General features: G+C 41.9%; 4 protein-coding genes and 1 long non-coding RNA gene across 15 annotated transcripts; 3 read left to right on the top strand and 2 right to left on the bottom strand.

Moving 5' to 3' along the window:
- Nucleotides 1–52,471: 52,471 nt before the first annotated feature.
- MDH2 (malate dehydrogenase 2) lies at nucleotides 52,472–68,296 on the bottom strand. 2 transcript variants are annotated; one of them, XM_058164428.1, is made up of 9 exons: nucleotides 68,124–68,296; nucleotides 65,738–65,906; nucleotides 64,540–64,623; nucleotides 63,117–63,226; nucleotides 62,311–62,436; nucleotides 59,935–60,012; nucleotides 57,298–57,397; nucleotides 54,220–54,371; nucleotides 52,472–52,797 (listed from the first exon to the last, which is right to left on the bottom strand). In XM_058164428.1, the coding sequence occupies exons 1-9, from the start codon at nucleotides 68,187–68,189 to the stop codon at nucleotides 52,666–52,668; spliced, it is 1,017 nt and encodes a 338-aa protein (XP_058020411.1). In that variant the 5' UTR covers nucleotides 68,190–68,296; the 3' UTR covers nucleotides 52,472–52,665. The 2 variants fall into 2 exon arrangements, with proteins under 2 accessions (XP_058020411.1, XP_058020412.1); XM_058164429.1 differs by lacking the exon at nucleotides 68,124–68,296 and adding an exon at nucleotides 67,707–68,017.
- A 1,108-nt stretch (nucleotides 68,297–69,404) lies between these two features.
- Nucleotides 69,405–84,189, top strand: STYXL1 (serine/threonine/tyrosine interacting like 1). Of its 5 annotated transcripts, none has more exons than XM_058164430.1 (10): nucleotides 69,405–69,779; nucleotides 70,882–71,139; nucleotides 72,018–72,079; nucleotides 74,581–74,725; nucleotides 75,083–75,139; nucleotides 76,406–76,551; nucleotides 78,884–79,029; nucleotides 80,348–80,445; nucleotides 82,043–82,152; nucleotides 83,305–84,178. In XM_058164430.1, the coding sequence occupies exons 2-10, from the start codon at nucleotides 71,037–71,039 to the stop codon at nucleotides 83,434–83,436; spliced, it is 999 nt and encodes a 332-aa protein (XP_058020413.1). In that variant the 5' UTR covers nucleotides 69,405–69,779; nucleotides 70,882–71,036; the 3' UTR covers nucleotides 83,437–84,178. The 5 variants fall into 5 exon arrangements, with proteins under 5 accessions (XP_058020413.1, XP_058020416.1, XP_058020414.1 ...); XM_058164433.1 differs by having other exon boundaries at nucleotides 69,405–69,669; XM_058164431.1 differs by having other exon boundaries at nucleotides 69,405–69,598.
- Nucleotides 84,190–86,205: 2,016 nt separating this feature from the next.
- TMEM120A (transmembrane protein 120A) lies at nucleotides 86,206–127,959 on the top strand. Of its 4 annotated transcripts, none has more exons than XM_058164442.1 (12): nucleotides 86,206–86,366; nucleotides 94,066–94,184; nucleotides 97,717–97,836; nucleotides 99,086–99,145; nucleotides 101,205–101,300; nucleotides 107,614–107,703; nucleotides 108,215–108,280; nucleotides 108,487–108,548; nucleotides 109,604–109,696; nucleotides 111,052–111,116; nucleotides 123,841–123,909; nucleotides 126,870–127,959. In XM_058164442.1, exons 1-12 carry the CDS (start codon nucleotides 86,292–86,294, stop codon nucleotides 126,972–126,974), a joined length of 1,020 nt encoding a protein of 339 aa, XP_058020425.1. In that variant the 5' UTR covers nucleotides 86,206–86,291; the 3' UTR covers nucleotides 126,975–127,959. The 4 variants fall into 4 exon arrangements, with proteins under 4 accessions (XP_058020425.1, XP_058020424.1, XP_058020422.1 ...); XM_058164439.1 differs by lacking the exon at nucleotides 111,052–111,116 and adding an exon at nucleotides 120,944–121,008 and having other exon boundaries at nucleotides 86,208–86,366; XM_058164440.1 differs by lacking the exons at nucleotides 101,205–101,300; nucleotides 111,052–111,116 and adding exons at nucleotides 105,598–105,693; nucleotides 120,944–121,008 and having other exon boundaries at nucleotides 86,208–86,366.
- On the top strand, nucleotides 115,333–119,326 carry LOC131188842 (uncharacterized). The gene is made up of 3 exons (XR_009152849.1): nucleotides 115,333–115,730; nucleotides 116,789–116,879; nucleotides 119,262–119,326. It is a non-coding gene; the product is annotated as an uncharacterized LOC131188842 (long non-coding RNA).
- A 3,137-nt stretch (nucleotides 127,960–131,096) lies between the features above and the next one.
- Nucleotides 131,097–200,998, bottom strand: LOC131188839 (NADPH--cytochrome P450 reductase). 3 transcript variants are annotated; one of them, XM_058164438.1, is made up of 16 exons: nucleotides 200,841–200,998; nucleotides 172,139–172,340; nucleotides 164,875–164,923; nucleotides 160,249–160,377; nucleotides 158,379–158,528; nucleotides 152,595–152,719; nucleotides 149,038–149,127; nucleotides 147,675–147,773; nucleotides 145,368–145,484; nucleotides 144,345–144,463; nucleotides 142,140–142,321; nucleotides 139,850–139,999; nucleotides 137,001–137,268; nucleotides 134,759–134,904; nucleotides 133,522–133,607; nucleotides 131,097–132,474 (listed from the first exon to the last, which is right to left on the bottom strand). In XM_058164438.1, the coding sequence occupies exons 2-16, from the start codon at nucleotides 172,327–172,329 to the stop codon at nucleotides 132,330–132,332; spliced, it is 2,046 nt and encodes a 681-aa protein (XP_058020421.1). In that variant the 5' UTR covers nucleotides 172,330–172,340; nucleotides 200,841–200,998; the 3' UTR covers nucleotides 131,097–132,329. The 3 variants fall into 3 exon arrangements, with proteins under 3 accessions (XP_058020421.1, XP_058020419.1, XP_058020420.1); XM_058164436.1 differs by lacking the exon at nucleotides 200,841–200,998 and adding an exon at nucleotides 194,293–194,436; XM_058164437.1 differs by lacking the exon at nucleotides 200,841–200,998 and adding an exon at nucleotides 194,297–194,433.
- Between the last annotated feature and the right edge of the window lie 45,845 nt (nucleotides 200,999–246,843).

Below are 246,843 nucleotides of genomic sequence, written 5' to 3' on the forward strand. Positions count from 1 at the left end.
GGCATCACATATTGTAACAACCAGTTCGCCCAGCACCGGAAATGTGAGCGCATGCACTTGCGGCATCACAAAACATGGCAACTCACTCTCGCGTGCCGTCCACACATGCGTACAACATCAAAAAACACGGCAATTCGCTCATGCACACCTTACACACATGCATGCAGCATCAAAAACACACCGATACAGGACGGGATTGCTCCTGGGTGGGTTGGCCAGCCCACCCGCAGGGTGTAACTACCGGTTCGCCCGAACCGGTCCGAACCGGCAGCAGCTCACCACTGCATAAGACTCATTGTATTCCTTGGCTAACAGGCACAATGAAATAATGCACTGGGTGCCCAAATGGAAGAGCATTAATGGACTCAAAAGCAAACAGTGCAAAATGATCAATGCCTCCAAACCAGGTCAGGATAGGATAGAACAAAGGGATCAATACAATTGAAAGCGTGAAATGCAAGGAGATTCTCAGATTCCTGTGTAAATTAAATCTAGCTAACAGAATATTGTTTTCCACGCTTCTGTGAATGGCTTAACCTATGTAGCCTCTGTTGCTATTCCCCCAATCTATGGGAGCACTTTGGAATCAAAGGACAACGATTTCCTCTGATCTTGCAATGTGGAGAACAAGAAGCAAAAAATCACTATTTTCCTGAAGAAACTAAAATCTTGTCATCCCTTCTTCAACGCTAAAGAGAAATAATCTGAAACCTTTACAATGATAATCCCAAATGTGTGTGTGTGTTTTTTTTCAAGAGGCAACTGGACTTCCTTGGTTTTATCTTTGAAAACGTTTCGCTTTTTGATTGGACTGGACCTTAATTTAAAAGTGGCCATGAATGCAAGTTCTTTTCTATGGAAAGAACTTGCATTCATGGCCACTTTTAATTTAAGCAGTAGACAACATACACCCAGCTAGATGTATCACCTAGCAGAGATGGATCCTGAAGGGATAAGAAGGAACAAACTTGATGAGTATATCAATGGAAGTAAATCAGGAAATAGAAGAATTTAGGCTAGATTGAGAAGACAAAGCTTCCTGAAGAAGGCCACCATAAATCATTTCTAAATCATCAAGAAAACTGTATGATCAAATAGCCACCAAGAGTCAAGCTCAGTTCCTATCAGATTCTGCCTTTCTGAACTATCCATCCTTGATATTCACTCCTTCCTGGCAGCCTTATTTCTAGAACCAAGTCAATCTTATAGCCAATAACTTTTCTCCATTTTCTTGGTGGGGGATCAGACAAGTTTAAGTCCTACATATTTGGAGGGCACCAAGTTGGAGAAGGCATTCTAAGTGATGCCCACAATAAATAATTAAGCAACTAGGAGATACAACCTGCATCTCTGCATCAATCCACTATTCTTGCTGTTGTTAGTTGTGAAGTTGTGTCCGACCCATTGTGAGCCAATGGACAATGTTCCTCCAGGCTTTCCTGTCTTCTATCATCCTCTGGAGTCCATTTAAGCTCATGTCTACTGCTTCAGTGACTCCATCCAGCCACCTCATTCTCTGTCGTCCCATTCTTCTTTTGTCTTCAATCTTTCCCAGCATTGGGCTCTTCTCCAGTGAGTCCTTCCTTCTCATTAGGTGGCCAAAGTATTTGAGTTTCCTCTTCAGGAACTGGCCTTCTAAAGAGCAGTAGGGGTTGATCTTCTCTAGGACTGACTGGTTTGTTCGCCTTGCAGTCCAAGGGACTCACAGGAGTTAAATGGTAGTCTTTGATGCTTTTGACTGCTTCCACAAGTCCCTGCCTCAATGGATCTGGAGAAAAAAGCCAAGGGACTTTTCAAAGATTACTCTCTCTTTTTTTTAAAATCTCCTGTTAACATGAATGGCAATCCCAATAATTTGGGGATGCTACTGGTTTATGCACCCTGCTAATTAAGAGGGAAACTATCGCTCTGATGAAAAAAAGGAACTCAGATGTATAAACATGTATTAGATGCTTATGCATATGTAAACATGTAAATTTGGAAATAACTATTGTTATGCACCCAAATACCTATTAGTCTCCTTGTTGATTTAGACCCCCCTCATTTATCCTGCTGTGCATAGATTACCCCATTCATAGCAATGCCTATGCCCAATTCATGTCACAGATATTTAAATTCTTCAGCCGAAAAAATGCTTTTAAAAGTAAAAAAAAAGCCTCTAATGATCACGCGGCTCAGCTGGGATTATCAGAAGCTTTTAAAAGCATTTTTTACAACCTCTTCAGCCGAAGAGGTTGTAGAAAAAATGCTTTTAAAAGTAAAAAAAAAGCCTCTAATGATCACGCGGCTCAGCTGGGATCATCAGAAGCTTTTAAAAGCATTTTTTACAACCTCTTCAGCCGAAGAGGTTGTAGAAAAAATGCTTTTAAAAGTAAAAAAAAAAGTTGGCCACGCCCACCCAGTCACATTACCCCTACCCCACCAAGCCACGCCCGCAGAACCGGTAGTAACAAATTTTACATTTCACCCCTGAAACAAGATATAATAATTAATTTGATTTAAAGAGAAGGGGAAGTATAAAAAAATAGCATTGTATAACATAAAATGTCTTATGAAATAGTTGTTTTTTTAAAACCATTTTGAAGAAGGGAACTAGCCTGATCTGTATTGGGAGGCTGCTACAGAAATGCAATATTTTCTAACTTCAGCTTCCAAATATCATAAAAATGTGGAACTATAGGTAGTCCTACAGCAATCACAGTTGGGACCAGAATTCCTGTTGCTAAGCAAAACTTTTGAGTGAGTTGCACTCAGTTTTATGTGAATTATTGCAGTTGTTAAGCAAATCGTGCAATTGTTAAGTGACTCCCCAATGGGGACCCCCATTGATTTTGCTTATTGGAAGCCGGCTGGGAAGGTCGCAAATGGCAAACATGTGATGCTGGGACACTGCAATTGTTGTAAATACATGTCTGTTGCCAAGTGCCAAAATTTTGATCATGTGACCGTGGGGATGCTGCAATGATCATAAGTGCGAGGGCCATTCATAAGTCACTGTTTTCAGAGCCATTGTGAGGTTTCGAACGGTTGCTAAATGAAAGGTTGGAAGATGAAGGCTGCCTATAGAAGAACAATCTGGCACCAGATTGTTAAGATATATTAAAATTTAATAGTTGGAGCAGTGAAGGGCTGGACAACGAGTAAGAACACACTCATTGGTTAAATAGAGTTGGCCACTGCATGAGGGAATCTGAGCTGTGATTGGTTGCTGTGAGAGTAAAAGGGGGAGTTTCCTTGTTTCCCGCCTTTTTCCTCTGTGCCATCTGTGCTCTCTGTGATTGACCTCATGATGTGTTCCTCCTGTGTTGATTTTCCTGACGATGCTCCTGTTTGCCTATCTCAGTGTTGGTGGAGCGCACGCACGCACGCAGGGGAGCAACGGAAACCGGAAGAGTTAAGCATGCACACGCAAGAGCACCAGAAACCAGAAGAGCCGCTCCCTGGCACACATGTGTGCACCAGGAAGCTGAGTTTCCGGTTTCCAGTTTCCGGTGCGCGCATGCTTACCGGCCACCTGGCCTTCCAGTTTCTGGTGTGCATGCACGCATGAAGACTAGCTGGCCAGAAACCGGAAGCTCAGCTTCCCAGCATGTGCATGCATGCCAGTGAGCTGCATTTCCAGTGCTCCCGCTCACACAAAGACCAGTTGGCTAGCACGTATCTATACCAATTTCTTCAGGCAGTCCAGCAAGATACTTAGATTGATGTTACTCAAAGACCACTGAGATATCCAACAGGATCACTGCCTCCATTTAGTTACCAATACAACTTGCCTCCAGAAGTTGTGACTGCTCCAATACTGCAGGTTTTTAAAAAGAGATTGGACAACTATTTGTCTGAAGTGATATAGGATTTCCTACCTGAGCAAAGGGTTGGACTAGAACAGGGGTCACCAACTTTTCGGACCCCATGGACCACTAAATTCATAATTTTAAATCCTGTGGACCACTAATATGGATTTTTTAAAAAGAAAAATAGTATTTAGTGCAAATAATTTTTCTGTGGACCACCAAAATTTTCTCATGGACCACCAGTGGTACACAGACCACTGGTTGGTGACCACTGGACTAGAAGACTTCCAAGGTCCCTTTCAATTGTATTATGCTGTTACCAGTCATCCAAAAGAGTCCAATGCCAAGAGTGACCAAAAAAGTGACCAGCGGATTTCCATCCCATATCAGGTCTGAACCCAGTCTGAAAAGGGTCAGAATAATTAATTTCTTTTAGGATAGTAAGAAATTAGTCTACTTCTTTAAAAGGGAAGACTAGAGACATAACAATAGTTATCCACCATCCAATATATCCTCTTAAGAAGGTAGCACACCAAAGCTGCCTTCAGGTCTACTGGTAGTTTAAGATAATCTGGGAGATTGTCAATGTCTCTTTATAGGAGGGACTTATCCCTCCTATAAAGAGACATTGACAATCTCCCAGATTATTTTGTCATTCATTATATTTCTACGATCTATCCATCATTTTATTATTTCAGCTTCTCTGCAACTAGTGTCTGCTTTGAAATGACAGTGTTCTTATTTGCATTTTGTAAGACAATCCCCTTAGATCATCCTTCCTATAAAATAATAAACTTGGACTGTAAGAACTCCCTGGAATGATGTGAGTTAAAGTTGTTTGACTAGTGAGACTTCAGATCCATATTTTTACGATGTCAGAATAATGATCGTCACATAAATAGAAATGTAATATACCTCACTCCAATGGAGACGTTTGAGCCATATGAATTGATCGATGCTAACTGATAATGGACAACTTCATGATTCTGCTCTCCCTTTTTATTTTATTTTATTTATTTATTTCGTCAAGCATGTATTAGATAACAGATATAAGTATAAACAAGATTATGAATACATGAAATGGATACGAAAAAAAAGGATCATTAGGACAGAGACAGTAGGCACGGTGGTGCTCATATGCACGCCCCTTACAGACCTCTTAGGAATGGGGTGAGGTAGACAGTAGAGAGTCTAAGGTTAAAGTTTTGGGGGTTTGGGGAAGAAACCACAGAGTCAGGTAGTGCATTCCCGGCATTGACAACTCTGTTACTTAAGTCGTATTTTCTGCAATCGAGTTTGGAGCGGTTTACCTTAAGTTTGTATCTATAGTGTGCTCATATATTATTGTGGTTGAAGCTGAAGTAGTCATTGACAGGTAGGACATTGTAGAAGATAATTTTATATACTACACTTAGATCAGACTGAAGGCAGCGTAGTTCTAAGTTGTCTAAGCCCAAAATTTCAAGTCTGGTGGCATAAGGTATTCTGTTACAAGCAGAGGAGTGGAGGAGTGGAGGACTCTTCTCGTGAAATATCTCTGGACTCATTCGATTGTATTAATGTGTGATATGCAGTGCGGGTTTCAGACAGATGAGCTGTATTCAAGAATTGGTCTAGCAAAAGTTTTGTATGCCTAGTTTACAGTTCAATATTACCAGAGAAGAAGCTACACAAGATTAGGTTAACAACTCTTAATGTCTTCTTGGCAATGCTGTTACAGTGAACTCTGGCACTTAGATCATTTGTGATGAGTACTCCAAGGTCCTTGACAGAGTGAGGGCAGTGGTGGGTTTCAAAAAATTTTACTACCGGTTCTGTGGGCGTGGCTTGGTGGGTGTGACATGGCTTGCTGGGCATGGCTTGGTGGGTATGGCAGGGGAAGATTACTGCAAAATCCCCATTTCCTCCTGATCAGCTGGGATTCAGGAGGCAGAGAAGTGATGGGGGCGGGGCCAGTCAGAATTTTTACTAACCGTTCTCCGAACTACTCAAAATTTCAGCTACTGGTTCTCCAAAACAGGTCAGAACCTGCTGAAACCCACCTCTGAGTGAGGGCCATCTACGAGGTCGTATCTGCCCAGCTTGTATTTTGTGTTCTGATTTTTTTTTGACAGTGTGTAAGACAGAACATTTGTTGGTTGAGATTTGGAGTTGCCAATTGTTTGACCATTCTGACACATAGTCAAGGTCTTTTTGTAGGGTTTTATTATGTTTTTATGGATCATAATCAAGAAACTGGAGTTGGACAAAAGAGACCTTCAAATAAAAGCCAGCTTCAAACCAAGGCAGCCCAATACATACATGGCCACCCAACTGCTTTTACAGAAGTCATTTGTATGTTCATTTCTTGCAAATGGATTTTACCAAAGCATAATGATCTTGCCTGATTGGAGCAACTGACTCTGTAATTTCCTTACTAATCACTGAAAGACTATGAAATGCTGAGAAAAAGCCATCTGTCTGCGGAAAGGAAGGAAAGAGAGAGAGAGAAAGAGGCAGAGATGAGAAAAGTAGCTCCTTATCCGCAGCCAAGAAAGGTCTGTATTTTTTGTGCTTCCATTTGCGCTCTCCAAATTGGCGCCTGTGCAGAGTCCTATTTCCACCTTCTATCTTTTAGCAAGACAAAGCAGATTCTGTCTTTGCTTTCTCCTGACATGCTGGTGCCATGTTAAAACACAAAAACCACATTAGTGGAGGCTGGTAAATGGAATGACATGGAGCGATGTATCAAGATCATTTTGAAAAGTCATTTTCATGTTGTTGTTGTTGTTGTTATAAACCAAGAAAACATTTGCCCAGCATTCTGTCCTTTAGCCCGATGACTTCAAGACAATCTAAAGACAGAGCAAGAGGTTGCAGAATATTGATTGTTGTCTTTTTCTTATATTTTCAGAGGTTTGCCAGGACTTCCTTTTAGGATACGTGCATTTGATTCAAATTTCTCTGGTTATTTGTTATGTCACACTTTTGCAGCGGGGGGGGGGGATACATTGGGACTGTCCTATTTTTTTGGGGGGGGGGAACCACAACCAATTCAAGACCCTGATTAGTTGGATTGTTATTTTCTATATCATTTGCTTGAAGGTGACAAAACAATTTGTCCAGGCAACGTCACGGTGGTTGAGTATAAAAACATCCTTTTCAGATGCTACAGGTTCAATCTTCCAGTTCAGCATAACCTTTTCTTTTGGGCTACAAGAATGGAAAGCAATTTGAATAATATAGGAAAATATGGGACAAATGTAGCTATCTTAACAACTGGAAGGAAAGTGTGAACGTGAATCATGAACGAAGACAGGTAGTCTTACAAACACAACTGAGCCCAAAATTTATGTTGCTAAGTGAGAAATTTGTTAAGTAAGTTTTGCCCCATTTTATGACCAGTAGTGGGTTGCATATCCCGCCGCTACTGGTTTGCTCGTGGGCGCACACACACTCTCGACGCTTCTTCGCATGTGCAGAAGCATCTGGGTGGGTGGGCGGAGCTGGTTTGCCCGATCCGGGGCGAACTGGTAGCAACCCACCACTGTTTATTTTTTTTTGCCACATTTTTTAAAAGAATCACTAAAGTTGTTAAATTAGTAACACAGCTGTTAAGCGAATCTGGCTTCCCCATTGACTTTGCTTATCGGAGGTTCACAAAAGGGGATCTCATGACCCAAGGACACTGCAACTGTCATAAATGTGAGTCTGTTGTCAAGCATCCAAATGTAAATCACATGACCATGGGGATGCTGCAATGGTAAGTGTGAAAAAGTCAGTGCTGATGTAACTTTGAACGGTCACTAAATGAACTGTTGTAAGTTAACACCTGTAGATCCCTTAGGGCTTTTTAGGATAAAATTTCCATCTTACCCCAGAGGTAGAAACTGAAACAGTTCAGTAGCAAGTGATGTTGTAGTTTCAGAAGCTGGAGCAATGGTGCAATTAGGAAATATTAGACTTTGGATTGAACTATAAACCATTTCAGTAATAAAGTAAAGCATTTTGTAAAAAAAAAATATGGTAAACCTGCTAGGAGGACATCTCTAGGCTTCGATCCCAAGGCCAGTCTTCTAGTGGATAAATTGCAAACTTTCCTACTACTGGATATAAGATTCCTCTTCATGAGGAACGTCTTTGAACTTAGTTCAAAACTTCCCATTAGTGAACAACTTTGGCCATCAGATTGAAATCCATTGCCTGATATATTATTATCATTAGCTACCGAGACATTCCCAGAAAATTATTAATTTCTCACTTCAAAGAATTCCAGTTCACTTTTAAATCAACAATAATCCTCTGGTATGATTTTCTCCAAAGTTTTGGCATGAACGTGATAATCCTGTTCATCTCTCAGAGGTTAGAATTCATTGGCCTGTTATTTTAATGCAGATTTATCCAATCTGCAGTTCTTGAAACTACCCATCAATCAAAACAGATTTATACAGAAAATCTGCACTTTGAAACACAGTTTGCAACTTATTATAAAAATGCAAACATACATGCAGACATTAGGGGGAAGTAGACAAAAATGCACATTCTTTTAGGAGAATATACCGTGTTTCCCTGAAAATAAGACCCTGTCTTATATTTTTTTTGAACCCTGAAATAAGCCCTTGGCCTTATTGCCATGTGCTCACAAGTCCAATTGGGCTTATTATCAGGTGATGTCTTATTTTGGGGGAAACAAGGTATACACAGACACCTCCAAAGATTCAGAGTAATGACGTCTTAATGGGAACCTTAAGAGGAATGTGTGGAAAAATGTATGAATTGTTTGTTTATGGAGATTCTCAGTCATCCAGGTCATGGTTGTTCAAAGCAGTGGTGAAATCCAATTTTTTTTACTACTGGTTCTATGGATGTGGCTTGGTGGGCGTGGCTTGGTGGGTGTGGCAGGGGAAGGATACTGCAAAATCTCCATTCCCACCGCACTCTGGGGGCAGCTAGAGGTGGTATTTGCCGGTTCTCCAAATTACTCAAAATTTCTGCTACCAGGTTCTCCAGAACCTGTCAGAACCTGCTGGATTTCACCCCTGGTCCAAAGGTGCTTTTTCAAGAAGCAACTGAACTTCCTTGTTTTTTCCTTGAAGACATTTCTCTTCTTATCCAAGAAACTGAAGAAACTTTTACCCATCAACTATCAGAGACCATCTTCCCTGTTGTCCATCCAAAGTTAGGGATTGATTTTCCACCCAGTTCCATCATCGGTTTCTTTTTGCAGAGCAATAAAGATTCAGCTGCTTCAACAGATACTTTCTTGTTTCTTTAGATTACAATATATTTCGATGCTGCTTCAGTTGTAGCCGCATAAGTGACTCTGCTTCCTGTCTCCATCTGTTTTTACATCGCATCTCTTTTGCTTTTCTGCAATTTAGAAACGGCGTTGATTAGAAGTGACAGAAAAACAAGATAAGACTCACCCAACATTTTTAAAAACATTATGTGAAATAAATCAGTTTCAAGTAAAGATTTTGGCAGAGAGGTTGGCGAGTGAAGCCTTGTTAGGCCCAAATCTGGGTTCCCTTGGGCCATGATTGGATTGCTTTCTGTACCGGATATACGTATATATATAGAGAGAGACTGTCTTATTTCTTATACCCATTTTGCCTCTTTGATGCTGATCAGTTTTCATTTAGCCACACAGAACGGGAGGCTTCCCTCCCTCCTTCCACCTCTTGCCATATAGACTCTTTCATCTGATTAAGGGCAGATGGATTGCCAAGGCCCCTTCATCTCGGCATCTCTTTGGAGCCCTGAAGAGGCAGTTGCTATAGAGCACCATCCGCGCTTGCGACAGACACATCAAACGAACTGCAGTTTCAAAGGCTGTGGTGCTAACAGGGACCCATTTTTTCCTTAACGAAATCACTTGCCTTTTCCTTAAATGGTTAAGGGAGGGCAGAATCCTCACTTACCATTTTAAAAAAGTTTGCTTTGCAGCAATCAAGGAGGAAGAAAGACAAAAAAAGAGATTTGTAAACAGGGCAGTATTTGGGCCTACAGTGGGGCAATGAAGGTACAAAGGCATATGTCTTTAAAGGCTGAAAAGAAACTTGGTTTACTGAATTAGAAGTAACCAAAGTTGGGGGAGGAGAGGGAATGACAGACAGCCCAGGGAATTTTGAAATGTGTCAAGGGCACTTACATGGCAGCCATGGTGAGTACAATTGGTCGACAGACATGCTTAATCAAAAGGCAAACTGGTGTAGAAGGTCTTGATCAACTCCTATAACCTTCCTTTCTTTTCCCATTTCCAAAACTCTAGGGCACTGTTTGTCGATTGTAGCAATTTGAAGATATGTGGACTCAGCTCCCAGAATTCTGGAAACTGAAGTGCATAACTTGAAGTTACCAAGGTTGAGAAACACTGGTCTAGAATTTAACAAGCCATATTTTTCTTTTCTGACAATGCTTAGAGAGCAGGCATGTTGTGGCACATGTTTCGCAGTGCAGAATCAATTTTTCATTTGTTCCATCTTGACCTCCTCAAAATGATGTTTCCCAATAAGCCTTTTATTGGGCAATCGCCCGGCCTCAGAAATAGAACTGAACAGGAATCCAAGAGCCTTCATTTAAAAGTCTCCTATCGCTTCTGTGGTTTTGTTACCTCACAAAATTAATTCAGCAACCAAGGATGGAAAAGCTGCAGAGAATCTCTGGATTGGGAATGTTAAGAGTTGTGGATGAAAAAAGCTCCATTTTTAGGAATTCCTTCAAAGAACAAAATAATTTTGGAGAAATTTTCAAGTTGGGATGTGATATTCTTGTATGGTTTACTGCAGCATGAGCGAAGAAGTATATGTGAAGATCTTGTCTGTCACTGTTTGTCACTTGTTTGTCATTTCTCCAGTGTCTGCAGCAGCAGTGAAATTTGGCCGGATCTATCTGGCTCGTGTGTGCCGGTAGGGCCAGCGGCAGGAGGCTCTGCCCACCTGCCAGGATATCATCACATCCCATTTTTTACCCTCTGTGCATGCGCAGAAGGCTCTGCACATGTGTGCACACGCTCAAATTTCCGATCCAGTAGCAAAGGTAAGTGCATTTTACCACTGGTCTGCAGCCTTCCTGACCAGAATGGGACAACTCACCATGGCCGACTCACTGCAGCGAAACTCACTGCAGGACAACTCGCTGACTATCCATGCTTTTATTAAACTCCAGCAGACACATGTATGCAGTCTGAAAAGAAATCAGAATAAATTCACAAGATCAGTCTTAGTCTTGCCTCATGTATACCAGCAGCAATGTTGTGATTAGAAGTTGTCCTTCCATCAATAATAAGAATAAAGAAAGCAATATTATAGGAGATTGTTCTCGTGCCCAATACTTACTTGGCTAAACAATGTTTCCGTAAACAACTTTCCAGTAAAAGATAGATGTATTTGTATCTAAAATTACTGTCACAATTCGCACTAGATCATGAACTTCTGAGTGGCATAAATTATCGTACACTTTTGAGGGACTACGGTAGTTATTTTTTAAAGGTTTTAGACAAGATAGACGGCAGGTATGTACGGTAAGTTTAAGTGGTGTCAATTTTTCAAAGGCCAAGGAATGTCATACTATTTACAGTCTCTTACATCCTGTTCCCTGAGAGAAACCTTTAAAGAGCTTCACATTCAAAAACTGCCAACACCCTATTGGATGGAAGCTCTAAAGGACTGATTTATTCATTTATATATTTATTTATTTTAATTTATATTCTGCCTTTATTATTTTTACAAATAAATCAAGGCAGCAAACATATTCAACATACCTTCCTCCTCCTGTTTTCCCCACAACAACAAACCTATGAGGTGAGTTGCAGAGGTGGGATTCAGCCGGTTGTGGCAAACCAGTAGTGGCGAATGCAGGAGGCTCCGCTCACCTGCCCAGACATAATGCGCAAGCAAAGAACATGCACGGAAGGCCCTGTGCATGCGCAGAGGTGGGCACGTGCCCGCTCACATTTGCGAACCGGTAGGGAGAGTAAGTGAATCCCACCTCTGGTGGGCTGGGCTGAGAGTGACTGAACCAAAATCACCAGCTGGCTTTCATGGCTAAGGAAGGTCAGTGAACTGACAATGCCTGATTCCTTAATCATTAGACTTATTTATTTATTTATTATTAATCAAATTTTTATACCGCCCTTCTCCCAAAGGACTCAGGGCGGTTTACAGCCAGGTAAAAACAGCAAACAGAATAAATACAGAATAAAATACGACTTAAAAAACTGATTCAATTTGGCCCAAGTTAAAATATCACTAAAAGAATAAAACCCACTATAATTAAAACCAAACGATATCTAAAACCCTATGCCAGACCTGCGCGGATAAACAAATATGTCTTCAGCTCGCGGTGGAAGGTTCGAAGGTCCGGAAGTTGGCGAAGTCCTGGGGGAAGCTCGTTCCAAAGGGTGGGAGCCCCCACAGAGAAGGCCCTACTTCTGGGGGCCGCCAGCCGACATTGTTTGGTGGACGGCACCCTGAGGAGTCCCTCTCTGTGAGAGCGCACAGGTCGGTGAGAGGCAGTCGGTGGTCCCGTAAGTAACCCAGCCCTAAGCCATGGAGCGCTTTAAAGGTAGTAATCAACACCTTGAAGTGCACCCGGAAGACCACAGGTAGCCAGTGGAGCCTGCACAGGAATGGTGTCACATGGGAGCCACGAGAGGCTCCCTCTATCACCCGCGCAGCTGCATTCTGAACCAACTGGAGCCTCCGGGTGCTCTTCAAGGGAAGCCCCATGTAGAGAGCATTGCAGTAATCCAAGCGAGAGGTAACAAGAGCATGAGTGACCATGCATGAGGCATCCCGGTCAAGGAAGGGGCGCAACTGGCGAATCAGGGAAACCTGATAAAAAGCTCTCCTGGATACGGTTGTCAGATAGTCTTCGAAAGACAACCGTCCATCCAGGAGAACGCCCAAGTTGCACACCCTTTCCATCAGGGCCAGTGACTCACCCCCAACAGTCAGCCACAATTGCAGCTGACTGTACCGGGGTGCCGGCATCCACAGCCACTCCGTCTTGGAGGGATTGAGCTTGAGCCTGTTTCTCCCCATCCAGACCCGTACGGCTTCCAGACACCGGGACAGTACATCGATAGCTTCGTTGGGGTGGCCTGGGGTGGAAAAGTACAGCTGCGTATCATCAGCGTACAGTTGGTACCTCACCCCAAAACCACTGATGATCTCACCCAGCGGCTTCATATAGATGTTGAACAGGAGGGGCGAGAGAATCGACCCCTGCGGCACCCCACAAGTGAGGTGCCTCGGGGTCGATCTCTGCCCCCCTGTCAACACCGTCTGCGACCGGTCAGAGAGATAGGAGGAGAACCACTGATAAACGGTGCCTCCCACTCCCAAACTCTAAACTGGCCCTCACCAACTACACTTATGCATTTGTAGTAAGTTACAGGTAGAAGCTTTGACTATTACTTTTACATTGCAAACTTTTATTAGGAGTCTACAGCTAGATTCAGTTTGTCCTTGTTAATCCAATCGAATCAGTCTAGTTTAGAAGAAAAAAAATCTATTTTCTGTTGTCTGTATTATAAACTCAGCGAAGGTCAGCATGAATGAGGAGACAGCCTGTAACACGATCCGTTTATTGACAACAAAGGCAACTCCTAAACAGAATCAACATTAGAAAGAGTTGACAGCTCTTATATACTGAGCTGTCAAAACAACAACCAATAGCGAAGCCTTAATTTTCCCGCCTGAAGGAAATAAACCAATTAGATCGCGTCGTGTCAGCATGCTCTACACTCCTTCAGCAGCTCCGCGGACACAACAGTCTGATTATGATAAGCATGTAACAAAACAAGTTGCATTGTTTGCATGGCCGTAAAGAAGGTCCGAAAGCACATGCTGACAAATAGTGCTGTTAATATTAGAGGGGATGTATTGATATGGATTCCTATAATTGTATATAATTTTGCTAAAACAAATGCAAATAAATGTTTCAAGTACAAACGCCAACAGAAAAATAAATGTAAAATTGTCCTATTGGCTTTTTCAGAACCAGCTGCTACTACCACTTATAAAGGATCCCAAAATATCATTGCATTGGTTTTTTTTCCTTCCTCCAGCATCAAGCTCAACTGAAAGGTTTTAACTTTACATGGAACTTTACATCCGGAGAAATTGTTCTTCCAGTTCTTCACTCCACAAATTGAATCAGGATGCACACAGGGAGTGGTTTAAAAAAAATCATGATGGAATCAAAGCAGTGAACATAACATCCCAGCAGAGCATTAATCAGATGATCATGGCTGTTGTCCTGACTGTATTTGACCACACTCTGCAGACCCTTCTAAACTGGATGGAGAGTTCAAAAGGCCATTTATGCTTAGCTCTAATTAAAAGTCTTGTGGCTCATTAGAAAAATAAGCCAGTGGAATGAAATCACACCAGAGGAGGGAAGGAAGGAAGGAAACATTACCTGCATGAGTTTAGATCCTTCTGTTCAGTAATATTTGTCTTTGAATAAGACAATAATGTCCATGTGCGTACAGATAATCCTTCCTTAATGACCATTTGTTCAACGACCATTCTAAATTACAATGGCACTGAACAAAGGGACTTCACACGGATAATGAGATGCCAAGCATTCAGAGGTGGGTTTCAGCAGGTTCTGACCAGTTCTGGAGAACCAGTGGTTCACACACTCGCTGCAGTGAGTTTAAAGGTTTTTATTCAAACCCCAGCAGTTCCAAGGTACGATGAGCAGATCTAGTTGCCATACTCAGCAAGACTGGAGCGGCACAGGTGTTTTTGACAAGATTCAGTCCATGAAAATGCAATACAGAGTCCAAAGCCAGCCCAAAGTCCAAACACGAATTCAAGAAGCAAGATGCAAGGAACAGGAACTAAGGAAGTGGACATGTTGTTCCAGCGATTCCCATCTCTTTGGGCGGGATTAAACAGGCAATGCCCCTTCACAATGAGTAAGGCTGCTTTCTCACAAGTAGCCTGGCTGACCAGCGTTGCGCCTGTCTCTTTTCCACCCTGCGTGTCCTTGGATCAGGACGAGGTGTGGACTCCACCTCCTCATCTTCGCTGACTGCCAGCAGCTGATCTCAGTCTTCGTTTGAAGCCTCCAGAGTCCAGGCTAACATGCTGCAGCTCCCTCAACTCGGGCTCAGACTGCCACCTGTCCAGAAGTTCCAACTGTGGCTGCTTGGCCAAGCCAAAGCCCTCCACTCCTTGGTCCAAGTCTCTATATGCCCCCGTACTCTGTTCCCCAGAGGTGCCAGGACCCAGCTCCTCCTCCTTCGAACATGTCCAGAGTGGAGGCCAGAGGTGGGTCCATGACAGGGGTGAAATCTAAAAATTTTCCCTACTGGTTCTGTGGGCATGGCTTAATTGGTGGGTGTGGCTTGGTGGTCAGATGACTGGGTGGGTGTGGCCAATAACAATAAATAATAAAAATAAACAAAGTATAAAAAACAATGAGGTACAAAAAAAATATCTTTCACACTTTACACACACACAACACAACACAACTGACTCACACACAATGTAAAAGCAGCTGCACTTCACACACTTCACTTAGCCACAAAAAGCTCAAAAACCAACTTTCAAACTTTATACACACACAACACAAAACAACACAACTGACTCACACACAATGTAAAAGCAGCTGCATTTCACCCAAAATGGCCCCTGCAACAAGCAAGAACCTCACACAGTCACAAAAAGCTCAAAAACCAACTTTTACACTTTACACACACACAACACAACACAACCAGTAGTGGGTTGCTACCAGTTCTCCCCAGTCCGCAAGAACCGGTAGTAAACATTTTGAGTAGTTCGGAGAACCAGTAGTAAAAATTCTGCCTGGCCCCGCCCCCAATCTATTGCTGCCTCCTGACTCCCAGCTGATCGGCTAGAAGGAAAAAATCAAGACTCACTTGTTGAAGAAGAGAAAAAAAAAACAAGACACCGTCCCTTTAAATTGAGAAGCCAAGAAGCCTCCCAACTGATCAGCTCGCTTCTCAGCCAGGAGATCGCTTGGCAAAGAAGAAGGGGGGGGGAAACGCTGTTGTTTTAAATTGACAGAGCGGCTAGAAGCTCCTTTCTGGGTCAGCTGAACAACAAATTGGATAAGAGGAGGAATTCTTATATGGTTCAATGTTTTTGAAGTTTTGGGGTTTGTGCAACATGGGCTTTGTGTTTCTAAAAAGGTTTGGGTGATTTCCATTGTGAAATATCCTGTCTTGAATGAGTTTTCTGCCTGCTTGTAAATGGAGCCGATCTTCCGGCTTCCACTTTCTATGATCTCTGCTTACAAAGTTTCCTTTATGCAGCTGGCAGGAATGTGGAATTACAGGCAGGTTCCTTGCTAGCAGCTTGGTTATTCCTTAATTATCTGGGGTATTTTATTTGGGAAATGAAGAGGGGGGAGTTTGATTCCTTCCCAGAACAGATTAGTGGGGTGGGGAGGAAATGGGGATTTTGAAGTAACCTTCCCCTGGAGTGGGGAGGGAATGAGGATTTTAGGCTTGCTGTCAAACATCAGCCATAATACTAATGATTGTTTTGAACAATATGCAGGTTGTATTACATGAATGGCTATTTTATATGTGAAATTATGACTGAAACCTATATAGGTTCACACTGTCAGGAAGTTTGTCCTTAGTTTTAGGTTGCTTCTCTCTTTGTTGAGTTTCCACCCATTGCTTCTTGTTTTGCCTTCTGGTGCTTTGGAAAATACTTCCCCCCCCTTCTTTCTAGCAGCCCTTAAAAGAGTGTTGCCTATCACACTCTTGGGCAAAGCTGTGAGCCATTTCCTCCTTTCAGTGGTCCATGAAAGTGCATCTATAGCAGAGGTCTCTAACCTTGGCCACTTTAAGACTTTAAGACAGCAAAGCTGGCTGAGGAATTCTGGGAGTTGAAGTCCATAAGTCTTAAAGTGGCCAAGTTTGGAGACCCCTGATGTAGATAATAAAGTTGAAAAAAGGTGAACAACATTTTTGCAGAACTATAGATACGTTGAGGCTGGGTGTGACAAGGAATGGCTGGGAGGGGAGGGGCCAGGCAAGGTACCCCTTGACATGAGAGACATTGAGTTGGCCACGCTTACCCAGTCATATGACCATCAAGCCACACCCACTGTCACATGACCATCAAACCACGCTCACAAAATAAGCCACACCCACAGAACAGGTAGTAAAAAAATTTAGAACCCACCCCCGAACACAACTGACGCACACACACACACACACAAATGCCACACACAGCTTTGTGAGATTTTGTGTGTTTGTGTAGTTAGAGTGAAACACTACAGAAACACACCAAATCTCAGAAAGCTGCACAAATATTTTATTTTATTTTATTATTTTATTTTATTTATATTTTTTAGATCAGGGGTCCCAACCTTAGTAACTTTAAGGTTTGTGGACTTCAATTCCCAGAGTTCCTCAGCCAGCAAAACAGGCAGTTTCAGTTGCTAGCAGATTCAGGCAGATGGATTTTACACAGGCATATTCATCTGCCTGAATCTGCTAGCAACTGAAACTGCCTGTTTTGCTGATTCTTTGCCAACCTAAAAGGAACAAGAATAAGGTAAGTGGGGAAGGGGGATTGGGTGGGCATGGGCGGAAACTGTTGTAAGAGGTTGTTACAAATGATTTTAAAAGCCTGTGAGGATCAGGAAACTCCTCTGGGATCGCCAGAGGAAAAAAAGTTTTTAAAAGGCTCCTCTGACAATCCCATGAGGCTTGCCTCGTGGCCTCAAAGGCTTTTTTTTTTACTTTTAAAGGCATGTTTTTGGCTGAAGAAAAACTGCTTTTAAAAGTAAAAAAAAAACCCTCTGCTGATGGTGCAGCTCAGCAGAGACAGGGGGTGGGCCCAGGGATTTTTGACACCGGTTCTCTGAACCAGCAGCCGCCATCGCTACCGGATCGGGTGAGCCGGTCTGAACCGGGAGCATTTCACCCTGGTCCATGACAGAGTGCCCGGATTATAGTCGTTGAGTTAAGCTGTCACATGATGTCTCGCTTAATGACCATTTCACTCAACAACAACCTAAAGTCACCCCATGAGGGAAATGAGCAATTCCTAAATATATGTAAACAAACAAACAAAACAAACCAGAGGGGGGGGCATGGTGGCTCAGTAATTAAAGACACCGAGTTTGTCAGCTGGAAAGCTGACATCCTGGGTTTGAGACCCAAGTACCGCACGATGGGGTGAGCTCCTGTTATTTGCCCCAGATCCTGCCCACCTAGCAGTTCGAAAGCATACATTCCTTTCATTATATCCTTTCCTTTCATTATATCCAATAATTCCTTTCATTATATCCAATTAAAATAGTTATTACATACTTATGCTTATATATATATGCTTATATATTATATAGTTACTTTCATGCTTATGCTTATATATACTGTTGTGACAAAATAAATAAATAAATAAAAATAAAAATAAATAAATGTGAGTAGATGAATAGGTACCACACAGTGGTGGTATTCAGATGGTTTTATCCGGTTCGGGAAAACCAGTATCCATGTTTTTTACGCTCTGCGCATGTGCGGAAGGCCCTGCGCACTCATATTTGCAAACCAGTAGCACAGATAAGTAAATACCACCCCTGGTACCACATGCTTTGGCCACATGACCACAGAAATATCTTCAGACAATGCTGGCTCCTTCGGCTAAGAAACAGAGATGAGCACCACTCCCTAGAGTTGGAAATGACTGGACAGATGAAAACCTTTACCTTAACCTAAACCAATCAAAGTTTCGAATCTCGACTGTGGCCGTAAACAGAGGTTGACATACATGCAAAACCGAAATAAACAGTGCATTCTTTCTTTCCATTTATGCTTGCTTGCCCATCTCTCTTCTGCCATCCCTCTCCCAACAAATGAAGGAAGTTCTTCACCGGCAGCGAATTAGTTGAGTCAGTGAATTATATCTCTAATTGTGCTTCCACAACTTGCTCTAGTATTACATTATTATGGCAGGCTTTAATTACACAGTTCGCTCTGACACAGATTCCTGCTTCCTCCAAGGGCCATTCCCCTGAGAAGCATGTTGTGGAGAGATGATCAGCATGGAGAAAACTGAAGGACAATGGAGAGAGATGAGACATCTTTAAATGTTGAGCTTTCCTTAGAGTGACCATTTCTAGCCTTAATTGTTTTGGAGCAACCTGAAAAACTCGTTCAGATCAAAAAGGTGCACAGGAGGATTTGACAGCATTTATTCATTCCTTTGTTTACTCAATTTGTATGTTATATGTTTATATGTTCCAGGGGGAAGAAGGAAAGGAAAGAGCACTGCCTTTCTCTCAATTACTCCAGGCCCAGACCAGAGAGGAGTCACACAAACACACACAGGAAACTCAACAATTCAGGAATCCAGGTTTTACTTCTCACTCATAGGCCGGAGCCTTGGTACACATTTGAGTATAATGCACAAAGCTTTGCAAAGTCATTTTATGGCTCAGGGCCACGCCCGCTGATCGCTCAGCCATGCCTGCAGTTCACTTAGCATCCAGCCATCTATGACTGATATCCGGGCATGGGCCTCAGGCCACTTGTAGAGTCCTGGACCGCAGGCTGGATGCGTGGAGACACGTGGGCAGCCGCAGGGGTGAACAGCTGATGGGCGGCTGCATTGATTGGGGCCCGGACATCCCAGCACCACCACATTAATCTTGGTCTTCGTGTTCCCTGCTGCTGCTGCCGGACGGCTGGCTAGTGCTGTTTCGATGTACCCCACCACCACCACCACCGGTGCCGAAGAACGCTCAGCTGATGAGCAGCCGGTCGGCGCTGTCCCGGCGTGTTCTGCCACCATGGCCTCTGTAGCTCCTCTCACTCTCTGCTCGCTTGGTGGCAAAGGAAATGGCTTCACCACCACCATCCCCAGATCAGGACTCAACAATTGTATCTCCTGGATTCAAGAACCAAGGACAATCTTTCTAAATGGGAAGATGCTCGCCTGAGGTTTTTTTTAAATTTTATTTTTCCCACTTTTATTATTTTTTACAATTAACTCAAGGAGACAAACTGCTTCCAGGCTCAAATGATCCTACTTTGGACATATTATGTGAAGACCAGAACCCTGGGAAAAGCTCTGATGCTGGGAAAGGTGGAAGGAGAGAGAAGAAGAGGACAAACTGCAGAAGGTGGATGAACTCAGTTCCAGTGGGGGTGACCTCACTATTGGGAGACCTGAAAGAACAGGTTAAGGATAGATTGTCATGGAGAAAATCTATCCATGTCGTCACTAGATGACTTGAGGACCTATAATTAAACAAGGAAGGGGAGAATACAAGGGAGCAAGACAAAAGTTAATAAACTGGTCAACACCTCTTAGCAATTAAATCCCACTCCCTGAATTCCCCTTTTTATTATTAGCCTTAATTCTGTTTATTCAGCAAGGATTTGGCCGTTTCCAAGGGATCTATTTTCCTATTCCAATGTTCCTTGAGGTTTCGCTTCTGTATATCACAAGCAGTTCTTAAACTTTGTGCTTTTAGATATCAGATCACTGCTTTCTGTACCCGCTGAAGGCATGTTGTTAGGACAAGCTAATTCTTGTGTTAATATCATTTTATAATGCCTTGGTAAGGCCACACTTGGAAATACTGCATTTGGTTTTGGCCGCCACAATGTAAAAAAGATGTTGAGACTTTAGAAAGAGTGCAGAGAAGAGCAACAAAGATGATTAGGAGACTGGAGGCTAAAACATATGAAGAATGGTTGCAGGAACTCGGAATGCCTAGTTTAATCAAAAGAAGGACTAGGGGAAACACGATAGCAGTGTTCCAATATCTCAGAGGCTGCCACAGAGAGGAGGAAGTCAAGCTATTCTCCAAAGTACCTGAGGGCAGGACAAAAAGTAATGGGTGGAAACTAATCAAGGACAGAAGCAACCTAGAACTAAGGAGAAATGTCCTGACAGTTAGAACAATTAATCAATGAAACTACTTGCCTCCAGAAGTTGTGAATGCTCCAACACTGGAAGTTTTTAAGAAGATATTGGATAACCATTTGTCTGAAGTGGTTTAGGGTTTCCTGCCTCCGAGGTCCCTTCCAACTCTGTTATTCTATTCTATTCTATTCTATTCTATTCTATTCTATTCTATTCTATTCTATTCTATTCTATTCTATTCTTTGGTTAGTTTTTTTTTCCTTTGGAACAGAAACAACAGAGAACAGACAGACAGCTACACAACAGCTGTGTCCTGGAATGATGAGCTCATAGTCCAAGATATTATGATGCTTCCAGGTTGGAAAACATTACTTGAGAGTAAGGATGAGCAACCTAAGGACTGATTGAACCCAAAATGTCATGTGAGTCCCAAACCCCCTTTTTGTAGCTCCCCAGACATCTCTTTGGCTGATATTGATCCAAACCAGCTTCTCATCTGAAATTCTTTTTATTTCTTGGTTGACTCTGAACTTAATTGGCTTTTTATGATCAATCAAGTCAAAAAAATATTGATATCCACTGTAGGATCAAATGGACTAAGTGACTGAAAAGATTGAAAGGAATGGAAAAATTGGCAGTAAAAATACAAAGAATAAACATTTTTTCAATCCTACCCATCCTTCTTCCCTGCTGTTTTCTTATGCTTTCATCCTCCAGAATATTTTACTAGCCACTGTTTTTCATTATTATTCTTCAACAAGATTTTTAATCTTAATGTCTGCTTATTAGGAACAAATGAGGAACAGGGCCAACAATAAAATGGAGAAGGGCTAATGAGTGCACTCTTTGGCAGATTCACACACCAGCTGCAAATTCACATGCATTCAAACATACTTGGAGACTAGAAAACTCCAATTCTGAAAACTCCAATTCAAAAGGAGCTGGCTAGAAATTCAGAATAAAATGAACATGGAGGGCATAGACCGAGCTGTATAGGACACGTTGAAAAAGCAGCATTCATATTTATATTTATTTATGTATGCACAGTTTTTAGTTATACACATGCAGCACTCAAGGGAGCTAACATCTAAAAATGAAAGGTAGCTTATCAAAATATTTTTTTAAAAAAATTCTAAATCTATTAGTATAATTTAAAAGTGACTTAGACAAATCTTTGGTGTAACCATACAGAATCTTGTGTCCTGTTTCTATGCTTTCACATGGAGTTGGAGAACTGGAGAAGATGCCAATAAAGGCAAGCAAATTGGTTTATTTTATTTTATTTTTATTTTATTTTTCACATTTTTATACCGCCCTTCTCCGAGGACTCAAGGCGGTGTACAGCATAGATAAAACATAAATACCCCAAAAAAATTAAAATACAATATTCATTAAAAGTCTAATTCAATAAGCTGAATAATTAAAATGTGTGTAAAATTATAAAATAAAATAAACCCCTTAAAAACCCCACTAAAAACCCTCGATTAAAATTTATCATTAGGCCAGCCCTGCTTGGTGAAAAAAGAAAGTTTTGAGTTTGCGCTTAAAGGTCCGAAGATCAGGGAGAAGGCGTAGCCCCACAGGTAGTTCATTCCACAGGGCCGGAGCCCCCACAGAGAATGCTCTTCCCCTGGGGGCTGCCAGCCGACATTGTTTGGCCGACGGCACCCTAAGGAGGCCCTTCCTGTGAGAGCGCACCGGTCGATGGGAGGCTACTGGCAGCAGCAGGCGGTCCCGTAAATATCCCGGTCCCATGCCATGGAGTGCTTTAAAGGTGATGACCAAAACCTTGAATCGCACCCGGAAGACCACCGGCAACCAATGCAGCCTGCGCAGGAGAGGTGTTACATGGGAGCTACAAGATGCTCCCTCTATCCCCCGCGCGGCCGCATTCTGTACCAGTTGGAGCCTCCTGGTGCTCTTCAAGGGGAGCCCCATGTAGAGAGCATTGCAGTAATCCAGGCGGGAAGTAACGAGGGCATGAGTGACTGTGCATAGAGAGTCCCAATCCAGGAAGGGGCGCAACTGGCAAATCAGGCGAACCTGATAGAAAGCTCCCCTGGTGACGCCCATCAAATGATCTTCTAAAGACAGCCGGTTGAGGTTTTGAAGCAAGTAAGATGAAAACTTACATGTGGAACTTCTAAGGGATTAAGGAATGTATTAACACATGAATATTAAACCTAATATTACAGAGATGGCATTCCTAGGAACACCTTAAATCAGGGGTCTCCAACCTTGGTCCCTTTAAGACTTGTGGACTTCAAGTCCCAGAGTCCCTCAGCTTTGCTGGCTGAGGGACTCTGGGACTTGAAGTCTTAAAGGGACCAAGGTTGGAGACCCCTGCCTTAAATCATGCACCTTTTTTTGTGGAACTGTGCAGTTGCCAAACAAGGTCAGGTCAAGATGCTGTAGCTTTGTGATGTTCTTGAGAAGAGCTCCATGTGCTCATTCACCCTCCAAAATCAACATCCAGATCTCTGCACAGGCCTTGTACAGAGGACATCAGATTGGGAATGCTATTGAATAGAATAGAATTGACTTCGATTGTTCAGTTGGTAGGAACGCTTCAACAGTTCGATCCCCAGCTACAAATATTTTATGCTGTCAGCTGTCCAAGATCTTGAGCCAGGATTATCATACCTGCACTGCAAAATCATGGATGACCCTTATATGACAACAAACTAATACCCCAAACTCTTTTTATGACCCTCTAGTAATCATCTGAATTTTTTGCAAGCTAAATCTAGTAATCCTACTTAAGTAGAAAGGACTATTTCTCAGTTTCGCTTCCATCCTCTGAGCCATGCCATCTCCCCATGGTATAATATCAAAGAGAGCTTTTCAAGTAGCATAAATCTGGCAATCAAGAATTTCAAGGCAACCACAAAGGATCTCTATCTTGACAAAGCCCAGTGTTTCATACCGTATCTTTCTAAAATTGTGAAACCCCACAATGCAGTATAATGCAACAAGAAGAACAAAATGGAAATGATTCATCTTGATTTAAGAACAATGCGGCATAACAGAAGAAATTTAGGACCGTTCTACCAGCTTCTCTTAAGGTGGCTGTTTCACTCACCTTCATAATTCCTTATTGCTTTTCTCTCATCAGCCTATTTTCTCCTCTATGATATATTGTAAACAATTTAACATAGCCTCCCAAAATTTGATGTGGCCTGTTTAACATTCACATGAAAGATTCCAAGGTAAAAGCAAAGACTGAACAAGCAGCAAAGGAGACAAAGAAAATCTTGAACTTCCTCAGACTTTACTCATCCCTTTATTTGACAAGGTATATCTGTATCATTCCTTTGACAAGCGATCTGACCATTCATGGACTATCATTAAGCAATCCTTCATACAGCTCTAAAGGAACTGTCACTTGCTCTTCTAGCATCTGTTGGTAGCTGCTAATCAGATTTTGCTGAGCACATAACATTCGTCTAAGAGATAAGGATGGATTGCAAGGGAGAATTTAAGGATCAGCAATGAAAAACCTAAGGGTCAAGGAAAAGCATTATACTTTCAAAGAAACATAGAGCTATTGAGTGAATGCTTACAGACCAGAAACTGGGAACATTTTCCAGGTCACAGCATACTGAATCATTTTATGTGAAAACTTAAGTGGCCCCAGGCTATCTAGTTGCCAAACTCTTGCCCCAAAATCTTAGAAGGTTATTCTCATGTTGGTTAAAACCTGGCGATTTCGGGAATATTATGTGAACCTCTTGGAAATTTTGGCAAGATTTCAACAATTTGACCCAGGATAAATGCTTCTTGGGGTTCCAGCAAATGCTGAAGAGCTATGGATGCATGTTGCTAGAACAGTGATGGCTAACCTTTTCCAGACTGAATGCCCAAAGCCTCAAAATGCAATGCATGTTTGGCCCCCTGCATGCCCCCACCTCCATGCATGCACATGCGGCTCCCTGCATGTGCCCCACCTCCGTGCATGCGCACGCACCCTGCATACACCTCACCCCGTGCATGTGCGTGCATCCCCTCCCCCACACATGCACCTTCCGCACAGCGACCCAAAGACCAGCTGGCTGGTGAGAGGGATGCACACATGCATGGCAGAGCTGAACTGGGGTGACGGCTCATGTGCCCACAGGCCACTTCTGGCACGCATGCCATAAATTCGCCATCACGGTGCTAGGGTGTCCACAGAGAGTCAAAATGTAAGTATGTATGCACATATAAAAAGGGGAAAGGTTTCAGTTGCAATGCAATGTATACTATCTTGCCGATTTTGACACCCACACGCATGGATAGACTGTTGTTGCCGCAGCTCTGCAAATATTGAAAATATTCAGAGGTTTCTTCCTCTGGCTAAATTCCCAAACTGCTTCTATCAAGAAATTTTCCTTAGTCTACCCTTGTATAATTTAAGCCCTTTGGGATAGGAAAGGTAAATAAGAAAGAACGTATCTTTGTCCTCTTTGAGGTATTAATCAGTCCCATATTTTGGAGAGATTCTAACAGATACTAATAGATTAACAGAGTTGGAACTTGGAAGGGACCTAATAGGTCATCTAGTCCAGCCCCCTGCTCAAGCAGGAGACTGTATACCATTTCTGACAGATGGCAGTCCAATCTCTTCATGAAAGCCTCCAGTGATGAAGCTCTCACAACTTCTGAAGGCAACTTCTGTTCCTTTGGTTGATTGTTCTCACTGTCAGAAAATTCCTCCTCATTTCTAGGTTGAATCTCTCCTTGGTCAGTTTCCATCCATTATTCCTTGTGTGGCCTTCAGGTGCTTTGGAAAACAGCTTGACCCCCTCCTCTCTGTGGCAGCCCCTCAAGTATTGGAAGACTATCATGTCTCCCCTGGTCCTTCACTTCACTAGACTAGCCATGCCCAGTTCATGTAACCGTTCTTCATAATATTTTATATATGTCAGCTCCCGGGCCATCCTAGTACTTTTTAGTGTATAAAGTAGAGAGACAGACTGATTCCAATACTGTCCAGTAGTTGCTGCCCAGCATGAGTCTGACCATAGCTGAAACTCATGTTCTGAGTACCCAAAAGGAGAACAGTGTGTAGTATTCAAGTCTATGACTGTCAAGCCGTATGACAGCAGTTCTCAACCTGTGGGTTGGGACCCCGTTGGGGGTCGAATGACGATTTGCCAGGGGTCGCCTAAGACTATCAGAAATATGGGAAGTATACTTGCGAGTCGAAGAATCGTGCTCCAATGGTTGACTCCACAAGCCAGCTGCAGGCTCTTCAAATCGCTAGCTGAATTCGGCTTCAGGCGCGATGAATTTAAAAAGAGAGAAATCTTTGCTCTGATGTCTCCCTCTCAAGCCAGCTGCAATCACTCCCAATCGCTAGCCTAATCTGGCTTCAGGCGCGATAAACTTGATAGGGGAGGAGTCTCTGCTTTAATGCCTCCGTCCTCAAGGCAATCGCAAGCAGTTCAGATCGCTAGCCAATACGGCTTCAGGCGCGATAAATTCAAAATGAAAATAATTTTACGGTTGGGGTCGCCACATCGTGGGGAATTGTATTAAAGGGGTCATAGCACTATGAAGGTTGAGAACCACTGCCGTATGAAGACTCTAGGCTGACTCTAGAGTTAAGAGAAAAAATGCTGTCAGGCATTCAGACTTATCCTTAGAATCAGAAGCGTCTGCAGTTTATGGTACCCCAACTAAGCAACTGTTCCTCACTGCAAAAGTCGGTGTTGATGACAATGGGGTTACAACAATAAATCAGCCACTGTGTACTCTGGCCTGACTTGTTCTATGTGCAACTGCCAAAAAAAAAATGGTTTCCCAGCTGTCTTAGAAAAGTGGATGGAGGATCTTGGAAAGGTAGACTGGATGGAAGAACTCCTAAGGATTGTCACCTTTCACAGGAAAAAGTATCTCCTTTCGGGTTTTCTTTCATCCTACCCTGGAGGAGACAGGAAACCATCCCTAGTGAGCAACTTAGGGATTGTTGAAGGCTACATTTGTTTTGGGTAAAGCTTCAGGATACCTGGGAAAGGGATGGACTTTACTATCTGGAAATTGAGAGAGAATCCAATTTTCCATAGGCTTCCTTTTCTCTCTCAAAGACTTGGGAGAAGATGTTTTTGCAGGTCTGGTCATACACACACACACACACACACACACACACACACACAGCATACCTAATCACTTAGCACCATTGTGCCTTCTTCCTGGCTCATCTCCATCCATCTTGTAATTGAATTGTGTGACATCAGTAACCCAAAAGCTATCTAGCAGGTCAAATTGAGATAAATGCTTCTATTCTAAGCCTCAGCAAGGGCCTGTTGGAGAGAGAAAAAGAGATGCTTTGCCAAAAAAAGAAGAGCGTAATGACAATGATAATAGCATTAATTTAATAGTAATATGTTTAAACTCAGCCAGCACTGTACAAAAATTAGATGTCGTATAGAAATTGCCATCAAGATTACTATCTGATATTAAAGACGTGGCACAGCTGGAGAGATAATGCCAGTGAAAGGTTGGCAAATACCAGCCTTAAAATGGTGGTAAAATATGCAGAGCCACGATGCAACGTAGCGCAGAATAAGATTCAGTTCAAAAGCAAACCGAGTCACCCACTAGGTCACATACTGCATATTACCATACCTATATGTTGAGTTATTTTCTGAGTTGCCTTTTGGCCCAAAGCAGGGGTGAAATGCTCCCGGTTCGGACCAGATCGCCCAATCCAGTAGCGATGGTGGCGGGTGGTTCAGAGAACTGGTAGCAAAAATCCCTGCCCTCCTCCCCATGCCCAGCTGAGCCGTGCGATCAGCAAAGGTTTTTTTTTTTACTTTTAAAAGCATTTATTCTTTGGCCAAAAAAATGTTTTTAAAAGTAAAAAAAAAGCCTCTGATGATCGCGCGGCTCAGCTGGGATCATCAGAGGCTTTTAAAAGCATTTTTTACAACCTCTTTGGCTGAAGAGTTTGTAGAAAAAAATATTTTTTTATTTTTTATTTTTTTTTATTGAAAGGTTTTACAACAACAATTAAATTTTTCCCCTCCCCTTCCCCCTCCCCCTCCCTCCAAAACCCCTCCCCCCCGACTTCCCAGAGCAAACACAAGGTATAGTTCAATAAACAAACAGTCATACATTAAATTTTTAAAATCTAACACAATTATAATCCTTCTCTCTCACATAACCTGACTTCTTCCATTAAAATCAAAAACAACGACCTTCATTCAAAGGCAATCTGAAATTTCTTAATCTGATACCTATTTTGAATATAATCAATTCAATTCTTCCATTCATTTAGATATTTTTCTTGAGTACTGTCTTTCAAGAAGGCTGAGATTTTAGCCATTTCAGCCAAATTGGAAACTTTCAATATCCATTCTTCTATTGTGGGTAATTCTTTTTTCTTCCAGTTGGAAATTGGAAATGGTTTTATAAGAATACTTAGGGCAATTTATGGAGAGCAAACAGCTCAGATAATAATTAATGGTAGTTTGACAGATAGTTTTAAAATTGCGAAAGGAACAAGGCAGGGGTGTCCTTTATTTATTTATTTGTCACAACATCGTACAAAAAGATTATGTAGTATATACACATATAAACATATATAGGAAGAAGAAAAGAAAAACAATAGGACAGGAACGGTAGGCACGTTTGTGCGCTTATGCACGCCCCTTATGGTCCTCTTAGGAATGGGGTGAGGTCAATAGTAGAAAGTTTTTGGTTAAAGCTATTAGGATTATGAGAAGAGACCACAGAGTCAGGTAAAGTATTCCAAGCACTGATGATTCTGTTGCAGAAGTCATATTTTCTGCAATCTAGATTAAAGCGGTTTACATTAAGTTTAAATCTTTATCACCTTTATTGTTTATTTTGTCTTTGGAACCTTTATTGGATAAGATAAGAGAGTTAAGGGAGATAGAGGGTATTAGAATTAGAAGACATGAATATAAAGTCAGAGCATTTGCAGATGATTTGGTTGTTATGTTGACTCAGCCTATAAATTCGAGTGTATATTTGTTGGAAGTAATTAATCAATATGGAAGGGTCTCAGGGTTTAAAGTGAATCAAAATAAAACAAAAGTGTTAACCAAAAATATGATTAAGAATCAGAAAGAAAAACTAGAGGAAATAACAGGATTTGAAATTGTAAAAAAGGTTAAATATTTAGGAGTCTTTCTTACTTCATCAAATGTAAAATTGTATAAGAATAATTATGATGTGTTATGGAAAAAAATTCAGAAGGAAATGAATACTTGGAAAAAATTACAATTATCTTTGTTGGGGAGAATAGCAGCTATAAAAATGAATGTTTTGCCTAAATTCTTGTTCTTGTTTCAGATGATACCAATAATTAAGAAAGACAAAATTTGGAAGAATGGCAGATTGAATTAATAAATTTATATGGGAAGGAAAAAGCGAGTCAAAATGAAAATAATGCAAGATACACGGATAAGAGGAGGATTAAAAATGCCTAATTTAAAACTGTATTATGAAGCAGTTGTTCTTTCGGTAATAAGTGATTGGTTTAATTTGACGGAGGAAAGGATTTTGAATATAGAAGGTTATGATTTATTATATGGTTGGCATGCATATTTATTGTATGATAAGAAAGTAGACAAAGCTTTTAAGAATCATGTGTTGAGAATTTCTCTTCTGCGTGTCTGGAAAAAATATTATTATAAGTTAAATTATAAAATTCCTATATGGGCAAGTCCTCGGCATGCAGTAGAGAATATAAATATAGAACAGGAACAAGAAATGATTACTTATAAAGATCTTTTACATAATGAGAGGGGAAATTTACAACTAAAATCTTTGGAGACATTAAAAGAAGAAGGGAGGAATTATACTTGGTTTCAATATGGACAGTTAAAGGCTAGATGGAAAGAAGATCAGAAAATTGGTGTTATTCAAAATGAAGAAAATTTGGTTAAACAAATTAGAAATCAAACCCAGGGGCATATAAAGAGATTGTATAATGTGTTGATAGAAATAGATTCTGAAAGAGATTTAATAAAGGATTGTATGATAAAATGGGCACAGAATATTCAGGAACCAATAATGTTGGAAACATGGGAAAAATTTGTTAGAAATGTTAAATTTACGCAAGCGCAGAATTTAAGGGAAAATTTTTATAAGACGTTTTATAGATGGCATTTAGATCCTAAGAAATTATCATGTATGTATCCAGATATGCAAGCGAAATGTTGGAGATGTAATTGTGATGATGCTACATATTTTCATGTATGGTGGACTTGTAAGAAGATTAAGTCTTTCTGGATAAGAATTTGGTGGATTATGCAGAATGTTCTGAAGAAGAAGATAAAGTTCCTACCACAATTTTTCCTTTTGGGAATAACAACAGACTGTACAGTGATTGAGACTAAATTGATTTTGAACTTAATAACAGCAGCAAGACTGATGATTAGAAAAAAATATTTTAAAAGGCTGCTCTGACGATCCCAAATGAGTTGCCTGATCGTCGGGGGCTTTTTTTTTCTTTTAAAGGCAAAAAAAATGCTTTTAAAAGTAAAAAAAAAAGCCTCTGATGATCAGGTAACTCAGCTGGGATTGTCAGAGGAGCCTTTTAAAATCATTTTTTCTACAACCTCTTTGGCTGAAGAGGTTGTAGAAAAAATGCTTTTAAAAGTAAAAAAAAAGTTGGCCACGCCCACCCAGTCACATTATCCCACCACCCCCAAGCCACGCCCACAGAACCTACAGTAACAAATTTGACATTTCACCCCTGGCCCAAATCACCGTTTAAAACTTTCAAAGAAAGAAGCCCGTTTTAGACTTGGAAAGACTACATTTTAGAAATATTTTATTTTAGGAAAGGACAACCATAAACAATCCAAGGGGTGGGCTAGCCCACCGTTTCTCAACCTTGACAACTTGAAGATGGACATCAATTCTTGGAATTCCTTTGCTGGGGAATTCTTGGAGTCAAAGTCAGGTCTCTGTTCACATAACATGCTGAAATGTAATCACTTTTTTTGGAAACCACAGCAGATCAGCAAGCCACATTTTTGGCATAGTGTGTTGTGTGAAGCCAACTGAGGTTTCAAACTTAAATCATTAGCATAGATCATCAGAGGGCTTTGGGATGTAGCTCTCTCTAAGCCAAATTTACTAGTGAATCAAAGGAGACACAGTAAGGGAAAATGAAGAATACTTCTGGCCATTTTATACCACTATTAATTATTCTGAGTTTATTAGTATTAATTTTTTATTTGCTTCTTTTCAATAATGCTTGATTCTCTGAGACTGTTGGGATAAATCCCTGTAGTTTTAACAAGGTTTTTCAGAGGTTATTTGCCATTGCATCCTTCCTAGGGCTGAAAGAAAGTGATTTGGTGCAAAGTTCAGTTGGTTTTGTGTCCAACACAGTACCTTAGAATTCACAGTCTCCAGGTTTCTAGTCTGGTGCCTTAACCACTATCCCACACTGACCAGCTATTTTGACTTTAATACAGGGCAAGACAATGGGTTGTTCTCACAGTCACCTCTTATATTTCATTAAATATAATAATATACAGCTATATTCTGCTTTTCCTGAAAGCTCCCAAAGGTGCTTTTTTTCAAGAGACAACTGGACTTTCTGGTTTTTCTTTGAAGATGTTTCACTTCTCATCCAAGAAGCTTCTTCAGCTCTAACTGGACGGTGAGGAATGGAAGGATTTATACTCCTTGTAAACAGCTGGTCATTTGCATTCTTTTAGCAGGTCATTAAGGTAAGCTGGAGGTTTATCTGTGTCATCAGGGTCACCTTAGTGGTGCAAATGGGTGTGGAGCCTTCTTGGAACTGTTGAAAGGACTGTGCTGTAGATAGAGGTCTCCAATCTTGGCAACTTTAAGACTTGTGAACTTCAGGTCCCAGAATCCTTCAGCCAGCTTTGCTGGCTGAGGGATTCTGGGAGCTGAAGTCCACAAGTCTTAAAGTTGCCAAGATTGGAGCCCTCTGCTGTAGATTGGAGATAGATGGTGTCATATCCTTCTCCCTCTGTTGAGAGAGGGCTGTTCAATTTTGCCATAGATGGCCTCTTTAACTCCACTTTCAGGTTCTTTCATTCCCCACCACCCATGCAGAGCTGAAGAAGCTTCTTGGATGAGAAGTGAAACGTCTTCAGAGAAAAGGGTAGAACAAGAAGCAATGAGTGGAAACTAATCAAGGAGAGAAGCAACTTAGAACTGAGGAGGAATTTCCTGACAGAACAATCGATAAGTGGAACAACTTGCCTGCAGAAGTTGTGAATGCTCCAACACTGGAAATTTTTAAGAAAATGTTGGATAGCCATTTGTCTGAAATGGTGTAGGGTTTCCTGCCTGGGCAGGGGGTTGGACTAGAAGACCTCTAAGGTCCCTTCCAACTCTGTTATTATATTATGTTATGTTAAAAACCAGAAAGTCCAGTTGCCTCTTGAAAAAAAGCACCTTTGGGATAACCATGTTGAGAATCTCTGTAGACATTTTCCTAAAAGGGTTTCTTCTACTTTTTATTTCTTTCTGTCTAGTTTGGAAAGTGCCATTACAGCTATAGGCCTCAGGGGATGGCAGTGCAGAATTCGAGAACGTATGCATAATATTGCTTGCATTTAAACCCCTTCAGATTTCATAACTGGGGCACATTGCTGAATTCCATTTATCTGGGCATGGCGTTTTTTCCCCCTGGATTTTTAAAATAAGCCTACAAAGACTTTTTTGCTTCTTCTACATACTTATTTCTTCTGATTAAAACAAGCCTAATTCATTTGGCCCGTGTGGAACTTTATTTATTTATTTATTTATTTATTTATTTATTTATTTATTTATTTATTTATTTATTTATTTATTTGTACTTTTATACCGCTCTATCTCCCTAGGGACTCAGGGCGGTGTACAGCCATATAAAAAACACATAAATATACAAAGTAAAACATTCATCTAAAAAACTTATTATAAAGGCCAAATATTTAAAATAAACATATAAATAATAAAACCCAATTTAAAACCAAATCTAAAATTTAGACATTTAAAAATTTAAAACCCTAGTCCAGTCCTGCGCAGATGAATAGATGTGTCTTAAGCTCGCAGCGGAAGGTCCAAAGGTCAGGAAGTTGACGAAGTCCTGGGGGAAGCTCGTTCCAGAGGGTGGGAGCCCCCACAGAAAAGGCCCTTCCCCTGGGCGTCGCCAGTCAGCACTGCCTGGCCGACGGCACCCTGAGGAGTCCCTCCCTGTGAGAGTGCATGGGTCGGTGGGAGGCATTCGGTGGCAGCAGACGGTCCCGTAAGTAACCCGGCCCTATGCCATTAAAAAAAGATATTCAGTTTCATCTGGAACAGGGGTCTCCAACCTTGACAACTTTAAGCCTGGCGGACTTCAACACCCAGAATTCTCCAGCCAGCAAAGCTGGCTGGGGAATTCTGGGAGTTGAAGTCTTGCAGGCTTGAAGTTGCCAAGGTTGGAGACCCCTGACCTGGAACATGGAAAACAACCAAATTAGATTCTTAGTTCCCCTAACTCAGTACTGGTGTCATTTGCTGGCAGCATTTTAAGTTTTCAGTGTGCACAGCATGAGATCAGCTACTCAACCTCATCCCTTCCATGTCCTTAAGAACCGAGAGTTACAGGTAGTCCTTGACTTACAACCGTTCAACTAGTGACTGTTCAAAGTTAAAACAGCACTGAAAAAATGGACTTGTTTTTCACACTTAAAACCGTTACAGCATCCCCATGGTCACATGATCAAAATTCAGACGCTTGGCAACTGGTTCATATTTATGACGGTTGCAGTGTCCGGGAGTCACGTGGTCCGCTTTTGCAACCTTCTGACGAGCAAAGTCAATGGGGAAGCCAGATTCAGTTAACAACCCTGTTACTAACTTCCCAATTGCAATGATTCACTTAACAGCGGTGGCAAGAAAGTTTGTAAAATGGGGTATAAACCTCCCTTAACAATGGTTTCACTTAGCAACATATATTTAGAGCTCAGTTGTGGTCGTAAGTCAAGGACTGCCTTTATTCTGTGTGCCATAGAAAACATAATGGCAAAGTTTATTTGCATTGAGAAAAATCATTCTCTGCTTCTTGGCAGCTTTTGAAATCTCCAGGGTGTTGCTCCATCAAGGACAGCCAATGCAGTTCCCATCCTACCTGCTTATTTTATGGCTTCTTCCCTTTGTGTTGTTAAAGGCCATTTTTCCTTTGTTTACCTGTATAAAAGAGCCTGAATCGTCCTGTAGTGCTAGAGAGCTGTCAGCCGAGCTTCTATAGCAAACAACCAAAGAGCTTTTGACAGAATGAAAAGCCAGGCTGGGGTACAATGAAGTGACACTTAATACATTTAAATGTAAAGTGCTGCAGGCTGGGAAGATGGCCTGGGAAGAGGTACGTGCTGCCAGCCTGTGTCTTTGTATAAACATGAGACAAATTCAGCAAGGAAGCCTCATGTCTCTGCAGCTATTAACCCATGCATTTCCCAAAAAAAAAGGAAACGTTTCGCTCCCAAAGAGAGGACAGGCCTAAAACTGCAGTTTTGCTTTCAGATGCTACTTTATATATGCAGAAATGCAAGCGTGGAAAATGTGGTTAGCATTTAAACTGAAAGACAATTGACTATGCTGCAGCAGGGAAGACTTATTAGGGGCCCAGGCAGGGGTGGGATTCTACCAGTTTGGATCGGTTCGGGTGAACCGGCAACTCCGACGATCAGCTGGAAGCGAACCGGTTCGCTCCGACAATCAGCTGGTCCCGCCTGCCCGCCCCTGCGCTTTACTTACCTTTATTTTCTTTGTTTGAAACCCAGCTGATCGGCGCAGCAGAGCGGATTGCTGTGCCTCAGCTGTTTTACTCACCAGGGCTGTAGTAGATGGTAAGTTTTAGAGCTGAATTCAAATACACTGTGCGCACTCAGCGAACCGGTTATTACACCGGTTGAATCCCACCACTGGGCCTAGGTCAGTTTGGATTTCTGGGAACTGTAGTCCCTGTAAATTTGGAGTTGAGGGGGGTTGCTTACAGTCTTAAGCAAAGAAATAAAAAAGGCCTCCCCTCTCTTTTTCTGAGATGCAAAAAAATTGAATCTAGGAGATCAAGGAAAAGACTTGTTCTGCACTAGGGCCATTCCCCTTAATATTTATGGAAACCTCACTTTATATTACCTTTTTTTTAATTTATTTATTTCATTAAATTTAGTAGAGCTACCCTTTCAAGCATACTTAGGACATGTCGTGTCCCCCTCCCCCTCCGACGACCGGGTCTAGGAAGTCTGAATCAAGCATGGCCACAAAGCCTCTGCAGCTTTGCCAAATTCCTTTCAGATTTCTCAGGGCAGGCAGGAATCCAAGTTGTGACTTCAGCAAACTAAATGAGACTTTGCTTGACTCAAAGTTGCTTGACTCAAGCAGGTCCTTTATATAGGCTGTGGGGTGTGGCTCCATGACTCAGCACTTATCCAGGCCTGCCCCTCCCTTCCTTCTGCTGACGTCGCTTCTCAGATCTCCGGAAGCGAGGATCTTCCCACTTTAAATTGTTTTCTGCTGTTTGAGAAAGGGAGGGGTCAGAAGGCGTAGGCCCAAGCAATTCCAATCCGTGGCTGTCTTCCTCTGATGGCTGAACACACGCCTCATCAGTGAGGTTTGTTTGTTCATTCCTGACATCCTGTCCGGGCATGGGGCCAGGGCCGGGGGCTGGAGGCATGACAGGCCTCCAGCCTGTCATCTTCATTATCAGACTCCAAATCTGATAGCAGGCCCGGGAAGGGTGATGGGAGGGGCCCGGCTGAGGAGAGAAGGGAGGACGAGGCACAACAGGACAGCTTACAAAATCAAAATTGAACTATCCATCTATCTTTATTCTTTTTTAATAAGTTTTTCAAGTAAACGAGGGAAAAAAGGGAAAGGGAAAAAGGGAAAAAAGGCCACAGAGAAGGAAGGGGGTCAAGTTGTTTTCCAAAGCACTTGAAGGCCAGAAAAAGGAATAATGGATGGAAACTGATCAAGGAGAGATTCAACCTAGAAATAAGGAGAAATTTTCTGACAGTGAGAACAATCAACCAGTGGAACAGAAGTTGCCTTTGGAGGTTGTGGGAGCTTCATCGTTTGAGACTTTCAAGAAGAGATTGGACTGCCATTTATCAGAAATGGTGTAGGGTCTCCTGCCTGGGCAGAGGGTTGGACTAAATGACCTCCAAGGTCCCTTCCAACTCTGTTAATCTGTATCTAAATAGAGTTACATAGAAATTACAAAATACAGACAACAAAATAGAAGTTGGATCTTGGAGGTCTTCTAGTCCAACTCCCTGCTCAAGCAGGAGGCCTTATACCATTTCAGAAAACTGCTGTCCAATCTCTTCTTAAATAATAATAATAATAATAATAATAATAATATTTTAATTTGTATATTTGTATACCGCCCTTCCCCCAAAGGACTCAGGGCGGTTAACAGCCAGATAAAATAACAGTCAAGACACATACAATATTACTAAAAACAATAATTAAAAAACTTATTAAATTTGGCCCAAATTTTAAAATACTTTCAAACTCTATAAAACTAATTAAAATTTAAAAACCCATAAAATCAGCTAAAAAATTAAAATTCAAGCCAGTCCAGCTTGAGAGAATAGATATGTCTTAAGTTCACGGCGAAAGGTCCAAAGGTCAAGTAGTTGTCGAAGTCCAGGGGGAAGTTCGTTCCACAGGGTCGGAGCCCCCACAGAGAAGGCCCTTCCCCTGGGGGCCGCCAGCCGACATTGCTTGGCTGACGGCACCCTGAGGAGTCCCTCTCTGTGAGAGCGCACGGATCGGTGGGAGGTACAAGATGGCAGTAGGCGGTCCCGTAAGTAACCCGGTTAAAAACCTCCAGTGTTGGAGCGCCCACAATCTCTGGAGGCAAGTCGTTCAATCAATGAATTGTTCTCACTATCAGGAAATTTCTCCTTAGATAATACATGGGAAAGTTTCCCAAGAAATATAATAAAAATAAAAGAAAGTGCAAATCATTCCACCGGATAGAATATCTCATTTTAACTTTCTAAAGCCACTTGGATTAAAATAAATCCAATCTAGATTAAAATAAGATCCAGCCTAGAAACCAAGAAGAAATTTCCTGACAATGAGAACAATTTATCAATAGAACAGTTTGCCTCCCAGAGATGTGGGGGGGGGTCCATTGCTGGAGGTTTAAGGTACCCATTTCTCCAGGAGGTTGGACTAGAAGACCTCCAAGGTCCTTTCAAGCCCTACAATTCTATGATTCTAAATATAAACAAGAGTTTCATGACAATTTAACAGCACTAGATTGCAAAATGCTAGGAACTGATAACAGTTCCTATTATCTCCTCAACTGTGCTTGATTGGAAAGACCTGTTTCCAGGGGTGAAATGCTCCCGGTTTGGACCAGATCGCCCAATCCGGTAGCGATGATGGCAGATGGTTCAGAGAACTGGTAGCAAAAATCCCTGCCCCCCCGCCCCCGCCCCAGCTGAGCCGTGCGTTCATCAGAGGTTGTTTTTTTTTTAACTTTTAAAAGCATTTTTTCTTCGGGCAAAAAAATGCTTTTAAAAGAAAAAGAAAAAGCCACTGATGATTGTGCAGCTCAGCTGGAATCTTCAGAACCCTTTAAAAGCATTTTTTCTACAAGGTCTTCAGCCAAAGAGGTTGTAGAAAAAATGTTTTCAAAAGATTTTGGTGATCAGGCAACTCAGCTGGGATCGTCAGAACCCTTTAAAACTTTTTTTTCCCTCTGCCGATCCCAGCTGAGTTGACTGATCATCACAGGCTTTTAAAAGCATTTTTTTACAATTTCTTCGGCCGAAGAGTTTGTAGAAAAAATGCTTTTAAAAGCAAAAAAAAAAAAAGTTGGGCCACGCCAACCCAGTCACATTACCCCCACCACCAAGCCACGCCTACAGAACTGGTAGTAACAAATTTTACATTTCACCCCTGCCTGTTTCCATCTGGAATATGTCACAGAACACATACCTGGAATGAGAACTCCCTGATGCAGTGATGGATTTCAAAAAAATTACTACTGGTTCTGTGGGCGTGGCTTGGTGGGCGTGGCATGGCTTGGTGGGAGTGGCTTGGTGGGCATGGCAGGGGAAGATTACTGCAAAATCCCCATTTCCTCCCGATCAGCTAAGACTTGAGAGGCAGAGTTTTTACTACCGGTTCTCTGAACGACTCAAAATTTCTGCTACCGGTTCTCCACCTCTGCCCTGAAGGTCTATATTGCTCCCACTTGAGTGATTGGTCTTCAGTCAGCCATCGCTTCTTTCCTTTGATACATGCTAACTTTTACTTTATTGTAAGTTGTCACTGATATGTCAAGCAGTCTTGAAACTGGGACATTAAATTAAAGACTAAAGGTTACTGCCCTCGGCCACATTCTCTTCCATTTGCTGAGAATCCACATTAACCACCTGCTGCTTGTTTTGTAACCCAGACTATTTTCAGCCGTATAAGAAGGGCAGGCTGTGTTATGTTTTGTGCCTTCTTCTTACTTCGGTGCTACATCGGGTTTTTGATGTGTAAATCCACTTGCCATTTGCGTAGGCAAAATAGGCAGATACCAGGAACGGGTCACCCTGCAGAAAAGACAGCAGCCTAAATTAAGAACATGGTTTTGAAAGCTAAACTAGGTGTTGGAAGTGGACCTGTCAAAATGACAACATTGGAAGAATCTGTAATTATCGCTAGATAGCAGTTAAGAATATACATTCATCCAATACAGTATTTTCCAACCTTGGGAATTATAGCAAAAATGAAACAGGTTTTAAAAGGTGCCAAAGCAACATTGCAGCCCATCTCGTGCCAAGAACAACGTTTGTAGCGAGCGCTAAAAGAGACAGATTGTATCTTTGGAAGCCCATCTCTGATGATCCAGTGGGGCTTCTGAACTTTAAACAACTTTAAAATGGGTAGACTTCAATGCCACAATTCCCCAGCCCAGAATGGGACAACTCACTGCAGCATAAATTGCTGTGGGACAATTCAAATTAATTATTTAAAATAATGTAAAAATTATTTTAATTTTTGTATATTCGCATTTCATTTCGTCTCTCCCTTGGCATCCTTCCTTTAATGATTCTATTCTACCGTTTCTTCAATATTAGCGTAATTGAGCTGGTCATGGCGAGTTGATCACAGGGAGAACACCTCACACAGTGAGCTTCATTCATCTTCTCCCATTTTCTCATTGTAATCTGAGCTAACTCTTTAATTCTTCCTTGACCACTGCTGTGATAGGCCTTGGAAATTATTATTCCCAGGTCCCTGGGTCTTCCCTGCCATTCTCTTTTTAATTATGGTAACAGCATCTCAAGGGCCAGATATTATTCAATTTTCCCATAATATCCAGTTGAGTAGAAGGGATCCTGGAGGGCCTAGAAACCATATTCTTATCCCTTCTGCTTAGAATGCATCTTAGATATCATGAATTGCCAATACAGGTAGCCCTCAACTTACAACCACAACTGAGTCCAATATTTCTGTTGCTAAGTGAGACAGTTTTGCCCGGTTTTATGATCTTTCTTGGCACCTTGGTTAAGTGACTCACTGTGTTTGTTAACTTAATAGCATGATTGCCAAGTGAATCCGGCTTCCCCATTGACTTTGCTTATCAGAAGGTCACAAAAGGTGATCACATGACCCCAGGATACTGCAGCTGTCATAAATATGAGTCAGTTGCCAAGCATCTGAATTTTGATCAAGAGACCAAGGGATGCTGCAATGGTTTTAAATGTGAAAAACAATAAGTCACTTTTTTCAGCGCTATTGTAACATTGAACTATAAATGAACTGTTGTAAATTGAGGATTACCTGTCTAATAGGATCCAAAAGTAATAGTGGGCTCAAAAAGACAAAATTTATTCACTTATTTATTTTACTTATTTATTAGATTTGTTGGCTGCCCATCTCACCTCATTTGTTCTTGTGATATAGAAAAAATAGAGAATAAATCAGTATTGTAGAAGGGAGTCAACATTAAGAAGAGTGTCAGGGTTTCAAGTAACACCCCCAACGAAAGAAGACTCCGAGGCTAGAAGTTCCTCAAAGTTCCATTTTATTAGAGATGTCATATCGGCACATCTGGAAAACCCTAATCTGAAAGCTTCCAGGTTTTCCCCACTCAAAAGAAAGTCCAAGTCCCTGCCCAGCACCATGTCCATCACATAGTCCAACCAAAGCACCGTCCTAACTGGAGATGCCTCCCAGTCACACCCCTCCAGGTGCAGGGAAAGATGTCCTTGACTCTCAAAGAAAAGAACGTTATTATGGCTAGATATCTCTCCACTCTATACAATCCCCCCTCCCAGTTTCAGCACTACATGTGGTAGTCCTGAAGATCCAAAATAAAAGATGGCTTCCAGGACTGACAGGGAGTTTGATTGTTACCAAATTGTACCGTATCCAAGTGGCAGAATTTCTTAGAATCCTTACATACTAGAACAATCTTCTCCCACTTGATTCTCCTCAAATTGTTGTGGATTCTGAGTTCTTGGCCAGTATGATTTGCTCATCTGTTTATATTAGTAACAGTCCTGACAGCATAAAAGACTTCCTTTCACCTTGAGCTCTGCCTTATCTCCTTGCTTCTTTCTGAATAACAATATGCAGAAAGTTCTTCTGATCCTATTCTCCCCATTTGTTTCATAGTTTTCAGATTTTTTTTCCTCAGTCTCGGAGAGATTTACCCTTGTCAGCCAAGGTGGCTGTGATCAATGGGAGCTGAGCATCTTTTGACTCTCTGTGCATAATGAGGAAAGGCTGACAATCCATTTCCTGTATCTCCAAGAAAAAGGACACAGAATAGAATAGAATAGAATAGAATAGAATAGAATAGAATAGAATAGAATAGAATAGAATAGAATAGAATAGAATAGAATAGAATAACGGAGTTGAAAGCAGGGGTGAAATTCAGCAGGTTCTAACAGGTTGTGGAGAACCAGTAGTGGAAATTTTGAGTAGTTCAGAGAACCAGCAAATACCACTCTGGCTGGCCCCAGAGTGGGGTGGGAATGAAGATTTTGCAGTATCCTTCCCCTGCCATGCCCACCAAGTTATGCCCACAGAACCGGTAGGCAAAAATTTTGAATTTTACCCCTGGTTGGAACGGACCTTGTAGGTCTTCTAGTCCAACCCCCTGCTTAGGCAGGAAACCCTACATTACTTCAGACAAATGGTTATCCAATCTCTTCTTAAAAACATAAAATGTTGGAGTATTTACAACTTCTGGAGGCAAGTTGTTCCACTGATTAATTGTCCTAATTGTCAGAAAATTTCTCCTTAGTTCTAAGTTGCTTCTCTCCTTGATTAGTTTCCACCCATTGCTTCTTGTCCTGCCCTCAGGTACTCTGGAGAATAGCTTGACTCCCTCTTCTTTCTGGCAGCCCCTGAGATATTTGAACACTGCTATCATGTCTCCCCTGGTCCTTCTTTTCATCAGACTAGACATACCCAGTAACCGTTCTTTATGTTTTAACCTCCAGTCCCCTAATCATCTTTGTTGCTCTTCTCTGCACTCTTTCCAGAGTCTCAACATCTTTTTTACATTGTGGCGACATGGTTAAGTCACATTGTCAACCTAACAACTTCTGTCCTGCTGTGCTTCATCTGATGAGGAGAATTTGATGGATGACTTTCTAGCATGTTCTTACTGCGCCAACTCAGTAAGCTCAAACTGCCCAAGGAGCTGCTGATCCAATTCTACAGAGGAATTATTGAGTCTGTCATTTGCACCTCTATAACTGTCTGGTTCGGTTCTGCAACCCAACAAGAAAAACACAGACTTCAGAGGATAATTAGAACTGCAGAAAAAATAATTGCTACCAACCTGCCTTCCATTGAGGACCTGTATACTGCACGAATCAAGAAGAGGGCCGTGAAAATATTTGCAGATCCCTCGCATCCTGGACATAAACTGTTTCAACTCCTACCCTCAAAACGACGCTATAGAGCACTGCACACCAGAACAACTAGACACAAGAACAGTTTTTTCCCGAAGGCCATCACTCTGCTAAACAAATAATTCCCTCAACACTGTCAGACTATTTACTGAATCTGCACTACTATTAATCGTTTCATAGTTCCCATCACCAATCTCTTTCCACTTATGACTGTATGACTATAACTTGTTGCTGGCAATCCTTATGATTTATATTGATATATTGATCATCAATTGTGTTGTAAATGTTGTGCCTTGATGAACGTATCTTTTCTTTTATGTACACTGAGAGCATATGCACCAAGACAAATTCCTTGTGTGTCCAATCACACTTGGCCAATAAAAAAAAAATTCTATTCTATTCTAGCACCCTGCCTCCAAAATGTGGCCACACTTGGCCTTAGAAAGAGTGCCATCCAAGCTTCATAGGACCGGCAATATGTGTTAATTGTCATCTGCTAAGTGTGGGCAGTCTGCTAGATATTTTTTTTTAATCTTTGTTGGTTTTAAATTAGAGTAAATTGAAAAAAGGCAGTATGTCTTTTAAAAAAGTTTGTGAATATTTTAACAAATCAACCCAGAGTTCCCATTTGAAGACCAAATGACCTACCTTAAAGTAGCCTACTTTGGGCGCATTATACAAATAGCCAACTCTCTGGAGAAAGCTCTGATGCTCAGATAGGTGAAAGGAAAGAGAAGAAGAGGATGACCAGTAATAAGGATAAAAGACAGATTAGGGACAGATCATCATAGATAAAAAGATAAATCATCCCAGACAGTGAATTTAATATGTTCTTCCATTCCACTTTATTGTTTCTCTCTCTGCTTTACATGTATTCACAAAGCACCCCCCTTGGGCACAAGACTCAGGATTCTTATTTAGAAACTGCTTTTTAATTATTCCTTTGGGGAATTTGGTTTGCCATTCTTTCTGTGTGTGTCATGATCAAATACAAATATTTTCTGATAATATTTTAGTTATCGGTTCATTTGGCCTAGAAATTTGGCAACAAGTCCTTATTGACCCAGGCCTGCTGCATCTTGGATGAGTCAAGGATGTAAAAAAATAATAATGCAATTTTAACTATGCCTGCTTATCAGAGATTGTCCTGAATTTCTAGTCCTTGTTTCAAATAAATCACTCCATCTTCCTTCTGTTGTTGTTGTTGTTGTTGTTTTCCGGGGGGGGGGGGGAAATACAAAATTTGCAGTCTGATTAGCTTCAGTTATTGTTCACTAGAGTTGGACTTATTTTTCAAGTCTAGGTTTAAGACTTGCCAGTCACCAGAGGCAGTTAAGTCTCACATAAAGGCAAACATCTATACAGAATACAGAACTTGTTAATTAGCAGAGAGATGAAGGAAATAAGAGTGATGTATACATACAGTGATCCTTAAAAGCTTGTGAATGTCTTTAAATTTTCAATATTCCTGCATAAATATGATCTAAAATATGTGTTCTCCATATATATCTGAAAACTAGATTAAAGAGAACCCAATTAAATAAATGAGTCAAAAACATTATACTTCTTTATTTATTGAGGAAAATACACAATACAGAATAACAGAGTTGGAAGGGACCTTAGAGGTCTTCCAGTCCAGCCCCTGCTCAGGCAGGAGACCCTATTCCATGTCAAACAAATGGCTACCTAATTTCTTCTTAAACACCTCCAGTGAGGGAGCACCCATAACTTCTGAAGGCAAGTTGTTCCACTGATTACTTGTTCTCAACGAAAGGAAATGTCTCCTTAATTCAAGGTTGCCTTTCTCTTTGATAAGCTTCCATCAGTTACTTCTTGTTCTACCCTCAGGTGCTTTGGAAAATGGGTCAACGCCTCTTCTCTGTCATAGCCCCTCAAATATTTGAAGACTGCTGTCATGTCACCCTTAGTCCTTATCTTAGACTAGACATGCCCAATTCTGCAACCATTTATCATATGCTTTGTTTCTCTTCTCTGCACTTTTTCTAGAAGACGTTTTTTTGTATCATGGTGACCAAATCTGGATGCAGTATCCCAATTGTAGCGTTACCATTACTGTATAAAGTAGTATTAACACTTCATGTGATCTTGATACTATCCCTCCGTTGATGCAGACAGGATTATGTTGGCTTTTTTGGCAGCTGTAGAACACTGTTGGCACATACTGGTGGTCCACTAGGACACCTAGATCCCTGTCACAGTTACTGAAAACATCCAAAGCTACATATTCGTGTGTTTCACATCTAACAATAAGCCACAAGTGATACTTTTAAATTAAATATACCCACGATACATACGTTAAAAGTGGGTGGAACAGTCTGTCTTTAGTTTGTTGCGGGAACCCAGCCTTTGTCTTAACCTTTGAGGGGAACCAGGTTGTGATGTTATGCCATAATTCTGTTGGTTGGTTGGTTGGTTGGTTGGTTAATAAATGCATAGCATATAATCCAATCACAGAAACTGTATCTTTGTGAGTTGTTTGCACCCAGTCATTTTGTCCTAAAGCAAAACAATGAAATAGAAATGGAAGGAAGGAAGGAAGGAAGGAAGGAAGGAAGGAAGGAAGGAAGGAAGGAAGGAAGGAAGGAAGGAAGGAAGGAAGGAAGGAAGGAAGGAAGGAAGCTTAGACAACTTAGAACTTCGCCATCTTCAGTCTGACCTAAGCATAGTACATAAAATCATCTGCTACAATGTCCTACCAGCCAATGAATACTTCAGCTTCAACCAAAACAATACAAGAGCACCCAAGTGATACAAACTCATGGAAAACCGATCCAAACTAGACTGCAGAAAATACGACTTCAGTAACAGAGTTGTCAATGCCTGGAATGCACTACTGGACTCTGCGGTTTCTTCCCCAAATCCCCAAAACTTTAACCTTAGGCTGTCTACTGTAGACCTCACCCCATTCCTAAGAGGTCTGTAAGCAGCGTGAATAAGCGCACCAGCATGCCTACCGTCCCTGTCCTAATGTTTTCTTTTATTCATACCCTTTACATGTGTTTATAATTATGTTTACACTTGTATCTGTCATAGAATACATGCTTGATGAAAATAAATAAATAAAAATAAAAAGTGAGGGGTCCTTGGTGCTCTGCTGAGGTTACCTAGTTTGGTAATGAAACATCTGCAAGAAAACAACCAAGCTCAGAGAGCACCAAGAGCCCCTCATTTCAATCCTGAGCTACAAATGTCCTCCTCTATCAATATCAGAAGCCATAGTATTTTTCACAAAATAGCAGCCATCCTGAGGATCACTAAATGGCAGCCATGCTGGGTTCTACAAATTGCTTCTGGTCAGCAAAAGTGGTGCGGGAGGGGAAAGATTATCCCCACCACTTTCTTTAGCCTTCAGAATGCTCCAAACCATTGCAGTTCATCACATTTTTCTTTCTCTCTCTCTCTCTCCAGACCAGAATAGTATATTACTGACAAGATCCTGAGCTGCAGTCCTTCACCATTTTATATTCCGAGATTTATGCAGTCCCCAGAGGCTATATTATAAATGAACAAAACGTTAGAAGCCAGTGCTGTATATTGCAGCCTGCCAGTTTCCTCTTCGTTTTAATTAAAAACATCTACATAAATAATAAAATAGAAGGGGCAAGAGGGCTGGTAAACAGAGAAGGCAGCTCCCTTGAGAAAACTTGATAGTCATCTGAGCCTCAGTTTGATATGTTCTATCAGGATATGGTCCTGCTGAAAAACAAGAGATCAAGCTAAGGTTTGCATCTCCATGATAAACTTATTTTTCTACCCGTTCTAAAATCAAGAACTACACCTACAATTACAAGAAACATTAGCAGGGCATCTTATAAGCTTTGCCTTCCTTACTTCAACAGCAGGCAAGGTTCCTTATTTAGAGCCAAGATTAGCTGGCTCTAAATTCAGATTACAAACAATTCTGACTAACATCCTTTGAAAAGACTCCTTGATTTAGATAAATTGTAGGGTTACCATAATCCCAGTTAAAAGGTAAATGTTCCCCTCGCACATACGTGCTAGTCGTTGCCGACTCTAGGGGGCGGTGCTCATCTCCATTTCAAAGCCGAAGAGCCAGCGCTGTCCGAAGACGTCTCCGTGGTCATGTGGCCGGCATGACTTAACACCAAAGGCGCACGGAACGCTGTTATCTTCCCACCAAAGGTGGTCCCTATTTTTTCTACTTGCATTTTTACGTGCTTTCGAAACTGCTAGGTTGGCAGAAGCTGGGACAAGTAACGGGAGCTCACCCCGTTACACGGCAGCACCAATCCCAGTTACGATAGGCTTATTTGGACCATACAGTGCAAGCCTGCAAGACTGAAAATTTGGCTAGAAATTGTACATCAGATTAGAAATTAGGAAATAAGTGAGTTCTAGTTCCACCCAGTTCCAGCTGGGTGACTTTGGGGCAGTCACTCCTTCTCAGCCAAAACCCTCCTCATAGGATTGTTGTTGTGGGGGGGGAAAAGGAGGAGGAAGGAGTATTAGATATGTTTGCTGTCTTTAATTATTTATTTTAAAAGAATAAAGGCAGTATAAATAAATATATTTATTTACTGGCACAAGGTAGAGCATTCTCATACTTTTGTCTCCTTTACTTGGTTCCCCACTTGTTCCAGGCTGCAATGTGCAAATGAAAATCAGATGCTATAGCTGTAAAACTGTAATGAAACACAAAGGTAACGTTGTCCTAGTTTGATCCAACTATTTCAAAAAATGCAGTTAAATGCCTCATATATGAAATGGAGTAAACAAAAATGATTTTTTTTTAAAAAAGCCCCTTTCTTTAAATCATTGAAAAGTAGAAGGTACATACAGTATATTCTTGGGTGTGTCAGGGCCTTCACGGAAGGCAGAAAATAAAATAAGGTACCGTAATTCTCTGGCACCATCTCTTGGACTCTACAGGAACTGATTCAAAACTGTAGTGCAGATCATTTACATTGTAAGTGGAACTGGATAATAATTAGAATTGCATATAACATTAAAAATAACTAAACTGTTTATAATTGCACTTCTGGAATGCTTAATTCTGACATTCATAATTGAGCACCCTGTGGAAATTAAAGCAAACCCTTCTGTAAAAATACAAATTGCTGGTGCAACTGCATTCTCAGTTCTGCATCGCCTTGGTTGCTCTGAGTCTAAAGTAGCATTTTTCAGCCTTAACAACTTTTAAGATTTGTGGACTTCAACTCCCAGAATTCCCCAGGCAGCATGCTGGGTGGAGAATTCTGGGAGTTAAAGTCCATACATCTTAAAATTGCCAAGGTTGAAAAACACTTCTCTAAAGGCTCTTCTACTACTGAAAAGGTATAGAGAAGGCTGCTCAAAATTGTCAATGGATTTGAGATGCAGTTAGGCTTGATGCAGGGGTGTCCAAACTTGGCAACTTTAAGACTTGTGGACTTCAACTCCCAGAATTCGTCAGCTTTGCTGGCTGAGGAATTCTGGGAGTTGAAGCCCACAAGTCTTAAAGTTGCCAAGTTTGGACACCCCTTGGTTAATGGTTTGGGCTTCTTGAGTTAGAAAAGACAAGGGAATGATGAGTTTGATAATATCAGAGCACAAGAATGGAATCCCTCTATTTATAGTGCAAGGACTTTGTCATCCAGTGACATTGATGGATAATAGATTGACAAAAAAAAATTTCTTCAACAAGAAAATAATTAATTGATTTCACTGTCCCAAAATGCAATGATGGTCACTAACTTAAATCACTTCGAGGAAGTGTAAGGACATTGAGGGAGTCCTCCATCAATTACTATGTATAAAGGCAGCTAAAGTTCCTTTGATTGTAGAGAAGCAGAGATGACCTCGGATAAAGTAGATGCAGGCCATTCGCAAAGTGTGAGCTCAGTCTGCAAAGACAAGATAGCATGAAAAATTTAATGATCCAGATGAAACTCCCTCTGATATAAGAAAGAAGCAGAAAGGCTTCTAGGATTTCAAAATTCTGTTGTTAACCCATGGTCCTCTGGGAAGCCCCACCCCACCCCAGAAGAATGAAATATTTTGGGAAATATTAAAAAAAAAAAAAGGCAGACAGAATATTTCCCCTAAAGGAGAAATGGGGAAAAAATCTTAAGGGAGGCAGAAATCAGCACCAGTCTCCCTACTTCCAAGCAAAAACTGAGGAGGCCAACTTTTAGAAATGCAGATTTGGTAGTCCTTTCAGAAAGACTGGGCCAAGACAGAAACTCAGATAAACAAGAAACGCTCTGGTTACATCTAGGTTGGATTACTGCAGTGCTCTCTACATGGGGCTGCCCTTGAGGTGCACCCGGAGGCTACAGTTAGTCCAGAATGCGGCTGCACGAGTGGTAATGGGAGCCGCTCGTGGCTCCCACGTAACACCACTACTCCGTAGCCTGCACTGGCTTCCTGTGGTTTTTCGGGTGCGCTTCAAGATTTTGGTTACCACCTTCAAAGCGCTCCATGGCTTAGGACCCGGGTACTTACGGGACAGCCTACTATTACCTCATGCCTCCCACCAACTCGTACGCTCTCACAGAGAGGGTCTCCTCAGGGTGCTGTCCGCCAAACAGTGTCGGCTGGCGGCCCCCAGGAGTAGGGCTTTCTCTGTGGGGGCATCGACGCTCTGGAACGAACTTCCCCCTGGCTTACGTCAAGTGCCTGATCTTCGGACCTTCCGTCGTGAGCTAAAAACACATCTATTTATTCAAGCGGGACTGGCATAATAGTGTTAAATTTTAATTCAGGGTTTTATTAATATTTCTAAAATTTTAAAACTAAATTTTTAATTATCAGCCTTTTTGTAATTTGCTATGTTTTAAATGTTTTAATTGTATATATTTCGTGTTTTATCTTTGGCTGTACACCACCCTGAGTCCTTCGGGAGAAGGGCAGTATAAAAATTTAATAAAATAAAATAAAGAAAAGAAAGAAAGAAAGAAACAAAAGGTTGACTAAATTAGCTCAGACAAACACCTAGGAGAGTGATGGCGAACCTTTTAAACACCGAGCGACCAAACTGCGTGCGCACGCATGCCCAAAATGAAAGGTGCATGTGCATGTGCGGACATGCACGAATATGCACATGTGAGGATGTGTGTAAATGTGCGCATGCGAGGACGTGCATGAATGTGCCCGTGCATGGACATGCACTAATGTGTGCATATGCAAACATGCGTGACCATGCGCATGTGTGGAGATGCGTGCATGCGCAGCAGAGACCCAAAGACCAGCTGGCCGGCAGGAGGCGGGGGATCCCAACACTGGCAGCATAGCAAGAAGATTTTTTTTTTTTTGTGAGCTTCTGTTTCGTCGTTTGCAGGGAAACAGATGCCCATGAAAGATCTGACCTTGGCCATCGGCACATGTGCCTGCAGAGAGGGCTCTGTGTGCCATCTCTGGCACATGTGCCATAGGTTCGCCATCACGGATCTAGGATTTGCATTTCCTCTTTTGTCTATAGAGCCAGCTATGACCCCTACATGACCCCCATAGGAATCTGACAACAGCCAATAAAATATTAAAGGACATGTTCTTGCACAGGAACAGGAAACTCAAATAAGAAGCCCAATGAAGGTATAATAACTCACCCATTCTCAACTCCATTTTGTCAGTTGGATCACATGTGTGTTAGTGGTTATGCTTCATCATTAAACTTTCTTTCCAATCAGCCTCCATGTTGTTTCCAGCCTCTTTCTCCCAGCTTGGAACTGAATCAGATGGATTTTCCTTCCAACAATCCCTTGGAACATCATTTCAGAGATGTTTCCTTACCAGATTCCTCAGTGCCTTCAACAATGGCAGAATTTCTAATGTACTGTCTTCACTGGAAAAGTTGGGATACATTCAGAGATGCATCTGCCTTGAAAATAGCCCATGTTGAACTGTGTAATGCAATAATCAGCACAGGAAATGTTTCCTAACATTTTGAATTGTCACAAACTTTTCTTTGATCATGTTTCTGTCATAAAACATTTTATTAAATGTGTCAAAGTTCAGTTCTATAGGAATCAAATTCCAGATTTTGGACAGATTCTGTAAATTAGATCATTCGTGGTACTTTGGTTGAAAATGTCCGAGAGCCTCAATCATCTAGGTCAGGAGTATGAAAACTCGATCTCATTGAGGGCCGCATCAGGGTTGTGTTTGACCTTGGGGGACAGGTGTGTGGGCTACGGTGGGTGTGGCCAGCTTGACATCACTTGTGTTGGAGCCCCAAGCGCTCTAGCCAAAGGCATCACAGGACGGTCCTTCACTGTTTCCAGGGCAGCCCCACAGGCCAGATCCAAGCACCCTGCGGACTGTATCTGGCCCATGGCCTTGAGTTTGACACCGCTCATCTAGGGCATGGTTGACCTAAAAGTACTTTTTCTGAAAGGCAACTGGATTTGAGGTTTTTTTTCTTTGAAAATCTTTCACTTCTCATCCAAGAACTGAAGAACCTTCTTGGCTGAGAAGAAACATTTTCAAAGAAAATACCAAGAAAGTCCAGGTTGCCTTTTGAAAAAAGCAGCTTTGGGACTTGGCTGGAAATGTTTTGCCGTATATGCACCATTTCAAGGTCAGAGGGAAAGTGAATTTAATAGTGTGCGTGTATAAAATTTTATTTATATTGATTTCCTCAGGCTACCAGTTGTTAGATGTGCAGGAGACTTTGTGTTGAGTTGGATAGGTGTAGGGAGATAATCATCCAGGTTGAAGATGCACTTCACTAATGCACTTCATAGAATTCAGCAAATTTAGACTTTGTTTTTAAACAAAAATGTTCAAATCCTTACGGATGCAAACGTATTCTAAAGCTGTTGCTTGCAATTGTGTCAATATCACACACTTAAGTAGATAGTGACAAAATATTGTAAATTATTCATTTCTCCCCCTCACTGGGGAAGTTAAACGACACTTATATCTGCTTCTTTAAACAAAACCTATTTATCTATTTTGTATATGTGGAATTTGAACTATCAGTGTGTATACATTACTCAGCCCTCTAGCTCAGTGTCTGAACCTTGGAAATTGTCCCTTTCAGCCATCTTCAATATCATATATACTGAACTTGTTAAGTATTACAAACCTTATTCAACTATAATCACAATAACTGAATTGCTTTAGGGGTTTTTATACTTACCTTTTGGAATTTGACGGGGGGGGGGGAATGAATGCGGATTATCAGTGTAGCCTTTGATAGTACCATTATGATTTATTTCTCAGGGCAAAAGTTCCCCAGAATTGCAACATCAATGCTTTGATCTACTAAACCAAAGGGGCAGCTAAGAAAGGCAGGCTAGAGAATTACGACTCAGCTGCAAGATAGAAAAATATCACCCCTTCCAAATTACAGGTGAAGGCTGAGGTAGGTCACCCAACAAGTTATTAAGTAGCATAATCGAGTGCTTTCAGGTTGCAGAGATCTTACTTGAAGTTGTGAAAAATATCCATCCCTTGTTGGAATGATGCCTGCATAAGGGCACTTGAAGGCCTGGTTTAAGCAATATGACATATTGTTTCTATAAACACTGAAATATGAAGATATAAGTAGGTTGAGGTATGTTTATTTGTGGCAATGGTAGCAATGTTACATTAAGCAGAATCCCCCTTTTCTGGTAAATGTGCAATGTAATCATTTACATTTGCTGAGAAAGTCACTATTTTCTCCCTCTCTCTCTCTCTCTGAACTTTTACCATTTCCTCAAACCTTAATACATTACTGAGAGGATGCTCAGTAGAATGTAAACAAAGCCAAGGAATCTGTGGGACCGTCATAGGACCTGCATTGATGTCATTTCTAAATGGAGTTCCCTTGAATTAAGCCCAGAGACAGGCTTCAAGGAGATCCAATCCTGGGGAAAAATTAATCTGAGGAAGTGGAGAATGAATCAGAACCTGAAGAGGAAGAATTTCTGGAAACAGCTGCCCAGTTTTTAAGGAAATGAAAATTGCTGCAAGCCTGCCAACAATCAAAGAAAGATGATTGTTGTTTGCAATTTGGCACTGCATCTTAGCTTTCAAATTCTTCTCCAATGATATTAATTTATTAAACAAATTCATATACCCAACTAACTCATAAGTGACTCTGAGTGGTTTATATACTTTCCATTTAATCGATCCGGTGCATGGCTGGCTAGGGAATTCTGGGAGTTGAAGTCCACAAATCTTAAAGTTGCCTAGGTTGGACACTAATCAATTTGCATGTCGAGAGCCAGAGAGCTTGACTAACCATGAGCTTTCCTAACTCCTGCACAAGAGTAAATTATTTTTAAAAATGTTGCTTCAGTAGGAACATTTCAGTAGGAAATTCAGGATTGTAAGCATGGATTTTCCCCAAGATACGGGTGTTAGGATGCCAGTACAGATTGATTATAAGTAGCTGAGAGTAATGATATGCTTCACCGGGTCCTCAACTACCTGTATTCATTCTCAACTTTATGACATGTTTCCTTATGGCCACATGAGCATTTTAAAAATATAGCTCATTTTCCTATAACCTGGAATTATAACTGCCTGGAAACAGCACCAGGTGCTGGAGAAGACTCCTGCGAGTCCCTTGGACTGCAAGGCAATCAAACTGGTCAGTCCTAGAGGAGATCAACTCTCACAGCTCTTTAGGTCAGATCCTGAAGATGAAACTCAAATACTTTGGCCATCTAATGAGAAGGAAGGACTCACTGAAGAAAAGCCTAATGCTGGGAAAGATTGAGGGCAAAAGAAGAACGGGACAACAGAGAATGAGGTGGCTGAATGGAGTCACTGAAGCAGTAGGCGTGAGCTTAAATGGACTCCGGGGAATGGTAGAGGACAGGAAGGCCTGGAGGAATATTGTCCATGGGGTGATGATGGGTCAGACATGATTTTGTGACTCACAAAACAGAAACAGCACGACATGCGTTAGCTAATTTTATCTGAATGTTCATCTGTCTATGAGTCCCTTCCTTCCAATCTCTGCCAAAGCAGTTCAGGTTAACCATAATTCAGAGACATACACACAAATTATGACCAAAACACAAAATACTCAGGGAATACCCTGGAAAAAAATAAGTTTTTTTTAATTGAAGAACAGAATTCCAATTGATAGATTAGAGGGCAAGTCAATATTGGGCCTTTGGGCAAAAATTATTACTTTCGCCTCCAGAAGCCTTTAAAGTGACATGATGCACCTTAAATAAATTAAGGGGACAGCAGTTCTCTTTCGTCATTGATGCTTCACTTCATGCTCTTGGCAAAATCTTCACCTTTCTTGATGGAAGCTTTCAGCTCTGCAATGGCCCCGGCTACCATCTTCTCTTCAAAAGGAGTGATCTTGCCGATACCCAAGTTTTTCTCAATACCGTTTTTCTGAGAGCAGGGAAAGGAAGATTGAAAATTAGCACACTGTAGTAAGACATTAACAGCAAGCACAACGTTTCACTGGAAAATCATTAACTCCTTTAAAGCATAAGATAGACACATGGGAGCCAGAAAACACACAGGCTATTTCCAAGTTTCAAAATAGGTCAAATTAGCTGAGCCATATTGAAGAGAAGGCTCTTGATAAAAACTTCTGTCAATGATGTAGACTAATAGCCTACAAATGAACTGCTGTTAACTAATACTCTGGCCTGACTTGTCCCACTATTACTATTATTTGACTAGATTCTTACACTATCAAGAGCCACTGTGTGCATTTGTCCACTGAATAACTGCCTCGGAGCTATTGTAGCTCCAACTCATCATGTATTTACCCTACATAGGCTACCGATTAGAGGGCTGGTTTCAATTTAATAAGTACTAACATGGACTTTGGAAACTTGATTAGCCAAGGGCCTGATTGACAGAAAACTACCTCTGCAAATCAAGGGACCTACTTTTAAGGTCATCACCTCACACATTATCAAGATCATTTGTTACTGGCCATTGTTACAAGAACCTTAGTCTTAGGGCTTGATATCTTAAATCCCATCAGTCACAGTCAAAGAACTGGAGTCTACTCCAGCAGAAACAAAAAGTCCACTTTTTTCAAGGATATTACAGCCATCATTAGTACATGTAAGCTTACAGACTGGGATTCTAATGGCTGTTTATCAATTACAACCCCTAGGTCCCACCAATAGTTTACATACTAGTTGAAACCCAAAGATCTAAGGGATCATCTCTCCTGTTAAATCCTGTTCAAATTTGTACAAGACCCAACATGGTCAGAAGCTCATCTTCCTGCCACACAGGAAGGCTTCCTCCTACACTGATCTCAGGTTATCAAATTCATCACCTTGGAACTGTTGGAAATCCAACTCTCTGTATTTCTCTTTTTTGACAGGCTTTTAACAGTTCATTTGCTTTAGTATCAATTTTAATGTATTCTTGCTAAGATCCTGAGTACTCTGCAGAGCACAAAAGCAGGGCAGAAATGAAATAAACACTTTTAGGGTGCCTTTTAAAACAAAAGCAAATAACAAATACCAGGCAAGGACATCTCCACAGCAGCCTATACTGTGAAAATATATTCCTATTGAATAGGAACAGGCATGTTCTCCATGTTATTTAATGTTACCTATTTAAAAAGGTCTGGCATATTCTATTTTTTGATTAATGTTACTATAGTTTGCTGTCTTGCTGCTCTGCTATTTATTTGAATGCTGATTTATAGATAAGATTGCTTTCATTAATTATGTACCACTGGGAGATTTTTTCCCCCTAAAATGTAAAATGGTTAACAATTACATCACTACAAGACAATCATACATAATGAAAATTAAATTAAGAGCTGCCCAGATTATGTACCCCAAGTAGCAGAGGTGTTGAAAAGTAAGGACATTCTGTTTCCTCCGATCGGACGAAAGCACATTCAATGACACCTTCTTTTCCATTCACAGCATCCAGGACTGAGAAGACAAACCGGGCACCAGCATAGGCCATGGACAAAGTAGCTGATCCTGTTGGAATAAAAGAGGAGGATTCCTTCTGTGGAGTTTCCCATAATTTTCCCAATATAAATCAAATAATCATTTCATTTAAATCACTGAAATACATTTAGGTATATTAGGTATAATGCTCTCATTAGTTTGCCTAAGAATCAATGTAGCCCATACAATAGTAAATGATGACACCTATTAGCCTGTTCCACTTGTCTCAGTTGTCCATCTATATTATGGAGACAATAAAGTTGATCCATCCTAGAGAACTACGGTACTTGAGATTTCAACACTGTGAATTGTTTTTTGCTTTCTTTTTTGTTGTTGAAAGGTTTTTTTGGTAGAGAGGATTGGCTAACAAGATTGTATTTGTCTGCCTTGCCATTTGCCTTGGCTGAATGATAACTTTTTGGCTCCATCCTTTCCTAAACAGTTTCAAATAAAGACTGAGTAATAAGATCTCATATATTGAGAACAATTAATCAGTGGAGCAGCATGCCTCCAAGTTGTGGGTGCTCCAACACTAGAGGTATTTAAGAAAAGATTGGACAGCCATTTGTCCAGAATTATATAGGGTCTCCTGCTTGAGCAGGGGGCTGGACTAGAAGATCTCCAAGCTCCCTTCCAACTTTGTTATTCTGTATTTTCCTTTCCCATTTCTTTTCTACTATGTTTAGCTTATAAACCTAAAGGCAGAGACTGACTCTGTAGTGTGGTACACATTAGACCAGGGGTGTCAAACTCAAGAACTGGGAACCGGATCTGGCCCATGGAATTGCCCTGGAAATACTGAAGGACTGGCCCGTGGTGCCTCTGCCAGTAAAAATTGAGTTTGGGAGGGGGCCCCTGAGCTCCATTTTTGCTGGCAGAGGGTTGCAGGAGGCCATCGCTTGGGAGCCCATTTTTGCTGGCAGAGCACTCAAGCTGCCACAGGCACCCCCCAACACAAGTGATGTCATGCTAGCCACACCTACTATGGCCACACCCACCCCGGCCCCAGGAGGTCAAACACAACACTGATGCGCCCTCAATGAAATCAAGTTTGACACCCCTACATTAGACACTTCACAAAAGGGAGCAGGAAACCATACTAGGCCTGGAAACCATACTAGGCCTTAGGGTTCCAGACGCTACCACATTTTTCCCCTGAGGGGAAGAAGGGGGGTTGAGGGGTATGGTAACATTCTTCAAGCGGTCAAGGCCGGATGGTGTTCACATCTGCAGGAGGAGTGGCGGGAAGATATTCGAATGAACTGGGAGAACGTGGGACCATGTGACCAGCAAAGGGGTTAGGGGGGTGGGACTCTTGGGGTTTGTATAACTGGGAAAAGAATCCGGAAGTTCAGTTTTGGAATTTCACTCATCGTGTGCCAGTTTCCTTATGCTAGTAAAGAACTCTGAAGGACAGTGGCTTCTGAGTTTTTTTTATGCAGAAGAGGTTTTTCTGGAACCTTGACAGCTAGTCAGACACCGCTTTCCAAAGACAGCGGTTTCCAATTATCCTGAAAAATAGCAGCAGGGAACCTGTTTCTCTACTATCTCTCAAGATTGGAACTTGGGTCTGATGTCAGCTGCCCTGAAATCTGGAAAAATACAGAGAAGTACGCCTTTGCCCCCATTATAAGCAGAGAGCTTTTGTCAGCCTCCCCAAGAGTTGTGGCAGAACAGGAAAAATCTGATTAGCAAGCCCTAAGAAATCAAGGACATGAAAGCTTAATCCAACCAAAGCAGTAGTTAAAAACAGTACTGTTTTTTATACTGAAATGATCAATTGCTAATGACCACCACTGTGTATGCCTGGGTGGGTAGGCAATGGAAATTCAAGGCAGGATCCAATTGCAGCAAGAAATAAGCCTCACTTAGGGATGCAAGTTGCCCTTGTGTTCCATAGTTTCAACTGTTAAGCAGGGATCTTGTTATGTATGTACATATGATTTGATGTATATACGTGTAGGTAGTCCTTGACTTACAACTGTAATTGAGTCTGGCCATTATACTTGTAAAATGTGCCGGTCATAAAGCGGGTCATTATATGACCAGTCAAATTTTACATTTTTTTTTTGCAATGTTTTTTAAGCAAACCCATATTTTACTATGGGACAGTTTTTGCTAGAAACTGGAAATAATTGCTGGTTTGCCCCAAAAATGTCATAAATCATGATCGTGTGACTTTGGGATACTGCAGAGTATAAATGCAGGCCACTTGCCAAGCACCCCAAATGTAATTTGGTTTCATGAGTGTGGGCAACCATCAGAACTTCAAAACCAGGTCATAAGTAGTTTTTTTGGAGGGTGAGGGTTCATTGTAACTTCAAATGGCTACTAAGCAATTGGTTATAAGTCAAGGACCATCTGTAGTGGCTTTGCTTACTTGGCAAAGAAACAAAATATGGTATTTTGTGCATGCATTAAGTTTTTAAAGATTAAATTGTAGAGTACATTTGCTCAGATTTTAATGGATCAGGTCAGTGAGGCTTCCCTCTATAGAGACAACAGGACTTTCCCCACTTTCCCCAATAACATCAAAATATAAAACACTAAACATACACATGGAAAAATGCAGCCAGGGTACTGTGGTACAACCATTACTGGGGCTTACAAACATACTCAAATCCCCAGGCCCGGAAATATGAGCTATTGGGTAAACTCCTTCCATTATCAGCCAAACAATTACTCTAAAGAAAGTGGTCACAAGAAAGCCATGGGGAGCCTTGAGATGAGGCTGACCCAGGAGATCACAAATGAGGAACCAATTCATTGTGCAGACAACCCTTATGAGACGAAGATGGGGAAAGTGCTGATACAAGCAAGAAGATGACTGTAGTTATGGAATATAACCTCCCAATTTCTCATTAAGGTCTCATGTGGTTTCTTGCAGTTACATACCAGAAAAGCTTACCTGTACTACAAACAATCCAGGTAGAGGAAAAATATTCCACAGACTAACCTGCGCCTGCTTTTGCTTTGACAACTTCAGTTCCAGCTTCCTGAATCCTTTCAATGAGGGTCACCAGCTGAGCTTCAGGAAAATCCACCTTTGGTGTGCACTGCAACAGGAAAAGAACACAGGATTTATCTCATCTCTATCATACACTTATATTATTGGGTTTTGAACAAGAACTTTCAACAGGAAAACTGAAACGTCTTTCTCTATCCTTTAGTGATACACCAATCAAGAATCAGATCTGCATTAGCTCATATTGCAGACCCAGCCTTCAAGTCAACATTCATATATTTGTGTTCCAAGAGCACTGGATTGTCAGGAAAAGGAATGTGGAACCCAAATTTTCTACTCTACCATTTCTCAATTATCCTCCTCAAACTTTCCAGAATAAAGCAGCTGACAGATTCGTTCTAAATGAAAACAACCTGGGGGCTGATCAATGGTGGGGAAACCTGAGGAAGGGGTTCAGCAGTTAGCTTTCCAAAAGAGAGTAGTCGTCCTTTAAAATAAGAAGGCGTACTCGTGACTGCCTGTACTGTTACATTCTGGACCAGTTGAAGCTTCCAATGGTTCTTCAAGAGCAACCCCATGTAGGGCACAAAGGAGTAGTCCAGCCATCAGGGCAAGTGACTGAAGGGGCCTCTGATCTAGGAATGGGTGCAACTGGCACATCATCTGAGCCTTCATAGCCATAGATGCCATCTGCTCATTCAGCAGGAGCTGTGACTCCTGAAGGACCCCCAAATTGTGCATCTTCCTGGAATGGCAAAGTGCAAATCCACTCAAGCTCAAAGCTGGGATAGTATTTATTTATTTATTTATTTAGATTTTTATACCGCCCTTCTCCCGAAGGACTCGGGACAGTGAACAGCCAAATAAAAACAACTAATACATAAATAAGCTTAAAAACATATTAAAAACTAATTATAAACTGGCCAAATTTAAAATTAACAATAAAATAAACAATCCTAAAACCCCTCTTAAAATTCCCTCAAGCTAGCCCTGCATGGTGGAATAAAAAAGTCTTGAGCTCGCGTTGAAAAGACCGTAGGTCGGGGAGTTGACGCAGCCCCGGAGGCAGCTCGTTTCATAGGGCTGGAGCCCCCACAGAAAAGGCCCTCCCCCTGGGGGCCGCCAGTCGACATTGTTTGACTGACGGCACCCTGAGGAGGCCCTCCCTATGGGAGCGCACAGGTCGATGGGAGGCTATAGGCGGCAGTAGGCGGTCCCGAAGGTAACCCGGTCCTGTGCCATGGAGCGCTTTAAAGGTGATGACCAGTACCTTGAATTGCACCCGGAAGACCACCGGCAACCAGTGCAGGCTGCGCAGGAGCGGTGTTATATGGGAGCATCGCGGTGCCCCTTCTATTACCCGCGCAGCCGCATTCTGGACCAGTTGGAACCTCCTGGTGCTCTTCAAGGGGAGCCCCATGTAGAGAGCATTGCAGTAGTCCAGGCGGGAAGTGACAAGGGCATGAGTGACCGTGCGAAGGGAATCCCGGTCGAGAAAGGGACGCAACTGGTGAATCAGACGGACCTGATAAAAAGCTCCCCTGGCGACGGCCGTCAAATGTTCTTCTAAGGACAGCCGATCGTCCAGGAGAACGCCTAAGTTACGAACCCTCCCCCGGAGGGCCAATGATTCGCCCCCAACAGTCAGCAATGGTGTAAGCTGGCTGTACCGGGATGCCGGCATCCACAGCCACTCTGTCTTGGATGGGTTGAGCTGAAGCTTGTTCTTCCCCATCCAGACCCGCACGGCTTCCAGACACTGGGACATCACGTCGACGGCTTCATTGGGGTGGTTAGGGGTGGAAATATACAGCTGAGTGTCATCAGCATATAGAAGGTATTCCACCCCAAAACCACGGATAATCTCACCCAGCAGCTTCATATAGATGTTGAACAGGAGAGGCGACAGAACCAACCCCTCTGACACCCCACAAATGAGGTGCCTAGAGGTCGATCTCTGCCCCCCTGCCAACACCGTCTGCAATCGGTTGGAGAGATAGGAGGAGAACCACCGAAAAACGGTGCCCCCCACTCCCAAACCCCACAACCGCCGCAGCAGGATACCATGGTCAACGGTATCAAAAGCCACTGAGAGATCTAACAGGACCAGGACAGAGATCATCCACCAACGTGACCAAAGTCGTCTCCGTGCTGTACCCAGGCCTGAAACCGGACTGGAACAGGTCCAGATACCGAGGAAGCTGACATGCCACCACACTCTCAACAACCTTCACCACAAAGCGAAGGTTGGAGACAGAACGATAATTTGCCATAATAGGACAGGACGGTCCAAACAATCACAGCCACTCAATATTGGTAAGACTAATCCAGAGATGGTTCCTCCCTGTCCAACCCCACACAGCTTCCAGGCACTGGGAAAGAACCTTGCCAGCTTCAGTTGGCTGGCCCAGAGTTGAAAGATATAATTATATTTCAAACCTCAAAATTAGGCTATTTTCATATGTTTGAACACAGACCTGCATTTGACAAGTGGTTGAAAGCAGAGACCAGCCTCTTCCTAAATTCAAAATTCTTTCATGGGTCCTGCAGGTTCTACATAGTGATGTGAATTTTGAATGCTCCCTTATCAGCCAGGGCTACTCAGAGAAATGTAATTATACCACACACCTGTGAAATTAGGGGGATGATGGTCTTCCCTGCATGGCCACCGATCACAGGAACATTGACACGAGCTGGATCCAAGCCCTGTGGAAACGGCAACTTTCAAGATATATTTGGAACTCAGCTCTGCCCCAAGCTGGGTGGATCACAGGTAAGATTACAATGTGCATAATTCAACAATATAACCTCCCACTCCTCACAAAACAGAAAAAATTGGAAAATGTAAAATGTAAGAATAGGATATATAGTTTATAAATTTTCTTTTTACTTTTCTTGTAAAGAGAAATTGGAATTCAAACACTTACACTGTTTAGGTTCTCAGTTCCAACTGTGTTCTGACCTGGATTTCCCCCCCTCAATTTAAAAACATACAGCTTGTTACCTCAAGGGCCATACCAGGGCTTTGCATGTCATGCTGAGAGATGCACTTCACTTAAGCCAGGAGGCTTAATGGTAAAATGGAAACTTTAAGACTTTTTTTCACTGTACACTTTAATATTCCCAAATTAAACAAAAATAGCTAACATTTTTAGTCCCGTTGACTATTATTTGCAACAGGAAGAAGCACACATTTGCAAACTGCTTAGGATATTTTAGAGGTATTCTAGCCATGTAATACCAAGAGAGATGAACTGCTGATTCGTAGCTGGGCATCTCTGCAACAGTTTACCAATGTGGTTGGTCCAAATGTGGTGAGAGAACAGAGATTCTTTGGCTGTTTCTTCTTTACGTCCTGACAGCAGACTAATAATGCAGACTAATTCTGGAAATGATTGTCATGCAGCCAAACCAAAAGGAGTAAATCAGAAGCATGTCATGGGAAGCCTATTTATGATCCTAGCAAGCCTAATGCCAAGGTGACAAGAGGACATACTGCACAGACAGACAGATGTGGTTTGCAGTTGGCCAGGAATCAGTTTTTCACAGCTTGGCTTTTGAGAGGACAAGTTTTATACTGCTCACTAAGCCTTTTTAGCTAGAAAGATGCCAGAAAGCCCAGAGGAACAACTATTAACCTCAATGTCTATGGAGATTCTCAGTCATCCAGGTCATGGTTGTCCCAAAGGTGCTTTTTCAAGAGGCAACTGGACTTCTTCAGCTCTTGGATGAGAAGTGAAATGTCTTCAAAGAAAAACCAGAACATCGAGTTGCCTCTTTAAAAAGCACCTTTGGGACAACTATTAGCCTCCTTCAGTTTGTTAGTCAGGGAATAGCACCAATGCTGTTGAAACTGAAAGAATAAGCTTGTATTAGACCATCAGCAATAATTTTAGATGACATCCACTATCTGAAAATATTCCTGACTTATTTCATTATGGGGTAGGGTGTTGAATGCTGGAAAATTGCACCAAACCACATACACTGGTACTGTATTTACCACCCATTCACAGCATGGAACACTAAGGATATAAACAAGCAGTGTCCTTGACTTGCTGAGAGTGCTAGCATTTATGTTTTACTAGCATGTAAAATGTAGTCCCTTATTGAACCTACAGGGACAAACTTCTGAGCATAAGCAATGACCCCTCAAGATCAAAGAATGAAGTTTATTCTTTGCCTGAGTTCATATGCAAATTGGTCTAATGGTTAAATCACTAGGCTAGAAACCAGGTGATTGTGATGTTCTAGTCCCTCCTTAGTCATGAAAGACAGCTGGGTGACTTTGGGCCAGTCAGTCTCTCTCAGCCCCAAACACCTCATAGGGTGGTTGTTGTAGGGAAAATAGAAGGAAGGAGTTTTAGAAATGCTCTCAACCTTTTTTATTTTAACAATAATATAGGATTAAAAAATATCTTTAAAAATATGCCAAAATGGTAATGAATTCTGATTCATGATCACATTCCTCGACCATGCCTGTTTGGTCAACCAATCAATGGGAGAAACTAGAAGATACAAAAAAAAACCACTTAGCAATGACAGAAAATTTATTATGGTCCCACAACTGAGGTACTCCTAATCTGCTCTGGATAATTCCTGATTCCCCCCAGAGCAGATCCGGGAAATCACATAGAAATGTACTAACTGGTTCCCGGACTGATGACAGTCTCCTGAATCTTTATGTAAGCAGCCAGCTGCAAGCTTTTCCATTATAGTATCAGTGCAGACCCACCTCCTTACCATATTATAGGAAATCAGGAAATTGGTGCCCTAATATACACAGGGATAAATTAGCTCTAAAGGAGAAAAAGTATAGTTGCTGGAATTTGTCTATGTCTATGCCTCTTCTCAATTTTATTTTAGCAAGAGAATACTGTAACAGTCATGCTTGGAAAAATAAATTTTGTTGAAGCTGACAGGAGGATAGAAAGAAGAAACCATTTCAATGGAAAATGCTTTGCTGTGAAAATGACACCATTGATTGCATCCTGACTACCAACATACCTTCAATTCAGCTACAAATGTATTTGCTCTCACAATGTCCAAAGTTGTAACACCAAAAATTGTGTTAGGATTATATACACCATGTTTCTTAAAAATCTCGGAAGTAATTGGGATGGTGGAATTGACCTGAAAAATGAAAATAGTTCATTGCCTCAATTTTAAATATACTACATTCTTTTTGGGGTCTTTTATTTTAATTTTCTAATATTTTAAACTTCCCTTGAAGCAGATCTCACCCAAAATGTTTTAAAACAGAATTTTAAGTTTATATATTTAATATTATCTTGAAGGTAAGATGATAAAACAATCATAAAATATGTGAAATCATATCCGTATTTATCCAATTCCAGCACCTTTTCCTTTACAGTAGAAACCACAAGAAAAATGTAAAGAAATAGATCCCCACCAACTGTTTTAATAGCACAGCACATGCAAATGGAATTCCTTGCATATATCCTAAGTAACAGTTCTACATAAACAGTTCTGCTATTAGTATCAGTTACCTCTCAACAGCCACTTCAGTAATCGGCTGTTCTCTGTTGTGGCAGGGAATGTGATAGTCTGTGATTCTAATCTGAATGAACATGGAGCTGATGAAAATCTATGTATATGGCTCTCTTGGGGGACTCTACAGTTAATGCTCAGTAGGCCATTTGGTTTCCACCAGTTATAGTAAAAACAGAGATGTGCTTAAAACGGCAACAATGTCTCTACATTTTCCTTAAGTGGCTTATATGAAGCCATTGCAGCCAACCACAACATATTTGCATGATATTTCTCAAAGAACATGGCTGGAATGTACTTACCGGATTTGCAATAATACAGATAAGAGCTTTAGGGCAATGCTGGGCACAAGCAGCTGCCAAGTTAGCAACAATGGTAGCATTTGTATTGAACAGGTCATCACGAGTCATCCCTGTATATTAGCATAAAGAATCTGTTAACAGTATTCTGCACCCCATCCAGATCATACTTGACAGATATGTCAACATAATTTACTATCAATGCCCCCACTCCCTATATACTGCAGCATACAGTTAGAATTACTCCCCCCCCACCCAAAAGCTGTTACTTCTATTTCAAGAGTATACTTCAAGATATTCTGGTCTCCAGCAGCCATCTGAATCACAGGGATAAGAAACACTTTACAGGACTGATAAAAGATTGCTAACAAATATCCCTTTGGAGGCAGCCAGAATTTATACCTTTATAACAGCAGAATAAACCAACATTCTCCATGCTCAGATGAGTGTCAAATCTAAGGTCAAGTGGAAGGTCAAAAATCTCCTTCATGACTAAAAAAAGATGTCTCAGACTTTAAGACTGACTTTTCCCCAGATTTTGAAGGACTGGAAATCTCATCAAAACTTTTTTAGTATTTATCAATATTGAAATTGCCCATCTCCCACAAAAGAGGGATTTTGGGTGGCGTACAAATAAATATTAAAACGTAAAACTAGCATATAAAATTTTAATAGACAAGAATGATTAAAAAATCAGTATTAAAATTAGTTAAAAGGTAGGGTGAGGGCTTTCAGGGCGTTAAACAGCCCCACAGCTCCTCTTAGAGCCCCATTTGACAGCAGCAAATTGTTAACTGTATTTTAGGAGACTTGAAGTTCATATCAAAAATTTCATGAAGGATCAAACTGTTCACATTGCAAAAAATTGACCCAACATACAATGCTCTCAAGCGTCATATGGAACCAGTAAAAAGCACAGCAACAGAGCTACGATCACTACCGGACAAAAATTCCAAGGAAGCTAAGGCTAATGCCTCCTTAAATGACTCTGGTTTATAATCCTTATAGAACTGTTCTGTAGAGATGGGAAGCACTAAGAATTCACAGGAAATAATTTAGTGCCAGGAGTTGGACAAAGGAACAAAATGAGAAATCTTCTACAAGATAGAAGAGGGGAAATCTTCCAAATGGGTTAAGTAAAGTAGTGTTTTGAAGAATAAGGAAGGAATTGACAAAATACTGCAAGTTTTAATTTATAGGGCAGCACATATTAAGATTTACTCTAATTTCACCAAATACTTTTATAACAGATACACAACAGCCCAAAAACAGCATACAAGGAACACTGCAGCATAAATAGATACAAGCTCTTTTTTTCCTATTTTGCAGAATATGGGCAAATCTTAACATCCATTATGGCTAGATGCTCTTTGCAGTGACTCCATGTGACCTGGATCTCTTTGCAACCTCTCAGACTACAACTTACCAGGCTTTCTAGGGACTCCAGCTGGGATTACTACAACTTCACTGCCCTTTAGGCAATCTGGCAACTGCTCCGGTCCTAGGAAACCTAAAGCAATGAAATGAGCAACCATATTTACAACATTCTGTTGGCTGGGAATTCACTGAAAACATTAATATAGTGAATAATTGTTTTGTTTAGAAAGATTTGTACCTGGAATACAAAATTTTCTATCAATCTCTAAGAATCTGGACATTTTAAAACTGATTTTCCTAATTAGTTTCAATGGTATTACAATCACCTATTGCTTGCAGAACACAAATATAGCCAGATTAGGATTTTTATGGAACAGGAGATAAACCAGTAAAAGACATAAGGAGTACACATGTAAAGCAAGCATAAACCTAAATTGATTCATATCCAAGAGATATAAATAAAATTCCAAACTGGACATGACAGGTTCAGATTGCACCAATAAAACAGATTCTATGATAAACAGAAGTCATAGATAAAACAAAGTAAAAAGATTTCAATTTATTGAGGTCATGGAAATGCCTCAAATGCATGAAACATCTCATTCTTGTAATATAAACCATAAATTTAGCTTTAGAACCAAATAAGGTCATTAATATATATATATATTTATATATATATATAAATATATATTTTTATATAGCCTGGTCTTAGTTTTCACACAATTAAAGACAAAAAATTTTCCTGGACTTCAACTGCTTTAGAAACCTGGATTCTGATCAATTTGTGCTTGTTCAGAACCAAATTTAATAGGACTTAAGATCCAATAAAGATAATCTAAGCTGCAGTTTTCGTGAAAGATCAGATATTTTATCCTGAATTGTAGGATACAGGGGAAGCTCATTTTAGATTAACAGATGAGGAACCTTTTTCCTGTCAGTGGTTGCATGCCAGGATCAATCTCTTTTCCTCACTGCCCATGGGTGACCAAGAAGGATATATTGTTTTAAAAGCATATATGATCTGATTGCCTTTGGAAACTTTTAAAATCAGGCAAACTGAAGAAACTAGCCAATCCATGCTTGAGATTCTGACTACTGCCATCCATAACTAGTTCTGGGATTAAAATCTATCAATTGTAGCTTTTACTATCGCAACAGTACCCATTTAATAGGTTCCCTGAATTAGTGGCGCACAAGGATATTGTAAAAATAAAGTAAAATATCTGAAGTGAGCAGATATCTCTTACCTTTCACTTCAGCTCTTGTTTCGATGTGGCTGAGGTCAGCTGCAACACCAGGCGTGTGTGCGATATCATAGAGATTGAGTTGACTGACTAAGGGGCTGTTCTTCAACAAGAGGGAAAGAGGCTGGCCAATTCCACCAGAAGCACCAAGTACGGCCACTTTAGCATGATTCTGAATAGAGAAAAAAAAGAAAGAAACACAGAGATCCAAGTGTGCATCCTAGAATTGTTTATTAGAAGCTTCTCCATTTTTTTTTATATCATTATCCCTTATATCCTCAGCTTTGGAAGGATGGTAAAGTGTTTTAACATTTTAACTGATTAGATATCAAATCTCAAAAGACAAAGTGAGATATGGTAATAGTAAAAATCTCTGGCTGCAGCTCTAGGCACAGAATTGGTAACTCAAGCAGAGCAGCATATAGCATAGTGGTTTTCCACTGTGGGTAGACATCTACGCCATGGGTCTGCTACATCTCCCCACTTTAACTAGCCTGAATTTGCTCTCCAAAGTCCCATCCGTTTGCCTTCATCAACAAGGAGAGGCAAGGTTGAGGCAAGCTGTGACCAGCTGATTGCTGAACAAAGCAGAGAGACAGCATAGAACTGGCTCTAATCTGGCCAGATTATTAGTAGTGCTTGTATCCTCTGAGCGTCTAGTCAAAATCTGTTCATTACCTTAATTCTGCCTTCCTGTATGCACTAAGAAGCAGCTGGTCTGACCAAAGTCAGCTTATTGCCTCAGCTCCCACCTCTCAAGTATTGAAAAAATAGTTATTTGGGGGATAAAATATAAAGTATCTCAGTGTCTTCACCTTCAAAAAAAATATTTTATGTCCATATTCATCTTGTCTATATTGAATTAGGAATGAAAAATTAAATGCTTAACACTGTTTGTGATCGCCTAAATGTAGAAATAGATTGTTTTCTGAAGCAATATCATGTGGTAATATTAATTTATATAAATCCAAGCACAAACAAGAGAACATCAGCATTTTTAAGAAAAAGTCTAAATGCTTGTTGGAATTGAGCAACAAATCTTTATCTACATTTAAAATCAAGGGGAGAAGCAACCTAGAACTAAGAAGAAATTTCCTGACAGAACTAATCAGTGGAACAACTTGCCTCCAGAATGCTCCAAGACTGGAAGTTTTTAAGAAAAGATTGGACAACCATTTATCTGAAATGTTATAGTATAGTGTTTCCTGTCAGAGCAGGGGATTGGACTAGAAAAACCTCCAAAGTCCCTTCTGACTCTTGTTAGTCTGTTAAAATGGCTTTCTCTAAGCTGCTGTTCTAAGAATTTCCAAAAACCATAACCTATAATGATACAATTCTGTATCAGGCTAATAAAAAAGAGTGGGTTGTCATCTGCACAACTGCAAGAATGTATCAGAAATCATGAGAAATATGTTGAAACAGGAGATTTCCATCCTGTGATCAAGGAAGAAAGTTCAGATATTGACATTTGAGTTTTTAATGGTACACTGCTGATAATGCATTTCTGTTACAATTGCAAATGTGAACACAACCTTGTGTTGCAATGGGTTAATGTAACGAACTAAAGGTAGAGAGATTTCCAAGATAACTGCGATATTCTGCCTGCAGTGACCTCATATCTGGCTTTAAAGTTTCAGTACTTAAAATTTTATTCACCTCCCCATGAAAAACTAGTTTCAAATCCCTAAACAGGTATATTAAATCTTACAAAGATTTTAAGATATGGGGAGTTCAGTAACATGAAGAAAATAAAAGGCATTCATTAACCTAACCATACCAAGTATTAAGACTTAAACCAAATCTACTTATTTGTGATCCTTTCTGGGCATCCTTTCCAACAATTGGGAAATAATAAAGCTAAATCTTTATTCAAATATTTTATCCAAGTTTCCTCAAAGGCTTTATACTAATTCATAAAGTTACATCTAAAAACGAGGAATAGAGGTTTAAAAATAGTCAGTTATCCATTTACCAGACATAGTATTTGTACAGTATATTCTTGCTTCCTTGTTCCTTATACAGTATATCACATCTATTAAGCAAGCAGACAGAAAATGCAAGGAATATATTCAACAATAACTGCAAGCCAAAGGCGGGAGGCATCACTCAGCTGGGAAACTGCAGAGCAAGTTAATTTCTTTAACTTCAGCATTAGGAAACATCAGGCAAGACAATCTTGTTGTAGACTCTTCTAAATGGAAAAAGGTCCCAGCCAATCAATCCGAAGGCCTAAATCGAGAACGGCACCAAGGGAGTAGATTGCTGGGGCTGCCCTGTGGGGCACGTCTAGCCCCGCGATCCCTTTAAACCAGGCCGCCCTCCGGTCCCAGCGGAAAGAATGAGTCTAGCCCACCGTCTGGCTCCGCATTCCCCTCACGCTCCTGGCTACCTGCGAGGTGGTGCCGAATCCTCTACGAAGCCCAGCGCAGGCAGATCGTGTGAGACGGGAGAACATGGCGGGAGACGTCGGCAGAAAAGAGGGAAGGACTCGGCGGGCTTTATGCTTTTTACCCTCGACGACCTCCAGGCAGAGCGAGGGCACCGCGAGACTTCAAAGAACGCCCCCCCAGCTGTCGCGAGAATTTGGCGGCTCGCGCTGGACTGCCTCGTGTTTTTAAAATCTCAGTCGATCTCGCGAGACCTGTCACATCGCGAAATCCGTTGTTGCCTTTTTTTCCCCAATCCAACCCACAGGTGGGCGGGGTGGGGGGGAAATCCGGTTTTAAAAGGGTTTTTATTTTATTTTTTCATTCTTGCTGCTTTCAGTTAGGGAAGCCGCCGAGAGTCACGTAGATGGGGGACGATATAAACGTAACAAATATTTAAATAATAAGTGGAACAAAGAAAACGAATTTTTCTCCGCTGATTTTAGCGCTTTTTAGTGTGAGGAGGTGGTTTGCGGCTGTCTTGCGTTGTAATTTAGACTTTAGTCACAGCGGCAGAAAAGTCTCTTACGCTCATGCTCACACGTTTCAACATGAGAATTGAAAGCAGGCTTTTAAACTCCGAATAGAATTGCCTTCTCACAAAGCTAACGTCTGGCTTTGCAACGAAATAACGCTGAAAGAATTGAATGGGCCTGCCGGGTTCATTACTGCCAGCTCTACCCAGTTCTCGCTGTACTTTTCCTTCCCCAAACTCTCGGGAGCCCGTCTTACTCATTTCCTTTGGCTGTCACCAGCTTGTCAATTTATTTTGTTTTACCTAGGCCCCTAGGTCTGAAATAGTCGTTTCGCTCCTGGGGAACGCTACCGCCTCAGACAAAGTGAGGTTAAGCAAAAGGAATTTTTAACATATTTTCCTGAAATAACAATTAATCAGTGAAACCACTTGCCTCCAGAAGTTGTGAATGCTCCAACACTGGAAGTTTTTAAGATATTGGATAACCATTTGTCTGAAGTGGTATAGGCAGGGTTTCCTGTCTGAGCAAGGGTTTGGACTAGAAGACCTCCAAGGTCCCTTCCAACTCTGTTATTCTATTATATTTCTCTATTCTATTCTATTATTCTATTCTACACTACACTGTCCAGCTTTCAAGCTAAAAACGAAGAAACTTCTCGACTCTCGCGAGAATTCGATCCATTTTATAACCGGTGACTGGAACTCTCGCGACAACTTACCAGCTTCGCCAAAAACGATTCCTCGTCATCAGCCTCTCGGGAGGTTGTGGGTCGCGTCGTGTATCGCGAGTACGAAAGCGCCAGTGACGTCCTCTCATAGTTACCATAAAGCGTCTCTCCATGGGAGCGGGAGCTTCATAGACCCGGTGGGTCTAGGCAAAAGATGGCGATGGGAGAGCGAAGGAGTTCGCCATAGGCGCAGCGATGCTTTTCTCCCTTCAAGTTGCGAATGTCACCCTGGACGGTAATGACCTGCCGAAGACCGATGGTGGTAGAGTCGGCGTAACTATAGTGACTGTAACACCATTAGACTCGGTAATATGAAAAATAAGATTCTGTGGTTACCCTGGTAACGGTGGACAGACACATAGCAACAGGAACCACAATTGCCCTGACAATAGATGTCACGAACTGCACATGGCTTGGTGGGTTTCTCTTTTTAATAATGCCTCCTAGGTTCAGAACTCAATTGATCAGTATTTTACATAACTTTTTTTTCAATCTTATCTTATATAAATTAATTCGATAGATAAAATAAATGTGGTTTCATTTCATCAGCTACATGATGGAGAACATAGAGATCTTAACCTAAATTTTCTACAGATATAAAAGATAACCCCAAAAAACAAGGCTGTGTGTTTCCTTAGCATAAATAATGTTACAATTATGTTCACATCTTGCCCTTCCTCGAAAGAATCCTTCCATGGAAGATTAATGCCTATACAGTATCTTGCTTTACATTGTCCAGAGAGATACTTCACAATTCCTCATATGTGTGCCTTTCTTAATAGAAATATAGAAGGTTGAACCTGGAATTTTGGCTTGCAAAGCATAAGCTCTGCCATTGAGACTTCTGTAAGAAAGCAGTCACTATTCGATTTCAGCTTATTCATCCAGTTCTGCCTGGGACCCATGAATGCACACACAGATGCAGAGAGAGTTAGTGATTATCCTGTTAAGTTTGATGGTCTATACCACACTTGCCATATAGTATTGCTAATCATGAAATTGACACGAGGCAAACTATATTACTGAGTACATAGCTAATTCAGTCCTGAATGGGAAACCTCCTTTTAATTAGCAGTAGAGGGACAAAATGAAAGTAGTGCCACCATCATTGTATCAATAAAGTCAGTTTTACTGAACACTGCCTCGCCCTTAATTGCTGCTCTAAAGTCTACTGTAAATCCCTTCTAATATTAAGAAATAACACCTGAATATTCTTATTTTCCTTTATTCATCCCTTCTGTTTTCCTGTTATGTCATACCTGTCTCTTTATTTAATCCTACTGGGAGCCATTCCACTTGAAGCAGAAGGCAGAGGATGTTCAGCAAACATTGAATCAATAAAAGATTATAATATCTATAATAAAAGGAAAAGAAATTATAATATCAGGCATTTTCTTTTATAAGCCTAACCAACTGGTTTTTTGCTGATTTTTGCAAGCCATTTTACAATTGAGTTAACAAGATTTCCTATATTGAGTGTTACCTCTATATAACGATCCCATTTTTTTCTGCTTTTAGAGTGAACAGCATCCTGGAACCTTGGATTTCAGTTTAAATATGAACTATTTTTTAAATGGAGGAGCCACATGACTCTGAATTAGCCTTCTACAAGAATTAATCTTTAGAGAATGCAATTGGATTTGTGGCACTGAATATTTTTTTTTTACCGTGTGATGGCAGGAGTGACCTTGTGTGAACCCACAGAACTGTATAATTTGTTGAATCAGTCTACAAAAATCTCTAGATTAGCAGAGCCAAACTATCTCTGTTTGTTGGGTAAGTGAAAGTTATCAAAGATAGTTACATTAATGCACGGTGTAGTTGGACATAAGAATACTACACTGTGCCTGTTAGTCATTGGTATCCATGTGAAAGAGGGCAAATGATGAGACATTATAATGCAAATATTACCATATATGTGCTAAATTCCATCCTTAACCTGATGAAATCATGATACATATAGAATATTAACATGGCTTGTTGCAGATGCCATTGCTGCTATTTTTTTCCTATTTTTAAAACTGTTTCGTATAAATCCTGTATATTACTCTTTGAGTGTTGCTAGGACTATGAGCCAGTTGTGTACAAAGCTATCATCCCTTGATCCTTAGTTTAGCAAATCCTTGAGGACCCTGCTCTATTTTTGGGATTAAAGCTGATCAGCGGCACTTGAGATTCTTACTCACTGAGACCATATTTATTTTATTACCTTTATGTCCTGACTTTCATTCAGGAGCATTTGTATCTTCTGTCCTCCTATTTTTCCCACCAAACTAACCCTGAGAAATAAGATGGGCTAAGAGAGAATGGTTTGTTCAAAGTCACCTAATGAACTTCTCTTAGAACTTGAGTCTCTACTGATTTCTTCAGCACCCAGAAATGTCTACAGTAGGGATGGGGAGATTTGAAAATTGGCAAATTGGTGAACTTAAGAGTTATGATGCTAACCCTATCTCTTTAGAACATCTGCAGCACATTAGCACATATTCAATAACCATTCCAAGGTAATCCTGCTGGTTTCCTGAGTCATTCCTAGTTCAGCACCTTAACCACTACTTTTCACTGCCCTTCTTTTCATATAGATTTCAGTATAGATTTGTACTTGTAGATTTCATATAAATACATTTTCTTTTCTCTTGTTGCTTTACGTTCAGATGCTCGTACCAAGAGGGAATATAATGAAAGCCATTTGATGACAGCACTAAGAGTCAAAACAGTGAGTTTTATTTCTGGAGAAGTCTATGATTTTTAATCTCCTCATATACCCTAAATGAAGGATAACAACTATGCAGAGATTTTTCTAATGGCTAAAAACTCTTAATTTTCTTTGCTAACATTTATGGAATGAAATTAGCTATTGCTTTTATGGTCATACTCTACCTTTAGGCCAGCCTATGCACATTTATCCTGATATAGCACTACCAGACAAAATGGGGCTGGTTGCTTTGTAAATATGCATTGCATGACACAATAATAAAAGAGCAGAAACATAACTGAAACAATCTCATTCTTTAATTTATTGAGATAAATGGAAGAAAATAGAATAGATTTGGCTCGTTGCCTAGAAAGCAAGAAGGAAGAAACCAGGTTCCTGTGTGATTAATGTGTTCCAACATTTGGACTACTGATGTGAAATGTGTTTTGAAATTAAAAGAAACACATCATTAAAAAACCCTGTTTCGTGCTTGAATGTACTTCCCGACATTACCAATACTGTTCCATTAGTAATCTGAAACCATTCTGAAGTATTTCAAGTTGAAAACACTTCCTTTGAATTTTGAAAGTGAAAATCTTTAATTTAGGGAATATAGTTTGATTTAGGTGCTGAAGTGATGCAGTGGTTAGAGTGTAGCACTGCAAGCTACTTCAGCTGACTGCTAGCTGCAGTTCGGCAGTTCAAATCTCACCTGCTTAAGGTTGACTCAGCATTCCATCCTTCCGAGGTCGGTAAAATGAGGATCCAGATTGTTGGGGGCAATGTTGATTCTGTAAACCGCTTAGAGAGGGTGGTATAAGCACTATGAAGCGGTATATAAGTCTAAGTGCTATTGCTATTTGTCAGAGTTTCTTGCAGAAATCATATCCAGAAAGCACACACAGATAATTGATTCATTAGGATTCATTAACTTCTCTTTATATACAATATAACACATGAATAAATGTACAATACCAATAGTGTTCTTTCAACGTGGTAGAGAGCTACAGGCAAAACACAGGCAGAGGAGAGAACAGCAGAGATGAGATTCAGTTCAGAGCAGACTAGTACAGACTAGTTTTGTTTTAGAGCTGAGCACATAGCTTAATACAGACAAAGAGAAACTCCTCTATACAGGGCAGTTAGGCTAAACCTAAACCACGCCCAGGCTCCTTCCAGTTTCAGTTTCCAAAATAGTTCCCATTGGCTGACCTTGTTATAATGCCTATTCATTGGCTGACTTTGTTACCATGTCTCTGCCAGTTCATGAATATTCTAACACTATTGCTATTTTTTTTTTAATTTACATTTATATCCCGCCCTTCTCCGAAGACTCAGGGCGGCTTACAGTGTATAAGGCAATAGTCTCATTCTATTTGTATATTTACAAAGTCAACTTATTGCCCCCCCAACAATCTGGGTCCTCATTTTACCTACCTTATAAAGGATGGAAGGCTGAGTCAACCTTGGGCCGGGCTTGAACCTGCAGTAATTGCAGGCTGCTGTGTTCTAATAACAGGCTTCTAACAGCCTGAGCTATCACGGCCCTTTGATGGCTTGTTTTTTGAATGAAGGATTAGGGTCAGGATTCAGAATAGTTCTAAAACTGTTCTTAATTGGCAAGGCAGATTCATGCTAGACTAGAAATTTGTTTTGAATACAGCAATCAATGGTTCTTGAGGAACCTATTAGTTCCATAGCACTTTCAATAAAGTAGCATTAAGCATTTGGGGATCAATATGCATAGGTGACAGTGCTATAGTTTCTTGGCATATTGAGACAAGAAAAACACAAACAATGTAGTAATAATCTTAAACATTAGTAATATCAATTTTCTTTTCAACAGCAATAGCAGTAGCAGTTAGACTTATATACTGCTCCATGGTGCTTTTACAGCATCCCTGAGCAGTTTACAATGTCACCATGTTGCCCCCAACAATCTGGGTCCTCATTTTACCAACCTCTGAAGGATAAAAGGCTGAGTTAACCTTGAAGCCTGTCAGGATCAAACTCCAGGCTGTGGGCAGTTAGCCTGCAATACTGCATTTTAACCACTGCGTCACCTGGGCTCAAAACCCTAAGGGGGAGGGGATGGGAATAAAAAATCCTGAGAGCTATCTTTCTTGTGATACAGGATAATATTCAAAATGAGGAATTGAATATACATCCTAAAACAGGTTGCACATTTTCCTCAAATATTTTTAACTAATCCATACCCTAACAAACATGACCTAGAGCAAGATTCTTTGGAAGCCATTCTCTACCCTAAAATTGGTCTCATATCGTCTTCAACACACAATTGGACATTCAAATGTCACCATTTATAAGTAAAGGACTATTTCATAGCTGAAGGTTTCAAAATTAGTTTTATTTTATAAGAATGGGACCAGATCCTGGGTATTTTTATGTTAGGGTTAGGGTTAGATTAACTTCCTTAGGATCCACTACAGAAATACTACACTCCATTCTTTAGTATCTGTATTTTGTGCTACTTAATTTACCTTTATTTGTTTGTTTTAAAGAATCCATTGGGCAAATATTTGGTGCCTCAGTCCATCAACCTGGAATGTGTTCGATACTGTGTAATATATGATGGCAAAACGGAGTCTGTGGATGCGGCTTTTGACATGGATTATGATCTACTTGAAGTGGATAAAGAACTAACACGTATCATCCCTCTTTTTCTCAAAACTAAAAAGGCAGGGTAGTTTGCTAAGGCTTGGCTCACTCTAGAGTGATGCTCCAAAATGTCTCATTCTTATTGAACTTAGTGATGATCAGATGTACTGGAATCAGTATCTAGAATTCCCAGTTGGGTTCCTGACAGTCTGAGACCAGCCCATCAAAGGCTTAATTGCATCAAGCAGTTGCCTTACTCCACCTGAGGCTGCTGAACGAGGCAGTCTACTGCTGCAAATAATGTGCATGGGAACTTTTTAAATGGGAGAAATGCTTCTACATCTTGTAATAAAAGTTTCACAACCTTTTGTTAAAATCCTTTTGTTTCTTCTTCTCTCCATCTAGCATTTGACACAGGAATTGACATAAAGGAATTAAGAAAGAAGCCATCCTCTGAATATAGTATGTTTTATGTTATCGTTATAGTGGCAAATCACTTGTTCGTGTAAATGGGATTTAAGGGTGTAGATAAATCCACTACTCCTTGACATGTGTCTGCCTGTTGTGGTCCGCCAGCACCCTGCAGAGCTGGCAATGGAGTCAGACAGCGATGAGGCTGAGGAAGAACATGGGCCAGTCCTGGAGGCTGGGGAAGGCCCAGATGAGGGCTCTGCGTCGGAGGCAGAGGTGGGGCCAGGGCCATCAGGGAATGATGTGCGGACTCCAGAGCCTCCAGAGGCTGACAGTAGTGAGGCAGAGGAACAGGAGGAGTTTTTTCCTAATGCACGCATGAGAAGAGCTGCCAGAAGGCAAGAACAGCTCAAGCAAAGAGGATGACTTGGGAGTAGGGCCAAAAGATGAGTGGCCCCTCCCATAAGGCTTAAAAGACCAGCAACGGCATTTGGACTCTTTGCCGGAAAACAACGTTGATAGCTTTGTCTTGCTGCATTTGTTTTGTATCGATATTTTCTGAACTTTTGCCAAGAAAGGCCTTTGGCAGTTTGCCTAATTGGACCAAGGTTGGTGATAGGACTGAGGAATTGTGTTGGGAGGAATTTGCTTTAATTTAGTTGAACTATGCTGAGAATGAGTTAATTCTCAGGTGTTCTAATAAAGTTTGTTTGTTTTATACTGACTGAGTTACACTGACCTACTACCTACTTGGGCCTGGGTCACAACACTGCCTTAGAAGTACCTTCCTTTTCAGCATTTGGGGGGTGGGGTTGCAAACCTAGAAAAAAATGACTAGCTAGCTCCTGTAATTAGATATTAATAACATGGTTAATAGAGCCATTGCTGCTGATGTGTAACCTTATAGAATGCAGTATTGCAGGCTAATTCTGCCGACTGCCAGAAGTTCAATCCTGACCATTCATGGTTGACTCAGCCTTCTATCCTTCTGAGGTCAGTAAAACAAGGACCCAAATTGTTGGGAGCAATATGCTGATTCTGTAAACTGCTTAGAGAGGGCTGTATATAAGTGCTATTGCTAGTGCTATCAGTCATTTAAATAAATAAATACTTGGGGGAAAAACAATGGAGTGTAAGATATATAGAAAGAGGCATTGCTTTTAAGAGATAGAACTTGGATCCTATTGTGATGAAGATGGGAATATACACATAATTACAGAGATCTAATAACAAATGAGATGGACTTATAGAAGGCCATGCTACAAATTAATAAATATTTTATATTAACACTTTACTCTCTAAATGATCTACTTGTAGATGCTAAAGAAGGCTCTGCAGCACGCTGTGCAAGAATTATGCAGCGACTCACCCGCTTTCCAGTCATGGTCTTAAGAGGCGGTTATGAACGCTTTACAGCCACCTACCACTACCTCAGGACCCAAAAGATCTTTTGGATGCCTCAAGTACGACAAACGTCATAGAGGAAACACCAGGCTTTCTCCTTATATTTCAAGATTTCCCTTTTTTTTCTTCTTCAACTCAGAGGAGTATTATTTTTTATTAATAAATTGGCAGTGGGAAATCTCAGGTCTATATGCGCACCCACATACATGGCCATCTTTGTGGTGGGAAACTTAAATCTTCTTCTTTGGTGCTCCAATTAGTTGTTGAAAACCTCAGAAGAAGTTAAAGTTAATAGTCCCTCGTGGTTCTTAGTCTGTTCTTCTCTGTGCTTTTTTTGAGAGTCTTGGAAACAGCTTGTTTCTTAGCTTCTCTTTCTTTCTATCCCTTCTAGAATGGCGTGGTGGCTTCCACATTCACACCAACTTGATTTGGAATTGGCTTGATGTCATGCCCAGGTGTTTTTTTTCAGGGGGGGAGAGGGGGGTTTCAGCAATTTAGGGAAAATTCTTTCCAAGCTCATCAAGTGGTCAGATGGCCCACAAAATTTCACCTCTTTCTCTTTTTTTTTTTTTTTGCCAAACATTGTTATGGAAATGTTCAAATGTAATGTAATCATACTCAATTTTCGCTTTATAACTGTGTGAAGGTTGGATAAGACTTCTCATATAGGTAATTAGCCATATTTTTCAGAACTTTATGATGCATCTTACAATCCAAATGTATATCAGAATGTAAATATTAGGGGGAAGTGTATACAAAATGTGTACATTACAACATGCAAAAGATGTTAATGTCAAGAAAAGTAGCTACAGGTGGGAGATGAGTATACATAAAAATAAGCTCAGAATTTTGGTTGGGAGCTCTTGTTCTTCTGTAAAGTAGACTGCATTTTCTAAGGCTTAGCTTACAATATTGAATAAAGCAATGATTGGCTGATTCATGTTCATGTAGCAGTGGCTGAGAATACAATAGAATAGAATAGAATTAGAATCAAATCAAATCAAATCAGTGGTGGGTTGCTCTCGGTTCTGTCCGGTTCTTGAGAACTAGTAGTAAAGGCGGGAGGAAGCTCCGCCCACCTGCCCTGAAATCATATTTGGCAATCTGTGCATGCGCAGAAGCTTCTGCGCATGCACAGAAGCACGTGCATGCTCCCATTGCAAACCAATAGTAAAAGTCAGTAGAATCCACCCCAGAATAGAATAGAATAGAATAGAATAGAATAGAATTGAATTGAATTGAATTGAATTGAATTGAATTGAATTGAATTCTTCATTGGCCAAGTGTGATTGGACACACAAGGAATTTGTCTTTGGTGCATATGCTCTCAATGTACATAAAAAGACAAGATACATTCATCAAGAATCATAAGATACAACACTTGATAGTCATAGGGTACAAATAAGGAATCAAATCATACTAGGAAACAATATCAATATAAATCGTAAGGATACAAGCAACAAAGTTACAGTCATGCAGTCATAAGTGGGAGGAGATGGGTGATAGCAACTATGAGAAGACTAATAGTAATAGTAATGCAGCCTTAGTGAACAGTTTGACAGTGTTGAGGGAATTATTTGTTTAGTAGAGTGATGGTGTTCTGGAAAAAACTGTTCTTGTGTTTAGTTGTTTTGGTGTGCAGTGTTTTACAGCAAGTATTTAAAATATCTAAAACAAGTTTTGTTCAAGAGTCTCTTAAGTAGGTAGATTGCACCCCAAAATTTTGTAAGAATTATATCTAGCATTTGATACTCTAGTCTAGATGCTCTTTCTACTCTTGTTATTCCCTAATGTTTTTAGCAGGGCTGGTTAAAACTCAGGGTTCTGCTCAAGTGTGTATGCACAGTAAGCTGAGTATAAGCTCAGACCTCCTCTCTCAGCAGAGACTAGATTTTTATTATTTAGAACAGGTGTTTGCATTCCTTCTCTTTTCCTCAAGTAGCAAAAGCTTCCTAGATCCAGCAGGCATTTGAGGCAGACAACCAGAATCCTTCCTCCTCAGGGAGGTCTATGGCATCAGTTTATTCCTGTTGGATATTTTTTAAAGGATTCTTGCATTTTATTTCATTTAAGGACTATCCCTGCAATATTCTCTTGCGAATTTTAAACCTTTACATAGAAGAGAGTTCTCTTCCAGCCAAACTCACACTGCCTGCTTTCCGTTTGTCTAATGAGAAATACGTAGGTATCATTGAGTTCAGTGGGACTCAGTCTCAGTGGTCTGCAGCCTGCAAGGTTCTACATTTTATTGGATTTGAGATGTGAAGCTTACTCACTCAATAACCCCTCTTGCAATAAAGAGGATTTTGAAAATGGCCATATTGATTTCAGCTTCCTGATTTTGAACAAGTACTGTGCTTTCATTGGATGATCTGTCCCCCTCCCCAACAGGAATTGGAAGCCTTTAAGACCTATCCAGTAGAAATCTTGCCTGCTAAGGTGTACATGGGAAACTACGCACAAGCCTGTGACAGCCAGATTCAGAAGGACCTGAAAATCAAGGCTCACATTAATATCTCTGAGGAAGCCGGCATATTGTGAGTATGCAGCCCCCCTCCCCCGGTAACAGTATACTGAAGACAATTCAGCACTCCCCACTTTTCTAGTCTTGTAAGAGAAATCACAACAGTTACCTTCCTATGCATTATTTTAGTCCTGGGTATTATAAGGCCATTTCCAATCATGCCACTGAATTTTAGCACTTGAATATTTATTTATTCTTAAGAGCAGTTTCTTATCAATGTACAGTGACAGACATATGGAATTTATAAATGAAAGACCTAGAGTAGGCTTAATGTTGTTTTTAAAAACACCTTCCCCTATTTCCACCCAAAAGTACCTGGAAGAATGAAAACCAGCTTACAGTGTCACCTTTATTTATTTATTTATTGAATTTTTATACCGCCCTTCTCCCGAAGGACTCAGGGCGGTGTACAGCCGGAGATAAAATACAAAATATGTACAATTAAAACAAATTAAAACATATCAAAATTACAAAAACGGCTAATAATTAAAATTAAATTTAAAATATTTAAGAATATTAATAAAACCCCAATTTAAAATCAAACTATTATGCCAGTCCCGCTTGAATAAATAAGTATGTTTTTAGCTCACGACGGAAGGTCCGAAGATCAGGCACTTGACGTAGGCCAGGGGGGAGTTCATTCCAGAGCGTCGATGCTCCCACAGAGAAGGCCCTACCCCTGGGGGTCGCCAGCCGACACTGTTTGGCGGACGGCACCCTGAGGAGACCCTCTCTATGAGAGCGTACGGGTCGGTGGGAGGCATAGGGTAACAGCAGGCGGTCTCGTAAGTACCCGGGTCCTAAGCCATGGACCTTAAAAGTATGGGTATCTTATCAACCAAAGATTGTCTATCTCAATATCCGATAGAAGTGGGTAGGCAACTGAAAAGCATCTCAGCCTGAAGGCATCCTTTGACTCCATATGCAGGTCTTAAGAAAGCCTACATAAAAAGAAAAAAGAAAAAAAGGGGGGGAAAAAGAAAGCCTACATCCCCTTTAAGGACTCTAGGCAATTTGTATCCCCTGCACAATGAGAATAGATCTACAAAAATATAAACTCAGATTATCTATGTTTCCTTGCCCATTTTTCAAACTCTGTTGTATTTTTTAAATGACCCGTCCTCTAAAAAGCTTACCGTATATATAATTCCCACCCCCAAACAACTCCATGAATTAGGCCAGTTTGAGAATGATTGACTGAAGACCATTATGAGCTTTATACCTAAACAAAAATTTGAACTATTCCAATGCTAATAAGTTGTAATATGACGATATTCACTGGGCTGATTTAATTTTGCATGCTTCTAAGCAGATCGTCTCTTTTTCCTCAGCTTCCTTGAAGACAGAGAAAAACTCCTTCATATTCCTATTCCTGATTCTCTAGAAGCAGATTTATTTTCTCACTTTGTCACCATTTGTCACTTTATTGGTAAGTAGACTAGTGATATTCTCGTCCCCCAATCCAGAGGGCAAGTGTATAGCTCCAAACTCATTTTTTATCTGTTTATTCCAAATATTCAATCTTTCCATCATTTCACCTCATCACACCCCTGCTAAAGAGACAGGATTATCTTCTGCATTGTCAGTATATCTGTAAATTAAAAGCCTTCAGATTGAACTTCTTGAGGGAAATCCGGGGGTGGACTTCAACTACCAGAATTCTCCAGCCAGTCATACCAGCTGAGGAATTCTGGGAATTGAAGCTTGCTGAGGTTGAGAAACACTGATTTGGGCTATAAACAAAAAATATAGAATGGCATGAATTAATGTGGATTAATATAGTCCCAAATTTCTTGCCCTAAATTCCAAATTGTAATGAAGTCAGAATAATAAAAAAAGAACTTGAGGTTTAGCTGTTTTTAGACTGCTGTTGATCCTATCATAATCACAACCCTGTAACAGAGAATCTCCAGATTTCTGGTGCCAGCAGAACATTTAGGGATCACCTAAAGCAGAGGTCTCCAACCTTGGTCCCTTTAAAACTTGTGGACTTCAACTCCCAGAGTCCCTCAAAGCTGGCTGAGGAACTCTGGGAGTTGAAGTCCACAAGTCTTAAAGGGACCAAAGTTGGAGACCCCTGACCTAAAGTGGTGAGGATAGAGCAGGCTGAGAGGTAATGGGGACAAAAAAAAGAAAACAAACAGTACAGCACAAGCTTAGCGCCTGCCTGCAACTCCTTAAAGCAGCTGCATCTTTTTCCAGGATCAGGAAAAGAGCAACTACTTGAATCATCTTCTCTAAGGAGAACAGAGGAATATATGAGGATGGACCACTTACTGAGGCAAGATGGCTTCTGAATAGATATGTGCAGATCAATGCAAATTTGATCCTTTTTGCCTATTGATTTGCAGTGTGTGATTTATGCCTGCATTTTTATTGAAATATCCAGACATAAATATACAGACATGTCCATTTAGAGAACATCTATAGAAATCATCGTATGTGCTACTGTTTTTAGTAAAGTGTTTGCAAAGTACAATAGTTTGCCACTGCCTCCTTCCTTGGGCTGGGAGAGACCAAACTGACTCAATGTCAGAGGCAAGATTAGAACTCAGTTTTCTGGTTTCTAGCCTGGTGTTTTAACCACAATAGTACAACAAACTGGTTTCCCAACTATATTTATACAGTAGTGTTTTTTAAATCCATTTTGTTTAGAGAACTCATGGTGTCAGTTCAGAACTTTTAGTTCTCTAGATAACAGACTTCATTTCCCATTGGAATATATAAGCTACGTATTGGCAAGTAGGCCCTCATGTCCCCTAGGGACATAATCTCATGCCTTCCCATAACTCTTGCATACCTTGACACAGAAATAAGTCTGACTAACATCAATGGGACATCCTGCTGGACGTAAATGTATGAGCTTAAAACTTGAAGAATTCACATTTGGCCCAACCATCTCTCATAATTTTCCCACATAAACTGGCATCAAGATTAAAACTGTAAAAAATAAAAAAGGGATTGTTTTTATGTAGAATTTATTGCCTTCTTAATGAAAAATTTAAATTAATGAAAAAATTGTTTAGATGCTTACATCCATAAAGGAGCAGTCCTGGTCTTCTCCACTTTTGGAATAAGCAGGTGTAGCACAGCAGTGATGGCTTACCTTATCCATTCCTGCAAGCTTTACTTGAAGGTGAGTGTAGTTGACAACCTGTGGCAACCTTTCCTACTAGGTGCTCTGGATACATTAGGGTTGTAACTTCCCATACATCTGGAGAACACAAGTAGGGAGAGGCTATCATACACTGATGTTGGCTCTCCCCACCCCCAACATGTCTTGCCATTATGGTGAGCATTCATGTAGCTGCACTCGTCACATTTTATTCTCAGATATCTTTTTGTCCAAATTTCTCTCCCATTCTCTATTGTTTTATGTGTCAGTTTTTCAACTATTAGACTCTTGGAATAGAAATCTACATTGTTTGTAGATTTTCTGCTGTCAAATTAAGTTCGATGCTAATCAGTTTAGGCAGTTTTAAAAACCGAATATGAAATCAAAGATGATATAGTGGCCTTTATGCCTAAATTAGAACATGAATCATGTTTACTTTAAAGTGTCTCATACCGAGTCTTTCATTTTGCCTAATATTGGTCTACCATGATCATCAGTGGCTCCCCAAAGGCTCAAGCAAGATCTTCCTATCACTTGCTACCTGACTCTTAGCTAGAAACTGAGAATGGAAAATGTTGCAAATTAAAACATGGGTTGTGCTACTTACTATGGCTCCAAGGGTGTCTTCAGGAGCAGTCGACAAAAACAACATGGTGCGCATGGCTGAAGCCCTGCACCTTTTATTGCATACTGTTATCATCACCATCATTTTAAGCCATTGTCTATCCACTGCAGGATGAAGGCCTCTTCCACATCTTTTCAACCAATACAGTCCTGAGCTTTCTTTTGCCAATTGCCCCCACAATACTTGCTGATGTTGTCAGTCTGTCTTGTTTTAAGTCTCTTTCATGGACACTTTTTACCAAGTGGGATTCATTCTATGACTGCCTTGGTCCACCTGCCATCAGTTCTTCTTGTTATGTGACCAGACTGTTGTGTATTGTATATACATAAAAAGCGGTTAAGTTTTAAGTGATGTATCAAGAACTGAACTTAGGGTTTTGGCAAATGAAGCATGTATTTCACCATGAAGTTACAGAGAACCCTTCTCTGTTTATGGTTTAGATGGAACACAGAATTCAATGCAAGTCTTCTGTTCCCCCAAAACACTTGGGGCTTTCCTCAAATATTTTCCTTGCTCCTGATCGTTGTATTTTATAACTTTCTTCACAGAACGCTTGGAATTATGTCCAGAAATGTAAAAATAACATGCGGCCCAATCGAGCATTTGTGAAACAGCTGTCAGATTGGGAACAACGAATCTATATAACTGCCATCACTGACACTTCAGAACCAAATTACTGATCGGCAGCTTTGTTTGTTGTGAGTTAGTGGGGCAGAAAAATGAGAAGGAAACCAATGTTTATTTTTTAGAAACTGTTGAAAAGAAAACTTTATCTTCCATTGTTGCACTATTGCTGACTTCATCGTCTGTCTCACACTCAACAGACACTGTATTATGTTTTTATTTTTCATGAGCTTGTTTGTCAAGGTCAGAAAGATATTATATAGAATAAACTTTCAGGCATCCAAAAACGTTGTTCCCCAAACGAGATATTTCCACTAAAACTCTGTGTTTCCAGCTACAGATCAAGGAAAGTTGTAGCCCCATCCAGTGGTGAAATCAATTTTTTTTACTATCGGTTCTGTGGGTATAGCTTGGTGGGTGTGGCTTGGGCGTGGCAGGGGAAGGATACTGCAAAATCTCCATTCCTATCCCATTCCAGGGGAAGAGTACTGCAAAATCTCCATTCCCACCCCACTCTGGGAGTTGAAGTCCACAAGTCTTAAAGTTGCCAAGGCTGAAGACCCCTGCTGTAGAAGGGGGATTTCTGAGAAGCTAGAAATTTCACACAGGTATATTAGAAATGAAGGGGAATCCTGCATAAGTAAACTATTTGAATAATCCCTGACAATCCATGTGACCCAAGCTCCAAGCAAGCAAGTCATATTTTCCTTTGCCTGACACACCAGTAACATTTTTTTAATTAAAAAGTTTTACCACAGTTTTAACAATTAATTACCCTCCTCCTCCCTCCACCTCCCAGCACCAGTAACATCTTGATAGTCCTATATGGGCATTGGGACAATGGTAGTAGAAAGACTTCCCTAGTTTCTAAATTTTTAGAGTCGAACAACTAAGCAAAGATCTCAGCCTAGCAACAATCAGGATTAGAGTTCAGAAAAAGCAAAAGGCATGCTCAGCTGGCAGCAGGGGGTAATGACCCACATGGATCTAATGCCTTATCAAGGACATAATCATGTGCTGCATGACAGTTTTATTATGAAGGTTGCAAGAACTTGGCTACAGCAAATAGACTGGCAATTTCCTAAGCGATAATTGACAGTCTGCAGATTGAACATGGCTCTCAAACTTGTTTTTGGCCCTTAGAATCTCCCCCTACCCCACCCAAGTAACTAGGCAGCAAATTGTGCAAAACTCAAAATGCCTCCTGCAATTATGCCACCTGCTCCAGCAACCCTCACCCTGTTGTGATGGAAACTTGTCGTTTACATCCGAAGGGAACTAAAGAGAAATTACATACGTTGCAGCAAAAACAGCTGTGGCAAGAAGCAAATCACCATGAACCATTCAAAAATGGTTGCTATAAAAAAACAAATTTAAAGAATAAGAGGAAGTTGTTTGCAGAGAATTCCCACCACAGTTTCCCCCAATAATGTAAACACTTATGTGACTTCAATGTTGACATAGATAATAATGGCCTGGTTTGTTACTTTTCTGATCTGGAAAGGGTCAGATCAGGTTACAATTGAATGGGAAACAAGTGTAAAATCAGAGAGGTCCAAACTGGGAAGTTAAAAAAGCATCTGGAAAGAAAGAAGGAGCAAAACTCTTATTGCTAACCAGGCAGTCCGTGAAGTCTTCTGTAGCTTTTATGAGAGTATCTTATACAGATCGAACCAATGGGTGCTTATGTGACAGAACATAGCTAAACAAACCTTAGTTTAGCAGGATAGTTAGGCCACCATGTCGCTGCGACTTCACCGGTATCTGACATCCTGCTGTCTGACACATGATCTCCAGAAAGGGTGCAGAGAAGAGCAACAAAAACGATTATGGGGCTGGAAGCTAAATCATACGGTGAACGGTTTACAGGAATTTGATATGTAGTCTCACGAAAGAAGGACCATGATAGCAGCGTTCCAATATTTGAGGGGTTTCTACAAAGACAAGGAGGTCAAAACTATTTTCCAAAGTTCAAAAGCCATGACAAGAAACAACAGTTGGAGGCTAACCAAGGAGAAAAGCAGCCTAGAACTAAGGAGAACTTTCCTAAGGGTGAGAGGAATGAACCAAGGGAACTGCTTGCCTTCAGAAATTGTGGACGCTCCATTACTAGAGGCTGTCAAGAAGATATTGGACAGGCACTTGTCTGAAATGGTATATAGGGCAGTGGTGGAATTCAATTTTTTTTTACTACAGGTTCTGTGGGTGTGGGAGGGGAAAGATACTGCAAAATCCCCATTCCCTCCCCACTCCTGGGGGAAGGATATTGCAAAATCTCCATTCCCACCCCACTCGGCCCAGCCAGAGATGGTATCTCTGAACTATTCAAAATTTCCGCTACCAGTTCTCCAGCACCTGCTGAATTTCACCCCTGGTATAGGGTCTCCTGCTCGAGCAGGGGGTTGGACTAGAACAGGGGTCTCCAATCTTGGCAACTTTAAGTCTGGCGGACTTCAACTCCCAGAATTCCCCAGCCAGCAAAGGAAAGCTGGGGTGTTGAAGTCCGCCAGGCTTAAAGTTGCCAAGGTTGGAGACCCCTGGAGTTGAAGACCTCCTGGGTCCCTTCCAACTCTACTGTTCCAACTCTATTATTCTATGTTCTTTGTGTGGTGAGCGGCGACAACGACAGTAAGAGTGTCTGCTCCCTTTCTCTGTCTCCTCGACCTCTCGCCCTCCTGCCCTCTCAGCCGTCCTTCATCCCGCCCGCCCTGAAGCCGCTGCTGTCTTTAGCCTCGGCGCTCATTGGCCGGGCCGTCAGCGGGCGGGTCCTCGAGAGCCGTGGCGGATTGGCCGAAAGGCCGTCCTTCGGGAAGCGTCGCTCCCGCCTCTTTCTCCACTCCGCCCCCGCTCTGCGGGAAGGCGCGTCGGGGAAAAAAAAGGGGTCGCCCGCCGGTCTCCGAGCACAGTCGCCATGGACCGCCGGCCCTCGGTCGCCGACTGCCTCCGGGACTGGGGGGAGCTGCAGGACGGCTTCCAGCTCGCGCAGGTGCTCTTCGGAGGTGGGGTGGTGGTGGGAGGGGGGGGGGCGTTGGAAAGGCCACGTCACGGAAAAGGGGCGTTGTCAAGCCGGGCGGAAGGGTCTGGCCGGCTGCGAGCGGGAGGAAGCCGGGCTCAGCCCCCGCGGTCGCCCCCAGCTGGCAGCGTTCCTCAACTGGGGGTCATCTGGAGCAGGGGTCTCCAACCTTGGCAACTTTAAGCCTGGAGGACTTCAACTCCCAGAATTCCCCAGCCAGCTTTGCTGGCTGGGGGATTCTGGGAGTTGAAGTCCTCCAGGCTTAAAGTTGCCAAGGTTGGAGACCCCTGATCTGGAGGAAAGGGGGCTGCTGCTCCGTTCCCAGCCCAGGAGTTGACATCCGGAAACGGGGTGAGTGGAAACTAATGCCTCTCGGACTGGGTTAGCAAACCGTTTGGGTGAAGAAAAGAGTATTTTAAGCATGTGCAGATTGCCTGGGCCCGAAAATAGTGGGAGGGAGGAGTGTGGCACAAACTCGGGTTTCTTTAGGTAGACGTCCAACCTCTGTTATTAAAGCAAAGAGAGAGAGAGAGTTTTTATATCTTCTAGTCTAGTGCATGCATGAGAAGAGCATTGCTGAGCATGTGAAGAGTGCTTTCCCCTGCCTGGTGCTTTTAGCAAGGGTGAAAATGGATGGAAGCTTTCCTGAGTGTGCTGCCCCCTCGTTTTCTGTATCTTTAAAGGGGGGCGTTTGCAGACCAAATGATCTGACTTTTTATTTCAAGGATCGTTTACATTTTCATTCATTTACAAATGATTTGTAAATGAATGTAAATTCATTTGATCATTTTTGCAGCTGGCATTTATTTCAATGCCTTCTGCAAAATAGCCACGTTTGTGCTGGAGCAGCCTTGCATCCAGCAGTAGATACTGTATACGGAAGACATGGCTATGGTTAGTTACTAGTCCAAAGGGTTATCACATTATCAGTATCAAGGGCTCTGTACTTCTGGCACCCGTTGCACGGAGGAATTATTACCGTAGATATGCTTTTGCTCTGCTGTAAATTACAAAATCAAATGATATCAAAGATATCTGCTATGAAGGTTAAAAAAAATTCCTTACAACTACAGTTTACCTGTCAGTTCTTTATCTAGCCTCTGTTTGAAAGCACTCTATCCAAAAATTGTCCACTTTTCTTGGTAGACTTTTCCACTGTTTAGATTCTGTACGCTGGCCAGATTCCCAGAACATCATACCAAACCATTGTGGGTTGCTGATTTATGGCATTGTGTGTATGTAGACCCAGCCAACTGTGTTTATTCAACAAGCCAAGGTTTGGTTTCAAACTTTTCAGGTTGCAGAGTGTGATTAATCTATCTTAAATCCTGATCAAGGAAGGAAGCTATGTTCAAGACAACTTCTTTTCCCCTGTAGTGTCACACAGAACCCCATCAAATCCTTCTGCTCATGGTTCTGCAAAACAGTTTTGAAAACCTGGTTAAATATGTGGCAATCCTAGGCAGATCTTGATAGTTGAAATCTCCTTGTGAGGAATTTGGCTGTTAAGTTTCCTGGAGGAATCTAGCTGACCCCTTGAAAATAGGATGCTGAATTTTCAGGTATCTGTGTTGATCTGGAATAACTGGATCTTCTGTTTTTCAACCAGACTGACTTCCAGCCCTTTCTTTTTTCATATATTATTAATGAGGAGAAAACTTAAAATGTTTGTGCGTGAGTTCCAGGTGCTATGGAAAAATCCTAAAACTTCGCAGGTGTGGATGAAGCTAGCTTTGATTATGGGATTCGAAAGGTATGGCATGGAATATGGAAAAAATCCAGTTGTTTTCTGAGAAGGTTGAATTGTTGAGCTGTTGATATTGGAGTTACTGAGGAGAAAGGTAAAGAATTTGAGGACAGATATTAAGAAATTAAACTGACTCTAGCTTGACTGGGAGCCGTATCTGTTCTAGATGTTTTATATGCTTGGAGTTTATTCTGGAGCAAAGGTTTTGTTTTTTTTTTGTTTACATTTATACCCCGCCCTTCTCCGAAGACTCAGGGCGGCTTACAGTGTATAAGGCAATAGTCTCATTCTATTTGTATATTTTTTTACAAAGTCAACTTATTGCCCCCCCAACAATCTGGGTCCTCATTTTACCTACCTTATAAAGGATGGAAGGCTGAGTCAACCTTGGGCCGGGCTCGAACCTGCAGTAATTGCAGGCTCTGTGTTCTAATAACAGGCTTCTCTACTGCCTGAGCTATCCCGGCCCCGGTAGAGTATCAGTTATATTTTATTCAGTTTATAGATTATATGACTGCCTACAATACAACAATTGACCATATAGCGTCCTTCTCAATCAGCTGAGTATTTGGGCTGAGCTGCACAGTGTTGTGCTAGTTCACCTCAGGGTCGATTCCAATTGGTGATGATTGGGGAGATTTCCTGCCCTCAGTCCTACTGTTTGAGTTGCCTCAGGATTTGGTGCTTTCTCCTCTAACATCTACATGAGGACATTGGGGGAACTCATTTATTGCTATGAGTTGAGGTATTTATTGCAATGAGTACAGGTAGTCCTCGACTTAGGACCACAATTGAGCCCAAAATCTGCATTGCTACCTAAGTGAAACATTTGTTCAGTGAGTTTTGCGCCATTTTACGACCTTTCTTGCCACAGTTGTTAAGTGAATCACTGCAGGAACCCAGTTATTAAGTGAATCTGTCATCCCGATTGATTGACTTGGCTTGTCAGACGGCCGCAGTAGCTGATCACATGCCCCCTCCCCCAAGGCCCTGCACCCGTCATAAATAGGAGTCAGTTGCCAAGCATCTGAATTTTGATCACGTGACCATGGGGATGCTGCAGTGGTCGCAAGTCTTAAAAAAACCCCATCATCAGTCACTTTTTGCAGTGCTGTTGTAACGTTGAACGGTCACTAGATGAATTGTTGTAAGTCGAGGACTACAGGTACACCAAAAGAGCCCTCACAAGACTGAATGATTTTGTGGCCCACTGATTCCAGTACTGTGCCATCTTTGGTGCTGAATATGGGCTGCACTGCCCCAGTGTGTAATCCAAGGCTCTTCCTAGACTCACGACTCCTGCTTAATAAGCAGATGGCAGCCCATGGCATCTGGGGCCTTTGCCCAGCATCTTATGTGCCAATGGTGCTTATGTGCTATTATGTGCTATTATGTGCAGTGGTGCCTATTCCTTGATAGGCAAGCTCTGCTTACAGTCACCTATGCTCTAGTTCAGGGGTCTCCAACCTTGGCAACTTTAAGCCTGGTGGACTTCAACTCCCAGAATCCCCCAGCCAGCAAAGCTGGGAGTTGAAATCCACCAGGCTTAAAGTTGCCAAGGTTGGAGACCCCTGCTGTAGGTGCCTTCAGTTCAGACTACAGTAACACACTCTTTATGGTCTGCCCTTGAAGAGTATCTGGAAGTTTCAGCTGGTACAGAATGCAGTGACACAGGTGGTTTGTGTGCTCCTAAAACGGTGCATGCTGCACTTTTGCTCTGTGACCTGCATTGGCTACCAGTTTGTTTCTAGGTCCAATTCAAGGTGCTGATTTTTAACCTTTCAAGCTTTTCACGATATGGGACTGGGTTATCTGATTGGGGACCGGCTCTCCCCAATGGCATCAGCCCCTCACCCCCCATTAGACCTGGCACATGCACGTACCATCAGTTAGGAACATATATTTGGGGGGAACCCCCGCAGCAGGTCTTCTCAGATGCGGCACCTGCCTTATGGAATATTCTTCTAGTGGAAATTAGATTGGCTCTTTCCTTGTTGAAGTCCTCAAGATCTGGTTATGTCACCAGGCCTGGGGCTCCCAGCGATCTGGAGCAGTGGAGGGATTCAAGTCATTTAACAACCGGTTCTCTGCCCTAATGATTTCTTCCAACAACCAGTTTGCCAAACTGCTCAGACAGTTAACAACCGGTTCTCCCGAAGTGATGCGAACTGGCTGAATCCCACCACTGATCTGGAGGTATGTCTAGATCAGCAGCCCCCAATCTTTTGGGCACTAGGAATTGGTTCCGTGGAGAGAGATTTTTCCGTGGACTGGAGGGGGCGTGGTTTCCCTTGCTGCCTGCATCCCCCGGATGGGGCTTCGCTTTGTTTGCGTGGCTCGGTTTCTGACGTGCCACGGATCAGTGCTGGTCCACGGACCAGGGGTTGGGGGATCCCTGGTCTTAATGGCTCCACTCCTGAGATGGATATTTCCATTCTCTCCTTGCCTGGAGTTTGTATATTTTGCTTTTAATAATATTTAATTTTTAATACTCTTATATTTTTTTATGATTGTTGTATTTAAGTGTTTTCTCTGATTGCGGTATACCATTCAGAGTCAATTTTTATGACTCTTTATGACTCTATATAAGTTTGATTGATAAATAAAATGTTGCCATTACCAAGGAGACTTGAGTTCATGCAATACAGGTAATCCTCAACTTACAACCACAATTGAGCCCCAAATTTCCGTTGTTAAGTGAGACGTTTGTTAAGTGAGTTTTGCCTCCTTTTATGACTTTTCTTGCCACAGTTGTTAAGTGAATCACTGCACTTGTTAATAACACAGTTGTTAAGTGAAACTGGCTTCCTCTGCTTGTCAGAACGTCACAAAAGGTGACCCGGGGACAGTGCAGCCGTCATAAATATGAACCAGTTGCTAAGCATCTGAATTTTGATCACATGACCACAGGGATGCTGCAAGGGTCGTAACTATGAAAAAATGGTCATAAGTCACAGTTTTCAGGCCATTGCAACTTTGAACAGTCACTAAATGAACTGTTGCAAATCGAAGTCTACCTGTTCACAGAAGGATACTCATTAGGAATGAAACTGATCAAGAATGAAAAATATTATTCAGGCTTGATAGACGATGCATTTGTAGACATTAAATAGATCTGGTTGTACAAATGTAGCTTCTAGGGAATTGATTTATTTACTAGATAAACATCCCAGCCTTCATCAGGAGCTCAAAGCAGTTTATGCAGGAATTTTAACCCTATGAAATTGGTTGGGCTGAGAAAAAAATCCCAATTACCCAGTGAGTTACAATGGATTAAGGGTGGGCTTGAAACCGGATCTCCCTGATCCTAGTCCAGATGTCACAACAGGTGGCAGCCTTTAGCTGACCTTGGCTGCTCTTAGAAATCTTAGGCAGGATCAGAGTTGATTAGCTCTTGGATGAGAGAGACCACCAAAGTAGAAAAAAATATCCTAGAAAAAGCAGTAACAAACCACTTCTGTGTTATTGCCAAGAGACCTGCATGGTTGGGAGTCAAAGGACGTGAAGGACAGTGGTGGATTTCTACCGGTTCACCCCGGTCTGGGTGAACCAGTAGTGGCGGCGGCAGGAGGCTCCACCCACCCGCCCAGTCATCATGGAACATCATCATGGATGCTCTGTGCATGCGCAAAAGGGCGAAGTGAGTGCTCCCGGTTCTGAACCGCTAGCGAAGGTAAGTGGAACCTACCACTGGTGAAGAAGTCTTAATTCAAGAATGACTTCATTAAAGAGAAGGAGTCCATTTACACAGAAATAACAAAGATACAGGGAGGAACTGTGCAATGATATTTGAATGTGTAGGTGGTGGTGCTTCTTCCTTCCTGTTGATAACAGAAGCTTAACAGAAGAAAATTCTGATTCCCAAGGATGGGAATGACAACATAGTAGAACAGAATAACAAGAATGGAGGGACTTCTCTGAACTTTTGGGTTCTTGTCCTTTTCGAGCAGTTTTAATGTACCAGATTGCAATGTGATGGCTACTAAGGAAGTTTCTGATCGTTAAAGGACAACAGTTGGAAGTAAGGGAATATCTGATAGTGTATCACTGCACCTAGACCAGGGGCCGGCAACCTTAAACACTCAAAGAGCCACAAAGGTCCTAACCAGAAGGCCCCCCCACTTTCAATTCTGGAACCGACCGGAAGTCCGGTTCCTCCACCAGAGTCTCCTCCTAGCGCGGTGTCCTTTTTCCCTCTACCGACTGGAAGTACAGCCCCCCCCCCCGCATAGAGTCTCCAGCCCCCCCATAGAGTCTCCTAGCGTGCTGTTCTTTTTCCTCTACCTGTCCTAACCGAAAGCCCTATCAATTGTGGAGCCGAGTGGCGACAGGGAGCCACAGCAGAGGGATGAAAGAGCCACATGCGGCTCCAGAGCCGCAGGTTACCGATCCCTGACCTAGACTTTGGCACATCTACTGACCTTTGTGTATAGATGTCTTCTACATCTGCATACAAAGCACAAATAATTGTCCTATGTTACTCAGTAATAATTGTGACACACCTTTTCAGATGGCACAGAAATGATTGAATAATGAGGGCGTTCACTTTGTCTTCCTTCTGACTTGTATTTGCATCGTGTATCCTGGTTGAAAGGTTGTTCCTCAGCCTTGCGAAGTACAATAGATTGAGCAACAGGACTGCACTTGCAGCTCTGCCAAGCAAGCGCAGGTATCTTTGCCTTAAGACCAAAGTACAGTCTTGCTTAGTGGTATTACATCATCAGTGTTACAGGGCCATTTCAGAAAACATCCAGTTCCTGAATCTCCCTTTCCTCACTTTTCCATATACAGAGAAACATTAGAAGTTTATGGTCAACAATTTTTGGCTCCTAAGCTACCTGATATCTACTAGATTCATGTACTTTGTAAAGCCATTGTGGGGTTTGTTTCCTTTAGGTTTGATTAGTATAGGTAGTCCTCCACTTACAACAGTTCGTTTAGTAACTGTTACGACCGTTTCTCGCATTTACAGCCATTGCAGCATCCCCATGGTTATGTGATCAAAATTCAGATGCTTGGCAACTGAACTGATTCATATTTGTGACGGATACAGTGTCCCAGGGTCACGTGATCAGCTTTTGTGACTTTCTGACAAGCAACATCGATGGGGAAACCAGATTCACTTAACAACCGGGTTATTAACTTAACAGCTGCAGTGATTCACTTGACAAAAAAGGGGCAAGAAAGATTGTTAAATGGGGCAAAACTCACTTAATGATCTCACTTAGCAACAGAAACATTGGTCTCAATGTGGTCATAAGTCAAGGATACCTATATATATATATATATATGGTGTGAATTTAACCACTGTAGTTTCTAAATCCGGGTCTGTAGCTTAACATTTTTGTAACTTTTTTTAAAAGTATTTTCAGTTTGTTTAGCATCCAAACAACCTTTTGGTGAGTTATGATCTAGAAAACCAATATATAACAAAGCTAGATTATTAAAACAAAGCAGAGGGGTTCTTTAAAGGCACCTGATGGTCATTAAGGCCCAAATTTGAGAGTAAAAAGTAAGGTCTTTGTCTGACTTAAATGGGTAACATCAGTGCTAGCCAGGATCCAGGAAAGGATATTCCAACCCTGCTAGATGTGTGAACAAGAAGCCAGAACTCTTCAGTTGTTGAGAACTTTGGAAGTTGAAGTGCACATATCTGGCAAGTGCCCAAATTCAGAAAAGCTGGTGTATAACTTAGCATTATAGATAATGTCACGACTATGGCTTGCACAACCAATCACGGCTGGAGGTGATTTTTGAAAGAACCCTGTGGGAACCGCTTAAATAAGTAAATAACAGCCCATGTCTGTTATTAATGATGAAGCTCTCCAATTTTTTTTTTATTTACCAGGCACGTACTAACCTGCATTGTAGAAAAATGTCAAGTTTCTGTCCTAAACTGTGTTACTCTGTTCTTGTTTTCGTTAGGAAACTCACAAGCAATACAGACAGAAGCTGGAAGATCTGACAAAGCTCCAAGGTAGCATCTCCAGCTCCATTTCACGACAGAAAAAGCAACTGAAGGAACTCTCTCTGACTCTTAAGAAGTACGTTTATAGTCATTATTCCATATTGTTTGCAATGCCTGGGTGGAAGTGCTTGGACAGGTCATGTGTATTAACTACTGAGCCAGCAGATAACTTTTGTATTATATCTAAATACCAAAAATTGAATTATGAACCATGAGATTGAGTTGGCTCTCTTTTCTTCAAGTGTGTCAGCTCCTTCACCTGCTCCTTTTCCCCCCCCTCCCTTCTTTTAAAGGAGACCAGACGGCAACTAGACTTGAAAATTATTTAATAGTTTATATCCTTCTCCTCCTCTCTTAAGTCCATCTTAAAAGTGAAAATCAGTCTGTTGATTTGCTTCTATCTGGGCATTTTCTGTCTCGGCACAAGAGTTGGGAGAAGCTGGTAGGAGCAGAAATTAAGCCAGGAGCTGTCGATCTATTCAAGGGTAAGCGGGAAGGGAAGCTGAAAATCAATTAATATTAGATGAGATTTTAGATACTGAAGCTGAAGGTCACATACTTTGGCCACCAAATGAGAAGAGAGGGCTTGCTGGAAAAGACCCTGATGTTGGCAAAGATTGAAAGCCAAAGGAGAAGGGGACGGCAGAAGATGAGATGACTGGATAGTGGTCACTGACGTGATGAACATGAATTTGGGCAAACTCTGGGAAATAGTGGAGGACAGGAAGGCCTGGAAGGCTATAGTCCATGGGGTTGCAACGAATCAGACACAACTTAGCAAGTGACCAACAACAACAAAAGATAAGATTTTAACATTTTTGCCTGGCGTTTTGTGAGATTTCATGTGAGAACGTTGAAAGCTTAAGAGTTTGTTTCAAATTTAATCAAGAATTTAATGCAGGGATGGTGGGGTGGTACTACATTGCTGGCTCCTGGGTTAAGTTTTTCAAGCTTCTTGCTTGCCTGTTCCATGTGTTGGTATTGTACGCCCCATTGTGGGGGGAAAAACCAGCTTGGTTGAGAAGTCTTTCACTTTACATCTTTGCTTGAGTTCAGGTAAGAATTGTGCCATGTATTACATTCTTATTACATTCTGAGGTTTTTCTGCTAATACGATTTTAAACTTTGCTTGGATAAATGCTATTTCATAAATTTCTGGCATACCTAAACATCTTCCTTTTACTAGCAATTATGGGGAAGCTGAAGTAAAATTGGTTTTCTTTCAGAGCTAATTTAAATAAGTTTGTACCATTGAATAGGAGGACGCAGTGGCTCAGTGGCTAAGATGCTGAGCTGGTCGATCAAAAGGTCGGCAGTTCAGCGGTTCGAATCCCTAGTGCTGCATAACGGGGTGAGCTCCCGTTACTTGTCCCAGCTTCTGCCAACCTAGCAGTTTGAAAGAAAAAGAGGGACCACCTTTGGTGGGAAGGTAACAGCGTTCCGTGCGCCTTTGGCATTTAGTCACGCCGGCCACATGACCACAGAGACAGCGCTGGTTCTTCGGCTTAGAAACGGAGATGAGCACCGCTCCCTAGTGTCGGGAACAACTAGCACATATGTGCGAGGGGAACCTTTACTATTGAATGTTGTATGATTTACATCAAGGGTCTTCAACTTAGCAACTCTAAGACTTGCTGACTTCAATTAGCTGTCTGAGAAATTCTGGGAGTTGAAGTCCACAAGTTTTATAGTTGGCAATTTTGGAGGCCCTTGGTTTACATTACATTTTGCAATGCTGTCAGTCTGTGTTTATGCCAGAAATGTGATGTGTTTCTTCTGAATAAATCCACACATCAGCTGGCAGAAACGTTTTAAATGGAGTAAAGATTATAAAAGGTTGAGCCTTTGAGGTAGAAGAGTTAATCTCCTTATGGGAACCAGGAAAAAGAAAGATTGTTGAAGTTAACTCTTATTAAAATTAAATTAATAATAATTGCACTAAGCTATGGTGCTCTCCAAATACTTGTTTCTGCAACATTATATTTGCTTATCTGCTAAAAACCATGCTGGTTTGTAAATAAGTCTTGCATTAATTTATAATACAATTAGGTTATCAGTTGGAGTGTTAGTAGTTTTTATATAAATTGTTTTGCAATTTGATGCTACAAAAGACTTGAAAGGAAACGCTCATTGTAGGCTCGCATAGCTTTCCATCTGCATGCATTTTTTTTTATTTGCAGTTATATCCCGCCCTTCTTCGAAGACTCAGGGCGGCTTACACTATGTCAAGCAATAGTCTTCATCCATTTGTATATTATATACAAAGTCAACTTATTGCCCCCAACAATCTGGGTCCTCATTTTACCTACCTTATAAAGGATGGAAGGCTGAGTCAACCTTGGGCCTGGTGGGGCTTGAACCTGCAGTAATTGCAAGCAGCTGCTGTTAATAACAGACTGCATTAGTCTGTTGAGCCACCAGAGCCCCTTTCTCGCCTTTCAAGAGGAAGAAGCAGACTTTATACCCGTGATGGCGAACCTATGGCACGTATGCCACAGCTGGCACGCAGAGCCCTCTCTGTGGGCACACAAGCTGTCGCCCAGCTCAGCTGCACTGTGCACATGCCTCCCGCTGCTCAGCTGATTTTCAGGATGCGCAAGGGGTGGAGGGTATGTAGGAGATGCCCGCGCATGCACGGGAGGTTGTGTGCATGGGCAGGGGTTGTGGGGAGTGCCCATTTTTGGGCCCAAGAGGCTGCATGGAGGCCTGCTAGGCCAAAAACGGGGGGCAAGGGGGTCATGCACACATGCAGAGGGGGCGTGGGGGCGTGGGGGGTTGCATGTGCATGCATGGGGGGGGAGGTGTGTGTGCATGTGCAGGGGAGCATGCATTGCATTACGTGTGCATGCACTTTCGGCACACGACGAGAAAAATGTTAGCCATCACTGCTTTATACCCTGAGTGTACATTCATTCCACCCTTCTGTTGCCAAATACTAGTTTTGAGTTTAGTGTGTATTTTGAGATTAGTGTGTATTTGGAAAGGATTCTCATTACTGCTTGGATAAGCACTTCCTTTGTGACTTACCCCAACGGCTCACTTAAAATGGAGATGTCTTGTTGTTAGGCTTTTTCAAAAGGCAGTTTTTTTGGGGGGAAAAGCACCTTTGGGGCTCCAGCCATGATCCTCACCTGTTTCCATCTCCTCCACATGCAGCCGGGAGGGGGGAAAAAATCCCTGTGTGAAATTCTAGAGCACAGGTGTCAAGCTCGCTGTGTCATGTTGCCGTCGCGTGACATATCGCGACCTTTTTTTCCCCTTCGCGGAGCTGGATTGGGCGTGGCCTGCACGTGACACATGGCGTGGGCCGCCAATTTGACCCCCTAAGGCAGGGGTCTGCAAACTTGGCTCTTTAAAGACTTGTGGACTTCAACTCCCAGCTTTGCTGGCTGAGGAACTCTGGGAGTTGAAGTCCACAAGTCTTAAAAGAGCCAAGTTTGCAGACCCCTGCCCTAAGGGTACCATCTCAAGGCTGAGGCTCAGAAGCTTTGAAACAAGAACTGAAAGCTTAGGATGCTGGATTTGGAAGTTTAAGGGGAGATTCTGCTGCTTTATCAATCATTTTCTGTCTTCTTTGAAATGTGTTCCTTTTTCCCGGTTCTGTACAGGTGCAAATCTCTTCCTGACCAAGAACAGGATGAGGATGCTCTTGAAGAACTCCAAAACATGATCAAAGAGAGACAGGATGTCTTTTTTGAAATGGAATCATACTTGCCAAAAAAGAACGGGTAAGGGAATTGAACTCAGATTCCCCCCTAATTAACATGGAAATATGTCATCCTGGAGGTGGAATCATTACATAGATAAATTCAGGTAGTCCTCAACTTACGACCACAATTGAGCCCAAAATTTTATATTGTTAAGTGAGTTTTGCCCCATTTTAAGGGTTGGCTTCTTGTTGTTTTTTTGCCACATTTGTTAAGTGAATCACTGCAGTTGTTAAATTATTAACACTGTTGTTGAGTGAATCTGGTTTCCCCATTGACTTTGCTTGTCAGAAGGTTGCAAAAGGCGATCACATGATCCCGGGACATTGCAACCGTCATAAATGTGAGTCAGTTGTCAAGCATTGGAATGTAAATCACATGAGTATGGGGATGCTGAAACGGTCGCAAATGTGAAAAATGTTCATAAATCACCTTTTTCAATGTTGTTATAACTTCAAACAGTCACTAAGTGAACTGTTGTAAGTCAAGGACTACCTGTACATTCTACTGTATACCTCCCACCCACCCCATATCTAAGCTTTTCCCCCCCTTAATTTTAATGAATCACTTGAGGCTTTCAAGAAAAGATTGGACTACCATTTGTCAGAAATGGTGTAAGATCTCCTGCTTGAGCAGGGGGGGTTGGACTAGATGACCTATAAGGTCCCTTCCAACTCTGTTAATCTGTTATCTGTCTTACTGTTTTTAATCTTTTATACTACAATCTTATCTGATAGTAAGCCACCCAGAGCCACATCATAGCGAGATTGGGCAGCAAATAAATTTAATAAATCAACTGTAAGGAGAGATTCCACTTAGCTACTTATAGCCAACAGCTGTTGAAACATAGGCAGATTTAGACTTAGAAGACTTTGAATAGCTTTATTGTCACTTTGAATGTACACTTATTGGCCCACATTAAAACTAAAATATTAAAATTAAAATATTTCATCTGGCAGAATTCCAGTATGATTCTATAGCCGAAAGTGTTTCTAGTTAGTTTGGTGCCACCATCTCTTGGTAACTCTGGGAACAGATGTCAGTTGTGGGCTAATTATAGTTAATTATAGCAAAATCACATGTTACATACCCTGTTAATGCAGTGTTCTCACAGCTGCTGTCAAAAGGAACCAGGCAGCTGATGACTATACCTTGTTATGATTCTTTGCAGATCAGTTTGAGATGTTGAGTATGCTCGGAATGTGAGACTTGTGTGACTCAGCTTAATGTTATGGAGGTATATTTTTTCCCTCTTTCTTTTGTGTTCCAGGTTATACCTGAGTCTTGTGCTGGGAAATGTGAATGTCACGCTGCTGAGCAAGCAAGCCAAGTAGGTGCTAATTGATTATAGTTTACCTCCTTGCTGAGATGTTTTACGGATTAGGACTCCTTTTAAATTTCAGAATATGCAAATGAAGTTTCTAAGCGTGTGCTAAGCCACAAAACCAATCAAACAAGCCAAGATTAATGAGCCATGGTGACGCAGTGGTTAGAATGCAGTACTGCAGGCTACTTCTGCTGACTGACTGCAATTTGGCAGTTCAAATCTCACCAGGCTCAAGGTCGACTCAGCCTTCCATCCTTCCAAGGTGGGTAAAATGAGGACCCAGATTGTTGGGGGCAATAGGCTGACTCTGTAAACCGCTTAGAGAGGGCTGTAAAGCACTGTGAAGTGGTATATAAATGCTATTGCTATTAAACTCTTGAGTGTTGTATGTTATATGTATTTGATTCAACTTACAACAGCAGCTGGGACTGGGACTGCTGTCACTAAGTGACACAGTTGTAAAGCAGAACAACATATGACCCCATTGTTTAGTGATGATCAGCATTTCCCTGTTGCTGTCATTAAGTGAGTGTATGGGTCATTAAGTGAGTTCTTCATATGACTGTGACTTCCTGCCAGCTCCTCCAGTGACTTTCCTTGTGAGAAGTTGGCAGGGAATGTTGTAAGTCACAATCGTTCAATTGCAAGGATGCATTCAGAACTGTGAGGGCCCATTGTAAATGCCATTTGTTCAACGCCGTTGTAAACCGAGGTCAATACAGAATCAGATTAATCATCAACAGAAGCACAAACAGTGCTTGGTGAAACACAGGTATATTCTTGGAAGAAAAAAGACTATACTCTCTCAAGTATAATCTAATTGATTTAATTAATCCTCCAGGGAGGGTATTTCATTCCATTCCATTCTAACAACTCTTTTTTCTGTCTATGGAGATTCTCAGTCATCCAGGTCAGGGGTCTCCAACCTTGGCAACTTTAAGACTTGTGGAGTTCAACTCCCAGAATTCCTCAGCCAGCAAAGCAAAGCTGGCTGAGGAATTCTGGCAGTTGAAGTCCACAAGTCTTAAAGTGGCCAAGGTTGGAGACCCCTGATCCAGGTCATTGTTATCCCAAAGGTGCTTTTTTTCAAGAGGCTACTGGATTTTCTGGTTTTGCTTTGGAGGCATTTCGCTTCTCATCCAAGAAGCTTCTTCAGCTCTGGCTGGATGGTCCATTCCCCACCATTCAGCCAGAGCTGAAGAAGCTTCTTAGATGAGAAGCGAAACGTCTTCAAAGCAAAACCAGAAAGTCCAGTAGCCTCTTGAAAAAGCATCTTTGGGACAACTCTTGTTCCTGCTTTTCCTTAATAAAACCAGAAGCCACATAGGTGAAGGCTTTCTAATGCTCAGTGCTAGACAGACTCATATGAGAGTAAAGAGTTCCTTAAGACATCAGAGTCCCAAGCTTCCAAGAGTTTTCAAATCAAATCAATATTTATTATAGCCATAGACTGCCATACAGGTAGTCCCCACTCAACAACCAGTTGTTTCACAGCTATTCAAAGTTATGAAGACCATGGAATAGGCTCTTTGCAGCTGGTAAAGCCTCTCCAGCCATTGTAAATGGTCGCACTGCCCGAACAAAAATCATGAATTGTGGTCACACAACTGCAAGTCAGCTTTATGATTCGTGGCATTCTGCTATCACACGACTGCGATTTGTGATGTTTTTGCTGGTTTCCAGCAAAAAACCTCCCACTTAAGTGAGTGGGTTTGCTTAACAACCATGGCTTTTGCTTGACTGCAGCATTCATTTAACCACTGCAAAAAAAAGGCTGAAAAATTACTTTTGCTTCCATGGATGCCTCGACTTAACAACCACAGTGACTTTTGTCTGTCATTCTGAACTCAGTTGCAGGCATATGTTGAGAAACAGCTTGAGAAGTTCTTCTCCATCTGCCATCCTTCAGATTATGTTGGAACTCCACTTCTTAGGGTTGGGATTTGGGGAGTTGCGGTCACAAGATACTTGGAAGGGAGCAGGTTTGGAAAGACGGAGCCAGGATCACAAGTGGCTGTCAGAACCGACTCATTCCTCCCTCTCCTTCTGCCACCCCCTTTAGGTTTGCATATAAGGATGAGTACGAGAAGTTCAAGCTTTACCTCACCATCATTTTGATCATCATCTCCTTCACCTGCCGCTTCCTCCTTAACTCCAGGTGAGTCCACAATCCTGAGAGATGGACAACCATTCCCTGTCCTGTCAGCCAGCTGAAGTTGCTACCTCCAATCCTCGGAGGTCTTTGGGAAATGGCCAGGCAGAGGTGGCTTTGGAAAGGCCGTCCAGGTGTTGAAGGAAGCAGCAATTTCAGTACAGTGAGATTAATTTTAATGGACATCCAAATATAAACAGGCTAAAAATTGTAAGCTGCCAACTTTAATTCTTAATATTGATGAGAGGCAGGGACTTCTCCTCCCTTTCTTGCACCCAGTTCTGCCTTTTGTCTCCTATGCAGCTGAGAAAAGTTTGGAAAACCAACAAAACTTCCACTGTTATTAAAAGGGAGGATTATTTAGGTTGCAGAATCTTCCTGTAACTGGAGCAGAGGTGAACAGAGTGGGGCCATTTCCTTGGCGGGAGGGAAGCATACAGGGAATGTCCCTTATTCTGGGATGTGAAAGATGACTTATCCACCACGAATACCGTAATGGAGCGAGAGGAGCTATTCTCATGTCTTCTTTTTTTATGTGTGTGGCAAGGGACCTCTTAAAATTGGGATTGTCACACCATTGATGGAATACAGTGGCTAATATGACTAACAATTTAGGAAAGTAATGAAGATTTTTTTCCCCCCCTTGGCAATGATGATGGAGCTGGCATGAGATGGTTAATTGATAATAGTGCATTTTATGTTTACGTTGGTTATTGTTACAAATGGTCGTTTTGTTTTTAGTGTCCTATTTTTTAAAAAAAAATTCCTCTGCCTATAGTTAATGTTCATTTAGTGGCCGTTCGAAGTTTCAATGGCCCTGAAAAAGGTGACTTAGGACCATTTGTCACACTTATGAAGAGAGATCCAACCTACAATGAAGGAGAAATTTCCTGTCAGTGAAAACAACTAATCAGTGGAATGGTTCGCCTCCAAGAAGTTGTGGATGCTTCAGCACTGAAGGTTCTTCAGAAGAGATTGGACAGCCATTTTTCTAGAATGGTTTGGGATGACTTTGATCCTGTGACTCCGAGGACATGGACAGGTTGCTGGGCAGGCTGAATGCCACCACATGTTTACTGGATCCGTGCCCTCCTGGTTAGTACTGGCTACTCAGGAGGTGACACGAGGCTGGCTCAGGGGATTACAAATGCTTCTCTGCGGGAGGGGTCTTTCCGCGGCCTTGAAAGAGGCTGTGGTGAGACCCCTCCTCAAGCCTTCCTGGACCCAGCTGTTTTAGGAACTACCGGCCAGTCTCCAATCTTACGCTTCACGGCGAAGGTTGTAGAGTGTGGTGGCATGTCAGCTACCCCAGTACCTGGATGAAGCTGTCTATCTAGACCCGTTCCAGTCCGGCTTCCGGCCCGGATACAATCAGACAGCTTTGGTCGCTGGTGGATGATCTCTGGAGGGCCAGGGATAGGTTATTCCTCTGCCCTGGTCCTATTAGACCTCTCAGCGGCTTTTGATACCATCGACCATGGTATCCTGCTGCGCCCGGTTGGAGGGTTGGGAGTGGGAGGCACCGTTTATCGGTGGTTCTCCTCCTACCTCTCTGATCGGACGTGACAGTGTTGACAGGGGCAGAGATCGACTCAAGGTGCCTCATGTGGGGTGCCGCGGGGTCGATTCTCTCACCCTCCTGTTCAACATCTATGAAACCGCTGGGTGAGATCATCAGTGGCTTTGGGGTGAGATACCAACTGTACGCTGATGACACTCAGCTGTACTTTTCCACCCGGGCCACCCCAGTGAAGCTGTCAAGTGTTGTCCCGGTGTCTGGAAGCCGTGCGGGTCTGGATGGGGAGGAACAGGCTCAAACTTAATCCCTCCAAGGCAGTGGCTGTGGATGCGGCACCTCGGTACAGTCAGCTGCAGATGCGGCTGTCTGTCGGGGTGAATCATTGGCCCGATGGAGAAGGTACGCATAACTTGGGCGTGCTCCTGGATGGCGGTTGTCCTTTGAAGACCATTTGGCGACCGTCTCCAGGAGAGCATTTTCAGGTTCGCCTGATCCGCCAGTTCGGCCCTTCCTGGACGGGATGCCTTATGCACAGTCACTCATGCCCTTGTTACCTCTCGCCTGGACTACTGCAATGCTCTCTACATGGGGCTCCCCTTGAAGAGCACCGGAGACTTCAGCTAGTTCAGAACGCGGCCGCTGGTTATCGAGGAGCGTCTCGGGCTCCCACATAACACCTATCCTGCGCAGACTGCACTGGCTACCTGTTGTTTTCAGTGCGCTTCAAGGTATTGGTTACCACCTTTAAAGCGCTCCATGGCTTAGGACGGGCTATCTGGGACCGCCTACTGCCGGCTTCTATCTCCCATCGTCCGATGCGCTCCCACAGAGGGACTCCTCAGGGTGCCGTCAGCCAAACAGTGTCGACTGGCGGCCCCAGGGGAGGGCCTTCTCTGTGGGAGCTCTCGACCCTGTGGAACGAACTTCCCTCGGACTTCGACAATTACCTGACCTTAGGACCTTTCGCAACTTAAAACTTATTTATTTCATATGGCTGGACTAGCCTGATTTTTATTTTTTGGATGGGTTTTAAAATTGTGTTATTTTACAGGGAGTATGTTTTTAACGTTTTGGGCATTTAAATTAGTTTTTAAGGGTTGTTTTAAATTATTGTGTGTATTTATATTTTATCTGCCTGTTCACGCCCTGAGTCCTTCGGGAGAAGGCGGTATACAAATAAAATATTATTATTATTATTATTATTATTATTATTATTATTATTATTATTATTATTATTATTATTATTATTATTATTATTATTATTATTATTATTTGATTTAATTAATCCTCCAGGGAGGGTGTTTCATTCCATTCGATTCTAACAACTCTTGTTCCTGTCTATGGAGATTCTCAGTCATCCAGGTCAGGGGTCTCCAACCTTGGCAACTTTAAGACTTGTGGAGTTCAACTCCCAGAGTTCCTCAGCCAGCAAAGCAAAGCTAGCTAAGGAAATCTGGGAGTTGAAGTCCACAAGTCTTAAAGTTGCCAAGGTTGGAGACCCCTGATCCAGGTCATTGTTATCCCAAAGGTGCTTTTTTTCAAGAGGCTACTGGATTTTCTGGTTTTGCTTTGAAGACATTTCGCTTCTCATCCAAGAAGCTTCTTCAGCTCTGGCTGGATGGTCCATTCCCCACCATTCAGCCAGAGCTGAAGAAGCTTCAGATGAGAAGAAACGTCTTCAAAGCAAAACCAGAAAGTCCAGTAGCCTCTTGAAAAAGCATCTTTGGGACAACTCTTGTTCCTGCTTTTCCTTAATAAAACCAGAAGCCACATAGGTGAAGGCTTTCTAATGCTCAGTGCTAGACAGACTCATATGAGAGTAAAGAGTTCCTTAAGACATCAGAGTCCCAAGCTTCCAAGAGTTTTCAAATCAAATCAATATTTATTATAGCCATAGACTGCCATACAGGTAGTCCCCACTCAACAACCAGTTGTTTCACAGCTATTCAAAGTTATGAAGACCATGGAATAGGCTCTTTGCAGCTGGTAAAGCCTCTCCAGCCATCGTAAATGGTCGCACTGCCGAACAAAAATCATGAATTGTGGTCACACAACTGCAAGTCAGCTTTATGATTCGTGGCATTCTGCTATCACACGACTGCAATTTGGCAGTTCAAATCTCACCAGGCTCAAGGTTGACTGAGCCTTTCATCCTTCCGAAGTGGGTAGAATGAGGAGACAGGTTGTTGGGGGCAATAGGCTGACATTGTAAACCGCTTAGAGAGGACTATAAAGCACTGTGAAGCGGTATATAAATGATATTACTATTAAACTCTTGAGTGTTGTATGTTATATGTATTTGATTCAACTTACAACAGCAGCTGGGACTGGGACTGCTGTCACTAAGTGACACAGTTGTAAAGCAGAACAACATATGACCCCATTGTTTAGTGATGATCAGCATTTCCCTGTTGCTGTCATTAAGTGAGTGGGTTTGCTTAACAACCATGGCATTTGCTTGACTGCAGCATTCATTTAACCACTGCAAAAAAAAGGCTGAAAAATTACTTTTGCTTCCATGGATGCCTCGACTTAACAACCACAGTGACTTTTGTCTGTAATTCTGAACTCAATTGCAGGCATATGTTGAGAAACAGCTTGAGAAGTTCTTCTCCATCTGCCATCCTTCAGATTATGTTGGAACTCCACTTCTTAGGGTTGGGATTTGGGGAGTTGCGGTCACAAGATACTTGGAAGGGAGCAGGTTTGGAAAGACGGAGCCAGGATCACAAGTGGCTGTCAGAACCGACTCATTCCTCCCTCTCCTTCTGCCGCCCCCTTTAGGTTTGCATATAAGGATGAGTACGAGAAGTTCAAGCTTTACCTCACCATCATTTTGCTCATCATTTCCTTCACCTGCCGCTTCCTCCTTAACTCCAGGTGAGTCCACAATCCTGAGAGATGGACAACCACTCCCTGTCCTGTCAGCCAGCTGAAGTTGCTACCTCCAATCCTCGGAGGTCTTTGAAAAATGGCAAGGCAGAGGTGGCTTTGGAAAGGCCGTCCAGGTGTTGAAGGAAGCAGCAATTTCAGTACAGTGAGATTAATTTTAATGGACATCCAAATATAAACAGGCTAAAAATTGTAAGCTGCCAACTTTAATTCTTGATGTTGATGAGAGGCAGGGACTTCTCCTCCCTTTCTTGCACCCAGCTCTGCCTTGCTGTCTCCTATGCAGCTGAGAAAGGTTTGGAAAGCCAACAAAACTTCCACTGTTATTAAAAGGGAGGATTATTTAGGTTGCAGAATCTTCCTGTAACTGGAGCAGAGGTGAACAGAGTGGGGCCATTTCCTTGGCGGGAGGGAAGCATACAGGGAATGTCCCTTATTCTGGGATGTGAAAGATGACTTATCCACCACGAATACCGTAATGGAGCGAGAGGAGCTATTCTCATGTCTTCATTTTTTATGTGTGTGGCAAGGGACCTCTTAAAATTGGGATTGTCACACCATTTTTTTTTTTTTTTTTTTTTACATTTATATCCCGCCCTTCTCCGAAGACTCAGGGCGGCTTACAGTGTATAAGGCAATAGTCTCATTCTATTTGTATATTTACAAATAATATTAACTTATTGCCCCCCCCCCAATCAACTTATTGCCCCCCCCCCAACAATCTGGGTCCTCATTTTACCTACCTTATAAAGGATGGAAGGCTGAGTCAACCTTGGGCCGGGCTTGAACTTGCAGTAATTGCAGGCTACTGTGTTCTAATAACAGGCTCCTTACAGCCTGAGCTATTCCGGCCCCTTGGGACAAATTGGGATTGTCACACCATTGATGGAATACAGTGGCTAACATGACTAACAATTTAGGAAAGTAATGAAGATTTTTTTTTTCCCCTTGGCAATGATGATGGAGCTGGCATGAGATGGTTAATTGATAATAGTGCATTTTATGTTTACGTTGGTTATTGTTACAAATGGTCGTTTTGTTTTTAGTGTCCTATTTTTTAAAAAAAGATTCCTCTGCCCATAGTTAATGTTCATTTAGTGGCCGTTCGAAGTTTCAATGGCCCTGAAAAAGGTGACTTAGGACCATTTGTCACACTTATGAAGAGATATCCAACCTACAATGAAGGAGAAATTTCCTGTCAGTGAGAACAACTAATCAGTGGAACGGTTTGCCTCCAAGAAGTTGTGGATGCTTCAGCACTGAAGGTTCTTCAGAAGAGATTGGACAGCCATTTTTCTAGAATGGGATAGGAACGTGATGGCGAACCTATGGCACACGTGCCCAAAGTGGCACGTGAAGCCCTGTTGCCCGGCACATGTGTTGCCCAGCCTGTTTGTTTTCTGGGTTTCTGGCGGGCATGGGTGTGCAACGATCAGCTGTCCTTCACAAGCGCGGCAGTGCTGAAAACCGGTATGTGCATACAGACCGGCCAACCGATTGTCAGGTGCACATGCACGCTAGAACCTGGAAGTTCAGCTTTTCCAGAGCACAATCCCTTCACACACGAGGCAGTGCTGAAAACCGGCCTGCACATGCATGCCAGCCGGATGATCATCGGGCCTGCAGGCGCACTAGAACCTGGAAGTTTGGCTTTTCCAGAGCGCAGCTCCAATGAGCATGCAACATTTCTGCGCAACCTTTTCAGCACTTGGTGCCAAAAAGGTTCACCATCACTGGTATGGGATCTCTCACCATGTGCAAAGGTTTAGACTAAAAGACCTCCAAGGTCCCTTCCAATCCTATTCTAAGTTCTCTATCCCAGAGATAGAAACTGGCAAGCAGCCACGCACTTCACCAGACAATTATATTGTTACAAGTGACCCATCACTTTCTCACTTTTTATGTCAGGGTAACAGATGCTGTCTTCAATTTTCTCCTGGTCTGGTATTACTGCACGCTGACGATTCGAGAGAGCATCTTGATCAACAATGGTTCTAAGTAAGTAGTGCTTCTGTCCAGCGTTTCTCCTTCCTTAAGCTAAGAGGATCACGTACATATTTAGCCGGGACTCCCTGCATGTTCTCTGCAAAATTTACTCTTAGTCCTGCTTTAAAATTCTGGGGATTGAATACAGGAGCATCTCCTTAGGAATCTTGGCTTGCACATAATGCATTCAGGGGGTGAGTCCATCTAGCATAGCACTTCCTGTTCCGACTGCAGAAATTCTTCTACATTTTTGTGGAGAAAATCAATCCTGGATGTTCGTTGCAATCTTAAACGAGAGTAGAATATTGGTGTGGGGAGGAGGAGAGGTCTCCTCAAGAGGCAACTCAGGCGTTTTCCCTAAACCTATGGCCATTGGCATTATGTTTGGTGTTCGGTGCAAGGTATTCCAGCTGCTATTGCCCTTGCACCTTCCAAATGGAGCTTCCAAGCATTGTCTTACTACATTGGGCTATCATGCTTAAAAGACAAATACTAATGAAACTGCTTACATATGCTCTTCCAGGATTAAAGGCTGGTGGGTACTTCATCACTACATCTCCACCTTCCTCTCAGGTGTCATGCTGACTTGGTGAGTCTTGATCTCGGTTGTCTTGGCAATTTCCAAAAAAAAGAAAAAAAGTTAATCATAATGCTTGTGATGTCAGTGGTTTTAATGAATAGCCTGTGAGTTCGATTAATTCCTTTCTGCAGCCTTCTAGGAGAATAGCAAGTGTCCATCACATGTCAGTGGATTCTGATTACATGTGTGTTTCTGCATTCCTTCTGTCTTTGCAGGCCAGATGGCCTCATGTACCAGAAGTTCAGAAACCAGTTCCTCACATTCTCCATGTATCAGAGTAAGTGGGACTGCATTAAAGAAGAGGGAGGAGGGAAGCGGTTGAAGACCCACAACTATCGGGGGGGGGGGGAGTCAGTAAAATGATGAATCCCAGCCTTTATTTTCTTAGCCAGATTGCCAAAATTCTGTAACACGGAACATCGAATGCCATTTTCTGAGGGAGGCTTCTGTTGTTACTGCCGGAGTGTTTGAATAAGGGACAGTCAAACTATACTATGTAAGGATTTCCTCATGGGAGGAAATTGAGATGAAAGGGCAATGGCATAGGAGCTGGCAGTGAAGCAAAGGACAAATTACTGTAGCTGAATCTCAGCTAGCTCAGCCATAGTTGTGTCAGACGCCGTGAGAAGAAACAAGCCAACTTGGTTTTCTTTCCGATAGTGACTTCGTTTATTGGGTCTGCTACAAACCGGGTCTCAGTAAAAGTCGAGGTCTCTCTGTATAAAGTCAACGCTGAGAGCTTCTGTCTTTCAGCCCCTTTTTAAACATCCTGCGCTGCTCATGTCCCGCCCCATGGCTGAACTGCTCGGTTGATTGGACGCCCGGTTGCTCTCTCCCTCCTCGTCTGACAGCCTCAGCTGCCACGTCATATGCCAAATCCTGGAATTAAAGCAGCTCTTTACACACCAGCAGCCCAGCCCTCATCTCCCTCTATCCCGGCCGCCAATGTGCTGATTCCCTTCCCATGCTTCCCAAACGCAGATTCCTGGACCCCTCGAACAGGTCCCCGATATGTCATCCCTTTGGATCTTTGATTAGGGGCTGCTCCTGTGATCCGGATCCCTGTAGTGTCATGTGTCGAGCTCGACACTGAAGCAACTCAAATGTATTGGAGCGCCCCCCCCCACCGCCCCAATACTGTGAACACTAGATGTTTTTTTGTTTTTTTAAGAAGGAAAAAACCAAACTACCATTAAAGGTAATGGATGAAAGACTTTAAAACTAGAGCTTTGATTTTTACGGACACTTTAATAACGAGGGATGGATAATTTAAGTATCTCAGTGTGTCTGCTACTCCCCTGAATTTTGACCTCCTTTGCTGAAATTTGATAGGCTTTGTCCAGTTTCTTCAATATTACTACCAGAGTGGTTGTCTGTACCGGTTGAGAGCTTTGGGTGAACGACACACCATGGATCTCACTGTGGGTAGGTAGCATTTCCGCTTTCTCTTTTTCCTTTGCTGAGGCAAACTCTCCTGTGTGAGGGATCCACTAATGGGCTGTGAGGTCAACAGACCATAGTGGCACAGTGGTCAGAATGCGGTACTGCAGGCTACTTCTGCTGACTGCCAGCTTCTGGCAGTTCAATTCTTACCAGTTCAGAGTTGACTCAGCCTTCCATCCTTCCGAGGTCAGTAAATTGAGGACCCAGATTGTTGGGGACCATAGGCTGACTCTGTAAACCGCTTAAGAGAGGGCTGAAAAGCACTGTAAAGCAGTATATAAGTCTTCTAAGTGCTATTGCTATTGCTATCCCTACAGAAGATTCTCTTCTGATCACTGGTTTTGAAAGGAGAAAGAAGTGACCATAAAGATGGGATCATTGTGAAGTACTAGGGCTGGGAAGCCACAGCAGGCCAATGCCTAATGGACAGCAAAAGCTTGTGCCTAGGCTTGCTTCGTCAATGCCCATCTTGCAAGGATGCTTGTATGGTCCATAATTCCTCCAAATTGCAGTTTCCCCCTAGCTTTGGGTCCTGGAATTAGATCTTAGGCTTGCTTCATCAATTTAGATCAGGCCTAGTTCATATTTGGATGGGAGATCTCAAAGGAATCCCAGGGCTGTAACCTTTATTAGCGAGTAAAACAAAAACACCCCAGAATAAGGTAATGACTATTTCATGTCATAGCCAAGAAAATTACATACTGTATGAATGTCCCTAAAGTCACCAGGAGAGCGTAATATGAAAGGATTTTTTTGATCATGTTTCATATGATCTTCCTGGCTTCTTTGTTGTTGTTGTTAGTTGCGAAGTCGTGTCCAACCCATCGCGACCCCATGGACAATGTTCCTCCAGGCCTTCCTATCCTCTACCATCCTCTGGAGTCCATTTAAACTCACGCCTACTGCTTCAGTGACTCCAGCCAGCCACCTCGTTCTCTGTCGTCCCCGTCTCCTTTTGCCCTGGCTTTAGAGATATTAATATTTTTACAGTCCTCTTCTAAGTATTGTTAAAAAGGCAGAGAATTGCAAAAAGCCATGTTAACATACTTTACAAAAAAAATAATAATTCTGAATCTGACCAGGAGGCAGTTCTGCTTTTCAGACCAGCTTACCCTGCCCTTCTCAAAGACATGTGCATTTTATTCTTGGGGAGGCGGATTTTAAGAATGTTTGGCGCCTCTCTAAGCTTCTCTATTTCCTTTTCTGGTAATGCTAGCCTAGCAGAGGTGAGAGGTCCATGTTAGCTGTCAAAGATTGCCATCTCCAGTCAGTCTGAAGAGCCGATTGGGACTGCTGGACCCTGGCCTAATTCTTTGGTGGTGTGTTTTTCCTTGCAGAGGGTTTCCAGTCCTGGATGTGGAGAGGCCTCACTTTCCTGCTTCCGTTCCTCTTCTTCGGCCAAGTAAGTGTGTCATCACTTCTTTCGGCATTATCTTCAGTCTAGGCGAGGCAAAACCAGGTTTATTGTATCTGAAGGGGCATAGTTTCTTCTGAAGTTTTTTGTGGGGATTATTTAATTAGCAATTTATATCCCGTCTTTTATTTTATTTTTTGTAGGACCAGACAATCAGTCGGTTTCATGGTGGTGTAAACACAGATATTAGCCATACTATCCTTGTCTATTTCTTTTCGTCAACCAGGCAGGAATTGTTAGGTGCAGTTTGGGTGTAATCATCTTGAGTTCTTCAAATGAGAGAGTACGAAGAAAGGGTTGTAAAGGAGATGTTGTAAAAGATCCCCTTAGATCGCAACAGTCTCTTTTATTATGCAGTTTTAGCAGGAGGGTAATTACAGCAATGAGGAATTAGCATATAGAAACTTAGCTACACCAATCAGCAAGCGTTTAGAGTATACGTATTAGCAAAATACCACATGGTTTTCAGGAAATCATGCGTTTTACCTGAATAGAAACTCAACTTAAGGAATGCAAAACTAGAAGCTTATCTCAGGAAGGCTAGGGGCCCAAATCAGGAGAGCAATACTATGCATCTAACTCAGAGAAGGTTAGGCGGAATAGAAACTTAATTCAGGTCAGGTAAATCGCGGTAGTATACCTGTGGTTTGGGTAGACCTGCAGATGGGGGAGGGGAAAAATGTCGCTCTGCAGCGGTCGCGAGCGGTTGTCCAGTTAAGTTTAAAAAATTCAACACATATAAACAACGATTCAAGGTATCTTGCACTGCTGGGAGGCCAGGGGCATTTTTCCCCTGTTGTTTGGTGTATCGGTCAAGGGCTGTTTTTAATGTCTGGTTGGCGCGTTCTACCAGAGCTTGACCTTGGCTGTTGTATGGAATTCCAAATTTGTGAGTAATGTTCCACCGTCCGCAGAAGTCTGCAAATGCAGCACTGGTGTAGGCAGGACCATTATCTGTTTTTAGTTCTTTGGGGCATCCCAGCGATGCAAAGGTCCGAATACAATGATTGATTACATGTTTAGTGGCTTCTCCCCTTTGTGGGGTGGCCATGATGAAGCCTGAGAAGGTATCCACTGATACATGTAAGAATTTCCATGGAGCAAAGGATGGATATTGAGTAACATCCATTTGCCAAAGTTGACAGGCCACTGTTCCTCTGGGGTTGACCCCATCGGAAGAGAGTTACCTTGGCGGCTGCAGGTAGGGCATTGATGTATTATAGCAGATGCCTCAGCAACCGTTAAACCAAATTGTTTCATGAGCGCCGTTTTTATTTTGATGAAAATAAGCGTGACTCTCCCAGGAGATTGGGAGAGAGAGACAGAACAGATAGTGAAGTACTAACAGAGGCAGCGGCAGCTGCAGCATCGCCACATTATTGCCTTTTTGAAGTATACCAGGCAGAGGCTGGTGGCTTCGAATGTGTGAAACATGAAAAGGAAGATGTCGAGCAGAAATGAGTGTTTGTAGTTTGAGAAACAAAGATAGCAGTTCTGCATCGAGGGAGGGAGCCAGATATGACTCATAGAGAGAGCTAATAATTTGAGTGACATATAGACTGTCTAAGATGAGATTGAAAGGTTCATCAGAAAAGTTTTGAAAAGCCAATATAGAAGCAAAGAGTTCTGCTCTCTGGGCAGATTTTTGAGGAGGAGTAATTTTAGTGTACCACTGACCACCTTTCTGCCAAGCACAGGCACCATAAGACTTGCTGCCATCAGCAAAGACAGTGAGGGCATTAGGTAGTGGTTGGGGAGAGAAGGGGGAATTCCAGGAGAAAGGAATGGTTCTTAGAAGTAGCAGTCGTGGGTCTGGTGGTGGATGGCAGGAGACTTTTCCTGGCCATTCGGCAAGTGCAAATTGCAATTCATCAGAAACAGACAACAAAGATTCCCAAATAGACAAAGAAAAAGGAACATATAAAATAGATGGTTCTATTCCAGCGAGGAGTTTACTCCTAGATCTAATCTTTGTAATGAGCAGTGCTAATTGTATAGGCTTTGAAGTTAAAGAAGTGTGAGGAAGATGAAACCATTCTAGGATTAGAAGTTTCTCCTCCTTTTGAACTAATGCCCCAGTAGGGAGCATTACAGTGTTGACAATGAGCATGCCAAATGGGATGTTAGGGGCAAGTCTGTCTACCCATATGTGTTTTAGGGTTAGATTGACTTGATGCATGGCATGCGTTTGTTGATCGGTCAGTTGTATACGGTCTGATGGTTGAGAGCCTTGTGTGAGGGCTGTGAACAGTGGAGATAATTGAGCAGTGGTTAGAGCTGTGTAAGAGCGAATCCAATTCAGTGTCCCCAAGTATTGCTGTAGCTGAACTAAAGTGGGCTTGTTTGAAAGGTAGAGGGTTGGCACATTTGGGGCCGCCGCTGACCTGAGAACCGTATATCCTAAATAAGAGAAAGGGGGGTGGGATTGAATTTTTTCTGGGGCAACAGTAAGGCCACCCTTCTGAAGGGTGTGTAAGAGTTTTGGCAATTGCTGTTTGACTGTGCCTGGGGGCCCAGGCGCAGCGACAAGAATGTCATCCATATAATGATACACAAGAAAAGAAGGGAACAAAGAACGAAAAGGTTGGAGAATTTTCAATGAAATCAGAATACAACTCATTGGGTTTCTGGCGGATAGAAGCAAAAGAGGAGACGGATGACTTAGGGTCATCCACTTTGAGAAAGGCAGATAAGATTATGGCATTAAGTGGAGGGAACAGGGTACGGGGGGAAGCAGCTTGCAATGCAATGGTGTTAACAGCACCTTCCCCTAGAAGTTGGTCAGCGGTGATGCCGGCCGGGAGGTTCCCGCGGCCACCGCCACTCTTACCCTTGCCGCCAAACAGATTCAAAAATCAGAAATTGCGAAGAGGAAAGAAGCATAGAGGCAATATTTTTCCAATCTTCCGGAATCAATTCATGACCATTGGCCATGGAAGTAAGCAAACCCCTGGTATAAGGACTCTGAATCCCATATTCTGCCACTGCCCTTTTAAGATCTTTAACCATTTTGAAATCAAGGGGTTGATGACCTCGAATTTTTTGATTAGGATTTTGGGTCATCTATAAGGGCAACAGGAAACATTTGCAAATCCTCTAAGGAAAGGTCCCCCGTTGCCATCGCTCTCTTCAGTCCAGCTGCGAGAGCAGAATGAGACGAGGTCTCCCCGTCCGCAGTTAGCAGAGGCGGAGGGGGGGCAGATGGTGGAGATGTTTCAGTTAAAGAGGCAATGTTGGAACATTTTACCTCAGGAGATTTTTGCTGCGCGGAGGCATCCTCGTATGGAGGTGGAGACGCAGCGTTGAGCGCCATGGCATCGCTCGAATCTCTGATAGCCTTTTCATAAATTTCCAGGCTATTAACAATTACTTGACAAGTTACAATCAAATCATAATTGGCTTTAGCGGGTTCATTTAAATATTTCAATATGTGCCTCCATTTTTTAGACGTGATATCCCCTGAAGTGGGATAGCTGGGATATTTTTGCCAAATGAATTTCAACAATTTGACTAGATCATTCGCTGAAATTGAGAGTAAAGGTTTGCCATGGTTCATGCAAATAATTTTTGCAGCCAAGACAAGGTCTCCAAGTTCTTGGAGGTGCGTAACCTGGCCCTTGGACAACCCTTTCCCCATACTTACTAAGTCTGACAACTGCGGAGCGCCTCACTGGCGAACAACCAGGACCGGGGATCAAGTCGGGGTCACCAGTTGTGGCGTTTCTCGCGGCCAGCGGGCTCGCCACGAAAGGGTCCGGGCAATCCCCGCACCGAACGGAGTGAGAAATGAATAAGCAGAGCCCAATTCCCCTGGGGGTGAGCAAGCCCCGAGCTAGCTCGAAACAACCCTTTTATTAAGATTAGGGGTTAGGGGTGGGTTACAGAAGGTAAGCAGGGTGGTTACATATTAGCATATATTCAACACGTGAACACGTGACTACAAGCACATCCACAAGCCTATGATTTTGGGAGAAAGATCATGATTCTTGGGAGGAGTTTTACCATGAAGTGGTTCTTTGTTCTCTGCTTTTTGCCTACGTGGTACAGCAAACAGAAATACATCTTGAGACATCCTGACTACATACTAATAAATCTCATATAATTGTGTGTAGGAGCAAACTTCTTTTGAAGCTCTGTGAAGTTGACCTTATCAGAGAAGGAATGTTCTGTGGCTATCTCATAGGTGTTGTTACATTTACTGGCAAACATCTTTGTAACCTTGGCATCAAACAGATTTCTGCTTACATGATAACAATTAGCCAGACTTACCTATGCTGATATTTTTGCACATAAGCAATTTCTCAAAACTTGCTCATGCTTATATTTGCACATAAGTAATTTCATAAACAGTTTCATAAAGGGGTTCATATGGCATAATATCGCAACAAATCATAATGCTTGTGATGTCAGTGGTTTTAATGAATAGCCTGTGAGTTCGATTAATTCCTTTCTGCAGCCTTCTAGGAGAATAGCAAGTGTCCATCACATGTCAGTGGATTCTGATTACATGTGTGTTTCTGCATTCCTTCTGTCTTTGCAGGCCAGATGGCCTCATGTACCAGAAGTTCAGAAACCAGTTCCTCACATTCTCCATGTATCAGAGTAAGTGGGACTGCATTAAAGAAGAGGGAGGAGGGAAGCGGTTGAAGACCCACAACTATCGGGGGGGGGGGGAGTCAGTAAAATGATGAATCCCAGCCTTTATTTTCTTAGCCAGATTGCCAAAATTCTGTAACACGGAACATCGAATGCCATTTTCTGAGGGAGGCTTCTGTTGTTACTGCCGGAGTGTTTGAATAAGGGACAGTCAAACTATACTATGTAAGGATTTCCTCATGGGAGGAAATTGAGATGAAAGGGCAATGGCATAGGAGCTGGCAGTGAAGCAAAGGACAAATTACTGTAGCTGAATCTCAGCTAGCTCAGCCACGGTTGTGTCAGACGCCGGGAGAAGAAACAAGCCAACTCGGTTTCCTTTCCGATAGTGACTTGTTTTTATTGGGTCTGCTATACAAACCGGGTCTCAGTAAAAGTCGAGGTCTCTCTGTATAAAGTCAGAGGTGAGAACTTCTGCCTCTCTGCACCTTTTTAAACATCCTGCGCTGCTCATGTCCCGCCCCATGGCTGAACTGCTCGGTTGATTGGACGCCCGGTTGCTCTCTCCCTCCTCGTCTGACAGCCTCAGCTGCCACGTCATATGCCAAATCCCGGAACTAAAGCAGCTCTTTACACACCAGCAACCCAGCCCTCATCTCCCTCTATCCCGGCCGCCAATGTGCTGATTCCCTTCCCATGCTTCCCAAACGCAGATTCCTGGACCCCTCGAACAGGTCCCCGATATGTCATCCCTTTGGATCTTTGATTAGGGGCTGCTCCTGTGATCCGGATCCCTGTAGTGTCATGTGTCGAGCTCGACACTGAAGCAACTCAAATGTATTGGAGCGCCCCCCCCCACCGCCCCAATACTGTGAACACTAGATGTTTTTTTGTTTTTTTAAGAAGGAAAAAACCAAACTACCATTAAAGGTAATGGATGAAAGACTTTAAAACTAGAGCTTTGATTTTTACGGACACTTTAATAACGAGGGATGGATAATTTAAGTATCTCAGTGTGTCTGCTACTCCCCTGAATTTTGACCTCCTTTGCTGAAATTTGATAGGCTTTGTCCAGTTTCTTCAATATTACTACCAGAGTGGTTGTCTGTACCGGTTGAGAGCTTTGGGTGAACGACACCATGGATCTCACTGTGGGTAGGTAGCATTTCCGCTTTCTCTTTTTCCTTTGCTGAGGCAAACTCTCCTGTGTGAGGGATCCACTAATGGGCTGTGAGGTCAACAGACCATAGTGGCACAGTGGTCAGAATGCGGTACTGCAGGCTACTTCTGCTGACTGCCAGCTTCTGGCAGTTCAATTCTTACCAGTTCAGAGTTGACTCAGCCTTCCATCCTTCCGAGGTCAGTAAATTGAGGACCCAGATTGTTGGGGACCATAGGCTGACTCTGTAAACCGCTTAAGAGAGGGCTGAAAAGCACTGTAAAGCAGTATATAAGTCTTCTAAGTGCTATTGCTATTGCTATCCCTACAGAAGATTCTCTTCTGATCACTGGTTTTGAAAGGAGAAAGAAGTGGCCATAAAGATGGGATCATTGTGAAGTACTAGGGCTGGGAAGCCACAGCAGGCCAATGCCTAATGGACAGCAAAAGCTTGTGCCTAGGCTTGCTTCGTCAATGCCCATCTTGCAAGGATGCTTGTATGGTCCATAATTCCTCCAAATTGCAGTTTCCCCCTAGCTTTGGGTCCTGGAATTAGATCTTAGGCTTGCTTCATCAATTTAGATCAGGCCTAGTTCATATTTGGATGGGAGATCTCAAAGGAATCCCAGGGCTGTAACCTTTATTAGCGAGTAAAACAAAAACACCCCAGAATAAGGTAATGACTATTTCATGTCATAGCCAAGAAAATTACATACTGTATGAATGTCCCTAAAGTCACCAGGAGAGCGTAATATGAAAGGACTTTTTTGATCATGTTTCATATGATCTTCCTGGCTTCTTTGTTGTTGTTGTTAGTTGCGAAGTCGTGTCCAACCCATCGCGACCCCATGGACAATGTTCCTCCAGGCCTTCCTATCCTCTACCATCCTCTGGAGTCCATTTAAACTCACGCCTACTGCTTCAGTGACTCCATCCAGCCACCTCGTTCTCTGTCGTCCCCGTCTCCTTTTGCCCTGGCTTTAGAGATATTAATATTTTTATAGTCCTCTTCTAAGTATTGTTAAAAAGGCAGAGAATTGCAAAAAGCCATGTTAACATACTTTACAAAAAAAAAAAAAATTCTGAATCTGACCAGGAGGCAATTCTGCTTTTCAGACCAGCTTACCCTGCCCTTCTCAAAGACATGTGCATTTTATTCTTGGGAGGCGGATTTTAAGAATGTTTGGCGCCCCTCTAAGCTTCTCTATTTCCTTTTCTGGTAATGCTAGCCTAGCAGAGGTGAGAGGTCCATGTTAGCTGTCAAAGATTGCCATCTCCAGTCAGTCTGAAGAGCCGATTGGGACTGCTGGACCCTGGCCTAATTCTTTGGTGGTGTGTTTTTCCTTGCAGAGGGTTTCCAGTCCTGATGTGGAGAGGCCTCACTTTCCTGCTTCCGTTCCTCTTCTTCGGCCAAGTAAGTGTGTCATCACAGAGGGCCGGTTTAGCTCACGCTGGTATAGCCTGTTATTAAGAACACAGTAGCCTGCAATTACTGCAGGTTCGAGCCCGGCCCAAGGTTGACTCAGCCTTCCATCCTTTATAAGGTAGGTAAAATGAGGACCCAGATTGTTGGGGGGGCAATAAGTTGACTTTGTAAAATATACAAATAGAATGAGACTATTGCCTTATACATTGTTAGCCGCCTGAGTCTTCGGAGAAGGGCGGTATAAATGTAAACAAAAAACAAAAACACCCCAGAATAAGGTAATGACTATTTCATGTCATAGCCAAGAAAATTACATACTGTATGAATGTCCCTAAAGTCACCAGGAGAGCGTAATATGAAAGGACTTTTTTGATCATGTTTCATATGATCTTCCTGGCTTCTTTGTTGTTGTTGTTAGTTGCGAAGTCGTGTCCAACCCATCGCGACCCCATGGACAATGTTCCTCCAGGCCTTCCTATCCTCTACCATCCTCTGGAGTCCATTTAAACTCACGCCTACTGCTTCAGTGACTCCATCCAGCCACCTCGTTCTCTGTCGTCCCCGTCTCCTTTTGCCCTGGCTTTAGAGATATTAATATTTTTATAGTCCTCTTCTAAGTATTGTTAAAAAGGCAGAGAATTGCAAAAAGCCATGTTAACATACTTTACAAAAAAAAAAAAAATTCTGAATCTGACCAGGAGGCAATTCTGCTTTTCAGACCAGCTTACCCTGCCCTTCTCAAAGACATGTGCATTTTATTCTTGGGAGGCGGATTTTAAGAATGTTTGGCGCCCCTCTAAGCTTCTCTATTTCCTTTTCTGGTAATGCTAGCCTAGCAGAGGTGAGAGGTCCATGTTAGCTGTCAAAGATTGCCATCTCCAGTCAGTCTGAAGAGCCGATTGGGACTGCTGGACCCTGGCCTAATTCTTTGGTGGTGTGTTTTTCCTTGCAGAGGGTTTCCAGTCCTGGATGTGGAGAGGCCTCACTTTCCTGCTTCCGTTCCTCTTCTTCGGCCAAGTAAGTGTGTCATCACAGAGGGCCGGTTTAGCTCACGCTGGTATAGCCTGTTATTAAGAACACAGTAGCCTGCAATTACTGCAGGTTCGAGCCCGGCCCAAGGTTGACTCAGCCTTCCATCCTTTATAAGGTAGGTAAAATGAGGACCCAGATTGTTGGGGGCAATAAGTTGACTTTGTAAAATATACAAATAGAATGAGACTATTGCCTTATACACTGTAAGCCGCCGGACGGGTAAGCAATGAGGGTGAAGGTGACGCACCGCTAGACAACGATCACGCCTCTGGACAACACAACAGGACAGGACGAGCCCCCAGATGTTGCTGTTGGTCTGCAACAATTATTTGTTGTCCTAGGTTCCCTGTTAATGTTGTCCTGGGTTCCCGCAGGAACGGGTCTCAGCCCTCGCTGAGACAATTTAGTGGGTCCTCGCAAGGACGAAAGAAGCCAAATAAAAGACACCACACCAGGAGTTCTTCAAAATGAGAGAGCACGAAGAAAGGGTTGTAAAAGGAGATGTTGTAAAAAGATCCCCCTTAGATCGCAACAGTCTCTTTTATTATGCAGTTTTAGCAGGGAGGGGTAATTACAGCAATGAGGGAATTAGCATATAGAAACTTAGCTACACCAATCAACCAGGTTTATTGTATCTGAAAATACCACATGGTTTTCAGGAAATCATGCGTTTTACCTGAATAGAAACTCAACTCAGGAATGCAAAACTAGAAGCTTATCTCAAAGGCTAGAAATCAGGAGAGCAATACTATGCATCTAACAATCATGTAAGGTGGGTTGGGTTGAGAGTGAGTGACTGGCCATAAATCACTCAGCCTTTTTCATGCATAGCACTGAAAAAAGTCAAGTCAAGTTCTCCCGGCTGTGAGGCCTAAGAAAGCCTGAACCAATGATATATCCATATGTCCTCTGTTTTTATTTTTTAAGATGGGTAAATGATATATCCATAGTTGGTGACCTCTGCTCTAGGGGACACTAGACTAGAGTAATGTGAGCTGTTTAAAGGAACAAGACATCTTCCTTCCAAACCTATTTACAAAGTGAGAGTTTGTTACAAGGGACTGTAATATTCTTATGACCAGCGTGGGCAGGGCAGTGATCCTAAATCACCATAGAAACTGGCAGGTGCAAGGATTCTGGCATACTTTGTGAAGATTGAGAAAATTCATCTGATTCGTCTGTTTTGTTCTGTTTTTTGTGTTTTAAACCTATTGCACTCCTTAAAAAGATATTGTGTTTTCCCCATCTCAAATGCCAGTTTTTGGGGAAACTGCCTAATTTCTTCACTGTGTTTGGTGGAGGGCTCTGGGGAGAAGTCCAAAACAATTGAGATGAAGAGTAATGTGAGCTGTTTAAAGGAACAAGACATCTTCCTTCCAAACCTATTTACAAAGTGAGAGTTTGTTACAAGGGACTGTAATATTCTTATGACCAGCGTGGGCAGGGCAGTGATCCTAAATCACCATAGAAACTGGCAGGTGCAAGGATTCTGGCATACTTTGTGAAGATTGAGAAAATTCATCTGATTCGTCTGTTTTGTTCTGTTTTTTGTGTTTTAAACCTATTGCACTCCTTAAAAAGATATTGTGTTTTTCCTTGCAGAGGGTTTCCAGTCCTGGATGTGGAGAGGCCTCACTTTCCTGCTTCCGTTCCTCTTCTTCGGCCAAGTAAGTGTGTCATCACAGAGGGCCGGTTTAGCTCACGCTGGTATAGCCTGTTATTAAGAACACAGTAGCCTGCAATTACTGCAGGTTCGAGCCCGGCCCAAGGTTGACTCAGCCTTCCATCCTTTATAAGGTAGGTAAAATGAGGACCCAGATTGGTGGGGGCAATAAGTTGACTTTGTAAAATATACAAATAGAATGAGACTATTGCCTTATACACTGTAAGCCGCCGGACGGGTAAGCAATGAGGGTGAAGGTGACGCACCGCTAGACAACGATCGCGCCTCTGGACAACACAACAGGTCCGGACGAGCCCCCAGATGTTGCTGTTGGTCTGCAACAATTATTTGTTGTCCTAGGTTCCCTGTTAATGTTGTCCTGGGTTCCCGCAGGAACGGGTCTCAGCCCTCGCTGAGACAATTTAGTGGGTCCTCGCAAGGACGAAAGAAGCCAAATAAAAGACACCACACCAGGAGTTCTTCAAAATGAGAGAGTACGAAGAAAGGGTTGTAAAAGGAGATGTTGTAAAAAGATCCCCCTTAGATCGCAACAGTCTCTTTTATTATGCAGTTTTAGCAGGGAGGGGTAATTACAGCAATGAGGGAATTAGCATATAGAAACTTAGCTACACCAATCAGCAAGCGTTTAGAGTATACGTATTAGCAAAATACCACATGGTTTTCAGGAAATCATGCGTTTTACCTGAATAGAAACTCAACTTAAGGAATGCAAAACTAGAAGCTTATCTCAGGGAAGGCTAGGGGCCCAAATCAGGGAGAGCAATACTATGCATCTAACTCAGAGAAGGTTAGGCGGAATAGAAACTTAATTCAGGGAATCATGTCTGTCATGTAGCACTGAAAAAAGTCAAGTCAAGTTCTCCCGGCTGTGAGGCCTAAGAAAGCCTGAACCAATGATATATCCATATGTCCTCTGTTTTTATTTTTTAAGATGGGTAAATGATATATCCATAGTTGGAGACCTCTGCTCTAGAGGACACTAGACTAGACTAATGTAAGAGTTCTTACATATATTTTATCTTTTCTCCTACTGGCTCCTTTTTCAGGGGAAATACATACTCTGCTTATAAACAACTGACTAAATGAGAGAGAATGAAACCATGCTTCTAGTAATAATAATATATTTTATTTATTTCATGTTATAAATTTATAAAATAAATTAGAAAATTGAGCTTTTACTTGACAATAATGTTATAAATGTTCATCATGTTATGAAGAGTAATGTGAGCTGTTTAAAGGAACAAGACACCTTCCCTTCCAAACCTATTTACAAAGTGAGAGTTTGTTACAAGGGACTGTAATATTCTTATGACCAGCGTGGGCAGGGCAGTGATCCTAAATCACCATAGAAACTGGCAGGTGCAAGGGATTCTGGCATACTTTGTGAAGATTGAGAAAATTCATCTGATTCGTCTGTTTTGTTCTGTTTTTTTGTGTTTTAAACCTATTGCACTCCTTAAAAAGATATTGTGTTTTTCCCCATCTCAAATGCCAGTTTTTTTGGGGGGAAACTGCCTAATTTCTTCACTGTGTTTGGTGGAGGGCTCTGGGGAGAAGTCCAAAAACAATTGAGATGAAGAGTAATTGAGACACATAATCTTGGAATAACCTTCCTTATTTATATCTCATAATTTGATGTATCGATTAGTGCAGGGGTCTCCAACCTTGGCAACTTTAAGCCTGAAGGACTTCAACTCCCAGAATTCTGGGAGTTGAAGTCCTCCAGGCTTAAAGTTGCCAAGGTTGGAGACCCCTGGATTAGTGTTTCATATGTCTTCTTTCTCCTAGATGGGATGCACCTCCTGATTAACTCATGTGAATAATCTGGATTCTAGATGCATTTTGTACCCCAAATAAACTCTTGTCCCCTTATTGTGATGATTAAACTGCCAAAAAAGCCTGTGCTTATGTGTAAGGGTTCCAAGTAACACCCCCAACGAAAGAAGACTCCGAGGCTAGAAGTTCCTCAAAGTTCCATTTTATTAGAGATGTCATATCGGCACATCTGGGAAATCCCAAATCGGAAAGCTCCTGGGATTTCCCCACCCAAAGTAAAGTCCAGGTCCCTTCCCCTGCACCCACTTGTCCATCACATGGTCCAATCAGGTCACCGTCCTAACTGGAGTAGCTTCCCAGCTACACGCCTCTCCACGTGCAGGTTGAATGTCCTTGACTCCCAGTGAAAGGATGTGGTGGTGGTGGTGGTGGCTATATAGCTCACCCTGTCGCCATCCAACCCCCCCCCCTCCCAGTTCCCACAGCATGCCCATCAGGGGTGAAATGCTCCCAGTTCAGACCGGATCACCCGATCCAGTAGTGATGGCGGGTGGTTCAGAGAACCAGTAGCAAAAATCTCTCCCCCCACAGCCCAAGATGAGCCACACAATCATCAGAGGGTTGTTTTTTTTTACTTTTAAAAGCATTTTTTATTTGGCCAAAGAAAAAAATGCTTTTAAAAGTTTTTTAAAAAAAAACCTCTGATGATCGCGTGGCTCAGCTGGGCATGGGGGGAGGGCAGGAATTTTTGCTACCGGTTCTCTGAACCACCCGCTGCCATCGCTATCAGATCGGGCGATCCGGTCCGAACCAGGAGCATTTCACCCCCGCCTCCAGGGCTGTTGAAATCCCAGTGGGTGGCAGAGGAAGGGACAGGGATGCTCATCGGAGCAGAGAGCTCTCCATTTGAAGCAGAGTTTTCTTGATTAAAGATCCTAAAAATTCTGCTGCCAAAAACCAGCGGTCTGACCTCACAGTGACACCTTTGAGGGTGGGAGTCGGAGATGTTGCAAATAAAACAATTCTCTTCTCTCTCTAGTTCTGGCAACTGTTCAATGCCGTCACACTCTTCCAACTGGCCAGCCATCCAGAATGCAAAGAATGGCAGGTAAGAGTGAATTTGTAAGCACGGGAAGAGGAAATGCTCTGTTCCTTTCCCACCTTTTCAAAATCACGGCCCGGTTGAGGAGATTACAAGCTTTGGCAGTGCTTTCAGAAATATCCAAATGCCTTCTAAGTGCCGCCAGCATGATATCGTGGTAAAATGTATGTAGCTATCTCAGTAATCCTCCACAATGCCCATTATATCAGCTTTTCTCATAGTACGGATAACAACCTTCAAAGGGATTACAGGCAGTGGATGGAAGGTTATCAGATAATGGAAAGGGATTGACTGTTATCTCAGCATGGCTGTCTAGGACTGCATACCTATACAACTTACAGCAGGGTTGTCAAACTCAGGGCCTGGGGTGGGGCTGGATCTGGCCCATGCGGTGCTTAGATCTGGCCTGCATGGTCGCCCTGGAAACAGTGGCCTGTAGTGCTTCTGCCAGACAAAATGGAGCTCAGGAGGGCCTCAGGCAGCCCTTGCAAGATCCATTTTTGCTGGCAGAGGGTTGCAGGAAGCCATCGCAGCTGAAAATGGAGCTCAGGAGCCCGTTTGTGCTGGCAGAGCGCTTGGGCCGCCACACAAGTGACGTTGAGCTGGTGACACCCGCCTGAGCGCCCACCCCACCCCCCAAGGTCAAACACAGTCCTGATACGGCCTCAATGAAATTGAGTTTGAACCCCTGACTTACAGCTTCTGGTACAGGTGGTCCTCGACTTACAACAGTTCATTTAGTGACCGTTCAAAGTTACAACATCACTGAAAAATGTGACTTAGGACCATTTTTCACATTTACAACCGTTGTATCATCCCCATGGTCATGTGTTTTACATTCAGACGTTTGACAACAGACTCTCATTTACGACGGTTTCAGTGTCCCAAAGTCATGTGATTGCCTTTTGCTACCTTCTGACAAGCAAAGTCAATGAAGAAACCAGACTCACTTAACAATTTTAGCCTCAATTGTGGTTATAAGTTGAGGACTACCTGTAAGTGTGCATTACTATTAATCTTCTCATCATTCCTATCATCCATCTCCTCCCACTTATGACTGTATGACTGCAAACTTGTTGCTGGTATCCTTAAGATTTATATTGACTGTTTCCCTATGACTATCATTAAATGTTGTACCTTATGATTCTTGATGAATGTATCTTTTCTTTTATGTTTGCACCAAGACAAATTCTTTTTGTGTCCGATCACACTTGGCCAATAAAGTATTCTGTTCTGTTCTGTTCTATTTTCCTGTTTATAGCATTTTAAGAGATGTTGATTTCAGGCAAAAAACCACATTTCTTATGGGTTTGACTTGGACAAAGTAAAGCGGGTTTCCTTAAAATGAAATACAAAGTGATCAAATTCATTTTTCATTATAGCGTTTTCAGGTTTTAGTATTTTATATTAATTGGTTTAATACAATGGGGAGAAGGGGTTGCACAAGTTCACATTATTTTTTGATTCCGAGTAATGTAGATTTGGGGAATGGTTCAATAATAAGAGCTTTTCCACTCGTCGAATTCTTCCAGATTAAAGTGGTGATCAATCACATGAATAAATTAAAATACTGTGCAAAAGGCCGCATGGCTGGGAAATCCCTGTCTCTGCCAACATCAGGTAGAGTAAAAGTGTGTGTTCCAAGGGCTTGATTGTTTCTTGTTTAGCCATTGCTAAATAAGGTCAGTTAAGCTGCTCTGTAGGGATGAAATGTTGGCTTTGCCAACATGTATGAACTAATCTGGAAGTTGAGTCATGGCAACTGGACTTCTTTCCTTTTTATTTTGAAATATTTCACAGCTTACCCAAGTAGCTTCTTCAGTCTGAACCTGCTTCAGTTTTGCTCAGACTGAAGAAGCTACCTTGGATAAGCAGGAAAACGTTTCAAACCAAAAAGAAAAGAACTCCAGTTGCCATGACTCGGCTTTTAGACAACTCTACCTGGATGATGGAGAATCTTCATCAACATGTATGAACTGATCTTAATTTAAAATCAAAACTGAAAGGCAGACGGAGGAACTTTCAGAAGATTAACAAAGCAAATAAGGAGCACATACTGGATTTCAAGAACTGGAAATGTCACGTAACGTGAAACTATGCCAACAAGGTGCCTTGGAAAGAGGATCCAGAGTTGTCCATTCAGTGTGTTCTGCTTTTAAAAAGTGCTAGTGAAATCCATTGTTCTGCCTTTTGGGGATGTGACTAAGCAAAGGAAGGCACAGGAACAATGTGTAAGCAAATGCCACTGGGCTACTGCCTTCAGATGATGCTCTATGTTGGGATGGGGAATTTGTGATCCTCCAGTTATTGCTACATCCCCAGCAGATTTAGACATCACAAAACAAGGACTACAGTATTTGCAGTCAGATTCACAGTTCTTTCCAAAGCATAGTTAGTCAGTTGGCTTTCATTTGTGACCCGCGATTAACAAGTGAGGGGGATTTGAAAGTGTAAACTTGTAAAAAGCCAAATGTGGCCTTGCGCAAAGCATTCAAAAAAGATGCTTCACAAAGAATATTTGTATGGGCGAAGTTCCCATCTTGAAGCATTAAAGCAGCTATCTCCTTCGGTGAGACTTATTCCTGCTTCCAATGGACTGTTCCCAGTCAATTGTGTGGTTAAAAACAACTCTTTCTCTAAAAACATCAAAGTGGCTGTACATCGACACATAAAAGACAGTTAGGGACAGCCTTGTAAATAACTGTACAAGCCTCACAAAAGAGGTAGATGCTTTAACACTTTGAACTAACATCCATGGTGCAACACCTGTTTCTGTTGCTTTGCGCTACTCTCCCTCTTCTACTCTAGAATTCCTGACAGTTTTGTTAAATTTATCTCTCTTCAGCAGTCCAGTCCTTTTGAAAACTGCTGTCTGTCTGTTTGTCTCTGTCTGTCTGTCTGGTGTCTCTTTCTCTCTCTCTCCCTCTTAAAGCAGTAAGCGCTGACCATGTAAATTTCATTGGCAGGTCCTGATGTGCGCCCTCCCCTTCCTCACCCTCTTTACTGGAAACTTCTTCACCACATTGCGAGTTGTTCATCAGAAATTCCAGAATAAGACCAAGAAGGAATGAGCCTTCAAGTGCCTGTCTCCCTTCCTGGCTATCACTGTTGGTGGGAGCACTACTACTCTGCTGACCGAAGGATCCACAATACGCTGGGCGTTCTCCTCCTCTTCCTCCTCTTCCTTCTCCTCCTCCCTCCCTCCCTCCCTGTGATTCTCTTGCATACAGATGTTAATGAAGCCACGTGGGAATAGTGCTTCTGCCACCAACTTGAGGCCTTCCTGCTGCCAAAAGGAACTCTGGACTTAAATCAGGTGTGAGATTCAAGGATTAGGGTGAAGTATGAAGAACCCAAGTGACTCTTGGATACAACTCCCAGCTGACACCTGCATGGTTTTGTGTACCCTTCCTCCAAAGCAGGAGGCTGATAATTCCCAGAGCCTGTCTGCCCAAACTGAGTGACAGGAAAAGGAATGGAGCAAGTTCAGCCTAGGCCATCTAATGTTTAGTACTGAGGACATTAACTATTATTGGAAGCAGATTCTATGGGCAAAGAGCGTTCTTGCTATTTCTGCTGGGTTGATTCTTTCCTCCCCGTCTTCAGAAATGTTCCCCTATCCTAGATTATTGCGTTACTACGTGTGAGCAAGCGGAGGGGACAGCGTCTCATCTGCACCTTCAATACAAGAGCCTGCTTTCCCGCCTTGGTGTATATTTTATGACAAATCTGAGAGGGATAACCAGTGGCTGGCTGATTGTTTTCAGCCCCCTCTTCGCAGTTCTCCTCCTGGAGTTGCCTTCTCAGCTCTTGAGGGGCCAAAGACCCAAGCGCTTCTACCCCTGTGCTCTTTTTGGGGAACATGGATTCACAAGCACCTGGGACGCATCTTGCCAGAGAAGCTGAAAATAATCTTTATTTAACCATAGTTGGCCGAGCAAGCAGCAGCAGTGGTGGCATTTGGCCTCCTTCAATCTCGGTCCATATTGTTGTTCGTGTGTCTTAAGTGTTACAGTGGTTCTAAAACTGGAAAAAGCTGGCCTACATCCAAACATGCATTGTTGTCTTTAAATATGTTTTCTTAGCATATTAAGGGGTGGGTGGGAGGCTGGGAAACAAAGAACACAGAGGAAGCCTGGGTCCCTGGCACTTCTAGGCAAGGGAGATGATATTATGTTAAGGATACAAAACTCTGGAATCTCACAAACATAACCGTTGATTCTTAACTTTAATGCATAGATACTTTATACAGCTCAGGGTTCTACTAGGAGAGGACGGTACACCCTCATGTACCTCAGACTACAATCCCACTTTTTAGGAATGATGCTGAATCGCACTAAAACCTTAGTTCAGGCATTCTGCTGCTGGAGCAAGCAACCAGATCCTACAAGTAGACCAACTGTGGACCTCAGCATTAAGAGGGATTGCACCCTTTCCAAGGGAACTTTATAGATTCATTGGAACCCATTACATTAAAAACACATCTGAAAAGGGTGTGAATCCCAAACGTGCATGGCCTGATGGGTAACTACAGTGGGTACCTAGGAGTTGTGAGCTTTCCTGAGATTCTGGGGAAATGGAAGGACTATATATCGCCAACTTATCAATGCAAATATTGTTCAAAGCAGCAGAATTTCTTTCAGCGGTTTTGTCTGGATGTTTTTAAGCAATGTGTTGGTTTTCTCCTCTCCCTTAAAAACAGATGTTGCAAATCCCACTATTCTCAGTTTTGCTGGTTGGTCCCTCTCTCCTTTCCAGCGTGTAGATACAGAGAAATGTGATACAAGACAAAGCTTAAGCGCACAGTTTGTCCTTGAGGTAGCCATACTCTTTATTAAACTGACATGGCTGCCCATCTACCAGAAGGAACGATAGGAAGCAGACAGTATAATTAAAACATTTTAAACAACATTTGAGGCCCGATTAAACGTGCCTCCCTCAACTATTAGCTGTTTTCTAATGGCCAGCAGAGTTGGGGCCAGCCAAACTTCTGGGGTGAAGCTGTTCCATAAGGCAAGTGCCATGACAGAGAAGGCACAGGGAAGATTGCTATTGCAGTCTTTCTCATAGGTTGATTTCCAGGTGTGCTGGGTACAGCTGTCATCACTGAACTAGGCCATTGGGCACATAGGCTGAAGATGACTAGCCTACATCATGCAGAGACAGATAGGTAAATCTTAAGTCAACGTTGCACTGCAATGAAAGTTACAAAATGAATGGGAGGAAAAGGTTGTATTGATATTTTAAAGAATCCTGAATGCAGAATTCCATTTCCACATTCTTGAGGCATTTTAGTTGCCGCTCATCACATTTCCAGATAATGGTACATGATATTGGTTGTGAGGGGGGAAGACTACAAATGATTGGAAGAAGTCCTATTTAAAGCCCAGAAAGCCAGTACAGTCTAATGGTTAAGGCATCAGGCTAGAAAGTTGGAGACCTTGAGCTCCAGTCCCAGTGTAGCCATGAAATCTGGCTACGTAATGCTAGGCATGTCACACTCAGCCCAACTTGCCTCACAGGGTGGTTGTTATGGGGGAAATAGGAGGAAGGTGTGTTGGATATATTTGCCACCTTATTTGTAAAAATAGTAAAGGCAGGATATAAATAAACTTTTTTTAAAAAAATATATGCTGCACTGGGATGCCTCAAAAGTCACTTCGTTGGAATTGCTGTGTAGCTGCTTCAGCCATCAAGAGAACTTCTGAAAGCCTTTAAGATCTCGACCCTGTAGAACACAAGCCCCACCTTAAATGTTATTTGATTCACAGCATAAAACTTGCTTGGTTTCATTGACTCAGCCTTCCCTCCTTTTGAGGTTGGTAAAATGAGGACCCAGATTGTTGGGGGCAAGATACTGACTCTAAACCGCTTAGAGAGGGCTGTAGAGCAGGGGTCTCCAACCTCCAATCCGTGATCCACTACCAGGCCTTGAACCTTTCAGAACCAGTCCACAGAAGTGGCCGGTGGGCCAAAAGTTGAACTGCCCGCACAAGCACACTTGCCCACCACTCGCACAAAACTATTCTGTCCCGCCGTGCCCCCCACCCACCCACCCCCCGCAACCGGTCCATAAAGTTGGAAAGGTTGGACAACTCAACTGCAAAGAATTATGGAGTGGTACATAAGTCTAAGTCAGTGGTGGAATTTAAATTTTACTACCGGTTCTGTAGGTGTGGCTTGGTAGGTGTGGCAGGGGAAGGATACTGCAAAATCTCCATTTCCACCCCACTCCAGGGGAAGGATACTGCAAAATCCCCATTTCCTCCCCACTCCTGGGAGGAGGATATTTTACTACCAAAATCTCCATTCCCACCTCACTCTGGGGCCAGCCACAGGTGGTATTTCCCGGTTCTCTAGAACCTACTGGATTTCACCCTTGGTCTGAGTCTTATTCCTATTGCTATTTCAGTCCAAACAGGGAGAGTCTATATTGGGTTTTATTTGGGATTTTATCTTTGCTTTTTTCTTCATTGTCCACATTTGTTCTTCATTTAGATTTACTTATTTATGGTTAGGCTGGGTTAGGTTGGTGGTAATGGTAATTTCTTCACTGTTGAGTCACCTTGAACTGGGTAGTTTATAAATACTTTAAAATAGCAAGAAAGGCAAGAGTACTGAAGAAAATATATATTTGCGTGTTTAAACATGACAGGGCCCAGGACTTTATACTGAGCATGTTCGGTCCAGAAACAGAAATATTAGTACAGGGTATTTGTGGAATCTGCAATGATGAGCTTGAGATATCTTTTTTAACAGGAAGGCAGCGTGGCCACCAGAACGGCACAGTATAATCTCCCAGCGGAGGGTGTTCATTTCTCCAAATATTAGACTGTTGTGACTAAGGCTAGAAGCACTACCTTCTAACCAGCAGATTCTGGTAGAATATACCCTTTAAAAAGTCCCAGACAAACACTATTACAGTAATGGAACTTTTCAGATCCTACCTTTCTTGAACTTCCATTTGAATTAACGAGACAGTAAGCAAACTGCAAAAATAAATATACTATTGAGGGAAAAGGTACACATTGTCTCATGCATGGCTCTAGTCTAGAGAGTTAAATTATAATCAAAGGATACATAAGCTTGGTTCCTATGAAGCAAAGCTTCCTCACCTTCTGTTTTAACATCATGGTTTCAGCTACAAAACCTCAAACCTCCCTTCCCCAGAAAAGTTCACAAAGAGGCAGAACAAAAGAATCAGAGGTTATTTTATTTCAAGAACAAGTCTTCTTAAAATTATGTACAAGCGGTAAGACAGGCTGCTTGGCCAGTTTCCAAACATGTATAATATTAGGTACCAGACCACGAGCTTCAACAGGGTGAGTCAAGCGACGGGAGGCAAATCTGTGTCCAGAAGTGCAACACGGGACTGAAGGCATCAGAAATGGGATCAGCCTCAGTCTAGGTCGGATCTCATCACAGTTAGGAACAAAGCAAGGGAGAAAAACACAGTGGTGGGATTCAGCCAGTTCGCACCACTTCGGGAGAACCGGTTGTTAACTTACTGAGCAGTTTGGCAAAGTGGTTGTTGGAAGAAATCATTAGGGCAGAGAACCGGTTGTTAAATTACTTGAATCCTACCACTGGAGAAACAGAAGGGGTGGTTTGGGGAAAGAGAGCTCAGATTCATGTAAAATGAGTCCCCCCCCCCACAAGAGGGAAAAAACAAAGGAAGTGAAACATCACAAGCAGTTTCCTCTATGGTCCATGCTGAGGCATAGCATCTAGTTCCACCATCACCCTCCAAGCATGCCTTCTAACACGCAGGAAGACGAGAGCTTCATTTTACTGGTTCTTCTTGTAAACCCACTGCTGCTATCCCTTGCTTTCCAAACGATTCCTTCTGCCTCCTCTTCAGACATTTCCCTGGCGCCCATCCCACGTGAATCCCAACAACCAGCTGCTGACCAGAATGAAAACCGTTGCCACTGTATTCTTCAGTGCAGCCCAGGAAGGGCCGAAACCTGTTGATAAGGCTAAAAGAGACAGTGTTGAAGGGCCAAGGTCATCTAAGCACCGTTTCCACCAGAGCACAAGATGCCTGTGAGAGGAGACAAGGAGGATGTTCCTTTTCTTTTCTTTTCAAAAAAGTGTTTGTCGGGTAAAGAAAGGGCGGGAAACCCACCCTCAGATATGTCCTGTAGCAGCTACCAACCAACCAAAGAAAGAAAGTGAGAGAGACAGGCATGCTGGTGTTTCTCCACTGCTCTGAGAATCTAGCTCAGTGCGATTAGATCTTGCCATAGAAAAACCAAAGCCCACTAAATTCACCCTGCTGAACAGTCTAACAGGGAAATGGGTAGGAGCCAGAGAAAGTCAAGGTATGCACAGATGCACAGTTCCCTGGAGGCAGAATGATGAGTCCTTGCCCTGCTCTTCACCAGCCACCTGCAGTCACCCCTCTTTTCTGCAGTAAGTGCCCTCTAACTCCAAACATCCAAGGAGTAGCGGCCCTTGGTCATCAGTTTCTTGACATAGTCCACAGCCTGCTGCTGGTTCATCTTGCCATATTCAGCTACAATCTCGTAAAAGGCATTCTGCACATCCCGGGCCATGTTGCGTGCATCACTGGAATGGAAGAAGGAAAAAAAGGAAGAGTAAAGGGTAAAGTCAAGACAGTGAAGAGCAGTGGCTAGAACTCAAGGCAGAAAAAAAAATTCAACAAGCAAGCTTGGAGAAATGGCATTGTTGCCAATTTCGGAGGACTCGGGTGCAGACAGAAATTCTGCGTCTCAACATTGTGGAGGAAAACAGGCTCTTAAAGATGGGCAGTTACAAGATGAGGACAACAGCATTTTACAGATCTAAGTGACGAAAGCACTCTAATTGCCCAATTGCAAGGAGAGAGTCCCATTTCAGTCCCACTTATTTCCAGGCAGAGCTAGGAAATACTGCCAACTGAGCCCAGATTGTGCCATTTATCCTCTGACTGGGGCATGGAAATAGAATTCCTTCAACTGAGCCACTTTGATAGGATCTGTAGTCTCCATGGATGGATGCTAGGTCAGCTACTGGGTTGGACTGGCACAAGAAAGCTTCTTAGATCAGGGGTCTCCAACCTTGGTCCCTTTAAGACTTGTGGATTTCAACTCCCAGAGTTCCTCAGCCAGCTTTGCTGGCTGAGGGACTCTGGGAGTTGAAGTCCACAAGTCTTAAAGGGACCAAGGTTGGAGAGCCTGTCTTAGATGGCTGTCTCTTGGAACAGAATCAACGGTTCTCTTGATGAAGTTAAAAGACTGAAGTTTGTGGGAAGACAGATGGGTGCCATATTGTTATGAGACTGACTGACATTCAAGTCAATAAATATATCCAGGGAAGTCATCCACTTCACTTCACTTGAATTATTTTGAATATTTTTGTGCTTTCGGCAAGTTCTTCAGCAACTTCTGCAAATTCATCCTGATAATTTACACTCTTTGCAAGCTACTTAACATTTCCTGGTACCCTCAGATATCACTATTAATACCAGAATTTCCAGCTAGCATCGCATTGCTGTTTTCTGCCTAACTGTTCTGCCCCAGGGGCAAAATTACTAATTACTTATTTTCAAGTCAATTTCTGACTGCTCACTGCTGCCAGATAACCTGTGAACAAAAGGAGCCTTGCCATCCTTACCCGCACACGTAGATGTGACCATTTCCTTCATTGATCAGCTTCCAGACGTGCTCCTTGTTCTTTTTGAGCAAGTGCTGCACATAAATCTGAAAAAGACGAAATTGGGTGTCAACAGGGTCTTAACAGCGGTGTATATTCTCTGATTGTGTCTCCTTTAGCATAAAAACTGGTATCTAGGGTTTTTTTTAAAGGTAGATATCCGTTTTTCCCCAAAAATAAGACCTTGTCTTATAATTTTTTGCCACCAAAAAAGGCAACTGATCTTTTTTTGGGGGGGGGGGGGGGATGTCATCCACTGACTCACCTCACTTGCGCGCATCACCCCGGCCTCTTTTTCGCACTCTCGGCTAGAGAGACCTTCAGGAAAGGCCTCTGTAGCTGATAACAGAGCTCCGGATCAATCTGGAGCTCTGTATTCGGCTACAGAGACCTTCAGGAAAGCCTTGCTGGTAGAAGAAATGGGCTGAGATGTGTGAAGCGTGGCCGCAACTGTCCGAAGGTAAGTATTAGGACAGCTCCACCCCCTCATCCCCACCCTAGCTTAATTTTTATCTGTGCGCCCTAGAGTGGGCGTGGCCTTAATTATTTTTTATTTATTTATTTATTTGCATTTATATCCCGCCCTTCTCCGAAGACTCAGGGCGGCTTGCACTGTGTTAAGCAATAGTCTTCATCCTTTTGTATATTATATACAAAGTCAACTTATTGCCCCCAACAATCTGGGTTCTCATTTTACCTACCTTATAAAGGATGGAAGGCTGAGTCAACCTTGGGCCTGGTGGGACTTGAACTTGCAGTAATTGCAAGCAGCTGTGTTAATAACAGACTGTCTTAGCAGTCTGAGCCACAGAGGCCCAGGGCTTATTTTGGGGGGGAGGGCTTATATTGGGCGCACGTGTAAAAAATCAAGCTAGGACTTACTTTCTGAGTAGGTCGCATTTTCGGGGAAACATGTATGAGCACTACAAAAGTGCTTTTGAAAAAAATTAAAAATGCCTGGTCCAAAAATCAGGCAAACCAGACTGATAGCAGGGAAGGAGTTTTTTTTAAAAAAAGCCTTTACCAACATTTTCTAGAATTATGGAAAACAAAGGCAATTATTTGGTTCTTTTTTTTCACTCAGGAGATTATCTAAGCACAAAACATATAAAACCGTCCATTTTTCAAGCAGGCCCTACAGGACAAGTGAATGCAAGTGCCCCGGATGGTGGAACGTTTTAGAATGGAACAGGCTTACCTTTTCTGGCTGGTCCCTCGAGAAAGCCACATTGAGTTGAGTAAGGGCTCCTTCTTTGACAAATTGGGCAAGTTCTTCCTTATAGATGTAGTCCTCCTTCTCGTGCCGGCAGCCAAAATACAGCACAGTCTCCCCAACCTCCTTGCCTAAAACACAAGGACACATTCCTCAGTCCAGAGCTGCTGAGTGACCTTGGGTATCCTTGCAACAAAATAGCAGCCTGAATGCACTGCTTCAGATCTGATCTCTAGTTCAGGCAATATAGAATAATAGAATAACAAGAGTTGGAAGGGACCTTAGAGGTCTTCTAGTCCAACCCCCTGACCAGGCAGGAAACCCTACATCACTTCAGACAAATGGTTGTTCAGTCTCTTCTTAAAAACTTCCAGTGTTGAAGCATTCACAACTTCTGGAGGGAAGTTGCTCCACTGATTAATTGTTCTAACTGTCAGGAAATTTCTCCTTAGTTCTAAGTTGCTTCTCTCTTTGTTCAGTTTCCATCCGCTGCTTCTTGTCTTGCCTTCTGGTACTCTGGAGAATAGCTTGACTCCCACTTCTTTGTGGCAACCCCTGAGATATTGGAACATGCTATCATGTCATTCCTAGTCGTTCTTTTCATTAAACTAGACATACCCAATTCCAGCACCGTCCTTTGTGTTTTAGTCTCCAGTCCCCTAATCATCTTTGTGGCATTCTCTGAGCCTTTTACAATGCCAGCATCTTGCCACCCCAATAATCTGGATCCTCATTTAACAAACCTGGAAGAATGGAGCCCTATTAGGATCGAAGTCTATATTGTGGACAGAGTTAGCCTGCAATGCTGCATTCTAACCATTGCGCCACCATGACTCTGGGGATGCTATAATGGTTGTAAATGCGTAAGACTTTTTTCAGTGCTGTTGTACCTCTGAAGAGTTTCTAAACAAATGGTTGCAAGTCAAGGACTATCTGTATTTAAATGGAGAAGTTCACTTATCCAGGTTCCTGTTTAAACCAATACACTTAAAATATAAGCGTGCCAAAGCCAAAGCAATGCAGAAGACTTTTACTCCAATTTGGCTATGAGTGAAAAGATTAGTTGGGGTTGCATTGTCGGCAGTGTTGGATTCTGTCCTTTGAAGAGTTATTTTTCTTCCTCCTCAAGTGCTTTTATATAAGGCATGGATTGATTCTGAGTCAATCTATTAAAAGGAGAGTCAGCAAAACTATTCAAATCAGATGCCCTTGGTCACACTATCAGAGGTTGACAAAGGAACTACAGTTCCATTATGACCCATTGGTCATAACCAGATGATGATTTACAGCAATTATACAAGGAGATAACAGCAAGAATGGACTGAAGCTTTACCTAGCTGAGGATCCTAGTTCTCACCCCAACCAGTCAGCTGTTTTACGGAAGTCTTAAAGCAGTGATGGCGAACCTTTTCGGCACTGAGTGCGCACTCGCTACCAGGTGCCGAAAAGAGAGCACTTTGCGTGCGCACGCTCATCAGGACGACAACCAGGAAGAGGAGCTGCCCAGGGAGCATGCGCACACTGGATAAGGTACTTTCAGTTTCCGGCATGCGCATGAGCACTGGCCAGCAAGTCTTCCAGTTACTGCCATGCATGCATACGCGCCAATCAGTTGGCTGGCGCACATGCTTACGCTGGAAAACGGAACACCAGCTCCTCCAGTTTCCAGCATTGCCGCGCACACAAAGGCCAGCTGATTGTCGTGTGCGCATGCGCGCCAGAAACCCAGAACAGGAATGGGCAACGCCATGCGTGCCAGGCGAAATGGCTCCGCGTGCCACTTCAGGCACACATTCCATAGGTTCGCCATCATGGCCTTAAAGCAAGACACAAAAGCCATTGAGCACATAGCATTTAGGGCCAGAGTAATGAAGTGATCAAGATGTTTGATTCGGTGCAAGGAGACTCTTAATTCAAGCCTCCACTCAACCAGATGGCTCACCGGGCATGGCTCTAAACCAGTCACTCTATCAGCCGAACCTGCTTTACAGAGTGGTTGTTTGGATGATAATGAGACAAGATAACCCACACAAGTTGTCTCGAGCTCTCAGAGAAAGGCAGGAAACGAATGCAACAACTAAAATAAATGGCCTACTGCCTCTGCCAGCGGATGCTCTGTTCGCCCCCACAGCAAACCATCTGGGGATTTCCCTGGCTTGCCTTCCAAGAAATTTAACCCGGGGGACCTTATTGTTGCTCAGAGGGCCAATCTGAACTCAGCACTCACCTTGTTGTTTGAGCCAGCCCCGCTCCTGGATGAAACCGATGAAGGGAGCGATCCCTGTGCCTGGCCCAATCATGATGACAGGAGTGTTAGATTTGAAAGGCAGCCGGAACTGGGATTTCCGGACATACAAGGGCACTGTGGATTTGTGCCCATTCTCATTGGGTTGCTTGTTCTTCAGCCAGTTAGTAGCCACCCCTTTGTTTACTCGGTTCGTTTTGGTAGTGTACTCCACGACAACGGAACAGATATGGATGGAATTTGGGTGTACCTGGAGAAGGGGTGGAATGCAAGAAAGAGCCATCAGAAGCTTTTAGTGATAACAGTGAAGTCTCCCCACGGCACACTTCACTTGGGGACAGGATTAATCTCTGTCCGAGGTTTAGACTGAATCATAAACAAACCAAACGAAATGAGGGCATGGAACATGCTGAGCTCTATATACTACCTAACCAAGGTTAAAAGAAATAACAGAGTAACAGAGTTGGAAGGGACCTTGGAGGTCTTCTAATCCAGGGGTCTCCAACCTTGGCAACTTTGAGCCTGGTGGACTTCAACTCCCAGAATTATCCGGCCAGCTTTGCTGGCTGGGGAATTCTAGGAGTTGAAGTCCACCAGGCTCAAAGTTGCCATGGTTGGAGACCCCTGTTCTAATCCAACCCTTTGCTCAAGCAGGAAATCCTATACCAGAACTCCCCAACCTTTCCAGTTTTGTGGACTGGGGGGGGTGGGTATGGTTCCGTGTGCGCAGCTCCATTTGCGCAAGTGGCGGACACGTGCACCCGCCGCTCGTGCAAATGGAGCACACCCGCACACGCTCGCCCACTGCTTGCACAAGTGGGGATGCATGCACATGTTCATTTGCCACTTCCACACCTCGATTTGGAACAGCTCAAGGCCCAGTAGTGCGCCGTGGCCTGAGTGTTGGGGACCCCTGCCCTGTACCATTTCAGACAAATGGTTGTCCAATCCCTTCTTTAAAACATTCAGACAAGAACCGTGACTTGGGTTTCCTTGGAGTGCAAAGAGGCAGAGAAGCCCAGAACTGAGGACTGGATTCCGACTTCAACACGGAAAGATACTGAGGTTCAAATACAAGCTTCTAGTGAAATATGACCATAAATATATGCTTAGTATTTAGGCAACGTCTCAGTGGATTCTCAGACATCAAAAAAAGGGACGAGTAAGGAAGATGGGCAGCCTTGTAGGCCATCCAGTCCAAACCCTTGCTTGAAGCAGGAAATCCAAAATTACAACACATCGTTTCTCCTTTTGAAGGCCTCTCTCTAATAAGGTGGCACAGAATCCTCAAGTTTTCAAACTGATTGCTTGATTAGGAGTCATCAAGTTGGTATTAATTCTTGGCAGCCACATAGGTAAGATTTTATGCATGATGATCTGTTCCTAATCGGTTCCAATTTTTGGATTGTTCTTACGTGAGTGAATATTGACCATCAATTGTGTTGTAAATGTTGTACCTTGATGAACGTATCTTTTCTTTTATGTACACTGAGAGCATATGCACCAAGACAAATTCCTTGTGTGTCCAATCACACTTGGCCAATAAAAAATTCTATTCTATTCTATTCTATTCTATTCAAGAAACCTTCTAATATTCAGCTGACATAATCTTCCTCTATACCAGTGTTTCTCAATTGTGACAACTTGAAGAGGTGTGGACTTCAATTCCCAGAATTCCCCAGCCAGCACAGCTGGCTGGGGAATTCTGGGAGTTGAAGTCCACACCTCTTCAAGTTGTCACAATTGAGAAACTCTGCTCTATACGGAGACCCTGAAAACTATATTTTCCTTTCAACAGCAGGCAACTCTTTGGGTTCTGAAGAACATACCCGTGATCTTTTCTTCTCTCTCCATCTGCTCTCTATGCCCAGGACCATTTACTGCCTTTATTTGAACCCATTTTCGTTTGCCTCAATCTTTTTCTATTGCTGGTCTAACTAGTATGAAATAAAAGACCATTGCTTCCTTTGGTGGAATTCACATAGTCTAAAATGAGAAGAATAGTTATTTACCATTAATATTAATAATAATAATAATATTACTGTATTATAATTATTAATCTTACTATTAATCTTCTCATCGTTCCCATCACCCATCTCCTCCCACTTATGACTGCATGACTGTAACTTTGTTGCTTGTATCCTTACGATTTATATTGATTGTTTCCTAGTATGATTCGATTGCTTATTTGGACCCTTTGACTGTCAATAAGTATTGTACTTTATGATTGTTGATAAATGTGTCTTTTCTTTTTATGCACACTGAGAGCATATGCACCAAAAACGAATTTCTTATGTGTCCAATCACACTTGGTCAATAAAGAATTTTCTATTCTATTCTATTCTATTCTATTCTATTCTATTCTATTCTATTCTATTCTATTCTATTCACATTAGAGATTTGCTGAAAAAGATCACAAGGAAGCAGCATTTTCTGTGCCTTATTCCATCTTCCCTTGCAATTAGTGAAAATCATCAATTTCACTCCCTTCTTTCTCAAATAATTTCTTTCTAATAAAGCGTTTGTAAGAGCTGTAACCCAACTCCTAAACATCTTTAAACTTCTCATCCATGGCTCTTCAGGCTGTGAGGCTGCAGCAGGGAGATTCATCGTTGCTGAAGTGAGAGGAAGGAAGACTCACACAAAATGTCAACCGTCATTGCAGCTGCCGTAGGAAAAGTGAAAAGGTCATTTTCGACTTAAGGCAAAACTGCAAGGACTGGGGGACCTCGATGGGTAGAAGAACTAAAGTACCCAAATTGTAGTTTAAAAAAAGGTGACAGAAAAAAATACATTGGATTGTCAAAGGATGCTTGCCAGTCTGTGCTCACCTTGGATGTAGAAGCGATGGAGTAATAGCGAGCTTGAAGGCGGGGAAGCAGTTCACAAAGGTGGTCAATAGGGGGCCGCAGAGAAGGTGTGTCCTGCAGGATAGCCAGGATATTCCTCCGAGACTCAACAACCCAGCTGAGATACAAAGTCTAGATTAAGCAAACATCTATGTTAGGGGAGAAAGCAATCAATGTGGATTTTTTTTTAAAAAAAAAACACGCTTGTTTGACAAACCAGGGGTGGGGGGAGGCGCCACAGCCGGCGGTGTGTGGCCAGCCAAACATCACTCGTGTCGGGGCACCTGTGGTGGCCTGGGCAGGGCTGGGGGGATCCACTGTCCCCAGCGGAGGAAGGCTAGACCAGGGAGATCGCCAAACCCTTCTCCTCCAGAGAAGCCTTGCCATCTGCTGGTGACCATGTGCTAAGGCAGGACTTCCCTCCCTTTTTTTCTTTTTTCCTTCCCTCTTCATTCTCCTTTCTTCTTCCTTCCCCTCTTTCCTTCTTTCTCCTTCCCTCTTCATTCTCCTTTCTTCTTCCTTCCCCTCTTTCCTTCTTTTTCCTTCCCTCTTCATTCTCCTTTCTTTTTCCTTCCCCTTTCCTTCTTTCTCCTTCCTTCTTCATTCTCCTTTCTTCTTCCTTCCCCTCTTTCTTCTTCCTTCCCCTTTCGTTTTCCTTCCCTCTTCATTCTCCTTTCTTCTTCCTTCCCCCTTTCCTCCTTTCTCCTTCCCTCTTCATTCTCCTTTCTTCTTCCTTCCCCTTTCCTTCTTTCTCCCTCCCCCTTCATTCTCCCTTCTTCCTTCCTTCTTCCTTCTTCCTTCCTCTTCATTCTCCTTTCTTCCTTCCCCTTTCCTTCTTTTTCCTTCCTCTTCATTCTCCTTCTTCTTCCTTCCCTCTTTCTTCCTTCCCCTTTCTTTTTCCTTCCCTCTTCATTTTCCTTCCCTCTTCCTTCCCCTCTTCCCTTCCCTCTTCATTCTCCTTTCTTCTTCCTTCCCCTCTTTCCTTTTTTTTCCTTCCTTGCTGTCTTCCCATCTTTCCTTTTAATTTGCCTTTCATCTTTCCCTTTTTCCTTTCCTGTCCCTTCTTGGATGCTCAAATGCAAAACATTTCTCCTTTGTGTTTTGCTTTGCTTTTAGTTTGTTTTGCTAGCCCTCTGCCAGCGAAAGCAGGTGGGGGGGGGGGGAAGGGCTAGAGCACAACCTTCCCAAGCTCCATTTTTGCCGGCAGAGATACTGTGGGCCAGTCATTCGCCATTTTCATGGCTGCCCCGCAGGCCAGATCTAAGCACCCTATGGGCCAGATTTGGCCCGCAAGCCTTGAGTTTGACAGCCCTGTTCTAGACAAATCAAACCCTGGGCTTAAGATCTTTCCTTATTTGATAAACTCAAGAGGGGCTTTGGGCTGTAACTTTGATCCACCCTGATTTGCATGGCATTAACAATTACATCCAGTGTATTGGGAGGATGGGAAATAATGGAAGAGTGCTCTAAGTTAACTGAGAAGAAAGGCTGCAAGGCTGCCTTAGCAAAGACAACTGGCTATTTCCTATCCTACCAAAACTGATATGTAAGCACCACCAACCACCATTCCTGGTCCTGTTTTTTTAACTTTTGAGTTGCCATTCAGGATGGGATTTTCCATCAGCTAAAACAGCAATCCTGACAACCCAGACACTGTTCATCCTTATTCCATTTCTTCCTTACCAAAAGAACAGACTGGGAAAAGCTAAGTGAGATATGGATCATGCATATCTATCTTCCTGTTTTAGCATTTCACAGCTGAAAACAAATTCTATTTTGCTTGTCTGATTCAAAGGAAATTGGAAATCCTCTACCAATTCCAACAAGTTCTCCTTCCAAGAATCAATGATACCATATTTCCCCAAACTAAGACCTAACTAGAAAATAAGCTCTAACATGATTTTTCAGGATGCTTGTAATAAAAGCCCTACCCCCCAAAATAAGCCCCAGTTAAGTTCAACAGCCAGACAGAGGCATTTAGTACCATATTTCACTGAAAATAAGACCCAACTGGAAAATAAGCCCTAATGTATCTTTTGGAGCAAAACTAAATATAAGACCTGGTCTTATTTTTGTGGAAATAAAATAGGATTTTCAGAGCTGGGCTGCAAAAAAAAAAAAATACAGAGGACCATCAGATGGCAGTATACTGCCTTTTTGCCTTTATCTTTGCCATCACCTACTGGTGACCTGGATTGCTACAGTACAAATTTGGTGGCACTAACCACAGATGTAACATTAAGGGGAGCAGCAAACGTAGATCCGTACCCACCTTGCCTTCAGCAGAGGAGGAAGCCATCTTGCGCAGTTGCTCCTGCTCACTGGCATTTGTGGCATACTGTGCCAACTCATAGAGAACATTTGTGCGTGGTGGATTAGTGATATCCAAATAGTAGGTCAGGGCTGTGCGGTATGAAGTTGGGCAAGGGAATGGGTGCTTCTTGTTGGATTCCTCTGCAAAGAGGAGGAGAGAGGAAGAGTTCAGAAATTCAAATACAGTGGTACCTTGGTACTGAACTGCTCTGAAACTATTAAATTCGGTACTCAACAATTCTGATGTAATAATTTTGTCCCGGTACATACTGTTAGGTATGCAACACACAAACTAGAACTTGTTGGTGTCAGTTGTCTGTTGATTCACTAAATTATTCTTTATGGGGAAACTGTGTTTGGTATTCATCATTTTTAGTACTCATTGACCTCCTGGAACCAATTAATCATGAGTACCGAGGTACCACTCTGTAAGCCTCCAAATCCTGCATAAAGAGTCCAAGCAACAATCCTGAACTTCATAAAGGATTGTTAACTGCCTGACTGAGGCTGAAGGATAAGATCAACCACAGTTTTCAATGACTAACAAACTGAGCTTCCAACACAGTGAAGCAAAGACAAAATACCAGCTTTCTAACAGGGACCCAAAGTCATATTCTAACCTTCCCCAACCTAGCACGGCTCCAGCTAAGAACTATAGGAGTTGAATGTCTCTGGAGATTCTCTGTCATCCAGGTCATGGTTGTCCCAAAGGTGTTTTTTCAAGAGGCAACTGGACTTTCTGGTTTTTCTTTGAAGACGTTTCATTTCTCATCCAAGAAGCTTCTTGGATGAGAAGCTTTTTCAAAAGGCAACTGGGCTTTCTGGTTTTTCTTTGAAGATGTTTCGCTTCTCATCCAAGAAGCTTCTTGGATGAGAAGCAAAACGTCTTCAAAGAAAACCCAGAAAGTCCAGTTGCCTCTTGAAAAAGCACCTTTGGGATATAGGAGTTGAAGTTCATATATCTGGATGGCATTCATACTGGGAAGGTAATCTATCCAATTCTTAACTCTGCCGTTAACTGGACAATTTTGCTGCACCAACATTGTTCTACTCCTTTGGTAGTTATGGAGACCAGAACCATGTGTCCCAGTGGACAATGCAGGCTGGACAGCTGAATAAAAACAGGACAATGTGATTTCATTAATGTATCCAATTTCCAAAGCGTTCGTGTGAGATAAGGTCACCTTGCGAGGGGAAAGAAAGCTCTCGTGTGATAGAGACCAGCACACTTGAAATCTGAGAAATAATTGCAAAACAGCACACAATGCAAGAGAACAAACAGTTCGCTAAGCTGAAATATGAAACAAAGAAGGAGCCCTCATTCAGTGTTTTTACCACCTCCCTCGCCATCCACACGGTAACAAAGACACAATAGCAATGGCTCTGTTAAGAGCTTAGGCGGCGGCAACGCTAAAAGCTGCCAACTGCCGAGCCCAGAATCTATTGGAGATTCAGCTGGAAGATTCATTCAATATCCCCCAAAATGTAAGTGGAGCATGTCTGCCACCATCAACTAATACACATTCTCAACAGGCCTAGCAAGTTTGGCAGGTCTCCCCACTTCAAAAGTTGAAGTCTCAGGTTTATAAAGAGGTCCAAAGAAGACCGCACAGTATCTTAATTGAGCAACCCGATTGGGCAATTGGATGTAAACGCCCCTGAAATCAGGTGTGGAAACTAGTTCTGCCAGAAGTGAATTCCAGCTTCAGATAGTTGCTATGGCACAGACTGGAAATTATGCCAGCATGAAATTTTTTGCTGCAGCAATTGTCAAAGAACTGTCAAAGAATGAGAACTGGCGATGAAAAGCAAAGTACATTCTTAGCTATGTGCATTTCAGCAGGGGTGCCTTTTGTTAAAATGGTGGGAACATACTGTTCATAATAACTGTAAGGCAGTATTTTTCAATATCGGCCACTGGAAGATGTGCGGGCTGGGGAATTCTGGGAGTTGAAGTTCACACATCTTCAAGTGGCCGAAGGTTGAGAAAAACTGCCTTATAGTTATTAGGAACTTCATATTCCATCAGTCGCAGATTGCAGGGTAAAGAATGGGAATGGTTGATCAAAAGATCTGATAAAACAGGGAGAAACATTTTGCATCATCCGTTTTCAAAACAAAAAAGGACATAACTTATGCAAAGAAGGAATGTTTATATACTCACCATCTAAATTGTTCAAGGAGATCACTGTATCCAAATCAGCACCAAGTATTTCACCAATTTGATTCACCAGCGAAGTATCATTGGCTGGGTACACAGCAATATGGTCTCCAGCCTCATATCTGGCAAAGAAATCAAGAGGCTGAGTTTGTAAATCATGTAAGGTATGGTTTAACTATGGTCTGTTGAATAAACCACTGCTGTCTGGGTCTATACAACCTGCTAAGCTAAAACAAAAGCACCATTATGATTTAATGAACCATAGTCACATAGTTTAGTCTGACCCATGTCATCTCTGGATTCACACTCCTTGTTAAGGGTCCCCACTAAGTTTAGGAATTCCTCATCAACACTATTAATCCAATACACTTAAAGCTAGGAGTATTAGCATTTCATCTCTATTACACTGGAGCCACACTTTTTAAAGCAGGAGGCGGCAAATCCTTTGACATAGATTTAAGGCTGCATTCACACAATGTGTTTCAGCCGGTTACTGAATTTATCCATAAAAGATAGTCCTCACTTAATGACCATAAGTGGAGCCAGCAACTTCTTTTCCAAGTGACATGGTTGCAGTTAACACTACATGACCGCAACTTGCGATTTTACTGCCAGTTTCTCCATCAACTGCTTGTTGGAAGCTGGCTGTGAAGCACACAAATGTTGATCACAACCACAGGACACTGCAAAGGTCACAAACGCCTGCCAGTTGCGAAATGCCCAAATGTTTGATCAAGTGATTGCAGAAGCACTACAACAGTCATGGTTGCTAAACAGGGCAGTCATTAACCAAGGTCTACCCGTATGCAGAGTTTGTGCAATACAATGAACTATTAATTAATTGTGCTACTTAATACAATTTGCTAATCCACACACAGAGAAGTCATTTAGGTTATCCATAAACAAGTTTAGCATGTTGTATAAACACGAACTGTTTAGCCATCAAGCATGTGTTTAAAGTAAGCCTCTTCATTGCAGTGCCCTGCAAGCTTTGCTGATTCTAGAATCTCCAAAATTCCCATTTACCTGATTTTGGACCCAGTGATGTCCAGTTCATGATGCATCAGGTGCCTCTCTCCACCTTGGTTCAGCTTCCGGTTCAAAGAAACTGGGGCTAAATAGGGATTCTTGGCATCAAATGGTCTAGAAGGAAGCCCGGGAGACATATCTAGTTAATGACTTGAATGGTTTATAGCAGGGGTCTCCAACCTTGGCAACTTTAAGCCTGGAGGACTTCAACTCCCAGAATGCCCCAGCCAGCTTTGTTGGCTGGGGCTTTCTGGGAGTTGAAGTCCACCAGGCTTAAAGTTGCCAAGGTTGGAGACCCCTGGTTTATAGCATTGCAAATGGATCTTCTGAGGATATACTCAAGGAGGTCCTTAACAAGATAGAGCCCCAAAAGCAATTGTTTGCAGTGGCATCCATGCTACAGAGCCCTTTGCGCACACGCACAAAATTTTTAAGAAAATGTTGGATAGCCATTTGTCTGAAATGGTGTAGGGTTTCCTGCCTGGGCAGGGGGTTGGACTAGAAGACCTCCAAGGTCCCTTCCAACTCTGATATTATTATTATTATTATTATTATTATTATTATTATTATTATTATTATTATTATTATTATTATTATTATTATTATTATTATTATTATTATTATTATTATTATTATTATTACATACACCTAATAGGCCAGGCACCTTTCTAGTGGATTTCCAAAAAGCAATTCATGCAATACTTTGTTTTTGTACTTTGTAAATCACCAGGAGCTGCTTGAGCAAATATACCAAGTTTGCTTCCCCATAGCTCTACATGGCCATCAACCATTCTTCAGAATTTTTAAAAAATGAAACCAATAGCTGAAATACGACGAGATATCCTGGTGTCTTCATGAATACTCATGTGCTTTTGACCAAATGAAAAAAAAAATGGCTGAAGCTTCCTATCCGCCCATTATATTCACGGCTCTGGTGGCAACATCTGATGAGGCAACATCCCACTAATTAAAGTAGGAACGACGTGAGACACCTATAGGCTGGCCACAGCTATCTCCCAGGCAGCTCTTTCCTAGGGTGGCTCTCCCTCATTCTTTCCTAAAGAAAAACTTCAAAAAAAACGTGAATGCCTTGTGGGCCTACATTTTTCACCTGCTCTTGTCACAGGAAGCAGTTCTCAAAGACTGTATGTATGGCTGCCACCCAGCAGCTATGCCACCGCTTAGCTCACCAAGACTGGGTGCAATTTCTTAATACCTCTTTGATGTACAAGTGTTCACAAATGGACATTCTTATTCACAACTGGATGACGGCTTCCTGCTGCTAAGAACTCAAGTTACCACTGTAGGTCCCTTTTCATAGGTATCTCTTTAAATGGGATTTTAAAGAGAAGGGATTGCTTCTTGAATTATATTGTTTCTATGGTCTGTGTGTTTCATATATCACTCTTTGTCCCTTTAGGAGTAAAAGAGGGGAAGTAATAATAATTAAGTAGAAGATGGAGAAGGAGCAGCAGAAGACATAAGAACCCCAATAAAGGGAGGAAGAGGAAGAAATAGTAATAGTTTTAAAAGGAAGCAGGAAGAGGAGAAGGAAGTACAACAGAAGAAAAACTATTACTGCTACCACTATTTTTTTTGTTTGTTTACATTTATACCCCGCCCTTCTCCGAAGACTCAGGGCGGCTTACAGTGTATAAGGCAATAGTCTCATTCTATTTGTATATTTGTATATTTTTACGAAGTCAACTTATTGCCCCCCCAACAATCTGGGTCCTCATTTTACCTACCTTATAAAGGATGGAAGGCTGAGTCAACCTTGGGCCGGGCTCGAACCTGCAGTAATTGCAGGCTACTGTGTTCTTAATAACAGGCTTTACCAGCATGAGCTAAACCATTACTGTGATAACGGAGATGTATTTCCAGATTTCCTGGCAAGGGGAATTCAAACATTTCAAAACGGACAAGATTTTATTGTCGCAGTTCAGGAAACGCTTACAACCAATTCAGCCCCTTCCTGTGGTGTGGAATGTAGTCTGGTTTCCCAAAAGGAAGGGGCTGCATTCCAGAGGGCAAAGAGGCAGCCAAGCTTACATAGTTTGGCCCAGAGAAAGAGAATCAATAAGCTCCTTCCTAGCAATTCTCAGAGCGTATCTATGGTGATGCAAACGGTTTCATTAGTTTGACAAGACTTCTGTCTCTAGGTGAGGTACAATAAAGGAAACTGTTCAGAAATAATTCCACGTGTCTTTCCTGGTTTGGGGAGGTCTGCCACTAGTTAATGCTTGGAGGGTTTTGACCTCCATGCCTTGTTTTCTCTCTCTCAGCCTCCTTTTGATAACTTACGGTTTTTGGTTCTCATAGCTCTTCAGACGTCCCATTTCACCCATGTAAACTTTGCTTGGGGCAACGTCTTTGTGAACCACCAGCTCGTACTGCCGAATACTTGAGAAAAAAGAAAGGAAATAAAGTTTGTGTAGAAAGTCAGCTTGGTCAAAGGATTAAGGCACCAGGCTAGAAAGTACGAGACCACGAGTTCAAGTCCCACCTTAGCCCATGAAAGCCAGCTGAGGGAATTTGGGCCAATCACTCTCTCTCAGTCCAACCCACCTCACAGGGTTGTTATTGGTGGCGGTGATGGTGGTGGGGAAATAGGAGGAGAAAGGTATGTTGGGTATGTTCTCTGTCTTATTTGTAAAAATAATAAAGGCAGGGTGCAAATAAATAAATAGATACTGGGATTGCAATTTCAGGGGCCAGAGTGGGATGAAATTCATAAAATGCCACATAGTGAACCTGGAGGCAGACATTAAGGGATTAACTCCCCCATGATTACAGCAGAGCCACAAGGCTGAGGGTTTTTCTCTCCTTCTTCCACATGCCATATTGTTCCAAGAGCAGTTTATCATAGGTTACTTGATGGGAATGGATAGGGCCTCCATCTTCCTTCTTTGCTGCCCCCATGCAAAACTGCTCTTACTAGAACTCAAGAGCTGCTTACTTGAAGGCTAGTTTGGAAATGAAGCAGGGGTGAAATGTAAAATTTGTTACATACAGTGGCTTGATGGGGCGGGGGGGGGTGTTTATGTGACTGGGTGGGCGTGGCCAACTTTTTTTTAACTTTTAAAAACATTTTAAAATGCTTTTTAAATACTTTTAAAATGCTTTTAAAAGTAAAAAAATGCTTTTAAAAGCCTCTGATGATCAGGCAGCTGGGATTGCCAGAGGAGCCTTTTAAAAGCATTTTTTACAGCCTCTTCGGCCAAAGATGTTGTAGAAAAAATGCTTTGAAAGGGTTCTGATGATCCCAGCTGAGTTGCCTGATCACCAGAACCCTTTAAAAGTGTTTTTTACAGCCTCTTCAGCCAAAGAGGTTGTAAAAAAAATGCTTTGAAAGGATTCTGACGATCCCAACTGAGCCACGCGATCATCAGAGGCTTTTTTTTTACTTTTAAAAGCATTTTTTCAGCCGAAGAAAAAAATGCTTTTAAAAGTAAAAAAAAAAAAACTCTGATGATCGCACGGGCATGGGGGGGGCAGGCAGGGATTTTTGCTACCGGTTCTCTGAACCACCCATTGCCATCGCTACTGGATCAGGTGATCCCTGAAATGAAGCTGAGAACCACCCGTGCCCCAACCTACTCTTTGCAGGTGGTGTATCAGGGGTTCCCAAGCCCTCTTCTCTTGCTACCTGCTATTACACACTAACCTGGATTCATCTCCTGTGGCTTCCACACCAAAATGTTCACACACTGCTGGCCAAAACTGTTCACGCCAAGTGATGAAATCTTCTTCCAAGCTGTTGGAAACAGTGAGAGATGAGGAAAACCAAAGGCACCATATTCAATATCCAGTATACAGATTGAAGATTCTCAACCTCAGCAACTTTAAGACATGTGGATTCCAACTTCCCATTAGCTCAGGAGTGAAATGCTACCAGATCAGACCGGATCAAGAAATCGTGGCCGGTAGTTCAGCGATCCAATAGCGATGGTGGAGCGAAGCTCCACCCACTCACCTGGGTGTCATTACTTCCTGGTTTTAACCAGGAAGTACTGTTTTTTTTTTTTACCTTCTGCACGCGCACACGTGCCGCATGCACTTCCAAGCCGGTAAGGAAGGTAAGTAGATTTCACCCCTGCATTACCTGTGGAATTCTGGGACTGGAAATCCACATATTTTAAAGTAGCTAAAGTTGAGCAACCTTGATCCAGATCCTTCATCTTATCACCCCTTCTGACTTAATATACTGTCCAAGCCATAAGGAAGAGCTGATTCCATTATGTACCTCTCTCATCAGTTGCAGAAATGGCAACATCAGTTCTATTGGCATTTATATGGGGCATCAATTATATTGGCATTTGTAAAGGTAAAGGTAAAGGTTCCCCTCGCACGTACATGCTAGTCGTTGCAGACTCTAGGGGACAATGCTCATCTCCGTTTCAAAGCCGAAGAGCCAGCGCTGTCCGAAGATGTCTCTGCGGTCATGTGGCCGGCATGACTCAACGCCAAAGGCACACGGAACACTGTTACCTTCCCACCAAAGGTGGTCCCTATTTTTTCTACTTGTATTTTTACGTGCTTTCGAAACTGCTAGATTGGCAGAAGCTGGGACAAGTAACGGGAGCTCACCCCATTACATGGCAGCACTAGGGATTCGAACCGCTGAGCTGCCGATCTTTCCATTGAAAGCTCAACGTCCTAGCCCCTGAGCCACTTTTTTATATGGCATTTATATGGGTCATCAATTATGTTGGCATTTATACGGGAGGTCAAAGGCCCAATCCAAAAGGCAGCCCTCTGGCTTTAAAAAACTGCACAGTCAGGAGGAAGTTCAACTGGTACTACTCTTGCTTAAATGCATGGCTTTACTTGTTCAGCTGCATCTGGCCTTTCACACAACAAATAACTTTACAGGAGGATTTGGAAGAAGTCCTAATTTTCCAAACTTGTAGGCAGCACGTGACCTTTTGAACAGCAAAATAAAAACTGCATTCCAAAAAGTCAGCCGGGCTAAAATTGTATTTGATTTCATTTTAATGCAATTACAAATGTATTTTATGAAGTGAAGTTAATTAAGGGCCTGGGTTTGCCTGACTCCCATAGTATCCACCAGCCAATTCAATCTGGGAGGGTTGGCGTGTTACAGGTTCATTCAATTAAACAATGTCATTTATTGAGACGCTGGAAGTGAGCCTTTTCTGTAGTAATGTCCGCCTTCTGGAATTAGGTTCTCCCAAGATCTGAATAGTCCCCCACCCTACTTGGGTTACAAAGGGGCCTGAAAGCCTGGCTCTTTACTCAGGCCTTTGGTGAGGCTGAAGGGGCACAGTGGCTCGGTGGCTAAGACGCTGAGCTTGTCAATCAAACAATCAGCAGTTTAGTGGTTCGAATCCCTAGTGCCACGTAATGGGGTGAGCTCCCGTTACTTTTCCCAGCTTCTGCCAACCTAGCAGTTCAAAAGCACCTAAAAAATGCAAATTGAAAAATAGGGACCACCTTTGGTGGGAAGGTAACAGTGTTCTGTGCACCTTTGGCATTTAGTTATGCTGGCCATATGACCATGGAGACATTTTCGGACAGCGCTGACTCTTCGGCTTTGAAATGAAGATAAGCACCGCCCCCTAGAGCCGGATATGTGCAAGGGGAACCTTTACCTTTACTTTTACCTTGGTGAGGCTGACTGAAGTCTCATGTTCACCTAGATCAGGAGTGTCAAATTCAAGGCCTGTGGGCCAGATGCGGCCCGTGGGGTGCTTAGATCTGGCCCATGGGGCCGCCCTGGAAACAGTGAAGGACTGGCCCGCGGTGCCTCTGTCAGCAAAAACGGAGCTGACGAAGGTCGGCCACCATCCTCCTGAGCTCTGTTTTTGCTGGCAGATGATTACAGGAGACCATCCCCACCATAAACTAAATTCGGGAGCCCATTTTCGCTGGCAAAGTGCTCAGGCCACCACAGGCGCCGGCATGAGCGATGTCAAGTTGGCCACACCCACCCTGGCCACACCTCCCCCAGCCCCCTGAGGTCACAAATACAACCTGGATGTGGCCCTCAATGAAATCGAGTTTGACACCCCTGACCTAGATTGTTCTCTTTATTTTCACCTGGTTTATTATTCTACCTGCTCTATTTGCCCTTTTTGGTTTCTTGTTGTTTTTATTGTGCTTTTCATGCTTAAATGGAAACCTGTAAAAAACTGGCTGCCAGTAGCCTTCCGGGTGCAATTCAAGGTGCTGGTTACCACCTTTAAAGCGCTCCATGGCTTAGGACCGGGGTATTTGCGAGACCACCTTCTGCCACCGACTGCCTCCCAACGACCTGTGCGCTCCCACAGAGCGGGCCTCCTCAGGGTACCGTCGACCAAACAATGTAGGTTGGTGGCCCCCAGGGGGAGGGCCTTCTCTGTGGCGGCACCTGCCCTATGGAACGAGCTTCCTCCCGGGTTACGCCAACTCCCCGACCTCCGGGCCTTCAAACGTGAACTGAAGACCTTATTATTTCACCGAGCAGGACTAGCCTAAGACATATTTTAGCGAAATTTTAATGGGTTTTAATCGGTCTTCGACCGTTTTAGTGATTTGGCCAGTAAATATTTGTTTTTAATTGTTTTTAAATATTGTTATTTATTATATTTATATTGTATTGGTGTGGGTATTTTAATTTTGGCTGTAAACCGCCCTGAGTCCTCCAGGAGATGGTGCGGTATAGAAATGTAATTATAAATAAATAAATAAATAAATAAATAAATCTCCCAGAGCTGCTGGGAGTCAAGTAGCACAAAGATATAGTAACAATAATAATAGAAATATTAATGTTGATATCATAAATGTAACCCATTTTTTTCTTCTTTATATTAAAAATTATAATTGCACAGTAACTTCAGGAGGGCTCTGCGGAGCCACGTCCAAGCTTTCTTAAGATATAATAAAATATACAATCAAGTATACATAATATATGCATAGTTCAATGTATAATGTGTATAATAAGGTATTATGATGGTTGATCACATAGCCTGTGGTTTAGAGTGGATTTTGCCTTTTTATCCACCTGTGAGTTTTTCCCAAGGACTAAGATAAGCAACTACGTAATAGCAATAACAATAATAACACAAATTTCCACTACCGGTTCTCCATAACCTGTCAGAACCTGCTGGATTTCACACCTGATCCAACTCCACTTAGGATTGGTCATGCCTGAAAACCAGACTGCTATCTTCTATCCTGACCAACCAACCAACTGGAGTAGAGATTCCAGCAGCCACTCACTTTCCATCATCATCTCCCAGGCCAAGTTCAAATATCCGTTGAGCTCCAAGTTCCTCCAGCTTCTTGTCTACAAATTTCCCCATGGCGTTGAAATGCTCATAAGTTTTGTTCCCAAGTCCAAACACCTGAAAAGCAGCAGAAGATTAGTTCAACTCAGAGGCAATCGGAAGAGTCCAAGAAATATCTCCTTGGAAATCAGGTAATCTTGAGTTTCACAAGGCTTTCCTCTGGTTTGGATGAAGATTCTGTCCTAAACATCTGTTAAACAATGCTGGACCTGAGGTTTTCTTCCTCCTTATAAATTGGACATGGAATACATTTTTGTGGATTCACAATTGTTTACGATATCCACCTTTGAGGTGATCTAAGATGTATTTATTTATCAAATTTACATGGCTACCCAACTCATAAGAAATTGCTTTGGGTCAGGGGTCTCCAACCTTGGCAACTTTAAGCTTTGCTGGCTGGGGAATTCTGGGAGCTCAAGTCCACCAGGCTTAAAGTTGCCAAGGTTGGAGAGCCCTGCTTTGGGTGGCATAAAACAAATGTTTCAATATTGGGTTTATTGCAACCAGAGCAGCACAGCTTCTCTGGAATCTTCTTCACATACAGGTAGTTCCCAACTTACCACCACAATTGAGCCCAACATTTCTGTTGTTAAGCAAAACAGTTGTTCAGTGAGCTTAGCTCCGTTTTACGACCTTTCCTGCCACAGTTGTTAAGTGAATAACTACAGTTGTTAAAGTTAGTAACATGGTTATTCAGTAAATCTGGCTTCCCCATTGACTTTACTTGTTAGATCGCAAAAGGTGATCACATAACCCCAAGAAACTGTAACCCTAAATTTGTCGTGAAATCTGAACTGGTTTACTACCGGTTCACTGGCTGCGCGGCTGTGCAGTGCGCATCATGCACCAAATGCAAGGTGTGCACACGTGCAGTGCACATCAAAAGGAGGCATGGGATAAGCAGAACAGCGCGCGGGGGGGAGGCGGAGATCAGCACTGGCGCGTGATCTTTTTTTTTTACTTTTAAAACCATTTTTTACAACCTATTAGGCCAAATAGGTTGTTAAAAAAAATGCATTTAAAAGTTTAAAAAAAGGCTCTGATGATCACAAGGCTCAGCTGTGATCGTCAGAGCCTCTTTTTTTACCTTTAAAAAGCATTTTTTAAAAGAAGCGGCAAGCGGGGAAGCGGGCGACTGGGCATTGGGTGGGCATGGGAAGGAGGGGGGGGGCAGGGATTTTTGCTAGCGGTTCTCCAAGCCACCCGCCACCATCCCTACTGGATTGACCGATTCAATCCGAACCGGGAGCATTTCATCCCTGCTCTAAATACATGCCAGTTGCCAAACATCCAAACTTTAGCTTTAACTCCTTTGGTCACTGAATCTCTTCCTCACGCACCTATACCCATTCCAGTTCAAAGTTTAGCTATTAAACTGGGTTTTCACTTGGCAAACAAACCCAGCCAATTGTGATTTATGTTGCAAACTTGGTCAAAGAAATACTAGCTTGCTTTGCTGTGCTGTTACAACAGCCGCAATTCACAAAGCTTCTAAAACAAGAAACACAGCTAAGCCGACTTTTTCTATGGCTGGGTGGGGGCTGCAGCTTTTTGTATGCCTTTGATCAAGTTCTGTACTTCCTTGCAAAAGGGGATTGAGGTGCAAAGAACTGTACAGGAAAAACTAGCTGAAGAAGCCAATTCTCAAGAGCACAGAATTTGAACCGAAGAGGTGAAGAATTTCCAGTTGCCGCTTCCTATTCATCCTGCAAGGAATGGTTAAAAAAACATAAAAGGCCAAAAATCATAGAATGAAGGATCCTTGTCTACTTTGGTTTATAGTGCTTTCTTCTGGAATATCAGAATACACTGATACACTCAAAAAATTAATCATGAAGGAATCTGCTACCTCCCGAAAAGAAACACACATCTCTGGCATAAATGCTGTCATCAGTGTGCAGAGCTCTCTTCTAATATGTTTCTGATGTAAGAGGGAGGAGGACGAGGAGGAAGGGGTGGGGGGAAGAGGAGGAAAAGTGATGAAAATGCAAAATTATTTTAAGGATGTGAATTTAAACTTGGCTACTGTGGATTGGAAATGGTTGACTCAAAGACTTCAACAAGAAAAGGGAGAAGGATCTGGAAGGAACAGGCTTTATCCAGCTTTACAGGCAACCTGGGTAAAAGAACAGACTCATTGGATAGAGATTAGATGGCCTTTCGAATCAAAGATGATAATATAACAGGAAAATCAAAATCTATGGGGAAAGGAGACAATGTGTATTAGAACTGAGGAGGAGAATAAAACCTTGTAGCGATCGGTCGGACACGACTTCGCAACTAACAACAACAACAACAAAATTGTATCCAAGGCAGAAAAGTCTACCATATAGAGATGCAAGGTATCATATTGTCAAATAGCACAAAAGAATAGAATAGAATAGAATAGAATAGAATAGAATAGAATAGAATAGAATAGAATAGAATAGAATAGAATAGAATAGAATAGAATAGAATAACAGAGTTGGAAGGGACCTTGGAGGTCTTCTAGTCCAACCCCCTGCCCAGGCAGGAAACCCAACACCACTTCAGACAAATGGTTATCCAACCAACTTCTTAAAAACTTCCAGTGTTGGAGCATTCACAACTTCTGGAGGCAAGTTGTTCTACTGATTTAACTGTTCTGTAAGGAAATTTCTCCTTAGTTCTAAGTTGCTTCTCTCCTTGATTAGTTTCCACCCATTGCTTCTTGTCCTGTCCTCAGGTGCTTTAGAGAATAGTTTGACTCCCTCCTTTGTGGCAACCCCTGTGTCCTTCTTTTCATTAAACTAGACATTACTCTGTTCCTGCAACCGTTCTTCATATGTTTTAGCCTCCAATCCAAATGAATTTTGGAAGACTAGCAATAAAAGAAGCAGCAGCAGCAGTGGTCAATGCAAAAAAACAACAACCCAGTTCTAACTAAGAAAAAATAACATTATTTTCAAGTCTCTCCTCTTATTAGAATGGGAAAGAGAAAAGGACTGTAGCCACAGAAACCGAGCTGTGATTGATGTCATGCACATCTGAATATTATCTGGCTTAGCCATTAACTGTAGAGGCTAGAAATATGCTATAGTTCTTTGCTACATTTATTACTGATCATTAGATGGAAGCATTAGAAAGAGCAATTAATTTGGGACAGCTGGATTTTCATGCATGGAAGTGGACAAGAGCTTTTCAAATGGAAGGACAGGACTTGAAAAACACTATTTATAGCTGGAGAGAAGAGAATAAAAATGCCTGTTTTCATGGAAGCAGCTCTAGGAAAAATAAAGCTAGAGCAGCTAGGAAAGTAAAATAATGAGAGATAGGCTTAAGACCTCTTTGTTAGTTTTTCAGTTGCCAAGTAAAAATTGTCAATATTGAATCTCTCTCTTATTGCCTCCGTGCTGGCATACAGCAGCACCTCAAAGAAAGAGCTAATGATGCATCTGAATACACTGAAAAGAGGAACAAGAGTACTTTGATCCCTGGAGCTCAATCATCCACAAAGTGCTCCAAAATTCAAGAACAATTCTCAGAGGAATTATATTTGTGGCTTGATTTACCTGTATTTTTTCAGAGTATAAGACGCACCAGCGTAAAAGACACACCTTAGTTTTTGGGGAGGAAAATAGGAAATAAATTCTCCCTACCAGGTATTCATCTGGCTAGTGTCCTTAGCCTGGTCAGCTTCAGCACATTAGTTCGCTTGCTGGTTTTGGGGTTGGGGCTGCTTGGGGCTAAAAAACAGCTTCTAAAGCACAGCTGATTGTCGGAGGGAGCTCCAGTGACTAAAGCAGGCAAAGTGCGGAAGGGGTAAGAGAAGCTCTGGGTACCTATTTTGGGCACCACGCCTCACATTTTCAGCCTCCCAACGCATCACGTTTTTGGGCGGCGATCGGTGGCAATGTGCTTTGGTGATCCCCACAGCCTTGAAGGGCTCTCAAACAGAGCATTTGGAGGCTGAAAATGCAACGCGTGGAGCCCAAAAACACAAGTCATTGTCAGTGGCAATCTCTGCAGCCAGGAAGAGGATGCGCGGGGGCCGAAGGGTTGGGGCCGGCAGGTGGGCGGGGTTAAATTTGGAGTATTTAAGTAAGGCGCGCCCAAAATTTTCAGCCTCTTTTAGGAGGGAAAAAAGTTATACTCCCAAAAATACGGTACTTCCTCAACTCTCAGGCGTGGATACAGACGGCACAGAAGCCAACTTGGCCCGCACAGGAACTGTGCTCATCAGCTCTAGAAAGTAACATTCACAACTTTCTTTTCTCTCCTTGTCTGAATGACTAACCTAAGGCAGGGATCTGCAAACCTAGCTTCTTTAAGACTTGTGGGACTTCAACTCCCAGAGTTCCTCAGCTAGCAAAACAAGTCTTACAAGAGCCAAGTTTGCAGACCCTTGACCTAAGGGATGCAGCTATTCTCACCACCTGAAGAATATTGTTCCTTTTACCCGACTAATGGCCAAGTTGAAAGAAATGTGTGGTCATTAGTGGTCCATGGGATTTAAAATTATGAATTTAGTAGTCCCTGAGGTCCGAAAGGTTGGGGACCCCTGCTCTAGTAGATGCACACTGAGCAGAGAGTTAGACTAGGCAAAGTCTAAGACAGGGGTCCCCACTAAATTCATAATTTTAAATCCCGTGGACCACTAATGATCTGCCTAATGACCAGCTGGGTGGGGGTGGCTAGGTGGTCATGTGACTGGGTGGGCATGACCAATTTGATGTCACTCACGTCGAGGGGCACCTCGCCAGCCTCTGCTCGCCCCTCCCCTCCTATCCACTCCTCCCCTGCTTGCCCGGGCTCCTTAGGGCCCCAACAGGAAGCAGTTGTTGGAGCTAAGCAGCCACCATGAGAAAGAGTTGGCAAAACAGCTGGCTCAGTTCAAATTGGATCTGACCAAGGAGGCTTAGCAGAAGCACCTCACTGAGGACTAGGAGCATAGGCTTTCCAAGCAGTGGGAAGACCTGCAGGAGTGCAAGGCCAGGTACCGGCGCCTGGAGGCTCAGTGGACTGAGATGGTCAGCCAGTTCCAGGCCTTGATGCAGTCCCACTGGAATAAGGTTCTCCGGCTCTTTGCCATCAGCAGCACTTCCCTCCAGCCTTCACCCAAAGCTCCACACCAGGAGGCTGAAACAGACCCCAAGGTGGAATTTCTCCCACCCACCCACCCACCCACCCACACAAAAAATCCCAAAGGAGGAAATTCTCTGCAGCAACACAAACATTCATTGCACATATCTGGTCCAAGGGCCATAGTTTGAGGACCCCTGATATAGTGCAACATAAAAAATGCAAATAATTTTTCTGGGGACCACCAAAATTTTCTCATGGACCAGTGGTCCACGGACCACCAGTTAGTGACCGCTGGTCTAAGATACCTTCCAGCTCTACAATTTAACAAGCCGACTTGCACAAAAGATAACTTTTCTCCTTTACCCTTTGGACTTCCCTCTCTAATATGACTCTGATTCTTCTCCGATTAGAATCTGCAAAATGAGCAATTGTGTCAGGAATCGGGGATAACCATAACACTTGATCATAATAATTTTCTGGGACTAGCCCTCCTAGCTTTCACGGAGTGCATAAGGGTTGCATTCAGATGGGTTTTGTATATTCAGAATTCATATCCACATTGCAATGAAATGATCTAAACTTCTGGGCAGCACCTTTTTTCAGTTTTCTCCAGCATCCTATACCCACTATCTCCCATCACAAAAGTAACCCTGGAGAGAGAATCAAAGCTCACCGCATATTTTATACCAGACAGTTTGGTATCTGAGTCTTGCAACCAGTCGTAGAAATCTTGGGCATTATCGGTGGGATCCCCTTCTCCATAGGTGGCCATGCAGAAGACTGCCAGAGACTTATCAATTTCCGATAAATGACTCAGGTCCGACTGTATGAGAAAATAAGGAACTCATAAACACCAGCTTTTCTTTCTATCCAGGGGAATTCTCTGTTCATTGTGCTAACAATTTAACAAAAAAGACTAGAGATACTATGAGATTCACTTTAAAATTGTCAGGTCCTGAGCAAGACTAGCTTCACCGATTCCCTTGCTTCTCACAAAAAATCATCTAAATGTCATACAATTCCAGCCATTCTTTTGTTTGGGTTGTCATTATTACAGTCTTAATTCTGACGGTTTGTCAGAGCCTTCTGAGAGATGACAAGACATCTAGCGTACAAGGCATATGTCAGCGTTCCAGAAAACCCCTCCTGCAGAAAAAGACTCCGAAACCAGCATCTTTCAAAGTTCTTTTACTAGCATAGGTAAACTGGCACAGTTGGATGAAAACCGAAACTGGGGTTTCCGGTTCATCCCTCAGTAATACAAACCCCAAAATCTCCACCCTCACGACCCTACTGCCGGTCACATTCTCCAATCCCCAACCGTCCCATGTCGAAGCATCACTCCAGCCACTCCTTCTCCAGATGCGAACCCAGCCTGACCTTGACCGGCAGGAAAAATGTGTTGTTATGTCTAATCATCCCTTGCACTACCACCCTCCTCCCCTCCTTTTCCACAGAGGAGAATTGTGGCAGCATATGGAAGCCTTCGGCCTCCAATGGCTTCCAAAGCTGACAACATGCTTTACTAAAAGAGCAAGTATAATTACACGAAATTATAACGGTGTTATAAAGTTTTCCCCAACCTGAAGCTATCCAAAATCTGCTGATTGCAATTTTCCCTTCAGGTTGAGGATAACACTAGAACTCTTAGAGGCATGTACTCAATCCCTGCTGCCTAAAAAAGAAAGAACATTAAAACCTTTAATTGTTCTTTAGATCCTGGCAGCCCAGTGCAGCTACATTGCTGCTTCCCTTCGGCTGGAGAAATTGGAGAGGCATCAGGATCTAAAAGCTAGTAGACTCTAACTCAGTGGTTCCCAACCAGTGTGCCGCGGCACTAAGGGGTGCCGTGAGATCTTTTGAGGGTGCCGGGAACTTTTGAGCTACGGAGATTTTAAATATCTATTTCCTTATAAGGGTGCCGGGAACTTTTGAAAGGCTTTCCAAGGGTGCCTCAAACAAGAAAAGGTTGTGCCTCAAACAAGAAAAGGTTGGGAACCACTGCTCTAACTAGTAGAGAGCACTGGGGGCACAGTGGTTAGAATGCAGTATTGCAGGCTAACTCTGCCAACTGCCAACAGTTCAGTCCCGACTGGCTCAGGGTTGACTCAGTCTTCTATCTTTCTGAGATTGGTAAAATGAGGACCCAGATTGTTGGGAGCAATAGGCTGACTCTGTAAACCGCTTAGAGATAGCTGTCAAGCACTATGAATCGGTATATATGTCTAAGTGCTACTGCTATTGCTTTTCTTATGCAATCCTCCCCAATTCGATTGCCGTCCTAAAATTTATATAGAATTCCTATTTTATCAAACCACACTGGCTGGAAAATTCAGCAAGCTGAAATCCTATCATTTAGGGATAGCGCCAGGTTGGGAAAGACTGAATTATTACTTATGCATTTTAAATGTTTTTTTCCTTGACAGCAATCTTCTGACAGTTAGTAAATTGAAATCTCAGCAGATGCGACAGGACAATGTAACCTGAAATTCAGGTGACACCAGCAAGGATTGAAAAGGGCGGCGAGACTGCTGAGAACATACCAAATCATATTCTTCTGGATCAGCAGACATGCCCCGCATCCCGTAACGTTGAGCATCTTTTGCAAGGCGGTTGGCAAATTCTTCAGCGGTGCCTGTTTGAGATCCATAGAATACCACAATGTTTCTTCCCTGGAAAGGAAATCAAAATGGGAGAAAGAAAATTTAGCAATGACTTTGGAACTGCTCAAAGTCAATAAGGTTACTTATGTATGCCAGATCATAATTTCAACCAGATCTGAAATCAAAACAGAAATTAATGTATTCTCCTACAGTCTATCAGAGGGAAACACATTTACTTTGTGCATACAGCTTTCAAGCAAGCCAAAAATTAGGCATCTCTTGAATACATAGCCTCGATTACATGTGTTACCGTATTTTTTGGAGTATAAAACACACCTTAGTTTTTAGGGAGGAAAATAAGGAAAAAGCTGATTGGTAGGTGGATTGGCCTCCCGGAATATCCTCTATCAGCTGTTCCCAGAGGTGAATTTTAGCAACAGGTTCCTTGGTTGTGAGCTCTGTGCCTTGCTTTTTTTGGCTTTTTTTTCCTGCCTCTGAAATTCTGTTTCAGAAAAAAACTTTTTCCTGCCTCTGAAAGCCTCCAAAACAGAACTTCAGAAGAAAAGCCTCTGAAGCTCTGTTTGGGAGCTTCTTTTCTGAAGCTTCTTTCAGCTTCTGAAACTTCCGTTTGAGAAGCTGGGTGGGGCTACATTTGGAGTGTAATAGGCACCCAGATTCTCACCCTCTTTTTTTGGGGGGAAAGGTGCGTCTTATATTCCCAAAAATACGGTAATTTGCATCAATGTGCAACAACACCAACAGTAGAATGCAGAAAGTGATATCACTTGACCTTTCTTGGGACAAAACTAGGTATGATTTGAGATAGGTGGGTTTTTATTTTCCCTTTTAAAATATGCAAGGGGAATTGAATCCTATTTGTTGCTATGACATTTCCTAAGTAAATGTTTTCAGTTTTAAAGGTTCAAGCAGACTTCTTTGGCACTGAACATCAGGGAATGTGTTGTTCAGGACGTTGTATAAGGCAGGGGTCTCCAACCTTGACAACTTTGAGCCTGGTGGACTTCAACTCCCAGAATTCCCCAGCCAGCAAAGCTTCTGGGACTTCTGGGAGTTGAAGTCCACCAGGCTCAAAGTTGCCAAGGTTGGAGACCCCTGGTATAAGGTGTTCCATTTATACTTCTTCAAATGTAACATTCTGGCTAGAGGGCTAGCACTAAACGTGAAATACACACACTTCCACCCAACACACAGTTGAGTTTGGCCCATCTACAGCTACCTGCAACCTATGCTTACCCATCAACCTCTCTGCAGTGTAAGTAAGCGGCAATACCTACCTTCAGTTGCACACAACTCTAGATCAAGCTTAAGCATGCAATGTTTTGTAAGGCTAATTAGTAACAGAATGCATAGAGAGTGGACTGAACAAGTCCAAATTGCAGCTAACATTTTACATGTGGTTTTTCCAAGAAAATGCAAATGCGTATTAACCAACCCTCTAGGGAATGCTAAAATTATGTTAACTGTTCCCTGTGCCTTCTTTGTCTTAAATTATAAACAAACGAAGGGAAATGTATACTACTGACTTATCCAACAGCTTATTATTAACTCCTCCTTGAGAAAGTGGCATCCAATAAACAAACTGATCTGGCCACTCCTAAAGAAATCTATTCTGCACATGGAGAATGAAAATAATTATAGATTCTTTTCACCAACTCTGGTGAGTGGCTCTGACGAGTGGTAGTTGATCAACTCCAGACCCATTCTCTAGATCCACTGAAATCCAAAGTCAAGAGCAGAAAACATCCTATTTTTCTATTGGATGACCAGGAAATAGGGATAGGGATAAAATTATGTGAAATACCAGCTTGAAAGTTCTCTTGGACCTTTTAAAATGGCATCCTAGATGGGCACTCTGGTTTGGATGGGATGCATTGTTTTAGGGCAAGTTGTTGTGGTCGGTCAACAGCCTATGGAGCTGGCAACGGAGCCGGACAGCAATGAGGCTGAGGTGAGGCCAGGGCCATCAGGAAGTGAGGTGCAGACTCCAGAGCCTCCAGAGACTGATAGTAGTGAGGCAGAGGAACAGGAGGAGCCTGTTCCTAATGCACGCATGAGAAGAGCTGCCAGAAGGCAAGAGCAGCTCAAGCAAAGAGAACAACTCGGGAGTAGGGCCAAGAGATGATTGGCCTCTCCCATAAGGCTTAAAACAGACCAGCACCGGTGTTTCAGCTTTGCCGGAAAACAACGTTGTAGCTGAGTCTTCTGCTACGTCTTCTGCTTTGTGTACGTCTTTGTTTTTGTGGCGTCTGGACGCTTGCCAGGAAGGGCCTTTGGCAGGTTGCCTAATTGGACTACGGTTTGTTAGATAACTGAGGAATTTGTGTTGGAAGGCATCTGTTTTACTTTGAGTTGAACGACGCTGGGAATGAAGTAATTTTCAGCTGTTCGAATAGTTTGTTTTTCCACGGACTAAGTTTATTACTACCTACTTGGGTCTGGGTCACAACACAAGTCTGCTCCTGCTGGTATGGCCCACTTCAGAGCCAGTAAACAGAAGGAAAAGGGGAAGGGGGAGTTTAAAATGGCCAAAATCACCCTGGGAGTTGCACAAAAACTGAGGAGTTTGCAGGAGACAAATTGCTAACCCTATGCTAAAATTTCAAGCGAAGAGCATTGGTTATATTTCTTGTCCATAAAGTGCCTCCAAGCATGCCTATACTGTAAACCACCGTGAGTTTATTTTGGTTTGCATAAACAGGTAGTCCTCGACTTACAACCATTCATTTAGTGACCATTCGAAGTTACAATGGCACTGAAAAAAAGTGACTGATGACCATTTTTCACCCTTACAACCATTGCAGCATCCCCACAGTCATGTGATCACAATCCAGATGCTTGGCAACTGACTCATATTTATGACAGTTTGCAGTGACCCAGAGTCACGTGATCGCCTTTTGTGACCTTCTGACCAGCAAAGTCAAGATGAAAGCCAGATTCGCTTAACAACTGGTGTTACTAATGTAACAACTGTGATGATTGACTTAAACAAGTGTGGCAAGAAAGGTTGTAAAATGGGGCAAATCTCACTTAACAAATTTCTCACTTAGCAGTGTAAATATTGCGCTCCAATGTGGTCGTAAGTCGAGGACTACCTGTACACAGTCACTCAGTCAAACTGACTATTATCCTAGTTGGGAAAGAGACTGTAATATTGTCTGGATTGTTCCACAGGATACATGGGAACTCTTTCAAATAGCCCAGAAATGTCACTTTTAAAGCGGTGAAACCGAAGTGCTGCTAATTGGGAGATACTAAGACAATCCTATTACTAAGATAATCCTAATGACTTGCCTTATGTCTTGGCTGTTACTTTACCTCTAAGCCCAATATAAAATGTGAGTTTTCTAGCAAATGGCTTGGAACCCAATCCACCCAATTCTTTATCCAAGATCCTTCTACGAGACAGGCAAGAGAAAACAACGCAAGGGAGGTGGGGAAGGATTTTCATTAGTAAAATCTCCTTTTTTGAAGTACCTTTCCTATCTGTTACCAGGAGCTTTTTAAAAAAATTAAGTAAATTCTTGGATATTGTTTTGCTACTGGTTTAACCGTGGTTCTTGTTTGAGGATATTAAAGGTATCATTGCAGGATATGAACTGCTCTAAAGAGAGCTGCCTTTTGCAATTGCCCAGTGGTGATTTTTGTAATGATATGGTGTTCAACCAATGCTCTAGATCAATTGTCTCCAACCTTGGCAACTTTAAGACCTGTGGACTTCAACTCCCAGAATTGAAGTCCACAGGTCTTAAAAGTTCTGGGAGTTGAAGTCCACAGGTCTTAAAGTTGCCAAGGTTGCAGACCCCCTTATCTAGATGTTTTGTGATTGCACTAAGGGGACCTATTTCTACAGGTAGTCCTTGAGTTACAACAATTGAGCCCAAGCTTTTTGTTGCTAAGCAAAACATTTGTTAAGTGAGTTTGCCCCATTTTACGACTTTTCTTGCCACATTCGTTAAAGTGAATCATTGTAGTTGTTAAGTTAGTTAACAGGGTTGTTAAGTGAATCCGGATTCCTCCTTGACTTTGCTTGTCAAGAGGTGGCAAAAGGTGATCACATCAGCCCAGGACACCACAACCGTCATAAATGTGAGCCAGTTGCCAAGCATCTGGATTTTGATCATGTGACCATGGGGATGCTGCAACAGTCGTGGGAAAAATGGCGATAAATCATATTTTTCAGTCCCGTCGTAACTTTGAACCATCACTAAATGAACTGTTGATGAACAAATAATTTCTTAGCAATATTTTATGCTAAGTATGTATCTTAAACAAACATGGCTTCTCCCAGCATGACATGAAGATATTCTCCAGCGAAGGCTTTCTCTAATATTTATTATTCCCAGCTACATGATTAAGAACAGTAGGCATTGTACTCCAAGTACATCTGGGAATCCAAGACTGAAAAATATTTCCCCCCCAAAAAATCTATGTTCTGCTGCCAGCTGGCCCTCACATACAAAAGAGAGGCTGAAGTAGCTGGAAAAGCTTTGGTAACAAGCCTGTTTCAGTAAGTTCTAACCATGAAAACAATGAAGTGAAACTTACCGTCTTTTTCATTTTTTCAATAAAACTGTTTTCATTTGCTGACTGCCCACTATAAAAGAGAGAAGGGAAGAATTGGTTTTGAAACATTCACAGTTGCAGCTATGTACCAAACACTGGTTCAGCAGATTCTCCAATCTGCTACTTAATAGAGTAGAGTAGAGTAGAGTAGAGTAGAGTAGAGTAGAGTAGAGTAGAGTAGAGTAGAATAGAATAGAATAGAATAGAATAGAATAGAATAGAATAGAATAGAATAGAATAGAATTCTTTATTGGCCAAGTGTGATTGGACACACAAGGAATTTGTCTTTGGTGCATATGGTCTCAGTGTACATAAAAAGACAAGATACATTCGTCAAGAATCATAAGGTACAACACTTACTGATAGTCATAGGGTACAAATAAGCAATCAAATCATACTAGGAAATAATCAGTATAAATCGTATCATTTCAGTAGCACAAATAATATTTTGCAGATATTAATTATGATAATCCATCTTAATTAGCAGGCATTAAGTTCGGCAAGGCTGAGCTGGCAGCTGCCTAATGAACAGTAATGCTATTTTCCCACCAGACCAAGGTCAATAGTCTCTATCAGCTGCATCACTACCAATGTTTTCTGAAGTCAGAAAGTCTTGGGCGGGGATAAGTGGACTTCAACTCCCAGAATTCCCCAGCCAGCATGCTTATGGTTGCTAGGCAACCATAAGATTGAGAAGCATTGGCCTGGAGCATAAGCTCCTTTTCACAATCCACATGCAAGATTCTCGCTGGTTCGCACACCCCAATTATCAGTGGAACATTAAACAATACCCCAAAAATTAATCTTTCTTCTATCACGGCTTCCTATGGAGAGTGGCTAAGTGACAGGGATAAGAAGGGAGAATGTCACTTCTTCAGACATTCCTGTTTGCAGCTTGGGAAAAACAGTACTGGGTGTGTTACAAACAGTGTTAAGGATTAACAACAGCACATTCAAGAGTAGCCTGAAACACCTTAAAGACTTGTGGAGTTCAACTCCCAGAATTCCTCAGCAAAGCAAAGCTGGCTGAGGAGTTGAAGTCCACAAGTCTTAAAGTTGCCAAGTTTGGACATATGCCTTAAAGAATGCCTTAAACAATTTTTCAAAGTCCCCACCGTCAAACCAGGAATTGGAAGCATCTTTTCCAACTAGTGTGTTTTATTAAAAGGCCTAAACTTCCAAGAGTTTAATAAAATGTTTAGCAGGTTAGTAGTTAGTTACTACCAGACTGGATTTTTCCCACTACAGGTAGTCCTTGACTTACAACAGTTCATTTAGTAACCGTTCAAAGTTACAACTGCCCTGAAAAAAAGTGACTTACGACCATTTTTCACACTTACGACCTTTGTAGCAGCCCCAAGATCACGTGACCAAAATTCAGATGCTTGGCAACTGCTTTGTACTTGTGACCGTTGCCCTGTCCCAAGGTCATGTGATCCCCTTTTGCAATCTTTTGACAAACCAAAGTCAATGGAGAAGCCCAATTCACCTAACAACCAGTTTCTGACTTACCAACTGCAGTGGTTCACTTAACAACAGTGGCACGAAAGATCATAAAATGGGGGAAAAACCCACTTAACAAAAGAAATTTGGGACTCAATTGTAGTCGTAAGTCAAGGACTACCTATATAGACTAATAAGACACACCAGGAGCTAGCCAGCAGAAGATTGTGAATTCTTTCCAAAGCAGAAACCTCAAGCTAAGCATAATGCAACTGTTCACTTTGGAGGTAACCAGATAACGAATAGAGAAGAGATGTCTAATCATTACTCTTATTTGTTAATTCTACTACCAAAGCAAGTATTCCTCTCAGTTTTAAATTTTGTAAATTTGATTAATTTTAAATGGGGTTTTTAGTTCATGGCATATTTTAATTTTCTCAGGCTAATTTTAAAATAAGTTTTTTAAATTGTATTTTAATTTGTACATTGTATGTTTTATCTTGCCTGTACACCGCCCTGAGTCCTTCGGGAGAAGGGCGGTATAAAAATCAAATAAATAAATAAATAAATAAATAAGTTTGAATTACTTGGGAATGTTTATCTTTTGCTTATGGGACTCACAGATGTTACTAGATGAAAAGATAGATCTTCAGTTTGATGTAACACCCCTCTTTCTGTTCTTAATGTCCTGTATTTCTGAGCTATCATCCCTTCCTTTGGTATCCTGCACAAGGCAGGTATCTTAAAGAGCTGCTTCAAAGAGTTGCTTTTGGTTGAAAAATAACTTTCCCTGCCAAATAAAAATTTCTGCTTTTTTTCCATCTCTTTAGTAGCAAGAGCTTGGCTTTACACACGCTAGTGCGGCGGGCGGAGGAAAGTAAGAGAAACTTCCCAGCATCATCAGAGCAGTTTTTCCTAAATCAAAGCTGCTGCCAAACCAGGGTTTGCATTTAAAAGGTTTGCTCCGACCCTGCCTGCCCCCCAATTTAGCGGACCCCCCAAATCCACTGAAGGCTTCGAAACCTCCCAGGTTAAACTTACCTCCCAGGAAAAGTCTCCTCAGGCCGTGCTGAATACGTGCAACCCATTAGTGCATTGAAAACAGCGGAGAGCAATAGAGTATTTCACAAACTTGCAATTTCATACTGGCTGCAGACAGCTAAACTTCCCTCCAAAGCAAAGCATCCCCATAGTTCCGTCCCCATAGTTCCTCACACTACCCTCTCGGATCTTCAAGTTCAGCGGCCGGCCTCCTTTTGTTACAGCCCAGCAAAGCCTGCATACCAACCCCTCGAGTCAGACGGCACCAGCAGCCTGATCCTCTGGGATTCTCGCCGGCTGCTTTCAGAATTACCCAGAGGGCCCCGGCACAAACCCAAGAATGTCAACATCTGGCAGCAGCAGAAAGGAATGAGAAAGAAAGAGACTGAAGAATGAAAATTCCCAAGGACCCTAGCACCACCCCACTACTTTTACCATTCAAGAGCGAGCAGGGGGAGCTTCACAGCGAGAGACCTCCATCGCCTTAGCAACTGTTTTACATCATAGGTCTTTAAAAAAAATAAAATAGAAGCTGCTTTCTTTTTAATTTTGAGAAGTGCCCTTCACTGCAGAACCTCTTCAGAAGGCTACACGGAAGTTCCAAAAACAAGATAGATTAAATAAAAAAAGACTATGTCCAAATTGTTTTCATTAGGAGTGGGGAAACAAGGAAGGTCAGTCGGAGTCTAAACACTGATCCACTGAATTCAAAGTCTCCTTAAAGATAATGAAGAAATCTTCCCACTCCCTGTTATTTCCCACAAGACTCATTCTGGAAAGTAACATTGAAAGCAGGAATGAGTGTTTAGCACAGAGGCCTTCAAATTTGGCAGCTTTAAGACTTGTGGACTTCAATTCCCAGCATAAGAATAAGCATAAGCATAAGCATAAGAATAATAAGCATAAGAATAAGCATAAGAATAAGCATAAGAATAAGAAGAATAAGAAGAATAAGAATAATAAGAATAAGAATAAGCATAAGAATTGGAGTTCAATTCCCAGCATAGCTGGCTGGAGAATTCTGGGAATTGAAGTCCACCAGTCTTAAAGCTGCCCAGTTTAAAGATCTCTGGTTTAGGACCACCCATTAGCATTGTCTTATTTTTCCTTACAGGAAGCTTGATGCCCTCCAGATGGGTTGGAAAAAGCTCCCCCTGTTTCCCAAACTTGTGCCCTCCAGATTTGTTGGATGGCAATACAGGAGATTTATAGGATCAATTCATTTGGGGGCAGTCATGTTTAGGGACGCAGGTCCTCAGGACCCCTAGATTTTGTTCTCGGTCACTGTGCCAAGAAAAGGGTGCAAGGATTCAAGCACATATAATCTCAAAGCACTTTCCCAGGTTCTCAGAGACCACTCACTCCCTACCACTCAACACCAACCTTTAGAAGCATAATATCCCAGCATTTGTAGACTCAGAGAAGAGGAAGCCCCCATTCAAGGCTGTAAATTTAACTCTATAATCTCAGAAATGACTGGGAATAATAATATCTTTAGCCCAATGCCTAGATCAAAACACTAGAAATGCCAATTAAACCACTGAGCTCCATCAATGGTATCAGCTTAATAACAGGTTCCATTAGTAAAGCATCCTGACCATGAGAAAATTATTTCTAATATTCAGCAAAAAAAACAAAACAATTGCTTCCTAAAAACCACTGCTCTGTATCTTTGCTTGGGGATAATAATGTACTGATTACGTAGCCTTCTTCCTTGGGACACAGCTTCAAATATTTGAAGAACGCAATTCTGTGTGTGATGCAATGCTTCAGTGTCACGCAGGTGCTTAAAAGCCAAAGGCTACCTTGGGATGCATTAACGGGAACGCAGAACAGAGAGCATAAAAAGTAATGGTTCTAATTCCACCCTCCCTTGGTCAGACCCAGTGGTGGGATTCAGCCAGTTCGCACCACTTCGGGAGAATCGGTTGTTAACTTTCTGAGCAATTTAGTGAACTGGTTGTTGGAAGAAATCATTAGGGCAGAGAACCGGTTGTTAAATTATTTGAATCCCATCACTGGTCAGACCCCACAGAAATCCTGTATGCAGCTCCGGGCAGCTTTCAGTTTTGACACAGTTTGAAGCAAATGGAAGCAAGTTCAGAGAACAGATTTTACAATGGAGAAGAGTCTGGAAACTAAGTTCTATTAGAAGCAGTAAAAGGAGCTGAGAGTGTTTAGCCTACAGGAGAAACAAGTGGAGAGTGCCTATTGCCTGGAGCAATAGGGAATAAATTATGTCCTTCTTCTATGACAAACTTTCAGATATTTGAAGGCTATATTCTTAGCCTTCAAATATCTGAAAGGCTGTCATAGAAGAAGGACAAAATTTATTCCCTATTGCTCCAGGCGGCAAGTTACAAATACAAGGAAGTAAATTTAGGCTAGACATCAAGAAAATTTCCCCGATTCTATAAGTTATCAACCTGCAAAACAGGCTATACACGAATTCAAGAGTTCTTTGCATGAGGTCTTAATACAGAAGCCAGTCAATCAACTCTCAGAAGGGCTTCAGTGGATTTGCACTGAACAGGAGGTTGGCCTAAAGCCACGATGGCGAATCTATGGCACACGTGCCAGAGGTGGCATGCAGAGCCCTCTCTATAGGCATCCATGCTGTTGCCAGGTGCTTTTCTGGTTTCCAGAGCGCGCATGAACGCCAGCCAGCTGATCTTCACTCGTGCTGAAGCTCTGGAAACTCAAAGACCAGCTGGCCAGTGCGCATGCAGTGCCAGCCACCTGATCTTCAGGTTTCCAGCGCTCCATCACACACAAAGATCAGCTGGCTAGCATGTATGCACACACCGAAACCAGAAGGTATTTGAGTCTCTGGGGCTGTGGCGTGCATGCTCGCACGCATGCCCATTCCAGTTTGGGCACTTGGTGCCAAAAAGGTTCGCCATCACTGACCTAAAGTGTTGTGTCTTGTCCGCTCTCACCGCAGCCGGGGTCTGCTTATCTGCTCCCGAACACGGAGGAATGTATGCCTCCCGGCCCCAGTTCTGGCTCCATGCCCAAGCAGGCTGCAGAGGAGGGAGCATCCCCCGGCCCCAGCCCTGGCTCCATGCCCAGGCAAACGGAGCAGCTAGACCCCTCCCCCTCCTCCACAGCATGTGAGCCTGAGGAAAGTTTACTTCCAACAACAGCTGATTGGAGTGACCCTCGCATCAGAAGATTGGATAGGCGGAGGCAACAGAAGGAAGGGAGGGGCAGGCCTTAATGAGTGCTGAGTCATGGAGCCACACCCCATGGCCTATATAAAGGATCTGCTTTCTGGCAGTCTCTGAGTCAGGCAAAGTCGAACTTATCTTGCTGAAGTCACTTACTGGTCTCCTGCCTGCTCTGAGGACTTTGCTAGGACTTTGGGCAGAGCTGCAGAGGCAAGCCTGATTCGGATTTCCCTGACCCGGCCATCAGCGGAGGAGTGGGACACGACATAAAGGGCCTTTAAGGTCCTTCCAACTCTATTGTTATCTAATATCTTCCCTCAGTCATATTTTCTTAAGGCTAAACATTTACAGTTCCCTAGTTTTTTCCTCTTAGGAACTAGTAATCCAGTTGACAAACTATCCTTGAGGCCATTAACTGTTCTAGTTGGAATCATCAGAATGCGGCGTCCAAACTGGAAACAATATTTGGGAAGGATTCCGAAGAATGCAGAATGTTTTGAAAGTATGGCTACTAATCACCGTGGCAGTTTTAACTTAATACGGGTGGAAAACAACCTTTATTAAAGTTACAATAAAAGGAAAGGTAGGAAACAGAGAGATTTTTTTTAAAAAAAAAAGTTGTAACAAATTGTCCTACAATTGATCAAGAAAAATATTGCACTCAACTGACTGCTTTAATACCAAAGCGTCTGCTGCCAAGATTCTGGTACTTGCTGTGCTTTTAAACAATCTCAATCATCTCTCTCTCTCTCTCTCTCTCTCAACATAGTTAAGCTTCTGTTAAGAATATGCTTTTTAATTAGTTTTTTCAATACAGTAACACGCCAAATAGGGTATATGCAGTGGTGGGATTCAAGTAATTTAACAACCGGTTCTGTGCTCTAACAATTTCTTCCAACAACCAGTTTACCAAACTGCTCAGAAAGTTAACAACCGGTTCTCCCGAAGTGGTGCGAACTGGCTGAATCCCACCACTGGGTATATGTCTGTTGGATGAAATTAACTTTTTTCCTAAAAAGGTTCCAGTCGCTTGCTGATTCCAACGTCGGAGTAATTACTTGCACATTAAAACAATGCAGGGAGTGTTGATATAATGTCCTACAGAAGGACTCAGTTTTGGAGAAATCAGATACCCAATATTTTTTCCCATCTATTTTTAAGGGTATTATCTTTTTGTTCATTGTGGATCAAACAGCCTCATCAGCACAGGCCTTTGTTCCTAATCACAACGACACCAAAATGCAAGAGGTAGTTCAAACAGAACTACAGCAGTCTTCGCCAACTTGATGGGCCCAAAGGATGACTTGGACAAATATACCGGTATTTCCTAGCCAATCAGATCATTTTTCTAGGACAGGGATGGGAAATAAATAACTGCAGCATACAAATACCATAAATAGTACACTAAGGTATTGCCAAAAATACTCCACGGAGACTGTATTTTCAGTGCAGGCTAAATCCTTAATGAATTCAAGATGCTCAAATCCAACACTCAATTCTTACAAGCTAAACAGATGTGAGAGAACCATACTGCATCCACCACCCAAAAAAGCCAGGTCTCCTTAAGTCTTCCTGACTGTCGAACCACTTACGTTGCTCCTGCTGTTGGTGTCTGGATTTTTGAAAACTCTGGGATCTCTTCTTTCTTCTTACGAAAGAAAAACCAGTAGGTCAGGAGACCAATGACAATGGAGAAGATGAAGATGTCCAACATGCTGAAGGCAGTTGAAGCCTCTGGACTCTTTACTGAAGAGGGTTCGTCTTTAGATGCTGTTGTCCCCATGGAAATGAAAACTACATGGAAATTAAAAAAAAAGACTGTGTCACATACATTGCTACAGTTTTGAATATCGGCAATCTGGAATCTTCTGGAGCCAAAAAAAAAACAGGGCAAAAGAAGAAGGGCTTCAGTCTGGGAGTGCCAGGAGATTATCCCAGATCAAGGAGAATAAACCAGAGACAATTTCTTGAAGAAAGCAGCCGTAGTCACATACCTGGAAACCACAAAATATGTATTTCATTTTGCACCCAGGACTGGACCTAGCTTGAAATTTGATAGGAACCATCAGCCAGATCACTCCCATAAGTTTCATAACGTTAATGTAAAAGGAGCTTGGCAGCAAAATGATCTCTAACCCAGAAGTAAGATAAATATTGCATACCGGTATATTCCTCTCTCTTTTTAGCACTACTGGAAGAAAAGTCATATTAACTTAAAATTATTTTTCACCTGCCTTCCAGCCATGCAACTAATTAAATAAAGTGATACAGCATACTTTAAACCCTGCCACTTCCATTAAGACAAAAGCTTATGTTCTTCTTAGTTCTTTTTGTAAGGACTAACTAAGCATGCCAGTGGGGCTGCAAAAGATGGAAAACCAATATGTGGCATCAGTGCAGGTTGACATTCAAATCCACCTGCATGAATGATCACCGGAGATTTGGGACCTGTTGCTTTCTCTGAGCAAAAGCTGCCTTGCAGGGTTTTCAGTGCAAAGAAAATCTGGAAGGACAGGGAATATGTGTACCATCTGAGGCTCTGAAGGAAAGGTGAGACCTAAATCCAACAAACAATAAGGTCCAACAAACAGAAGCTACTGCTTCACGTTCAGTACGGTTAATTTGAGTTCAACCTCTTCCTGAATGTTTAAAGTACCTTTAAGGTGAGATCCTGGCAAGCACACACCTGTAAACCTATTTTGGCAACAATACCGAAAGCATAGCTCTTCCAGATTTGTCAGTTAAGCCTGCTGCCATGTCCAGGCCCATTCCTTCTTAGCTTCCCAGATCAAAGGTGCCGGATAGCTCAGGCTGTTAAGGCCTGTTATTAAGAACACAAAGCCTGCAATTACTGCAGGTTCAAGCCCGGCCCAAGGTTGACTCAGCCTTCCGTCCTTTATAAGGTAGGTAAAATGAGGACCCAGATTGTTGGGGGGGCAATAAGTTGACTTTGTAAAAATATACAAATAGAATGAGACTATTGCCTTATACACTGTAAGCCGCCCTGAGTCTTCGGAGAAGGGCGGGGTATAAATGTAAACAAAAACAAAAAAAAAGGAAATTGGCCAGGTTCCACCATCTTCTTATATGGCATCATATAATTTTAAGAGTTTTATATCATGCAATGTAAGAAGATGGCAAAACATTTTTTTTAAAGTGGCTTCTGAATACCAAAAAGGTAAAAGTTCCCCTCGCATATATGTACTACTTGTTCCCAACTCTAGGGGGCGGTGCTCATCTCCGTTTCAAAGCCGAAGAGCCAGCGCTGTCTGAAGATGTCTCCGTGGTCATGTGGCTGGCATGACTGAATGCCAAAGGCGCCCGGAACGCTGTTACCTTCCCACCAAAGGTGATCCCTATTTTTCTACTTGCATTTTTTACGTGCTTTCAAACTGCTAGGTTGGCAGAACTTCTTCTAACTAGTTATTGGCTAATACCAATTGCAGCAAAGCAAAATGTGATTGGTTTATAGCTTTGCATGTGTGTGAACTCAATCACAGTGATTAATAACCATGGTTATAATGCCTTTGCATGCTACCTGGATCTAGCCAGGTAGCTAAGAAATCATGACAAAAAACAACAACCTGGTTCTCTATCTATTTGGTCATAACTTTTAACTTTTCCAAACATTCATTTCATCTCATTCAAATTGCAAAAAACAAACAATACTGTTCTTGTATTGAAAAGCCACATTTTAAAAAAAGAAAGAAAAAATGGCCATTAATGATGTCAAAGGCTGTGACAATAATATGGTGACATAACCAGCTGTGTTGTTTTTTGGGGGGTGGGGGTTAAGAGGTGGAAGTGTTCCGCCTTAAAAAGGCTTCATACCTGTATTTAAAGGATCAACTCATAAGTCACTTGGGTTTCCCTAGGACAAGGGTATCAAACCCACGAGGACATGTCGTCACGTGACGTATTGTAACTTCCCCCCTTCACTAAAATGGGTGGGTGTGACCAGCACGTGACACATCTGGCCCACAGGCCATGAGTTTGACACCCCTGCCCTAGGAACTGAAATTCAAGTACATAATGCAAGTGATAGCATATCAGGGAACAAACATTTTAAGCTGAAAGTTCTGAAAACCTACCCATTATCTGAGTCTTATCAGTTTGAGTACAATTCTTACAATGCATTAATTTATTGGATTCTTGATGTTCTTTCTCTTGCAGGCATTTTATCAGCAGATTAGTTAATAGGAAGAAGAAAATCAAGCACCCAAGAGTTCAGCCTTTACTTATATACAGTTATATTCTCTATTATTGCATCAATTTATGGCTGAAGGGCCCAAGACAACACCTGACTTTGTGTGGTGCATTATATACACCAACCATGCACAGACCCAGCGGAATGGATAGATGAATGACAAAACTCAAGCTGTGGGCAATGAGAAGATGTGAGATGAGAAATTTTGGCAGGCAGGTCAACCTACGGAGTTCCATCTCTGTCTTGTAACACAGCCATATTGATTATGCAACATGACATATTTCCAAGGACAATAAATATCACACTTAGAATATAGGACCTCATTTTCAGACCACACAGACAACACAAATGAATACGAAGCCAAAGCACAACTTCATTTTCAGCCATTTCAACCTTCCTCTGCAAAAAAAAATATCATCATGACTTCACTATTTTGCTAACCACAGTTTCTTTGTCAGCAGTAACAATGATCAAGTCAAGGAAACGGGGGAATAGAACATTATATTTCTCCAGCATGATCTCCAAATCCTTCAGTGAAGCCCACAACATGGTAACCATAACAACACATGGTTGACAATAGTCACCAGGGTCACCATGACAACCTTGAATTCAAATCTAGCAAATCACCTCCAATGGTAAGAAGCTGCAGTATATTTTGCCTTTAAAGGAGGATAAAAGGAGGATTTTGAAGCCAGACAGCTAAGCTACCAGATTGGTTTCCAAAACCAAATCACTAACACTACCTTGAAGTGGGAAACCATGCCAGCTTTTTATCCACCTGTCACAACCTATACCAACCATATACCATGACAGTAAACCATCTGCTGCCATAAATCTATGGCGTTCCTTCTCTTCCATGGCCTGAGCTTGCGACAAAATGAGAATCTCAATAGGGAATCATGATCATCGTATCTGATAACAGCAAATTTCATACTTTGCCCTCTGTAAAGAAATCTTCCTTTAAATTCTTACTTATTACACATACCTTATTATGCAACCTTTGGTCAAGGTAGCTCGAGGATTAACTGCCCTTTACTAAGGTGAGTGGTGAGAATAATAGCATTTGCATTCCTCTGGAGCAGAGGTCAGCAACCTGCGGCTCTGGAGCCACATGCGGCTCTTTCACCCTCTGCTGTGGCTCCTTGTCACTCAAAATATGCATCACAACCTGCAATGTGCGACACCCGCCAGCATGTGATTTATTGAGGCCAACCATGGATAAATCCAAGAAAAGAAAAGTTTCAGAAGAAAACAGAATGTTTAATTGAACTATATATCCTAGTTTTGTGGCCGCTCAAGAAATAGTCAGGCACGGGAAGGATTTTGTGGCTCCTGGTGTTTTCTTTTCTGTGGGAAACAGGTCCAATAGCTCTTTGAGTGTTTCAGGTTGCAGACCCTTGCTCTGGAGCAAGCATCAAGCTAGGTGGCAGAATGAGAGAATACACTGTCGTCTGGACAGTAGCCAAAAGTATTCATGATAAGTATCCAGCAGAGTACCTCAAACATTAGGAATAAATACAATAAATGAAAACATCTTCCCCATCCCTAATATTCCCTGGACATTCTTTAAGTGTACAAAGCTAGACATTTTTGATAAACATCTAACTGAAGGTTGGGTGGTATTTTTGTGATCAACAGCTATGCTTTTTATTATTATTTGGGCTCAATTAAAAGAATCCTTTCTTTCCAAAACGAATTTGCCACCAAGAATTGCACTGCCAGTATACTTTGCCTTACTGCCAGATTTTGTCAGAATGAACTTGGAGAGTTTCAAGATTGAGAGGATGCTATTTGTTCATCTATGATCTTAGCCTAGTACAGTATTCTTTGTTCCAGGATAAACTGGCCCTCCAGAATTGCTGGATCACCCCTCAGCCAGCTGGCCAATAATAAGAGACTTAGGAATTGTAGTCCATTAATTCCTGGGAAACATTCGCTGTCCCTGCTTGGTTTTCACTGTGTTTTCTCAGAAAAATCTTTTAATTCTCAAGGACCTTTGGCTGGAAATGCCAGATTCATCCTTGAATCACCTGCTGTAAAAGCAAATGGGGCTGTTTTGTTTTGTTTTGCCCAAGTATGTTTTTTTTTTCTTCAAAAGATTGATGAACAATAAATTGTTAGCAAACAATTAGAAATGTTTGTTCTCCAAATCTTGAAGACAAAGCAATCTAGTTCGACCAACACCAGTAGCTCTACCAGTTCAAATCCTGACCTACTTTGCTAAGGCATTTTGATTGCCAGGGTGATTTTAATATCCAAATCAAGTTAACTATTTCTTCTTTCACAAAAGCAACATTCATGCAACACTCCAAATCACATCAATCAAAGGCTCAACAAGCCCATTTGAAACTATGCTGAGTTGGCCTTGTTTGAATCTGGTAGCGTCCCCCCTCCCAGCTTAATGCTTAGTGTAAATTGAAACCATACAGTTGGTTATGCAAACCTACAACATGGATTTATACAATAATCAGGTTAAGCTGAATATATAAACACTACTTAAAAAACCAATATTGGTTCCAGAGAAGATACTAAATAGGAAAACAGGCTTCTGCAAGGCTATTTTTTTTAACCTCCTGATTGTAAGCTCTGCTTGACAACTGGGAAAAACTAAGATCCCATCCACTTAAAAGATATTGCCAACTCTTTAGCCAAAAAGACTTCCTGTACATGATTTAAGTACTCGCAATATAAACAAGACATCCCTGGCAGCATGTTCAATGATCTGAACTATGCAAGTACAAACAGAGAAAAAATGAATGGGAGTTCTTCAAAAGAGGATCATTTTTACTTTAATTTAGAAAAATTCAGCATTATATATTAAGGGTCTAACTCTGGTCTGCTTATCTATTAAGAATGTGGAAAGAATGAGAGAACCTGGCAACTGGTAATCCATATGCAATGTCAGGGGCAAGGAACCAGAACTCAGCATATATAAACCAAAGCAGATCTTTACCGTTGATCACCTATATTACAAGAATCTCGACAGACCGGCTGTGTCAGCCTCCGGCTAGCTACAAGTTTATTGTTTTATTGCTCTGACTAGTGTGTCCCTGATTTATGCTTTTACTAGTTTGCTTGCTACGGCTGTCATGGTAACGGGGAGGGAAGGGAGTGCTGGTGGAGAAATGGAGAGTTTTCTTCAAATGTGTTCGGCAGTTGGAAAGCAAGCCGATAACAGTCAAGGTTAACAGTCCGACCATACTAGAGGGATGGAACCATCTGAAGATGACCCCATGTGCCACCTAGGGGGAACGTGGATTGGACAAGACTGACCAGACTACAGAGAGGAGGGCTTGGGGCATATTTCTTATATGTGAATTCTGCGCCAAATACCTCAGAGCTTGCTTTCATTTTGCTTGCTTTCAGTTCATACTCAGTAAAAGTACCTTTCTTTATAAACCATGGAGTTGGAGTTTTTCTTTCTTGAGTATTGAAAGGAGGCATTCCTGACAGGCTGCATTCCCTTGGGAACCAACAGATAAGGCTTAATTAGTTTGCTCTATGTTTTCTTCCCCAGAGGCACTCCATATTGGAATGCCTCTTTTAAAAAAATCCCTTCCCATCGCCACCAGATAGACTACTGCAACGAGCTCTGGGCAGAGCTACCATTTGGAAACTATAAAAACTGCACTTCATTGGTCTATGGATTGGTGAGAGAAGCTATTACAGCCATATAAACCTACACTGTGGGCACTGTACTTACTTCCAACGAGCTGTTTTCGTTGTGGCCCCTCCGTACCCCGTTTCGGCTGGCAAAGTGTTGTAGGAGGCCCTCCAGGCTGAAAACGGGACACAAGGGGGCTATGCGAGGCCCAACCCCCATGCCCCATTTTGGTCAGCAAGGTGCTGCAGGAGGCGTCCATTCCATCTCCTCCCCCCTCACCTGGTCAGCCCGCAAAGAATTACAACGCTGATCCAGCCCTCAAAGAAATCCAGTTTGACACCCCTGATATAGAGGAAACTGAGTGTTCTTATACACTACCTATCTAGTAAATAGATGAATCAGCAAGTTATAAAGATTACCCAAATTAAAATAAAGGCAATTTTTATTACTATCTCGTTTACACTTTACCAAGGTGTGTTGCAGAACAAATAGCAATAGCACCGGCACTTACTTACATACTGCTTCACAGTGCTTTACAGCTCTCCCTAAGCGGTTTAGAGAGTCAGCGTATCACCCCTAACAATCAGGGGTCTTATTTTACCGACCTCGGAAAGCTGAGTCAACCTTGAGCCAGTCAGGATTGGACTGTGGGCAGTTTGCTTGCAATACTGTATTCTAACTACTGCACCGCCGAGGCTCAGAAACAAATAAACCATTGTAATTACAAATACAAATTACAAAGCTTGTAAGAAGTAACTAAAGTGATTGATATGTATCAGCTTTGGTGGTGGAGCACCCACACTCTTTGGGGGACTTCAATCTCCAAGCTTCCAGAGGGGCTTGGGTAAACCTTGGGAGCTCATGTCCTCTTCGATGACAATGGCTTATCTTAAATTACCTCGGTTCTGATGGACATTTCCAATGCACACTCTCATTTTTGTCCGAGCAGTTACTGAATGATCTTGAAATGGAGGAATTTCCCTGGTCCTTTGCCACTGTCAGATCATACCCTAGTCTGGCTTATGATGGTGTCCTCCCAGGACCTCTATAAGGCATTGGAAATAATTCAGGCAGTCTCTCTCAAGCCCCTAATGGATTTTCAGAGAGTATGTGGGGATCTTCCCTTCTCTCTTGACAGGAAGTTCTGTTCAGCAGCCAATAAGCAGCCGGTAGCTGGAAGCGAGCCAAGCCTACTGCTGCTCCAAAGCGGGACTGTTTCTGGAGCCGGTCCCTGATAGAACCTTGACTTACTAAAACCCTTCAGGAGCTGAAGTGCTAGAAATAATACATGAAGCACCAGTGGCGGAAGTCTAGTAGCAAATCTGACTGACTCATGTATTTGCCCATATTTAGCCTACATGTGACAATAAGGAAGGCAAAGTGTGCTTACTGTAAGAGACATCTTCTGTCCAGTAGCCCAGCTGAAAAGGAAACAATCCCGTAAAATCCCAGCTATTGTGTTCAGTTTGCACAACATTTTGTTGATAAAGTACTGGGATCCATTGTAATTTGGACAGAGTCTTTGACGGTGACTGGGGCATCATCTTGCCTTGTCAACTTCTCAGCTACTCCTATGTGGATACTGCAGGGTTCTTCTCTCTCCTCGTTGGTCATCTGTCAGTTGAGGGTGAGGTGTCTTCTGTACAAAGTCTATATGGAGTTGCCTTTCAAGACTACTCAGAAGCTACAATTATTGCTGCCTCCAAATGCTATATTGAAGTTTGGGACTTAAAAAATGTTTCAGCCCATTTTGCCCCCTCCTTCCGTACGTCCATCAAATCATCCTCCTTACTCTCTACTACACCATTACACATGCGTAACACCTGAGTTGGAGGCCCTGTACTGGGTGCTAATCTATGCATTTTTTTCCATGTAAAATTTAAGGTGCTGGTCATCCCCTTGTACAGGACAGACACACAAGCTGTCATCATTTATTGTACAAAGGTAAACTTCTTTAAGATCACTATTCTATTTCTAATCTAATCTATGATTTTCTCTATTTCTATGGTCCTATTCCTACACCAGCATTCCTACATTTATTTATTCTTTAAATCTTCCCCTTTTCTCCCAGGTTTTCAATTCTTGTAGCCAATCTCAGTCCATTTGCATGGGAAACCGCTTTTCATTCCTTTATTATTATTATATATCATCTTTATTCATTAAACTTGAAACTCAGTCAACTGAACATTCAAAAAGGCATCACAAATACCATTGACTGGTGCTAATGGTTGATACGGGTTGCTGCCACCGTCCTAGGTATCAACCAAGTACCTTCTTAAGATGTAAGATGTTCCAAGTAGTGCTGTTTTTTGTAGTTCCGATGGTGTTATTGCAGGACATGGTACCAAGTGCCCCGATGACAATGGGTATCACTGTTACATGTTTCATCCCTAGCCGTGTAGTTTCAATGGTCAGGTCATGATATTTCATGATTTTTTCCAGTTCTTTTTCTTCAACTCTGGCATCTCCTGGTACCATAATGTCAATAAATTGTACGTTTCAGTTTTTGACAACTGTGATATCTGGCGTGTTGTATTCCAAGTGACGGTCCGTCTGTATTCGAAAGTCCACAAGATCTTCACCTTCTCATTTTCTATAACTTTTTCCACTTTATGTTCCCATGACTTTTTGGATTCAGGCAAGTCGTATTTTTTACATAATGACCAATAGATTAATTTAGCAACTTGGTCATGTCTAGCTTTGTAATCAGCGATTTTGCTGCATTCACATATTAAATGTGAAACAGTTTCGACTTTGTTGTTGCAAAGTCAGCAGTTTGGATTGTCAGTGGATTTTTTTATCTTTGCTTTCATGGCATTAGTTTGTAGTGCTTGTTCTTGAGTAGCGAGTATTAAACCTTCCGTTTCTTTCTTGATGGTTCCTATCTTAAGCCATGCCTATGTAAAGTTGTCATCACATTTTCCTTCAATGTTTTTCAAGTGCTGTCCATTCAAAGCTTTGGTTTTCCATCTATTTAATTTGTCATCCAGCTGTTTTTCCTTATATTCTGCCTTCGTTTCTGTTCTTTTTATAATGTTCTCTGTTTTCACAGCCTGCAGCAATTTTTCTGTACTTTGGTTCACATAATCATTCAGACTTCGTTTTTCTTCTTCTACAGTTTGATCCTCTGCCCCCTATTTTTCTTGGCAGGTACAACCTGTTGATGTCACTTCATAGATGTAAAGTGTGGTACATATTCTATTATTATTATTATTATTATTATTATTATTATTATTATTATTATTATTATTATTATTATTATTATTATTATTATTATTATTAAAATCTGTTTGCCACTCAATTCACCACAAGGTGACCCTTCATAGACTTGTAAATAGGCTTCCCCCACCCACTCTCACACTCATAGTCCTGTTTCTGGAGCTCTGCACTGGGGCTGCTTAGTTTGATTTCCAAACTTGCTCAAATTTGCAGACTCTTCTCAGGCTATTTCTCCCCCCCACCCCCAACACCAAATATCTCAGGTCTGCCTCTCAGTGGTGTTGCAGCTCCCAAGAATTCTTCTCAGTGTCTGAAGGCTACTGTTAAGGTGCTTGTTTTTGGGTTGGAGAGTCTCTTTCCCACATCTCTACTGTCCTCTGGGCTTCATTCATCTTCAAAACACCCATACCCACATTTCAGCTCCCTTTTTATAAAGCAAACTCTTCAATTAAGGAGACAATGGGGCTATTTTAATCACCCTTCACAAGTAACATCAAAACTCTGGAGGTCAGGAAGAAAAACTGCCTGCTCACACAAGATAGGGAATTCATTCTTCTACACACCTCTAAAGAAGGGAGCCAGGATATATGGGTAACCACCTGTCTCCACTGGCTTCGGCTCATCTCACCACATCTAACGCTCAGAGTGTGGTACAGGTTCCATCTGTGGAACAATATCATGTTACTAGATCTAGACGGCTCCCTTCTTTGTAGCAGACCTTATTTGATGGAAGTCTACTATCCATTAAGTTCAGATAGCCTCAACTCAACTCTGTTGGTCTTGTATAGGTAATCCTCGAGTTACGACCTTAAAGGAGCCTGCCCATTATAGACTTATGATCATAGTCATAAGATGAGTCAGTCATATGACTGACACAATTTTAGGACCTTTTTTTTTTTTTTGCAGCGGTAATTAAGCAAATCACTGCAGTGGTTTAGTGAGCTCATTGTTCACTACGGCACAGCCTTGCCGAAAACAAGAAGTGTCAGTTTTCGGCAAAACCATTGTAAAATGCAGTCATGTGACCTCAGGATACTGCGAAACAGCTATAAATGTTACATGCAAAGTAACATGACGATAGTGGTGGGGGTTGGGGTGGGGAAGACCATCAGAACTTTGGATTCAGATTGTAAAGTCCTCTTTTTCAGTCTGTTGTAACTTTGAATGGCTGCTAGGCGACCAGCCGTAAATCGAGGACTATCTGTACCTTAAAACACTTGGATTTTTCTTCAGGCTTTAGGGCCAGTTTGTCAGTAGAGTTCAGTTTGTGTATTTTGTCTTGCACTGATTGATTCAAGAACGTTTTAACCAGGAATCTTTTATTGTCCTTTTTACATCTATGGGTTTTTTTTGGTGCTTTTATGCCTTTATTAACCATTCAGAGTCATTTGATTAAGATAGGTAGATATATAAATTTACAGAACACAGGCAGTCCTCGATTTGCAACAGTTCACTTAGTGACCTTTCAAAATAACAAAAGCACTGAAAAAGGGACTTATGACCAGTTTTCACATTTATGACCACTGCAGCACCCCATGGTCATGTGATTTACATTCAGATGCCTGACAACTGTTCATACTCATGAGGGTTGCAGTGTCTCAAGAGTTATGTGACAAGCAAAGTCATAGGGAAGCCAGATTCGCTTAATAATCTGCAGTGTTACTACTGCATTGATTTACTTAACAAATATAGCAAGAAAAGTCATAAAATGGGGCAAAACAAACTTAACAAATTTCCTCATTTAGCAACATAAATTCTGGGCTCAATTGTGGTCGTAAGTCAAAGACTATCTGTACATAAATAATGTTCTGGGAAAAATTCAAAATGTTGATTTTACTTATTTATTTAAAAGTCTTACATGGCCATCCATCTCAGGGTATAACTCTAGAGCAGTGATGGCTAACCTTTTCTGGACTGAGTGCCCAAAGCAGCGTGAATGCGCACACACGCGCCAGAACCCCCAAATTGCAATGGGCGTGCGGCCCCCTACACTTGCCCCACCCCTGTGCATGTGTACATGCCCCCTGCATGACCCCCACATGTGCACGTGGCCCCTCCACATGTGTTCCACCCTCCCCCGCGCATGCGTGGCAGAGACCCAAAGACCAGCTGGCCAGCGGGAGGTGTGTGCGCATGTGCAGCGGAACTGAACTGGGGCGACAGCTCGCGTGCCATCAGAGAGGGTGCTGCGTGCCACCTCTGGCACACGTGCCATAGGTTCACCAACACAACTCTAGAGCACCTTGAGGCAAGATAGGTAGCAAATAAATTTAATAAATAAAAAAATAAATAGATGGCTAACAATAGTATAAAATAATTTTGACCCATAAAGCACTACATGGCATGCCAGTGGGTACCTGTAAGGCCACCTGTATCAAGTGGTTCCTGCCTATCATTTATCACTATGGTGATGGTCCTTCACCAACCAGAGATTTTGGTAAAGAAGTCAATGTTTCTCATTCACAGTGTCAGGGTTCCAGATGCCCTAATTAAATAATGAGCCTCGAGCCAAGCTTCAAAAGAAATCCAGTTATTTATTAGGAGCTCCATGTGGGCAAATGAAGCCAGCTCTGAGCCTATGTAATTTACGGCCAATCATGACCTTCTCTCCCCGCTCCCCCCAGGGTGCGTCATCTATCATGTTCACCAACAGAGCAATCCCCCCCCCCGCGCTGTGGGTAACCCTGGGATACAGCCTTGAGAGAGATAAGTCTGGAATATGCATCTGTCGTGCTGTTTCGCCACTTTCCCCTGGCCTATGGCAACTCAAGAGCAAGCCAGGGTCCTTTGGGAGCTGACAGTTTCCATCCGTTGGAACAACCTCTCAGCAGATTCAGAGATGATCTTAGTTTATAGTTTTTAGGAAAATCTTCAAAACAGAGCTTTTCAGAAGGACATTTGATAGTTGCGGAATGCCTTTTAACAACATTTCAACCATTGGGCTGAAGTTTGATTTTCTTAGCGATTCATTTTTGTACAGCATGTTTTGATTTATTGGTGTCATGCTGTATTTATTCAAATTATACCCTGCCAGGTACCTGTGATATGTGGTGGTAAACAGGGTGTAAATAAGGAAGCCAAAACCAAGTTACAGCTTAGCAAATTGTGTGAACCTGGTTTCTTTGTTCAGCTACTTTCTCCAAGCTAGGTGCCGTGATCCAATATATCTGAAGGAACCAGTTTGCCAACCAGCTGGCCACCAGAAGTTGCAATATCCTATGTTAGTCACATTGCAAGGAAATCCTTCCCATACTGTTATTTGGGGGAATTTTAGTTTTTAATACAGCATGCAAGAAACCCTCCCTCTTACAACATCATCTTTTGTTTGAAGATTAATCTTAGTTCCCACTTCAAATGACCTTCTATGCCAAGTATCTTACACAACAGAATTAAATGCTGGCTCTTTTGTCTATTTGTGCAGCTAAAGTGGGGGGAGGGTGTAATTTTGGTTTTTAAAAAACGATGGGGAATGAGGAAAACATGGTGCAATGGTCTCCAGCAAGCTGACTTGACAAGAAGAGGTGCTCACACTGACTCTAATTCTAGTGACATTTAACACACTGCCATAGATAAGACCTTTGCCCAAGTGTTCCTGGATAATGTTTGTAGACTTTCCTTAGCTTCTTTGCAAGCAGTAATTAAAAAAAAAAAGAGGGAGAGAACAAACTAAAGTAACCCGATTTAAAATGAGTACTAGTGATCTCTGCAATTATTTCTCAGTGCAAATGTGGGAAATTCCTCACCAGGGAGTGTTGGAGTACTTTAATTAACTGAAGAGCCTATTTGCCTACAGTTTAGCAAAACGAAAAGGATACAATAGTTAGGTAAGGTCCAACATGCCAGCTATAGGATTATCTGGACATGCTGTGATTACACTACAAAAACTAGCCAGCCAACCTGAGATTACCTAATAATCCATACCAAAAGTGGCAATTAGACTACCAGTAGATCCCCCACACACCTCCCCCACTGCATGTGCTGCTGCCCTCCCCATTTGTAATTGTCACTATTACTTTCACTGTTTTTTGTTTCATTGCTTTTACTGGCGGCATGGTGGCTCAGTGGATGGCAAATAAATAAATATGTACATACATAGCCACAAAAACAAATATAAAACCAAAGTTCCCTCTAACCAAGCTTGGCAACATTGCACAAAACTCAGACACTAGACCTTTATTCAACCAATTTAAGCGTATTTTACAAACCAAGCCTTAAATGTCACTCAGAAATAAACTTGACGTTTACTTATTAAGACCTGATGCAATATGGGTAATCCTCAATTTAGAATCATAACAGAGTCTGCCCATTACAAGTTGTGACAGATACAAAGTGGATCATTGTATAACAGACCTGATTTTTGTTACCTTTATGGCAACAGTCATTAAGCAAATCATTATGGTCATTAAGTGCATTTGTGGTTATTAAGGAAGTTTGCTGTTTGCTATAGGGTGTTTTTGGCAAAACCGTAATCATGCATCCATGACTGTGGGAAATTACAAACAGCCGTAAATGCGGGCTGGTAGCTGAGCACTTGAAATGCAGTCACAAGGGGGGCGGGGGTGTTAGGTAACTGTTTTGGGGTGGAGGTATCTGTTGTAAGTCAAGGATTATTTGTAACATTACTCCAGAGCTCTTAAATCAGAACAGGAGCCATGAAAGACATGGTGTAGCCATGGGTTTTATTCTTTATAAAGGGCAGTTCTCATCTTGCTTAAACTCTCATTTGCCTATAGAAATGGGAATATGAAATAGCTGTTCCCTAAATCCTTTATTCTGCATTAATGCAGTCTTTTTTCAACCTGATGCAGGACTACATCTACCAACAGCTATAGCCTACAAAGACACAGGCATCAGGGTAGTTAAGTAAGGCAGAATTTGCTCAATTAAACAGCAAACCAGTCACAATTATTTGAGTTCAACATAACAATTTCCCCCAAACAACTCTCATCAGTATAAAGTTTGAAACAAAATACGGAAAGACCTTAACTACTCAGTGTCTGGTCTGCACAAGGAATCGTGTAGGCCAAAAACTGTCGGATAGTTTGTGAATAGTTTGTGATAGTCAAGATAGGGTCTATTATATTAATAAATTAAGTGCTTTGTTAACAAAACCTTGGTTTAAGTTTATGACCCTAAAGAGGCCAATCATCTCCATGAGCCTGACCAGCCAGAGAGCTAGAATATTTCATAAGCAAAATCATAAAGTACTAAAGTCTTTCCAGACCAGGGGTCTCCAACCTTGGCAACTTTAAGACTTGTGGACTTCAACTCCCAGCAAAGCTGGCTGAGGAACCCTGGGAGTTGAAGTCCACAAGTCGTAAAGTTGCCAAGGTTGAAGACCCCTGCCCCAGACTACCACTCTAGGAAGCAATTCCAATGCATATGCTCCCAAGGGTTCAAGCTCAGCCAAGGAATGCTTGGAACCAAAAGACAGGTGGAATTGCAGAGCCCATTCCCAATATTCAATAAGATCATTGCAAATCACATTCCCATATATTCATGTTGCTGACTAAGCAGGGCATAGGAGAACATCAGGGAAAAGAGTGAATACAGCTGGTCCTTTTTTATTATTATTATTCCATCAAAGCCACAATCAAGTACAGCTGCCTAAAAGTAAACCTGACAATTTGTTTATAAGCAAGGAGCCTCAAAATCAGCTTCAATTTAAATGAGCTGAAAAATTATTCTTAGGGCGAAAATGGGATAGAAGGGACCCCCCCCCAAAAAAGCTTATGTAAACCCATTTTGGAAGGATCTATTACAGTCCAGACATAAAACAGCTTCTCCAAAAGGCAACACTTTTGTAAAAATGATACCTTCGGGAAGCTAACCATAAACCTGAGAAAAATAATGACAATACAGCAGAAAAACAAGACAAGTAATTTGTAGACTACTTTGGAATTAACCTGAACATGGAAATTCAGCCTGTCAGATTATCTAAAATAGTGGCTAGTTTTATAAGATACCTAATTATGCATTAGGTCCGTAATGGCGAACCTATGGTACATGTGCCATCGTCCCAGTTCAATTCTGCCGCACATGTGTATGCACCTCCCACTGGCCAGCTGGTCTTCAGGTCTCTGCCGCGTATGCACAGGGGGCAGGGGCGTGAGGCAGAGCTGCATGCGCCTGGGGAAGGAAGGCGTGGGGGGCTGCACATGTGGGGGCAGGGCACATGCAGGGAGCCACGCGTCCATGCACGGGGGGATGGGGCGTATGTGTGAGGTCATGCACGCATTGCATTTTGGGGGTTTGGGTACACACACACGCATTCACATGCTTTCGGCACTCTGTCCGGAAAAGGTTAGCCATCACTGCATTAGGTTCACATGACCCCCGAAATAAATCAAGACCAAGCCAATAATGTTATGGCATACTGTATCCATTGCCAAAGACATGGTTCACATCTCAAATTCATATGGCTAAGAACAACCAAGCTTGGGGAATGCCAAGAACTCCCCGATTCATATCCCCGAGCTACAGATAGATATTCTCTATTAGTCTTGAATTATCTAGCATAGCCAAAGTCTGGTATGCCATCTGAATTAGATAAACTGTTCGTTTTTCATCATTGTTTCACTTCCAAGAGGAATGGAGACAGGGAAGACCCAACTATCCTTTACCCTGCAATGGTGGCTCCAATTAGGTCACCATTCTATGTTTGAATTGCTTTACAGTTAAAGACAAAGAGTGGTAAACAAGCTCTAAAAGCGACCGGAATATTTAAAGTCAGCAACAAAGACAGAGGAAGATTTTGCTGGTTCACTGCATCATATGCAATGGCTCACATGCTAATTTAAACTGAGCTACAGTTGATATTTAAAAATGCAATTCCTGGGACATTTTTCTGGAAGTTGGTCCCACGAGGATCAATGTCAATTACATCAGTCTGGGATAAAATAACATAAGCAAACTGACAGTTCTGCTAACCTAGCCAGTATTTCCAGTTCACAGGCACATGCAAATGAAAATGGTCCATATCTAAAGAGAAAAATGGGCAAATTTGCCAGGAAAATTTTGCCACTTTCATCTATTACAGATCACCAGGAGTGGGACTTTATCAAGTGGAATCCTTGATGCTTTGAGTTGATCAGTTACTTCATTATCCAATTAAGTAATATCATCAGTGGAGCGAGTGTGGGGTTTGCTCCCTATTTATATAGTTTCCTCTGCTGATGAGGATATCTAGGAAGGATAATATGTTGTTTTCTTCTTTCCTTGTGAATTATATTCCTTTGAAGATGCTGATCATTTCATGTGTCAACTCTAGTTCAGTGGTGGGTTTCAAATTTTTTTACTACCGGTTCTGTGCATGTGGCTTGGTGGGCATGGCATGGTGGGCGTGGCAGGGGAAGGATACTGTAAAATCTCCATTCCCTCCCCACTCCAGGGGAAGGATACTGCAAAATCCCCATTTCCTTCTGATCAGCTGGGACTCAGGAGGCAGAGAATATATGGGGGCGGGGCCAAAGAGAATTTTTACTACTGGTTCTCCAAACTACTCAAAATTTCTGCTACCAGTTCTCCAGAACTGGTCAGAACCTGCTGAAACCCACCTCTGCTCCAGTCGTTTATTATTATGATGGTGTCATCTACATACTAAATCTATACTTTTGGTTGTATATGTGGTGATGCTATAATTTCTAGATGCTACATTAAAACTCTGTTGTGAATCCAGAGAGTGGTGATCCCACCATGGGTGTTCTTCTGATTTGCTGGTAGACTGAAAATAACTAGTGAGGCAGGGTTCATGAGGTCCATGATTCTGGGTATTTCAATCTTTGTGTACATGTAGTCCTCAACTTACAACAGTTCATTTAGTGACTGTTCAAAGTTACAATGGAACTGAACAATTAGATTTATGGCCATTTTTCAGAGTTATGACCTTCCCCATGGTCACGTGATCAAAATTCAGATGCTTGGCAACTGATTCGTAGTTATGACCATTGCTGTGTCCCAATGTCATGTGATCACCTATTGCGACCTTCTGACAAGCAAAGTCAACGGGGAAGTCAGGTTCCCTTAACAACTGGGTTCCTAACTTCTCAACTGCAGTGATTCACTCAACAACTGTGGCAAGAAAGGTCGTAAAATGGGGTAAAGCTCACTTAACAAATGTCTCACGTAACAACAGAAACGTTGGACTCAATTGTGGTTGTAAGTGGAGGACTACCTGTATTTGACTAAGTCATGGGTGTTATGTAATGTTGCTGCCATGGATACATCGCTAGTTCCGGATCTATGAATGTAAAAAGTGTTGTGACACTGAATTAAACCATAATTTCATCTTCTATTTTTAGATCTTTGATCTTTGGAGGGACTGTAAAGGGGAATTGCCAAAGAACTTCTAAAAAAAGCTGCAATGTCTCTCTTCCTCTGAAGCTAATTAATGGTGAAGAGGATAGCGTGACATTAAATGGACACAAAGCTGGCTCAAAAATCATACTTGGTGCCCACCATTCCAATGTATTTTCATCAGACTGGAGAAGATATTAATTGGAAGATCACAAGAATCAGTCTTGAGTCTTGTATCCTTCACTACTTTCATTAAAGATTGAACTATGAGATAATGTTTATCAAATTTGTAAACGATACAAAATTGGGTGGCAACACCTTAGAGAGGCAAAATTCAAAGTAGTCTCAATTCACTAGAGAAATGGGCTAGAGAAATAATCAAATAAAGTGAAACAAGAACAAACGCAAAGTTGTTAACATGGGAAACAAAAGAAAACCCTCATGTGTACAATGGGAGATACCTGACTTGTTATTAGTTCCTGCAAAAAAAAAAAGAGTATGAGTTAGAAACATGATGTGACTTAATACAAGTTGCATTAAGGGAGGGGTAAATTTCCAACTGCCCAGAATTGCTAAGAGTAAGGCAGCATATAAATTCATTTAATAAATGTATATATATTATGTATGTGTGTGTGTGTATGTGTGTGCGTGCGTGCGTGCATGTGCGTGTGTTTTGGTCAAGTACTGGGTCAAATTCTGGACACCTTTGAGGAAGAATTCAGAAAAATCAGAGCAGATTCAGAGATCAGAGCAAAGATGATCAAGGCACTAGAAAGCAAACTTTTTATGAAGAGAGGTGGGCCTTGAGAAAAGCCATCAAAGGAGAGAAATGACAGCACTCTTCAAATACTGAAAGAATGCCACGAAGAAAAAGATTAAAACTTATTGTCTTTCCTTCCAGAGTGCAAGACGGAGAAAAATGGATTTATGTCACAAGTCAAAAGACTCTTGAACGTCTAAAGAAAGATCCTAACAGTAAGGGTAATCTGAAAATGGAACCAATTCTCTAGAGCAGTATTTCTCAACTTCAGGGTCTTTTAAGACGCAGAAGGGAATGTAACATTGGCATATTTGATCAAGGTTAAAATAGGTATGTTATCTTTGGAAACCTTTCATCGACTTTTGCTGACATCGACTGAAATGATTTGTTTATAGATAAGACACAGGATATGTGAAGAAGAAATCATTTGTTGTATTTTAAAAGAAGAGCTGGTTACTGAAATTGCTTATATTTGGGGTGAGGATAAAAAGTCACTTTATACATTTTTTATTCTTTACTATATTATTTGTTTCTTTCTTTTGTAATTCTATTGTTTTCTTGCTTCTTTTCTGCACATTTTATTCTTTTTATTCCTTCTAAGCCTACTAGAAAAGGTTTGACAGGATTCTGTCTCCCTCCGCCCATTATCATGCCTGGATCTCTCCAAGATCTTTCTAAACGGAATCTAATGAAATCCTGCCACCTTGCACTTGTGTGGCAGGATTTCACTTCACTCACGTCATAAATGAACTTCTGCCCCAAAGAAAGAAGGCAGTGAGGGGAGAAAGCGAGAGAGGTAGAACATCACGTGCTATTCGATTTCAGAAGGCAAACAGTGCTTCTATCTTTCTTTTTTTTAAAGACACCTAGCCAACCAGACATCAGAGATTCTTTCAACTCCTCATTCCAGGGACAAATTCATCAAATTCTGGGACAGAAGCCAATTTTGATTGCAAACAGAGAAGGGGCACTATTTGGCCTAGAAAAGTTACAATAATGCCCATATCAATAAAAGTATATTTGATTCAACTGTTCAAACATGTGGGATCCACTCTTTAGAAAGTCCTAAGAGGGACCACTCGGCGGCAAAAAGACAGGGATATTTTTAATGTAAGGTCAGTAATATGTTGTATGTATCTGAACTAAAGGAAATCATAAGTATTCTACACAGAAATCTCAAAGAGACAGAGAAATTAATATATTTATTCATTTTAGTGTTGTTTAGCAATTTTATTGTCATGATTAAACCTGTTGGTCAAAACTTCACAGCAGTTAGAGAAGATGCCTTAAAGTTCATCTAGTCCAACCCCTCTGAATTATTACTATACATTTTAAGTCTCCATCAAGAATTTCTGAATTACTTTTTTGCCTTCTCTGGTCTAAAGGAGCAGGCCAACTTTGCCACCATGACAAGAAAAACTATTATAAGGGAATGGTTTCTCATTTAAGACAACCAATAATGCCCCAAAGCCAGTAGGAGGCACTACTCTATCTCTAAGCAATGCCAATATCATAATAACGAGCCAATCCCTAAGTGTATACTTGAGGTTGTCTTTTGTTCTATGGTGCACTTACAAACATTTTAAAGTCATGTATTACATAACAAGGAAAACTGCTGCCAAGTATCATGAAAGGCCATTATAATTTTCCACCTGTCACAATCAAAGACTAGGATATGTAGAAACCCAAATACATACTTTGGAGAAAAAGAATAAGACCAAAACTTTTTGGAAGTGAGCATTATTCAGTGGCGACATTAATCCAGAAAAATGAGTCTACGGTTGAAGAAAACCATGGAGAAGGGGTTGAAGGGAATATTCAGAAGCCATTACAGAAACAAGAAGAGTAGAAGTATATGCTGACCTGGTGATTAAGGCCTGGGAAAGGAGATAGCATTAGGAAAACACTGGGGATGGCTCATCCTTGATTCAGTGGGACATACATATGAGAGAGGGGAGAAGCATACTCAGACTTACAATATTCTGTTAGTATGGCCTATAAAATATATATTTAGTCTTCCTGGCTAGTCAGTTTCTTGATCAGATCTATCTCCTAGGGCTGACAATCATATCTATTATTTATATATCAAATTTTTTAACATGAGTGAGAGAGAGAGAGAATCCGGTAGAACCAAACTGGAGACCAGATGTATTGGGGGATGAGGAAGAACAAATGGAAACAGATTCTAAATTACACATAAAGACTATTCCCATCCAAGGAAAATCCAAAATCTCTCTGAACCCAAATAATATTTTTAAAAGGCCAAGGAGGGTCAGAACATGGGGGAAAGGGGTATATATGGGATTACAAATGTCAGCTAGTAGCGCATCCACACTCTCAGACCAGCTATGTGTTTTAAAGATGTGCAAAGATTGAGATCTAAAGACGAAAAGGGATCTTGGAAAACACAGCAACTCTATTTAAGACACATTTAAGAACATGCCAACAGGAGCTATGTGTGTACACCCACCACCTTCCCATTCTTTTTTTCCCAAATCACTGTCATGGAATTCAGTTCAGTCTATATCCCTAGTATATCACAGGGTTAGTCTTTGATTTCTGAAAAATGTATCCCTTTCAGGTATCTAACTGACATTAATTAAAACAAAGCACTTGCTACATATTAATTTCTAAGAACTTAATCTGTTGAAAATTGCCACTGTAAAGCATTCATGGCTCACATTCTTCAGGCTTCCTCAAGAGGCATCAGAAGTCTAGAACCTATGACAATTCAACTCTCAATGTATATTATATTCAAGGGCCACCTCCAGTATCCTGATTCTAATTCCTTCACTTGCTAAACACAACACAACATTCCTGCCAGCCTCCATTAGCAAGTCAACAGAAGAGCATCTTGTCAAACTAAGCAAACTAAACTGCATTTAAAAGCTCAACAGAAACTGATTTACAAGGCACCAAAATTCCTGACACAATCTCTCAACTCGGGAGTTTCTCAGCAGAGTACGTTCCTTTTGAAAGGAAGTTCTAATTCCACCTGAAAAATGATAAGGTCTCAGCCTGGCTGGCATTCAGAGTTCATTGTGAAACACAAAACTTTTTAAAGGGAGAAAAACAAAAGTGTCCAAAAGAGATGTTTATGCCAATATTATGGATAAAAGACACTGATTTCATTTTCTTTTCTTTTCTTTAACCTATCATGCCAAGGAACCAGCATGGGCTCCATCCACCTTCTCCCAATGAAACAGGATGCTCTGTTCTTATAGCCACCTAACATCTTCTCTTTAAAATTCTACAGTTTTATTTTATTTTGTTAACTTTTTAAATAATCCATCCAAGGCTGGCAAGCAATCGCCTGGCTGAAAGGCAGGAACTGAAAATCTTTTTCGAATAGGAAACCTCAGTATTTCCTAGGCCCAGAACCTGGGATGCCACATGATGCCACTTTGCTTTTTGGGGTTTTTTTTTGCAATCTCTCTTTATCGTAGGATCTAAGATTCTCAACTTTTCCCTACTTCCTACTCCTAGACCGGTCCCTTCCTCTTCTAAAGCAAACAAGCAAGAACCCAGAAATTTGGCCTCTCCATTGCCCTCCGTTTAAAGCAAGCCAGAGGAACCCAGGAGAGGATCCCAGCCCCAATTCTTCCCTTCGACATTTGGGGATCCCTCTCAGCCTGCGCTCTATCGCCCCAAACTCACTCACCCACCGGCGGTCCCAAGTGGAAGGAAAACGGCGGCCAATTGCAGCGGCGACAGCAGGAGCAGGAGCTCTCCTCCCGAAAGCCCAGACAGAAAGAAGGGGTGGAGAATGGACTCTACCACTCAGCGACGTGAGGGGGGGAGGGCTAAGAACGTATCCCGCCCAAACTCCTCCCTCTCCCCGAAGGTTGATTTTATTTTATTTTTTTTTAATATATCCTGCGCCCAGATCCAGCCCAGCGGTTCCATCTGCTTCAGTTCCCGGCAAGAGGAATCTTCCCACTGCCTTTCAGTAGCCTCCCCACGCATGCGAAGAATGGTACGGCCTTCCCGGCTTCAAGCTGAATGGAAGACTCGTATGTTAAAGGTCCAAGGCAGGATCGAGATTAAGGGTTAGGTTACGCCAGCGTTGCTCAATTTTAGCAAATTGCGTGGATTAAACTAGGATTTCTGTTCAGTTGAGTTGTTTCAGGTCTTTCTGAAAGAAAGCCTCAGTTCAGTGGCCCAGGAACTGAGGCTGTGTTCTCAGAAGATAACTTAATCAATCAGGAAAAAGTTTAGCTGCATTCTCACAATAAGCTTTTTTTTTTAAAGTTAAGCCTGTTTTTTTGCTTTTTCTAGTTTGTAATACCTGGTGTATGAACTCAGTCCGGTTAGTTTATGGTTCAATGTAAATCACATGGAATCAGATTGATATCCCTTATGAAATCTAATATTAATTATATTATTATGAATATAGGCATCCTAGATGACAGTATATTTAATTAAATCTATGAGATGGATTTAGTTTTGACAAAGGAATTCAACAACTGTTAAAGGACTGCGTGAGGAAGGGATAAAAGAATAAGGCAATAGCTCTTGCATTAATGAACTTAGTTAACATATGTTTTAGTAACAGAATCCATTACAAAAAATGGTCCCAAGAGCTTTACATTTGTGAGTCTTTAAGGTGCCACAAGATTTTCAGGACTGTGACCTTAATACAATGGCACTTGCCAAGTACATCTTAGGGAAAAGATTTCTACACTGGACTACCTTAAACTGATCCAGAGTTGGTCTGTGGGAGGACACCAAAATACAGATGGAGGCATGCAGGGTTGGGAAATGATAACTTAAGATAACTTCAGGCTGGGATGAGAAAGCTGTGGATTTTTGCTGGCTGTTGCAAAACTGCAATATGGCAGCTCTATGAAGGGCTAAATGACTCTAAAATTCAACGTTCTGTTGAAACCAGAACTTTTTTTGTTGGGATTAATGGACAGCCAATTAGAAAAGAACCTTGGATGATGATTATATATACAAGGAATTTGTCTTGGTGCATATGCTCTCAGTGTACATAAAAGAAAAAATACCTTCATCAAGGTACAACACAATACTTAATGACAGTCATAGGGTACAAATTTAACATTTAATAATACAACACTTAAAGATAGTCATAGGCTACATTAAGCAATCAGGAAACAATATCAGTATAAATCGTAAGGATATAAGCAACAAAGTAACAGTCATAAGTGGAAGGAGATGAGTGATGGGAACGATGAGAAGATAAATAGTAGTGCAGATTTAGTAATAGTTTGACAGTGTTGAGGGTATTATTTGTTTAGCAGAGTGATGGCCTTCAGGGAAAAACTGTTCTTGTGTCTAATTGTTCTGGTGTGCAGTGCTCTACAGCGTCATTTTGAGGGTAGCAGTTGAAACAGTTTATGTCCAGGATGTGAGGGCTGTGGAAGGCAGGTTGGTAGCAATTTTGATGAAGATGACAGAACTAGCAGAGATTAATTTGTGTGACTAGAGAAAGTTCAACAACTACATTTAGCTGGAAACACCTTATGGATTTTTTGCTAAAAAGGGTATAAAAATGAATTTATGGTGTATGGGTTGGAAAATTAGAAAGGATGGTTTATGGAAAGAAGGACATTATGAGATAGCCTTAGGGTAAAATATAAGCACATTTATAACTGCTTGTTTAAAAGATTGGAAGCAGTTTCCTTATTCTTTAGCATTTTCCCCATTTTTCTTTTTTTCTTTTTTTTCACTATTTACTGTTTTTCTTTATTTTTATGACTTTTACTTCATTAGATTTTTTTTCAATTAAAACTAACAATTAAAAATATCCAAATGAAAATATTTGGACCACCTGGCATTAATAGCCATTCCAGCAAAAATGCTTCCCTAGCACCACCACCTACAAGTAGTCCTCGACTTATGACCACAATTGAGCCCAAAATTTCTGTTGCCAAGTGAGACAGCTGTTAAGTTAATTTGCCCCATTTTATGACATTTCTTGCCACAGTTATTAAGTCAATCAGTTCAGTCAAGTTAGTAAAATGGTTCTTAAATTAATCTGGCTTCCCCAATTGACTTTGCTTATCAGAAGGCTGCAAAAGATGATCACATGGCCCCAGTTTATGGAACTCAATGGTGGGATTCAGCCAGTTCTCTCCAGATTGCGTGAACTAGTAGCGGCAACTGCAAGAGGCTCCGCCCACCCGCCCAGATGTAATGCGCAACTACGCATGTGCGTGGGCATGAGCTGAGGTGCATGTGAGCGAAGCCAGCATGCATGCGCACGCACTCACCTTTGTGAACTGGTAGGGAAGGTCAGTGAATCCCACCTCTGATAGGACTGTCATAAATATGAGACTATTGCCAAGTGTCAGAATTTTGATCACGTTGTTAGTTTTGGAAGGCAATTTTCTTTTTGCTTCTTAACTGCCACATATTTTAGCTGGGGAAGTTGGGAGGGGGGTGTTGTTAGAGCGGTAGAAAATTAGTCATAACAGCATTCTGTATTCAAGAACATGCTGCGTCTGATGTAGACTGCCTGAAGATTGTATCCAATTGAGAGTGACGAGTTGATTGGACAATGTGATGAACTTGTGGATGTGGGGCAGGGCTGTGAACTATCAGCTGGGTGTGGAAAACCTGGAAGCTTTCAGTTTCAGGTTTTCCCAGCTGTGCCAACATGACATCTCTAATAAATTGGAACTTTGAGGAACCTCAAGCCTCAGAGCTTTATTTCGTTGGGGGTGTTCCTTGGAACCCTGACACACATGACCATGGGAATGCCATGGTGGTTCTAAGGGTGAAAAATGTTCAAAGTCAGTTTTTTCAGGGCCAGTGAAACTTTGAACAATCACTAAATGAACTGCTGTAAGTCAAGGACTACCTGTACAAGCTGCCAAACTTTGAGGAACTGCTAGATGACAACAAAATATTAGAGCATTACGTATTTCCTTGCTAGAAATTTGCAGCCCAGATATGTAGCTTTAATGCCACCGATTATACTGAAATGCAATTTTATGTATTTACTTTTGCCTTAATGATGAGTTAATCTAGTCATACTGATTTATAATTCCTAGTTTATGTCCTATTATTACTTACTAAATCCTGCCCCAGGCAGTGTTGATCCTTGATGGGACTGATTTATTATTCCAGAAAAGACTCCTCTGGCTTTAAGAATTTGATGCTTTAATAATAAAAACTTGAAATAAAAATTTATCCTATCTGCTAGCAGGATGCAGAAAAGCAGATCATGAGAGAGGCAAGGATCCTTTAAGAAATGCTGGCCCTAGCCAGTTACATAAGGATTCGTCTTTTGTTTGTTTAAAAAGGTGTAAAAGCTCCCCTTGGAGAATATTTGCAGAACACATTTTATACATATATGATTTCCTTATTTCATAAGTAATGTTTGCTGCGCTCTAGGGCATAATGTTATAATGGATATATATATACATGTTTGGGGTTTTTTCCTCTTGCAGTTATTAAAATTATATCACTGAAATCCTCAACCTTGTAAACAGGAAGAAAAAAAGGAGAAAAAGGTTTCATGTCTATTGTTATTGGCTCTCAATCCTGGGAGCAAAATACAACTCCTTAGTCAAGAGCTTAAACAAGTTTATGAGTTCCATGAAATTTAATTGAATGGACTCTAATCCAAGATTTTGAGTCTAATATTGGCCAGCCTAATACCATTGAGAAAACATTCTCTGATTTTCATCAAGTGCTATTCAGAGATATATGTATATATGTGTGTGTATATGCATGTGTGTGTGTGTATATACACATACACGTATATACACATATATATACACGTATATACGTATGTATGTATGTATGTATGTATGTATGTATATGCTGATCTAAGCATAGTACATCAAATCATCTGCTACAATGTCCTACCAGCCAAGGAATACTTCAGCTTCAACCAAAACAATACAAGAGCACACAATAGGTTCAAACTCATGGTAAACCAATTCAAACTAGACTGCAGAAAATACAACTTCAGTAAGAGTTGTCAACGCCTGGAATGCACTACCTGACTCTGTGGTTTCGTCCCCAAATTCCCAAAACTTTAACCTTAGACTGTCTATTGTAGACCTCACCCCATTCCTAAGAGGTCTGTAAGGGGTGTGCATAAGCGCACCAGCATGCCTACCGCTCGTGTCCTAATGTTTTTTTTTATTTGTATCCATTTCATGTACAGTATTTATAATTATGTTTACACTTGTATCTGTCATAAAATACATGCTTGACGAAATAAATAAATAAATAAATAAAACTCCAGCACAACAAAACACCATATAATACTTATTGGCAAGCTATCCGCACATCCCTGAATTTTTCTAATTGAAGCAAGTTACTCAAGTCACCACATCTCAAAAGAAAAATGCTCCCAACAATGAAAAAAAACCCACTCTATTATTTATACTTTTGCATCTGTGTTGATTCCTGGTCACCGCCTGGACGGATCAGGTTTTTTTGGAAAGTTTTCAGAAATGCTGAGAAATTTTCTGTCAGAACAATCGACCAATGGAATAGCTTGATTTCAGAAGTTGTGGGAGCTTCATCACTGAAGGCTTTCAAGGGGAGATTGGACTGCCATCTGTCAGAAATGGTGGAGGTTCTCCTGCTTGGGCAGGAGGTTGGACTAGACAAAATGACTTACAAGATCCCTTCTAACTCTGTTATTCTGTTATTTATTCTGTTATCTACTTCCTAGAATGAAAGTCAGTCACCTGGCTTTGTGCCTAAAATAAGACTAGAACTCAAAAGTCTCCAGGTTTCTAGCCTAATGCCTTAACCATTACCCCAAGCTGGCTGTGTCTGTCTATCATATTCTGTATCAAAATGTGCAGTAAAGTTTCCTGAAAACTGCAATCCTTGAGCTATTCCCTTTCTGGCTGAGAACACTATGACATCATTGTTCCCTCATTGAACTGCAATCATTCTTTTTTTCACTTTTTTTTTTGAAGAGGGTTGACTTTATTCTTCTTTACATTTATCTCTAGTATTGCAGCGTCTGTTTCTTTCCAGTTTCACCCTCTCTGCTTCTCCAGAAGGGAGGAGTTGGTGATGGACGAAAAGTATTCTAACACATCTTCCCAGATTTAGGAGGGGGTCTTCATGGACCACCAGGCCTGAAACAACTAGGTGGGACATAGACTAGCCCACAAATGAAAAGTTTCCTTTCACTTTTCCAATAACAGATCTTTCCATAATGTGTCCGAAGTGAGATAATTTGAGCCTGATCATTTTTGTCTCAAGTTTTTTTTGTACGGCATAGCAAAAGGCAACATAGTCTCTATATCTCAAGTGAGAACCCTGGATTGATTTATTTGATGATCCATTTGTTTGTTTTCTTGGCTGTCCACAGTATTCCCAGGAATCATCTTTTAACACCAAAGTTCAACAGTTGTCAATACTCTTTCTATCCCATTTCTTCCAAGTCCAACTTTCATCTCCATAGAGTGTTACAGGGAAAACCGTGGCTTATATGATTTTGATCTTTGGAGATAAACACACATCTCAACATCTGAATTTTCAAGGGCCTAGTTATGGCATATTTTTTGACTGCTAATTCCTTAAGTCTGATCATTTACCAGGCAGGTGCTATCTATCACTCTGATACCTTCATTGTCAATTGATCGTTGAACCTGCTTTTATTAATTTGGTCTTTTTATATTTAATATTAATTACATTTTTTCCCAGCTTGTTACTTAACTTTTATTATTAGAGCTTGCAATAATCCATTCTGCCTTGAGCTTTAGCAGTCTGTGAAATGCTCAGGTTTTAAATCATGGAGTGAAGTTTTTACAGAGGCTAAACTCAGCAGTTCGGAATTACCAAAATCATAAAAGTATTACAGAAACAAATGTGAATAACATACAAGAAATGCAAGGTCAAAACTGGAATACTGCAAATTTAGTGGATTCAGATCTTCACAAAAAAAGGAACTAGTTTTGTAACAATAGATGGAAGTTTGGACAATACAACTAGTCCATATGGCTTTTTGTCATGGAGTTATCTGGAGAATGTGGACCTCTTCCATTTGTAACCCCCATTTAGTTGGATAGTTTATATGTTATGTTGAAACTGACTGTGTTGCCAAGTCTTTTGCATGATAATACAAGAAGAGGCCCATCTGGAAGCATCCTCAAGGCCCCAAGAAAAAAAAAAAGACCCACAGAAATCCAGAACAGTTCTATTCAAATTACCCTGCTGTAAGCAAAGCTATAGGATGCAAATGGAGATAGCTGTTACGCTACTAACCTGCTCAGAAGTTGCAAAAATTATTTCAGTCAATCCCAATCAGTTGCTCTTTCTTTTGAAGTCTTGAGTGACGCAAGATGGCAAAATTCACAGTGAAAGCAACACTGGATGAATATATTTTCCAGATACTATTCCCCACTCCTCAAACAAGGAGACACTCAGTGAAAATCCAGTTGAATCGCAACTCCATCCCTAGCTTCCTATTTATTATAAGACTTAAGCCTGTGGAGTTCACCTGTGCCACATGTCAAGTGTTCAAAGGGGTGGAGAAATAAAGGCGGAGGGGGAAGAACTGCTGGAATTGTACCAAGGAAAGAGCTCTCCATAATTACAAAGATGACATTCACAAAAGCTATCACAGCCGTAAACTAGGCTGACCTCTTCTTTGAGCAATATACATTGTGCAATCAGCTATGGCAACCTGCCTTTAAAAAAAAAAAGTCAATCAACTTTTTGAGTTCACTGTTTCAGATATGAGCGTCTTTTTTTTAAAAAAAAATGATTTTATGAACAATGACTTTAGAACAAAAGGTGGAAGATTTCCAGTAGTAAAGCAAAGGGGAGATCTTAGGCAAAACTTCATATAAAGACCCAAAGAGTAATTTGTAGCATCATTGTGATGCTTTAATAGTTACTTACCTTACAGAGGGGCCCGTGATACAAATGGATGATGGACAAGAAAGAACTATGTGTTGCAAGGTAGAGGAAAGAAAAAAGGGAGGACAACAAATAAGGCGAATGGACAGGATCAAAAAACCTGGAGGACTGTTCTTGGAAGAGCTCTGAGGTATTATTGGAAAAAAATCAAGAGAGCAAACATTTGTTCATGATGTCACCAGGAGTCAATTCCTACTCCATGACCCCTAAATATCACTACTAACATGTTTCCTCAAAAATAAGATGGGGTCTTATTTTCTTTTGGGTCCCAAAATAAGCATTAGGGCTTATTTGGGGGAGGGATGTCTTGTTTTTTATTTCCATGTATGGGAGACCCACTTCTGCTTGCTGCAGCGCAGGAGGCCATGCGGTGGGCCAGTGCCACCACTGCAAGGCAGGGGAGGGTGGACCTTTCCCACACCCCTCACCAGCTTTTCTGAGGGCCCCCATACCCAGGCCATCCGTGCCCCGACACCTGCCTTGACTTGCGGTCGCGGCACCATTACACCATTCAGCCTCCTGCTCCATTGCAGCCGCGAGCATGCAGAAGTGGGCCGGCAGCCACATGGGCTCCTGCTGCACATAGCTGTTGGTGTTGCCGCCATGAGCCAGGTGTCAAGGATTGAAAACAGGGTAATTCAGCATGACAGGTTTTGATACCTGAGGACTAATTATTAATTCCCTTGAACTTAATTATTAATTTCCCTGGAAAGTAAAAGTTTGATGTGTAGTGGTTAAGGTGCTGGCCTAGAAAGCAGGAGACCATGGGCCCTAGTCCCACCTTAGACAGGAAAGCCAGCAGGGTTATTTTGGCCCAGGCACTCTCTCAGCCCAACACATTTTACAGGATGGTTGTTGTGGGAAAAATAGGAATATTAGATATGTTCACCACCTTATGTTATTTTCCCCCAAAATAATAAAGGTGGAATATCAATAAACCCTGTCATTAATGTGTTTGGGTTATTGGTTTATGATAATGAATTCCATAGTATATTTTTGGATTGGTATGAATTCATTATCATAGAATGTGACAGCCATTAATTTAGGTAACTCCAAAGGTGGTTCAGACAGAGTAAGTAGAGAATAAATTTAAGCTACAAATTGCTATATGGACTCTTCAGGAACAAATCTACAGTGTAACAGGATATCAAGCCATCTAGCCTTTATTTATTTATTCATTCATTCAATTTATGTGGCAAATCCATCTTGCAATTACAACGCTGAACTGCTAACTTTAATCCTAACAATATAATGAATGATAATAGGTTGGTTGGGTTCAAAATTCACACTCCCCATGGTTTGTGGATCAAACTACTATAGCCTGGATCATACATAAGATTAAGCTGTTAACTGAACTTTGCTAACTGTAATGGCAAAGTTCTTAACTCATTCTGACACAGAATCAGATAAGTTGTATTGAACCTTAGACTTGGCCCACCTCCATACCCTTTACCCTTCAAAACCAAAAGCAGAGGAGATTACTTCACATATTTATTACTTCCAGGGAGTGGTGAAATCTGAACCGGTTTACTACCGGTTCACTGGCTGCGCTGCGCATGCACTGCACATGCACAGTGCACACCATGCACAAAATGCAAGGTGTGCACGCGCACAGTACACGCCAAAAGGAGACATGGGGTAAGTAGAACAGTGCGCTGGGGGGGATCAGCTGTGGAGCGCAATCTTTTTTTTACTTTTAAAAGCATTTTTTTTTACAACCTATTCGGCCAAATAGCCGCCTGATTGGCAGCTCAGCTGTGATCATCAGAGCCTTTTTTTTACCTTTTTACCCTTTTTTACCTTTTAAAAGCATTTTTTTAATAACCTATGAATAGGTTATTAAAAAAATGTTTTTAAAAATAAAAAAAGGCTCTGATGATCAGGCGGCTCAGCTTTGATTGTCAGAGCCTTTTTTTTAACCTTTTAAAAGCATTTTTACAACTTATTCCGGCGAATAGGTTGTAACAAAATGCTTTTAAAAGTTAAAAAAAAGGCTCTGAAGATCGTGGAGCTCAGCTGTGATTGTCAGAGCATTTTTTTACCTTTTAAAAGCATTTTTTAAAAGAAGCGGCAAATGGGTGAGCCAGAGATTGGGTGGGCATGGGCGGGCAGCCAGGGATTTTTGCTACCAGTTCTCCAAACCATCCACCACCATCGCTACCGGATCGGCCGATCTGGTCCGAACCGGGAGCATTTCACCCCTGCTTACAGGGTAGTTGTGCTGACGATTGTAGGAGTTTTTTAATCTCGACTACCAATATGTATTTATTGTAATTTTATTCCAATATTGAGTTTTTCACTGTTGTCAGCTTCCCAGAGTCACGTTCAGAAGCAACTCATTAACCTCTGGGAGAAACAGGAAGGATGATTTCAAATTAATTCTAATACCTTTAAAGAGCTCACGTGTGTAGACATGATAATAAGATAGGTTGCTCCTAAGATACCATACCTCAGTACTCATTCATTACCTTGCCATAGTAATGGATGACAAGAGCTCAAGTTATTTGCCCCTTGTGTCAACCCGGGTTTTGAGCTTGCATTATAATTAAACATTGTATCAATTAATTAGACACCCACATTGGTTTGGTTACTTTAATAGTAACAGCAGTGACATATATAAATTTATTTGTCCATCCTTCCTTCCTCCCCGTAACTGGAAAACATAAACACTCAAAATATTGCTAGCAAAAAAAGATCTATAGTTAGAAGAGTTGCTATAGATACTGGCCTAAATATCCAATGATAAGTCAAAAATTCCTTCTTCAAATGACCCTTCCAAAAATAAGAGATATTTGGTAGTTGGAACTTACGAGGAGAGAAATTTGGATTGTAGTTAAACAAATTTCACTGCTCCATAAATGTAACTTCTTTCTCTACTATCACAATTGTGTTCAACTGGTCCCAATGGAGTTGGGTAGTTTGTGGCTATGCTATGGAATTTCAACCATTGCCTTTTCTTTTCTTTTCTTTTCATGTTTTATTTACTTTATTTGAATGACATATAAAAATTCCATTTCAATCAGTGTGTTGTCTGGGTACAATTGTTTTTAGGCAATCATAATCAAAATGTTTACAATAGCATTTATCACAATAACATTAATACTATAATAACAATAATATTTAGTTTGTCTATTTTATCAAATTTCCATTTTAACATTTATCCTTTTTATGTCCCTGCATTTCTAACTTCTGTTTTTATTGTTGGTAAAATAAGTCCCATGTCAAAAAGTATTCAGTTTCTTCTTTGTCCTTAATAGTAAGCGTTAGTCTATCTATTTCTGCACATTCTAATATTTTCTTAATTACACTCTCATCTGTCGGGATCTCGTCACACTTCCATTGTTGAGCAATTCTAGCTGGAGTTAATACATGTAAAATCAAGTATATAGTCCCTTCAACATATTTTTCCGGCAGAATGCCAAATAAAAATATTTCTGGTTTCATGTCTATATGCTGTTTTATCATATATGTTTATATATATATATATATATATATATATATATATATGATATAGATATACATATATATAGATAGATATATATATGATATATGTTTTACCTTTTATAATTTTGTTAACAATAAACTTAAAGACTCAAGATCCATCCCACCACTAAAAGATTCTAATAGCAAAGAATGCAATGACAAAACAGTTAAAGCTAACCTCTTTAACATTTTCTTTGGCTCAGTTTTTGTTAACAGTGAAAACACATATCCAACATTCCACAAACGTACCAGTAATGAATATGATGACTTAACCCATATAGATTTCACAGAAGATAATGTTGGAAAAGCTCTTCATAACTTGAAACCATCGCTATCTATTGGACCCGATGGACTATGTGCATACTTCTTAAAAAAACTTTTCACTAATATAGCAGAACCCCTAAGCATAATCTTTGACAAAGCTTTCACGACCAGTTCCCTTCCCAAACTTTGGTCACTAGCCACAGTCATCCCTATCTTCAAAAAAGGAGACCCCAGCTTAGTTGAAGATTACAGACCAATCTCTCTGTGCTGCGTCACCTGCAAAGTCATGGAATCAATCATCAACCAATCCATTACCTCACACTTAGAAACTAACAACCTACTCTCCAATAAACAATTTGGTTTCAGGAAAAAATTATCATGTAACTTACAACTTCTCCACTGTAAAAACATATGGACTACAAATCTTGATCAAGGCAAAACAATAGATGCAATCTACATAGACTTCTGCAAAGCTTTTGACTCAGTAGTACACGATAAACTTCTCCTAAAACTAAAATCCTATGGCATTTCAGGACCCCTTCACAAATGGATATCTGCTTTTCTGTCTAACAGACAACAAGTGGTCAAAATTGGCAATGCTCTATCAAATCCTGTTCCTGTCAAGAGTGGCGTTCCTCAAGGCAGCGTCCTTGGACCAACACTCTTCATACTATACATTAATGATCTTTGTGACCATATCTCAAGTAATTGTGTTCTCTTTGCTGACGATGTCAAACTATTTAACACCACAGACAATACATCTATCATTCAAAAAGACCTTGATCATCTAACCGCTTGGTCTAAAACTTGGCAACTCCAAATCTCAACCAGCAAATGCTCAGTCTTACATATAGGAAAAAAGAACCCAAACACTAAGTACATACTTGATGGACATTACCTTACAGATGACCCCATTCCCGTTAAAGACCTTGGAGTTTTCATGTCAAATGATCTAAGTGCCAAAGCCCACTGCAACTACATAGCAAAAGAGTTGTAAACCTAATCTTGCGTAGCTTCTTTTACTAACCAGAGCATATAAAACTTTTGCTAGACCAATTCTAGAATACAGCTCGCCTGTTTGAAACCCTCACCACATCTCTGACATCAATACAATTGAACGTGTCCAGAAATATTTTACAAGAAGAGTTCTCCATTCCTCTGAAAACAACAAAATACCTTATCCCACCAGACTTGAAATCCTAGGCTTAGAAAACTTGGAACTCCGTCGCCTTTGACAAGACCTAAGTTTAACTCACAGAATCATCTATTGTAATGTCCTTCCTGTTAAAGACTACTTCAGCTTTAATTGCAATAATACAAGAGCAACCAATAGATTTAAACTTAATGTTAACCGCTTTAATCTAGATTGCAGAAAATATGACTTCTCTAACAGAATCATCAGTGCTTGGAATACTTTACCTGACTCTGTGGTCTCTTCCCATAATCCCAAAAGCTTTAACCAAAAATTTTCTAATATTGACCTCACCCCATTCCTAAGAGGACCATAAGGGGCGTGCATAAGCGCACAAACGTGCCTACCGTTCCTGTCCTATTGTTTTTCTTTTTCTTCTCCTTATATATATATATATATATATGCTTATTCCTCCTAATATTTACTCATATATATGTTTATATACTATATAATCTTTTTTGTATGATACTTATATATATTGTTGTGACAAAAAGAAATAAATAAAATAAATAAATAAACAAACAAACAAACATATAACACATTGAGCCTTGATGAATGCTTGGAGAGGACCAAAGGGGGCAAAAGATGAAACGGGCATTGCAATATTGTGGCGCTGTCCACATCGACAAATGTCCTTGCATCTGATATCTGGATGCAAATGCAAAAGGCCATAGGTTGCATCATGACATCTCACATTCTATCATCGTTTTTTTTTTTATTCAAAAAGTTTTACAGAAAAAAATTTTCCCCCCCTTTCCCCCACCTCCCCTCCCCCCTCCCTTCACAACCCCCCCCCCCGACTTCCCGGAACGAGCACAAGGTATAGTTAAAAATAAAACAAACATATGCTAAAAAATTTTCGTCCCAACTTAATTATACCCCTACAATCATCAATTCCAAATCTCAACCAGCAAATGCTCAGTCTTACACATAGGAAAAAAGAACCCAAACACTAAGTACATACTTGATGGACATTACCTTACAGATGACCCCCACCCCGTTAAAGACCTTGGAGTTTTCATGTCAAATGATCTAGGTGCCAAAGCCCACTGCAACTACATAGCAAAAAAGGCTCTAAGAGTTGTAAACCTAATCTTGCGTAGCTTCTTTTCCAAAAACACTACACTACTAACCAGAGCATATAAAACATTTGCTAGACCAATTCTAGAATACAGCTCGCCTGTCTGGAACCCTCACCACATTTCTGACATCACTACAATTGAACGTGTCCAGAAATATTTTACAAGAAGAGTTCTTCATTCCTCTGAAAACAACAAAATACTTTATCCCACCAGACTTGAAATCCTAGGCTTAGAAAACTTGGAACTCCGTCGCCTTTGACAAGACCTAAGCTTAACTCACAGAATCATCTATTGTAATGTCCTTCCTGTTAAAGACTACTTCAGCTTTAATTGCAATAATACAAGAGCAACCAATAGATTTAAACTTAATGTTAACCGCTTTAATCTAGATTGCAGAAAATATGACTTCTCTAACAGAATCATCAGTGCTTGGAATACTTTACCTGACTCTGTGGTCTCTTCCCATAATCCCAAAAGCTTTAACCAAAAATTTTCTAATATTGACCTCACCCCATTCCTAAGAGGACCATATAATAAGCGCACAAACGTGCCTACCATTCCTGTCCTATTGTTTTTCTTTTTCTTCTCCTTATATATATATATATATATGCTTATTCCTCCTAATATTTACTCATATATATGTTTATATACTATATAATCTTTTTTGTATGATACTTATATATATTGTTGTGACAAAAAGAAATAAATAAAATAAATAAATAAACAAACAAACAAACATATAACACATTGAGCCTTGATGAATGCTTGGAGAGGACCAAAGGGGGCAAAAGATGAAACGGGCATTGCAATATTGTGGCGCTGTCCACATCGACAAATGTCCTTGCATCTGATATCTGGATGCAAATGCAAAAGGCCATAGGTTGCATCATGACATCTCACATTCTATCATCGTTTTTTTTTTTATTCAAAAAGTTTTACAGAAAAAAATTTTCCCCCCCTTTCCCCACCTCCTCCCCTCCCTTCACAACCCCCGACTTCCCGGAACGAGCACAAGGTATAGTTAAAAATAAAACAAACATATGCTAAAAAATTTTCGTCCCAACTTAATTATACCCCTACAATCATCAATTCCTAACTTCCCCCGAAAACAATAAAAAATAATACATCATAATCATTCAAAAACAGTCTGATAACTCTTAGTCTGATATCTACTTTGAATATAGTCAATCCATTTTTTCCATTCCTTTAAGTATCTTTCTTGCGTATTGTCTTTCAAAAAGGCTGATATCTTCGCCATCTCAGCCAAATTGGCAACTTTCAATATCCATTCTTCTATTGTAGGTACTTCTTTTTTCTTCCAGTATTGTCCTATTAGTAATCTTGCTGCTGTTATTAAATTTAAAATCAATTTAGTCTCAATTACTGTACAGTCCGTAATAATTCCCAACAAAAAAAATTGCGGCAGGAACTTTATCTTCTTTTTCAAAACATTTTGTAAAATCCACCAAATTTTTATCCAAAAGGCCTTTATATCCTTACAAGTCCACCAAATATGAAAATATGTAGCATCATCACAATTACATCGCCAACATTTTGCTTGCATATCTGGGTACATACACGATAATTTCTTAGACATTCTATCATCATTTTATCTTTGTGATTTGTTTTAAACACTTACTAGCAGCCAGCCCTACTAAATGGCTCTTTGCTGTTATTTTGCCGTTGAGTTAAGGCCTGCCAGAAGGCCAGATGTCTTTAAATGCCAAATGGCTTTTCAAAAACCCAGGCCTATAAAAAGAAATCGTTGGATGTGTCCAGGAACAAAAAAACACACCAAAAAAACACCATATATACAACTATACATAAAACTCCCCAGGAGTCAACTTCCTAATTATACCAACCTAGATTTGGGAGAGTGAATTCTATCATCCTCATGTTAGATAGCAGACATTTTAAAAATGTTTTTTTTTAATGGGGGAGCAGGGGTAAGAAAGAAAAAGGACCAACTTCCTGCTTTGACCAATATGGCTTGCACTTAAAGCACTTAAACACAGTTGGTGAATTAAACTAAGGTTAGTGTTAAATGTTGGGGTTTGTCCAACACATTAACCATTAATTAACCACACAGACTGTTTGTGGGATTCAGGTGGATTGATAGTTCTATCCAACATTCCCATGTGGGTTTCTTTGATCTAGCAGAGTTTCTGAGGCATCTGTGGGATGAGGGAGCAAGCAAGAGGTAGTTAATGAAAAATATACATTGTTAGAAACCCCACATCTTATATATTAGTGTCAGAGCTTGGATGCAATAATGGAGGGATACAATTTGCATCATGACACCATTATCAAAATATTTTGAAATAACCCCAACTTTGCTATGAATTGCCTATGCTTTTAAAATACCAAAATTTGCTACCACTATTACAACTATCTGTGATGAATTTTATACTTTTTCTGGTAATAAAAGTATTTTTTTTCAGTCAGTCCTACGTCTACCTGCATATCAATTTTTGAATTTATTTTTTATCCTATCTTTTATTATTTTTAAATAACTCAAGACAAGAAATAAAGCTAATAGATAACTAGATAAAGTTCAACTTATGACCATTTGTTTAACAACAATTAAAAATGACAGTGGCTTCCAAAAAAATGACTTACAATTTGTACAGGCATTCCTCGACTTACGACCACAATTGAGTCCAAAATTTCTGTTGTTAAGTGAAACATTTGTTAAGTGAGTTCTGCCCCGTTTTATAAAACAACTTTCTTGACATAGTTGTTAAGTGAATTACTGCAGTTGATCGGTTGTTAAGTGAATGACTGTTAAGTGAATCTGGCTTCCCCATTTGCTTGTCACAGAAGGTGATCACATGAACCTGGGACATAGCAACGGTCATAAATATGAATCAGTTGCCAAGTATCTGAATTTTGATCACATGCTCATGGGGATGCTGCATAGGTCATAACTGTGAAAAATGGTCATAAGTCACGTTTTACAGTGCCATTGTAACTTTGAACAGTCACTAAATGAATTGTTTTAAATCAAGAGCTACCTGTATAGATATTCTTTATCATCTATTTGACTTCACTTTTGTATTGTATATTTTCAAATTTTGCTGGTCATTCTTTCAAGCAGGAATAACCTGAAACATCAAGTAATGGCATCACAATTCACCATTCACCATTAAAATCTACAGGCCGAATGTAATTACAAATGGACTAGTCCAGGGGTCTGCAAACTTGGCTCTTTTAAGACTTGTGGACTTCAGCTCCCAGAGCTCCTCAGCCAGCTTTGCTCAGCCAGCTTTGAAGTTTGCAGGCCTCTGGACTAGGCCAAAATTTAAATGAACTACATTATTAATACAACATTCCCAGTAATGCAAAGCTGGATGATCATGCAAATTGGACAAGAGTCAGTTTGAGGTTGGATTACAAAATACTATTCTTGACTGCTTCCCAAGCATCTGTTTATCAGCCATCTAGTTATTTCAGCAGTTTTTTTAAAAAAAAATAGTGCCTTGTGTGTGTGTGTGTGTGTGGCAGTCATGCCACAAACTAGCTAACAGTTTCACCATCCACCTGGACAAGTACAAAAGTCTAGGGTCATTTTTTTTTTATTGAAAAAGTTTTAAAAAACAAAAACATTTTCCCCCCTTTTTTCCCCCCTCCCTCCCAGAAAACCCCTTCCCCTCCTTCCCCTCCCGGCTTCCCGGGTCAATCACAAGGTATTGTTATACATAAACCAAACATAGAGTAAAATTTTCCCTTCTAATCCAATTAACCTCATCCAAATCTTTTCATCTCCCAACCCCCTCCCCATTACATAAAATAATACTTCCTAATTATTCAAAGGCAATCTGATATTTCTTAATCTGATATCTGTTTTGTAGATAATCAATCCATTTTTTCCATTCAATTAAATATCTTTCCTGCGTATTGTCTTTTAAAAAAGCTGAGATTTTAACCATCTCAGCCAAATTAATGACTTTCAGTATCCATTCTTCTATTGTAGTCTAGGGTCATTTTTACTAGAATAACTACATTTTAGATGTCAAGAAGGCATTATGGCTGGCCTTTACACAGAGAGCTTAAAGTGTGTCCTCAGTTCCTACTCAAGTCTCTCCATATCACCACCATAGTAGGGTCACTTAGGATGAGGTAAAGCCAGTAACTAAAGTCACCCAATAAACTTTCAGCGGGAGATTAAACCTGTTCCAAGACAGCCTTTTAAAAACTGGTATGTTAAGCCTTTTGCAAGCAGAAAGTGCCTAGAGGGGAAAAAAGACAAGAATATGGCTGAACTTCTCCATGCCGTTTCTTCCGGTTTCTTCTTCTAGCCGCCTGCTGGGATAAAATCATGTTTTTGTTTCTTTAAATACTGATCTCTCTTCCAAACAGGAAAGGATTGGAGAAAGAGCAGTTGAAACTCTACAGGTAGTCCTCAACTTACAACAATTCATTTAGTTACCATTCAAAGTAAGAATGGCACTGAAAAAAGCTGGGGTGTCAAACTGGCGGCCCACGGGCCGGATTCGTCACACGGAGGCCACGCCCACCCCAGCTCCGCGAAGGGCAAAAATGTCACAATACATCACATGATGGCAATGAAATGCTGTGAGTTTGACACTCATGAGTTAAAGTATAGAACCCTCCCTCCCCCACCCCATTAGTGCCAGTCACATTGTCCAATTAGGTGTCCAAGTGTTGTTATGGGAAAATATCCATGACTCTGGCAAACACCTGCTGAAACGTCCTTGGTTCACACAGGACAGTTTCTTGTCATTGTCTGGAATAAGCATTCCAATCTCTCCTTCCTCTCCCTCCTGGTTCATTGGCAAGCTGAGAAGCCAAAAAAGTGAAAGCAGCCTGAATATACTTTGAAGCTTGACACACATTTTCTACGACCATTAGAATCTGCCCAGAATTTGGAGTACCAAACAAAAAACTGTCTTGTTTGGGGGGGGATAGAAGGCTTTAAGGTACTGATTTCACCCCTTAAAACTTCCCCCACCCCGCAATCCACCAACAATATCAGGCTTACTTTAAAAGTTCCACCCACAGCATGCCAAGTAAAAACCTTGTGAGATCCTTGAACTGACAGAAATTGTAAACCTCTGATAACGAATTGGGTGATGCAGGAAAAAGAACGTAACAGCTCTTCCTCCCACAGTTTTCATTGTCTGCTGATGGTGGTAAGGAAATGTAGTGGTAAGGAAGTGGCAAGCGAGGAGCGTAATAAGTAGCCAAGCTATTAAAACATTTCCATTTGGGCTTCGCAGGGAACACATTTTAATTGAACAATTCAAAGATCATCATTACGGATTCTTTAATGAATTGAATTTCTAATGTCTTTTACAACAACAGGATAGAACTCTTTCCATTCTCAAGTCCTTTCTGTCTTGCAAGTGTTTTTTTAAAGATAGAATCGTCAAAGTGACATATTTTCAAGTCTGAGCCCAGCTGTTATCAGCACTAAGAAACACATTATTTCTTTTATTTTTCTTCACATCTCAAATTTAATAATATGGCACTGTGTTCTTGATTAGCCTGTTTCCATACCTCCCACAATAGTCAGGTAATGGGGAAATGGCATGATATGATTTATCTTAGTTTCACTGTTAGGTATTACAGGATGAAGAGGAAATCTGTCCTTTACCTCCTAAAAAAGAACTGGGACCAGGATATAGCTCCAGCTACTATAAATAGTTGCTTTGCATATATAGTTAGTCCTCAGCTTCATTGTTTTTAATTGCAAAGTCATGTCTGACCCATCGCGACCCCATGGACAACGTTCCTCCAGGCCTTCCTCTACCATCCTCTGAAGTCCATTTAAGCTCATGCCGACTGCTTCAGTGACTCTATCCAGCCACCTCATTCTCTGCTGTCCCTTTCTTCTTTTGCCCTTAATCTTTCCCAGCATTAGGCTCTTCTCCAGTGATTCCTTCCTTCTCATTAGGTGGCCAATGTATTTGAGTTTCATCTTCAGGATCTGGCCTTCTAAAGAGCAATTAGGGTTGATCGCCTCTAGGACTGACCGGTTTGATCACCTTGCAGTCCAAGGGACTCGCAGGAATCTTCTCCAGCACCAGAGTTCAAAGGCCTCAATTCTTTGGCGCTCAGCCTTTCTTATGGTCCAACTTTCACAGCCATACATTGCAACTGGGAAAACCAGAGCCTTTTTTTTTTTATTTTGTATATGCAAGCATTGTCATAAAAACAACAACACATCATATAAACATATATATAGGCTAGAATATGTATAAAATATAAAATATAGTCTAAAATATGTATATATATAAGCAAAAGTATTAATTTGATATAATGAAAGGGAACAATAGGACAGGAACGGTAGGCACTTTTGTGCTCTTATGCACGCCCCTTAGGAATGGGGTGAGGTCAATAGTAGACAGTTTTTGGTTGAAGATTTTGGGATTTTGAGAAGAGACTACAGAATCAGGTAGTGAGTTCTAAGCATTAACAACTCTTTTACAGAATTATAGCCTTGACTATACGCACTTTTGTTGGCTGGGTGATGTCTCTGCTTTTTAGTATGCTGTCTAGATTTGCCATAGCTTTTCTCCCCAGGAGCAAGCATCTTTTAATTTCTTGGCTGCAGTCCCCATCTGCAGTGATCTTGGAGCCCAGCAAAATAAAATCTGTCACTACCTCTATTTCTTCCCCATCTATTTGCTAAGAATTGAGCGGGCTGGATACCATGATCTTAGTTTTCTTAATGTTGAGTTTCAAGCCAACTTTTGCACCTCAACTTTAGTCCTCAGCTTACGACCACAATTGTGACCAGAATTTCCATTCCTAGGTGAGGAAGATTGTTAAGTGAGTTGCCCTGATTGTACAATTTCTTTTGCCACAGTTGTTAAGCATATCACTGCAGTTGTTAAGTGAATCACGCACTTGTTAAGCAAATCCAGCTTGCCCTATTGCCTTTGCTCGTCAGAAGCCAGCTGGGAAGGTCCCAAATGATGACTACATGACTTCGGGATGCTGCAATCGTCCGAAATACAGACTGGTTACTAGCAACCAAATTTTAAGCATGTGATGGTCGGGATGCTGAGACAGTCGTAAGTGCGAGGACTGATCGTAAATCACTTTTTTCCATACTATTGTAACTTAAGTTGTAAACAAATAGTTGTAAATCAAGGACTACCTGTAATCCCAAATTTATTTAATCCCAGAGTGAGCAAATAGGAGGAGATAACCAGAGTCTGCTTCCAGAACCAGGAAGGATGAAAAGATTTTCTAATATCTGGGAAAGATCACATTTTACCCCTGTCTTCAAGCGGGGAGGGTGGGGAGAGAAAATAAAGCAAACTAGACACCAATCAATCTCACAGACAAACTTGGGATAATTCTAGAGCAAAGTATAAAAATGACATTTAATCAACTTGGAAACATAGGTCTTCAATCTCTTCTGCGTAGGTGACTAATATATATATTAGCAGTGTTCCAATATATCAGGGGCTGCCGCAAAGAAGAGAGAATCAAGCTATTCTCCAAAGCAGGGGTCTCCAACCTTGGTCCCTTTAAGACTTGTGGACTTCAACTCCCAGAGTTCCTCAGCCAGCTTTGCTGGCTGAGGGACTCTGGGAGTTGAAGTCTCTTAGACCTGTTGAGACTCTGCTTCAAAGCACTTGAAGGCAGAACAAGAAGCAGTGGATGGATAAGAATATATGACCGAGAGAAGCTGAATTAAATCAGACTATGTCTAAAATCTCTTCTTTTGAGCCTCTTTCGCTTCAAGAGTCTTAAGGAAATACATTTAGATTAGATTAACAGAGTTGGAAGGGACCTTGTAGGTCATCTAGTCCAACCCCCCACCCAAGCAGGAGACCCTACACCATTTCTGACAAGTGGCAGTCCAAACTCTTCTTGAAAGCCTCCAGTGATGAAGCTCCCACAACTTCTGAAGGCGAGCTGTTCCATTGGTTGATTTTTCCCACTGTCAGGAAATTTCTCTTTATTTCTAGCTTGAATCTCTCCTTGATCAGTTTCCATCCATTATTCTTTGTCTGGCCTTCAGGTGCCTTTGAAAATAGCTTGACCCTTTCCTCTCTCTGGCAGCCCCTCAAATATTGGAACACTGCTATCATGTCTCCCCTGGACCTTCTCTTCAGTAGACTAGCCATGCTCAGTTCCTGCAACCGTTCATCATGTTCCCTAATCCAGTCCCCTAATCAGCCTGGCTGCTCTTCTCTGCACTTTTTCTAGAGTCTCAACATCTTTTTTATAGTGTGGTGAGCAAAACTGGATGCAGTATTCTAGGTGTGGTCTTACTAAGGCTTTATAGAGTGATATTAGCATTTCCTATAATGCTTTCTGTGTGGCTTTGTTTACCAAACATGGCTGCCCTAGTTAATCTCTGCCCCATTTAATAGACTTGGCTAAAAACTTTGGCAGCATGTAATAATCTCATGTGACTCAGTCAATTGGGAGGCAACTGGTTTCTAAATTTAACCACGGCAAAGGAGTGTGGAAAGCTACCACAACTGCATTGCCTCTTACCAGAGCAAAAAAAACCAAACAAACAAATGCCAAACAATCCCAGCTGAGTTGCCTGATCGTCAGAAGCTTTTAAAAGGATTATTTTACAACCTCTTTGGATGAAGAAGTTGTAGAAAAAATGCTTTTAAAAGGTTCTGACGATCCCAGCTGAGCTGCGCGATCATCAGAGGCTTTTTGTTTTACTTGTAAAAGCATTTTTTCAGCCGAAGAAAAAATGCTTTTAAAAGTGAAAAAAAAAAAAACCTCTGATGATTGCGCGGTTCAGCTGGCCATGTGGGGGGGGGCAGGGTTTTTTCCTACTCGTTCTCCAAACCAGCCACCATCATCGCTGCCACATCAGGCGATCTGGTCCGAACTGGGAACATTTCATCCCTGTGTGGGTGTTAAATGAATCTGATTTCCCCCATTGACCTTGCTTGTCAGAAGCCAGCTGGGAATGATGCAATTTTTTATTTTATTTTTTATTTGAATTTATATCCCGCCCTTCTCCGAAGATTCAGGGCAGCTTACAATGTGTTAAGCAATAGTCTTCATCCATTTGTATATTATATACAAAGTCAGCTTTTATTGCCCCCAACAATCTGGGTCCTCATTTTACCTACCTTATAAAGGATGGAAGGCTGAGTCAACCTTGGGCCTGGTGGGACTTGAACTTGCAGTAATTGCAAGCAGCTGTGTTAATAACAGTCAGACTTAGTCTGCTGAGCCACCAGAGGCCCCTTCACATGACCCCAAGTTGCTGCAACTGTCACAAATACATCGCCAAGCCCCAAATTCTGATCACTTGAGTGTGGAGATGCTGCAAAAGTTGCAGGTGCAAGGACTGGTTGTAAATCCCTTCTTTCTGTGCCATTGTCACTTTGGTTGCTAAATGAATGGTGGTAAATCAAGAACTACCTGTATTATGGTAGCTCAAACAGGATTTCTACTATAAACCAAGACTCCACCCACCCCTTTCTTGTTCCGCATCACAGAGGGGGGGAATATATGCTGAAAATTAAGTAGGGCAGAGATATAGTCGTTGAAAATTATTTTTTTAGGAACTTCTTAGGATATTTTGTCAGAAAGGAGATGGGGCATATGATTACCTTTCTTGGTAATTGTCGTGTCCCACTCCTCCGCTGATGGCCGGGTCAGGGAAATCCGAATCAGGCTTGCCTCTGCAGCTCTGCCCAAAGTCCTAGCAAAGTCCTCAGAGCAGGCAGGAGACCAGAAAGTGACTTCAGCAAGATAAGTTCGACTTTGCCTGACTCAGAGACTGCCAGAAAGCAGATCCTTTATATAGGCCATGGGGTGTGGCTCCATGACTCAGCACTCATTAAGGCCTGCCCCTCCCTTCCTTCTGTTGCCTCCACCTATCCAGTCTTCTGATGCGAGGGTCACTCCAATCAGCAGCTGTTGGAAATAAACCTTCCTCAGGCTCACATGCTGTGGAGGAGGGGGAGGGGTCTAGCTGCTCCGTTTGCCTGGGCATGGAGCCAGGGCTGGGACCGGGAGGTGCCCCCTCCTCTTCAGCTTGTCTGGGCATGGAGCCAGGACTGGGGCCGGGAGGCATACATTCCTCCGTGTTCGGGAGCAGATAAGAAGGCCCCGGCTGCTGTGAGAGCGGGCAAGACACAACAGTAATCTATTTTTACAGCATGACAACCGATGAGTTACTTTAGATTAATCTAGGATGAAATTTACCAATTTAGATGTCTCAGGAATAGTGTTTGCATCAGTGGTGGGTTTCTACTGGTACACCCCAGTTCAGGCGAACCGATAGTGGCTGCAGCGGGAAGCTCCGCCCACCCACCCGGATATCATTATGGACGCTTGAAGGTTCTGCACATGTGCAGAAGTGCCGCATGCAAGCGAAGCAAGCACGCACACGCACGCTCCCAATTTCGAACCGGTAGCAAAGGTAAGTGGAACCCACTACTGGTTTGCATGAAATGGTACTGTCCATAATCTATTTGATGATGTTGGGTAAAAAGGAGTTTTGCACTTGAGCAGCAGCAGCAAAATAAATAGGAATGGAGGGAAAGGAAGGTCTACGTTTTAATCTCAATTAAATTGTAAGAAATGGTTAGTATGAAAATGAATAACAAAATGTTAAAAAGTTGTGATATTTAAGTAATTACTTACCAAGCGCAACTAAATTATATTAAAGTAACCAAAATATCTTTACAATCTGCAAGGCATGTCACAGCTTTTGAGGCATGTTTCTAATGTTTGGAAATTGAAAGTTGAAAAATTTGACACACCTTAGATATCGTAATGCATGATTCCTATTTTAGGTGAGCATGCTGATAAAGTTTATAGCATTAGTATTGGGCGCTATTAAAAAGATAACAATGTCCTTATTTCCAGCTGTAAGGGGAGGGCACGATTTTTTTTAATTTGCATTTATATCCCGCCCTTCTCCGAAGACTCAGGGCGGCTTACACTATGTTAGCAATAGTCTTCATCCTATTTGTATATTTATATACAAATGTATATTTGTATATAAATTTATACAAATTTATATACATATATTTATATATACAAATTTGTATACAAATTTGTATACAAATTTATATACGATGGCTCAGCAGTTAAAGACAAGCCCGGGTTTAAGACTCAAGCATCACACAATGGGGTGAGCTCCTATACCTGTACTTGCCCCAGCTCCTGCCCATCTAGCAGTTCAAAAGCATGTAAATGTGAGTAGATAAATAGATACCACTTCAGTGGAAAGGTAAGCGCATTCCATGCGCCTCGACATATAGTCATGCGTGGTCACAAACACACCCTTTTATCTTTACTTTTTTCTACCTGTAAAATATCAGAATGTATGGGACTGCCCAGTTACCCCTTTTTAAAAGTTTCAAATTACATAATATCCAGCCTTAGTGCAGCAAAGACTGAGATTAAAAGACTACGATTAGGAAATCGATTGTAAAGAATCCCCTAAATTTAAGGTAAAACTTGATGACATCACTGAGTTATCTTCATTGCTGAAAACAAGTCCTCCTAATAGATATCAATATCTCTTGTTTTTCCAGATCCACCTTTTTGGGTTTTGAAGCAGGATGATTCAAATTGGTATAATTATGTATGACACGCACACGTGCTTTTCAGCTTGAATAAGTAGCCTTTTCATAACAGTTTCATCCATTTGAAATCAAAGGAATGAGCAATTGAAGTTATTTCATGCTTGCAATTATGCCACAGAAAATAAACAAACAAGCTCTCCCTATTCATTTTGGCACATGAAAAAGCAATCCTTTATTGTCTTCCTGCCAATCATGAAATGCAGCTGAAAGTATTTTCCTGATCATAGGAAGTACTTACCCCATTCTCAATCAACATCTGTGATGTTGCCAAATAGCTAACTCTGTTGGACTAGGGAAATCCAACCTATTCCAACCGTAAAGAAGCTTGCCACCATATTTTTGTTAAAATAACAATGGAGAATAAGTATTTGAGGTGAAGGAATGGGGGTGGGGGAGGCATTTTAAATCCCAAATTGACCTTGTGGGCGTGGCCAACTAAACATCCCTCATGTCGATGGGCGCTTCACCTTAGCTGTTACAATGTAATAAGGGTTAACCAGAGAGGCAGTTTCTGTAAGCAGGGCAATAAAGATTAGATGTTTCTAGTCTAACACCAGAATGTTTCCTTCCTGCCTTCCTTACAGGATTAACCCTGTAAAGTGGGGAAAACCCCCAAAATAAGATTTCTTCCAACAACCGGTTCTCCAAACTGCTTAGAAAGTTAACAACTGGTTCTCCCAAATAGGTGTGAACTGGCTGAACCCCACCACTGGCCTAGGCATTCAAGAGTTCAGTTTGTCTTGAGTCACGGACTATGATTTAATCCAAAATATGCAGCAATAATAAAAATTTAGCATGTAGGCAGAAATGTTATTTCCAGATTTGTAGGTCTGCATCTAGGCCTTCAAATCACTTCATCAAATCAATTACTGTGGTGGCACAGTAGTTAGAGTGCAGTACTGCAGGCTACTACTGCTAACTGCCAGCTGACTGCAATTTGGCAGTTCGATTCTCACCAGTTCGACTCAGCCTTCCGAGGTCAGTAAAATGAGGACCCAGATTGCTGGGGGGCAATAGGCTGACCCTGTAAACTGCTTAGAGAGGGCTGTAAAGCACTGTGAAGAGGTATATAATTTATTTATTTTATTTATTTATTTTGTCACACAGTATATATAAGCATAAGTATGAAATAACTATACAATATATAAACATATATATGAGTATGAGTATGTAATAACTATATTAATTGGATATAACAAAAGGAAACAATAAGACAGGAAAGGTAGGCACGTTTGTGTTCTTATGCACGCCCCTTAAATCTAAGTGCTGTTGCTATTGCTGTATTTCAGGGTCATCAAAGCCTTGCTTAGATTTCCTTCCAACCTTCATTTGATCTCAAGCCTCTTCAGATTCTAGTCATTGAGGCTTGCTCATTTCATCAACATCCATTCATTTCCCTGCAAAGTTTCGCTCTCCACACATTCTCAAAGGTGTGTGAGAAAATGTTGGGTGCTACACGAAACCAGCCGCATAGACAGCTTTGTGTCACTTTTGCATATTTATACTAGGAAGTCAACAGAACAGTTGTAAATTAGGATGAGATGCAAAAACAAGAATTAAAATTCATTCAGCAGATTTTGCTTAATGCCCCAGAAGAGTCTTAATCAAGACAATGTAGTTGACTTTTGGAATGCTGTCAGGCTTCATCATGATTGTGTAAACCTTGGGCACTTTCATACAGTTGCAAAAATCTACCAGCTGACCCTACCAACTATTTATTCTCACAATGCCAATAGCCATCCCAAATGTGAACTAATGTGTATGCACTTCCATTCTACCATTTCCACAAAGGAAGAAAATGTATCCTTAACTTTGCTTTTGGTTCCATTGCTTAGTATAGCAGCAATCCAAGTCAACAGCCCATAGCTTTATTCCTAATGAAGGTGGCTTCTTTTCCATCCGAGAAAATCCTTGCTTTAAATCACTTGAGGATGAATTAGGGCCTCTGTAGCAGCTGTGAGTATTTCCAATGTCCTGTGTGTGAACAGTTTGGGATTGACTCTGCTAAACAAATAATTCCCTCAACACTGTCAAACTATTTACTAAGTCTGCACTACTATTAATCTTCTCATCGTTCCCACCATCCATCTCATTCCACTTATGACTGTATGATTGTAACTTTGTTGCTTGTATCCTTATGATTTATATTGATATTGATTGTTTCCTGATTGCTTACTTGTAACCTCTGACTATACCTTACGATTCTTGACGAATGTATCTTTTCTTTTATGTACGTACACTGAGAGCATATGCACCAAGGCAAATTCCTTGTGTGTCCAATCACACTTGGCCAATAAAAAATTCTATTCTATTCTATTCTATTCTATTTTATTCTATTCTATTCTATTCTATTCTATTCTATTTTAAACAGAGAGTAAACCTCACAATCATTGATGATATTACTAAGTCAGGTAACAAAATATCTATAAGCAAACAAACAACCTCAGAGAGTAAGAATTTCAAAAACTATTAAATATAAACCCAGTTTAAATACTATAAGGATAGATAAAATAGCTATATGGGAAAGTATTTTAACAACTTTTGTATATAAGCATATCCAGTATACCATATTTTTCCAAAAAGAGCAAGTCCCCTTTAATCTCTAGTCAAATAAACTGACTTTGTATTCCTTTTTTCCTTCAGAGTACAGAATACTCTCTACAGAGAAATCTCTCTCTCTCTAATCCACTCAGATGATTGTTGATTTTTGTTACAAAAGTCTTCAATACTTTAAACAGTCTCCTTTGTGAAGCCTACAAAAGCAAATAATTTCAATTGTTATCTGGGATAGTCATTTTTATTTCCTTCCTTAATTTTAAACTTTAAATTGCCCCCTCTTTTCCATGGAGCTGCCTCCAGTCGGTCATCTTCCCCCAGAAGACAAAGATAAGCCAAGACTTTCTGAGGGAGCACAACCCCATCCAGAGCCAGAGTCGGTAGAGGTAGTCCTCAACTTGCGACCACAACTGAGCCCACTATTTCTGTTGTTAAGTGAGACAGTCATTGAGTTTTGTCCCATTTTATGATCTTCCTTGCCACAGTTGTTACATGAATCACTGCAGTTTTTAAATTAGTAACATGGTTGTTAAGTGAATCAGAAGGTTGCAAAAGGTGATCACATGACCCTGGGACAGTGCAACCATCATAAATACGAGTCAGTTGCCAAGCATATGAATTTTGACCACATCCCTATGGTCATGTTGTAAGCCACTTTTTTCAGTGCCATTGTAGCTTTGAATGGTCACTAAATGAACTGTTGTAAATCGGGGACTACCTGTATAATCCCAAAATTATTTGATTTCTGAACTCTCAGGTTCTTAGTTCTGCTACAGCCGAGTATCCTATCTAGTAGGAATTTAAGGTCTATGATTAATGCTATATTAAGTACAATTTATATTATATTTACGGTAAGTACAATGTCATAAATGCCAGGACAACTTGGAGGTAAAAGCAGGGTAACCAGTATAACCAGGTTTTATTTTACTGAATGAAATGATATTGATTTCCAACCATTACTATTACTCTTTTCAGCTCTTGAGGCCTCAGGCCTTACTTTCCATTGAAAATGTTACTGTTAACATCAGAGCCTAATATGACACAAGCCCTGAAGGGATACAAATCCTAAAATTTGCTTCTAGTTTCCTTAGATCTGGTCACTCAAAAGAAGCCAAATATTATGAAATGGACCTGGCCCACAAGCAACAGAGATGTGATAACAGGTAGCCCTTGATTTATAATAAATAATTGTTATTATTATAACAATTGGAAGGGAATTGGAAGGGACCTTGGAGGTCTTCTAGTCCAACCCCCTGCCCAGGCAGGAAACCCTACACCACTTCAGATAAATGGTTATCCAACATCTTTAAAACTTCCAGTTTTGGAGTATTCACAAATTCTGCAGGCAAGTTGTTCCACTTATTAATTGTTCTAACTGAAAGGAAATTTCTCCTTAGTTCTAAGTTGCTTCTCTCCTTGATTAGTTTCCTTGCAAAATTCAGCCCCAAATTTTTGTTGCTAAGCAAGACAGCTGCTAAGTGTCTTTTGCTCCATTTTATGATCTTTCTTGCCACAGTTGTTAAGTGAATTTGGGTTCCCCCATTGACTTATGTATAAAAAACAGTCGTAAGTCCCTTTTTTCAGTGCTGTTGTAAGTTCAAACAATACTAAACAAATGGTTATAAGTCAAGGACTATTTATATTTTACAGCCATTCAGTTAGAATCTTTGCAATCCTAAAAAGAATAGAATAGAATAGAATAGAATAGAATAGAATCCAGAGGAATGCTGTTGATATAATTTACTTGGACTTCAGTAAAGCATTTGATAAAGTAGACCATAACCTACTACTAGATAAAGTAGAAAAATGTGGGTTAGACAGCACCACCACCAGATGGATTCGTAGCTGGCTGACCAACCGCACTCAACGTGTAGCCCTCAACGGAACTACATCCACATGGAGGGAAGTATGCAGTGGAGTACCCCAAGGCTCTGTTTTAGGCCCAGTACTCTTCAACATCTTCATCAATGACTTGGACGAGGGGATAGATGGGGAACTCATCAAATTTGCAGATGACACCAAGCTGGCAGGAATAGCCAACACTCCAGAAGATAGGCTCAAGTTACAGAAAGATCTTGACAGACTTGAACATTGGGCGCTATCTAACAAAATGAAATTCAACAGTGAAAAAAGTAAGGTTCTACATTTAGGCCAAAAAAACAAAATGCACCAGTACCGTATATGTGGTACCTTGCTCAATAGTAGTACCTGTGAGAGGGATCTTGGAGTCCTAGTGGATAACCATTTAGATATGAGCCAGCAGTGTGCAGCAGCTGTTAAAAAAGCCAACACAGTTCTGGGCTGCATAAACAGAGGGATAGAATCAAGATCACGTGAAGTGTTAGTACCACTTTATAATGCCTTGGTAAGGCCACACTTGGAATATTGCATCCAGTTTTGGTCGCCACGATGTAAAAAAGATGTTGAGACTCTAGAAAGAGTGCAGAGAAGAGCAACAAAGATGATTAGGGACTGGAGGATAAAACATATGAAGAACGGTTGCAGGAACTGGGTATGTCTAGTTTAACAAAAGAAGGACTAGGGAGACATGATAGCAGTGTTCCAATATCTCAAGGGATGCCACAGAGAAGTGGGAGTTGGGCTGTTCTCCAAAGCACCTGAGGGTAGAACAAGAAGCAATGGGTGGAAACTGATCAAAGAAAGAAGCAACTTAGAACTAAGGAGAAATTTCCTGACAGTTAGAACAATTAATAAGTGGAACGACTTGCCTTCAGAAGTTGTGAATGCTCCAACACTGGAAATTTTTAAGAAAATGTTGGATAACCATCTGACTGAGATGGTGTAGGGTTTCCTGCCTGGGCAGGGGGTTGGACTAGAAGGCCTCCAAGGTCCCTTCCAACTCTGATGTTATGTTATGTTAGAATAGTTGGAAGGGACCTTGGAGGTCTTCTGTCCAACCCCGCCGCACTTAGGCAGGAAACTCCATACCATTTCAGACAAGTGGTTGTCCAATCTCTTCTTAAAAACATCCAGTGTTGGAGAATTCACAACTTCTGGAGGCAAGTTGTTCCACTGATTAATTGTTCTAACTGTCAGGAACTTTCTCCTTAGTTCTAGGTTGCTTCTTGATTAGTTTCTATCCATTGCTTCTTGTCCTGCTTTTGGGTGCTTTGGAGAATAGGTAGACCCCCTCTTCTTTGTGGCAACCCCTGAAATATTGGAACACTGCTGTCATGTCTCCCCTAGTCCTTCTTTTCATTAAACTAGACATAAAAGCTATCACACTTGGACCTAGAATATGGAAAGACATTATAATTAATTTATATATAAATTATATATTGCCTGGACTACTGCAATGGTCTCTACATGGGGCTCCCCTTGAAGAGCACCCGGAGGCTTCAGTTGGTCCAGAATGCGGCTGCGCGGGTGATAGAGGGAGCCACTTGTGGCTCCCATATAACACCTCTCCTGCACAAGCTGCACTGGCTGCCTGTGGTCTTCCGGGTGCACTTCAAGGTGTTGGTTACCACCTTTAAAGTGCTCCATGGCCTAGGACCGGGCTATTTACGGGATCGCCTTCTGCCACCGTTTGCCTCCCACTGACCCATGCGCTCTCATAAGGAGGGCCTCCTCAGGGTGCCATCAGCCAAACAATGTCGGCTGGCGGCCCCCAGGGGGAGGGCCTTCTCTGTGGGGGCCCCTACCCTCTGGAACGAGCTTCCCCCAGGACTTCGTCAACTTCCTGATCTCCGGACCTTCCGCCGCGAGCTGAAGACGTATTTATTCTTCCGCGCAGGACTGGCATAGAATTAGTATTTTTTATTCGTAATTTTAAACGGGGTTTTATGGTTTAATGTATTTTAATTTAGGGGCCAAATTTAATAAGTTTTTTATTAGTGTTTTTATTTGTATTGTATCTATTTATTGTTGTTTTTTTCTCTGGCTGTGAACCGTCCTGAGTCCTTCGGGAGAAGGGCGGTATAGAAATTAAATTATTATTATTATTATTATTATTATTATTATTATTATTATTATTATTATTATTATTATTATTATTATTATTATTATTTAATTAATTAATTAATTAATTAATTAATGTTGGTAACATATTGGCCAAAATGGCTCAATGAAAACCTCTAAGTTCAGAAACAATACTGGAAATGTATATCCTATTGCCTTTGTACCTTTGACTCCAAAGAATCATCAGGTTGATTGAAATTGGATGTTGAGTTGGAGGGATTTTCACCAGATTGACGTTCTCATTAATAATACCGCCCAAGAGAATCGGAAAGGCAAGCCATAGTTTCTGAACAGACAACATGGGAATGGAATCTATAATCCAGAATGATTCTACCTAGGAATGAGGAAGGAACCTGCATTTAATCTTCGCAGCAGAGATTGCATTCAGAGAAGCTCCCTGCTGCTTAATCCATAACTCCCAAAGCACAGCCTTTCTCTGAATGTGAGCAGCTCATGTAATTAAACTGGATCGTTTTGTGTCTTGCTATGAAATGCCATACATGTGTGGTACATTACATAAAAGCTAACAAATGCTTTTATTCCATTATGAATGGAAAGAGACCTAAGAAAAAGTAAGAAAATAATATGCTATTTTATTTCTAGGCTCTTGTTCCTAATTTGGGAGCGGAAGGGTAATTCAGTGGGTAAACACTTGTTTTTTTCTAACAGGCAATCCCTGATTTTACCCTAATCATTTACTAGACTAGAGAAATTTGGTAGCATAAGAGAGTTATTGTCACACAAATATACCAAATCTCATTAGAAATGTGAAAACTTCCAGAGGTATGTAACTTCCATTCCCACCACTCTCCAACAAGCAGGACTATTGTTGAGAATTCTGATTCGTGAAATGTACATATAGAGAGCCACTTCATATGCAAAGGGAGAATCCGATCCCCGTTGAGATTTGAAATTCACAGAATGGTTTCTCTGCAGGAAGTTCCTTAGCATCTCCTGTTTTGCCATCAAAAACTCAGAGATTACGGGTAGCAACTGCAGGAGTTGAAATAAACAGCCCTGGCTTAGAGCTTCATCAAGCCAGCTTCATGTTTTCAGAGAAGCAGTCTTTGCATTCACAATAACGTTAAGGGGTGAAATCTACTTACCTTCCTTACCGTCCAGAAGTGCATGAGCCATGCGTGTCACATGCACGCACAGATCTTCTGCGCATGTGCATGTGCAGAAGGTAAAAAACATATTACCTCCTGGTTAAATCCAGGAAGTAATGAGGCTGGAGACCAGGGTAGTGACAACAGCTCTTTAATATAGGGTGAACCCAGCAACAGGCTGGGGAAAAACCTCTCCTTTTATACAGTTCTGTTGAGGCTTCGTCCAATCAGCAACGTGCTGATTTCCGCTCAAATATTTAAAGGTACAAACATGAATACATAACACTCCTCCCTCCCAGAAAACACTTTGCCTCTATTTACATTTTATTTACATGTCCTTATTGACGTAGTCACGCAAATAACCTGGCGTCTCCTAGTTCTTTCAGACCCGCGCGGTTCAGTTCTGGGTGGTGTTTTGAGCTGGTCGGAGGGCTGTTTTCTCCTCCCAGCTCTTTCTCTAGGCCAACGGGCCCTGGATTATTGCAGACTCTTTTCTTGGCCATCCGCCTTGGATTACTTTTGTGATTTTCCTGCCGATTCCTCGAACCTGATGGCGTCGCTGGACCTCCGGGACCTCAGCTAAGTCTTGCGCCTCCGGGTTATGGTCAGCTGTGGGTTCAAATAAGGATTGGTCACTATCTGTCTCGTTTGGTTCGGTTTGATCAGTTATTCGTTTCCTTATCTGATCTATGTCGCCTCCACACTCGGTTGTCTTGTAGCTCTACCAAATACGATTTTGGGCCGGTTGTCTTTATGATTTGTCCTGCGAGCCAACTAGGGCCGTCCCCATAGTTTCGGGCCCACACCCGGTCGCCTATGCCCATTTCCCTTGTTTTTTCTAGTTCCCCCTTGTAACCCTCTGGTGTGTAATGGGGATTCAAACGGTCAAGTGGGCACCGGAGTTTCCGTCCCATCAACAATTCGGCTGGGCTTCTGCCTGTAGCCGTGCTTGGGGTTCTGTGCTGAACGGCCAGAAAGAAATCTATCTTTGTTTGCCAGTCCCCTGGCTTGAGCCTGGACAATGCCTCCTTAGCGCTCCGGACGGAACGCTCTGCAAGGCCATTCGACGCAGGGTGGAAAGGCGCAGAGAGGGCATGTCGGATGCCCTCCTCTGCCAGGTATTCTTCAAACTGGGCTGCCGTGAATTGCGGCCCATTGTCGGACACCAGAGTGTCCGGCAACCCGTGAGTTGCGAATAGGTGGCGCAGGCTGCGATTACTGCTTCGGCCGTGGTGGATTTCATGAGTATGATCTCCAACCATTTGGAATGCATCCACAACCACTAGGAACGTTTGGCCGTGGAAGGGCCAGCAAAATCAATGTGGATTCTTGACCAGGGCCCTTGGGGCTTTTCCCATTCCTGACTGGGGCCGTTGGGGTAGAGGTCTGGACTCTTGGCAAGCCTGGCATTTCCTACCCTCTCAGCAATCTCTCGCCCATGAGTGGCCACCACACATAGCTTCTAGCTAACCCTTCATCCTTACGATCCCTGGGTGACCTCGTGGAGGAGGTCCAATACCTTTCCCTTAATTTATCAGGAATTATTACACGATCACCCCATAACAGGCACCCCTTGAGCCGAGAACTCATCGCGTTTTTAACAAATTCTTTGAACTGCTCGCCGGCGCAGCGGGCCACCCTCTGTACCCAACCGAGTACAGTCCTTAACACAATGTCCCGGTATGATGCCCGAGCCACTTCCTTAGATGTGACTGGGCCAGAGTCCAAAGAGTCAATAAGTAGGACAGGCGCCCGAGTGGGGTCTTCGATCGCCCCTGGTAGTGGGCATCGCTTAACGCGTCTGCATGCCCCACTTCTTTCCTGGTCGATGCTGCAGCTTGTACGAATAAGCGGCTAAGAATATAGTCCATCGGGTCAGGCGTGGCGAAAGTGCCACAGGCGTTGGGCGGTCGCCAGCCAGTATTCCTAGTAGCGGTCTGTGGTCAGTCACGATTTCAAAATCCCGCCCAAAAACATATTCGTGGAATTTTTTAACCCCTGACACAATGGCTAGTGCTTCTTTATCTAACTGGCTGTAGTTTCTCTCTGGGGAGGACATTGTTCTAGAGTAAAAAGCTATAGGGGCTTCTGTGCCGTTTGGAAGTCTATGGCTGAGTACAGCCCCCACCCCATAAGGGGAGGCATCGCAAACCAGCACTAGGGGTAATGAGTTGTGATATTGGACGAGCAGGCTATCACTTGAGAGCAGGTTCTTTACTGCTTCAAAAGCCCTATTTTCCGACTTTCCCCAAGACCAAACAGTATTTTTTCCTAAGAGCCTATGCAGCGGTTCCGCAACGGTTGCTTTGTTCTTTAAAAAGACCGCGTAAAAATTCACCAACCCCAGGAATGCCTGCAGCTCTGCTTTGTTTTTGGGCGCTGGAGCCTTCCTAATTGCCTTGACCTTGCTCTCAGTAGGGTGAATTCTTCTTGTCTATCCGTAGCCCAAGAAATCGACGGATTCGACCCCTATCTGGCATTTGTTTGCCTTGACTTTTAATCCGGCTGTCCGGAAAATGCCCAAAACCTTTCTTAACCGCTCCCCCAATTCCTCTATGTTTTCCCCTGAAATTAGGACATCATCGAAGTAGGGGACTACCCCTTGGAGCCCCTGCAGTAGTCGTTCCATTAGGTTTTGGAACAGCCCTGGTGCCACACTGACCCCAAATTGCAATCGGGTGCACTTGAAGGCCCCCCTGTGCGTTACAATCGTTTGGGCTTCGGCTGTGCGGGCGTCTACGGGCAGTTGTTGGTAGGCTTGGGCCAAGTCTAACTTTGCAAAGACCTGCCCTTGCCCCAGAGAGTGCAGTAAGTGTTGCACCACGGGAACCGGGTAAGCGCTTTTCTGTAAGGCTTTGTTTAGCGTCGCCTTGTAGTCAGCGCAAATTCTAATTGACCCGTCCGGCTTTATTGGGGTGACGATTGGCGTCTCCCACTTTGCGTGATCGACTGGCACCAAAATCCCCTGATTAATGAGCTTATCTAGCTCCTTATCGATTTTTGGTTTTAGGGCAAAAGGGACTCTCCTCGCCTTAAGCCTAATGGGGGCTACCTGGGGGTCTAAGTTGAAGGAAATAGGGGTCCCCTTGTACTTGCCCAGGCAGTCCTTGAAGACATCTTCGAACTCGTTAAAGAGAATGTCTTTCAGGTTACAGTCACTTCTGTAGATGCCAGTCACTCCCATGCCCAGGGCACGAAACCAGTCTAGTCCCAACAGACTGGGCAGGGTCCTTCGGCGATCGTGATGGGCAGGGTCTTCTGTGTGGACCGTACTCGACTCGGACGGAGGTGGTCCTCGAACAGGGATGCGATTCCCTTGGTAGTCGTGGGACTGAGCGTTGTGCTTGCAGGTGGCGCCGCGACGGACGGCAGCGACCGCCAAAGTGTCCCAGGACATGATGGTGATCGCTGACCCGTGTCTACTTGAGCCGGCACCGTACTCCCTCTATTTTGGTTTGGTGAAGATCTTCTTCTCCACTGGCCGAGGCGGCCTATGACCACAGTTGTTTGGTTGAATCCGCGCCTTTTTGTTTGAGCCAATCCCGGGTCGCCTTGCCGATTCCGCGCTCTGATTGGCCGATTTGAATTTTCGGCGGGAAGGTTGGGCCGCTCGACAAACTTGAGCTAGGTGCCCTTTCTTCCCACACCGCCGGCAGGTCGCGTCCTTAAACTTGCAGCGTTGCCGCTGGTGTTGACCACCGCAGCTTCCGCATTCATCTCTGTCCCCTTTGTCGCGTTTCTCGGTTCGGCAGACCCCTTCCTCATCTTCACCGTCGGATTCGGTCTGAACCTCCTCCTGGTGCACCGGTGTTGCCTTCGCTCGCCTTTGGTGGGACAGGCTTCTGCAGTGTCTCCGCCGCTTGGGTGGACATTTCATGTGCTCTGGCTTCGTCCAGAGCGGTGGCCAGCGTTAGGTTGCTCTTTGCTAGCAGCCGTCGCCGCAAACGGATGTCTTTGACGCCTCGGATGAGTTGCTCGAGGAGCACCTCGTCTAGGTCGCGGTATCCGCAGTCCTTGGACGCTTTTCTTAGGGCGGCCATGTAGTCACCGATGGTTTCGCCCTCCATCTGCCTTCGCCTCCGATTCAAACCGCCCGCGTATTTGGACGGCGTTGGTGCGAAGTGGTTTTTTAGTAAAGTCTGTAGAGTTGGCCATGACACCGACTGCAACGGCGTTGGCTCTGCCAGGGCTTCCGCGATATCGATGACCTCCGGACCACAGTGGCTTAAGAAATAAGCCCTTTTCCGGTTATCTGGAACTCCTTGCAGTTCGTTGGCTTCTAGAAAGCTTTCGAAACGGGTCATATACGTTCCCCATTTCTCTTTAGCCGGGTCAAACGGTGCGGGCGGAGTGTAACTGGCCATCTCCGCTTTTCTGCCCTGAGTTTGCTGGGTTCGGGTCTATCGTGCTTCAGCTCGGTTCTGGTTCTCCTTAGCCTCGAGATCCCACCTTCGTCGCCAATGTTAAGTTCTGGAAGTAACGAGGCTGGAGACCAGGGTAGTGACAACAGCTCTTTAATATAGGGTGAACCCAGCAACAGGCTGGGGGAAACACCTCTCCTTTTATACAGTTCTGCTGGAGGCTTCGTCCAATCAGCAACGTGCTGATTTCCCGCTCAAATATTTAAAGGTACAAACATGAATACATAACAGGTTTCTCTGCAGGAAGTTCCTTAGCATCTCCTGTTTTGCCATCAAAAACTCAGAGATTACGGGTAGCAACTGCAGGAGTTGAAATAAACAGCCCTGGCTTGGAGCTTCATCAAGCCAGCTTCATGTTTTCAGAGAAGCAGTCTTTGCATTCACAATAACGTTAAGGGGTGAAATCTACTTACCTTCCTTACCGTCCAGAAGTGCATGAGCCATGCGTGTCACATGCACGCACAGATCTTCTGCGCATGTGCATGCGCAGAAGGTAAAAAACATATTACCTCCTGGTTAAATCCAGGAAGTAATGACATCCGGGTGGGTGGGTGGAGCTTTGCTCCGCCATCGCTACCAGATTGCCGAACTACCGGTCACGATCGCTACCGGATCATGCAATCTGGTCCGATCTGGGAGCATTTCACCCCTGGTTTGTGGCATAAGTCACAGTGGTTGGGTTCACACACCAGGTGATTTACAGTGGCTTGTTTTAACACCATGCTAACCAACAAGTTGGTTAACAATTTAGTAACAATTTAGTACTACATATGAAGCCAGCCACAGGACTGATTATGCTGAATAGGCCTGCTTGATTAGTGAAAGAAATGGCTTACCTTAACACAGACTTTTGAATTATTTAATTCCAAACTAATTATTATTTTTTTACAATTTTTACAAAGCTTCCAGCTGATAAAAAGGTAAAGGTTCCCCCGCACATGCATGCTAATTGTTTCTGGCTCTAGGGGCGGTGCTCATCTCCGTTTCTAAGCCAAAGAGCCAGCGCTGTCTGAAGATGTCTCTGTGGTCGTGGCCAGCATGACTAAATGCCAAAGGTGCACAGAACGCTGTTACCTTCCCACCAAAGTGGTCCTTATTTTTCTACTTGCATTTTTTACATGCTTCCAAACTGCTACGTTGGCAGAAGCTGGGACAAGTAATGGGAGCTCACTCTGCTATGCGGCGCTAGGGATTCAAACCACTAACTGCCAACCTTCTGATCAACAAGCTCAGAGTCTTAGCCACTGAGCCACCACGTCCCAGCTGATAGAGAGAGCTAATTAATTCTCCTAACCCTATTTTTAAACATGAATCACTGTAAGCACCACTCAGCTGGTCAACAAAAAGATCTAATCTTGCTGGTCCAAGTTCAAGATAATATTAAAGTTGTTTTGACTCTCAGTAATGATAAATAATCATACATTAATTATTCAAGTACAGATTAAATTTATATCTCAGCCTTCCTCAAAGGAGATGAGCATAGGATATCTTGATGGGTATTACTCAATTCCCATTTTCCATACACATCTTAAGAGACTGATGAAGTGAGTGAGAGGAACCAAGCAAGGGAATCTCTGGGTTTGATTTGGGTCATCTGAACAGATCTGAGACTACAAAGAGCATCATGTAGTGTTTCCATGATTAGGCTACGTAGAATTCATGGAAGAGGCAAAATCTAGAAGATTCAGCTTTCCCATGATAGTTATAGGTAGTTCTCAACTTACAACCTACCGTATTTTTCGGAGTATAAGACGCACCTTAGTTTTTGGGAGGAAAATAAGAAAAAAGCTGATTGGCAGGTGGATTGGCCTCCCCAAATACCCCCAATCAGCTGAGGTAAATTTTAGCAACAGGTTCCTTGGTTGTGAGCTCTGTGCCTTGCTTTTTTTTGGCTTTTTTTTCCTGCCTCTGAAACTCTGTTTCAGAAAAAAACTTTTTTCTGCCTCTGAAAGCCTCCAAAACAGAACTTCAGAAAAAAAGCCTCTGAAGCTCTGTTTGGGAGCTTCTTTTCTGAAGCTCTATTTGGGCCCCCCCCCCTTTTTTTTAAGCTCTGTTTCTGATGTTTTTTTCAGCCTGTGAAACCTCCATTTGAGAAGCTGGGCAGGGCTACATTCAGAGTATAAGACACATCCAGATTTTCACCCACTTTTTTGGGGGGGAAAGGTGCGTCGTATAGTCTGAAAAATATGGTATATGAAAAAGAGGATTTATGACCCAGATCTGAAGTTGCTAGTATGCCATCCAGCTTGAAGTCATGTGACCACAATTTGGATGCTCAGTAACACAGCCTCATTTAGACCCATTTGCAGCATTCCAGAATCAGGTGATTGTGTTTGGAAACCCTCCTCCCTCAGCCGAGAAGGCTGGCGGCTCCCCGCCTGCCCTCTCACTGCACCGCAGGGCTTCCCAGCTAATGCAAAAGCCCGCCAAGTTTGCGCCATCCGGTATAATGTGAAAAAAGAAGAAGAAAAACTGAGATAAGTCAGATATACTGAGTAAATAGAGGACGTTTTTCAGCACAAAAAACGTGCTGAAAAACTCAGCTTATACTCGAGTATATACGGTACTTCCCATTTTCAGCAAAACAGTGCTATAGCAAACAATGGGTTTGCTTAATGATCATGATATTTGCTTAATGACCGTGGCATTTGTACTTAGACCACTTGTTTGCTAAATGGTCACCAAAAAAGTGGTAAATCTAGTCACATGACTTTTTTTTTCAACTGTTTCAACTTATGACTATAATGGATTGACTCCATTATGACACATTATGACATTGAGGTTGTCGATCAGAAAGGTCGGCAGTTTGGCAGTTCGAATCCCTAGTACAGGTCTCCTGCGTGAGTAGGGGGTTGGACTAAATGACCTCCAAGGTCCCTTCCAACTCTGCTACTGTTATCCCTAATAGTATAAGGAGCTTTTGAAAAACATGTTTCTATTCCTGTGGATTTTTTTCTTTGTCGTACATGTCATAGTCTGTTTCTTTCGTTAGTACCATCTCTTTCACAATTGATCTTAGCCAGTATTTTTCCATTTTCTTTCCTTGATTGGAAGAGTGCTGATCAGCGCAAAAAGATTCTTCACTGTTAAGTACTACAACAAGAGTACAGATATGCAGCAATATACAGTAAGTCTGGTTTGGGAGGATGAAGCCAGAAGGCCTATGCAAATATCCCTAAATTAGGAAAAGGAAATTAGTGCCCATGCCACTCTGTGGTACACTTTCATAAAATCCTTATCTTTAAAATAAAAAAAAAAACACACTTATTTCATTCATGACATATGTAATTTGAGTCTTTGAAATGAAGTTACAGTGTAATAGCTCTAAAACAAGGTTATAATCAAATAAATATAATTTTCATAGTATCTCCTTGACCTATATGAATAAGAACCTTTAGTTAATAATACTTTGACCTGTGGAGTATCTTTGTTAATATTATCTCGGCAGAACATCTGCAACCAAATGCTGCTATTTAAAATATGTGCTTGAACAAACATGTGCCAGGTGCAAGCACTTAGTAGACATGATTGAGCAAGCAGTGGATAAGTATAGGTGTTCTAGAACTTACATCAAGAGTGCTAAATAGGCAGTTGGACTCAGTTGGACTATTTTCCACATTGGAAAATATCTAAGGGCCAGTTAAACATAAGGTGGTACCCTGATACTCAACTACTTCAAAACGTGTCAAATTTGGTATTTGACGCATTTTGATGTGAAAATGATGTCCAAGTACTCGTTGTTTGTTTGGTTCTTGAAACACTGTGGTAGAAATGGGGGATGGCCACAGAAAATGGACAGGTATCAACCATGCCAGGAAGTTTGCTGCAAAAGGAAAAAGGGGACAGCTGCAGAAAGTGGACAGGAAGTGTGCCATGCTGGGAAGGTCACTAACATAGGAAAAGGGACAGATAGGAAGTCATTCTCGGCTGAAACAAGGTCACATGATAAGTCACATGGTTTGTTTGCCACTTGTTTTTAATACTTGTTGCACTTCCTGGAATCAATTAACGATGAGGTACCACTGTATAGTATTTTGAAACAAAATTTATTGTACATTCGTAGATTCAGAGAAAATGAATAATAAAGTGAATAGGCTGAAATTATAGAATTTACATGAATATGGAATTGAAGGTTGTTTGCTGAATGCAACAATAGCAAAAGACTGATAAACTACTCCATAGTGCTTTATAGCATATTTCCCTCAACAATTTGGATCCTCATTTTACCAACCTTGGTAAAGGATGGAAGGATGGAAGGCCAAGTCAACCTTGATCTGGTCAGGACCGAACTCCTGGCTATGGGCAGAGTTAGCCTGAAATACTGCATTCTAACCACTGTGCCACCATAGCATTTAAGAGATGCATATGATAGAGGTAAAGGATGCCTGAGACTATATGGAATGCTTAGTACATGGTTTAATGCTGAATAGGGAGTAGATAAAAAAATGTGATTCCTCCAGGTCCCCCATTACTTAATATATATCACTCATGCCTTCGTCATCTCTCAGCTGGATTACTGCAATGTGCTCTACATGAAGCTGCCCGAGAAGAATATTTGGAAGTTACAATTGATATGGAATGCAAAGGCATGGACAGTTCTAGAGGCTTTTAGGGTGGCATATGTAAAACTGCTATCAGTTTTCTTCCAGATCCAATTCAAATTGTTGATTATTACCTTTAAAGCCCTTTATGGCATGGGTCAAGGGTATCTCACCTCAATGTGATTGGCCTATCCCACTCACTCTAGCAAAAGAGGCCTGCTTTGGATCCTATCTGTCAATGAATTTTGCCTGCCTACTTTCTTTCTTTCTTTCTTTCTTTCTTTCTTTCTTTCTTTCTTTCTTTCTTTCTTTCTTTCTTTCTTTCCAAAACTGTGGGAAAATGTGTACAAACAAATGCTTTAATAATAATCAAAGGGCACATGAGATCTGTTAGTGGAATAAATCAATTTCCCAGAGAGATGGTGGATTTTCTTCAGTGGTAGGTTGGTAGATAGACACACTAGTGTTGTAATTGTGTTGTAAATGTTGTACCTTGATGAACGTATTTTTTCTTTTGTGTACACTGAGAGCATATGCACCAAGACAAATTCCTTGTGTGTCCAATCACACTTGACCAATAAAAAATTCTATTCTATTCTATACTATTCTAGCAGGGGTGAAATGCTCCAGGTTCGGACCGGATCTCCCGATCCGGTAGCGATGGCGGCAGATGGTTCAGAGAACCAGTAGCAAAAATCCCTGTCCCCCACATGCCAAACTGAGCCACGCGATCATCAGTTTTTTGTTTTTTGTTTTTACTTTTAAAAGCATTTTTTCTTAGGCCGAAGATCGCGTGGCTCAGCTAGGATTGTCTGAACCTTTTAAAAGCATTTTTTCCTCAACCTCTTCGGCCGAAGAGGCTGTAAAAAAATGCTTTTAAAGGGTTCTAGCGATCAGGCAACTCAGCTGGGATCGTCAGAATCCTTTAAAAGCATTTTTTCTACAAGCTCTTCAGCAGAAGAGGATGTAGAAAAAATGCTTTTAAAAGTAAAAAAAAAAGTTGGCCACACCCACCCAGTCACATTATTCCCCCATCAAGTCACGCCCACAGAACCAGTAGTACCAAATTTTACATTTCACCCCTGTACACTAGGATACTTTCATATGGATTCCTACACTGAGCAAGGGTTAGACCTGAAGGTCTGAATAGTCCCTTCTAAGTCTTATGAGCCTTTTGTCAACCCTGAATTAAAGTATGAAAATAATACTGCTGGGAAGTTTGCTCCTGCTATTGCAGATCCACATCCTGCTTCTATTGACTCTGTTCTGACTCACTATTGAACAGCACTCTCTTGATTATATCTGTGCAGTTTGCAATGAGCAAAATCATTGGTTGGGTCCTTTGGCTTTGCTGCCTGCCCTCTTCAGCATATCATTGGTTGGTAGGAAGAACATTCACCAATCACGGCACTGCATATTGCAAGTACGGAGAAGATCTGACTCTTTTCTTGTTGTTTTTAGCATCCATCTTCAACTTCGGCTTAGTCTTAATTTTCCAAACAAACTCCCTAAAACTGTGGGATAATTGCCTAAACCCATGATGGCGAACCTATGGCATGCGTGCCAGAGGTGGCACACAACGCCCTCTCTGTGGGCACGCGAACTGTTGTCCCAGTTCAGCTCACCGCACATGCCTGGGTGCTGTCGTGTCCCACTCCTCTGCTGACGGCCGGGTCAGGGAAATCCAAATCAGGCGTGCCTCTGCAGCTCTGCCAAAGTCCTAGCAAAGTCCTCAGGGCAGGCAGGAGATCAGAAAGTGACTTCAGCAAGATATGTTTAGACTTTGCCTGACTCAGAGAATGCCAGAAAGCAGATCCTTTATATAGGCCATGGGGTGTGGCTCCATGACTCAGCACTTATCCAGGCCTGCCCCTCCCTTCCTTCTGTTTCCTCCGCCTATCAAGTCTTCTGACGCGAGGGTCACTCCAGTCGGCAGCTGTTGGCAATTGACCTTCCTCAGGCTCACATGCTGTGGAGGAGGGGGAGGGGTCTAGTTGCTCCGTTTGCCTGGGCATGGAGCCAGAGCTGGGGGCTGGAGATACTTGCTCTTCTTCAGCCTGTCTGGGCATGGAGCCAGGGCTGGGGTCGGGAGATGCCCCCTCCTCAGCCTGTCTGGGCATGGAGCCAGGGTTGGGGCCGGGAGGCATGCTAGGACATTCTTCAGCGTTCGGAAGCAGATAAGCAGGCCCCGGCTGTGGTGAGATTGGGCGAGACACAACAGGTGCCTCCCGCCAACCAGCTGGTCTTCAGGTCTCTGCCGTGCTTCACCTGTGGGGGCGGGGGGCGGGGGGGCTGTGTGTGCATGCATTGGGGGTAGAGGGCGTGTGGGGTCCACCCGCACATTGCATTTTAAGGGTTTGGGCGCACGCTTTGGGCACTCGGTCTGGAAATGGTTAGCCATCACTGGCCTAAACTATTCCTGGATAATTTGGCTCTCTTTTTAACGCCTACATTTATCCTTTCAGATCTTTCCTAAGCTTTCCCAAGATGTTCTTCTATTTTTCTCAAGGTGGAATTGTTTGAAATTATGATTTTTATATCTCCATTCCTAGGAACATCCTGAGCAAATTTTCCCTTTAGCTGCTTCTTCCATGGAAAGTTGACTACTATTTGTCCATATGTGACACTTAGCTTTAGTTTTCTTTAAAATCAAAAATTCCAATGTTATATTACATAAATGCATTACTGCTGGTGGAAATATCCATCTGGTTCAGTTCAAGCTGGGAGAAAGACACTAGAAACATGGAGGCTGATTGGAAAGATGGTAGAAGAAGTAGAACCACATGGGTTCTGGTCAGCTGACCACATGGAGTTGAGAGTGAGGAGTTTTTATACCTTCTTTGGGCTTTGCACTTGAACTTCCTGTTCCTGTGCAAGAACATGTATTCTATTGGCTGTTGTAAGGGTCATAACTGGCTCTGTAGGTTGTCTGAGCTAAGTTTGGTTGAACTTTGGAGGGTGATGCAATGTCCTTAGGAGATTGTTCAATGTAGTGAGCTCTGTTGCTAGATGATAGTGAGTTAATCCTACCTTCGTTCAGACCTTGCTGCAGGGAGTAATGGATTACCAAATCTGCATTTCTAAAAGCTGGGCTCAATTTAGTATCTGCTTGGGGACAGGGAGATTTCTGTCTCCCTTAGGATTTTTATTTCTTTTAGGGGAAATATTTTATCCTGCCTTTTTAAATATTTCTCAAAATATTTCATTCTTCTAGGAGAGGGATGGCTGTTAACTTTCTACACTACTTTGCTTTTCTTTCTACATATACCTTAATTAAGTCTTACCTGTTTGGAGTTTCAAGATAAGGATCCTCTTGCACCCCCTCCTTTCCCTAAAAGAGACAGTTGGTAATACGAGTTAGGCATTTCCTGGAAGGACCAAGGCTAATTAAAATCCCTTAAAATTGTTATTTTACGCCTCTTGTTTGGAAATACATCCACATCTTCTTCCTGGTGGATAATAATAAACACCAACAACAGCACTGCTTTTATTTGTCCTCCTTCCACTTATTTTAACAATCTTTTCTCTACAAAATCACCATATCCAGTCACTTGGACTTCCAAGTAGATTTCAGTAACTTTAACTCACAGTGTAGTAGCTTCTCCTTTTTTATTGCTTCTATTGCCCTTAAATAAATGATATCTTTCAATCGCTACATTTTAGCCATAGGTGAATTCTGCTATATCTGTTTGTGGACTTCTGAGATACATTGCTTGGGCCACTGAGGAAAATAATATAATCTGATTATATTAATGTGATCCAGGACTGGGAATGAAATCATAGAGTTTTTAAATTCAGTTAGGCCTGCCAGAGGCCTATGTGAACCCCTCAAACAAGACATGAAGGAAATTAAAGGCCATTTTTTGGGGGGTTGTTATTACATAGTACAGGAGTGTCAAACTCAATTCCATTGTGGGCCGCATCAGGGTTGTGTTTGACCTTCGAGGGCTGGAAGGGTGTGGCTGGGGGGGGCATGACACAGGACTCATATGGGGGGGGCACCTGTGGTGGCTAAGTGCTAAGGCAGGACTTTCCTTCCTTCCTTCCTTCCTTTTCTTCTTTTTCCTTCCCTTTTCCTTCTCCTTTCTTCTCTCTTCCCCTCTTCCCTTTTTCTTTTTCTTTGTCTTTCCTCTTTCCCTTTCTCCTTTCCTGTCCCTTCTTGTATGCAATAGGGGAAACATGATTCCTTTTGTTTTTAGTTTGTTTTGATAGCCCTTTGCCAGCAAAAACAGAGCTGGGGGGGCACATGTGGCCCCCCCACCCGTTTTTGCTGGCAGAGGCACCGCATGGCGGTCCTTTGTTGTTTCCAGGTCAGCCCCGCGGGCCAGAACTAAGCACCCTCCAGGGCTGGATCCGGCACATGGGCCTTAGGTTTGACACCCCTGACATAGTAAATGCTAATCAATGTCATACTGACCTAGATTAGTATTTTGAATTCTGTACAGAACATAGAAGACCAGTGTCTCTATCTATATCACTATATTATATTGCTACAATGTCCTACCTGTCAATGACTACTTCAGCTTCAACCACAACAATACACGAGCACACAATAGATACAAACTTAAGGAAAATCACACCAAACTCGATTGCAGAAAATATGACTTCAGCAACAGAGTGGCCTGGAATGCACTACCTGACTGTGGTTTCATCCCCAAACCCCCAAAATTTTAACCTTAGACTGTTTACTGTTGACCTCACCCCATTCCTAAGTGGTCTGTAAGGGGCGTGCATAAGAGCACCAGTGTGCCTACCATCCCTTTCCTAATGTTTCCTTTAATTGTATTCATTTTATGTATTCAATTCCTGCTTATATTTTATGTATTCAATTCCTGCTTACGCTGATGATACTCAGCTGTACTTTTCCACCCCGGACCACCCCAACGAAGCGGTCGAAGTGCTGTCCTGGTGCCTGGAAGCTGTATGGGTCTGGATGGGGAGAAACAGACTCAAGCTCAATCCCTCCAAGACGGAGTTGACTGTTGGGGACGAGTTAGTGGCCCCAAAGGAGGTGGTTCGCAACTTGGGCGTCCTCCTGGATCGAAGGCTGTCCTTCGATGAACATCTGGCGGCCGTCTCCAGGAGGGCCTTTTACCAAGTTCGCTTGGTCCGCCAGTTGCGTCCCTTCCTTGACCGGGATGCCTTATGCACGGTCACTCACGCTCTGGTTACGTCTAGGTTGGATTATTGCAATGCTCTCTACATGGGGCTGCCCTTGAGATGCACCCGGAGGCTACAGTTAGTCCAGAATGCGGCTGCGCAAGTAGTAACGGGAGCCGCTCGTGGCTCCCATGTGACATCACTGCTCCATAGTCTGCACTGGCTTCCTGTGGTTTTTCGGGTGCGCTTCAAGATTTTGGTTACCATCTTTAAAGCGCTCCATGGCTTAGGACCCGGGTACTTACGAGACCGCCTGCTGTTACCCTTTGCCTCCCACCGACCCGTACGCTCTCACAGAGAGGGTCTCCTCAGTGTCAAACAGTGTCGGCTGGCGGCCCCCAGGAGTAGGGCCTTCTCTGTGGGGGCAGTGACGCTCTGGAACGAACTTCCCCCTGGCCTGCGTCAAGTGCCTGATCTTCGGATCTTCCGTCGTGAGCTCAAAACATATTTATTCATTCAAGCGGGACTAGCATAATAGTGCTGAATTTTAATTGGGTTTTCTTAATATTTTAAAATTTAAAATTTAAATTTTTAATTATCAGCCTTTATAATTTGCTATGTTTTAAATGTTGTTTTAATTGTATATATTCTGTTTTTTATTTTGGCTGTACACCGCCCTGAGTCCTTCGGGAGAAGGGCGGTATAAAAATTTAATTAATAATAATAATAATAATACATATATATATATATATATATATATATATATATATATATATATATTTGTTTTCTGAGGTTTTCAGGTGTTTGTATGTAGGTCTTTGGTTATTGGGTTTCTCACAGAAATTGGAAGTGAAATTCCAATTTACGCGGAGAAACCCAATAACCAAAGACTCATATATATATATATATATATATATATATATATATATATATATATATATATATATATATATATATATATATATATATATATAGTAAAAATTCTGACTGGCCCTGCCCCCATCTATTCTCTGCCTTCCGAATCCGAGGAAATGGGGATTTTGCAGTAACTTTCCCCTGGATTGGGGAGGGATCCTTCCCCTGGAGTTGGTTGGGAATGGAGATTCTACAGTATCCTTCCCCTGCCACGCTCACCAAGCCATGTCCACCAAGCCATGCCATGCCCACCAAGCCACACCGACAGAACCAGTAGTAAAATTTTTTGAAACCCACCACTGACGTACTCGACAAATAAATAAATAAAATAAATAAATATATTACTAGCCATTAGCAATCTTATTCTCCCTTAACTTGTCTCCTATTAAAACCATCCTAGTCATTAGCACATTGTTTAGCATCTCTTTGCCTTTTAGATGCAAAGTAGGTATACATAAGTCTAGAAAATGAATAAAAATTACTTGGTTTTATTCACATGTCACGTTGTAGTGGACACACTGCATTATCTTTATATCTCTGCCTCAAGTTGATATCTGAATTTCAAAGTCACATGAATCATCTTTAAACTAACACGTTAAAACTATAGGACATAATAATTGGATGTGAGACTAATTATGAAATCCCTTAATTAATTAGCAAGGCATACCTGTGAGCAAGACACATGTACACCTTAAGAGATCCAACATTCTTTAAATTACTCCATCGTTCAAAGTTAAGGAAACCATCTACTTCATTGAATTTTCAAGTAGCAACTTGTAAATTCGATAATTGACATGAAGAGTTTTCTCACAAGGGTATATTTGAACAGATGAATCCATGCATATATATTCTGTGTTTGTGTGTCTATGTGCGCATATGTGTATGTATATCTGTATGGGTATGTATATGTTTGTGTATACGAGACAATTTAGACTCCTGCCAACCACCTAAATTAATCCCTGTAATTCCCTTGGCAAATATCTATTTTGGGAATAGATAGAGATAGATAGATAGATAGATAGATAGATAGATAGATAGATAGATAGATAGATAGATAGATAGATAGATAGGCAGGGAGGGAGGGAGGGATGGAGGGAGGGAGGGAACAGTGTTTTAATTTGATTTCCAGTTTTGATGATGACTGGATTTAATGGCTGCATCTTCCAGTTTTAATAGATTTTTATCTATTTGGGTTGTGTTTACAGAACACACCTAACTTAGTCTGGTTAAATATCTAGCAGTTGTATTTTCACAGAACGTTAACCTTGGTTAGCAGCTTTATATACTAACATGTTGGATGAACCAACATATTTGCCTAACGTATAGATCAAAAGTATTGTGCAAACCCAGAAAATGTGTGAATTCAGTAAATCACTTAAGCAACTTTGTATAAATTCAGCTATAATATAATCTGCCCAATGAGCATTTATTAGATAAATTAAAAAGAAATAAATCCCAAAGTTTTCTATGGATCACAGAAACCTAATGCAATAGAAACATGTATATTATACAGTTTACATAAGTGAAGGACTTAATTTTCCTCCCAACTTTGCTAATGATTTGGCTTTAGGGCCTCTCTGTTTATTCTTCTTCTGTTAATCGACCATAACCTAATTTCAAAACCAAGAGAGTATTTATTTCAAAATAGCAGTAATATTTATGAAAGAGTCAGCTGGTTCCCACTTCCAGATCATGTCTTCCTGAGAAGACAGCTGCACCTAACCAATGCTGGCTGATTTTGAAAATTTAGGAGGATTTTTTTCAAAAATCATAATGGACTGAATTTGCCAAACACAGTGAGTCATAAATCATGCTTTATTAATCACAGCGGCTGGTTTCATGCATCACTTACAGCCAAAGTTTGATTGGCAGTTGGTTAGAAGATTGGTAGCTATACAAATGTAACAAACAAACAAACAAACAAAGAAATGAAATGAAATGAAATGAAATGAAATGAAATGAAATAAACCAAACTAACCATTTTTCCATGAGCAAAAGGTCATCAGAATAAAAAGATCCTGGCCGTATTCCTAAGGAAGATTGTCGTGTTCTCCCCGGTTCGGGAGAGCCTGTAGCGGAAATCTTGATATGAGAGTGAACCGGTTCACTCCTAACATCAGCTGGGCCCGCCCTCGTGCTATACTTACCTTTATTCCTTTGTTTTTAGCTCAGCTGTAAGGCACAGCAGAGTGGATTGCCATGCCTCAGCTGTTTTTTTACTCAATGTGCTTGTGCAAAACACAAGTTTGGCATGCGGGTGTGCGAGCGAATGGAGCACGTGTGTGGCGATCGTGCGCAAAGCACGTGCGCGATACAAACTGGTGGTAAAACTGGTTAGAACCCACCATTGAACTGAACCCAGATGGACATTTCTTCCAACAGATAAAAAAAAATCCCTCTTGGGATTCTTTCATTCCCCCTCTAATCAGTGGTGGGATTCAGCCAGTTCGCACCACTTCGGGAGAACCGGTTGTTAACTTTCTGAGCAGTTTGGTGAACTGATTGTTGGAAGAAATCATTAGGGCAGAGAACCGGTTGTTAAATTATTTGAATCCCACCACTGCTTCTAATCATTTTGTCCCCCTCTAATCATGATTGTGGGCCTGCCCAGGTTAAACTAAGCCTTTTTAAATTCTTGGATTCCAGCCTACATATTCTTCTGCTTTCTATCCAACTGTGAAACCTCAGCCCCAAAGGCTAAAGTAAAGACTCCTGTATTTTTCTCCCTAGTGTATTAACTCATTTGACATTTGCAGCAGAATTACATCAGTTGGGGATAAAGTTCTCTGTACAAAACAAGTTAGACAAGTGCACCTGTTTGTGCCAAAGGTTCATTGGAGTTTGTAGGGCCCAGGAGCAAATTTCTTGGAAACAAATTTATTTATTTATTTGTCTGAAAAACGTATACAGCTGCCTATGTTACGTAAAGGAAGCAACAAAATGCTTACAATAAATAGACAACTAATAAAAACACAAAATAAAAACTCCGCCGCACCACCAGTGTCCTTGGTTTACGACCAAAATTGAGCCCAAAATTTCTGTTGCTAAGTGAAATAGTTGTTAAGTGAATTTTGCCCCTTTCTTGACACAGTTGTAAGTGAATCATTGCAGTGGTTAAGTTAGTAACACTGTTTTTAAGTACTGAACTATTACTACTTGTATTATCTGGAAAAGGTATTATCTCACCAAGTGCATGTGTTTGTGCTTTTGTAGGACCCAACAACAACTTCCTGAAAACCAATTTATTTGTTTGTTTATTTTTTTGTTTGAAAAATCTATATAGCCATCACTCTACTAAACAAATAATTCCCTCAACACTGTCAAACTAATTACTAAGTCTGCACTACTATTAATCTTCTCATTATTCCCATCACCCATCTCCTTCCACTTATGACTGTAACTTTGTTGCTTGTATCCTTACGATTTATACTGATATTGTTTCCTGATTGTTTATTTGTACCCTATGACTATCATCAAGTGTTGTATCTTATGATTCTTGATGAACGTATCTTTTCTTTTATGTACATTGAGAGCATAAGCATCAAGACAAATTCTTTGTGTGTCCACAAATGTTTATTGACTTGGTCAATAAAAAATTCTATTCTATTCTATTCTTTTTTTTTTATTTTGTCACAACAGTATATACAATCATCAACTTAAACAATAATTCATCATGAGAGAAAAAGTATATATAAGTAAAAGTATAAGTAAAAGTATGCATATAATACTATAATGAAGAGAACAATAGGACAGGAATGGTAGGCACTTTTGTGTTCTTATGCACGCCCCTTATAGTCCTCTTAGGAATGGGGTGAGGTCAATAGTAGACAGTTTTTGGTTGAAGATTTTGGGGTTTTGAGTAGAGACTATAGAGTCAGGTAGTGAGTTCCAAGCATTAACAGCTCTGTTACAAAAGTCATATTTTCTGCAATCAAGTTTGAAACGGTTGACATTAAGTTTAAATCTATTGTTTGCTCTTGTATTGTTGCGATTGAAGCTGAAGTTGTCTTTTACAGGAAGGATATTACAATAGATGATTCTGTGTGTTAAACACAGATCATGTCAGAGTCGGCGGAGTTCTAAGTTTTCTAAACCCAGGATTTCAAGCCTGGTGGTATAAGGTATTTTGTTGTTTTCAGAGGAGTGAAGATTCTATTCTATTCTATTCTATTCTTATTTTTAAAAACATTATAAAGAAACAGCATTCACAGTAGAGGAGATGGTTTCCTTCCAGCCTAGCTTAATTACTGACCATTTCATGGATTCAACCATGTCATTTTTGACCACAGAATCAGCTGTGATTGATCACTGTCTTTCTCTATATTTTTTTCCTCTGCTTCCTAATCTGATCTACAGCCTTGCTATTTCTTGGAATTCTCTTATGCGGTTAGACTTGATGCTGTTCAGCTGTTCTGGGCAAACATACAAACAGCCAGATGTTGCCACCTACTGTAAAATCACCAAGATAAACACAAACAGAGAGAAACCCACAAGCTGCATTGAAGGAAAGGCAAAACCAGAAGTCTACTGTAGGGAGCAAAAGTTCACTGGGTGATTAAGAGTCACAACAGACATGGTCACGCAATACATTCATCCTTGGTTAATTGTACTATATTTTACTCCATTGAACCAATTTTCTTGGTTCATGGAAATCAAATATTAACTGTGAAAGTTCAAGGTACTTCAAGGTGGTTCTAACTTTGTACCTATGCTTGGTGGGGGGATAAGGGACCCATGAAGCACTAGGGATGAGTGCATGCCAACCATTAAAGGTAGGGTATAACCAGGGCTGGGCTTAAACATTTTTAGCCAGGGGTTATCTGCCCGGTTGCTGGGTGGGTGTGGCCATGGTGGGCATGGCCTAGTTGGCCTCCTGCACCATGTGGGGAGGGTGTTTTTGCCCCCCCAGGCCACGGAGGCTTTTCTCAAGCCTCCGGGAGGGCGAAAACAGCCTCCCCAGGCTCTGGAGCCCCTCTGGAGCCCGTCTCCGGCCTTCCTGAATTTTCGGTAGTCCTGTTTTTCACCCTCCCTGAGCCTCTGCACGCGCCCTGCACTTACCTTCATCCAAATCGGGCTGAGTGGGGACTCCTTGGATGGGCGGGGTGGGGTGGGCGGGGCCAGACAGGAGTGAGATTTGGAGGTTC

Source organism: Ahaetulla prasina, chromosome 1, assembly GCF_028640845.1.
Source record: "Ahaetulla prasina isolate Xishuangbanna chromosome 1, ASM2864084v1, whole genome shotgun sequence".
Classification (NCBI taxonomy): domain Eukaryota; kingdom Metazoa; phylum Chordata; class Lepidosauria; order Squamata; family Colubridae; genus Ahaetulla; species Ahaetulla prasina.

Bases quoted from the DNA above. Each gene is read 5' to 3' on its own strand.
- MDH2 (XM_058164428.1), bottom strand. From the start codon at position 68,189: ATGTTCTCCCGTCTCACACGATCTGCCTGCGCTGGGCTTCGTAGAGGA. The intron at 63,227-64,539 runs GTAAGTTGTAGT...GCTAATATACAG, and splicing joins TGGAGTCCCTAGAAAGCCTG to GGATGACTCGTGATGACCTG. The intron at 52,798-54,219 runs GTACATAATCTG...CCCTGCTCTCAG, and splicing joins CAACACCTCTGCTACTTGGG to AAAAACGGTATTGAGAAAAA.
- TMEM120A (XM_058164442.1), top strand. From the start codon at position 86,292: ATGGACCGCCGGCCCTCGGTCGCCGACTGCCTCCGGGACTGGGGGGAG. The intron at 86,367-94,065 runs GTGCTCTTCGGA...TGTTTTCGTTAG, and splicing joins ACGGCTTCCAGCTCGCGCAG to GAAACTCACAAGCAATACAG. The intron at 109,697-111,051 runs GTAGGTAGCATT...TTTTCCTTGCAG, and splicing joins CACCATGGATCTCACTGTGG to AGGGTTTCCAGTCCTGGATG.
- STYXL1 (XM_058164430.1), top strand. From the start codon at position 71,037: ATGGCAGGAGTGACCTTGTGTGAACCCACAGAACTGTATAATTTGTTG. The intron at 76,552-78,883 runs GTACGACAAACG...CCTCCCCAACAG, and splicing joins AGATCTTTTGGATGCCTCAA to GAATTGGAAGCCTTTAAGAC. The intron at 79,030-80,347 runs GTGAGTATGCAG...CTTTTTCCTCAG, and splicing joins TCTGAGGAAGCCGGCATATT to CTTCCTTGAAGACAGAGAAA.
- LOC131188839 (XM_058164438.1), bottom strand. From the start codon at position 172,329: ATGGGGACAACAGCATCTAAAGACGAACCCTCTTCAGTAAAGAGTCCA. The intron at 164,924-172,138 runs GTAAGTGGTTCG...TCTCTTTTATAG, and splicing joins ACACCAACAGCAGGAGCAAC to TGGGCAGTCAGCAAATGAAA. The intron at 144,464-145,367 runs GTAAATGGGAAT...TTTCTTTGCCAG, and splicing joins ATCACTGGGTCCAAAATCAG to ATATGAGGCTGGAGACCATA.